General features: G+C 58.1%; 5 protein-coding genes across 27 annotated transcripts; 4 read left to right on the top strand and 1 right to left on the bottom strand.

The window, feature by feature from the left end:
• Positions 1–40916: 40916 nt before the first annotated feature.
• JAKMIP3 (Janus kinase and microtubule interacting protein 3) lies at positions 40917–83692 on the top strand (the record flags this gene model as incomplete). 19 transcript variants are annotated; one of them, XM_081235733.1, is made up of 22 exons in its annotated part: positions 40917–41051; positions 53151–53648; positions 59313–59528; positions 60985–61104; positions 61650–61796; positions 62028–62159; positions 63400–63435; positions 64257–64316; positions 65432–65560; positions 66590–66718; positions 67639–67722; positions 69203–69265; positions 71147–71245; positions 72053–72151; positions 72240–72299; positions 75361–75426; positions 76206–76274; positions 76362–76439; positions 79328–79531; positions 80887–80952; positions 82687–82728; positions 83374–83692. In XM_081235733.1, the coding sequence occupies 22 exons, from the start codon at positions 40917–40919 to the stop codon at positions 83530–83532; spliced, it is 2691 nt and encodes an 896-aa protein (XP_081091859.1). The 19 variants fall into 19 exon arrangements, with proteins under 19 accessions (XP_081091859.1, XP_081091877.1, XP_081091876.1 ...); XM_081235751.1 differs by lacking the exon at positions 83374–83692 and having other exon boundaries at positions 60994–61104; positions 72240–72293; positions 82656–82706; XM_081235750.1 differs by lacking the exon at positions 83374–83692 and having other exon boundaries at positions 60991–61104; positions 66590–66712; positions 82656–82706.
• A 20666-nt stretch (positions 83693–104358) lies between these two features.
• On the top strand, positions 104359–122227 carry DPYSL4 (dihydropyrimidinase like 4). 2 transcript variants are annotated; one of them, XM_081249560.1, is made up of 14 exons: positions 104359–104587; positions 108024–108112; positions 108777–108961; positions 110921–111085; positions 113099–113160; positions 113257–113337; positions 114779–114847; positions 115215–115335; positions 117205–117361; positions 117603–117744; positions 118349–118519; positions 118791–118970; positions 120474–120639; positions 121379–122227. In XM_081249560.1, the coding sequence occupies exons 1-14, from the start codon at positions 104549–104551 to the stop codon at positions 121468–121470; spliced, it is 1719 nt and encodes a 572-aa protein (XP_081105686.1). In that variant the 5' UTR covers positions 104359–104548; the 3' UTR covers positions 121471–122227. The 2 variants fall into 2 exon arrangements, with proteins under 2 accessions (XP_081105686.1, XP_081105687.1); XM_081249561.1 differs by lacking the exon at positions 118791–118970.
• A 1717-nt stretch (positions 122228–123944) lies between these two features.
• STK32C (serine/threonine kinase 32C) lies at positions 123945–206110 on the bottom strand (the record flags this gene model as incomplete). Its single annotated transcript, XM_081233070.1, has 12 exons — positions 123945–124444; positions 125435–125502; positions 131697–131828; positions 131903–132028; positions 133188–133304; positions 133895–133998; positions 134644–134733; positions 134833–134870; positions 135752–135925; positions 137017–137168; positions 158763–158818; positions 205849–206110. The coding sequence occupies 12 exons, from the start codon at positions 206108–206110 to the stop codon at positions 124300–124302; spliced, it is 1464 nt and encodes a 487-aa protein (XP_081089196.1). The 3' UTR covers positions 123945–124299.
• Positions 206111–207310: 1200 nt separating this feature from the next.
• On the top strand, positions 207311–226315 carry LRRC27 (leucine rich repeat containing 27; the record flags this gene model as incomplete). The annotated part of the gene is made up of 9 exons (XM_081239761.1): positions 207311–207512; positions 208196–208281; positions 212644–212727; positions 213094–213161; positions 217259–217393; positions 221704–221762; positions 224342–224705; positions 225617–225731; positions 226057–226315. The coding sequence occupies 9 exons, from the start codon at positions 207311–207313 to the stop codon at positions 226285–226287; spliced, it is 1344 nt and encodes a 447-aa protein (XP_081095887.1). The 3' UTR covers positions 226288–226315.
• A 25035-nt stretch (positions 226316–251350) lies between these two features.
• Positions 251351–278127, top strand: PWWP2B (PWWP domain containing 2B). Of its 4 annotated transcripts, none has more exons than XM_081226089.1 (3): positions 251351–251592; positions 259833–261127; positions 274475–278127. In XM_081226089.1, the coding sequence occupies exons 1-3, from the start codon at positions 251468–251470 to the stop codon at positions 274486–274488; spliced, it is 1434 nt and encodes a 477-aa protein (XP_081082215.1). In that variant the 5' UTR covers positions 251351–251467; the 3' UTR covers positions 274489–278127. The 4 variants fall into 4 exon arrangements, with proteins under 4 accessions (XP_081082215.1, XP_081082212.1, XP_081082214.1 ...); XM_081226086.1 differs by having other exon boundaries at positions 259833–261430; positions 274475–278123; XM_081226088.1 differs by lacking the exon at positions 274475–278127 and adding an exon at positions 271302–271450 and having other exon boundaries at positions 259833–261430.
• The last annotated feature ends 1378 nt before the right edge of the window (positions 278128–279505 follow it).

The following is a 279505-nucleotide window of genomic DNA, read 5'->3' as shown; positions in this document are numbered from 1 at the left end:
ATGGTTTTTATATATTTTCAAGTATATCTTTTACTAGGTTCTTAGAAGTGGGATTTCTAGGCCAAAAGGAAAATGACTGTGTACTTTTGCTATATAATGCCAAAATCCCCTCCCCAGGAGTTGCACTATCGTGTGGCATTCTACCAGCAACGCATGAGAGCCTGGTTCTCACAGCCTTGCCAACAGACAATGTTGTCAGAGTTTTGGGGGTTTGCCAAGTAGGGGAGAAACGGTAAGTTCAGTGTATTTTTATTTGCATTTCTCTTACCAGGAGCGAAGTTGAGCATCTTTTCATGTATTTAAAGGCTTTTTGCATTTTGTTTTGTGTGAACGGTTTATTCATAAGTCTTGCCAATTTTTTTCTTTCTTCTCTGGGGTTGTTTGGCTTTTTTCTTCTCAATTTTCGGAAGTTCATTATATATTAGCCTTTGACCTAGGATATAAGTTGCATATATTTTCTCTATTTTGTCATTTATCACTGAACTTTGCTTATGGTAGGGTTTTCTTTTGTTGTTGTTGTTTTTCCCATGCAAAATCACATAAGGGTTTATCCCACCAAGCCTCCATCTCAGGGGGGACCACTCCGTTTTGAGGTGCACACTTGCTAGTGGTTTCTGAGTTCCCAGTTCTCAGAACCATCACACATCCCTTTTCCCATGCTCACCAGCTCTCCTGCACGGTTTCTTAGGGGGTTGTTGGTGGTGGTTTGGAAGTAGTGGCTGGCAGAGTGAAGCTGGCTGCAAAGTCCCTCCTCTGGAGTCTGGGCTCCTTTGTGGGGTTTAGTGGTGATGCTGTGAGGCCCTGGGCTGGGTGTCAGGAAGCAGTTAGCCTCTTCAGAGACCTCCTGGCAGGCTCGCTTTGGGGATGCCCACTGTGACGGCACAGCCCCCGTAGGTAAGAGGCTGAGGGATCCTGAGCTCCCAGCCCCCGCCCGAAGCAGAACCCCCAGAATGCAGGGAGTGAGAAGAGGAGCCCAGCTGGGGTGCAGCCACTCCAGACACCACCTGGGGCAGGAATGAGCCTCCTGCTAAGCTTTGCCCACCTTTCTGACCACACAACCCCAGTGAAGTAAGACGGTTCTAAGCTGGCAAGTAGTAGTGATCGGAAGAGAGGCAGCGCTTTGTCATCTTTTTGTGGAAGATGTTTTTAATTTGTTTTTTGTTTTACTTTTCTGGTGGCTCCATTTAGTATTGAGAGGAAATTTGGGGAGGTTCAAAAATGATGGCAGCCATTTTGCCTCCAGCTCAGAAGTAAATTTCTTAATTTGCACTTAATGGCTCCATTGATGTATTTGGGTTGAAATCTCTTTCATTTTCTGCTTCCTATTTGTTGTACCCTTTTCTTCTTTCTTGCCTTCGTTTGCATTGACTGAGGTTTTTCTCCTCTCTTCTATTTAAACATCGTATATTCTATTTTCTATCATCTTCATGACCATCACTAAAAAACACCAGGCAAAATTAACTTTTCAAGGCTGCAGTGAACCAGAACCCTCCTCCCAGGTAATACAAGGACTTGGGATACTCTACATCCGTTTCTCCCTCTCCTAACTTTTACGTTTTGTTGTTTGGCATTTTGTTTCTAACTTGTTTACTTTGTAACACCACCAGAAATCGTTGTTAGTTATTTACACTCATTTATTTTTTATAGTTCCTCACATATTTAGCACTTTTGCTGCCTTTCCGTGTTCTTCTGGCCTCTCAGAGGTCCCTTTAGAACTATTCTCCTCTGCCTGAGGCAAATCCTTTAGTTTCCTTTGTTCAGTCCTGGCATCCACTCTCTCAGTTCCTTTTTTCTTTTTTGAGGGGGTCTGAAAATTTCTTTCTTTCAAGAATGAGGGTGACATATACTTTTACTAGGGACTGAATTCCTCTTTGGCAGGTATTTCTTAAAGTGCATTTAACCCTTTATTCCTTGTCTTATGGCTTCTGTTGTTCTGATAAGAAGTTAGCCCTTAGTCTAACTGTCCTTCCTTTGAACATAAGCTTTTATTCCCCTGGCAGATTTTATAATTTTCTCTTTGTCTTTGTTTCTTTTTTCCTCAAGTTTCATTATGATGTGTCTAGATTTTGACTTACTTCGAATCTTTGGATAGTTGTCTTTCATCAATTTCAGAGAATTCTCAGTCACATTTGCAAATTCTTTTTTTTTTTTTGCGGTACGCGGGCCTCTCACTGTTGTGGCCTCTCCCGTTGCGGAGCACAGGCTCCGGACGCGCAGGCTCAGCGGCCATGGCTCACGGGCCCAGCCGCTCCGCGGCATGCGGGATCCTCCCAGACCGGGGCACGAACCTGTGTCCCCTGCATCGGCAGGCAGACTCTCAACCACTGCGCCACCAGGGAAGCCCTGCAAATTTTGCATCCAAGTTTTTGCCCTCATTTTTCCTTCTAAGAGACCTTCTCATCCTATCTCTGCCTCTCTCACCTCTCTTTTTCGTGTGCTGCCTTTTCTGTGCTCATTTCTGGGTCGTTTTTTCTATGTCATCGTCCAGTCACTAGTCCAGTCTTATGCTACCAGGTGTCCATTGTGTCTTAACGCCAGTTATTATATTTGTTTTTCTAAAGTGCTCTCTGTTTTATTCATGTTTGAGACATTACATCTTGTCATTTTCTACTCCATGAGGTTGTTTTCAAGCTTCTAACTTATTTCTTAAAAAAAAAATAGAGGGCTTCCCTGGTGGCGCAGTGGTTGAGAGTCCGCCTTCCGATGCAGGCGACGCAGGTTCGTGCCCCGGTCCGGGAGGATCCCACATGCCGCGGAGCGGCTGGGCCAGTGAGCCATGGCCGCTGAGCCTGCGCGTCGCGTACCGCAAAAAAAAAAAAAAAAATAGAACCAGACCGTGGGGAGGTGGGGAGACGGGGTCTCTGGGGACTCTGCTCAGATGTGCTGTGAACCCAAAGCTGCCCACAAAAGTAAAGCCTATTTAAAACATAGCAAGGGTTGCTGTTTTGTAATTGGTAGTTGTTAATTCTGTGCTGAGGCTTGTGTGGGTCTCTTTCTATTTTTTAAACTTGGTTCTTGCTCAGTTGCCATGTCCCCTGCCTTCCCTGGTGTCATTAGCTGTCCTTGGACAATTGTCTGTGGGTTTCCCTGAGACCTCGGGTGAATGTGCTCTTCTAGGGGAGGGTCACACTTACTCCTGCCGGGCAGCTGGGGCACCTGGCTGGGAACCACTCCAGACCACTTCTCTGCCTGGAGGCCCTTGTTCCCCTCACAGGACCGACGGTTGTGCACACTCCTCAGGGCTGGGCTTCCTGCTGCTGCTCCCTTCATGGCAGCGCTCTCTGCGGCCCCGTGGAATGGGGTGGTGGATGCAGTGGGGGTGAGCACAGCTGAATAGCCCCCGAGGGTTAGCCCTTTGGTCCTAGCTTAGCCCCAGGAGGGTAACTGCTGGAACTCCCCACTGGAGCAAGTACGCCATCCCGTCTCGTCCACAGGAGGTGTTGGCTTTAGGCAAAGGCTGCCTTGGTTTTTCCATAATGTGCTATCTCTCCGTCCAGGCGGTCCCGGGACTTTGGCGTCTCAGCATCTTTGTTGCCTTTAGGTGGGAGGTGAGTGGGTGAGTTCTGACCTGACCAGCCCACCGTTACCTGAAGAGGAGTCTGAAGCTCTTCTTTGCTCCCACGCAGTATTGCAGATGGTTTGGAGATGTTGGTTTCCGTCCAGGGTGGGGCAGTGAAGGCAAGAAGCTGCCTCAAAGTGGGGCCGCAGCCTTGAGGCCACATTGTCATGGTTTCAAGGCCACTGTTGGAATGACCACAGGTGGACCAGGGGACCTTACCCTGTGGACTTGGAAGAGGATGTGGAATGAGGTGTCCACACCCTAAAACAGCTTCTCATCCCAGTGCCAGCGCCAGTGCCAACCACAGCTTGGGGAAACTAGCAGGGTTTCTGGGGAGGGTTCAGTTCATGTGAGGGGCATGCCTGGGAAAGGCTGGACACCTCTCTCTCTCCTGGTCACCCTGTCCGCCAAGAATCTTAGACATGGGGGCATGCGGGGCAAGCCACCAAGGAGCTTTCTCTGTGGACAAGCTCAGGGAATAGCTTCTGGGTTCATGTTTCTGGTACCTCTCATCCCAGGGGCTCAGGCCAACGCGGGCGGCCCTGCCAGCGGTTAGGGAGCTGGTGGACACAGGGCAGATAAGCTGTCGAGCTGACTGGGCCAGCGGGGCGTGGATGAGTCCAGACAGAGCCACCAGCAGGCAGCCCGATGAGTGCAGAAGCCCTGCAGAGCTGACGCCCAAAGCCAGGTGTGAGTCAGGTAGAGGCAGGGCTGGCTGCAGCATCCACTCGGGTGGGGTCAGCTCATCGCTAGGCGTGGTCAGGGAGCTGAAGTCGGGAAGAGAGTTGAGAAAGGGCAGCACCCTAGACAGCACCGTGGGAAGCAGGCCACGCCCTCTCACTCCCAGCTCCCGGGCCAGGTCCTCCGAGGGTCCTGCACCCCATGTTCCCCTGAGGAAGGCAGGCGGACCCTCTGGGTGTGTTGCAGGGCGTTGGCTGCTTTGAGGCTCGTTGGGGCAGATTTCTTGGGACTGCTGGTGTCTATTTAGTTCGTTCTGTTTCTCCTGGCGCCAGAGCAGCAGTTGTGAAGGTTGGACTCTTAACTGGGAGGTTGACGCAGGTTCTTTCTTCAGCGGGAGTGGTGCATTGGTGAGCACGTCCCCAGGGTGTCATGCAGAGGTCACACAGCTGTTCCCACAGGCCACGGCGCATGGGGGTGACTCGTCTTGAGAAGCTCTGCTCAGAGCAGTTGGCTTGCGAAATGGCGTGAATCAATTAAAATCCAACATCTTTTTTTTTGGCAACATTTGGGAGGGAATTAATGCAAAGCAGGCTTTGCCAAGAAGCCCATAGGCCGTGATGAAGTCAAGGTTGGAAGCAGATGGAAGCAAGGGTCAGTGCCCCTGCGGTCAGCAAGCTGTTGCACCGCCGGCAGGTCCGAGCCGTGAACTGCCCACCTTGGTTTTAATTAATGCCTGCTCTGGCTTCACTTTTTTTTTTTTTTAAATACCGTCTGAACTTGGGACCCCGGTCTGCAGGAGGGGAGCGAGCTGCTCCCTTGTTCTCTCCCACCAGGGTCTGCAGCCCACGTGGTCCCTCATGCCGCCCGACACTGGGGCATTGAGGGACCTAGCAACTGGCCTTCTCCCCTTGGAGTCCCGGCCCTCAGACCCCTCCCCCTTGTCTTGTGCAAACATCCCCTGGTGAGATTGCACCTGCCTCTCTCCCTGACTCTCCATAGCACATGCTCATAATTCAACCTGAATTTTCCGCCGGGCACCGTCAGCTGCAGCACTAGGTCGGCGGCGCCCTGGCTGATGGTCCTCAGCCAGTGTCGCCTGCTTTTTTGTGGGCAGTCAGTGCCTGTCTTTTCAAAGCCTGGCTCGAGCGCAAGCATCTGAGTCCGGTCCGGCCTCGTTCCTGGTGGCCAAGGTGGCTCTGGGCCTCTTTTCTCACCTCCGGAGCCCAGGTGTGTGCTCTGAAGAGCAGGTGCCGCTGGCCGGGCTCTCGGGGGTGACGGGGGAGCACGTCCTGCTGCTCGCTGGGTCCACACTTAGTTCATTCAGTCGCAACTGTGGGCCGCCCTTCCCCTCCTCCTCGTGTAGAGAACCTTCTAGAACGTAAGTGTCTGTACCCCTGCCAACCTCACGAGAGCCCCCAGAGAGCAGACTCGCGACCCAGACGCGGGCCCGTCCCGGTGACTGTGGTTCTTGGGGAGAAGCGGGAGGGATAGGCTCTTCCTAAACTGGTGCCACCAACTGGGTTCACGCGACTCCCCGCACATGGCCGGGCTCTGCCCACGCGCATGTGCGAAGACCAGCCAGACCGTGTGCTGCCCGCACCCGTCCTTCCCTGTAAGAAGGGAGAGAAGCTCGTATAAAAAAACCTCGAAAGAACAAAGGGACACTTCTTTGAAAAGCAGCCGATAAAGGGACTTCCCTGGCGGTCCAGTGGTTAGGACTCCGTGCTTCCACTGCAGGGGTCAGGGGTTCGATCCCTGGCTGGGGAACTAAGATCCCGCAAGCCGTGCAGCATGGCCAAAAAGCAAAGCAAAGAAGAAAAAGCAGCAGATAAAGTAAAGACTGAACTTCTGCTGATGGCCCTTCCCCAGGAGCTGTTCCGGACTTGCCCTGCTTCCTCTGCCGCGTGCGGCTCTCGGAGGACCGAGCCCGTGGTTGGCGCCCGGCTGGGCCGGAGCCATTCACAGACCCCCAGGCTGGTCCCCGCCGCTCGCGGCGCAAGAGCAGATGTCCCAGGTTTGCTGCCCTGAAACGGGCTGATTCTTCAGGGCTTGGCCGCACGGCAGCTCCTGTAGCTGAAAGCTCTCTGAACTGGGGAGAATCTCTCCGTGCAGCGTAGGTCCGACCTGGGCCTCATCCCCTGGAGCCGGGGTCCCCCGCCTGCGTGCGGTCAGGGGCTAGAAGGGGGGAGGACCCCCGAGGGCACGGGGCCTTCACAGAGCAGGTGGCGCAGGCTGGAGGCTCCCGTCTGGGAGGAGAGACTCTGGTTGAGCCTGGCAGCGTGTGGAGGGAGGCGGGCTGCTGGAGGGGGGTCCACGGGGGTGTCACTGTGCAGTGACCTATTTCCACGCCTCCTTCCGGGACTCTTCCTCCAGCTTTCCACCCGACTTTGCATGAAGCTATCAGGCTTCAGCAGGGCAGCCTGCAGACAGAAGGCTTTCCCAGCCCAGGGGCGTGGGCAGGGGGGCTGCTAAGACGAATGGGACTCTGGGAGGCTGCCGTGGCCCCTGGCAGGATGGGACAGAGGCCCTTCCACGCCCGAGGACGCCAGCCTCTCCGAGGGTGTGTGACCAGGCCGCTCAGCTGCATAAACGCAAGTCAGCGTTGGGCTGGTCGGTGCAGTTTTCTGCGGCGTTCTTTGGCATCTATGGAGAGGGTCTTTCACGCATCGGTCGGTGCTGTATTTTCTTGGCACTAAGTTTTGATCTATTGACGGTCTTCTCAGGGTCTCTTGATGTCGGGTTAAGGTACATGGGTGCCCCCCTTCTGCAGCGGGTTCTGTCGGATTTAGGATATCACGTTGTGTGGCAAGAAGGTGACGCCTTTAAGTACAAACGGGATTCAGGGACGTGCAGTGAAGCAGCCATTCGCCGGCACCGGCGTAGCGGTGGGGATCCCACCCCCCTTCCCCCCGCACGCGTGTAGGATGCTGGGGCCTTCGCGGCATGTGCCGGGTCCACCAGCACGCTGCCGGCAAGACAGTGGACGTGAGCTGGTCTGAGGGCCGTCGGGAGAGCAGGTCCCAAAGTGTCCACCGTGGGGAGAGCAGGAGGGCAGCCCAGCCTTGGGCGAGGCCCCGGAGGACCGCCGCTGCCTCTCCTGCGGGAGCACATGGCATGGGCCCCCCACGCGCTGGGCTTCAGGAAGAAGGCTCGGGCCAGGTCAGCAGCCGTGTACCAGCTCCCGGGCTTGGCCGACTGTCAGTGAGCAGACTGCGTCCAGCTCGCTGGAGACCCCGCCTGGCCACGTATCAGGTGCTCACGGCCCTTGGTGTGACCGAGGGGGCCATCGAGGCGAGTCACGTGGCACAGTGGGCCCATCTCTGGTGCTGGCTTCTCCTCTGGTTGACCGTTCTGGCGGGGCTGGGGAGCATCCCAGGCTTCTGTCTGACCTTCCCAGATGCGGGCTTGCTCCTCCATTCAGGAACCTGTCACAGAGGCTTTGTGGCTGCTGAGGATGCCCGTCATGGCTCTGCACCTGGGGACCCAGGATGGCGTTCAGGGTCCTTTGGTGTCAGGGTCCCCCCAGACCCCATGTCCGCAGCCTCCCCCGGGGGTCACTGTGGTCGACAGCTGCAGGCCCCTGGGGAGGGACTGGGGGACATTTATTCCTGATCCTGGTGGCGATACCCCCTCATCACGTGGGCTGGGGGTCTGGGACGTGTCTTAGAGCTGGTGACCGGTGACGAGGCGACTTTTTCCCCCATGGTTTCTGGCTTCTGAGCACCAGCTCCCAGTTACGTTTCAGTTGTACCCATCTTTTTATGGCTGAGTAGTATTCCATCATATGTATATATATAAACCACATCTTCTTTATCCACTTGTCCACCTGTCGTTTCCTTTGTGCAAGGCCACCTTGCTGGCTAACTGCACAGTCCCTGCAGTGACCCTGCTGTTCCCACCGCCCACCTGCCCCTCATCACCATCCAGCACCAATGAGGCTGCTGCATCCGAGGGTCCATGTCCACCAGCAGTGGGGCACTTACCCCGCTTGATGATGAACAATCCACTTCTAGAATCCCACCCTGGGCTCCAGAAATCCATCCTGGGCATCAGAATCCCACCCTGGGTGCCAGAATCCCACCCTGGGCTCCAGAATCCCACCCTGGGCTCCAGAATCCCACCCTGGGTGCCAGAATCCCACCATAGGCTCCAGAATCCCACCCTGGGCACCAGAATCCCCCTGAGGCTGCCCTCCACGGCCACGGCTGGCACCAGCTCTCTGAGATGAGATCCTCCCAGAGTCCTCCCTCCCCAAGGCAGCCCCGGGACAAGGCCCGTGTGGGGGGCGTGTATTTTAGGAAGGGATCCCAGGGAACAGGAACGGGGCCGGGAAGGACAGCCAGGAAAGGGGTGCGCGGGAGGCACCACATGGGGGCTGTTGGCAGCTGGTCACTGCTGTGCACACTTCTGGGTGGACCCCACTGGAGCCGAGCTGAAGGAGGATGGACAGAGGGACATGCGGCAGGACCCCCGCGTCGCCCGGACGCTGCCTTGAGTGGACAAAGCACAGCACTCGCACCCCGCTGGCAGGGTGAGCTGGCACTCACCCTCCCAGCCATTGCGTGTGTCCTCCCTGGCCTGTCTGTGGCCTCACACGAGGCCGTCTCTCCCTCTTCCTCACACGGCCGGTTGTGGGCCCTGGGGCTGGGCCCACACGGCGGGAACAAGAGCAGCTGTGTCCTGTGTTTTTAGCCCTCACGAAAGGGGCGTCCTGTCCAGTTCCAGCCTGGGACAAACGCCCGCCTCACTGACCCGGCGTGAATGCGCCTATTCTTTCCTGTGGCTTCGGACAAACGCGCCCATTAGCGCCGGGCACAGTGGTGCTGTGTTTGCAGGGCACGGGCTGGTGGGGGACCTGCAGCACAGGGAGGGGGTCGAGTGACACCCCAGCAGGAGGACCACGCTGCGGGCGCTCTGGGCCAGGTAGGGGTTCCGCCAGCTCCATGCTAGCACCTGCGTGTAAGCCCCGCCTCCACCCTTCCCACGGTTATTGATTGAGGGCCCAACGCAGGTACCTTGGGGCTGCTTGCTGGTGAGTGTGCCTCGTCGTCTGCTGACGATGGGGTTCGGACTCCTGTGAGAGCAGCAGGTGGGTGGGCGTGGTCAGGGCCTGGGCTGCAGATTGGGAATGACTTCAGGTGCAAGGCTGCTTCCACCTGGTGAGGGATCTGCTTAGCATCTGTGGGTGGAAACGCAAACTGGGGGCCGAGGAGTCAATTTCTGATGTTGTGCTTGACAGGGGCTCTGGAACTAGTTAACGCCCGGGGTTGTGTTACCTGCAGAGAGGGCATAGGTGTGCCGGGGCCCCAGGTGCGCGGTGTGCGTGGCCTCGTGAGGGCGGAGGGCGGCGAGGCTCAGGTCAGCGAGCAAGGGCGCTGCCTCCCCGGGGAGGGGGCGCCCCACACGCGCTCAGGAGGCGGCGCTCAGAGACGCTGGACCCACCGGGTGAAGCCGCAGAGATGCTCCCTGCCACCCTCCTCGCGTGCTCCGCGTGTCACATGGGCTTTTATGTGGATGCGTGTGCGGAAGGACTCATAAAACCAGCCACGTGAAGCAGTGGGCGGGGACACACAGGTTGTGGATAGACACGTCTGGTCCTGATGGGAGGGGCGCTTGGAAACAGAACTCCGGCCCTGAATTCCACCGACGAGCCACTGGTCCAGCTCCAGACGACCCAGCTTCTGTCTCGTGTCGTGGTTCAGCTGCGGTGCCCATGCCAGAACATTCTTTGGCTTTGCTGGACTTCCCCGCAGAAGGTGGCGGAGCCCTTCTTTCCCAGCCAGCTCTCCTCCGGAGGCGTCTGGTGCCGCCGGGCCCGGCGAACAGAGAGGTCGGCGTCCCAGGAGCGCGCCGGGTGGTGGCCTGGGTGAAGCGTCCGCCGGCTCACCCTGGGCCCGCGGAGGGCGCGTCTCGCCTCTGATGTGAGCTGAGGTTGGCCAGGTCTCCCTCCTTCCTGGAGGGAGTTTTACTGGGGATGGAGGTGTGAGTGACGCTTGTCCAGGTCACGAGGGACCTTGAAGACACCAACGTTCATGTACTTTGAAGGAAAGCCGGTGTTGTACGCGATAACTACGGCCACACGCGGGTGATCCAGCTGTCCTGGGGAGGAAGCCAGGGGCTCCGGCCTCCGTGTCTGTCCCTCCCAGTGGGTCTGCGCTGTCCCCTCCCCGGGCCTGGAGGGCAGCCCCTCAGGGGGTCTGACCTCAAGGATGGCACCGGAGCTGCCCGGTCTCCAGGAAGCTGCTAGAGGGGCCTCAGGATGGGCGTGGCGGCCTCAAGTTTGCCGCAGGGCAGAGGCAGGTGGGCAGTTGGAGCTGCGGCTCAGAGCAAGGGCCTGGCCGGGGTTCCCAGGCTCCACCGCTGCCCGTCCATCCGCTCTTCCTGCCGGGCTCACGCACGGGGCTCAGATTCCAGGAGAAAGCTGACTTTACCTGGAGAACCAGAGGGTATTGGGAAGTGGACATTTTTTTAAAGCTTTTTGTGTCAGGGTAGAGCTGCTGCTTAAGAAGTAAATGGAGTTGCTGGCGAGACAGCCAACGAAGATAGAGACTCTCTCCTTCCCACACGCCCTAGAAGGCAGGATGGAAGTAACCGGAATTCTCCCCGGCTCATTTTACAGGGGAGGGTGGGACGGAGGGAGAGGGAGAGAAAGAAAGGAGGGAGGGAGAGTGGATCTGGGCGTCAGAAGAGAAAGCTGCCCCCTGCCCCCTCCCGCTCTCCCCGCCGAGCTGGGAGCCATGGGCTGTGGCTACTGGTGGGAGGGGGGCTGCTGTCCCAGGGCCAGGGGCCCGCACCTTCATGCCCACGTGGGAAAGGAAAGAGGAGGCAAGCCTTTGCTGGAGGAACTGGGACTCACTCGGCCCTGGCGCAGCACTCAGACCCCTCCTGAGCGGGGACCGTAGCCCCCAGCAGCACCAAGAGGTGACCAGGGACCTTGTCTCTCTCTGCTCCCTCCGGCGGGGAAAACATTTTAGGGAGAGTTTGAAGAGCCAGGTCTGTGCCTCTCCCTCGTTTGAGGCTTGAAATGATGCGATCCCAACTCCCAGTCAGGAGGATTGGAAAGATGGGTCCAGGCAGGTGATCCTGGGGTGGAGTGGGACGGAAGCAGACACAGGCCAGCTCCGGAAGGACGGGGAGAAAACAGATGCAGGAAAAGCGTTTGATAAATTGCAATACCCATTCCCAATTTAAAAAAAAACTGTGCACTTAGCAAATTTGGAATACAGATATATTCTTCAACCTGATAAAGGGAACCTGCCAAAATCCTGCAGCAAATGTGGCACGTAATGGGGGACCAAGCATTTCTCTTCAAGAAAGAACACAAGAGAAAGATGCAAATATCATTACTTCTCCTTAACAGTGTATGGAAGTCTTACCCAGCACAAGAACATGGGAGAAACTGTGTGAAAGTATGAAGATTGGAAAGGAAGAAACAAAACCGCCCTTCTCAAGAGAATGTAGAAATGAACAACTAGTGGAACAAATGACATTTCAGCATGTTGCTGGCACAAGGTCAATATAAAAGAATCAGTAGTGTTCCTATCAGCCCTCTTCCTGCTGGTTATGTGAGGACAGTGACAATAACACAGATGCCTTTCATGATAGGAGTGCAAATACTTGGCACCTAAGGGATAAGTATGTCAAAAGTTGTGCAAAACCTTTTGGAGAAAATGATACAACTTCCTTGAAAGACACTTTAAAAAGTCCTAAGTAAGTGGAGGACATACTATGCCCACGCACAAAAAGACTGCACCATTTTATATTCCTGCCACAAGTGCACAAGGGTTCTAATTTCTCCACATCCTCACCAACACTTGTTGTTTTCTGCTTTATGTTTTTTAGGAGCCATCCTAATGGACGTGAGGGTGGTATCTGATTGCAGTTTTGACGCGCATTTCCCTGATGATTAGTGATGTTGAGCATCTTTTCACGTGCTTATTGGCTTTTTGTCTGTCTTCTTTGAAGAAATGTCTATGCAAGTCCTTTGCCCATTATTTAATCTAGTTGTGTTTTTGTTGTTGGGTTTTAGGAGTTCTCTCTATATTCTAGATACTAATCCCTTATCAGATATATGATTTGCAATATGTTCTCCCATTTTATGAGTCGCCTTTCTACTCTGTGGATAGCGTCTTTTGATGCACAAAATTTTTAAAATTTTCATGAAGTTCAATTTGTCCATGTTTTTCTTTTGTTACCTGTGCCTTTGGTGTCCTATCCAAGAAATCATTTTAAAGTCCAATGTCGTGAAGATTTTGTCCTATATTTTCTTCTAAAAGTTTTATTGTTTTAGGTCTTACATTTAGGTCCTTGATCTGTTTTGAGTTAATTTTTGTATATAGTGCGAGGTAAGGTCCAACTTTGTCCTTTTGCATGTGGTTAGCCAGTTTTCCCAGCACTCTTTGTTGAAAAGACTATCCTTTCTCTAATGAATGATCTTGGCACCCTCGTCCAAAACGATTTGACCACGTATGCGAGCTCTCTTTTCTATTTCTGGGATCTCTATTCTAGTCCATTGGTCTATGTGTCTGTCTTTAATTCACACGCTTACTTTTAAAAATAGAAATGAAGTCATACAGACACATTTTACAGCTGGCTTTTAAAAAACTTAACAATATGTTGTTTACATCTCTCCATGTCAATATGTACACTCATGCCACATTAAAGAGTGCCGTTGTGTTGGGGTACACGGGTGTCCCTTGTTTATGTAAATTACCTGTTGGATATTTAGGAGGCTTCCAGTTGTTCACTGGTGTGTTATGGGCAATGTTGTCATAACTATCCTTAATTGAGTTTTATTTAAGGTGCTCAGAGCAGTGCCTGGCACAGGCTAAGTGCTATAAATGTATCTGCTAAATAAAACCTGTACAAACGCCATTGCGATATCGCTTCCTCAGGCTACATTCTTAGCAGTCCCGTTTCCGGGTTAGAGCACACACACTTCAAAGGGTCACCACCTGCATGGAGCCGCCCTGAGATGGGGCCAGGCGTGGGGCCTGAGCAGACCACACAGGGTGGGGGCGTTCTTGTGTCAGGGCCCAGGCGTGCCCCTTGCAGGGTTTGGATCTTGGTCTCCAGAGCCGCACCCCTCTCCCCATCCCCAGTTTAGATCCCGGCTCCAGCCCCTGCCAGTGGGGTGATCGTGGGCAAATGTCCCGATCTTGTGGGGCCTCGGTTCCCTCCCTGCACTGCCGTGCGGCCTCAGCGTCTGTCCTACAGGGCAGTGTGTGCAAGGCCCCCGCACCCCAGTCCTGTCTCCTTGACCAGTCAGAGCAGCTGGACTCTGAGTGCCCTGCAGCTTGGAAGCCACGGAGAACCTGCCTTTTTGAGAGCACCGGCGAGGTTGCACTTTTCTTCTCCCGAGCAGGGTCATTATGGAATATGGCTGGAATGGCGGGGGGCGAGCTCGTGCGCTCATCCATCACACTCGTGCTGGCCGTATTTGATTCATTTCTGTGTTTTCATTCTTCAGAGTTTAATGGATACTAATGCCTCCTATCACCTCACCATTAAAACAAAAATACCCTTGAAGTGGAAGTTCATATTACCAACCTCATAGCTACATGGAATCCAGAGGGGATTCTCTAAGGGAAAGGGACCGGAGCGCTGTCCTGCAGTGCCGGACATGGAGGGGAGCACTGTGGCAGGAGCCGTCAGCATCACCTGTCCGTCCTTCACTTGCCTTTTCCAGGAGGATGTGGCCAGACCAGCCGAGTCCAGGTTTCCCTCCTGTGTGAGCACAGAGAAAAGCCGCTTTCAGACTCCCATCTACATGGCATCGCTTCCCCCCGGCCCCGCCCGCGTCATCCCCGCAGCCTCTGAATGGAGCACGCCCTGTGTGCGTGTAGCATCTCCAAGCTCCAGCTCCAGCTCCGGAGAGCTTAGCGATCCTGCTTAGAAACGGCCGGGAGCTGGTCCCTCCCCCTGGATGTAGTCACCATGTGGTAAATTCCATCTGAAAAGAGGAGCCGAGCGCTTTGCTGAGTCACAGAACCCTCAGAGCTGGTGGCACAAGCCGGGCTGAGCGCCGACGAGCTGAGAGCGCTTCCCGGGGCCAGATGAAGACGGAGGAGCTCCGGGTGTAAGTGCTTCGCTTTTGGACGCTGCAGGGCTCTGCTGTGTTCCGCTGGGCCTGAGGGCTTTTTGCAGGGGTTTATCCCATTTGAATTGGCTTCTGCATTTAGTGCGCACACGGATGTAGCCGGAAAGTTCACGGGGGCGGGGGAGGGGATATGTTATCTTACCTGTGCAGAGGGCATCACGGAAGGAAGTGTTCGATCTGTCTTTTGTACGTTTGTGCTCCCGAGTGCTTTTGGGGGAGGGCTGGGCCTGCTCCCTCAGGGCACTAGGCTTCTCTTCTTAGACACGGGGTTTCTTTGATCCGCGCTCAGAGCTGGAGCCTGTCCTCATGGCAGCTGTGGGGTGGAGGGGTGCTGGCTGTGCCTGCCCTTAGTGCTGGGTGCTGCGAACACCCCGGGCACAGCTGGGAGGCCCCGCCGGCCCCCTCGTCCTGGCTGGGGTGGGGTGGACGGGGCTCCTGGGCCCTGTTTTCTTTTTTAATAACAGGTGTGCGCATGGCTCCCTCCTGCCCTTTGGAGGGATGCTGTCTTCCCTTTAAAACTTAATCAAGAATCACAGTCTGTCCATTGACATTGCTTCTCATGCCAGGAACTCAAGTGTTACAGCTTATTACCCGATTTCCAACATTTTTCCTGGAAAGAAGCGGGTGTTATTGCGTTGTGCCTCAGTCTCTCCAGTTGAGAGAAAGTCAGAGGTTGACTGGGGCTGGCAGGGTTTGGTGGAAAGGACATCACAGGTAATTTGGTCAAACGTGAACTGTTTGGATGTGTGTTGAGTTGTGAACGAGGCTCACTGTGAAGCCGTGTGAGTGGGCTACAGCCGTAAATACTGTTGGCCGTGATTCTGCCGTTTGTTCAAAACCCGATCCAAGTTGTAGATTTGAGGATATTCTCAGTAGATCTAAGCCTTTGAGCAGATCAGTTGTAAATGCTACCCTAGCTCCCGAGGGGAGCAGCACAACAGAAAAGGAAAGCTGGCCATGGCGTGACTTCAGTTTATCTCTACAGCACTGCCAACGGAAGGCCAGCCTTCATCTGAGCTGCTCTGGGGATTTCAGAAAGTAGATAAATGCATATCTTGTAGAGGGTGGTGCATTCATTCCTAAGGCCGAGGGCCATGTGCATCTGTATCTAAGCCTTCTTTCCTTGATTCTGGGATGCCTTCAGGGCTCACCTATTAAATCCAAGTGCCACATGCACCTGACTCGGTCCTGTTACCCGGCAGACGACCCTGGGAAGACTCACCACCTTGAGATCCTACCTGACAGTATGGGGCCAGCCGGGTGGCAGTCCCGTAGCCAGGGAGCTGGGGAAGAAGGAAGCGTCCCTCGTCAGCCCCCGGATCGCGGAACTCACGGCCGCGAGAGAAGCGTGAGCTTCCTGCTGACGTTCTGGGAGGCTGATCTGGACCCTGGGCTCCTGTGTACTGGGGATCCCGTTCAGGGCGGACGCCACATCTTTTTGGTTTTCCCCGCTCCTTAGTTTCCAGACAATCGAACCAGATGTGAAGTGGGTGGCGATGTTAAGTGTCCACTCGGACCCCAAAACAGCCCTTTTCAGCACAGGGATTGGGAAGGTCCAGGACTCGGGCCACAGCGGCAGTACCTCTTTTTGAGGCTGTCATCCCCAGTCTTCCTCCTTTGAGCAGGTGCGTTTTCTCCCTCAGCGGCGCTGGCTGTGGGTCCCGCACCCCGTGGCCAGCTGTGCTTCAGAGCCCCAGGCCCACGTGCTACCCGCCCTGCCCCCACCCTCCACAGGCCTGCCCTGTCGGGTGCTCGCGAGGCCCTCGGGCGCTGGGCTGGCACTTGCCGCCCCTTAGACACCTCAGGAGGCCACCTGAGAACAGACCCGTGGTCGTCACTTTCCACGCGGCACAGCTGACAGGTGGTGGACGGGGGAGTCATGGGAAACCACACCAGAGCCACAGAGCATGGGGTCAAGGGCAGCCTGGCTCAAAGCGAAGCCCAGTCCTGGCGGAGGGAAGGCGTTCCACACTGGGGCCCCTGTCCCACTCAGGGTGGAGGCTGGGACTCGACAGGGAGGCCCGGAAGGTTCAAGGCCGAGAGACCTTGTGGACTCAGGTAACCTTCCTGCAATGTGGGCTGGTGATTCTGAGGTTGGAGCTGCACCCGTCAGCAGCTCCCTGCTAGGGGAGCGTTAGCCCACCCCGAGGGGCGTTTTCCGTGCCCTGTGAGCTGACGTACGGTCTCTCTGAGCCGCTGCCTTTCCTAGAACTTTGCCTCCCTGGTGGTTGATTGACCCAGTATGACTTTGGCTTTGAAGAACCACCCGGGCCTTCCTGCCTGGGAGAACGCCGTGTGCGCGTCCGCCGGTGGTGGGCGGTGGGCACTGGGGCAGGGAGACAAGGCAGGGGGAGGAGGCTGGTGGTATGGAGGGGCGTGTGTCTGCGTCATGCTACTGGACGTCACCTGAGCTCCGGCACTCCCTCTGGGTGATGGGGGTGGGTCGGAACAGGAAGGGCGTTGGAACCCGTCACATTCATGCTGGGGTCCCCCCAGACAGACCTTTCTGTAGGTCGTTTGTCTTCTGGAGATGGACTCCGTTCAGGAAGAGTTGGACTATTTCTAAAGCACAGAGGGGCGTTGCCACAGTTTTGCACGTTTAGTCTGAGGTTCATCTGAGGGCAGGCCCCCTGGTGTTGTAGCTGATGCATGCATTTCAGAGTTTTATTAAAAAGCAGAATTGGCTTGTACTGTGCTCTGATCTCAGGGCAGAAAAGGCAAAACCCAAGGCCAGGAAGGACCTTCTGGCGGCGTTTACCAGACAGAGAGGCAGGGACTCTGGGTGATTCACCAAGCCCATTGCTGCCGCTTCTCCACGTGGGCCTCTGTGGGATCAGGCCCCACGGGACACGGGGGTGGGGGGACAGTCTCAGCCAGTTGGAGCCTGACCCAACTGGAGAGTCCACAGCCTGCCCAGCGCCCCAGAGAGGGAGCTGGCAAGCCGCCGACGGCCCCCTGATGATGTGCCATTGTAGTGTGTCACCCCGCCCACCGTGGGTGTATCCACCAGAATCGCCTGATGTCTAAACGGGGCCGTCAGCCTCTGAAAGTGCTTCTTACCGCCCTACTGCCCTTTAAACTCTTTCGACCACTGACTCCCACGCATCGCCTCTGCTCTGTGAAGCAGAACTGCCGAACCTAGAAGAGCTTCCGTTGACTTTCGTTCCTTCATTCATTTATTGTTATTTTCCTGTTCGTCCAAAGGAAGGGGAACCCAGCTCTGAAAGTGGCCTTAGCACCTACCTTTTCACATGTTCAGGGATGTTAGTTTCATTTAAGAAGAGCCCCAGGGCCCCACGCGGGCTTCCTCATCGTGGTGGTGTCATGGCACCAGGTTGGGGCAATTGTAATATTTGCTGGAGAAAACCTGGAGAAGACAGAGAGGAGGCAGCTTCTTCTGTGACAGGCAAGGCTCAGAAACACAGGCACCAGGTCCACACCTTCCACTGACGAGGGAGGAGTGGTTTCCTCCCCATCCGGGGAGCCCCCAGGCCACCCAGCATCCGCCCCGTTACAAGCCTGAGCCGCCGCTCAGGGCCCTGGTGGGACAGTGATGCCTTCTGAGCTCCAGAAGGCCATCAGCTGTGTTTTCTTCATGAAATAGGCTTTGTGGTTTTGTTTTTGGTTTTTTGGTTTGTTTGTTTGTTAATTTTATTTATTTATTTATTTATGGCTGTGTTGGGTCTTCGTTTCTGTGCGAGGGCTTTCTCTAGTGACGGTGAGTGGGGACCACTCTTCATCGTGGTGCATGGGCCTCTCACTATCGCCGCCTCTCCTGTTGCGGAGCACAGGCTCCAGACGCGCAGGCTCAGTAATTGTGGCTCACGGGCCTAGTTGCTCTGCGGCATGTGGGATCCTCCCAGACCAGGGCTTGAACCTGTGTCCCCTGCATTGGCAGGCAGATTCTCAACCACTACACGACCAGGGAAGCCCTGTGGTTTTGTTTTTTAATATTTATTTCTTTATTTGGTTGCACCGGGTCCGAGTTGCGGCAGGCAGGCTCCTTAGTTGTGGCTTGCCTGCTCCTTAGTTGCGGCACGTGGGCGCCTTAGTTGCAGCTCGCATGTGGGATCTAGTTCCCTGACCAGGATCGAGCCCAGGCCCCCTGCGTTGGGAGCTTGGAGTCATATCCACTGTGCCACCAATGGATAAGTCCCTATGAAACAGTTTTTTTTTTTAATTTCATAAAAGAAATACATTCTCATTATGGGAACTTTAAAAATATCTAGAAAAGAAAAAAGATAAAAAATAATCACATGCTTCCAAGGTAAATTATTACCCACAAGACAAATTATTAAAATTTTGGAATATCTTCCTTTTCCTTTTTTCTGTTTTTTTACATTGTTATGATCATCCTCTCAATTACAGTTTTGTTTCCTATCTCTTCCCCTTACATGAGATACTCATTTTCCCTTTTAGAATAATTCTTATTAAGCATAATATTTCCTTGTGCAGCAACTTAATTCATAAGTATTGAGGTTGTTTTCAGGTTTTCACTATTATAAATAACATAGCATTGAACATTTCTGAGCATAAAGTTTTCTCTGTGTTTAGAATGACCTCTTTGGGATAGAATCCGAGATATGAAATTCCTAGGTTAAAAGTTAGCAGCACTGGGCTTCCCTGGTGGCGCAGTGGTTGAGAGTCCACCTGCCGACGCGGGGGGCGTGGGTTCGTGCCCCGGTCCGGGAAGATCCCACATGCCGCAGAGCGGCTGGGCCCGTGAGCCATGGCCGCTGAGCCTGCGCGTCTGGAGCCTGTGCTCCGCAACGGGAGAGGCCACGACAGTGAGAGGCCTGCGTACTGTAAAAAAAAAAAAAAAAAGTTAGCAGCACTTTTAAGATTTAAAATTTCATATCATCATATTGCTTTCCAAAAGAACCATACCAGTTAACCTGTCTCATCAGTGATACCAAAACCACCAATTAGCATATTATGTATGGCTTTGAAACTTCTTTTTTTAATGGTTAAATAGGATACGTTTTGACACGTATGCGCCTGCCAAGCCGTCTCCACAGTCAAGATGGTGAACATGACCATCACAGCTGAAGTCTTCTTTTGTCTTTGCATCCCTTCCTATTCCCCCTGACAACGCACCATGTCGCCAGGCAACCACTGATCTGCTTCTGTCATTATAGACCAGTTTATATTTTCTAGAATTGCATTTAAATGCAATCATATAGTATGTTTCGATTTAGATCTAACCTTTTCCCTCCGCATAATTGTTTTGAGATTTATTGTTGCATGTATCAATAGTTTATTATTATTATTATTATTTTTGCTGAGCAGTATTCCATTGTATGGATGTACCCTAGTTTGGCGCCTGGATTTTGGGTTGCTTCCATGTTTTTCTATTACAAAGGAAGCTACTAGGAGCATTCCTGTGCAAATCTCTGTACAGACACATGCTTCCACTCCCCTTGGGCAGACACCGAGGCTGGATGATATTGTAGGTGTGTGTTTAACTTTTTAAGAAACTACCAAAGTGTTTTCCAAAGTGGTTGAACCATTTGCATTCCCACCAGCACGTCTGAGAGGTCCCAGTCTCCCTCACCCTTGCCAACGCTTGGCGTGGGCAGGCTCCTTGTTTTAGCCATTCCAATAGGTGTGCAGTGGTCCTCTCTCTGTCTCTCTTTTTCTCCTGATCAGGCTTTGCAGAGATTGGTCAGTATTATTATTTTCAAAAGACCTTTCATTAATTTCTTCTCTTGTGTATCTGTCTTCAAATTTATTGATTTCTACTAACATCCTTATTATTTCTATTCTGCTTACTTTGCATTTAGTTTATTGTAATTTTTCTGTGTTTTTAGAATGGAAGTTTACACTAGGATTAGATTATGATGGGAGATAGTTATTATTTTCTAATACAAGCATTTATTGTCATAATTTTTCTCTCTTACCACTTTAGTTGTGTCCAAAATGTTTTGATATATCATGTTTTTATTTTCAAAATATTTTTCTAATTTCCTTCTAATTTCTTCTTTCACCTATGGGTTATTTAGAAGTGTGTTTTTAAAATTTCCAAGTATTTAAAATTTTCCATGATATCTTTGTATTATATATTTCTAGTTCAATTTCTTTGGGGCTGGAGAACCTACTTTGAATCATTTCAATTATTTTAGCTTTGTTGAGATTTGTTTTATTGCCCTGTATATAGTTTGTCTGGATGAATGCTTTATGTGCACTTGAAAGCACTACATGTTCTGCTGGTGGTGGGTAGCGTATCCTACTGTGTGAGGAACTGCCAGACTGCCAAAGCAGCTGAAATATTTTACATTCCCACCAACAGTACACAAGGGCTCCGATTTATCCGCATCTTCACCAGGACTTATTATTTTCTGTTTTGTGTTGTTTGCTTTTGGGGTTTTTAAAAATTAATTTATTTTATTTTCGACTGCGCTGGGTCTTAGTTGCTGCACGCAGGCTTTCTCTAGTTGCGGCGAGCGAGGGCTACTCTTTGTTGCGGTGCGCGAGCTTCTCATTGTGGTGGCTTCTCTTGTTGTGAAGCATGGGCTCTAGGCGCTCGGGCTCCGTAGTTGTGGCTCGTGGGCTCTAGAGCACAGGCTCAGTCGTTGTGGCGCACGGGGTTAGTTGCACCGTGGCACATGGGATCTTCCCGGATCAGGGCTCGAACCCGTGTCCCCTGCATTGGCAGGCAGATTCTTTTTTTTTTTTTTTTTTTTTTTTTTTCTTTTTGCGGTATGCGGGCCTCTCACTGTTGTGGCCTCTCCCGTTGCGGAGCACAGGCTCCGGATGCGCAGGCCCAGCGGCCATGGCTCACGGGCCCAGCCGCTCCGCGGCATATGGGATCCTCCCAGACCGGGGCACGAACCCGTATCCCCTGCATCGGCAGGCGGACTCTCAACCACTGCGCCACCAGGGAGGCCCCGGCAGGCAGATTCTTAACCAATGCTCCACCAGGGAAGTCCCATGTTCTATGAATTTTGAACAATCCTCTGTCATTTTGTTTCTTTGTACATTTTTTCCACCTGTTCTCTGTCCCTGTTTACTCTGTGACCCCACCTGTATGTATGTTAGGCTGCTTGATATTGCCTGACAGTTTGAGAGACTGTTTTGTTCTGTTGTTTCTTTTCGTGTTTCACACTGGATACTTTCCATTGGCCTCGCTTCCTGTTCACTGAGTCTTTTCCTCAGTGCCGTCAATTCCACGGATGAGCCAGTCAAAGGATTCTGTGCCTCCGAAAGCATGTTTATTAGTACTTATGTTTCCATTTGAGCCTTTCTTATAGTTTCCATTTCTCTGCTATAATTCTCCATCGTTTCATCCACGTTGTCTACCTTTTCCACTAGATACTTCAACATAAGAATTGGAGTTACTTAAATTTTCTGTCTGGCAGTTGCAACCACTTAGCATCTCTGAATCTAGTTCTATTGAGTGCTTTATTTGTTGACAGTGGGTTGTTTTCCTTGCTTTTTTCTGAGTCTCATAACTTTTGATTAAATGTCAGACATTGTCTGTGAAAGAACAGTGGGGGCTGAGGGGAAAAATATCATGGCCAGAACTGGGCACGTCTCTTCTTGGGTTAGGGTGTGGGTTTGAGGCAACCCAGGCAGGAGCAGTGTGGGTCAGGGTGTGCTGTTTCTGTTGTTACCCTCCAGCGGTGGTGGCCTCGTGCTGTGTGCGGTGTGGTGCCTGGGGGTTGGAGGGGTTAGTCTACGTTCCCGCTCCACGCTTAGCTTTTGACGCTCTGCACACCTACACCACAGAAGGGTCTCTTTCTGCACCCTGGCCCCTCACCCAGCACTGGACTGCTGCTGCTTGTACCCAGTGCAAGTTTGTTTGGGGGAAGGGGGTCTTCATTCTTCTGGTCCAGCCTTAGAGGAATCAAGGCCCATGTGCCTGAACTTGAGGGGGGTCTTCTCAGCCTTCCCACCCCTTCCCCCAGCCGCCGAGCTCTGCTTGGTGTCACTGCAGGATCCTGAACCCCAGGGCCTCCCTCTCCTTCCCCAGGAGCAGGTGTTTTTGGCTTCCACTCTTACCCTAGAGGCAGGCGTCTTCTCCTAGTTCCCGGGCAGAAGGGAAGGAGGGGCTTTCCCCTCCCCGTGACCCTGAGGACAAGCGGGTTTGCTGCTCTCTTCCTAGTGGCTTAAGGCTTCTGCTCTGTGTGGAAGAGGGGCCTGGAATTGGGGAGTGTCTGGTTCCCTCCCAGCGGCAGCCACCTGCTCCCACATCCTGCACCATGGGGTCAGGGTTGGGGGGGAGCGGAACCCCTCCAGCCTCTGTCCTGCCCTCAGCCTTCCTCAACTTTGGGCTACAGCAATTCCAGACTGATGTGCCAACCCACATTCAGCCCTTGGAAACGTGTTGAAATTGGAGCTGATTTCTTCTTCCCCCTGATCTCTGCCAGAGGTGAACCAGCTCAGGTGCCCCTGTTCCCTTGGACGGGCTTCTCACCGTCTGGTTCTCTTGGGACCTAAATTTTTCTGGGCCCAAAGAAAGATATGATTTGGTAGATTATGTGGTGGCTCCTTCTCATTTTCAGGACGGGAGGAACGTTCTCTCGTGATTTTCTACATCTGAAGCAGAGGAAGTTTTCTCATATGTTTTTTTTTTGTCTGTTTGTTTGTTTGTTTTGCGGTACGCGGGCCTCTCACTGCTGTGGCCTCTCCTGTTGCGGAGCACAGGCTCCGGACACGCAGGCCCCGCGGCCATGGCTCACGGGCCCAGCCGCTCCGCGGCACGTGGGATCTTCCCGGACCAGGGCACGAACCCGTGTCCCCCGCATCGGCAGGCGGACTCTGAACCACAGCGCCACCAGGGAAGCCCTCATATGTTTTTAAAATCACTTTTCTTTCCTTTTTTGCAAATTTTCTCTTTTGATAGTTACCTATTTATCTTGTGACTTAGTGTTGCTATTGAGTTTCACAATCTCCTAATACAGTAAAGACACTAACTTTTTTGTTATATTCACTGCAAATATCGTTTCAACTGGTTTTTAGCTTCTTAACTGCATCACACGGGTAATAAAGAGGCGTGAAGTTTTAATGCAGTGGGATCCATTGACCTTTCCTTGTGTGGATTCCTTTTATCTTCTTTCAGCCTAGAAAATCCTCTCTCCAGGGATTTGAGAAATGCTCATTTCTACTCGCCCCACTAGTATTAATGACTTGATTCTTCACCCTTAATTCTCTTAATCCTTTTAGAATTTTATGTTGGAAAGTCAGTATTCCATGGATTTATTTCCCTTTCAGCGAATCATCCCAGTACTTATGAATGATATTCTTCCCCTTGTCGTTGAATATAATGTATTATATTCTTGCATGTAACATAGGGCCTATTTCTGAACCATGAAATCTTTTTCAGTCACCTGGCTATTCATGAGATCGGGTTTTTTTCTTCTTAGTAAAATTACATGTTTAGACTAAAGAAATTATTTTTCTGTTAGAAAAACATTTGCCATGTTTCTCCTAGGCCCATTTCAAACTGCTCTCAGGGCAGGTCGGTCAGAAGCCTCGGAGTGTGGTGGAGAGGACCCGGTCCTCTCGCTGCCGGAACTGTGCAGCCCGCTGCCTGGCCTCAGTGGAGACTGACATGTAACATGGCCACCGAGTTGCCATGTGGCCCGAGCTGCCCATCGTGGCCTCGGTGTCGTCCAGCCCTCCAGGCCGTCAGGTTAGGTGTGCACAGTGGTGCTCAGTCCTCACGGGGACATCGGCCCGAGGGGCCCGGGATGCAGGAGGACGTGGCCCGAATGCCCGCGGTCTCACACGGCAACACCGCCTGCTCCCTCTCCCTCCCCGCTCACATGGTGGCCTGGGGGGGTGACTTCCTTGTGACCAGGGGACAGAAGACGAGAGGGCGCGGGCCTGGTGCACCGGTGGTTCTGCCCACACGCGGGCACCGCCCGGAAGTGGACGCTGCAGCCCTTCAGCCCCTTGGGGACTAGTATGTGTTGATTTTCTGTTGCCCCCCAAATAGACGCCACAACCAGCCGCGGAAAGCAGCACAAACGTGCTGCGTTATCTGGGTCAAAGTCCTTGGTGGGGGGAGGGGGCGGCAGGGCGTTAAGCCAGAGTGCGGCTGGTGGCTCCCCTGGGTCCTGGGGCCGCTTCCTCCCCTGGGTCCTGGGGCCGCTTCCCTGCTCACTTGGTTTGTTGGTAGAATTCACCTCCTTGCTGTCCTGGGACCCACGTCCCTGTCCTCTTGTGCTGTGTGACCTGAGGCCACTCTGAGCTCCTGGAGGCCGTGTCCACCCTGGTTGAGGTTGTTTTCTCCACCTCAGGGCCAGCAACGTGGCCTAGTCTTCCTCAGGTGGGTCTCCTGACCTCAGCTGGGAAAGGCTCTCTGCTTTTTGGACTCACGTGGTTAGATTCGGCCACAGGGATGATCCGGACAATCTCCTCATCTCAGAGTCCTTAACCTTCACCACGCTGGCAAAACCCCTTTTGCCGTGGAAGGTGATGTGTTCACGGGATCCGGGATTAGGACGTGGACAGTGTCGGGACGTTATCTGCCTCTCACGCTGGGTGCCCACAGCTTAACCACGACCCTCTTCCCCAAATGAATACAGTCTGTTTTGCTGGGATGAATAGTCATGTTTCTAAGAAATATTATACTTAAGAAAAAAAATCAGCAAATAAATAGTTTTCATGGATAAAATGTCAGGGAGCTGAAACTTTCAGGTTTACAATAACAATGTCAGTTTTCTACAAAAATCTCACTAATGACTGCACTTTGTCACTGTAAGTGTATGTTTTTACTGATACACAGTATATACTGGTTAATCAACAGAGACAAAACCAAACCTGAATTTCTGGAGCAGATTCTAAGCAAGGGAGTTTGTCTGCATAGCACGAGGTTCCGGGACCTTCTGGGTGTGTTGCAGTGGGCTCGACAGCTGCCGGAGTGAACCAAGCGGCAGCACCTCCTGAGAGCTGGGTAGGGCGTGGGACGCCCGGGCTGCGTGCGGTGCTGGTTCCCGGCAGCCTGCCCCCCGCACACACCTCAGCTTCCTATTTTCAAACTCCTGCTGTCGGAGAGAGCACATAATTAATTGGGTGTTTTAGACGCTATTCTGAGCAAGTTTCCTTTTTTTCCCCTAAAGAGCTATTTTAGGAGTAAAGCGCCTCTGGTTCGGGGCAGAGCTCTCCTCTCTCTGCCTGCACTGACACGGCGGGTCCCCCTGGGCTGCCGTCAGGGCCACCCTGGCCCATTGCTCAGTGTCATACCCACCCCCCATGCATCTACGGACACACGTACATCTTTCTCATACCTCTGACAGAGAACACTCCTTACCAACCACCATAGCATTTCCCCTAAACACTAGTTCTGAGCCGTGTTCCGTGAACAAAGGGTTTCCTGAATTCCTCTTCTGGCAGCTCTAGAGTAACTGGTAGTCAACTTGTTCTACTACCAGAAAATACCTCTAAACCATACGGGAGAGTGAGCCAGGCGTTCACCTGTGGCCAGAGCAGAACTTGGGGCCCAAAGAGGGGAAGACATGGGATGCCCCGGGTGACGCCCCGTCCTCTGACTGGCGCTTTCCCACGGAGGGAGCGGGAGTCTGGGTTAGGGAGAGGACTCACCATGTCCCCATCTCACTGTGACCACAAGGCCAAGCCCGTCGTCCTGTCCACGGCCTCTGGGCATCCTCAGTGTGAGGTGCTTGTTCACATCTCTGCCCATTTCCCACCGGGTGGTCCGTCTTTATCTAGTGGGTTTGTCAGAGTTTCTCCCCGTGCTCTGGACAGTCCTCGGTGAGCAGGTGTTTAGACGTCTTCTCTGAGCCTGTGGTTTGCCTTTTCACTCTCCTTTGTCCTCGATACAGTCCCATCTACCCAGTTTTCCTTTATGGGCAGTGCTGTTTGTGTCCTGATAAGAAATCTGTGCATTTCCAAGGTCATGAAGCCCCACTAGGTTTTCCTCTAGAGGATGACTGTTTCACCTCTCATGTTTATTTCTGCAGCCCGTGGGAAAGTGATATTTTGTGTGCAGTGTGCGGTAGGGGCTGCGTAGAGCCCCTGTGGGCGCCCAGGCAGCAGAAAGGCCATCGTCCCCCGGCCACCGTGGTGTCCCTTCATCACACGGGGGACGGTACCCGTGTTGGTCCGCCCAGCCTGCCCCATTGACCACAGTCTGTTCTTGTCCCAGTGCCACCTGCCCATCTTTATTCAGACCCTCAGAAGGTCCAGTCCTGGTAGTGTGCGTCCTCCAGGTCTGCCTCCATCTCCAGCTGCCTCTTCCGTTCCACACAGCATACGACCAGCTGGGGCAGGGCACGTGGGTCAGCAAGGCCTTCTGTGCGACTCACAACCCTGGGAGCTGGCCGCTAGCTTGTGGAGGCATCTCAGTGGTGACGAGACCCTTCCCTTCTGGGCAGGGGGACCACGTGTCTCTCAGGCAGATACACGGCAGGCTGTACCCCAGTCGTGCACGAAACAGCACGCCTGGTGTTGATTTGTCAGTAAAAAGACATTTCTTTTAGAACAGATAGACCCTCAGCTAGACCTTGGTTGAACTTCAGGAGATGTAGGAAGAGTGTCTTCAGGAAGGAGGACAAAGGAGGCTGCTTTGGGCCATCATTCTGTCTGTCTGTCTGTTCACTCACTCTATCTATCTACCTATCTCTCTATCTATCTATCTATCCATCTATCATCTATCTATCCTTCCTATCTATCTATCTATCTATCTATCTACCTATCACTTATTTAGATTAGCTGTTTTCCATTCATCTCAGCCATGCATGTGAGCAGAAACGACCTTGTATGTCACCAGTCCCCAGGGCTGTGTCTATGAGTGAGGCTCTGCCCTGTCTGGGTCATTCCAGTCCTGGTCTCAAGCCGGGACGCAGGCTCAGAGGCTGGGTCCCATCCTCAGCCAAGGCTTCCTGAGGGGTCCCGAGCTGAGCGGCAACCCCAGACCCAGCCACTCTTCTCAGCTGGGCCCAGGCATTAACATGCTTGCGAAAACACACCCCAGATACCACACGTTGAACCCTGCGTCTCGGTTCAGTGGCTGGCAGATTTCAGAGCCAAAGAAGCTGTACGTGAGTACAAAGATGGAAAAAATTAAAGTGTTTCATTTAAACCCTTTCTGTATTTGAGGCAATGAATGCAGAGAGCCAGTGCGGTGAGAACCAGATGGCCCTGTGCCAGTGGGAGGTGACATCCCCCGGCCTGGGTTTCCGGGTGAGCCGGACTGGGGGGAAATGTGAGGTTCAGGCCACGAGGTGCAGCGAGAGGCTCCGGGGTGCCTTCTGTCTCGTCAGCTGCCCCCCAGGCCCCCCAGGCCGTCCAGGAGTGGACATCATTCACCAGCGTGCCCCTGCCCTCTCCAAGGCCAGTTCTCCCATCCGTCGTGTGCACTCCCAGTGCCAGGAGGGATTCTGCAGAGGCTTCCCGAGAACCTCCTTTGCTTCCTTGCAGCCCTGACGCCCCTTGCGGGGACCTGGCCTTCCCCTCGTGCGCAGCCCATCCTGGGCTTTCAGAAACTCCTGGGACCCTTTCTGGGACTGTCCAGGATCAGCCCCTGGGGCGGTGTGAGAACATGAGGCACCAGGCAGGCCCCAAGCGCCTGGATCCTGGGCCTTTTATGCAGCACCTGGGATGTACAAAGGCCCATTGGTTTGCTTGTGCAGTGATGGGGACAGTGGTCTTCAAGCAGCAAGACGCGCGCCCACTGTGCGCACTTGGAGGGCTTTCCGAGGGGGAGTGTGGCCTGCCCGCAGCTCCCTCTTCGTCTGCCCCCGTCCCCCACCGGCTCTACAAAGCCAGACAGACCCTCCCCTCCCCAGGTGGACAGCTCTTGGGCACCAAACACAGGGAGAAAGGAAAGCTTTAACTGAAGTACTCAGACCACCAGCCCCCTCCAGCGGATTCAGAGATGCATTTCTCATGCAATTTTACTTCTTACATTTAATAATTTATCAGAATTTGTGATGTATTTGTGCTATTTCAACCAGTTATACAGCCATAATAGTTGCAGTGATGACTCAACCTGAAAGGCGTTTTTATAACCTCATTGCTGAAGGTCACGGTAAAAGCTCTAAATTTCCATTTATCTGCATTTTCTTGTGTGGATGTGGAAGTCCTTCCATCAGAGAACAGAACCCCATTGGGGGCAATACATAACCTTACTCGGTGCGGTTGGTAGAAGTTCAAAACGAAGAGGAATAACGTAAAGATTCTACTACAGAAGAGGTTGTTGACATTTTGTAAATCGATGACAGTAGGTTTCCAATCACTGGTCTAGTTTAGACAACTTCCATCGCTCTCTTTCAAGTTCACGAACCTTTTCTTCTGCGATATATAATTCTAATGTTAATACCATCCAGTGTATTTCTTGTCTCAGACATGGTATTTTCATCTCCGTATTACTGATTTGGATCTTTAAAATTTATTCCATGTCTCTTCGTAACCTGCTGCTGTTTCCTCTACCTTCTGGAGCCTGTGGTTTTATCAATACTGGCTGTTTTAACATCCTGGTCTACTAATTCTCACATCTGCCTCATGTCTGCATTGCTTTCTATTAGTTGTTTTTTTCCCCCCCTCTCATTAGGTCCTATTTCCCTACTTCTTTGCATGCCTGGTAATTTTTGATTGAATGCCAGACATTGTGATTTTATATTGTTGGGGCTGAATTCTTTGTATTCTTTTAAATATCTGAGCCATTGTTCCGGGGTGCAGGTGAGCCACTTGGGGAAGAGTTTGTTGCTTTTGAGGCTTTCCCTTCAGCTTTCTGAGTCAGAAACAGAGCAGCTTTCAGTCTCGGCTAATTTGGCTCACTCTTGAGGTCGCCCTTCTGGGGTCTCTCCCCTCCCCACTGCCTCAGGATCACAAGCCTTGAGGGGACTCTACCAGGCCACGCTGTGCCATGTGTTGTGGGGAGAGCAGGCCTGGACCAGGTGCTCCTTGGGGGACATGCTCCCTCTGAACCCCACTTTCCTCATCTGAAGAACCCGGTTTTGGCTGGTGATCCTGAGAGTCTTTCCTGGAAATCTGGTGGTTACACGTCTCCATTTTTATTTTATTTTTTTAATTTTATTTTATTTTAAAAATTTGTTTTATTTATTTATTATTTTTTGCTGTGTTGGGTCCTCGTTGCTGTGCGGGGTTTCTCTAGTTGCGGTGAGCAGGGGCTACTCTTCTTTGCAGTGCGTGGGCTTCTCATTGTGGTGGCTTCTCTTATTGCGGATCACGGGCTCTGGGCGCGCGGGCTTCAGTAGTTGTGGCTCGCGGGCTCTAGAGTGCAGGCTCAGTAGTTGTGGTGCACGGGCTTAGTTGCTCCGTAGCGTGTGGGATCTTCCCGGACCAGGGCTCAAACCCGTGTCCCCTGCACTGGCAGGCGGATTCTTAACCACTGAGCCACCAGGGAAGCCCACACGTCTCCATTTTTCAACGTGATTGGGCAGGTGATGGGTTTGGTAGAAGCAAAGCTGTGTATAAACCCGGTTCTGTTATTTTCAAAACTCTTGTGCTGCCACCGGGAAGACATTTACAGTGCTCAGCGCTTTATAAAGTCATAGCTGCTGCCAGTTCTTGTGTCTCAGGAGGGACATCCAGGGGTTAATGTCAGGTAAGCCTTCCTCCCTGGACCAAATTAAAGTGCCTTATACAGCACATGTCTTCCCCCAAGAGCCGTTCACTCAAGTGAGGGGGTGATGACCCTTTCCTCAAACAGGTGGGTGGTTTCTACAATCATTTAGTATCATGTCTGTCTTTGATCCTGAGACTTGAGCTGGAAAATTGCAAATCATACTTGTGATTTAAATTATAACTGAAATAGTCGTAAATACAAGTCCAAGATTTCCTTCTTTGCTCACAAAGTTGCGGCAGGCCTTCTGTTTCCAGGAAGACAGAGCAGACATGCTTCTCCCATTCCTCCTGTCAAGACAATAAAAACTCTGGACATTGGGTCTAAAACAAACATAAGGAGACTCTGAAAGGGGGCGTGAAGGAGGCATCTGGCTAGGGACCTCAAGACCCAAGAAGATACAGCGTGATGAGCTCCCTGGGTTTCCTTGGCCTCGTACATTCCGGCATTGGGAGTTGAAGAAGCCAAGTCAGACATACCAACAGGCACAGACAGAAACAGCCCCAAGAAAAACCTGCTCTCTCTGGCCAAAGGGCCAGCAGCAGAACAGCCGAGAACAGCCTAGCAACAGATGTCTTTTTTTTTTTTTTTTTTTCCCCAGTATGCGGGCCTCTCACTGTTGTGGCCTCTCCCGTTGCGGAGCACAGGCTCCGGACGCGCAGGCCCAGTGGCCATGGCTCACGGGCCCAGCCGCTCCGCGGCATATGGGATCCTCCCAGACCGGGGCACGAACCCGTATCCCCTGCATCGGCAGGCGGACTGTCAACCACTGCGCCACCAGGGAGGCCCCGCAACAGATGTCTTACTGAAGAGGATGTACAGATGGCAGATGAGACCATGGAAAGATGTTACCAATAGTGGTTAGGGAAATGCCAATTAAAACCACCGTAAGACATAAATTGTACCAATGTTTTCTTAGGTCAATCTCCCAAGGCAGTAGAAATAAAAACAAAAATAAGCAAATGGGACCTAATCAAACTTACAAGCTTTTGCACAGAAAGGGAAAACATAAGCAAAAGGAAAAGACAACCTATGGAATGGGAGAAAATGTTTGCAAATGACGCGACCGACAAGGGCTTAATTTCCAAAATATACAAACAGCACATACAACTCAATAGCAAAAAAACAAACAACCCAATCGAAAAATGGGCAAAACGCATCTCCCCCTACCTGGCAAACAAATGCAGTATCGCCTCACGAATTGATTGCTTCTCTGAGGTACCTACCAGTGTATTTGGGGAGAAGCTTTGAGAACAAGTTCAGGAGCAGCTGTCCTTCTATGAGACTGGAGAGATTCCACAAAAGAATCTGGATGTCATGAAGGAGGCAATGGTTCAGGCAGAGGAAGCGACTGCTGAGATTACTAGGAAGCTGGAGAAACAGGAGAAGAAACGCTTGAAGAAGGAAAATAAAAGCCTGGCTGCGATTGCCCTGGCGTCTTCAGAAAACAGCAGTAGGACCCCGGAGGAATGTGAGGGGACAAGTGAAAGACCCAAAAGGAAGCAAAAACAAAAGTCCCAGGAAGCTCCTCAGGAGAATGGAATGGAAGACCCATCTGTCTCCTCCAAACCCAAAAAAAAGAAATCTTTTTCCAAGGAGGAGCTGGTTAGTAGTGATCCTGAAGAGACAGCTGGCAGTGGAAGTCTTACCAAGAGGAAGAAATCTTTCCCCAAAGAGGAACCAGAGAGGGACCCTGAAGAGTCAGAAAACAAGAGGGTCCCCAAGAAAAAGAGGAAATTCTCTTCCAAGGAGGAGCCACTCAGCAGTGAACCTGGAGAGGCTGCTGCCAGCAAGAGCAGCAGCTCAAAGAAAAAGAAAAAGCTCCGAAAGCTATCCCAGGAAGATTAGAATGGACATTTCCCTAGTAGGGCATAACTTGCAGGGATATTTCCCAACCCATCCCCTATAGCCCAATAAAAATAAAAACAAAAACAAAAACAAACAACAAAAAAAGAAAAATGGGCAAAAGACCTGAATAGACATTCTTCCAAAGAAGACGTACAGATGGCCAATAGGCACATGAAAAGATGCTCAACATCGCTAATTATTAGAGAGATGCAGATCAAAACTACAATGAGATACTACCTCACACGGGTCAGAATGGCCATCATTAAAAAGTCTACAAATAACAAATGCTGGAGAGTGTGTGCAGAAAAAAGGAACCCTCCTACACTGTTGGTGGGAATGTAAATTAGTGTAGCCACTATGGAAAACAGTATGGAGGTTCCTCAGAAAACTAAAAACAGAACTACCATATGATCCAGCAATCCCACTCCTGGGCATATATCCAGACAAAACTATAATTCAAAAAGATACCTGCACCTCTATGTTCATAGCAGCACTATTCACAATAGCCAAGACATGGAAACAACCTAAATGCCCATCAACAGATGAATGGATAAAGAAGATGGGGTACATATACATAATGGAATACTACTCGGCCATAAAAAGAATGAAATAATACCATTTGCAGCAACATGGATGCAACTAGAGATTATCATATTAAGTGAAGTAAGTCAGAAAGAGAAAGACAAATACCATATGATATTACTTATAGGTGGAATCTAAAATATGACACAAATGAACCTATCTATGAAACAGAAACAGACTCACAGACATAGAGAACAGACTTGTGGTTGCCAAGGGGGAGTGGGTGGGGGAGGGATGGATTGGGAGTGTGGGATTAGCAGATGCAAACTCATATATAGAATGGATAAACAGAAAAGTCCTACTACATAGCACAGGGAACTATATTCAGTATCTTTGGATAAACCATAATGAAAAAGAATATTAAAAAAGAATGTATATATATATATATGTATAACTGAGTCACTTTGCTGTACAGCAGAAATTAACACAACATTGTAAATCAACTATACCTCATTAAAAAAATAAAACCACAGTGAGATACCACCTGTCAGAATGGCTAAAATCAAAAATAGCAGCAACACCAAATGCTGGCAAGGATGCAGAGAAACCAGATCCCTCACATGTGGGTGGCAGGAATGTCAGATGCAGCCCCTCTGGAAAGCAGTTTGCAGTTTCTTAAGTGACTGAACATTCAACTGTGTACGATCCAGCAATTGTACTTCTAGGCAGTTGTATCAGAGAAATGAAGACTTATGTTCACACAACAGTCTGCACATGAATGTTTATGGCAGCCTTATCCGTAATAACCCAAAACTGGAAACAGCCCAGGTGTCCTTCAATGGGTGAGTGGATAATGTGACCACACTATGAGTGCTACGTACACAGCAGTAAACACGAACATGAACTCTACACACACAACTTGGATGAATCTCCAGAATTACACTAAGTGAAAATGGTGGTTCCAAAAGGTCACATACTATACGATTTCATTTCTGTAACATTCTTAAAATGACAAAATTATAGAAATGGAGAGCAGATTTGTGGTTGCCAGGGGCTGAGGACGGGATAAAGGTTGTTTAAAAGGCAACAGAAGGGATTCTCGTGGAGAGAGGGTGTTCCGTAACCTGACATTTCCAAAGTCAGCGTCCTGGTCATGATTCTTAGTTTCTCAAGATGCTTTCATGGTGGGAACTGCACTGAGGGTACATGGGATCTCTCTGTATTCGTTCATATGGCTGCATCTGAATCTACAGTCATCTTGAAGTTTATTTAAGAATAAGTCATGGCACCTCTAGGAAAGTGTTTTAACTCATTCACAGGTGAGTCAGAACTGCAGCCTTGAATCACACACATCTCCTTCCAACAAAAAAGGAAATGCATTGGATTCAGTTCTGTAAACTAGAAATGATGACTCACTATCAAATTTATAGATAAAAATATGAGTGTGTTGAAGTCAAGTCAAAGACCTTGCGGCTGAGAACCACGGGCCTTGTGAGAAGAACGGGCATCTTCTCCACTGGAGGATCTTATCGTCTGTTGTGATGGTCACCATGGTGGGAGCACAGATGTCCCACAGGCCCTGTAGAAGCCCCCCACCCCATGCATCCAGTAGGATGCATGTCAGGTGGGTCGGCCATCTCACCAGGCACGGGTAGCTGCCTCCCTGGAGCCCCGTCTGGCTCTTCCTCTCCTATGGCCTGTCTTCACAGTAACCTCCTGCCACGTGAGGGACGCTTGGGCTGAGGAAGGGACTCCTTACCCAGATGCTTCTCTCCCAGAGCTGGATTTCCTACACCTGATGATGACCAGGAACAGGGTCTCTGCCCACCACATGGACTCCTGGGCACTTCCTCCTGGAGAGCCTGGACCATATTTAATAGGCTTTCTTGGGAGAGTCTCATGCTTTGGGGGGCTTGAGAATCATTTTCTAAAATATCTCTGGGAGGTCATGTTCCTGGCAGCAGGACAGAGTGGGCAGGGAAAAGGGACCACCCTGGTCCGTTCAGCCCTAACTTCCCGGCCAGGTGGGCCATGCCTGGTTCCTAGCGTTCCTCACAGCAGTTCCCACCAGAACCCGGAGGGAGGGTATTGGAAAGTTTCCTTTCCTTCCCTTCCTCCTTTTATCAAATGCCACCACCCTATTTTCTGCAAACTCCATTTCCAGTCAGGGTTTGTGCAAGATCAACACACATTTGACTTCTTGGAGAATGTTGCAGTTAGAAATAAAGGTTATAACCCAAACCCTCAGTAATTCTAATCTCTCTTAGGAGACACATTAAAAACACCGTGCATGTTTCTAAGGGTCGCGGTCGGTTTAGCACGAGACGAGCCCTTTCTTCACACGTCTGATTTGATTAGCAGCAAAAGTCTTGCTGTTACAAGTGAAAGGTGTTGCAGCAGAAGTCCCCCAATCCCTGACGATTTCCGGGCCGTGTCCAGTAGGATGCATGTCATTCCTGGGAGGAAATGAAGCCAGTCAGATGCTCCTTCCTGTGAATTCGCAGAAAGCCGTCCCCAAACTGGGATGTGTCTCAAGTCGGTGCAGGAAGGTGAGTTGTTTCTGAGCGCAGCGCTGGGCGCACGCCACGTGGGGTGTGACACCCAGCCTTCCAGGTCAGAGAAGCACACCTGGAGCACCCCTCAAGCTGCCCCCAGGCTCGGCCATTTCTCTCCTCCTTGTACCCTCGGACGGGACGCCTCTGCCTAGAGGACCCGGTGGCCTGACTTGAAGGTTTGCCAGAAAAGTCACTTTGATGGGGTGCTGTGCACGGCCGCCTCTCTGGGCCTTTTGCTGAGCCGAGAAAACCCTGTGCTGGGCAGCCGTGTCCTCCTCGGAGTCAGAGCAGGACGGCAGAGGCCTCCTTGCTGGGCGGGGGAGGGGAGGGGCTGCTGCCTTGCTTGCTCAGAGCTGTTCCGACCTCAGGACGAGAGATAGCGCGTGGGTAGGGGCTCAGGGTGCAGGAACTTGGGGCGCTCGACCGAAGTCTGACGTGACTCGGCTCCCCGGGTCGCGTCCTGCAGGCACAGGCACTATGGCTGGCGTGGCTGCACTGGGGCTGCTCCAGTCCCTGGTCCCCACGAGGCTTCACGCTGTAGCCTCATGTGTGCCCCTCGGACTCCTGACCTCTGCCTCTGGTCCCTAGAAAAGTTGATTCAGCCTCAGCCTCTTTGCCCCGATAACCCTTCGGAGGACCGTCTCCCATCGTTCATCTGCAGGAAGGGCCCAGAATGCTCAGGTGTCCGCTGTTCCCAGGGTCGGCGATGGGAGGGCCAGGGGTGGAGGCCCCCCCGGGCTTCTTGGTTGGGCAGCCCTCTGCCGCCGCCTGCGCCCCTGCGCCACCCCGCAGCCCCCGGAGCCCGTGCTACTCCCCAGCCCCATGTGCTTGAGGCCGGGCCCTGCTGGGGGGCTTCCCCGCCCCGCCCCATGCTCTCCCTGTTCCGCCCAAGCAAAACTCCTCTTTCTGGAGGTCTGCAGGCGTGGGTCAGAGTCTTTGATCAACACTTACATCCAGCCTTGCATGACCCGTTGATTTCCCTCTCTGGGGGATGTTGATGTTTTCCAAGAAAAATGAACTTTAATGGGAAAGGGGTCTCTTCAGGGCTCCTCTGGGGCCCACGGCTGGCCTGTCCCAGGGAGTAACATGTGTCCGCTCTGAGCCCCAGACCCTCGCCAGCCCTGCCGCCAGGCTCGCGGTGAGGTGAGGGTCCTGCCTGGGGAGGAAGGCGCCTGGAACCCACACCCCAGCCCGGTCTGAGTGCCCCACAGCCTACGCCCTGTGTGTCCTCCCCACTGCCACCAGGGCCTGGACCTGTGCCCCCTCCTCCGGCCATTGGTCCCATGGCCTGTACTTTGGAGGTCCCTGTGGGATGTGACAGGTGCCTCTGACCCCCCTGCACCGTGGATTTCCGTGGAATTGACGAGATCAGAAGCATCAGGCACGTCCGTGGATTTCCGTGGAATTGACGAGATCAGAAGCATCAGGCACATCCGTGGATTTCCGTGGAATTGACGAGGTCAGACGCATCAGGCGCATCCGTGGATTTCCGTGGAATTGACGAGGTCAGACGCATCAGGCGCATCCGTGGATTTCCGTGGAATTGACGAGATCAGAAGCATCAGGCGCATCCGTGGATTTCCGTGGAATTGACGAGATCAGAAGCATCAGGCGCATCCGTGGATTTCCGTGGAATTGACGAGATCAGAAGCATCAGGCGCATCCGTGGATTTCCGTGGAATTGACGAGATCAGAAGCATCAGGCGCATCCGTGGATTTCAGTGGAATTGACGAGATCAGAAGCATCAGGCACATCCGTGGATTTCCGTGGAATTGACGAGATCAGAAGCATCAGGCGCATCCGTGGATTTCCGTGGAATTGACGAGATCAGACGCATCAGGCGCATCCGTGGATTTCCATGGAATTGACGAGATCAGAAGCATCAGGCGCATCCGTGGATTTCCGTGGAATTGACGAGATCAGACGCATCAGGCGCATCCGTGGATTTCCGTGGAATTGACGAGATCAGACGCATCAGGCGCATCCGTGGATTTCCGTGGAATTGACGAGATCAGACGCATCAGGCACATCCGTGGATTTCCGTGGAATTGACGAGATCAGAAGCATCAGGCACATCCTTTCTTCTCCATAGATAAACTGCTTAACTCAGAGAGAGTCCACGTAAATACGACCAGCTTTGCAAGGTCAAAACCTGTTACTACCCTGGCCTCTCACCCATCGCTGGGGCGTCACCCTGGCTGCCGTCTGCCTGTTGGCGGTTTCCTTCTACCTGCACATCGGGGGCAGCGCACCAGCCCGGAGGCTCCACGTGGAGAAACGCTGGATGGAGGCCGGCAGGACAGGTGGGGGCCAGGCATACGGACCGGCTTCCCGTGGCGACTGTTGCATGGAACAAACATGCTCTTGGACCGCGAGCTTTGCCTCCTCTCTCAACCCTCCCAACACAAAATGACTTATTCAGAGAGAGCAGAACAGACCTCTTCTGCTTGTTTTATTACCTCCGTGGAGACCCCGAGACAGAGGCGGACAGACTGCGCTATGGATCCGATAATTTAACAACTTCTGACCAAAGCGCAGCAAACGTGGTTGGTCTGGGTCTCAAGTGGGAGCTGGGCTGGTGCAGGGAGCATGAGAGGACTTGGTGAAATCCACCCCCTCTCCTGCACCCCTGGGCTTCCCACGTAGACACACGACACCCGTATTTGGGAGAGTCTGATTCAACGGCAAAGATTGAAGGCGCCCAGCACTGCGACGCAGACTCCGATCACGGGAGCAGCGTGACTTGAGGATGCCTAAGTGAGTCTATCAGGCGGCTGCAGCCTGGTCGCCACCCCACGCGTGGCCGGTCGGACATCGCCCCGCCCTTCCCACCAGCACCGCAGCTCCCAACCTTGAACTGAGCAGGCGGGAGCCCCGAGGCCTAACCCTGAGTCTGGGGGCGGTTCCACATCTGAGGTTCAGACAGCCTGGGCTGTGGCTCCACGTGGAGGGGACAGCTCCGGCCCACCCAAGACCTGGTGGTAGGGCTGGCACAGCGCTGCTCCGACCCCTCCAGAGGGCAGTGACGCTTCCTGGCAGGAGTGCCCACCCAGCGGCCAGAGCATGCAGCAGAGCCCAAGGCCTTCCGTGCGCTGGGCCCCAAGGCCACAGAGGGCTCCGTGGAAGTTCGTGAGTGGCCACCCGGAGCTGTCAGAGCTGGCGAGGTGTGTGCAGGCCTGGCTGGGGCTCAGGGGTGGGGTTGCCTGGCTGGAAAGGAGAGCAGGTGCTGGGAGGGTGGGTCCTAGCGTGGACGCCCCATCACGGGAGGTGGCCGAGAGGAAGGGGGCAGGCAGTGGAGCCCCTGCGGACGTGTCTGCACTTAGCAAGCTGCTCCAGTTTCCCCAAGGGAGGGACAGGCACGCCCCCCAGTCCCCACCCTGACCACCAGCATCCAGTCTCCATGTAGGCGGCCCCTCCTGCTGTGACCTGTGACCACCATCCCTGCAGGATCCGTGCTCGGCCTTTGGCCCGTCAGCTGCCGTGAGGGCCCACCCTGGGTGGGCAGCTTGGGCTTCGCGGGCGGGCCCGAGGGTCTCAGCCAGGGAGGGAGAGCCCTTGGCAGAGAGCAGTGGGGCTGAGCCCTGGTGAATGCAGCCCCCGTGCGGGTCCAGGCCCACGCTGGGCAGACAGGGTGGTCACAAGGGCCCTGTCCAGTGGGTGCCCATGGTGTCCTTCTCAGACGGCCCCGCTGCAGCCCCTCAGGCCTGCACTCCCACTGGCTAATCACGGGCCTCCTCAGGCGAGAGCACAGCCCTGGCATGAGCCAGCAGAAGCCCCCGGCGTCCCCGCGGTGGAGGGCCTCGCAGTGCTGGCCGAGACCTCACCACTCCCAAGGCCTCTGTCTCCCCTCCGTGTGCCCTTTCTTTCTCCCAGGGTGACAGGAAGGACATGGAAGCCTGTGTTACGTACATAGCATCTGTGAGACCGTATGTAATCATTGCAGCTGGTGCTTTGTGGGTGTGGGTGTGTGTGCGGCGAAGCCACGGGGTGCAGAGAAGCACGTAACAGGGACCAGGGGACCCCGGAGCTGCCCGGGCACACGTGGCCTCCATGTCTCGGGAGCCCCGCCTCCCTCTAATGTGGGCAGTGGTGCCCATGAGGAAGTGTGGTGGCTCCATCTACCAAAGTGCTGACTCTCCAAAGGCTCAAAGCGGATGCATTCAGTACAAATAGGATGCGGGGGAGAGGGGGAGACCCCCGTGCTGCTCCCCGGGAGTCACCCTGAAAAGTGCCCCCGGAGGACGAGTATGGCCCGGGCAGCAGGAGGGGCCCTGGACGCCCTGCCTCGGGTGTGGGCGAGTGGGACCCCTCACGTGCTCCCAGCGGGCTCTGGGGAGATTTACTTTGTCCACACTCATTTCCATAAATAATGAGGTCAAGACACTTACCGTATTTGTGCCTAAATAGATGTTGGAGAAAACTGTGAACTTGCCTTTAGGGAGATGCCAGGCTGGGGCTGAAGATCCATTACTGCGTCGAAAGCTCTCGGTGCTGGGAGGCCAGGGTCAGGGTGGAGGCCGCTCAGCCCCTGGGGGTCTGAGCCAGCCAGAGCTGACGCCGTCTGCATCGAGCCTTCGGAAGGAAATAAAGGTGGACTGTGTTCTGGACCAGCCAGAGGCTGGGTGGGCGGTGCAGGGGCCTGGCTGAGGGGGCGGGGCGCGGAGGGCCCCTCTGCTGCCGTCCAGTGGGGCGCCCCACCTCCAGCGTCTCCCTCAGTATTACCCTGCCCTTGGTTACCTGTTAGACAGCTGGTGATGTTGCCTCTCTATCCAGGAAAGGCCTGCGGAGTTTCATTTAAAAATAAGTAGAGAATAGCAAGACCATTTTCAGAAAACATCGAGTAAATAGCAGTTGGGGAGGAACGCAGCCGGTGAATCGCACAGGCAGGTGCTGGGAATTCACTGCGGTCTGTGACAGGACACGGTAGGCGGGAGGGCAGGGCCAGGGGGCTGGGTCCTGGCACAGTGGCTCGTGAGACGGCGTGGAGAACAGGCTGGAGAGGGTCATGGCGGGGACGTAGGGAGGGTGGGGCTTGGTCCAGGGGAGTCACTGTGAGACCGGGCCTGGGGACACTGCAGGGCAGCCATGGGGCCAGGTCCCTACTCACAGAAGGCTGCGGGCTGGCTGACGGCACGGCCCCCCACCCAGAGCTCCTGGCCAGTGGATCCCAGTGGTCCCCCAGGACCTCCCAGACCAGGGCCTCCCAGACCAGGCCTTGAAGAGCCTCACCAGGTGGACGGGACCCGCTGTGCACCTCAGCACGGGTGTCTAAAGCACAGGATGGAGGCCTTGGGGGACACTGGGGGCACTCTTGGATCTCTCTTTGCGGGTGAGGAAACTGAGGCACGGGGTGTGGCAGGGAATGAGTGCAGAGCAGGACTCAGCCTGCCTCTGCTTTTTCATCCAGGCAAAGTTGGTGGATGCACCCATTTCCCACACTTGCGCTGCCGTGTGGGAGGAGGGAGGGGTGGCCCCAGGCCTGGGGGCAGCGGATTCGGGCACAGGGCTGGGTGACAGATGAGCCGGCCCGGGGCGGAGCGCTGGCACCCAGGGTGGCCCAGGGCACGTGCTCACCCGCTGAGTTGGCTCGGGCACCTGGGCTGAGGGTGCGACCCCTTCCGAGGTGAGGTTTATAGGCCCCGTGGAGGGGCCCAGGGGTCCCAGCCACCACTCCCTTTGGTGTTTCTCACCCACTGTTCCCATCAGGCTGCCACACACCCTTGTATGAAAGGCGGGCCTTAACTTTGGGTCCCCGGTGTCTTATTCCAAAGGGGCGAAGAGCAAACATTTATTAAGCGCTGGTTACATGTGAGGCAGGGGACTTGCTCTTGCTTTGGTGGGGGGCGTCCCCGTCAGGGGTGCTGTGCCGAGCGCAGAAGGCCCCTGCGGTCCGGGGCTGTGACCTGGCGGGCAGTCAGGAGCCAGCCGTGACCCTGCCCACCCTTCCCGCGGCCCCGAGCTCAGGCCGGGCGCAGCCTGCTCACCAGGTGTGCTTTCCCTCCAGGTGAGTGAGAAAATGTAGCGGAGCCCCAGCTCGGCGTGCACAGCCCAGCCCAGACGAGCGGCCCGCCCCGAGCGCTCCTCGGGCCACCCTCACCATGTCCAAGAAGGGCGCGGGCGGCCGAAGCAAGGGGGACAAGGCAGAGGTCCTGGCAGCGCTGCAGGCCGCCAACGAGGAGCTGCGGGCCAAGCTCACCGACATCCAGATCGAGCTGCAGCAGGAGAAGAGCAAGGTGGGCCCCCCCCGTGCCCCCCACCGCCTCTCCACGCCTTCCTGGGCCCCCAGGGTCTGCCCAGAGCCGGGTGGAGCCAGGTCTCTGCAGATGTGCCAGCCCAGGTGGTCCCTGGGTCCCAGCGGCTCTCAAGGCAGCTCGGGAGCGCAGACAGCTCTGGGGAGGGGGCCCCAGACCCACAGGGGAGCATGCGGACATGGGCCTGACCCCGTGGCAACAGCCCTGGTCCTCAGCATGTGGGCCGAGGGGCCTTGTCCAACCACACCGTCCCTGGAACGGTGCTGCTTCCCCCTGAACTGTTCACAGTGGAATTTAACTCAAATGTAACAGCCCCAAAGCAAACAGCCAGGCCCTGGGCTCAAGGCTTCCAGGTGTTGGGAGGCAGCTCTCCTAACCGACCCACTTGGAAATGTCAGTCCCAGACCCCAGTGGGCCCTACCTGGGCAGCCCTGTGATGACCCCCTGCCCCGACACCCAGCCCTTGGGGGTCCTTGCAGCCTGCAGGGAAGGCTGGGCTTGTGCTGCGGCTGAGGGGGTCCTGGTCAGGGGATGCCCTCCCCTCTCAGTGCCAGGCCAGGCCTGGGGGGCCGTCTCCTGACCCACACTTCCCTCCCTCTCTGTCACCTTTGTCCTCTCCTCGCTCCCCACCCAGGAGCCACCAGGAAGTACATGGGCTCTTGGGAAGGAGATGCTAAGGAGAGAAAATCTGGGGAGAGGGAGGCGTGGGGGAAGGGAGAACGCCAGAGCAGGCTTCTCTCCCGGAGGGTTTGAAAGGTCCCTGGCTGTGGTCTGGCCGGCATAACAGCCCCCCAGCCTTGCCCTCCTGGGAGGGCCAGTCAGGGAGGGAGTCACGGGAGGTGGGGACCAGCTGCTTCGCAACCTCCTGGTTAAATCACAAGAGGAATGGTATTTTGTGACATGTGATGATTATATGGAATTCAGATTTCACTGTCAGTAGATAAGTCGTTAGGACCCAGCCCCGCCCGTTCATTTACACATCGTCTGCAGCTTAGTAACAGCAGCGCCAGCTGAGCCACAAGGCCTGAAATACTTAGTGCGTGGCCCTTTACAGAAAAAGCGTGCCGGCCAGTCCTGGTCACCTCCCTCCCTCCGAGGTCCCCTGCTCTGTGAAAGGGGACAGAGACAGCACAGGGCCTCCAGCGTGGACACTAGAAGGCGGCTGTCACAGTGACCACGTGGCCGCTCCTGTGGCCAGGCCACCTCGCTGGGCCTGCAGGAGAGTCAGAGCCTGCTGAGTGCCCACGGTGAGGACCTAGGGAGTTGGGGAGCATCAGTGTCAGCACCTGCTCTGTGCCAGGTGGTCGCAGAGCCAGCAAGGACAGCCCAAGGGGCCCCGACACGCTGCCTGGCTGGAGCACGGGGCGAAGGCACGAACATCAGTGGCCTGGGATGGAGAGTTGTCGAGTGGTCCCCAGACGCAGAGAGCATCTGTTCTGTGCCCTAGAGGCACATGGGTGCTCCGAGCATCTTGTCCTGACCAGACTGAGGGGCTGCGAGGCCAAGCCTTGGACATCACTCTGGCCCTCCCCCTCCCCTGTTTGCAGATGAAAGAGAAGAGGGGCTGACTTGTTAGGAACCTAATGATAATGAAACCCTTTGTTTTATTGGGTAAAAATATAATAGCAATTGTCTTTTCAATGCAAAGAAACGCCACGTGATAGAAACCACTAAGTAATAGTACTTTTGCCCGAATCTCCAGATTCTGTCTACCATTTACAGCAGCATCTTACATATTCCATGTGCAGCTTTATCAAAACCCATCCATCATGTGGCAGCCCAAGGGGGCGTGTGCCGGCCCCTCGCTGGCCAACAGGCTGAGTCTGGCCGGGTCGGAGCTTGCAGCTCTCCCTGGTGGCAGACAAGAGGCCTGGGCCTGGCGTCAGAGGCCCTGTTATTTATACAAGGTGTACTTACTGTCTTTTGAGAAGATGATATAACCTCTTGGTTCAAAACTCCAAAGGAAGAGAAGAAAAGGCCCAGCATCAGGGAGCCTCTCTTCTTCGAGTCCACATCCCAGGTCACCTCCCGGAGGGGTTCAAGTTAGTTTCTTGAACACACCTGCAGGAGAGGTGCAGGCCACAACAGTGAGAGGCCCGCGTACCGCAAAAAAAAAAAAAGAGAAGAGAGGAAAACCCCCACAGGCCCATGGCCTCACCTTCTGCAGAACTGAGCTCTCCGAGCCCCAGCTGCTCTGAAGCCTCCACTTTGGGCTTCGCTGCCGAGAGCTACCTCCCCACAGGGGAGCCGCCAGTCCACCCGGCCCTTCTGCCCCCCTCCCCCGCCTCCTGGCTGAGCTGGAGCGTGGGCTGGAGGGAACAGTGCCCCAGGGGCCGAGGGGGGATGCGCCATCCCAGGGAGCGCTGGCCTTCTACAGAAAGACACACCCAGGTGGTGTAGTAGGTAATGACCCCTCATTTCTTTGCTCAGCCTCCGGGCCTGTGGCTGGACCAGAGCAGCTGTGGGGGGCAGTGGAAAGGAGCAGCAGGGGTACAGGCAGACCAGGAGCGCAGGCCCGGCCACGAGACCTGAGGACGTTCTCTGAGCCCCCGCGTCATTACCTGCCCCCGCCCGGCCTCCCGGCTCCCACTGGTGCCTCCCAGCCAGACCTGCACATTCCCAGCCAAACATCATTTAAAACATTCTAGATTTTTAAAAAATTGTATTTATTTATTTATTTTTGGCTGTGTTGGCTCTTCTCTGCTGCAGGCGGGTTTCTCATTGCGGTGGTTTCTCTTGTTGCGGAGCACGGGCTCTAGGCGCGCAGGCTTCAGTAGTTGTGACTCACAGGCTTCAGTAGTTGTGGCACGCAGGCTCAGTAGTTGTGGCTCGCGGGCTCTAGAGCGCAGGCTCAGTAGTTGTGGCTCACGGGCTCAGTAGTTGTGGCACACGGGCTTAGTTGTTCCGCAGCATGTGGGATCTTCCTGGACCAGGGCTCGAACCCGTGTGTCCCCTGCATTGGCAGGTGGATTCTTAACCACTGCGCCACCAGGGGAGTCCCAACATTCTAGATTTTAAAAAGTGTGTGTGTGTGTGTGTGCGTGCGTGTGCGTGTGTACAGGTACCTGCCACCCGGCATTAGCACGTCCTGCTATTTTGGATTTGAAGATGAATGAGCCGGAAGCTGGCAGACCCGCTGCCCGCCCTTATTTCCCCCGCACGGTCCTAGGTCCGAGCCCAGCCTCGCCCTACACCCACCAGGAGGCCTGGGCCTCCCTGAGACCGAGAGCAATGGCGCTGGTCCCACGGGACAGCCGTCATGAGGATGTGGGCTCAGACATGGGCTCAGCTCCCGTGAGGTGCTCAGTGGCCCCTGACGCGGCCCCCAGGGTGGAGTCCTCGGTTTCCGTCACTCCATCCCTCCGATGGGCGGTGAGCTGGGAGCAGCGCCTGGTTTCCTTCCCAGCGCAGGGTGGACACGGCGTGGGAACTGCCTGCCATGTTTCCTCTTCGGTTCTTGCCTGCGTTTCCCTCCTCTCCTTACCGTCGTCAGTCCAATAAATAGAAGATGCGTCTGTGTTATCCTTGGAGTCTCTCCCGGGAGGGCGTCTCCTGCTGTGGCCGCCAGCAGGGCTGCACCAGGACCACAGGCGGCTTCCAGGGAATCTCCTCGGTTCTGTCTGCTCAGCTTAGAGACGGATGCTTTACCCCAAACACGCGGTGGCTTGGTGGTGCCTGCGCCCTGGCCAAGTGGGGAATGAGATGCGAATTCGATCTTTACGGCAAATGCTAACAACGTCCACCCTCGCCATCCTTCTGAAGGCTTCGCATGTGTTAACGTCATTGTTACAACCGCAGGACAGATGTGTGCGGCCAGCTCCCTGGACTTGGAGCCTTCCGTCCAGTTTCCAACACATTCCAGACGCTCCTGCAGCACCCAAGGAGGAGGGCCTGGTTCTCGACCTCATGATGGAAGTGGTTGGACGGCCGGAGGGACCCTTCCCCGGCCCCCAAGGGCCTGCACAGAACAGGGGTGGAGGCGCTCATGCCCCAGCGGTGGTGAAGGCGGCCTCAGCACCGGGCGCCAGCTCCCTCCTCTTCCCTATTAGGGACTCAGCACCTCATCTTGCAGGTTGCGGTTTCCAGGGCCAAGAGGTCCCTGTGGAGCACAGAGACGCCGATGTACGTGGCAGCCTCGGGCTAAGCGTTGCAGATTTCAGGCCCACGGTTAGTTCATCACCGAGGAGGACGTGCAGGAATGGAGACTCGACAGCAAAGAATGAAATTATTTAAATAAAAAGAGGCCTCTCCTGCTGCCAGGGCGCTGGAGATAAGTGGGACCACCTCGGATGGAGACCCTTCTGAAAAGAGGGAGGAGCTTAGCAGGGAGAAGATACAAGGGAGACGCCTCTCGGAAGCTCCGTCCAAGTTAACTCCATGTCGTCTTAAAGAGGGGGAAGTACTGGGATCCTTGAAGCGGAAGGAAGAAAGAGTCATAGCGACATGACACCCCTGTGTCTCCATCACACACTCAAGGAGGCTCCGGCTCTAGGCCGGGCACGGAGCAGCCCCCACTGCCTGCACCCCTTGGTCCCTCCTACAAGCCGTGCCCCCACCTTGGCCTGGAACCGTGTGTGAGGAACAGAGCAGACACACCCAAGCGTTACACCTGCTGTTACGAAACACACTAGTCCTAACTGGGAGGAGGGGACCCCATGGGGGGAACCCTGTGCTGAAGTCCAGCCACCCCCCAGCTCCAGGCCATGGACGGCCACTCAGGAAGGACTTACTGAGCACCCTGCCCCCAGGACCACGTCCAGGTGGAGGGAGACATGTAAGAAACAGGAACTGGGCAACCGGGCGGGGTTACAGCCTACAAGCCGACATGCTGGGCTGTGGTGTGGTCACTCTGCTCAGCAATCAGGGAGGGCCTCCCGGAAGAGGTGGCCTTAAACCAGCCGGGACAGGGAAAGTGAGGAAGTGAAGGTGGGAACGAGGCGGGCTCCCGTAATGCAACCGGCGGCCAGGAAGGGTGGCAGGAGAGGTGGCCCAGAGGTCAGGCCACGGAGGGCCATGCAGGTGGGAAGGGCCTAAAAATGTACCGTCTGGACCAGGACGTTGGAGAGAGACTGAGACCCACAGGGGACCATGAACTTGGCTGACAGCTGCCTTCAGACTAGGTATGTCCTGGTCACCAGGTCAGCGTATTTGTTACTGTAAGTCATGCGAAAAAAGCTTGAAGGTCATTGTCTTTCCAAAGCTAGTGAGGTGGGTGATGTAGACGCCAGCGTGTTGCCTGTTTCACAATGAGGAGGGGGTACAGCGGGGAAGCCGAGAGGGGGAGACGGAAAGCAGGGAGAGGATCCCACGCCAGCAGCAGGAGACCATGTGCACGTGGGGCTGCGGCCTGAGGGCGCTGGGACGTCTGCCCTGTCCCTGGAGAGGGGTGGGTGGGATAACACGGGAGTGATCTCCAAACCCGCAAATCCCAGTTCTACCCCAAACTCCTGTGGGAAACCCCTTCCCCCCACACCCACACGGGAAGGCTACGTCCTCGCAACAGCTCCAGGGGGCAGGCCGCAGACTTCGACTTCTCGTCTCGGTGGACAGAGCCACTGGGACTTTGTAGACAAAACCACTGCAGAAAAGAACACACCGAAAACAATAATGAGCCAGAGGAAGAATGCCTCCCCGTCCCCTGATAACCTGGGAGACCAAGAAGCAGGACCAAGTGTTCAGGAACCTGGCCCGACATGCGGAAGACCACAGGCAACTCACAGCGCCAGGAAGCATGAGGCTCGTGGGGAGTCAGGGGGCGCATCCGTTTATTCAGAGGGAAGGTCTGTTCACGTGAGTCAGGAGTGGGACTGTGCCCTTGTCCCGTCTTTACACGCACCTGGGCCAGGGCGCCTGGCCAGGGAGGGGGAGGGGCAACACCAAGCAGACCATCCGACGTGGGCAGGGCTGCGGGTTCTACTCTAGTGTCTGTTCCTGAAATGGACCCCAATTGTAGAGCAGTCGTTGGAGGTTGGCAGGAGATAATTTTTCTACAAGTAAGACCACAGAGGAAAACATCCTTTTTTTGGGGGGGCGGATTTTTATTTTTATTTATTTATTTTTTTATATAGCAGGTTCTTATTAGTCATCCATTTTGTACTTATTAGTGTATACATGTCAATCCCAATCTCCCAGTTAATCCCCACCACCACCCCATCCCCCCGCCACTTTCCCCCCTTGGCGTCCATACGTTTGTTCTCTACATCTGTGTCTCTATTTCTGCCCTGCAAACTGGTTCATCTGTACCATTTTTCTAGGTTCCACGTATATGCGTTAGTATACGATATTTGTATCTCTCTTTCTGACTTACTTCAATCTGTATGACAGTCTCTAGATCCATCCACATCTCTACAAATTACCCAATTTCATTCCTTTTTATGGCTGAGTAATATTCCATTGTAAATATGTACCACATCTTCTTTATTCATTTGTCTATTGATGGGCATTTAGGTTGCTTCAATTGCCTTGCTACTGTAAATAGAGCTGCAGTGAACCTTGGGGTGCATGTGTCCCTTTGAATTATGGTTTTCTCTGGGTATATGCCCAGTAGTGGGATTGCTGGGTCATATGGTAATTCTATTTTTAGTTTTTTAAGGAAGGAAAACATCCTTGCTGGTAGAAAAGTGATGTGTCTAAAAGTGGCTCCTGAGCAATGAAATAGGATCCCTCCCAGGGGCACTGTTTTATCCATTCAGCTTAAACTTCTGTAGGCCCCTGAGCTGTCTCCGGGGCCCCGCACGTTTGTTAACTGGCCTTTGAGAGCTCCAAATGTTTGCGGCATTACAAGTGGTGGCTGTTTCCACCCAGAAATGGGTGTTGCACGGACCGCGCCAGAGCCCTGGGACCACAAGGCACGAAGCTCTTGGCCGCAATGCCCGGCACACCCTGCTGCCTGGCACTGAGCGTGGAGCGCAGGGCCCACCTGTGGCCGGTCCGACGCTGCCATTAAAGAGATGCACCTTCTCTCTGCAACTTAAATCAGCAACAGCACAATCTCAGCTTTTAAACGTAATTTGATTCTGATACCTTCTCTTCTCATGAATAACATCTGACAAACGGGACAAACAGCATCTCCATTCTGTTCAGCAGTTTGTCGGTGGAGGACCGTGTCCCCAGGCTCTGTCTTTCCGGCATAACGACTGCCCGTCACTCTCAAGGACGTCCTGGTCAGCACTGTGCGTGTGGCCACCCTGTCCTGTGATGCCTGCTCTGTGCCAGGTCTGTGCTGGTCACGAGCCGGGCGTGGTCCATCCTCGTGGGGCTGTGGTCTGGCCTGAGCATTGAAGCCAGTCTTGACCAAGGATGGTAGCACGGCGGTGTCCACCGCTGCTGAAATGGCCGACCTGCGAGCTGCCTGGGCCACTTCTTTCTAAGAGCAGGTCTGAGCCATTTGGCTAGTCGGCTGGGTGGGGTCCCACCGTGCCAGTGCCCCACCCACTGGGAAAAGCCTGCCTCGGCCCCATGTGGGACTCGCCGGTGTCCCCTCGTCCCCAGCCCCAAGGTTCTTGTTCTTGTCCAATTTCCAGATCTGCCCTGATGCTGTCTGGAGTCCCCTCCTCTGCCCCTGAAGAGTCCCGGGCCCGTGGTGGCCTGCTGGGCCCTGGTCCAGCCCCCATCACTCCCACTTCACACAGGGCCGCAGCACCAGGGCCTCCACCACAGGCTGACCCCGAGGTCCCGTGAGGGGAAGGCCAGAGCATCCATCAGAAGCACGTCCGGACGTCCAGCCATTCCGTACGGTCGGGCTGCCGTCTGTTTTCACCTGGCAGAGGGGCTCGCTGGGCCTCACGGGACGGGACCCGATTCCGGGCAGACGTGAGTGGGAGGAGGGCACCTTCACCCCTTTTACTGGATGCTGCGGAACAACAGGTGTTAACTGTCCTTCTCACATACTTCACAGCCCCAGAGAGCACACCCATGTGTGTGTGTGTATGTACACGCGTCTGCGTGTGTACACACATGTACACGTGTGAGGACAGGTGTACATATGTGCGTGTGCATGGTGTGTGTGTGTGTGCATGGGGTGTGTGTGTGTGTGTGTTGGGGCCTCTCTGGGGTGATCGGCAGGACTAACGGGCCTGGCCCCGTGTTCCTGGGCTTCCCGCAGCCCCCCCAGCTCTCCCCAGACTTCGTGTTAGACCCCAGGGGTGGAGCCACGACGACTCTCCTCCCTGGCCTCACCTCAGACTCACCTGGACAGGAGATTTAAAAGGAGTCCCAAGGCCCAGTCCACCCCTTGCCCCATGACAATATGTCATCATTTTGGGGTGTGAGATGCAGGTGCCCGTGTTTTTTAAAGCTTCACCTGGTGCTGCCGTGCAGTCAAGGTGAGACCCACTTGCCTGAAGGGTCTTTGCCCAGAAAAAGTCTTCTCTGCATCAGAGGCTGTGGCTTAATTTCCAGGAGAGGTTCAGTGAGAACTGTGGAGTTTGGAGGAGAAGCTGTTTATTCACGTGCGGGTTCGTGGAGCAGACAGGGTTCCACAGGGAGGAGGAGCCCTGACGACAAACCCGCTCTCCCTCCATCCTCCCCCTCCCCCTCCCTCCCTCTTCCCTCCGACTCCCCTGCCCTTCCTCCTCCCTCCATCGTCCCCCATCCCCATCCCTCCTCCCTCCCTCCATCCTCCCCCCTCCCCATCCTCCCCCCTCCCCTCCCCCTCCCTCCCTCTTCCCTCGGACTCCCCTGCCCCTCTCCTTAACCAAAGTGAACTTCGCTCTGAAAGGGAAAAGAGGCCAGTCTGTGAACAAGGCAGCGAGGGGGAAACGTGCTGAAAGATAGTGATAAAAACTCGTGCTTATTTGCAGGAGTTTATGGTCTGCAAGCAGGTTCCTGTGCTTTTCTTACTTCCAGCCTCCGAGGAGGGTACAGTGAGGCCGAGGTTATCACACAGCTGCTGGGAGCTCCTAAAAAGCTCTCTGTCATGGAGAGACGTTTGAGATCAGGGATCCGGGTCATGTCGGCCAATCTTCAATTTTCAGTGCTATTTGGGGCCAGGAGCCTTTGACCCCCTCCTCCCCAGCACGCTGTGTCGTGTGACCTCTGCTCACTGCCTCTACTCTGCCCCTTTCCCCCCTCCACCTGCTGGAGCCGCACACCTGTGCACACCTGTGCACACCCTCACCATCAGCCGGTCTCCGTGGCCGGGGGAGCTTGTCGGTTCGGCCCAGGCACTAAGGGAAGGAATTCACCGCCCCTTCGTGGACGGAGCCTCGGAGAGGAGAGGGGCAGTGAGCGCGTGGCAGAGACAAGTCCCAGTGCGCTCACGGGCGCCTCCTGGCCGGGCTCCCAGGAGGCCACCAGACTGGTCCTCATGGTCAGTGCCTTTGCTCAGAGCTGCAAGTGAGTGAACCCAGCTGAGCGCCAATTCCCAGCCACAGAAGCGTCTCCCGGGACCCTCACTCGTTTTGCTTGTTCCTCTTTCCTTCAGCTGCCAGATCCCTTCCTCTCCAGCTTGCGGTAACCACAGTGGCCGTTGTGGAGGCGGGGGTTCCAAAGGGAGCCCGGCCGTGCTGTTGGCTCTGTCAGAGCCAATTGCTCCAGCAGCATCGGGGCTGCTGCGGGGACGGGGAGGGAGGCAGGGAGGCCGGGAGGCTGGGAGGCCGGCCCCGTGTCGGCTCATTTTTCGCCAGGCCTCTCGTGCAAGTCTGATGTGGGCTCTGGCAGACACCTGTTCCACAACAGAGTCACGGGCACTGGACCGAAGGATAACCACAGGCGGGCGTAGTCTCCATTTTCACTCCACACAGCTTAGCTCAGAGTCAGGGTTAAACCCCATCCAACCCTGAACTGTTCTGCTGATATTTCTCTGTCCTCCACTCTCTCTCTCTCTCTCTGCTCCAAACAAAACAAAAAACAAAACACACCTCTATGATACATGCTACGTCATTTTTCTTTTCTCTGCCGGTTCCCATCCAAGAGGGTGTCCTGAAGGTGGCTGTTATGTCATCCATCAAGGGGACAGGAGCTGGGCTCTGGATCTCAGGTGCGGTGGCGCTTCTGGCTCCACCACGTCCAGCTTCAGGACCCACTCTGCCGACCCCTCCGCACCCCACCCGCTATAGGGATGGCAGCACCTCCCGCCCTGAGCAGGTTCTGAAATGGCACCAGTGGGCTCCCCTAGAGAGTCACCATTCCCACACGACTGAGAAATACCCCCCTCCAAATCTTGCTTTTCTGGGTGTCTTGAACTTAATTTAAACTGGACAAAAGGGAGATTCACTTAAATGGAAGATGAATAAATATCTGTCTGCTCGAGGCTTTCAGGAATAGCCCAGTTCTCCAGGCAGGAACCCAAACAGCTGGGCCGGTGCTCACTGCACCCCGTGTGCCCCTGGGGACTTGTCAGGGGCCCCGGTTATTAGAGTTTCTGCAAGCATTGCAGGGTCTGAGCCATCCTAAGGGAAGGCTCGGGACCGAACCCCACTGGACAATAGGACTGCCTGTCGGGGTGCACCAGCTGAGGGAGTCAGTGTCCCAGGTCTGCCCTAAAGGGGGAAATAACAGAGGACAAGGTGGTCACGGCCCCCACCTGCTCCCGGGGAAGCCGGTCCTGGCAGGGGAAGCAGACAGCTCAGCCACAGAGAGAGAAATAAGGCACTTCGGGAGTGACGACTGCTGTGAAGACAGTGACACTAAGTAACGGGGTTGCTGCAGTGGGCCCGGAGCTCCTGACCCCGCGAGGCTGCAGAGGCTGCCGCCCGAGACCGCGGGAGAGCACTGGGGGCTGAAGCTGGGCCGGGCCGGGCCGAGCAAGCCAGGAGGGTGGCGGCAGGCACACGTCCAGGGGTCGTGGGGTCAGAGCCTACACGCCTCTGCGGGGAAAGAACACAAAGCGCAGGGCGTGGGTCCCCAGGGAGCGAGGCTGCGGCCCATGCCTCGTGCTCCGCAAGGATGTGCCCCGTGGGTGGCACGGGGTCTTGCAGATGGCGCCCGCTTTCCTGGGGCTGGGAGATGGTGCTGCTTTTATTCTAAATGCACCGGGAGATGGACGGAGAAGAGGGTCACACGGGGACCAGAGTGGCGAGCTTCGTGCTTCCTGAGCGCTCTCCGTGGGGAGTGGGTGGTGGGGATGGGCGGTAGGAGGCAGCGGAGGCCTGGGGGCCGTGGGGGGGCCAGGGAGGGGCCAGACACCCGGTGCACCCTGCAGGTGGTGGTGGCAGGACTCGTTGACGGCACTGGGGTGACGTGAGCCGAGGATGACAGCCCCCCTCGAGGTGCATGGACTGAGAACACAGACCTCTGAGGCTGGTTGGGGGGAAGTGAAGCGTCCCTCCGGACACACTGAACGTGAGGGGTCTGTAGGGGACTGCGTTTCTCAGGGTTCTGGCAGGAAGCGGAGGGCACCCTTGGTGTGTCTAGGGAGGGGTGTCAGGGCTGTGAACTCAGGTGTGCCTCCAGCCGGGCTCCTCCTGACTGTCTGCCCCTCACCCCCCACGTAGACCCGGGGCAAATCCGGATCCCAGCCATTCTTTCATTCCCTAAATAGATTTTGAGCGCTGGCTTCATGCCACATGGTGTGCGGTGGGGTCATTCAGCCAAGGTCAGAGCTTTCAGATGGAAATAAATCATTCAGTACAAAAAACTGAGTGTCCCCCAAAATCTAGACATCAGACATCATGTAGACAGTACAGCTGCCTAGATCGATTTCTCCATTTGCCAAGAGTGTCACAGAAGGTAAGCGAGACATCCCTTTATTGGGGCTGAAGGGGGAGGGGCCGAAGCCATCTGGAGGGCAGAGGCCGCACCCCCCTCCCCCGCTCCCCACGGGCTGTGCCCATTCCTTGGCAGATGCATCTGAGGTGAGGGTTTCACCCTCCCGTGCACCACAGATTTCTGGGGGACCGTGTGTGTGCGATTTTACTTCCCAGGCTAGTGGGGCTTCTAGGCTTGACGCCTCTGGGTGCATATTCACGCTGTCCCCAACAAGGCTTGGTCCTGTTGTCAAGGCACGTTTTAATGAGCCGTCCTTGAATAGACACTTGCTCCCAAGTTTGCAAGAAAAGCCACCTTCCCACTACTTGCGCTTGGGTTTCGGCCAGCGCGGAGTTTGGCTCACACACAGTGGGCGTCGCCCTGGTCTTGCAGGTCGGCCGCGTGGAGAGGGAGAAGAGCCAGGAGCTCAGGCAGCTGCGCGAGCACGAGCAGCGCAAGAACGCCGTCCTGCTCACCGAGCTCAAGACGAAGCTGCACGAGGAGAAGATGAAGGAGCTGCAGGCCCTGCGCGAGACGCTGCTGCGGCAGCACGAGGCCGAGCTGCTGCGGGTCATCAAGGTCAAGGACAGCGAGAACCAGCGGCTTCAGGCGCTGCTGCACGCCCTGCGCGACAGCGCCCCCGACAAGGTGCGCACCGTGCTGCTGTCCGAGGCCAAGGAGGAGGCCCGCAAGGGCTTCGAGGTGGAGAAGGTGAGGATGCAGCAGGAGATCTCCGAGCTGAAGGGGGCCAAGAAGCAGGTGGAGGAGGCGCTGACGATCGTCGTCCAGGCCGACAAGATCAAGGCCGCGGAGATCAGGAGCGTGTACCACCTGCACCAGGAGGAGATCTCCCGCATCAAGAAGGAGTGCGAGCGGGAGATCCGCCGGCTGGTACGTGCGGGCGGGGCGCGGGGCGCGGGGCGGGGCGCGAGGCGGGGCGTGGCCAAGGAGCAGGCATCACTTCGGCCTCGCTCTCAGGCAGGGTCCCCCGCACAGCGCGCCTCACACCCCTACTGTTGGTTTGCAGACTGCAGAGCGGCCAGGCTGCTAAACACAGCGGGGTGCGTTTCAGAACTCACCACAGTCAGCGCCCCCAGGGCCGGGGAGGCTGCAGTCCTCTCCCCTCCACCCACCCAGCCTTCCTTCCCAACTCCAGCGTGGCCAGAACAAGGCACCTGCAAAGGAACCCCCCTGTTTCCTGGAAAGGGTTTCTGAAAGGTTCCCCTTCTCACAGCCCCAAGTTAAGCTCAAGCCAGGCAGGGGCTAGTGTTTGATGGCATGAGTCCCACACTCCATAACTAGCAGGTTCTGTGGTCTGTGAGCTCGCTGGACCCAGAGAGGTGAGACCAGAGGCCCACGGCTGATGGTCATGGGCCCCAGGCCCTCCTGACGTTCCCAAGCTGTGCACTGTCTGGGAAAGCGTCGCCCTTTGCGGGTCAGGAACTTCATCGGGTGCATCCTGCTGGCTCCAGAGACCAGGTGCCCAATAGAAGCGTGTATATATATGTGTGTATATATGTCTCTGTGTGTATATTTCACATATATATATATATATATATATATATATATATCTTTCATATGTATGTCATTGAAGACATACATGCCTGATAGCAAGAAGACCAATACTTCCCTTTTGAGACCCGCCCCCGCAAGAGCCCCACAGCTCCGCGTCTGTCTCACTCAGCCCAGTGGGGAGGGAATGGGCGGTGGGCTCACATTCCACCCACCGCATCTCCCGCCCCTTCCACCAGGTGTCGCTGTTGGAAGCCGGTCCACAAGGTGCTGCCCCGCCGGCATCAGGACCCAGTGCCCCCCATCCACCTCAGCTACTATCCCCAGAGCCCAACCATATTATAGAATAATATTCTATATTATATTATAGAATATACAAAATAATTGTTTCCAGTTTTTATGGGGTATAATTGACACACATCACTGTATAGGGTTAAAAAGTGTACACATGCTGGTCTGACTCCCATGCATGTGAAATGATCACCCCCGTGAGGCTAGTCAGCGTCCACCAGTTCATGGAGACACAATAAAAAGAAAAACCAAAAAAAAATTTTAAAAATGTTTTCCGTGTGATAAGAGCTCTTAGGAAGGAACTCTTAGGATCTACTGTAGTAACAGCTTTCATATATTTCAGTACATATCAATGTTCTGTTTTTGTGCAATTTAAAGCAAATAATGAAAAACACACATGAAGTCTCAGCCGCATGCCCAACACACGGGAGGTGCTCCCAGAGCGAGGACCGCAGTGGGCGCCAGTTCCCGCCACCCGCGAGCCCAGCATCATGGCCCAAGCCTCTCTGCCAGGGCCCTTTCTCTGGTGCAGCGCTGCCCCCATGGTGCCCCCTTGCTTAACTGAGGCCCAGCATCTCTTCAACCTTCTCGTTTAGGCTCTAGCTGGTGAGAGCATCCTGGCCCCTAGACCCGGCTGTGGATTCAGGGGTAACACCCAGCCCAGCTGTGCAGACATGTCTGAAGTGACCATGACTGAGGCCAAGTGTGATGCCCCAGCCCAGGGGGAGGGACAGCCTTGCCTGGGAATGGGGGCTCAGGGCATTTTCAGAGAAGGCGGGGTTGGAAAGAGAGGGAGTGGTGGCAGGACTGGAGCACAACTGGAGGAAGATGTGGTCCAGAGGAGGCCCCCCCGCAGGGGCCTGGGGGCAGGTCTGAGGAAGGGACCTGGTTTGGAGGGGAGGCGGGCTGGGGGCTGTCCAGAGGCAGGGCCTGGCCCCGAGCCCCAGGGCCAGCAGTGGTCAGGGCGCTGCGGGCCAGAGGAGGGACGTGGTCCCAGGTCCCAGGACAGCCATGGTGCAGCGAGGTTCACTGACGCGGCCCCAGGGATGACCGTGCTGACGGCCGTCGGGGGTCTCCGGGCTCCCGCACAGAGAGACCCCGTCTGCAGTTACCTTGGAAGATATTTGACAATCCCAGTTTCTTACAAACGTTAGGCAAAGAGTTGCTGTTTCCCCAGCCGTGGCACTGGCCCATCCAGGGGTGTGGTGACGATTTCCCTGGGTCTGGGAGGAAGGCACGTGGTTCCGGAGGGTCAGAGGTCCACCAGTGCTCAGGGAAGCGCTGGCCTGGGGGAGACGCGGCCTCCCCTTCCCCGTGCGCCGCCCAGCGCTGGACGCCGAACCAGGGCATGTGTGACCGCAGGAGCGGCCATGCAGCAGCCAGTGCCAGACAGGGTTGCAGCCGAGTGAAGGCCAGCCCGGGGTCCCTACTGCCGCCCAGGCACAAGGCCGAGCGCAGTGGCCGTGGGCAGCCTGACCGGGAAGCCAAGGAGCGTGCAGGGAGGTCCGCGCCTCGCGTCCTCGTGTGGCCGGCGCCCCGAGCAAAGGGGACCCTGCCGAGAGTGCTGCTTGTAGCAAACCTGGGGCCTGAATTCCCTGCACCCTGGGGAACGGGAGCCCCGCCTGTAGATGGGTCTTGCTGGCAGCCCGGCCCAGGGAGGAAGGGAGGGGACCTCAGCAAGGGGCGGCCACTTTGCAAAGAACACGACAACTCCCAAGTAGCTAAAAGCAGGAGACTCCCCTGCAGCATCTTGGTCAGTCTGGCTGGTGTTTCGGGGCCTGGCCCCTGCCCGCTTGCCGCAGCTCTTCCGGCCCTTGTCCTGTGGCTCCAGCCAGTTTGGGGTCTTCTGGGTGTGGCTCACAGGGTCTGAAGGGGAGGCTGTAGCCATGTCAGAGAGGCCAGCAGGCGGCGGGCTGGCCCTGGTGAGGCGTGAGGCTGAGGGCCCCCGCAGGGCCAGGCGTGGGCAGGAGAAGGATGGCTGCGCCGGGCCAGTGGGGAAGGGCCGGGGAGCTGTGGAGAGTTAGGTCCCTGCTTTGACCCCGGGACCCTGGGTGCTGGCCGGGGGTGTGGCACCCCGTGAGGGCACAGAGCTCTCAAGGAGAAGCTTCCTGGAGGGTGGGGACGCGGCGGCTGGCAGGCACGCCCAGACAGAGCCAGGGAGGCCCGGAGCCGGGTGGGCTGCAGGGCTGCAGGACGGGCTCGGGGCTCAGAGGTGCTTCTCACCGCGGGGCTCGCCTCGGAACGCCCGGGGGTTTCAGGAGGTGACTGCAGGATTGGGGCCTCCCTGCTGAGGCCCAGGCCTGTTGTTTTTAGGGCTCCCTGGATCTTACAGAAGGGAAGTCTGGAGCCCCAGGAGGCTCTGGAGCTACCTCGTCAGCCGTGCCCGGCTGCACAGCGACCCTGGAGAGACTCGGTCCCGGGGTCGGGGGGCTCCTGACCAAATTTTCAGCCTGTCAGAGTGGAAGGGAAGGAGGTGGTTCACTCTGATTTCCTCTGCGAGCTCAGGTGCGTCCCCATCGTCCCAGCCGCGCCTGGCTGGTGACACACTCTAAGGACTAGGCTGCAGCAGGCGGGAGGGGGTGTGACTCCGGGCCCCAGGAACAGCTTCGGGCACGTTCATGCTGTGTTGTTGTGGAATCGGGGGATGTCTGTCGAGCATTTGCTGAAGTATGAGCTCAGATGGTTATTAAAAATTCTATAAAACCAAAGAAGTACAGGCAACGCCACTTCCAGCTTTTTCTCATAAAAACCTATGGTGTGTGATGCTGCCTGCCCCCAGGTGTCTGGACAGCTAGTTAGAGTGGTTCAACCCGTACAGAGACTGCTGGGAGGGGGCATGGATTCTTCACAGTGCCTCTCGCAGGACAGGAGAACAGCCCAGCTTTCCCGCGGCCGCCCGCTGAGGCTTCCCTGGCCATCCCGTTACCCGGGTTTGAACGCGCTCCCTGAGCTGGAAGCAGCCCCATGAGTGAGGTGGGGGCCCCATGCATCCGACAGAGCGTGTCTCCCGTCGGCTGGGCGTGCCCGTGGTGCACACGCGCCTCCTTCACGGATGGGCCTCTGTGTCTAAAGCAGCAGGACCGGGAGATGCAGGAACATGCCCTTGGCTGAGACCCTTGGCATGTTGGGTGCAACAAGGCGCTGAGCGCGAGGCCCCTGGGATCTTAGAGGTGTTTCCATCTTCAGAAATCAACCCCCCCCCTCGGTGGGGCGGAAGCAGCCACACGCATTTCCTTGTTGCGCAGATCTCGGAGCTCCACCTCGGGGTGGACCTGCTAACTTGGGCACGTTACGTGACACGTACAGTGACTTCCCTGGGAGGTTGGTTTCCTGGTCCAGACCATCTGCTTAAATAGCTGATTTAAGCGGGAGAGTGGAGACTTTTCCTGATGAAGGAAAAATGATGTTTCTAAAGTGTCTGTGTATGACTGTAAACTTGAGACCAGAGAATATAGCTGCTTCTTAATATGACTTTATTTTCACTGGCCTCTCTGTTTCCACTAATTGAATGGGTTGCCTCTTTCCATGTTGCTGTGTGCTCCAGGCAATGGGAGTTTAGCAATTAAGGATTTCTTTTCTTCTGTTCAGCGTCGCTGGCCTGTGAATTCTGTGATCTGGGCTAATTAGACATCTCTACTCTGTTCCAAGCTGACTTCAGCAGATGGCTGATTTATTAACTTACTCAAATCTTAAACAGCAAGCAAAGCAGCAGGATATCCTACCCTGCTCTGCTGTTTGGAATATGCTTTAAACCGAGTCTTCTTGTCAATCTGGTGCTATTTGTAGTGACGCCCCCAGCACCCGAGCCTGTCTGTCTAAAGAATGGGCCGCTCGGGGCCATTACGCCTGGCCCTCCCCCCAGGGCAGTGGCCTGCGCTTTGGTCAGGGCCGTCCCTGTGGCAGCTGGGAGGGGCCCAGAGGCCAGGAGCAGCTGTGTCTGGAAGGGCTGGCAGCTATCAGGAGGTTGACACTTCAGGGAGAGTGGGCAGGGCTGCAGACCCCTCACAGCCACCAGACGCCCTGGGCACCCTGACCTCCCGTCTGGAGCCTGCTTGTCCAGGGACCCCCCGCCCCAAGCCTTAGCTCAGAGGAAGCTGAATTAAAAATGCGGCTTTGCCTGTGAGCAGTCGGGCAGCGCCCCTGCTTTCTACCCACACCTTGGAGCCCAGGGAGGACACGCACGTTGGCCCTACGCACCGTCCAGCCTCCCCAAGCCAGGCGCCGCAGAGCAGCGGGAAAGAGGCCGAAAGGGCTTTTGGGCCCACGGCTCCTACTTCTCTGTGTTCACAGCCCGCCTGTTTTAACACAAACCTTGCTCATCCTACTGACAGGGTACGGGAAACGGGGCACCCCTATTCTGCCTGACGTGCAGCAGAAGGCAGAGGATAGAGGTGGCCTCTCCAGACCCTGCCGGACAAGGGGTCCCCGCAGGCCAGCCTGGGAGAGGGGAGTCCTGCCAGGACCCCGGGGAGGCTGGGGAGGGGTGTGTGGTGGAGACGTCCAGGGAGACGTCCTCGGCTCCCCCAGCTTGGTCTGAGCCGCGGAGTCACGTGAGGCCTGGGCGGCGGGGCATGGCTCTCGGTCCAGGGCCACTTGCTTTGCTTCGGGTCTCAGAGCCCGAGACGCCGGCAGGGCTGCTGCTGCGGGTGCCCCTCCTGACGCTTGCATGAGAGAGTCACTCCTCCTGTTTCTATGGTAACTGCAGATCTGTACCCTGCCTGCGTGTGTGATTGTGTTCTGTTCTCCTTGTAGATGGAGGAGATAAAATTTAAAGACAGAGCAGTCTTCGTGCTGGAGAGAGAGTTAGGGGTTCAAGCCGGGCATGCTCAGAGACTGCAGCTCCAAAAAGAGGCTCTAGATGAGCAGCTGTCCCAGGTCAAAGAGACCGATCGGCACCTGGGCAGCCCCAGACGGGAACTTCCTCACGCAAGCGGTGCAGGAGACGCCTCAGACCACTCGGGAAGCCCTGTAAGCACCTCCCATGCTTGGCCCGGTGACCCAGAGTCACAGACAGTGCTGCCCGTGGCTCATGGCCCCGCGGGCAGCCCCCTGGGGAGTCCAGAGCCCAAGCCCTCCTGCCCTGGCGGCACCGACCGTGTCTGCAGCCCGCAAGCCAGAGGGACCCTCAGCTTTGCTGGCTTGGCTGCGGGGCCCGGAGACTTCCGTCTCTTCCCTTCCTGTGACGTAGCACAGCACAAGCCCTCTTCTGTCCCTCCCGTGGGCCCTGCCCGAGGGGTCAGGCTTAGCTGCACCCACCTCAGCTGCCGGGCCCCAGGCTGCGAAGCGTCCCTGCCCTCGCTGGTGGGAGTTGCGGCTGGGCTGCTCCATCGCCGCGCGCACGTGGGCTTTGCCTCACGGCCCAGGGCGGCCCCCTGCTCGCCCCCCTCTGGCTTTGACCCTCCCGCAGTGGTTTCTGCCGCTCCCGTCACCAGTCGGCCACCCACCGCTTTCTGCATGCCCACGCCGCTTTCTGCTCCTTGGGCTGCATGGCAGCGCAGGGGCTGTGACACCATCCATTTCCTCACGGCCGCTCCTGATCCAGAGCCCTCTGAGGGGTTCCGGGAATCCGGGAGGGAGTCTAACTTCCATGGACCCTCGACGCGGTCCTTCCAGGTCTGCGCCCTCGCCTCTCCTGCACCTGCTGAATGAGGAACCGTTCCGCGGTCCTTCCTGGACGCGTGTCTGTTTGCTTGGAGGACAGAACCGCGTTTGAGCCGAGCCAGCCCTAGGACAGTGACATTCGAGAACAGAGCACGACATTTTGTAATCTTCTTATAAATGGCTTAACTGGATCAAAACCAGCTCCTGCTCTGGCATTCGATAGATTCCGTTAACTCCAGAGAAACTCTGAAGCCAGATCAAAATGTTTTCTTTGATTTTCCAATCAAGTTCTAGTGGTTCCCAAAGTGACCTTTCAGAAACTAAATTTGAGGCACCACTTTTCTTGGGAAACCCACTTTTGAAAGTCTATGTTGAACACCTTTTCCTGGGCTCACGTTATAACATGAGGAAAATTATGCCCCGACTGCAGTGCAGGGCAGGCCCCCCCCGCTGAAAGCTGCAGCCAGCAGTGGCCACAGGAAGCATGGTGCTGGTTTCCGGGGTTTTCTTGGCGTCACACAAACCTGCGGCATCTGCATCGGCACGCCCTCGCCCCCACATCTGCATGCCCTCGCCCCCCACATCTGGATACTTCTGGACATTTCTGCTCCTACATCCCGTCCCCAGCGTACAGTTTGCCGTGCCCACGGCGCTCGAAGCAGCAGTTGCCGGCCCCCAGGAGGGTCCACACCCACCCCCAGCTGTTCGGAATCACAGGCGAGCATGACGCAGAAGTGCCTTGGTTTCCGTGGTGTGTTGAGATTTGCAATGGTTTTTGTGTCTGTGTCTAGGAACAGTTATTTGCAGTTGATTTTTGTTTTAGGAACAGCAGTTGGATGAAAAGGATGCTCGGCGTTTCCAACTTAAGATTGCGGAGCTGAGCGCGATCATCCGGAAACTCGAGGACCGCAATGCCCTGCTGTCGGAGGAGAGGAACGAGCTGGTGCGTGGCAGCGGGGCCTCTGGATTCTGCGGGCTTGTGGCTGCTGTGCAGGGCGAGCTGAGGCATCCTCTTCCAAAAGTCCCTGTGGGAAGGAGGAACGAGGGTGACGGGGTGGGCCTTGCGTCCAGGCTCCTTGGCTGTTTCCAATAAACAAAATCAGGTGGGGGGCCAGAAATGGGCCTCAGGAGCCGGCTGGCTGACCCCTGCCCTGCGTCACCAAGGCACAAGTATCCTCAGTTCTGCGCGTGATCGGGAACATGTGAGGACCTCGCCCTTCAGCGGCGCCCTCCCCCTTAGTCCTTATGGCCACGGAGATTCCCCGGTGACCTGCGCTGCCGGGGAATGAGCTCCCCAAGGGGCCCTGAAGGGTCACGAGCCGGGCTGCTCCCCACAGCTCTTATGGGCTGAATGGAGCGCGGGCCCGAGGCTGCTGCCCTTTGTGGAACCTAAGGCTTATGCTGCTCACTTGACCGCCTCTGTTTGGAGACTGCTGGTTCTCTGCACACTTTTAAAAATCACTCTGTGTAATTTATTTTGTCTTTCAGTTAAAGCGTTTAAGGGAAGCTGAAAGTCAGTACAAGCCATTGCTGGATAAAAACAAACGCCTTACTCGGAAAAACGAAGATCTATCTCACACTTTACGTCGGATGGAAAACAAGTTAAAATTTATCACCCAGGAGAACATAGAGATGGTAAGGGGCCTCGCTGTCGTGTACCCGGCCTCTCCTGCACGAGGTTCGGTAACACGATGGAGCCTTTGGTCTCACGGGCGTTGGTGGGACCAGGAGCTTGCCGGAAGGAGGCCGTCCGCCCGCAGCCCGCGGGCGGCTGGTGACAGGGCTGCCAGGACGCAGCAGCCACCCTTCACCGGTCGGGCCCTCTCAGCCCACATGTCGCGCCGTGTGGTCTGGTTGGTTTTTCAGAGACAGAGGGCTGGCATCCTAAGGAGACCCAGTTCCTTAAACGACCTGGACCAGAGCCAGGACGAAAGAGAGGTGGACTTCCTGAAGCTGCAGATCCTGGAGCAGCAACACCTCATAGACGAGCTCTCCAAGGTGACCGCTGGGCGTCACCCCGCCCGCCCGCCAGCCGCGCTCCCGTCCCCTCCCGTCCCCGCTCTGCTGCCCACAGGGCACCCTGCGCCCGGGCTGGGCGGGGCCTGCCGGAGATGGGGGACAGCCTCCCCCAGGGTCGGCTCTAGGCGAGCCCCCCAGCCGAAGACCTCTGCTTCCCCCCCGCCTCGGGACTGCGCCCTCAAGAGCAGCAACAGGGCCTGTGTTGGCCCCGGGGCTCTCATAGTGCTGGGGGTGGGATCCAACGTCAGGGTGCTGGCAGGGCCGCGCTCCCGCAGATGGTGCTGGGGAGGACGGGTCTTTGGCCGCCGGCCACATCCCTCTGACCTCAGCTGTCTTCCTGGGGCCTCTCCTCTCTCTTCTGGACACCCAACCACCCTAATCCAGGATGGTCTCCTCTCAAGGTCCATGACGTAATCACTCCGCAAAGACCCTGTTTCCAAATAAGGCCGCAGTCCCAGGCCTGGGGCTTGGGGTGTGGGGGTATCTCTCCGGGGGCCCCACCCTCCATGTACGTAGCCCTCCCCCTGCGGCCCCAGCCCCGGCACAGCTTTTCCAGTAGTCCTTCTAGGGACCCTCCTGCAGTTACCCTCATCAGGGCATCTTCTGCATCTTTTTGGGACCCTGACTGACTCCACGGTCAGATCAGTTCAGAACAAGCTGCTTTGGTCATTCTGTGCCCTGGGCGGGGGCGGGGGGAGGGAAGCAGAGGGGACAGCGGCGCTCTCTGTCCTATCGCGGGCATGGCGCGGGGCCAGAGAGCGCTGGTCTGTCTTGTTTCCATGACTGAAATCACCTCCGAAGTAACTGAGATGGGTTGGGGCATCTTCCCACCCCGTGGGCAAGATGGGGTCTCACCACCCTGCCTTCCCTGACAGGGCCTGAGATCAGAGCTCTTGTCCCTTCAATGACCAGTGACCGTCCATCCCCACAATAAGAATGCACGAGGGGAAGAGGACAAAGACAGCATCCTGATCAGTTACAGATGCACACTCACCCTGAGCCTCTGCAGGGTCCCGGTTGCCCTTGGGGGCATCAGCTTAGGGAGGGAGGAGGCACCAGGGCCAAGGAAGACCCTCCCTCTCGGGGTGGGGGGGTGGGCGAGAGCAGTGGGATTCTACATCAGGAAGCAGAGGCTGGGGCCTGCGGGGCTCGGGGGCTCGGGGGCTCCCATGGGGCTGGATCTGTGCTCCCAACTCTCCACCTGCCTTCTCTCTTCCAGACTCTGGAGACTGCCGGCTACGTGAAAAGCATGTTAGTAAGTACCAGTCGGCATCCTCTCCTGCATCGCCTCCCACTTCCTGGGGCCCTTTGTCCCCAAAGCCTTCCTGTTCCAGTGGTTCCTCCCCACCCAGATAGGAGCATCCACCCCCGCCCTGGGTGGGTTTTATGACCACAGTGCTGCTTGCCCAGAGGCTTTGCCGTGGTGACTGAGAACGCCCACCCAGCAGGGTCACGCAGGGATACGGCCAGCACCCCACTTGGCTTTTGGCAACGCCTGATTCAGAGCTGGCTCTCCCTCCCGCCCTGGGACACTCACCCCCCCCATGGGTTTCTCCACCCCCGCCTGGACCCCGGTCTGGGCCTGGCTGGCTTCCTCATGGCCCCATAAATGCAGCCTAGCTCCCTGGAGAGAACAGGGTCACTGGTCTCACGTGTTTGCGAGGTCTGTCTCCACCGTGTGAATGCCACCCTGTGGACATCTGCCCTGGGAGAGCGGAGAGGGGCTGGGCCCTCTGTCTTTCTCGAACTTCCATTTATGTGTGTGCCACTCTAACCCCTACCCCGCAGGGTCCCAACCCCAGGCAGCGGAGGAAGCTCCAGACCTGAGCTCAGAGACACCCAAACCTGCCGTTCCTATTCCAGCCCAAGCTGGAAAGATGGTCCTTCCAAACCCTCAGAACAAACTGCCCTGAGCAGACCTCACTGCAGTGTCTTTGTGATAATGCAGGCGATAGACCAGCCTCAAGGTCACCCTCGGTCCATTCAGATGACGACTCGGAACTATTAACCTGTGTATTTAAAACTGACAGAGCTGTTCAACTACTCAAAAAAATCTCCTCAACTGGTTTTTTGCAGGAACGTGATAAGCTTTTAAGATATCGGAAACAAAGAAAGAAGATGGCAAAACTCCCCAAGGTAAACGAGTACATGAAACGTGTATTTTAAAAAGCCACTTAACAGGAATGAACCTCTTCCTTTAGATGTGAAAAGAAAATGGTTTTCTTATTTCTAAAAATTGTTTTTATGAAACAACCAAAACAGGACCCAAAGTATGTATTCTCTTTATATATATATATTTTTTAATTAATTTATTTATTCATTTATTTTTGGCTGTGTTGGGTCTTTGTTGCTGCGCGCGGGCTTTCTCTAGTTGTGGCGAGTCGGGGCTACTCTTCATTGCAGTCAGCTTCTCATTACGGTGGCTTCTCTTGTTGAGGAGCACGGGCTCTAGGCGCACGGGTTTCAGTAGTTGTGGCACACGGGCTCAGTAGTTGTGGCTCTCGGGCTCTAGAGCACAGGCTCAGTAGTTGTGGCTCACGGACTTAGCTGCTCCGCGGCATGTGGGATCTTCCCGGACCAGGGCTTGAACCCGTGTCCCCTGCACTGGCAGGCGGATTCTTAACCACTGCGCCACCAGGGAAGCCCTCTCTTTATATTTTAAATTAAAAAACCCAACCTTGTTTCCTTTAAATTTCCAAGAGAAGATGTGAATTCACCACAGTAATGAGGAGGAGGAGAAGGTAGCTGCGACACGCTCCCCGCCTTGGGCCAGGGCCGCGGGCGGCAGCACCTGAGTCTCTCCCAGGCAGACCTGCGCCCCTGTGCCCCTAGGGAATTTGAAGACCTGGGATCGTTTCTTTGCTGCACAATCCTTTTTGATAAACCTGTAACTTTTATTAAAGGAGATTTGGGAGATATTCCCAAAGGACCTAACTTGTATCCTGCTTTTTACAAACTGTGTGGGTTTCTTTTTTTGGTTTGGTTTTGGAACAACCAACGGTGATCCCCATACAGGCTGTTAGAGATTCCTTAGGCACAAACATGGGCTTGTCTGGCCCCTAGAAAGGCCGCCAGGAGGGCCATGTCCCACTCTGCTGTCCTCCAGCCCAGATGGTGGCCCCCTTGGCCCAAGGTTGGGCGGCCCGAGCAGTGCGGGGCGCGGGCGGTCCAGGATGGAGGCCGGAGTGCGCTTGGGGGCGGCCGGGCAGCTGGTCTGGGTTTGGATTAACACCGTCCCTTTTGGTCAGAAGCCGGTTGTCGTGGAGACCTTCTTTGGATACGACGAAGAGGCTTCCCTGGAATCTGATGGTTCTTCCATCTCTTATCAAACGGACAGGACAGACCAGACCCCGTGCACCCCAGACGACGACCTGGAGGAGGTACCCTCCCGCGGCGGCTTCTGGACAGGCCCAGCGGGCGGCACAGAGGCAGGCGGGGTCGGGGTCAGGAGGCCTGCTCCCCGGAGGGGGCCCTCACCGGCTGTAACCCTCAATAACCCACGATTTTGTACAGTGGGAAACACCTCCCACTGCCGGCTGCCTGGCTGTCGCTGCCCCCCTTCCTTCGCATGCACGCCCCGTCTGCTTCACCCCCGTCACTGCGCCAGGGCCCCCTCTGCAGAGCGGTGCAGAGAGCTCCTGCCCTCTCAGGGTGTCGGGGGTGGGGGGTCTGGGCCACCCAGCAGGGGTCGGCACCAGCGCCACGGGTACAGCCGAGTCGTGCCTCAGGGTGGAGGGGTGATGAGGACAAGCTCTGTCTCTGGATAAACACAGCCGAGGTGTCCCACCCTCCCCGCGCCTCCTTCCAGAGCACTGGCCCAGCCCTGCGGGTGTGGGATGAGGGGGGGCCAGTGGTCCGTGGCCCCGACCGCCACAGCGGGCACTGAGGCCGCGGGTCGCACCTCCCCTGGCAGATCCTGGCGGATGGCCCCGTGACCATGAACCCGCTTAGAGATCCAGGACAGGGTAGCACAGCTGCCGCCAGTGAGGACGGGCCTGGGGGAGCTTGGGCCCATTAGGGTTCCCGTCTGGTCACTCCTGGACTTGGCTTGTTCTCCTCTGAAGGCCAGCAGCCCCCTGCCTTCTCCCTGGGGCAGCAAGTGACATCCCAGCCACGGGGAGGCAGCATGGGTGACTGTGCAGGAAGGAGCCTGGAAGGTGAGACCCCAGCTGTAAGCCTTTCACAAGGCCCAGGTCCCTTCCCGACACACTCCGGCAGAGCGGATCCTCAGGGCAGCCTGGTCAGGAATGGAGGGTCCCCGGCTCAGGACAGCCTGGCTGGCAGGTGGGCCCCAGCCGAGCCCTGGCCTCGGATCAGCCAGCTCGGCCTTTCATCCCAGGGCTCAGGGCCTGCCTCTCGGGTCCCCGGTAGAGGCCTGGCTAACGCTGTGTCTCCGTGCGCCCCTCCAGGGCCTGGCCAAGGAGGAGACGGAGCTGAGGTTCCGGCAGCTGACCATGGAGTACCAGGCCCTGCAGCGGGCCTATGCGCTGCTGCAGGAGCAGGTCGGAGGGACGCTGGACGCAGAGCGAGAAGTTAAGGTCTAACTGACGTCCACGCCACCACGCTCCGGCTCCCACTGGGCTCCCCCACTTGACCCCCGGCCTTGGCAGGGACCCTCGCACCTTCCAGGCCCGGCCCTTCTCTCCCGCGGTCATGGTCAGGCCTGGTGATGCTCACCCAGGCGATCGACACGCGGTTGTTTGGGAAGCAGCTCTGGCGGTCGCTCAGTGGCGGGTGGGCCTGGGCCAGGGCGGGGTCCGAGTGGAGTGGAGGCACCCTCACACCCTGTGTCCCGATGGCCCAAACGCTCTTATCCATTTGCCCTGGAAGCTGTTCCCAGGGCAGCCGGGGCACCCATCATGATAAAGTGCCCTGCGGCCTGGACCCTGTGAGAGCAGATTAGCTCGAGGGAAGGGGGCTCAGACCCCCTAGAAGCCAGCTGGTGCTGGGCGATGGGCTTTCACGCAGCAGGGCGCCGGGGGCTGGTCTTCTAAAGGAGGTTGGGCTCTGGGGAAGAAAGTGAAAGCGAAGTGCGGGTAAGGAGGTGAGCGCAGGGCGGGCAGAGGCGCGGGGAGGGGAGGGGAGGGAAGGTGCCCGGGGGCTGTGCCTGGCACACCGCTCAGCAGCCCCTCTGCGTGTGTCCTGGTCATTATTGTCCGACAACTAAAGCAGCCCCTTCCAGCCGCACCCGGCAGCTCAATCCTCTTTCATCCTGGAAACGAGGATTCTCCCTAATATTCCCTCCAAAATGACTCTACAGATCGTCCCCCGTAATCTCAGCGAGGTCGCGTGCTTCAGCTAAGCCTCCGCGTTTCCCCTTTACTCCAGAGCGGTCCTTGCCAAGGGGCTACTCTCCACTGGCTGAACCAAAAGGCAGACAGTCCCCTTAAAGTCCCGTCCAAGTGGGCGCGTCTGGCTTTTAGAGAAAATTTGATGTATGTCTTCTCCCATCCTACAGACCCGTGAGCAGCTACAGGCGGACGTGCAGAGGGCGCAGACGCGGATCGAAGACCTGGAGAAGGCCCTGGCAGAGCAGGGACAGGTGAGCACAGGGGCCTGGGTCCCCAGGAAGCTGGGGTGGTGGCCTGGGTCCCTGGGCTGCAGTGCCCCCCGCCATGAGGGTGGCGGTCTGTGAGTGTGTCCATCTGCACACTGAGGATTGGCACCCCAGCTCCCTTTACTGTGTGTGCATCACACCTCAGTAAAAGATTTAAAAGCGGAAAGAATGCATACATAAAGGAATTCCACAGCAAGCCTCAAACAAGGCAGGAATCATCCTGGCCATCCGTACACGCCTCTTCGGGCTTGATCAGAGATCCTGTCCGTCTCTTAGCTCAAGGCCTGGATTTCAGGTCCCAGGGGTCTGTCGGTCACTCCCCTTAGCCCCCCTCACCGCTGGGCTCTTCAAATCCTGGGGGGAGGGCCTCCATCCCACGGGGCCTGAGCCTCCCCCTGACCTGCTGGATGGTGCAGCCCCAGGTGGACCTCCAGGACGGGCTGGAGGACGTCCGGTGGGGCTGGGAGGGTCTGGGTGGGAGAGGGCCACACGCCGTGCAGACCCACGGAGGGCCTGATGTGTTAACTGCTGGGGAGACGGCTGGACAGACGGACAGGGCAAGGACGTGAGCCACTGCCCGGCCACGTTGCCACATCCTCGCCTGAGCGCATGAGGCCCCGAATCCAGTGCTGAGGCACCTGAGTCACACCGGACCGGCCCACATCCCCACTCCTCGGCCCCTGAGCCCCCGGGCTGCGCTCGGCCTGAGTGAGCTGCATGCGCAGCGCCACGACCCGGACCCGGAGGCGTCAGTCCTGGGCCCCGTCTGATGTTGCCGCCGAGCCTCCTGCGCCCGAGAAGCACAGTAGCCGAGGGGCTGGGAAGCGAGAAGGAGGAGGAGGGGAGGAAGCCGGTCCTTTGGTTGCAGAAACGAGTCCTTCAGACTTGAACTTCACAGAGGACTCTGCTGAGAAGAAATCTGGGGCCGAGTTCAGTGTCTGGACACCTCACTTTGTGACCACATGCCGGTGGTGGAGGTTCCTCCAGGGCACGGAGCTGGAACCGCGGTCGAAGACGCTGGGGCTCCCCCAAGGCCTGACCCAGGGCAGCCCAGGAGGTGTCCGCACGGGCCCCACCAGAGCTCAGAGCCTCCCTCGGGCCCCGTGTCCCCAGGTGTGAAGTGGGAGGGACCCCCACCCTGGCACCTGCCCTCTCCCCACCGGCCCGAGCCCCCTGGCTCCTGCTGGCCGTGTGTCTGGGTCCCCTAGACCTGCAACGTCCACATGGGCTCCTGGCCTGGGCTTGCACAAGCCTGGGTGCCATCCACTTCTATCCGGGACCCTCCAAGGAAATGGGTGAAACCCTGGGTTTTCATCAGCTGTGGGGCAGAAGCTATCACTCCCTGGTTACTTCAGAAGCTGGGTGTTGAGTCTTTTCGGCACATCCCCTGTCTGCTCAGTCGTGATTTCAATCGTGGTTCCACCCTGCGGTGTTTTTATTTCTCCACTTTGATTCCCTTTCCAAGGACATGAAGTGGATTGAAGACAAGCAAGCGCTGTATCGGAGAAATCAAGAGCTCATAGAAAAGGTAACGCCCCTGCCAGGCCGCGTCTGAGAGTCTGGCTGCTTCCCGAACAAAGCAGGAATTCCCTTGCGCTCAGGGGTTTGCGGGGTCCCCGCGGTGCTGGGCAGTGGGGAGAAAGCAGAGGTTCCCCGGCGGAGCCCCAGCCAGGCCTTCTGTGCTTCTCACTCCCGTGGGGTTGCCCCCACGACCCACCCCCACCGTCTCCTGGGACAGGCGGCCTGGAAGGGGGCACCTAGGGTCCCGCCAGCCCCATGTCTATAGCGGCGTCTCGATTCTTGTTTTCTTGCCTGATGGATTCTGTGGTTGGTGATGGTTAGAAAACCCTTGTGGGCAGTTCATGGCCGTCCCCAGAGGAGTGGGCCCAGGACGGCTGGAGCCAGTCACGCGGAACAAGGTGGGAGGGGGCAGTGGCTGCATGTCCAGAGGCAGGAGGGCCAGTGGGGCCTCACAGCTCGCTCTGGCAGCCCCCTCATCACCCTGTCCTGGTGAGGGTGCTCTTGGTGACCCGTCCCCACCAGCAGCTGGCCTTGTCCACAGACAGAGGGCGGGCGGGGGCAGCACCTTCTACGGCAGGCACAGCTCTTCTAGAAAAGAGCCAGGCCGGCCACAGCTCGTGAGCCTGAGGGCACCGAACCAGGCCCATGGGCAGAGGCTGGTCCTGCCCCACTCGAAGCCATCAGGCCCACACGGGGCAGTGCTTTGGGTGCCATTCGTACCTTAAGTGCTGAGCGACACCTACCTGCTTGTCGTGGACCCTCTGCACACGTCTTCACTCAGCACAGCTGCTTCCATGATGCTCTCATGCTCACATAAACGCTCCTGTGCATGTAAATGCTTGTGTGTACACAGAACGGCCACATACTTAAATGCACATGCACACGTGTAGATGCTTGTGCGCACACATAAACGTTCACGTGCGCACGTAATAGCTTGTGTACACTCAGACACACATGTGCACCTTTAAACACTCGTGTGCACATTAGCACCTGCATATACACTGGAACACAGGCACACTCAAATGTTCATGAGCACACACACACTTAAACACTCATGTGAGCTTGTCACCTGTACACGTCACACCCACAGGCACACATAAACTCTCATTTGCACACTTGAACACTCATACGTGCACTTAAAACCTGTGCATTTGTCTGGCACGGTGCCCATGGGGTCACAGTCCTGGCCTGTGGGTGCATCCCAGCTGTCCCAGCCGTGCAGAGTGACACACAGTGCAGTGGGAAGACCCAGCCCCCGAGGGCACCGGCTGACTCAGAGGACACTGATGCTCCCGGATCCATCTGGACCCATTCCGAGCCGCAGAGCAGGCCCCTCGGCCCCCACGTTCAACTCGGGGGGACGGACCGAGTGGACAGTGCCCATGGTGGACACGAGACCACTGTGGACATGTGCCACGGGCTGCACTGTGCTTTACCCCTTGGGAGGTGCGGGCCTCACACACGTCAGTTCTGGAGGGTGGCCAGGCAGCCACGGCACACAGCCCCGCCGTCGGGCAGCAGTGTTCCTGCGGCTCTGGGCCAGCCTGGGCTCCAAGGGGCGCCGTCCTGGCCGTGGTGAGGCGCGGGCAGCATGGCGACAGCTTACGCCTCCGCCCGCGGTGGCCCTTCTCTTCCTCATCTCTGCTCAGACGGCCCCCCGCCCAGTGCGCCCGGCCCTGCGTCCCCCGCCCACCCGCTGCCGGTTGAGCCCAGGGGGGGACTCACCTAGTCTCACCAGGGCGGCCCCCCACGGACTGAGGCTGGAGTGAGGGCCCTGGGCCGAGGACCAGGGCCAGGCGACCATCCCCGTGACGCCAGCAGCCGTCAGGGAAGCTGAGAGCTGGCCTCACGTGAGACTCCAGGGCCTCACCCGTCTTTTATTTTACAGATTAAACAAATGGAGACAGAAGAGGCTCGGTTAAAGCATGAGGTCCAGGATGCGAAGGACCAAAACGAGCTGCTGGAGTTCCGGATCCTGGAGCTAGAGGTGCGGGGTCGGGGTGGGGTCAGAGAGCTGTCACCCCGAGCTGGTGCCATCGAGGGCTGCGAGTCCAGCCCCGTCACTCAGAGGAAACAGATGCAAGACGAAACAAAAGTGTCCGCACACAGCTCTGGGGCCTCCCTCGCTCCTGGTCCCCTGTGGCCCTGGCTGCCAGGCATGACCACCCTCTCCTACGATGCCACCACCCAGCTTCGCTTGGTGCGTCCCTGCACCGGCGTTTCCACCCATCTGGTTTCCTGGCGTCCACGCACACCTGCAGTGTGGGGAGTGGGCCCCCATGAGTCCAGAGGGAGCTGCCCCTCAGGGTCCTCCCGTCCACCTCCCGGGGCGCAAGAGGGCTGTGTGGCCACTCCGTGTGCATCGCCCCGTGGCCCCAGGGCTCCTGCCTGTGGTCCTGGATGAGGACGGTGGCGGCCCCTCCAGCCACTGTCCTCTGTCCTCAGGGTCGCTGAGGTCAGGCCCGTGCGGGACACTGCTCCCGGTCCCCTGGGACTCAGATCAGCTCGTCGGCCCTGGGGGTGGGACTGCCGGCCCCTCAGCAGGCGGGGGCCGCTCCCAAGGGCCTCCCCGTGGGTGGCTGGGAGGCCCGTGCCCCCATCAGCGTCCACACAGGGCCGTTCCCTGGGCAGGAGGAGGGATGGGCCTCTGCTGCAGCAGCCGGGGCTTCATCCTCACAAAGACCACGCTGACCGTGCTGGGTGGACGTGGTGTCTTCACCGTGTCCCCGGGCAGCCCAGCACTGCCCTCCAGGAGGGAGGGGACGCCCGTGCCCAGATTCCGCTCTCTGTCTAGGAGAGGGAGAGGAAGTCGCCGGCCATCAACTTCCACCACACCCACTTCGTGGACGGGAAGAGCCCCCTGCAGGCGTACTGCGAGGCCGAAGGCGTGATGGTAATGCCCCGCCCCTGCCTGCACACCCCTCATCCCCGCGGCCGCCTGGCCGGCGCTCCCTCCCAGCAGCCTGTCCCCCTGCCTCTAGGACATCCTGGTCTCGGAGCTGATGAAGAAGCTGGACCTCCTGGGGGACAACGCCGTAAGTGTAGGTCGCTCTCCTGACTTGTGCATGCCTCCCCGTGCCCAGCGCCCCGCACGGTCCAGGGGCCCCTGTGAGTCCCGCTGTGGCCCTACCGCAGCCCACACCCTCCCACTGCCGGAGCTGCCTGGGACGGGCCCTCTGGCATTTAGAAGAAACTGCGTTCTTTCTGACTCTGTTCCCACACGGGAGTTCAGGGCCTCGGCTCTCACACTTGATTCTTCCAGCAGAGGTGCTTCTGGCCCCGTGTTCTCAGTTTCTGGGATCCCTCTCAATCTCTAAGCTCTTCCATGTTCTTGGTGGGGATGGGGGCTGTGGGTCCTTAGTGTGCCTTAGACACCTCAAACTCAGGGCTTCCCACTTACTTAGTTTGGGAGGAGGGGAAGAGCCTATATAAATAATCCCCAAATCTCACTTAGGGCAGAGTTCCAGTTTCTACAGCAAACTCCTCAAACACCCGCCAATTGCTGAATGGGCAGTGACCGCATCCCTCACGCCACCCTCCACCCTCCATCCTCCATCCACCCACCTTCCATCCATTCTCCATTCACCCTCCGTCCATCATCCTGTACTGGTTGAGCCCCTGCCCAGTGGTTAGGGGGATCAACTGTGCTGGAACAGGGCCCCAGTCCACACCCCAGAACGTTTCCGCCACAAGGTGTCCTAACAAGTGTCTACAGCTGGTCCTAAAGCACCCTGGGCTTCACATCCTGGTAACTGCTCTCAAGAAAGATCAGGGCTTCCCTGGTGGCCAGTGGTTGAGAGTCCGCCCGCCGATGCAGGGGACACGGGTTCGTGCCCCGGTCCTGGAAGATCCCACATGCTGCGGAGTGGCTGGGCCCGTGAGCCATGGCCGCTGAGCCTGCGCGTCCGGAAAAAAAAGAAAAAGGAAAGATCAAGGCACTAAGTCAAACTGCTGCCCTCCATGCAGCAGATGGAGGAAAAAAACACATGCACACACACACACACACACATTCTCACGCATACCAAAACCCAAGCACTCATGCACATCCTTGGGGCCAGTTCTTCCCAGCAGCTTCGAGGTGTTCAGGGCCCTGTATTGACAGGAATCCCTCCTCTCCCCACCCGCCCTTGACTTGGGAAGCAGTGAGGCCGGAGAGCGGGGGGGAAAGCAGCTCCCAGCAGGGAGGCTCTCCTGGCTGTATTGCCCACCCCCCCGACCCTGCCACTCGTCAGACCCCTGGCTCCACCTCAGCTGCAGGTAGTGGAGGTGCTGGTCCACAGCAGGGATGGCCGTTGTCACGATGTGCTCCAGGGTTTAGCCTGAGTATCAGCCCCCATCATGGGCTCTTGGGAACCTTTCAGTTCACAGCTAGAGAGACTGAAGCCCCAGAGGACACCCACCCAGGTCACAGAGCTGCGGTACTGGCCAGCTAGGACGAGCCCAGGTCTGCCTAGTTCTGTTCGGGGCCCCTCCCAGCCCTGTAGCTGCCCACGCGAGAGCACCAGTGCACGTGACGGCCCTGGAGCCATCACACGGCCTCAGAGACGGGGGCAGAGGACACACTGCCGGTCTTACGTGCAGGTGACCTCTAGAGACCCTTGGCAGTTTCTGAAGGACCATGGGGGTGACCCTTGAGTCTGTCGTGTGCACATGGACACAGTTCAGGCAGATGACAGGGATAGCCTGGCCCCCTCCCCTTCTCAGCCAGGGCACGCTGAGGCTGTGGCCACTGTCTCCAGGCTGCTTCCCAGAAGGCTGCAGCCTCCCAGCTGGCCATGGGGCACCTGAGCCCCGGGCCTCGGTTTCCTCGGGAGTTGGGGTCCTTGGAGTAGGGCAGAGGGGCCGGCGGGGGCAGAACGGACCCCCGTCCCCCCTGGTGGGCGTCCGCTCACTGCTGCTGCGCCTGCGCCACAGGGGGGACAGGGCACCCAGGGAAGGCTGCGCGGGTGGAGGAGAGAGCACGTTGCCAAGGCCAGGGTCACCTCCAGGAGGGAGTGGCTGGAGCCCAGCCAGGCTGCCCACTAAGTGGGACGTCGCGGGCCCTTCAGCCTGGTCTGACCACATCCAGGTAGCTTCCCTCAGTTACACGGAAGGCCCCCCGCAGCCTCCCACACTCCCCATCCCGCCCATCAGGCCCAGCCCTGCCTCGGGAGGAGGGTGGGGACAGCCTGGCTAGTGTCCCCGGAAGCCAGAGGGATGAGGGGCGCCTGGCCCCGGCACCACACTGCATCAGGCTGCAGCGTGTGCCTGAGGACGGAGCCTGCCTCTGTGTCCCAGCAGCTGGCCACCCTCCCCCACCTGTGCCTACTGCTTCCGGGGTAGGGGGTGGTGAGAGACCCCTGCCCCTGGGGAGCTCACGCTGCGGAGGGAGCAAGGCGGGAGGGCTTCCGGAGTGGGTGGCCCTGAATCAGGGAAGTTCTGGGGTGGGGGGCCACCCTCAGCTCAGCGACCCCAGGGGGCTCCTCCCTGCCTGTCTCTGCTCCCCATGACCCTTGTTGGCTGTCCCGCAGGTGGGCCCAGCAGTGGGGACAGCCCAGCTGCCTCCACCCTGGTGCTGATGCAGGTGGCACATCCTCTGAGGATGCCCCCCGGCCCCAAAGCCAGAGTCACCCTGCCCGGAAGGACCCTTTGGGACGAGGCATGAATACAACGTGCAGAAAAAAGACAAAACGGCAGGGATGGGAACCATTTCATAGTCATGAATGTTTGATCTTTGCTTCACATTCATAAGTGGTGCTGTAATGATTCAGGCCTCCTGTGTGCAGAGCTGTGGCTTTAAATAAAAACCCAACAGAGAACGGGGAAGCCTGGCTGCTCATCCTGCCACCCGCTGTTCCATTCTGCCCCACTGGCTACCTTAGACGTGGTCACCAGCCATGAGAGGGCCAGAGGGGCAAGACGGAGAGTCACCCCAGGGCTGGCAGGACCAAGAGGAAAGAGGATCAAAGCCTCCCGGGAGGGCCTTTTAGTGAAAGCGACATTTAGCTGTGACCCCAGTTCCCCTGCGCCCGTCCCATCAGTGCCACTGAGCGCCCGTCCCTCAGCCCGGCCACCCAGAAGGCACTTGCCCTGACCACACGTGAATTCTGCTCTTGGATGCAGAACCTGACCAATGAGGAGCAGGTGGTCGTCATACAAGCCAGGACAGTCCTGACCTTGGCCGAAAAGGTAACAGTGACTGTGAACGCTGTCGGGACGGGGACGGGCTTCCCGAAGCCTCCCTTTCTGGCTCAGCGCACAGAAGATGCTCACCCTAGGAGGAGGGCTGCCGGGAGGTGGGGTTGGGGTCCACGGGTCCTATTTGCCTCGGGAGGTCTGGCACACGCACAGGTCAGCCAGCACCGCCACGTGTGTTTGCAGTGACAGATTCAGCCGGACCTCTCCCCAAGGCCATTCTGCCTCCGCCTCCCCCCAGAGGCCAGGAGGTATGGTGGGTCTGTAAATCGGCAGCATCTGTCTCAGCTGCCGGGACCCTCCTCCGGGGGTCTCCCAGCCCACCCGGGCTCCCCACCCTCCAGCCTCTCTGCTCCCACGGGCCGCCAGCCTCCGCCCGGTCCCACCCCCGCAGCCAGAACCCGCTTGGTAGGCCTGCTGGCAGCGCCCCCTCCCAGCGGCCCCCAGCAGGGCAGGGAGGGATGTCCAGCAAATAGGAGCTCAGGGGCCAGCACCCCGGGAGAACGGGCTGCCTAATGTCCCTCCTCTCCCAGCGCTGGGGGGCGCAGACTCCCAGGACACGAGGCGGGGCTGCGCGGGGGGACCCAGGCCTGGCCCGCACGCCGGGCACACGGAGCCCATGATGCCAGCCCAGCCCTGACTCCCACGAGGGCCGAGCCCTCCCCTCCTGGAGGAAGCATGGGAAGGGCGGGGAGGGCCAGGCACCCCAGGCTGTCTCCCCGGGGCTCGGGGAGGTGGACTTTGACGCCTGAGTACCTTCCGTCTGTGTCCAGTGGCTCCAGCAGATCGAAGAGACGGAGTCGGCCCTGCAGCGGAAGATGGTGGACCTGGAGAGTGAGAAGGTTCGTGTGCAGCTGGCCACGTGGGCCGCGGCCCCGCGCTCCAGGTCGGCTGCGCCAGGCCCAGACACGGGTCCTCTTGCGTTTCAGGAGCTGTTCAGTAAACAGAAGGGCTACCTGGACGAGGAGCTGGACTACCGGAAGCAGTCCCTGGACCAGGCTCACAAGGTAAGAGAAGCACGGCTGCCGGAACCCCCAGGGGTGGCGGATTTGGGGTAGAAACGGGGAAGGTTGGTCCCACGGCCAGCATGGTGTCTCGGGGGCCACGTGGCCTCGGACCTGCCTGGGAAGATCCTGCGCCCAGTGTGACCAGCGTGGGGTCACTCTTCGCATTTCTCCTGCCGGACACCCCTCGCCCGGCGAGTTCCAAGGATGCCTTACTGCTCCGTCGGCAACCCTTGGCCCCAGGAGTGCAGGCACACGAGCAGAAGTCAAGTGGGTATTTGAAATGAGCTGAGAAATAGAATTCATTGAAACAATGCATTTACAAGTGAGGTGAACACAGCTGAGTGTCTGTCAGTCCATCCTCCCGCCTGGGACCCCTGCTTCTGTCCATCTGCACCAACCAGTGCACACGTGCCTTTTGTGCGTACCTGCCCCATGGGAAACCATTTCCCCCCGAGAAACCTGAAGGGACGTCCCCGTGTGCAGTTAACCCCGACATCGGTGCCGAAAAGATGGGTTCTGGAGATGACATCAGGGAGACGGCTTTATGACACACAGACACACGAACACACACGCACCCGCACGCCGCAGAAAATGTCGCCCCGGGACTGTGGATGGGGCTCCTGCACACAGCGCTGAGGGATGCTGTCAGGGCCCCCGGTGATGCTGGGTCCGCTCCCGGTCTGCTGACTGTCAGGGCTGCTCTCTGCATGATACTGTTTGGGAGCCCCCTTCCTCCAATTCCGGCAGGAAGGCTGCACGTTTTGCTCTCCCTCCCTGGTTTTCTTGACTCTATAGTTAGGCCTGCACTTCTGCTGGATAATTAGCCATTTTATCTGCCATTCACAAAGCCCTGTGCAGGAGGGAGGCACCTACCGCCTTGGGATGACCTGGGTGGGGGGGACACAGGCCTGTGGGAACCTGCTGGGTTTCACACCCTCCCTGCTCTGTGAGCACAGGAGCCACAGCTGGGTTTCGAAGGGGAAGGGTGGTCCCTGCGTGGCTGAGGGCCGTCTAGGAAAGCTGGGAGCAGAGGCCTGGCCGTTCACAGGTGAGGACGAGCGCTGGGGCGAGGCTGTGCACACAGAGCCGGCGTCCGGGCGGCCCGTCGCTCAAGGTCAGGCACGCAGGGAAGGTCAGAACATCGCCATCTCCTGCCAGTCTTGGGGTGAAGCCGTCGTGATGTTAATTCTAAGCCCCACACTCAGCTGCCTTTATTTTAAAGCTGGAGCGTATCTAAAACACAGTAAGCTCTTTTGCTCTAGGAAGTGGCCGCCGATGTGCTGTGTGAGCCGGCAGTAACAGCTGGGGACAGTTTATTTTGTGGCCGTCAGGAACAATAACATGTAAGCCAGGAACAAAGGTTTCCCCCCCGCCATTTCCTAAAATGTCTACTCAGCCAAAGGACTTTCCATAGTCATTTTGCCTGAAGAAGAAGAAACATTCATTCCTGAAGAGGTTACATTTTTGATGGGAAGATGGGAAGAATTTGGCTTTTTCAAAGATTGTATCTATGAGATTTCCTGAGGAACAAGCTTTAAAAGTGCTCCAGATCAAAGTGCTAAGTCACTAGGAATTTATAACAAGGTCTGTATTTTGGCGGCTGGGTGGCAGCAAAGGGATGATACAGCATGTGTGTCTGGGGACCAGCAGCATGGCCTGTTCTCCACGTCAGAGCCCTGGCGGGGCAACGCGAGGGCCCTGGGCTGGAGCCCCCCTGGAGTCTGAACCCCACTCCCCACCAGCAGGGCCCTGTGCAGGTCGTCCAGCCCGGCAGTCTCATCAGCGTGCCTCAGTGTCCTCACCGGTGAGCCAGGCCTAACAAGAGCACCTGCTTCCTGGAAGGGGCGGGACTGAAGGGCTTCATGGAGGTGAAGCCCTAAGCCGGCACAGGCACACACAGGCACCCACGGGCGTGGGCATCCTTAGGGTTATCACTTGGGACAGAGGAGGTGAGGGGCTGGGAGGCGGCCAGAGGCCGGACACGTGGGCCTCATGTGCAGGCAGCAGGGAGGGAGGCAGAGAGACAGACAGACAGAGAGGGAGAGAGAAGGGGAGGAGAGGTGGGGCAGGTGTATGTCTCACAGTCTGGAGGCCAGAAGCCTGACACCAAGGTGCTGGCAGGGCCACATCCGTCTGAAGCTCCAGGGGAGGCCCTCCTGCGTCTTCCAGCTCCTGGGGGCCCAGGCGTTCCCGGGCTTGTGGCTGAGTCACCGCAATCTCTGCCCTGTCGTCACATGGCTTCCCCGCATCGTCCATGACTGTCTCCAAGTTCCCCTCTTCTTCCGAGGCCGTGAGTCAGTGGATTGAGGCCCCCTGATCCAGTCTGACGTCACCTGCACTGGGTGACATCTGCCTATTTCCAAATGATCCACATTCACAGGTTCTGGGGGTTAGGACGATGTTTCTTTGCGGACACGAGTCACCCCACAGGCAGCGCTGGGGACTGCAGAGCTGACGGCCTGGCCCCTCTGCACTTCTGCAGACAAACCCTGTGAGCTCCGCCCTCCTTCCTTCTTAGCGACTCGGAAGCCCAGGGTTTGGCGAAGGTTGTGAGCAAAGGAAGAAGCCTTTGCTGCTCTTTCCTCAAGGGATACCCGGCCGGCCCACGGCCGCTCTGGCCCTCGTCCGACTCTGGCCTCGAATTCTGCTGACCTCGACGTCCCTAGTGTTTCACTGCACGTTAAACATCACGTGGAAGGGAATGTTCTTGAAATAATTACTCCCGGACTGTTTCCAGCCTCCAGAACATCATTTAACTGGTCCAGGCGGGAGCAGTCCCCTCTGTGGGCTGGCCTGGCGGCGTCGTGACCCCAGGGCGGGGTGCTCCAGTCCCCCAGGCCGTCCCCGGGGGAGGAGGCGGGGACTGACGTGTCCCCTCCCGCCCCCAGCACATCCTGGAGCTGGAAGCCATGCTGTACGACGTCCTGCAGCAGGAAGCCGGGGCCAAAGTGGCAGACATGCTGTCGGAGGAGGAGCGCGAGAAGCTCAGGGTGGCGGTGGAGCAGTGGAAGCGCCAGGTCATGAGCGAGCTGCGCGAGCGGGACGCCCAGATCCTGCGGGAGCGCATGGAGCTGCTGCAGCTGGCGCAGCAGGTGCGCACAGGGGCGCCGCGGGCGCAGGACCTCCGGGCGGAGCGGGGCTTCCCGTGCCTGGCCCTCTGATGGCCACACCTCCAATGACAGTACCCTCCCGTGGCCACGCCCCAAAGCTCATGCCCTCTCGTAGCCACACCCCCATATCCCTGCCCTCCAATGATCATGCCCCCAAGGCCAGGGCCTTCCACTGGCCGTGCCCCCCGATGGCTATGCTCTCCAGTGGCCGTGCCCATGGGGGACCCTCCTGCCGCACTGCCTGTCCCTCCAGACCAGCCTCCCGGGCAGTCCCGCCCAGGCCTCTGGGTGGCACAGCCCCCCTCCTGGGTCCCCCCCACTCTGGGTCTCTTCCATGGTTCCTCCCTCAGTGGCAAGACCCCAGCGAAGGTGTCATCTGGGGAGCAGCGGCTCACGGGCTAGGGACTTGGGGAACCTTCTCTTGGCCTACAGGCACTTGGGGCCCTCAGGCCAGTCTGGCCAGTTCATTTCTAACTGGGGGTGAGGGATCCTGGCAGACTAGACAGGCTTGGTGTGTAAGACATGCCTCCGCTTCACTGTGTGTGCTGGCGTGGCCTTTGTGGCTGTGTTCCGTGTTCAGATACACTAGTGAATCCAGGTTTACTGTGAATGTCAGAGGGCTGACGTCTGACCAGAGGACTGGTCAGCTACCAGGACCCTCGCTGCCAGATCCAGGGTGGTCAGTGTGAGGACTGCCACCTGCAGACCCTCACTCCCATCAGACGGGCTGTGATCAGAGCTCAGCTGCTTCCAGGGTCCAGGCCAGGCATCCAGGTCCGGCGTGGGCACACACATGTCCATCTGCCCGGCATTGTGCACCAAAGTGAAGACTAGAGTTTCCAAACCTGAGGTCAGCCTTGCCAGGAAAGTCCTCCCCGTGACTGACTTTGTGACCCTTCTGGCTACTCTTCTCACTGCTGGAACGGCGTTTTGGAAGGACTGTGAATTGGGCCCTTACCATTTCCTTGGGCTTCTAGCATCATGGCTTATGACCTGGAGGTATAGGAGGTGGGAGGGTGTCATTCCCGTCACAGGGAGCGTGGCTGAGGGGAAAGCTGTCCCCCTCTCTCTTGCTGTTGCAAAGAGCAGACTGAGGGGGGCTGTGTCCGTAACGGAACCCGAGGCAGGCACACTGGCTCTCCTCCCGAAGCCGAGGCTCCTAAAAGTCGGCGGGGAGGACAGCCCGAGGCCCCAGGCCCCTCGCCATGGCCAGCGTGGCAGCTGCCCTGTGACGACTGGTCCACCAAGTACATGCGTGAAAATCCCGAAGGGCTTTTGCCCACTTGGTTTCCCAAATATTCTGATTATTGAGGGTTTTCCTTCTTTTAACATTGCAGAGAGCTAAAGAATTAGAAGAAAGAATAGAAGCTCAGAAGAGACAAATAAAGGAACTGGAGGAAAAGGTAAGACAAATACAAATCTGGGGGTTTTGCTTTGTTGCCGGAGCTCAGGATGCCATGTGGTGCTAGGTCTGAGGTTGGGGTATTTCTGGACAGAAAGAGGCTTCGGGGACGTGTCTGCTCGGGACAAGGAGCCGCAGCCCAGGGTCTGGGAACACCCCGTCCATGACACCTAGCCGTGCCACCCCAAGGGCTGTGCCTCTCACGGCCTCAGTTTCGCCGGCCGTCGGGGTGCCTGCAGACCGGCGACGAGCGGTCCCTTTAATGTGATTCCTTGACTGTGGCTCCCAAGTTTGGAAACGGCAGGTGCTGGGGTGCAGCTGGTTGGGGGCCGTGTGGCTTGGGGTCGGGGAGGACTGTCCAGCTCTTCTCCCGACGGCTGGCTCTGCAACTCCCAAATCAGGGTGCACCAAGCACCCTCAGAGAGAAGCCTGCAGGGTGTGCTTAGTTCTAGGACAGTTGGGCTCTTTTGGTCTGTGATTTAGGACGTTTCGATGGCTTCTAGCAGGCAGACTGCTTGTTCGCGTCTTGTGACCGGTCGTGCCTGTGGGGTGGATCTCACCAAAGGCCGGCTCCCCTCTGAGCCTCCCTGGCTTGTCCCTGCTGGAGAGAACGGGAGGCTGGACAGGTCCGGACAGGACCCGCCACCCTCAGTGGGCCACACGTCCTCAGCCCTGCCTGGGAAGAGCCAGCAGAGGCTCTGTGCTCCCGGGTCACAGGGACCCCTCCCCACGGCAGCCCCTGCAGCTGGTCCTCCCCCTGCCCTGCCCACCCCTCCTCCAGATGAACCCCGCCCCTTCCCTGGGCACTTTACCGCCATCTGCCGAGCAGTCTTGGTGGTAACTTGCAAATCCAGAGCTGGTGACAGGCCCCTAGAACCGTGCAGGACACGACCTGCAAAGCAGAGAGGAAGCCAGGGAGCAATTATGTGCCTGCCCAAGGGCACCAGACCGTGGGCGACACACACCTGGCTCGCCTGGGGAGGCCGGCGGGACGCGCAACCTCTTAGCGATGCAGTCTCTCCCCAGAATGAACCTCTCTTTCCTTTTGCATCTTAAAGTGAGAGTATTTGTTTGTATTAAATACTAGAATTTTAAAAATTGGGTGTTTATTCTTTTAATCTAGCTGAAGCAGCTCTGCCTTTCCAAGCAGTTGTACCACCATCAGATTTTCTTTTGTGTCTAAATTGGCTGGACACCTCCCCCGACCCAAAATGAGGCTCCAAAGTGTGAAATCTATTCAGCAAGTTGGCTGTACTTTATCATTTATAATGGGACTGAGACCAAAATACTGTCACGGAGTGTGGTGTTTGCCTGGCACTTGGATCGTCTTTCCGTAAGACTCCTGTCGTCATTATAGCCACTTAGCGCCCTCACCATCAGCCCTGGTAACAGGTCCAGATGGCCGGTCCCTGCCACTGCCCCAGAGGCGAAGTGACCAGGAGAGCCTCCCTCCTGGCTGTCTTCCGCAGCCTGGCCTCTGGCCAGTGCGAGGTCCCTGGGGAGGGGACAGCACCGTCACTTCAGGCCCCTGGCAGTGCAACCCTTAAACCACTGGCCACCTGTGCGCCAGGATCTGCTCCTGACCCCCAGCTGGCATCTCCACGTCGCTCTGTCTGTGATCGCGTTATTTCTTGCCAAAAGCTCTACAAACTCTTTTTTCTCTTTCTTTCCTTCCATGTCTCCACCCTCCCCTTTCCGTTTTAGTTTCTATTTTTGTTCTTATTTTTCTCCTTAGCTTTCATTCTGTGGTCATAGCTCTCCTGGGGACCCTGGCGTGGTGAGTATTTCGTCTGCATCATAAGGACCAGCACGGCCCCCGCTGTTCCGTAAGCAGGAGGTGCTTCCGGAAGGGGACAGCCAGGGGTCCCCCAGGTCCTAGAGGGGAGGGGTCTGCCATCGTCAGAGGGGAAGGGGCGCTTGCCTTCCTTGAGAAGGAAGGGACGCAAAGGACCCCCTCCCACGGGACCCCCCCAGGGGAGAGATGCGCACACAAAACTCCCTGTTCTCTGCTCCGGGCAACTCGGCAGGGAGCAGTGCTGGTGTTTTCGTGTCTTTTTGTCTTTTCCTTGTATCAAGTACAAGCTTGGGTGACACTGGAGATTCAGCCAGAGATGCGCCCACATTCCCAGACAAGCTGGGCTCATTCACGGCCTCACAGTCGTGCTAAGCTGGGGCATCGTGCCCGCGGCTTTCAGGCCAAGGCCGCACGTGAAAGCTTGACCACTGCTTCCTTCCCAAACAAGATGAGAGGGCAAGTAGGGCGTGGCCTCACCATCCCGTCTCCGTCTCTGTCTGTGGCCCCCGCCCTCAGAGGGCCTCCCCTCGGGAGCAGGGCCACCCTTCCTCATAGCCCCATCCCTCCAGCCCTTCCCTCTCTCCCTGCAGCCTCCCTGACCTGTGTCCTGCGTCTCTTTTCTTCCAGCCCTCCGAGGAGCCAGACCCCTTTCCTCCAGCTGGACCAGAGAGCAGCAGGTGCCCCGGTGGCAGAGGGAGATGCCGCATCTCATTCCTGAAGACTCAAGAGGATCTGGGCTCTGCATACCCGCTCCCGTCGAGGAAGAGGGAGAAAGGGGGTCTTTGAGCACCTCTGCGGGGGACTGTCCCTTTTGATGAGCCAGAATTAGAACTACTTCTCTGACTGGGGCTCCTCTGAAGAGACCTTGTCTTGGCTGTGGACCCTGGGGTCCTTCCTCGGGACGCGGCCTCCCAATCCTAGTTACAGGGACGCACGAGTCCCCTGCTGCACACGTGTAAAGAGCTGCTTCTATGCAGGAGCCCCAAACTCCCACCTCCCTTTGTTCCCTTGATGACCAAACGGTGTCTCAAAGGAAGATTCCCAGAAGCAACGCAGGCGCCCCGCAAAATGGTGCAATGAAGCTGCCACCACGGTGGTGACCTTTGTTCAGGGAAATGGGGACGGTTCATGGAGCATCTCAAGGCCTGTTGCCCCGTGTGTTCCAGGACGGACGGGCTAGGAAGACGCCGCGACTCACTGGCTGGGGTCCTGAGCACTTACTGGCCAACACATCCTGCCACCCTGCCTTGGTGACGCTGTCGCTCGCGGGAACAGAACTGTGGCTGCCACGGTGCCATCAGCTTCCCGCCCTGAGCTGTGCCGAGGGACTGACCAAAGGGATGACTGGGGAGCCTGGTAGTGGGAGCTGGGACCAGAGCAATGGACCGACTGGGAAGGGGCCTGAGCTTATCGGAGACGCAGGGGCCAGAGGACACCTCGGGCTGTGCAGCACCGCGAAGGCCCTCAGGCTGCAGGCGAGGCCAAAGCTGCCTCGTGCAGAGCTCCAGCCCGCACGCTCAAGGGGGCAGTGCCGAGCGAGGATGACGGTGCCCCGGGGCTCTGTGGATGTGAGAAGGGGGCCCGACGCCCAGGGCGCCAGCAGGTGAGGCTCAGCGTCATCCCTGGGGCGTGGCGCCCTCCTTCCCGCCCTCTGTGGGCCCTGTGGGCGCCAGCACACCTCCTTCTGGTCTGTGGGATCCCACTTCCTCTGCGGCGAGGTTGGCCACATTTGAGACGTAGGTTCAATTTGCTGGGACGCTGGCCCTGCAGCAGGAGCCCTAGTGTCTGTACAGGTGGGCGGGGGCACGGTGAGGGCGGCTCACCTCCTACCGTGGCCTCTGGATCAGAGTCTGCTCGCTGGGGGAAGCTGGCGTGGGCCTCTCCCTGGTCTGAGGTGCTGAACCCGTTACAGGTATTCTCCGCCCAGACCCAGGACACGCCCCCCAAGGCTAGCCGAGGCCTCCAGAGGTGCTCAATGGTGGGTCCCAGGGCACATCCCTGAGCTACGAGGGCAGCCTCTCTCAGCTCCTGGCAGAGAAGAACTCCTCAAGGGCACCCGACCACTTCTGCGGACTCGGGCCCTGGCCCTGCACCCCCAGCTCAGCTGGCCTGCCCCGCCCACCCCCGCCTTGCTGCTCCCAGAAACTCCAAAACGAGCGAGCGTCCCACTTTTTCTTGTGGAGCCATCCTTCCCACTGACCCTGACTCCCAGCTCAGTGGGCCTCCCTGGGTCCCCAGGTCGTCACCTCCTCTCCCTGCCCCAGGGCTCGGAGGCATCCCTGGGGCAGCCGGGTGGGTCATCCCCACGGCAGGGACGGAGGATCTGGACGGGGCATCACGCTCCGCTAGTGAGCTTTCCTCTCCAGGCAGAATCTCCTCGGCAGACGTGTTTCTGTGGGACGTGGTGAGGCTCTGGTGGGGATGCAGTTCTGTATCCGAGTCTGCAGGGTGTGATGTGGGGTGCCGTGTCCCCCACCCCCCGTCACAGTGAACCTCTAACAGTGGGGCTGCAGGGGCCCCAGGAGATGCACCACTGGGCGGAGATGGGGGTGCGGCAGAGCAGATGCAGAGCCAGAGGCCAGAGTGAGGCCACCACCCGCTCACTCAAAGGGGCCTCGGGACACTTTGCTCTTTCACGCGGTACGTCTGGGCACATGTTCCTCTAAAGGGGCTCATCTCTGGAAACCGCATGCGGTTAGCCTGACGCAGGGCCCAGGCATGGCAGTATCTGCTCCCGCATCCCCAGGGGTGCAGGGCATAGCCTCAGGCTAGAAAGCTCACTCTGGAGGCTGGTTCTGGAGTGGAGCCTGCTCCCCGCCTGGTCCCCGGCCCGGTCCACATGTGGGCCCTCAAATCCGAACACGCCTGGTCCCCGGAGCTCGGGGTCCCTGGAGTTCGGGGTCTCCTCTTAGAACTTGCGCTGAGGTCCTTGGGCTGCGCCGTGTCGTGTGGAGGAAAGTACCAAACGCACCAGTGCTGCGTTTCCGATTGCTTGGCGAGGACGATCCACTGTCACGGCCTGACCTCAAAGGTCACCTGTAGCCGGTGAAGGACAATGAACAATGCGCGTGGCCACGGCAATACCTGTATCAAAACGCACTGCCCAGAGTCCCCGGAAGGGCCACACGGGAGGCGGGGTCGCCTCTGCCCCATCGGGATCATCCCCGCAGCCTTCCCCCTGCTGAGCCAGCCTGGCTCTGGGGTCTGCCTTGCCACGTGCCCAGCACCGGGGACCTGCCAGGGCTTGGAAGGCTACTCCATGCCCCAGAGCTGTGAGCAGGTCTCACCTGTGGAGGAGCCAGATAAGGATGGCTGAGAGCGTGAGAACAGGTCCAGAGGCAGGGGCGCCGGGCAGGCACGGCCTCCCTGGGGTCCAGGAGATCTCCAGGACCTGGACGTTGATGGGGGCCCCCTTGGACAGAGCCATTTTGTGGGTCTGGAGACCCAGAGGTGGCTCAGACCAACGCCCGGGTGCTCATGTTGCGGTAGCCTGGGTGGGGGGCAGTGGGTGTCACAATTCGGGGACAGAACTGTGCTGCACGTCTCGGCTCGGGACACTGCACAGCAGCCGTGGGGCCAGGGTCAGACGTACATTTGGTGCAGTACATGCAACACGAGAAGTTAACAGCTTCCTAAGCAAGCATCTCCTTTCTCCTATCAGCTTTATTTTTTTTAAGATTTTTTTTGATGTGAACCATTTTTAAAGTCTTTATTGAATTTGTCACAATACTGCTTCTGTTTTATGTTTTGGTTTTTTGGCCGAGAGGCATGTGGGATCTTAGCTCCCCGAACAGGGGTTGAACCCACACCCCCTGCACTGGAAGGCAAAGTCTTAACCACTGGACCACCAGGAAGACCCCATCAGCTTTTTAAAAACATTTTATTATAAAATAGTTACAGATTTAAAGAAAAGTTGCAAAACTATTATAGTATAAATTTCCTGTACACCCTTCACCCAGCGTCCCCAGTTGTTCACATCTCATGGACTCACAACGCCCTTTCCAAGCTTAGCTGGTCCACCCACTCAGTTCAGACAAGTGTTTCTGCTCCAGGACCCCATACTCTGTTGAGTCGTTCTCCTGGTCCCTCCCAGTGGGCGACAGTTTTCTTAGCTGTTCCTCGTCTTCCTTGACCTTGGCACCCTAATAGGAGCTGGTGGATTATTTCGTGGATTGTCCTCCAGTTTGATTTGTCTGATGTGTTTGAATGATTGGGCTGAGGTTATGCATTCTTGGCGAGACTGAGCCCAGGTGACCCCCTCTGAGTGTGTTCGATCAGGGCGGCACGACGTCCATACACTGTATCCCTCTGATGTGAACCTTGATCAAGGTTCTGCCAGGTTATCCGCTGAAAAGGTATCATTTATAACTATAAATAGATGGGGAGAGACACTTTGAGACTAAGCAAGTACCCTGATCCTCTTTAAACTTTTGCCCAATAACTTTAGCAGACATGAGTGGGTCTTTCCTGCCACAGTGATTACTGCCTGTTCTCGTGGTTTTCTATCCCTACGTTCCTTCTATTTTATTAGAATTTTTCTCTGGAGAAGACCTGTCCCCCTTCTCTCATTTTTTTCTTTATCCAATTATTTATAGCAGTATCTGCTTATGGGTATTTAATTTATTCTATGAGTTATAATCCAACACCATCTTTAATTATTTTCTTGCTCAGATTGTCCCAACTTAAGCCACTGAGATTTCCAACAGATTGATGCCTCTGTCCTTTGAGTTCCCTTCTGTGTCTTGAGCCCTTTCTTACTTTCTGTCTCCTCTGGACGCTCAAGCTCATCTGTATTTTCCCTGCCCCAAGCCTGAAAGCAACCAAGGAGCTCTGGTTCCTTCTGTTGGAGCTTCTCCAAGGAGCTCTGGTTCCTTCTGTTGGAGAATGGTGTTTAGGAACCAACATCTCTGGGCTGGGTGTGTTTGCTACTCCTGGGGTGATAGTATTTCTAGGCCTTCTCAGGGGCAGAGCTTGGAAACAGACATCTGTGTGCTAATACATGCATACCCCCACTTCTTTGTTTATTTCTGCTTCTATCTATCATCTATTATCTACCATCTGTCGTCTATCTATCATCTATCTACCATCTATCTATGTATTTATATAGCTATTATCTATCATCTATGTATATATCATCTATCATTTATCATCTATCATTTATCTATCCTCTATCTGTCATCCATCATCTATCTGTCTATCCATCTATCATCTGCAGGTCTATTATAAAACCACCAGTTCATACTGACACTTGGAATTCAAGGCCAACCATTCAAGACTCATTCCTGCCCACCCCCCTTTCCTTATCTGTAACTACTTTCTTTGGAGATGTGGCTCTCTCCTTATAAACTGTGTTACTTATTTGCCCCAGCCTAGTATCCACACAAAGACATTTCAGAATTGCTCACCCACATCCCCTGGGAGGAACAAGTTTACCAGCAAGGAGACATTTGAGTGCCGTGTCCCTTTTATCTTTAGCCTTTTAGTCTCCAGACAAAATATTGTTCTCCGGAATGATGTAGTCTTGCTCTTTTCCTCTAGTACATTGTCCATTTGTGGCCATTTAGGTTTGTTTGTTATATCTTGGATTCCATTGGAGTTTCCTTCACAGAGTGATTTCTTTAAAATTTACACAGCACAGTTCCTGTTTGTACTGTGTAGTCTCTGGGTCTTGACATAGGTGGGCACAGAGTCACGATACAGGACAGCACCATCACCCCAGCTCCCTCTGCTTCCTGCCACAGTCACCCCATCCATCCCCAACTCCACCCCTGGCAACAATGCGCTATGTTCCCTTCTTCCAGTTTTGCCATTTACATGTCTTATAAGTGGAAAATATGATATGTGCATTCATCATGTAGCTTTGGGGTCTGGCTTTGTTCACTTAGCAACATGCATGGAGGACTCCCTTATGTTTTTGTAGTTCATTCCTTTTTATGCTGAGTCATTTCTGTTGCATGGATGTGCCACATTTGTCCACATTTATCTGCTTATTTCCTGTTTAGGGCAACTGTGAATCAAACTGTTACAAACATTCATGCACAAGTTTTTGTGTAAATACAGGTGTTCATTTCTCAGGTAAATACCTAGGATTGATAAATGTGTGCTCAATTTTATAAGAAACTATTGTCCAAGGTGGCTGTACGTGTTGCATTCCCACCAGCAAAGTATGTGGGAATACTGTTGCTCCACATCTTTTCCAACACTTGATATGGTCAGTCTTTTGGGGGGAGGAGGTCCATTCTAATAAGGGCTTAGGGGTATGTTATTTTAATTTTAATTTGCATTTATCTAGTGACTAATGACGTTGGGCATCTTTTTATGTGTTAATTTTCCATCCCTGTATCTTCGGTAAAGTGTCTGTTGAAATCGTTTGCCCATTTTTTAAATTTGATTTTTGCTTTCTTATTATTGAGTTTTAAGACTCCTTTATGCATTCCAGGCATACGCCTTTGTTGGTGCAAAAGTATTTTCTCTTTTATCTTTTTGTTCTCTTAAGAGTATCTTTTGAAGATAAGTTCTTAAATTTTGATAAAATCTAACTTATCAACTTAAAAAAAAATAGGTTGTATGGTATCGGACCTAAGAAAACTTTGCCTGATTCAAAGTCACAAATATTCTCTCCCATGTTTCCCTCTGGAATTCTGTGACTTCATGTCTTCCATTTATATTCATGATCCATTTTTAGTTCATTTTTGCACTCGGTGCACAGTTTTGGTTGAAGCACACTTTTTTTGCATGTGGTTGTCCAGCCCTTGTCTCCTCCCACCCCCATTGTAAAGAAGTCTTCCTCTTTTTGATTAAAATGCCTTCTGCTTGGCTGGATCGAGTCCCCGCTCTGTGGTCAGCCCTATCCTGACTGGGGTGTCCTCCTGGACTCTGAGTCACCGCCTACCAGGAGGCAGGGGGACAGAGCTGCTGTGTGCTGGCGTCCTCCATGCACGGCACGCCTGGTCCCCACTGGGTCCTGGGGGTGGGGCTGGGTCTCCAAGGACCTCGCCTGCCCAGCTCGGGGCCTGGAAGCCCAAGATGTGTGAGACTAACTGTCAGCAGCTCAGATTTACAGCTCTGGGCGGAGCAGGCACTGAATACCCATGAGCCCCCTCTCCTCTGAGCCTGGTCTCAGATTACTCACCCTGTGCTGAGGCCAGGCGGCCAGAAATGACGGCTGTTGCCGTTTTGAAATTCAGGGATGAGCTGCTCTTGCTCAGAGCACGTCCACAGTTAACGAGCATTGTGCATACGTGGAAGGGGAACCTTCATTAAAAAAGTATCCGTAATATTTTCCATCATTACCTAATGAAATTGTCTTTTTAATTTGTGTATATTGTTTTATGTGTAAGCAAAGGAATAATAGGTAAGGTGTTTTTGGTCCTCGTAGAAGGTTCACCCAAGTGTGAACAGCAGCTCTCGAGGCCGTTCGTGCTGGTGGGTGGGGGTGGGGTGGGGGGGGTGAGCGCTGCCTGCCCATCTTGGGAAGAGGGACGGGTGGTGGAGCCCCCAGATCCAGGCACTGAGGGGCCCTGTCAGGGCGGCTTCATCAGCCTGGGCTCCAGCCCCAAGCAGGACCAGGGGGGCTCGGGGCTGAGGTCAGACACGTGCTTGTCTGATGGCAGGTGACAAGCCAGTGCACGGAGCGTGGTGGCCATGCTGCCTGAAGGGCCACGGCTGGTGCGCGTGGTGATTCGCATCCTTGCCTGCCCCTTGCAGCCCCTCATCACGGGGCTTTCTTCCTCTTCGCTTCTCGGTGCCCAGAACTGCATTCATCCTGCCACTGGCTCATTCCTGCCAGTGGTCTGGGAATGGCCCACGTGCTCATCTTGTTTCTTGGCTACACTGACTTCTAACCCTATGACCCCGTACCATCACCTGCCCCTCCTCCAGGAAGTAACTGCCTTCTGGACCTCGGGGCAACTGCCCTGTGCAGAGTTTTGTGGCAGACGCATATGTTTCTAAAAGGTACAATTGTTACTGTGTTTTAAGTCCTCGTAAGAGGTGTCATGCTGTCCGAGTCTTTTGGACACACTGTGCACTTAATATCACGGTGCTTAGACTCGCCGTCCTGTGACCTGTGTGTCGGCTCATCCCTGTGTGGGGCTCCGTCATGGAACTTCACCACGCCTCTAATGGACGTTTGCGTTTTGCTGTTGTGGACGATGCTTCATGAACATTCTCGTAAAGTCTGTGGATGTGCTGGTGCAGGAGTTTCTTCTGGGTGTCCGCCTAGGGGTCATCAGGGGTCATCCAAACACAAGCGCTCGACCTCAGGAGATACTGACAAACCCCTCCAGCTCGTGTTGGCTTTGGAGCATCGCTTTTTTTTTTTGCTCTTTGTTTAGAATTCTGTGTTTGCCTTATGGCAAAAGCTGTTCTCTAACGTTACTGAGAGGTTTGCACACGGTCTCAGACAGAAGTGGGATAACTGGCTAGAGGCCGACGGTTCCCCCTCCCCCGGTTTGTGCCTGCCCAGGGACAGCTCATGGCCTGCGGCCAGCTGTCTAGCGCTCTGTAATGTCACCATCTTGGTTAAAGCAATGATGCGTCTTTTCACTAGCATGACCACGAGGCCATTAATAAGAGATGCCATTATTAGAGAAGTCGGTGCCAGAAAAGAGAGCTGGACGCCCCCTGGTAGGGCTGTGAGAGCAGCTCCGAGTAACCCAGGCAGGAAACAAAGCAAGAGCCAACGGAAAGAAGACAGAAAGGGTGTGCTCCCGCCCACGTGCGGGTCTGCGCGTGTGCTGGGCACGCGTGATCAGGTGCAGGCCTGGGAGCCTGGGCAGCGGACTCTGCGCCCGCACCAGCCACGGAGATGGGTGTGCATACAGCGCATGAACACGAGCAAGTCGCCCTTGTCTCCAGGAGGGAAGGACTGAGCTGGCTTCTGTGTACCTTCCTGGCTGTCCCCCGGGGGCCGGGCCCTGGGAACCTGGGCCGATGCGGACGAGGTGGGGTCCTGGGTGCTCAGACGGTTGGAAGGTGCGGAGCCCGCTCAGTGCCTGCCTCAGCCGGTCCTGCACCGCGAGCTCCGCACCAGAAGCTTCCCCCTGCCCCCGCTGGAATTCCTCCCCCACCCCACCCCGACCCCATCACCAGAATGGTCCCCCTGGTACGCAGGGGCAGGGGCGTGGGAGGCCATGGGAGTGGAGGACGGGCCCCTCACCAGGCTGAGCAACCGCGAACAGGGGAGCCCAGTCCCGGGGCTCTGATGCGTGATGCCTGTCACCCTGCGCTTGGCGCCCCCCTGCCCTCCAGAGCCCCAGGGCCCCCGCCTTGTGCGCCACTAAGAGCTCAGTGGTGCGTGCGCCACCTGGCCAGCCGGGGCCCAGCCTGTGGTGGTGCCTGGCCGCCACCCCCTGTCCACGCTCTGGGCCGCGGGCCCAGCACGCACGGCCCCGAAGCCACCGGGAGCTGCCTTCTCTGCAGGAGGTGCCAGGGGCCGCTGATGTGCGGGGCCACGGGGCTCCCTGTGGGCTGCTCGGTCGAGGTGGGGAAGGAGGCCAGAGGCGAGCGGGCGGCAGGAGGGCAGGAGCCCCCACACGGGGCGACCACGGTGGACCTGGGACCAGACAGCTTCCCCAGTCACAGCACGTGCGGGCCGGGGGTCCAGGGATCCAGTCCGCGGCCCGAGCCCCCTGGCCCCGTGCCCATGTCACGCTGTCCCCAGCAGAGGTGCGTCCCCCCCGGCAGCCCGACCCCTCCTCTCTCCAGGCTGGCTTCCCTCCCCGGGCTCCCACAGTCCCCGTCTCCCGTGCTCACCCCCCGTTCCCTCCTGGTGGGTCTTGGCTGGGTCTGCTCCAGGTACCTCCCGCCGCAGGGGGAGCCCTGCCCTGCCAGCTCGGCTGGTTCTCTGGTTCCCTGGAGGAGGGGATAGAACAGAGGTCGCCGGGGCTCCCGGCCAGCAGCTTTGGGCAGAACTCACGGAAGCCCGGGCCCCTCTGCTCGCCAGGCTGTCGCCTAACGCCCTCCGTGACGCCCAAACTTCACCTGCCCTGGCACTCCAGGGCGCCGAGGTCTTGGGGGCCCTGAGACGTTGGGCCTGGAGGCCGGGGGCCTCACTTCCCACGAGAGGAGATGGCTAACTAACTGCAAGTTGCATCTCCAGAGCGGGGGGCTCCGTCTGACGCGCAGTCTGGGGGTGGAGGGCGGGGCGCAGGTGGGGTCTTTGGGAGCTTCGTGAGGTTTGCTCAGGGGCCTTTCCCGATGGGCCCAGAGAGGCAGCTCTGGGTCAGGAGGCTGGCGTCCGGCCAGCGGACGGCAGAGAATTTCACAGATGAAAAGACGCACAGAGTCAAAGCAAACACAGCTTTGCAGGGAGCCGCCTGCAGGGAGAGACAGGTGCATTCTGTGACTGAGTTCACCCTGCAAACAGAGGTGCGCCTGGCTCACCCTGGGCTCTCACGCCCTGTGCCCCCTGCTGCTGAGCTGGGCAGGGAGGGACCCTGAGTCTCAGGAGGCTGGTGCGGACTCCGGGGCGCAGTGACCTTAGTGCTGGGCAGGGACGGGTCTTCGGACGCACACCCCGGGTCTGCTCCACCGCCAAGCTGATCTCAGGCCAAGGTCAGACTGCGAGCCTGTGCACACAGGCACCCTTGATTCCCAGCGAGGTGGGAGTGCCCGGAGGGGTCAAGGCCGGCGGGTCCCACCAGCGAACATCCCAGGCCCTGTGGAGGAGGTGGGCAGCACCCAGAGGGCTCCCTGTGGCCCTGGAATGACCGCCCCAGCTGAGGCAGGCCTCAGGTCTCTAATCCCCAAATTACTGGGTAGAAAACGCAGCAAACAGACCGTTAGGCCCATATAGTTATTCTGTAAAATGGCCATTAAGGGAAGAGCTTTTTGAAGACTCAGGAATACAGTTTCATGGAAACGGCCTTCAAACTGGAGTAACCCCGGGTCACCTGGAAGGCTTATTAAACCAAGACCACGGCCCAGCCCCCAAGTGCCTGGTTCCGCGGGGCGGCGTGGCCCAGGGTGCACGTCTCTGACAAGCCCACGAGGTGCTGAGGGTCCTGGGACCCGACTTGCACCCCACAGGTGCCTTTACCCTCCCCCGGAGTTCAGGTTGTGAGGACACCATGCTGTTTCTTGGCTGCAACTCATGTTTCTCCTCAGTTTGAATTTTCTTAAAGTGACCCTCTGATACACCCTGGGCTTTTCAGGCCTCGGAGCCCGTTTCACGGCATCTGTGGTCTTTGTCAGGTTGCTCGTGCGAGACGTGGGAGGGGCCGTGGCTGCCACTCGGGAAACGAGATGGGAGGGGCAGGTCTGGGGTCGCACAGGCCAGGGCTCGGGGCCTCCTCCGCACTCGCTTAGCCACGTGGCCACGACAGGTGAGCTGACCTGTGTCCACCTGGGCCTCCTGCTCTGAAAATGGGTCACCCCCTGAGGTTGGGTGGCTAACCAGGTAATGCATTTGTAGAGCTGAGTTCCCCAGAGAAACAGAACCGGTAGGCTGGCTCACGTCTATCCATCTGTGCACATCTCTCTCCATCGGCCTGTCTATATAGACAGAGGGAATTACTGTAACAAGTTGACTCATACATCCATGGAGGCTGAGAAGCCCCAAGATCTGTGGTCGTCAAGCTGGAGCCCCAGCAGAGCCCATGTGTCAGTCCAAGTCGGAGGGCAGGAGAGGACCAGTGTCCCCGCTCAGCAGTCAGGCAGAGGGTTTCCCTCTTCCTCAGCCTTTTTGTTCTAGTCAGGCCTTCAGCTGATTGGACAAGGCCCACCTGCATGGGGGAGGGCCATGGGGCTTTACTCACCTGACCACTCAATGCTAATCTCATCCAGAAACACCCTCACTCCCCGCCTCCCACCAAGCACACAGGATAATGTTTGGTGAACGCCTGGGCAAACCTGGCCTGGTCAAGTTGACACATAGCACGAACCATCGCAACTTTCAGGAGCGCTGGGGCAACACACCCGTGTGTGACCAGCTCCATAAAGAGGCTGCTGCCTTTACTGTGTGTCCACTGGGCAGCTGCAGAGTCAAAACCAGGAGGAGACCCTGAGCAGAGCATGGCGTGAGCGTGGACCGCCCTGGAGCAGAATGGGCCTCCCGCGGTGGGCTCTCCTCTGTGGGGGGCTGGGAGAAGGACCCTGTACATGGCCCAGGGTTGGGGGACTGGCAGCAGTACTGTCACCGTCTGTGGGATCGATGGAAAGGCCCTGTGGAGAGCTGACGGGGGCAGAAGGGGTGAGGAGGAAGCTAAGCTGGGTCTGGGCGAGACCACCTATTTCTTTTTTTTTAAGATTTAAAAAAAAATTTTATTTATATATTTATCTATCTATTTATTTACTTGGCTGCATCAGGTCTTAGTTGCAGCACACGGGATCTTTGTTGTGGCGCACGTGCTTCTTTCTAGTTGCGGCATGCCAGTTTTCTCTTCTCTAGTTGTGGTGCATGGACTCCAGAGCACACGGGCTCTGTAGTTTGCAGCATATAGGCTCTCTAGGTGAGGCGCGCGGACTTAGATCCCGTGGCATGTGGGATCTTAGTTCCCCGACCAGGGATCGAACCTGCATCTCCTGAATTGGAAGGTGGATTCTTTACCACTGGACCACCAGGGAAGTCCCCAAGACCATCTATTTCTTGATATTTCCCCCAAGTCAGATCTTTGGGGAAAGAAGACCTTGGCCCCAGACGAGTTTGTTGTCGCCATCTGTTTCTGTTGGGTTTGAAAATGTATGTCTACGACTTCCCAGAATAGTAGTGCTCACGTGGAGAGGCTCTGCTTTTAGCCCACCCTCCGCTGTGCCATAAGCTGATCATATGTGTATTTGCGTGGGTTACTTTTGAGGGGCTGGGGCCTGGAGTAGGGGTGTGTTTGGGGGCAGAGAGCAAAGATCTGGGCTGCAGGACCCCACCCCTGCCAAATGCCTGTGGAGTTGGGCTCTTGCCCGCCTGGACCTCTGGGTTCAGTGTGCGGACCCAGGTTCACTTGTCTTGTGTGTGTTTCTGGACACCCCAAGAGGCCCCATGGGCTTTCCCATGGTGCCCACTGTAGTTGGTTCTGACCCCAGGAAGGCGCTGGTCATCCCTACCAACAGCTTCATGTTTCCCAACAGCTGAGGTCCCCGTGGGACTCCCCAGCACAAACACAGGCGGCGGGGCCGGTTACCTGGGCTCTATTTTGACATAAATCAGAATGTTGTTTCCTAATCCATATGTACGAATGCATTTGCATCTGTGACCAATGGGTGTTACTGACGAGAATTCAGCTTCTGCAGCTCTGAGCGAGGTTCTGACATCTCTGTGCCTACTGGGCTGGGCACCAACGTGAAAATAGCCCTGCTGCCAGCTGGGTCGTGGTCTGGCCAGATGCCCTCCTGTCCTCCTGTCCCTTGTCTGTCCATTTTGGTAACTATGAAATGAACCCACTTAGTGACCCACTTGGTTGCCAGCGTCCTCGTGTCCTTTAGGCCTCATCACCCATCCTCAGAGCAGCCCAGTATAAAATCACATAACCTCTCCCTCCAGAAGGAAGGTGAGGGTGCGGTCCCTGGTGCCCACCGCTATCGAGACATCGCCCCTCACCAGGCAGTGGGCTGGGAGCAGCACCACATGCCGTGACTCCCTCCACACCCTGCGTCCCTCCTCCCACACAGTGTTCATCCTCGTCCCCATCAGTGCACTGTCCTCCCGCCTCCCCGTGAAGCGCTGCACACGCAGGGACGTGCCCAGCTCGCTCACTGTGGAATCCTCAGTGTGGACCCCAGTACACACTCAGGTCGTGCCTGGCCACTAATACACAGTCAGATAAATGACGACCCAGTAAGCGGACCGACATGCTCACGAAGGCCAAAGGCCGTGTCTTCTCTATTCTGCAGCCTCACGGCCTCCTGAGGTTCCAGAAAACAGTGGAAGTGGGGTGCTCCCAGGTCCCCAAGACCAGCCGCAGGCTCAGTGGCCCACCAGGATTCTCAGGACTCAGTACAGAGTGGTGCCACGGCTCAGATCTATGGCAGTGATGTCATCAAGGTAGGCAGCTGGCTCTGTAAGGGCAGAAGACACAGGAGGAGGCTGGAGGGACCCAGGAGCAGATTCCCTACACTTTCTCCCGCCTGTGGAGGCCACACAGAGCACACCCTCCCCAGCCTGAAAACGCAGCTGTGTGTGTGCGCCGTCTCTGATGGGGAGCCGGGAGTGTCCATTGGAGACTCGGAGCTCAGGGTTGTTACTGGGGCTACTCATTTGGGCACCACCTGCCCGTTAGAATGCCGGCCCTCAGAAGGAGGCAGGTGTTTGCCATAAATCACATCATTTGTACAAACAGTCTAGGCCAGCCCACAAGCACAACCTCTTCTCTCCAGGACAGTTTCAAAGGCCGGGTGTCCAGATGCCAATCAAGGGCCAACCTGGCAGCAGGTCCCTGTGCAGACTGCAGCTCAGCTTCTGCCCAAAGAGGCGCCCTTGAATGAGGAGCCCCCCAGGGCCAGGGGACCAAGGGCAGACCCACCAGATGACCGCACACTCGCCTGTCCTGGGTCTCGCGTGGCTTCAACGTGGTGAGATCTTGGGCTGACTGGGGGGTTGGTCAGGAAGTTGGGCCAGCGGCCGAAAAGGGAGGGGTGGAGGACACCATATCGGAGGACATGGGACCGAGGGGCCTGTAGGGACTTGGGAGGTCTGGAAGCCTGGAAGCAGAAGCATGCCTCGGTGCGTGTGTATGTGTGTGTGCGTGTAAGTGTGCACGTGTAGTGCTGCAGTACCAGGGAAAGGCAGAAAGCCACCCATCCTGGACACAGTGGTGGTGAACATTAGCAAAGTAGGGTAGGACTGGCTCAAGAGAGGATCAAGTGACCTCAGGCAGCTACATGTCGTCGTCTTGTCCCTTCAAACTGGGGAGTGACTGTTCCGAATTCTGCACGTTATTTTCGCCAAGATTCTTGTTCTGTGTTTGCATGTGTGCAGCTCATAGCCCAGACAGTTATCATCTTAGCTCAGGAAGGCAGTGACATGCGTGGAGGGCGGTGAGCAGGTGGTCAGGGCCCTGGCTCTGGCCAGCCTAGAACTGCGAGCTTGGGAAACCCCTTATAATCTCCAGGCTTCAGCTTTCCCACCTGCAAAGTGAGAGGGTCCTTTCTAACACTCTAGAAGTGGATGAATTGACTAGAACCTATTTAGAGATGGATCAGATTAGATTTCAGCCATGATGTGTGAGATACTCAGTGAAGTAAGCACACGTGCGATTCTAATGCGTTTAGCGTTCATTCTACTTGGTGGAGCGTCCTCTGACTGAGAAGTTAGTTTTAAAGTTAAAAACCAAAAAAACTCTGGAGTTTCTAATGTCTGTGACCCCAGGTGGTGCGCTCCACCCCACCTCCCCTCTCCCCCTCCCCCTCCCCCTCGCCTCTCACCCACCGATGCTGCTGCTCCAGCGGCTGCTCCAGGGTCCGCCCTCCACGTTAGAAAGAACCTGGGAAGCTCCTTAACTTCTTCTAAATATTAAAGATGTAAAAGGTGAAAAGGAAGAATGAGTACCTAACGGAGGCCCACTTTCTAAGTACCAAGAAGAAATGAAAATTGGGCGGAAACGTGTGCACTCTCCCACATGTGGGAAGGAGCGCTGAGGCCACTTCTGCACATGGTCTCATGGGGCACGGGGACTTGTCTTTGTGGCCTTGAATCTCCTGGGAAGAGCCGTTTGCATCTCCCAGACAGAGGCTCAAGTGTGGCACTATGCCTGGGCCGGAGCCACCATAACCGGATGTCCACCTACAGAGCCAGCGCCTGGTCATTTCTCCAGACCTTCCCCACCGGGAGTCCCTGCCTGTGGCTCAGATGTCTCACACTAACAGAAAGCATCTGTCTTCACTCTTTTTCAGAAAAGAAGCTGCACGTTGCTAAGGCCTAGTTAAAGCGTGATTTCCATTCCCGCCGAGCGTCACGGTCCACAGCCTGGGGGAGTCTGCCCGCATTTGGACACAGCCCGACTCACGGCTTGGAGGTGGTGCATCTGTTGACCTCGCACTCTTGGGGGCCTAAGGTTGTACTGTCAGTGCTGAATTTGCAAGGGGTGTGTGTGCATGTGTGTGTGCACGCATGAGTCTGCGTGTGTGCGCACACATGTGCTCTATCAGGAGACAGTGCACAGGACTGGGCTCTCTGAGGTACCTAGAAGTTGACCTGCTGCGTAATGAGAGTGCAGCCAGGTGAGAACGTAATGGACAACATTGTAGAAAAGAAACACGAACTGCATTGCCCAGTGGCCGGAGGGAGGTACGCCTATGTTGTCTGGAAGTGTTAGGTTCACTTTATATTTGTGTCAGAAGAAATGTTCAGCTATGGTGCAGATGACAGTGGCAGCCAGACCAGGATGAACTGGGAGAAAGCTTACAGGATCAGACAGACGTGCTTTTTTCTCTAGAGGGTGCAGGTTTTCCGCTGGGCAACGCATTGTGAATCAACACTTGTCCAAGAAGGACACATCCTTTCTATTGTCATTAAAGCCACAGTCACTTAGTCACTTGAACAAAAAATGGGGCCAGTTCACTGCCTCTCCAGCTGAGCTTGAAGTCAGGGTTTGTATCTCAAGTCCGAAATCTGGCTGAGTCCTTCCTGCATACTTTAGTCTTGGTCTAATGACGGCATCGTCTTGACACATTTGTCTACTCAGAACCAAACAGCAGACAATAGTCTTGTGTTAACAAAAGCCACCGTGGAGCTATGGATGAACTCCCAGATTGAAGCCTGATGGACTGTAGGATGGAAGCATGCAGAAGCACTCCGCAGCTCCAAGCACTCCCTGTGGGCCTGCCCGCCCCGTGTGTACCTGCGCAGGGACAGCAGCTATTCAGCTTGGCCATTTCAGATCCCAGAATGTGTGTGTGAAACACAGATTCACACCCCTCGAGTTTATTTGGGTCATCATGATTTTGCGTGTCGTACATATGTCTGGAGTTCTTCATATGCAACCCCACACCCCGGACACTATTAAGCACAGCTTTGTAATTTTTAAAAGAAGGCAAACTCTACAGGAAAGAGAAGCATGTAAATGTGTACCAATGCTTATGAAGTTGTTATTGTCTGTATGTAAAAAGGATGTCCACTGGAAAGGGAAAATGGCTCAATGAATGTTTTAAATAATACTTCACGTACCAAATTGCACTTGGTACATTCAGGAAAGCACACATTTAGTCGCAATGCCAATTCTTCTCTTCAGATATTGTTCTTATTCATGTATCATAGGCGCCTTCTTTTCATCTGATTACAAAATCCAGCATTTCAGGATTGGGCTTTTACAAAACAAAAAAGAAGAAGAAGGGCTTCCCTGGTGGCGCAGTGGTTGAGAGTCTGCCTGCCGATGCAGGGGACGCGGGTTCGTGCCCCGGTCTGGGAAGATCCCACATGCCGCGGAGCGGCTGGGCCCGTGAGCCATGGCCGCTGAGCCTGCGCGTGCGGAGCCTGTGCTCCGCAACGGGAGAGGCCACAGCAGTGAGAGGCCTGTGTACCGCAAAAAAAAAAAAAAAAAAAGAAGAAGAAGAAAAGAGAGAGAGAGAGAAAGGGGCAAATATGAGCATTTGTCACTGATTCCTGCTGGTCCAGTGAGCATCTGAAGAATTTAAGTATTTTATAATAACGTGCGCTTTCTAAATTCTAGAGTGTACCTTCTTTCAAAACCAGTGGGCTGGACTGAATTCCCTGCGAGTATCGGGGCTCTCTTACCGCTAGCTCTTCAAATAGGGGACGCGTGTGTGTAAGTGTGCCACTCCTTAATGAAACAAGAGGAAGGACCCTGAAAGGTTGAAGCACAGAAGTGTTTACTGTGTAACCGGGACGTGGACACGTATACAGCGTAACAGTTGTCGCCATAATCACTGTGTGCATAATACCCAGAAAAACACAAATGTTTTCATTTGTCTAAACTACAAATCCATGTAAATTTCAGCTTCCTTGTTGACATGGATGTGTGTACCTCGCTTCCATGGTCTAGAGCTCCAGTCGCTGAAGGACCGTGGCTCTTCCTTAATGGGCTCTGCCCCCGAGGAACCTGTAGCCTTCAGGACGCCCCGAGTGCCTTACAGGGCTGTGAACACCAACTCTGGCAGTCAGGAAGGAGGGTGTGCCGGGAGTGGGTTTGGAGGCGCTGTGACATTAATCTACACTGACCATTACTGCATCATTGACCTTAAGATGGATTGTGTGTTTTAACACAGTAACGGATTTACGTTTAGGCTCAGGAAAATCAAGCTGTAAATTATGTATCAAATCATATATTTGTTTACTGTATATTTTTTAAAAGCTTTATTGTAAATTTATGCAAAAACGAATAAGGACTTCTTTTCGCACAGCAATGCACCAGGCAGTGTTTGTGTTCCCTGAAGCAGTTCCTTAATAACCACCCTCTACACACCAGATAACTCTGCTCAGTGCTAAGCAGTATTCAGAGGCCTAAAATAGGTCTGTATGGTGACCAACTACAAAATTTTACACATATTTTTGTATTGTGATTCCTATGATGTATACCAGAGAATTTTTACTCATTTGTAAATTATTGTACAGTTTTTAATAAAAGGTTGTTTTAAGTCTTAGAATATCAAAGTTCTCCTCCTCACAAAGTATTAAAGTTTGGACGTATCAGCTATGTTAGCCACTTCTGTGTTCCGTGTCCACGCTCTGAACGACAATGCCTCTTTCCACACCAAAAAGGGAACTTGGGACTTCTGCTCACTAGGGAGGGGGTGCCGGGGAGCTCACATACAGCCTCATCCTATGTCATGGGGAGTCTTCTGGAGGACAGGCTCTGAAATCAGAGGTCCTGGCAGCACCTGGCTGAGGTCAGCCACCAGGGAGGACTGCTCCTGTAGCTGTGTGAGAACCAGAAAAGAAAAGTCAAACCACTGAGAATGGTGAAAGAATTTCTGTGAATGAATAAGCACACATTTTAGCCACAATGATCCCACACAGGTGATTAAAGCCTGTTTGATCTCTTTGGGGGAGTGGAAAACCAAGGTGGGACTGGGACAAGGGCATGGGAAAGTGCTGATTTAGCTCTGCAGGTGCTCTTATGCCAGCCAGTGCTGGAGTGTCCTCGCACTGACTCTCACTGTCCCAACTTACGCTTTGAAATTCCGGCTGCACTAACAGAACGGAAAGGTTGAGATGTCTTTTCCTTAAAAAACAGTCCCTGCAGGGCTCGACTGACTCACAGCATCGCCCTATGACTCTGGGTGGGCTGAGAGTCCTCCTACTGTGTCTCACCCCAAACCTTGAACTTTTTTAAAAAATTAATTAATTAATTTTATTTTTGGCTGCATTGGGTCTTCGTTGCTGCGCGCGGGTTTTCTCTAGTTGTGGCGAGCGGGGTCTACTCTTCGTTGCGGTGCGCGGGCTTCTCATTACGGTGGCTTCTCTTGTTGCAGAGCACAGGCGCTAGGCGCGCGGGCTTCAGCAGTTGTGGCTCGCGGGCTCTAGAGCACAGGCTCAGCGCATGGGCTTAGCTGCTCCACGGTATGTGGGATCTTCCCAGACCATATGTCCCCTGTTCCCCTGCTCGAACCCGTGTCTCCTGCATTGGCAGGCGGATTCTTAACCACTGCGCCACCAGGGAAGCCCTGAACTTGTTTTTTTGTTTTTTTTTTTACAACTTTATTGGAGTATAATTGCTTCACAATGGTGTATTAGTTTCTGCTTTATAACAAAGTGAATCAGTTATACATATACATCTGTTCCCATATCCCTTCCCTCTTGCGTCTCCCTCCCTCCCACCCTCCCTATCCCACCCCTCCAGTCGGTCACAAAGCACCGAGCTGATCTCCCTATGCCATGCGGCTGCTTCCCACTAGCTATCTATTTTACATTTGGTAGTGTATATATGTCCATGCCTCTCTCTCGCTTTGTCACAGCTTACCCTTCCCCCTCCCCATATCCTCAAGTCCATTCTCAAGTAGGTCTGTGTCTTTATTCCTGAACTTGTTTTTAAGGGCAGTCAGGAGCAGCTCCTGTGGGCGCATTCCCTCCCCACCTCCCCCGCCCTGGCCCTCCCGACTCGCCAAATGTTTCAGAGTCCGAGCCTCCTTCCCTGACGTGAGATCGCCCACAGGGCCTGGAAATGTGGCTGGAGTTCCGGAAAACTGTGGTTTCTTCCGTGCGTGGTCCCCGCCTGCCCTTCTGCGGGTCGAGCGGGAGGTCGGAACCCCGGTTTGCCCCGGGGCCGAGCTGCAGGGCTTCGCTGGGACAGAACGCGCGCCCTCGGCCCAGATCCGGAGCGTTCAGCACTCCCTGCCTGGACAGCGCCAGCTCCGAGCGGACGCCAGGCCGGGCTGAGGGGTGGGGGGAGGACTGAGGGGCTGGGGGGGGGGCTCCAGGCCCGGCTCCGCCCAGTCCACGAGAACTCGCCGACCCCGCCACAGGAAGCGCAGGAACCGCCGCCCGTCACCGTCTCCCGCCGTGGCAGCACGGAGGCCGCAGGAGCCAGCAGAGGCTCTGCCCGCGTGCCCGGGGATGCGGGGCACAGGAAGGCCCGGGCCGGCCCAAGCTCGGCGGAGTTCTCCGCTGCCTGGAGGACGCCTTTGAGAACAAGACGCTGCAGCTGGACGCGCGGGGAGGCGTACACCAGGGTCCGCGAGCAGGAGAGCCCCACAGCGGGCCAAGCCGCGGCCAGGAGGGACGCGGCGGGCCAGGCGGAGACGGCCCAGAGGCTGCCGCAAGTCTCCCAGAGAGGCCCAGCGTGGCCCAAGCCCGCGTCCCACAGCAGGTAGTGGCCGCAGTGCAGAGCCGCGGGCATCGGGGCCAGTGAGAGGGGGACGCGGGCCCTGGACTCCCTGAGACGCCACACGTCCACGCCGGAGGCCGCTGGGGCGCAGTCCAGGGCCTCGCCCTCTTCCACCAGCCCCCAGCTCCTCCGAGGGGACGCGAGGGCTCGCGGCGGGAACTTCTTCTCCCTGACTGGCCGTGTCTGAGCCTGGACTTCTATCCTGCGCGCCCCCCTCCTCAGAACCCGCCCGGAGGCCTGGCCCCTCCTGCCCTGGTCTGCCTCTCCGGTCCGTCCTGGGTCCTAGGGAGCTCTTCCTCTGTGTGTCTCTCTCGGTCTCTTTCTATCCCTTCTGTGTCTCTCCAACCTCCCACCTGACATCAAGCTTCGCGGGGCTGGCCCTGGGGCAGCCTCACAACGAGGTGTTTCACAATGAGGTGTCTCCACTGTCCGGTCCCAGGGCCAGCGCATGGCCTGGCGTTCCGATCCCTGCCCGGGCAATACTCCAAGGAGCCCGGCTTTGGCCTGAAACATCTTTCCGGACGGAGTCCAGCCTGAGCCTGGACTTGAGATGGCATTCAATCCCCGCGGCCCTGGGTGCCTCGGGTCATCAGGGAGCTGGTGGCGGGCCCTCGGCTGGACGGGGGTGGGGGGGGAAGGGGGTCCTGGCAGGGCATTGCCGGAACGCTCACTCTCCATCCCCGGTGCAGACTGCACACACACTGGCCGGGACCGGTCGCAACTCTCTCCTCCTGCCCACCCTAAACAAGTCCGCCTCTCGGTCCTCGCAGGGGCCCGTCCGCGGCCTCAGTTCGCGCCTAGGGCCGGGGCTGGGGGTACAGTCACCGAGCCCGGCCGGGGCGGGGCTTGAAAGCAGAGCGGCAGCGGCGGGCAGGGGGCGGGGCCGGGGGCGGGGCCGGCAAGCGGAGCCGCGCGGCCCAGCGCGCTCCCACCCGGACGCCCGGCGCCCCCACGCGCACGCCTGGGCTCTGCGCGTCCCCCCTGTCGAGGCGTAGCTCGTGCGTTCGCCGCCGGGGACCCCCAGGACCGCAACGTCCGAACCGGGCCACGCCGGCCAAAGGAGACGGCGGCGCAGCCGGAGGAGCAGGATGTCCTTCCAGGGCAAGAAGAGCATCCCCCGGATCACGGTCAGCTCCGCTCCCGGGGCCCGCCCCGCGCCTCCTGCCCACTGCCCCGGGCGGGCCTTGCCTCCGAGCCCCGGGGAAGACCCTCCCGGCCCTGCGCCGGGCCTCCCTCCCTCCGTGTCCAGCCCCCGCGCTTGCCCCTGTGCCGGCGCGCTCCTTCCCGCGCAGCCCGGGGTACCCGCGAGCGCCGCGCCGGACCCCCTTTACGGAGCCGGCGCATAGGCCCAGGCCCTCCTCTGCTCCCGGGGAGGGCTGGGGCCGGGGTGGGGGGAGGCCTGCTCCCCAAAAGCGCAGATGCGCCCGCCTCCTCCCCCCCACCCCGCCCCCGTGCGTCCGGGCCTCTCTGGGAGCTCCGATTCGGAGTGGGCCGTCGGCGCGGCCCTTTGTTGACACCGCCGGTCCGGCCTCCGGCCTCGGGGCACAGAGATGCCATCCCCGCCCCGCGTCCACGCCGCCGCCGCACCACCGGGAGCTCTTTGTCCGAGACAAAGCAACTCAACCCGGCCCGGAGCCCTTGGCGACCCGAACTCCTCCATGGAGCCGGGGTTCCGAGTCCCCCAGGGGGGGCGGGGGGAGAGAAGGTGGCTCGCTAGTCACTGTGCGGGCATCAGGCAGCTCGGGTCCTGGGAGGCGACCCTCTAACAGCACACGCACTGCTGCGGGAGGTCCCACTGTCCATCCCGCGCTGCCAGGAAACAAAGCCGCCCCCTCCGTGCAGCCAGGAGCCCAGCGGAGGGAGGGAGGGAGGGAGGCGGGCGCCTGGGCGCCAGCTGGACGGTGCCTGGGAACCCGCGGACTCAGATCCAGCGGGAGGCGGTGGGATGGCCCAGGGAGTGGCCAGTTCACTTTCTGAGATACTCAGGGAGGAAGAAGCCCGCCCCACCCCTCGCATACAGGAGAGGGTCAGACCTGATGCAGGCAGGGAGCCAGCCGGGGCCGGGAGGGGGCTGATCCCATCTCGGGGCAGCTCAGACTCAAGGTGGCTGGTTTAGGGGAACTTCTACCCTCATCCTGAGGAGCATGGCACTTCATCCTGCTGCATTTCCCTCTTGGTTCCAAAGCCAGGAAGGCTCCCAGAATCTGAGTCCAGACGTCTGAACACTGGAGGGTGGGGGATTGAGCAGGACACCCGGGCCACAGTCTCTTCCTGCCCAGAGCCTTCCTCTTCCTCTTCTTGGGCTTCTGTGAGAACGCGTTGGTCCACTGGGGCTGGAGTGGGGGCTGTTGGGGTGGGGGCACTGCAGGGGGAGGCAGGAGGGTCTGAACACTGGCTGAGAAGCTGGGCAAGGTGGGTCCTTGTGATGTGTCCTGTCAGGGCTGGGTCTAGGGCCCAGGGGACCGGGCAGTGAGCCTCTGCAGAACCCAGAAGGGAGAGGCCCAGGCAGCTGGGGCCGGGCCATGTGGGTTGGCAGTGGGTCACACAGTAGGTATTCTCAGCTTCGAGGGCCACACTGTTTCTGGTGCAGCTACTCAGCCCTGCAAGAGAGCGGTCCTGGGTGTGACTGCTCCAGTAAAAGCTGAGCTTGGACATTGAAACGTGAATCTCATGTAACTTTTATGAGTCTTGAACGTCTTCTTATGATGTCTTTCAACCAACATAAGATGCAAACCATGCTGAGCTCGGGGCTGCACAGGGACAGGTCGAGGGCCGTGTTTGGCTTGTGGCACAGGTGGCCACCCTTTTGTAGACTGTGCGGTGGTGGTTTTACCTTTAGTCAATAGAAATCTGAGAATTCAGCCCAAACTGTTAGATGTTAATAAGAATAGAAAATGATGTGATAAGGCTCATAAGCGATGAATTATTTATCCCCTCAGCAGATTCTTAAGAGTTCTGCTGAGTGCGCCACACACGTCAGTTCTCTTGGCGTCAGGCCAATGGTGTGCAACGGGCCAGAACCCCCGGCCTGGAGCCCTGGCCTGGCCTCTGGGTGGGCACCCCCGAGCCCCCGGCCGGGTCCCAGACCCCCTTTGAAACAGCTGTCACTCCGGCCTAGTCAAGCCCCAGAGAGTGGGAGGCTCCAGCAAGGGCACGGAGGGGCAGTGCTGCAGGGCTGGGTTCTCGCCCGCTTCGCTCTGCCACTCAGCTCTTTGCTCCTGCTTTGTGTTTCTCTCCGTTTTTCTCCACTGAGCTCAGACCATCACCCCTGACGTCATGCGCAGCTCCATTACTGGCTCCCCCCTGCCTCCCTCCCTCCTTGCTGACCATCAGAAGTGGGCTTATGGCTGCCCAGCTCTGTGCTGTGGGGCGCCCCGAAGAGCTGGCCGAACTTGCTGCCACTTTGTTCACCCCCTTGGGCCACCCACAGGCGGCACCAGAACCGGCAGGCCCCCCGCTGTCCTCCGGGCCCTGCACCCCCATGGCCTCTGCACCAGCAGCCCCTGCTCCCCAACTCCCAGCCTCTCTGGAGTCCATCGCTCATCCGCCCCATGGTGCCGGCCCGGGGCCCCGCATCTCACCCAGACCACATCAGTCCCCACTCCAGCGATGGCCCTGTTTCCATCCTTGAACACCACGGGCTGCTCTCTACAACAGGCTAATGTGACCTCTGTATGATCATTTAACCCCCAGCTCAAGGCCTCCCAGCTGACGGCCCACTGACTCCCCAAGCCCGGCATGCCCCACCCCTACCCACCTCCCTTCACCCCCCCGCCCCCGCCCCACCTCGTTTCCTCTCCTGCATCAACCAGACTCTTTCAAACTGCCTCGGGGCCTTTGCATGGGCTGCGCCCGGGCCTGAGCTTGAGTCCCCTCCGGTTTAGGTCCTCCGACAGGCCTTCCTCGGTCCCTGAGGCGGCCAGGCCTGTCTCCCATCACGCTGTCACGCCACCTGCTTTGTGCTCTTGCATCTGTCACCATCTGTGACGGCCGTGTGTGCGATGTCTGTCTCCCTCCCCAGGGGTAGGGCCCCTTCCTGCCGGCACTGCCTCGGCACAGAGATTCTGGAAGGAGTCCGCCCCAGCTGTCAGCCGGAGCCGCCTCTGGGGGTGGACGAGGAGGGCAGACCTTCCAGGCCAGCAGGGGCGTGTGAGACGTGGTCCACCTCCGCCCTCGGCCTGGGCGTTACCAATTAGGCAGCGGGTGTGACGATGTACGCTGGTTCACTGCACTGCTGTTCACACCGCCTCGGCTTTGCCATGGTGAAGCGGGGAGCTAGCCGGTCGTACACCCTGTGCCTTTGGCGAGGCCGGACCGCCTGACCTGTGTTTGCAGGTCATGTACGGGGCCCGTAGGCAGCTGCCCCCAAGGGCCACCGTCTCTGGGCCCTGTGCCCGCCCTCGGTGTGTGTGTGGGATAAACCAGACAGGCTTTGCGCTGGATTTCATGCACACAAATTGTGCCTGAATGTTTCCATCATAATTCCAGGGTAAAGCTTGTGCTCAAGATACTGTTGAGTCACTTAGTTTGGAGGAAACTTACCCACTTCTTTGTTTCTGGTAGAGTGACCGCCTTCTGATCAGAGGCGGGAGGATCGTGAATGATGACCAGTCTTTTTACGCTGACCTGTATGTGGAGGACGGCTTGATAAAGTGAGTTTCGACCTCAGATATCTTCATGGTCACACGTTGATCACACACTATCCAGAAGTTTACTTTGGGGCGAGATCCATGTGAATGGTTCTTTCTTTGCCAAAAGCTCGTTCCCTGGAAATAGCTTTTGCCCAACCCGAGCCTTCAGTGAAGCCTCCGAGAGCGGGACAATGGCTTCCTCATTTCTTTGTTAACGCAGCTTCAGTATGGTGTGGGGCTCAAAGTAGGTGTTTAATAAATGCTTATCGACCACACCTATAAGCTTGTCTGCTTGTGCCTGTCAAGCAGCTCCAGGGACTTCCCTGGCTGTCCAGTGGTTAAGACTCCACGCTCCCAATGCAGGGGGTGCGGGTTCAATCCCTGGTCGGGAACTAAGTTCCCACATGCCACGTGGCAGGGACAAAACAAAACAAAAAAGCAGCTCCAGCCTCTGGTCAATAAGCAGCGAGTGGACACCTAAGTGACCAGCACAGGGTTGGATGCTCCGTGTTGACGGTCCTGAGCCCCAGAGTGTGGGCTGGTCCAGTTAAGTCTTGGCCGTATTGCCCTTTTCCTCAGGGACAAGAGCCCAAGGGCAAGAGTCCCAGCTCTGCAGCGTCGCCAAGGAGCCCGTTCACGTTTGCTCAGGGCTCTTCCTCACCAGCGAAGTCTCTGTTGCTTTCAGACAAATTGGAGAGAACCTCATTGTCCCCGGGGGCGTGAAGACGATTGACGCTCACGGCCTCATGGTCCTGCCAGGAGGAGTGGACGTCCACACAAGGCTGCAGATGCCTGTCCTGGGCATGACCCCAGCCGATGACTTCTGCCAGGGGACCAAGGCCGCCCTGGCAGGAGGGACCACCATGATATGTGAGTGTCTCCTGTGGGGAGCGTCCGTCCCAGACCGTGGTCCTCGGGCAGGTTTGCATGTCGCAGGAACAGCTTTCCCTGATGGTGTTTTTCTCAGGCCTCTTTCCCTTTATTACATCTCATTCTAAGAAGTCCTTGAGTGCCTGTCTTTAACCCTGTCCCTCACCCTGAGTCGTGCTGCCTTGGCCAGCTCTGGAGCGCTCCTGGGATTTCCACAGGAGCACCGGGATGTGCGCCCAGTAATTTGTTATTTCCTGGGAAGCTAGCAACTGGCTAAGGACCAGGTTTGGAAAACCCAAGTGCAGGAGTCGTGTTGCCTGAAATGTCAGACACATTTGCCCCTGAACCACACGCCCTCTGAGGCCTGGTTTGCAGAAACTCCCTGCCCATGTCAAAAGAGCTAAAGACGGAGGCTGTGTTTTAGGAAAAGGATGATGAAAAATACTATTACCCTATCAACAAGCCCCAGAGGTACCGTGTCTTTAGAGCCGACCCTGTGCCAGGCACGAGCACCATCCTGATGAGTCTCAGCCCCGTGCTCTCCTCGTACAGCTCTCTGAGCTGGGCAGAGAAGCCCCAGTTAACAGCTTGTGAGGTGAATTCGCTTGCCCACCGCGAACTTGCTCGTGGCCAGCGCAGGAGCCAGGAAGAGGCACCAGCGTGCAGCCCTCCTCCCATGGCCTTGAGCGCCGTCAACTCCGCAGTCCCGAGCACAGACACATCCACGAGGTTAGACCTGGCCTAACAGACCCAGTCCAGCCCCAGCTGCACCACATCCTGGCTGTGACTTCAGGCAACGCAACTCTCTTTACACGCGTCTCACTTCCCTGATCTGTCGGGCAAGAGGAAGAGGGCGGAGGATGCAGCAAGTGGGTGCACGTCGTTGCTTTGCTGTGTCTGGCACACAGCGCTGCCACTGCTGCCACCGGGAAAGGCTGCGCTGGGGACCCTGGGCTACTTCACAAGGGACATTTAGATGTTGCAAAATCCTGGCCTGGTGTGCTTTACTGAACTACGACGTGGAAAGAAAAACCCAACAATGGTCCACCTTTTAGTCTGATAAAGGCGAGTTGCGATTTCAGGCCCTTGGTCCTGCTTGTCGTTGGTGGCCCAGGCTGAGCAGGCGCCTTCGTGGTTTTGTCACCTGCTCCTGCTGGTGCTGAGGCATCAGACCAGCCGTGAGGACAGAGATGCTGCAGGCCCGGGCTGCCCTAGGCAGAGCTGCCCGCTGCTCCAGGCTGGAGCTGTGAGCGGCCTGCAGGGTGGGGCCCTGGGTTCGAGACCTGAGCTGTGGGAAGCAGAGGGCCCATGTGAGGACGTGCTGGAGGAAGGCACGGCATTTGCCTGTAACCCCGGGGCGGGTGTGCCTTCCCCCCGGCCACCGCACTCCCAGCTCTTTCCCTGCAGCTGGCAGAGGGTATGAGCGGGGTTTGGACCTTGGACGTGGGGTTGCCGGCAGGGTGGGGTGATGGTGCAGTGTCCATGTGCGTTCCCAGTTTCCCCGGGGAGTGGGGTGGGAGCACTGCTCGAGGGGTGTGCGGCCAGTGAGGCAGGAGGGAAGCCAGCCTCGTGCGCTGCTGTGGGCAGGCTCGCCGGTCCAGCGCCACGGACAGTGGCGCCGCCTCTCCCCCTCCAGGGGCACCTCACTCAGGCCAGGCCTGTGCAGGAGGTGGAGGCCTAAACTGCCGCTGGGCTCCTTGGGGGGTGTCCACTGGAGAGTGAGGTCCTCCCCTCTGCTCAGAGAGACGCTGGGGACGAGGGGCGGGAGATGCCTCTTTGGACAGAACCGACGGGCAGGTTCCCAGCAGCCTCAGCCCGGCGTTGGGTACGAGGCCTCTTCTCTGTGTTTCTCAGACGTGCTTCCTGGTTTCCTGGGAACACGAAGCCGCTCTCCCTTGGAGGCCCAGGTGGTTCCAGTGGCACGGGTGGGGGGCTCAGCTGACCACGCTGTCCCCACAGTGGACCACGTGTTCCCCGACACGGGTGTGAGCCTGCTGGCGGCCTACGAGCAGTGGCGGGAGAGAGCGGACCGTGAAGCCTGCTGCGACTACTCCCTGCACGTGGACATCCCCCGCTGGCACGAGAGCACCAGGGAGGAGCTGGAGGCCCTGGTGAAGGACAAGGGTGAGCGGGACGCCCGGCCGGGCGGCAGGGCCTGGGCTCCCCTGGCCTCGGGTGGACTCTGTGTGCAGCTGACCCCGGGGCAGGCGGCCGGGAGCTGGGAGAAAGTTGGACAAGAGCCATTCGAAGATCTGCTAGGCTGAGAGGTCACCTGCGTCCGAGTCTGGGGACGCATCCCGTAGCTGTTGTCCTCACAGGAGGACACAGCAGGGACCTCCCTGGGGGTCCAGTGGTTAAGACTTCACCTTCCAGTGCAGGGGGTGCAGGCTGGATCCCTAGTTGGGGAGCTAAGATCCCACATGCCTCGCGGTCAAAAAACCACAGCATAAAACAGAAGCAGGGCTTCCCTGGTGGCGCAGTGGTTGAGAGTCCGCCTGCCGATGCAGGAGACACGGGTTCGTGCCCCGGTCCGGGAAGATCCCACGTGCCGCGGAGCGGCTGGGCCCGTGAGCCATGGCCGATGAGCCTGCGCGTCCGGAGCCTGTGCTCCGCAACGGGAGAGGCCACAACAGTGAGAGGCCCGTGTACAGTACAAAAAAAAAAAAAAAAAAAAACAAAAAAAAAACAGAAGCAACGTTGTAAGAAAATTCACTAAAGACGTAAAAACAAAGGGGACACAGCAGTCACAGCTGTCACCTCGGTCCCCTTGTGTCTCGACCCTGGATGAAGGATAAGCGCTATAAGCCTTCTTAGCCTCTTAAGAGCCTTTAGAAGGAGATGCCTTAAAACCTAGTGCCGCCTCCGCTGAAACAGGACGGTTTACAGATGAGGCTAAATTTTTTTTAAAATCAGAAGTCCTGAAGCTGAAACCACATCAAAGTTTATAGAGGATTTGACAAGTTAGCTGGACGTCGTAACTGAGCTCCGGTGCCTGGCTTCGAGGGTGGGCCTAGTGCACAGCCGGGAGAGGAGCTGGCGGGGCTGGGACGGGGGGCGCTGGCTGCAGACCCCTGGCCGGGCCCTGGAGGCCACAGGGCCCTCCCCGCAGGAGACACTGCCACCGGCCCCACTGTACCTCCGAGGGAGGCAGGGAGTTCGTCGAGGCCATTTCCCAACGAGCGACGGTCCTCACGCCCGCAGCCTTCGGCATGTAGGACCCCAGCCTGGGGTGGGCAGGGCGCTCTCAGCCTCTGCACCTCATTCCAGGCAGTGGCTCCGCCACCCGGGTTGTTCCTTAACAGGATCGGGAGGCCTGCAGCCTTGCAGCTCCGAGCAGAGGTAGAAACCAGGCACCTGCCGCCACCACCCTCCTGCCGGGGCAGAGCGCTGGTCCTGGCCTGCTGCGTGGCGTCCAGGGACGGGCCTGCATGCTGACCAGTAGCCTCCACCAGGCGCCCTGGAGCGGGTTGTCACCTGGGGGGTCGGCTCGTGTGGCACTGGGTGACAGTTGCCCCTGCGTGCCCTTGCTCAAGTTCGCACTTTCGACCCAGCGAGATGACAGGGAGGAGGGAGGGGCCGCACGCCACTGGTTTGGATGGTGGGGGGTCAGGTGAGTCCCCAGCTGGTCCCGAGTCCGCACAGCACAGGAGAGCTCGACCCTGGCCTGTTGGGGCCCTGACGCCGCGGGCAGCTGGTCCTGTTCCTTCTGCTTTTCCTGAGAGCCTGAGCGGGCGCTGTGACCGGGGCCTGGCAGGCGCCACCAAGGCCCGCAGGCCAGGTGGCCAGCGTGAGGGCCACCCCGGCGCCCAGTGCACGAGGGGCTCCTGTGCAGCCCGGGCAGAACTCAGGCAGTGAGCCTGCAGCTCACGGCTCCCTTCTGTCCGGGGGGCACAGGGCTCCCGGGGGCCATGGGGGGTTAGTGGGCGGGGGGCAGGGTCTCACCTGGCTCTGCCACTGGGGAACAATTAGTTCCTGACCCCAGAGCTCGAGCAGGAGGCGCCGGGGTGACTCTGTCCCCGTCCCGGCTCAGACGAGTGTGGGGCTGGCCCCTCAGGGCCACCAGGCCAGCTGGCGGGGCCCCTGGAGCTCGGGGAGCAGTGGAGGCTCCTGGCATCCACCCCTCCTGCCTCCCCCCAGGTGTGAACTCCTTCCTGGTCTTCATGGCATACAAGGACAGGTACCAGTGCACAGACAGCCAGGTAAGGCCAGGTGCCGAGCGGGGGAGCGAGCAGGTGTCTCAGGCTGCTGTGGATGGGAGACACACAGCCTCACAAAGCCCGTGTGCCTCTCCCCAGATGTACGAGATCTTCAGTGTCATCCGGGACCTGGGAGCCGTGGCCCAAGTGCACGCAGAGAACGGCGACATCGTGGACGAGGTGTGGGCGGGGCTGGCGGGGTGACCGCTGCCCACTTGGGTGTGAGCACTGATCCCACAAACCCTGACGGAGGGAACCTGGAACTTGACCCAGTAAATGGCTTGCCCAGGTCAAAGGTCAAGCAGGCAGGGCGTCAGGGAGTCTGGGGGGCTCTTGGCCATAACAGATTTTTCCATGATCATCACACTTCTGATCAAAAATCCTCCAAAATCAGGGACTTCCCTGGCGATCCAGTGGATAAGACTCTGCACTTCCACCATAGGGGGCGCAGGTTCGATCCCTGGTTGGTGGCGGAGCTCCTATGCTTCGCGGTGTGGCCAAAAAAAAAATTCTCCAAAATCAAAGTGTTGCTTCTTGGTGAGGGGTGCCGAGACTGGGGTCTCCAAGCCCTCCGCCCCGTGGACTGAGGCCCGTCCCATGAGCACACCTGTTGGGTTAGTGGCGCTGTCTTCAGTCGCGCCCCAGGCTGCCTGGGGGGCGCCTGGCCCTTCTGTGCACGCCCCCACCTTCCCTGTGGGCCCAGGGCTGTGAGGAGGGTGCCCCAGCCTCTGCCCCAGACCCCATTTTCCCGTCCGCCCACAGGTGCAGGTTGGGTGGGGCGCCCGGGAGCTTCCAGGCCTCCTGGGGACCTGGCGGGAGGTCGCGCGCACACGGCCCCCTCCCCAACATTCCAGACCCCCAGAGAAGCTTCCTGGGACCCGTCGGGCTCTGCCCCTCCCAAGTTCAACGGGAGGGCGGTGACACTCAGGGGGGGCACGTGGGGTTCCGGGCATCGGGTCCTGTATGTGCTTCCAGGGTTCGAGGCCAAGCCCGGCAGGAGACGTCGTGGGGCATGCTTAGTGTTCAGGGCGGTGGGCCGCGAGTGCCGAGGAGGCTTATTAGGGGGTCGGTGGGATTCTGCTCCCCCATTCTCCACGCCGAAGCTCGTTTACACCATAGTGTGCTGCGGCTCAGACCTGTAGGATGAGTGAGCCTGCCCAAGAAGAAGCCCCGTCCCTGACTGTACACAGCCGCCACGCACTCCCCGACGTGCACGCCCCTGATGCGCACGCTCCCGACCGCACTCCCCGACGCGCACGCCCCTGACGCGCATGCCCCCGACAATGCGCAGACTCCGCCGCGCACTCCCCGACGCGCACGCCCCCGACGCTCACCCACTGGGGAAACAGCACGGCAGGCAAGGCTGTGGGGTCTTGTCCCCTCACTTAGGGGGCCTGCGACCTTGGGCAAGTCCTTGCCCTCTGCAAGCCCCGTTCCCTCATCTGTAATTGGGGGAGCTGGAGTCACTCCGCTTCGGGTCACCCCTCTGGTCCATTCTGAGTTGTCTGGGGCTGGTGATCCTCAGGGGCCTGGAAGTCTGGGCTCATCTCGGGGAGCACAGGTCGTCTCAGGGTCAGGGTGTTCTGGGCTGTGTCCAGGCTAGAACGTGGTGTGTATTTAGGAGCAGAAGCGGCTGCTGGAACTCGGCATCACTGGCCCCGAGGGCCACGTGCTCAGCCACCCAGAGGAGGTAGGTGTGAGCTTGCTGGGAACACCCCCCTGACTGGGCCTTCATCAGGGGTTGGGTCTGGCCCTGTGGTCCCGGCAGGGCTGTGATCCCCCTGTCCTCGTCTGGAGGCAGGAATCAAGGCTCACGTCCCCTCCTACCCCTGGTCATCCTGAGGCCTTTATGCGAGGCCAAGAAGGTGGCGTGGTCAGCCCTGGGGTCTGCATGGGTCGGCCCAGATTCTGGGCACTGAGCCCCAGGCTGGGGTCCTCACCCGCCCAGGGGTGCTCCCTCTGGGTCCGGGATCCATGGGTGGTCTGGGGGCATCTCATGCCCATACTGGTCAGGGGGCCCCAGTGTTCTCGTGTGGCCTGAGTGCCCCCATCCCCAGGTGGAGGCTGAGGCCGTGTACCGCGCTGTCACCGTTGCCAAGCAGGCCAACTGTCCCCTGTACATCACCAAGGTGATGAGCAAGGCTGCGGCCGATGTGATTGCCCAAGCCAAGCGTAGAGGTGAGTGGCGGCCCTGGACCGGGGCGAGGGGCGAGGAGGGGCGAGGGGCGAGGAGGGGCGAGGAGGGGCGAGGGGCGAGGAGGGGCGAGGGGCGAGGGGCGAGGAGGGGCGAGGGGCGAGGGGCGAGGAGGGGCGAGGGGCGAGGGGGGGCGAGGGGCGAGGGGCGAGGAGGGGCGAGGAGGGGCGAGGGGCGAGGAGGGGCGAGGGGCGAGGAGGGGCGAGGGGCGAGGAGGGGCGAGGGGCGAGGGGCGAGGAGGGGCGAGGGGCGAGGGGCGAGGAGGGGCGAGGGGCGAGGGGCGAGGGGCGAGGGGCGAGGAGGGGCGAGGGGCGAGGAGGGGCGAGGGGCGAGGGGCGAGGGGCGAGGGGCGAGGGGCGAGGAGGGGCGAGGGGCGAGGAGGGGCGAGGGGCGAGGGGCGAGGGGCGAGGGGCGAGGAGGGGCGAGGGGCGAGGAGGGGCGAGGGGCGAGGAGGGGCGAGGGGCGAGGGGCGAGGAGGGGCGAGGGGCGAGGGGCGAGGAGGGGCGAGGGGCGAGGGGCGAGGAGGGGCGGGGGGCGAGGGGCGAGGAGGGGCGGGGGGCGAGGGGCGAGGGGGGGCGAGGGGCGAGGGGCGAGGAGGGGCGAGGGGCGAGGGGCGAGGAGGGGCGAGGGGCGAGGGGGGGCGAGGGGCGAGGAGGGGCGAGGAGGGGCGAGGGGCGAGGAGGGGCGAGGGGCGAGGAGGGGCGAGGGGCGAGGAGGGGCGAGGGGCGAGGGGCGAGGAGGGGCGAGGGGCGAGGAGGGGCGAGGGGCGAGGAGGGGCGGGGGGCGAGGGGCGGGGGGCGAGGGGCGAGGGGCGAGGGGCGAGGAGGGGCGAGGAGGGGCGAGGGGCGAGGGGCGAGGAGGGGCGAGGGGCGAGGAGGGGCGAGGGGCGAGGAGGGGCGAGGGGCGAGGAGGGGCGAGGGGCGAGGAGGGGCGAGGAGGGGCGAGGAGGGGCGGGGGGCGAGGGGCGAGGGGCTCTCGGGGGGTCTATCACGTCCTCAGCTCCCGGGGCTGGGCCAGCTGGACTGAGGCTCAGCGCAGGCAGACCCCACGGAGACGCAGCGGCCGCCCTGCCAGCCTCTTCATGGTGGGGTGGCCTCTGGTGCGGGGGCACCAGGGCTGTGGCCGGTGGCAGATGTGGGCACCTGGTCCTTGTGTGGGGTGGGTGGCCTAAGTCTCCCCTCTTGTCCAAACAGCAGTGGAGCACCTGGGGGCCTTGAAGCAAAAGTGAGGCCTAGTGGCCCTGTTTGCACAGAAGTGAGTGTCAGAGCTGTGCTCCGTGTGTGCGTGTGTCTGTGTGCACGATGTGTGTGGCGTGTGTCTGTGTGTGTGTGGTGTGTGTGGTGTGAATGGTGCATGAGAGTAGACCATCATGTCGTGTAAGGGAGCTTGGCCCAGATGACCCTGGGGGCCCATGTTACTGTCCGCTGGGCACGTCCTGCGTCCAGGAGCTGGGGTGCGGGTCCCGAGGGCTGGATGCCCTCTGACCCTGGAAGCTCAGGCCATGGAGGAGGCAGGGGGTCAGTGACAGAGCCAGGTCCTTGCACAGAGGCTGTGGCCAGGCGGGGCGGGCAGTCAGTTGACGGTGTCTCACTGCAGCCTGTGGCCCCAGCACGGGTGTGGGGCAGCGGGGACAGAGAGGACCCACTTCGGGAGCCCCAGGTGGCCTGGCGGGCGCCCCCGAGCAGGGGAAAAACTGTCCAGGCTTGGGAGATCGAGGGGCAGTTGTGTGTCAGCCCTGGGACCACAGGGCCAGACCCACCCCACGATGAAGGCCCGGTCGGGGAGGCATTCCCAGGCCCTGCCCGGGTCTGGGGACATGGGGTCCGGCAGTGCCCCTCACGGCCTCACCGCAGGGGTGGTCGTGGTCGGGGAGCCCATCACTGCCGGCCTGGGCACCGACGGCTCCCACTACTGGGCCAAGAACTGGGCCAAGGCCGCAGCCTTCGTCACGTCGCCCCCCCTCAACCCGGACCCCAGCACTGCAGACCACCTCGCCTCCTTGCTGTCCAGGTAGGGAGCTGCCTCCGTGCCCCTCGCCCTGGCCTGCCCTGTGCCCGCCGGCAGCTCCAGGCCTCTTGCGTCCGGAGAGTCCGCGCCAGGGTCCTTGCCCTCCCATCCGCACCCCGAGGCCCCAGCTCTGGCTTCTCCGACAGCCTCTCCCCCACCCCACCATGGGCCGAGCAGCCGGGTGGGGGTGGAGCCAGCTGGGCCTTTGGCGGCCCCTCTGGGCTCTGACTCCGGCTTTCCTCAGCGGGGACCTCCAGGTGACTGGCAGTGCCCACTGCACCTTCACCACTGCCCAGAAGGCCGTCGGCAGGGACAACTTCATGCTCATCCCCGAGGGCACCAACGGCGTGGAGGAGCGCATGTCTGTGGTCTGGGAGAAATGCGTGGTGGGTGCAGCAGTGGGGACGCAGGGTCCCCCCCACAGAGCGCTGCCTGTTCATCAGAGAGGGAAGCCCCTTGAGCGGCAGATTCACCAGAGCAGAGGTCTGGGCTCGTGAGCCCCAGGGTGTCGTCCCCCAGCCCTGCCATCCGGGGCTCCCTATGCACACGAGCCAGGGAGAGCGGGGTCCCTGCTCCCACTGGTGGAACTACACTCCGCAACGTGTCCCTAGGAGGCCTGAGATTTCCTCAGACCTCCATCTCGCTTGGAGGGTCCTGCCCATGGCCTCTGCCCCCACGCCCCCAGCACCGGTCCTGAGCCCTTCCCTGGGCTGAGGCCCTGACCCCAGGCTCCTGGCCACCCCAGGGGGATGGTCGCGTCCTCTGGGGACACAGACATCATTGTGGAAGCATCAGCATTCATTTGCCCACAAAGTGAGCATGGAGACCAGCTTGGTGCCCAGGAAGGACCAGACCTGCAGGCACGACTGAGGCACATGACCCGCGGCCTAGGGGACAGGGGCCACCTCCACACAAGAGCCCCGAGACCAGACCCCACCTGCGGTCAGGAAGGGCGCCCCCCCGACTCACCCCCGCCTTCTTACTTCTCAGGTCTCAGGGAAGATGGACGAGAATGAGTTTGTTGCTGTGACCAGTACAAATGCAGCCAAAATCTTCAATTTTTACCCAAGGAAGGGGCGCGTGGCCGTGGGCGCCGACGCCGACCTGGTCATATGGAACCCCAAGGCCACGAAAATCATCTCTGCCCAGAGCCACCACCTGGTGAGAGAAGCCTGGTCCCACGTCGGGGTCAGGGTCGGGGGCCTGGGAGCCCCGCAGCCTTCCTGGGGGGGTGAGCAGAGCAGCGGAGGCGGGAGAGCGAGCCCTCCGCCGGCTCCTCCGGGCACGCTCTGTGCTCCTGAGAACCGTGCCTCGGGCAGGGGTGCAGGGCACGGTGGCCACTGCCCTCTGAATCCCGGCGCAGCCGAGTGGGCGCCCCCTCAGGGGTCCTGGGTCAGGAGAACGCTGAGCAGGCCCTGGCTGTTCTCCCCAGAACGTGGAGTACAACATTTTCGAAGGCGTGGAGTGCCGCGGAGCCCCCGTGGTGGTCGTAAGTCAGGGCAGGGTCGTGCTGGAGGACGGGGCCCTGTGCGTCACCCCCGGGGCTGGCCGCTTTATTCCGCGGAAGACCTTCCCCGACTTCGTCTACAAGAGGATAAAGGCTCGCAACAGGGTAAGGCCTGAGCCAGGCAGGCGGGTGGGCATGAGCTCTCAGGCCTCCTCCGGGTCAGCCCTGCCCACAGCCACAGTCGGGAAAGCACAGCGGCCCCACTGCTCCGGGCGCTTCTTAGCGGTGCTTCCCCGCGTTCGTTACCAGGCAGCCCGTGTCGCTGTAGAAAGCGTGGGTGTGAAGCAAAAAAAACGCCTCGTAGCCACCCCCCAGGTACACTGCCACTAAGGCTAGCATAGCCCACCCAGGATTCCCCCGGGAGCAGACGGGGACGTTAATAAATGAAGGAAGGAGAACACGTGGTTTACACGGCATCCATGAACTTGGAAGTTGTGAGCCCTCGTCTTCCCATGTGGGCTTGGCCAGCTGCCCGCTGAGTCTGGCGGATGCACCAGGTGTCCACCCAGGCCCCACGCTGCACGTGCAGGTGGTTCACGCATGCGCACAGGCACACACACACACAGCTGCACACATGGTTATTGTACACTCTGGTTTGCTTTATCCCAGCCCCGTTTCCAGTTTTCTAGACTAAAGACGTTGTCTGAGCTTGTAGTGAGGAGGGATGGCTTTCGGGCTCGGCCGGGGGCCAGGTGCTGGTCTCCTTCCCGGGAAAGGAGGGTGGAGGCTGCCCTACCTCGCAGACACTTCTGTCTCAGGCTGCAGGGCCCACAGCACGGCTGCTGCCCACATCTGACCTGGGCACGCCACCCCCTCCTCCCTCAGGGTTCAAGCGGGGCTGAGAGACAGGGTCCAGGGCAGAGGGCTGGGCATTGCACCCCTTGGGGTGAGGTCCGGGGCACCCCTGGGCACTGGCCACTGGGCAGCTCCGTGAGGTGGCAGACCAGCCCCATGTACAGCCGCGGCACGGAGCGGGGAGAGGGGACGGCTCCCCGTCGCACACCCGGGCTGATGGGGGCAGGGGCTGGGTGCAGACCCGAATCTGCAGAACTCCACAGCCCACGATCGCTCTTGCCCTGCGGCCCTGCCCCGCTGTGACCCCTGTGGGGCAGGATCTGCTCAGAGGCCCTTGGGGCAGGGCTCAGCCCCCCAGTCATGAGTGTAAGCCACAGATCCCCAGGCAGACGCCAGCTGCAAACACAAGCACAGCTGAAGGGTTTGCCTCAACCCTCGGACTGTTGGTCCGTCATGGTGGCTACTGGGAAGGGCCTCTGCCTCTGGGGGCCATTTTCAGGGAGGGCAGGACCCAGGGCCACCACCTCAGGGCTTCCTCGGGAACACAGCGGGGGCTGCGTGGGGGGCCACCGTACGGTGGGTACTGAGGAGGCGGCAACTATGTTGGGACCAGTTTCTGATTCCAAAAGGAGACCCCTCCGCAGGCCACCCCTGGGCGAGCAGCTCCTCCAGCTCGGGGCACCGCTGCCCAGCCTTGGGGGAGGGAGGGGTGTGTCCACACTTGCGGGTAGTCACCCCTGTTGGCGGGGAGCCCCCTGCCCTCGAGCCCGGGGCCCGCGCAGCACCCCCTCATGCCAGCCTCTCGGCCCACAGCTGGCAGAGATCCATGGCGTGCCCCGAGGCCTCTACGACGGGCTGGTCCACGAGGTGATGGTGCCCACCAAGCCAGGGGCCGGGGTACAGGCCCGTGTGTCCTGCCCGGGGAAGATCTCAGTGCCACCCGTCCGCAACCTGCACCAGTCGGGGTTCAGTCTGTCTGGTGAGTTGAGCCCAGCATCTGTGGGACCCGAGGACTACGTGGGAGTCCAGCCTCCAGCCCCCACTGCCCCATAATGCAGAGGCACACATGTGAGGCACCTAAGGATGGGACCTGGAGGCTTCAAGGGCTCTGGGGGCCCGGCGTGCGGCCACCAGGCTCAGGCCTCTGGTCAAGGTCTCAGCTGTGCTCCCGGCCTGCTAGGATTCTAAGAGAAGCCCTGAGCCCCAGGCTCTCCCTGCCAACGGAGCCAGACCCTCCCTCTCTCTTCCCAGCCCTTGGATGGGGGCCAACCCAGCCCCCTGACATCCTGTCTCCGCCTCCCTATTGGGGAGGTGATGGTGGTCCCTGCCTGCCTCCTGGGGATGTAGGGCCAGGGGCAGGTCCCCTTTGGAATCCAGCATCGTCCTAAAGGCTAAAGACGGCCTTCTCCCATCACGGGGGTCGGTGCAGGGCAAGACCCACGGGAGGGGCGAGCAGGACTGGCCCAGCCTCTGCTCCTCCGGACCGGATTCCCAGAGGGTCAACCTTGACCTCCAGCCTCTGACCGCACACACACCTGGCCTCACTTGCCTGCTCATCTGAGGCCTCAGTGGTGGGAGTGCCTGGCTGACCCGCCAAGGCCGTCGGGGAGTGTGGGGGGCCTGCAGTGTGGGGCTGCGGCTCCGCATCCCTGGCCTCGCGGGTGTGGCGTGTTTGCGTCCCCTCCCCAGCGCCACTTCCACTCCTGGCTTCCCCACAGGCTCCCAGGCCGATGACCACATCGCCAGGCGCACGGCTCAGAAGATCATGGCGCCACCTGGCGGCCGCTCCAACATCACATCCCTGTCCTAGGTGCTGCTCGTGCCAGCGGCGGGCGTGCCTGTAGGCGACAGCCACTCCCCTCTGTTCCCTTCCCTTCGTTGAACCTATTTTGAAAGGTGCCTGGCCTTACCTTCCCCTCCCCGGAAACTCTTCTCTTGGGGTCCCACGTCCTGTTACGAGGAGCCCCCACAGGAGAGGCTGAATTTGGGGAGGTTTCACTGCCAGGGCAAGGAGGCTGGACACGGTGGCGGGGACACCTCAGGTGGCCCTGAGCCCGGGTGCCAGGTGCCTCAGGAAGACAGGGGCCTCCTAGGATGCCCAGGGCAGCCGGGCCAGGACGAACGGCTGGGGGTGTTTTGCCCTCGGCCCTATCAGGAATCACTGCCCTGAGGACCCCCAGCTCTGCCATCCGCTGCCACGGGCAGAGGTGCAGCCCGTCCCTGTGTGCCTTAGCGCAGGCAGGAGCACCCCGGCCCTGCCCAGAGCTGCTGTGACTCCAGGGACCCACCAGGAACACGGCGTGGGGCCACTGCCGGCAGGACTTCCTGCAGGTTCGTCTGTACACTTCTCCAAGGGCCAAACCTCTGCTTTCGTAGAGCCCATGTCCAGGGAATTTTAGGATCCTTCAGCTAAGATGCTTTCCTTTTACTACTAAGTGTGCATTGCAGTAGTTTATTAGAGCAGCAGTTTTGTGTGGTGAGGACACCTGTAGCCAGGAAACTGCCTGCCACCCACAGCCCAGCAGCACTGTGCCCCAGTCCACGTGAATCAAGTCGATTAAAGGCATCTGGGCTGGAAGCCGCCGGCGTGTGGGGAGCCCCGACGTCTCTACCCCTGCGCCATCCCCTGGGGGTTCACGCTTAGGATGCTGGGAATACCCTGCAGCCCCCTGGCCTGGCTTCGAGCTGACTGTGAGGCTGGACCTCGAGACCACCTGCAGGGCCAGCCGTGCTTGGCTTGCGGGCACGGGCAGGGCTGGGTCCGAGCCCTGGGCAGGCGTTCTGCCTCTCGGAAGGGGCCCCAGGCCTGCAGGTCAGAGACAGCCAGACATTCAGACGGAGAGGGGTGGTTGGGAGGACGCCCGCCTACATTCTACTTGAGGGGCCCAAGCCAGCCCAGCAGAAGGCTGGGGGCAGCGTGACGCCTGGGGACCCACCAGAACAGCACGATGAGCTCACACCTCCAGCGGGCAGCGGCGGGGGGAGGTGTAGCCTACATTCTGCTCCCTTAAGGCACAGCAGCCCAGGGTTCTGATCCAGACCCATGGACTGAGCTGCGCCAGAACCTTCTAGAAGATGGAACTGCTGGGTTGGCCTCATGGCCTCAGCCTCTTTCTCATAAAAACGGCGCCAGTTCTGTCCCCCAGATGTGGGACGCTCCCAGGAGGGGTCTTCACCCCAAGAGCACCAGGAAGGGTCAGGGGCAGCCCCTACCCCTCGCACAGCTAGGCACTCTGGGCCCTGCCCAGGCGTCCACTTCCGGTCATGTTCCCTGTGGGAACCTGAACAGCCCCATCTTTGAATCCAGGCCTTCCATGTCCTGCGCTAGACCAGGGCAGCCCCCGGAGACGGCCCACCCTGGTGGACCTGCAGTACTGCTCGCTCTGGCTCGGATTGGCTTGGTCAGTGTGGCCTCAGAGCGGGATTCCTGGGGCTCTACTGAGGCCGGTGTTCACGGCACCAGTGTCCCCCTCCCCCAGAGGGAGACAGGGTGGTCGGGGAGCCAGACCACACCCACATGCCTGCCAGCGACTCAGGAGATAGGCATGCCGTCCCCTCAGGCCTCAAAAACGCACACTTAGACGTACACAAAAACCCATATAAAATATGGGTTTATACAAAACCCCAAACCTACCCCCTGCCCCGTTCCTGCCTCTGACGTCACCAGGTCTCCACCCAGAACTTTCTCTGGGGATCAGCACCGCCACAGGGCATCCTGCAGTACCGCCCACCTGTGGGCCCTGGCTCCCCGGTGCTACCTGGGCTCACGCGCCCTGTGTGGGCTGGCCATGCTGTGCTACTGACCCCAACTCCCTGCACCTGGGCGAGCGGGGGCCATGGACTGTTCCAATTATGGGTGCTCCAGTCCTTGTCGATTTCACGCTTCTGCCCCAGGTGCCCCTGCCCTCTGACAGGCACCACCTGCCCTTCAACCCTGCAGCGGCCTTAAGGCGTCTGGGGCAGGAGATGGGCATCCACCCCAAGGCCGAGGACCGGGGCTCCGGGGAGGCCCTGCCCCAGCAGGCACAGGACGTGCAAAACAGCCGACACCAAGTGGTTCTCGTGTTGTTTTTCTCAGTGGTGTAAACAATACAGGAACACAGCAGAAATGACCAGAACAGTCTGTATCCCTATAAAACACTCTTCACGCCCACACCCCTCCCCCCTTGATGGACAGGATCCGAGCAGCCCCTGGGCCGCACCCCCCCCCCCCCGCCCCAGCTCCAGGCAGCACGGCCGGGCGAGGCGGGCTATGTACAGCAGGTGGCAGGAGACCACGGTGCCCATCCAACCACGCGGCCCGTCGGGGGCCCACCAGGAGAGCCCGCATGCGGGCCACGTGCTTCCCTCCACCATCGCCTGGGTGGCCCCCGCCCTCCACGCCCACTGCTCTCGGCCACACCCACAGCCTCGTCACCACGTGCTGCCGAGAGCCGGAGGGCAGCCTCAGCGGTCAGACTGTCCAGGGAAAGTCCAGCCGGGGCGCAGCGGGAGCCACCGGCCTGGGCCTGTGCCTGTGCCTGGACCCGCCGGGCCGCTCCGTGGGAAAGTCGATGCTGGGCCTCCGCCTGCCGCCAGGCCCCTCTGGAGGCCCCAAGTTTCCAGCGTGACCTGAGCTGACGCCGTGGGCAGGGGCCACCTAGCTGCTCCCGGCTGAGGGGCAGATGGTGCTGCACACGTGCAGGGCCGAGCGCGCCCCCTCGCCGTCCGCCAAGGCCTCCGTGCCCTCCCCGGGCTCAGATGCAGGCAGGGACTCACTCGTGGGGTCCTGGCTCCTCTTCAGCCTGGGGGGAGACACAGGGAGGGCCTTTACGCGGCCTCGCCGGCAGCCCCGGACGCTGCTCGCTGGCCCAGGGCCTGTCCAGGGACTCCTGGAGTGGGTCCCGCAGGAACACAGACACATGCTGGGCATCTCTGCCTGGGCAGAAGCTCCTCCAGCCACACTGGCTCAACAGGGCGAGCGGGCACACGGGGCGTTCCAGCCCAGCACCCTCTGGCCGTTCGTGGCCCTCGGTCTCAGAGTGGCAGGGCTGGTGAGTCTCAACCCATTTCCAGCCAGAAGCTAAAAGGAGGCCTAGTGTAAGCGCAGGTTCTGCAGGTCAGCAATTCTGGAACAAAGCGCCTGGCCGGGTCCCATTACTACGCAGGCCCTGACCTCCAGGATGATGGCCACTGTCCTAAACCAGTGTCCACACGTCGTCCTGGTCACTGAGGCAGGACAGAGAACCAGCTGATCCTGCTCACTTTCCAGGCCAGAGCTCAGAGCCTCCTCCTCCAGGAAGACCTCTGCCCCTCACCCCACTCCTCCTCCTCTCAGGCCCCACAGCACTGGGCTGCCTCCCTCCACTGTGGCAGGTGTCCTGGGTGTCTATTTGTGGCCTGTCGTATCTCCCTACCAGCCAGCTCTGCCCTTTCTGTCCCACAGTCCCTGAATAACCGAGTGAGGGGGTGGGAGTTGTGACTGCAGGGGCCGCCCAGGAAGTCACCTGCCCTCAGCTGGGCAGTCCACCCAGTGTCTGCCCAGGAGATTCTGGCCATTGGCTGAAAGCGCCCAAGTTTAGAACTGAAAGTGCCCAACGAGCCCTTCCCCCAGAAGCCTGAACAGGGACCTCCCACCCTCTCCCCGAGGGCCACTGCTCAGAGACCCCGAGGAGGGCAGGGGTCAGGCTTCCCAGCCCCGCTGATGCCACGTGGCTGCAGCGGCCAAGGAAACCGAGGCCCAATTCCCCGAAGTCCTTTCTGCCCCCATTACTGGCCCCAGCACGCACACTCACTTCTCTCTGTTAAAAATCACAAAGTCTTGCTGGATGGCATCAAGGCAGTCCTGAAGGTAGTCATTCTCCTGTTAGTCAGAAAGACACAAAAATGAGCGTAGCAGACCCCGCCAGGTTCCCTCGCGTCCCTCAGGTGAGTTCCTGGGCACCCCTGGCCCGCTTCTGCTCTGTGGCCTCCTCCTGTCGGAGGAGCCTGCCTTTGGGCTGTTTAGGCAGTTGGAGTGCATGGGAGTTTGCATCTCCAGGTGACCCTTAGCCAGAGACCGAAGGACACCCGGCCCCGTCTCAGGGTGGTTGCAGTGTGTGCAGAACCAGACTCGTCCGGAAGCCACACCGGGCTTGGCTCCCTCCCCTCCCTCGCCCCACACCAGGTCCTCCCGGTCACTCGAGCCTGGTACACAAATCCCATCTGAGGGGCTGACTCCGGGGAATCTGAGTAAGAAGGTCCCTGGCAGGAGCCGTCCCGAGAAGCAGACGCTCAGGACGGGGTTCTGAAGTTGGGTCCCGCCCTGTCCAGGTGCCAGGGGTGCTGAAGGGCCCTGGCGGGCGTGAGACCCCGACCGCTAAGACCCTCGCCTCAGGTGTGTCGGGAGAGGGTGCAGGCGGAGGGGACGCACTGGGACTGCGGGCCAGGGTGGTCGCGCCTGGCCCCCTGGGTGTGTGAGCCGCGGACTCGGGGCAGCCAAGTGGCAGCCCCAGCCGCAACGTGGAGATGCTCCATGCCGCGGCCCTGACAGGGAGCTGGACACCAGGCTGAGATATCCGAGCAGCGGAACTTCAGAGAACGCTGGACTCACAGCCTTGAAGTTTCCTGCATCAAATGTAAGGCCCTGATAGGGAAGGGGTGGGCCTCTGGGACATGGGAGAGGCCGCCCGAGGGGATGTTCGTGGCATGTTAACCCTCCGCCCCTGCACTCCTGAGGCCGCAGGAGGGCCTCTCCCCCGCTGGAGAAGAGTGACACCTCCAGCCCGACTCCTGCAGACGACGCAGAGCTGCAACCACAGCAGGCGAAACACAGCACTCGCCCGCTCAAGCCCTGCCCCAGCTGCCCCCCTCGTCACGTGCACCCCTCGCAACTGCTCAGGCGCTCAACCTGCTGGTAAGGAAGGTGTTACTCAAGGAACCGGCAGGACGGGCCTGGGAGGGGCCTGGGGGCGGGGCTATGTGGCTGGACAAGGGAAAGTCTGCCCTTCCAAGACTTGGGTCTAATCCCCTGGCAAGAGCCCCTGGCGTGTGTAGCTCCTAATACACTGCGACGTGGAAACATGGAAAAAATGACGGCCCAGGTGAAGAGTCCGGAAGGTTCAGAGCGGCCTTGGGAGAATGCTGGGGGGGGGGGGCGGGCGCATAAAAGTCTCAGAGGACTGGGCAGCTGCAGTGCGTCAACAGACTCAAGTATAAAGAGCCACGGACCCATCAGATGACGGTGTTCTTCAAGGACACTCCTTCCAGCCAGATGACAGGGAATGAGCTGCGGGGTGGGGGTGGACACAGTGCCCTGGCGAAGCTCAGTGGCGTCTGTCTTGCTCAGGAGGCTCTGCTCCAGGACCGAGCCCCCAGAGGGGTGATGCCGGGACCCAGAACAGTGGAAGCCGTAACCTTGCCTACTCAGCCGCACTAAGGGGGGTGGGACTGCTGCAACAGGCCTCCGGGTTAGAGTGGCACGCAGGGCACCCCGACCCCCAGGGATGTGGATGATGTCCGACAGATCACGGCGCTCCCAGGGGTCAGAGACGGACAGCCAGTGCTCGCACGTGCACACACACCAACACACACACACACACAGTAAGATCAAGGGTGCGGGAGCAGAAGGCTGACGTCGGCCACCTTGAGGGAAAGTCACAATTTTTTTCCTCAATTTTCCAGATCGAATTCCGTTCTCACTAGACCCATGGACTGAGGAGGGGCAGGCTCCCTGCGGGGAAGGCTCAGGCTAACTCACAGCGAGTGTTCACGGCAGCCATGCCCTCAGCCCTTCCCCAAGGTATCTATGACCACTTCCCTCATGTCTGCACACAGGAGAGGGGAAGTGCCCAGCCGTTTAGAGGTCCGTTGGAGACAGGGTCTGAGCTAATACTTGGCCCATGTCCATCTTAGCCTACCCAGTGGCTATTGCCCCCTGGCTGCTGCATGCATAACCAGGACCGATGTACTTGGCATCTGGCAGAGTTCTCAGATTAGTACCTCGACCTGTGGAGTAACAGCTATCATCATGGGAAAGCCCAGTGAAAGCTCCTGAAACTACCCCCTCTCAACAAACCAGCCGAGATAAGAAATAAAAAACCAACCCACATCCAGAGTGGAACAGCAGTGACAAGTGCCACTGTGAGTGACTTTTGAGTCTTTGCCTTTATCTGCGGGGATCCAAGGATGCTGCTTCCGTTGTTTTCCCATTTAATCCACGAGTCTGGCCCTGCAAAGATCAGACGGCTCGTGGCAGGAGAGGGGAACAAGGACAGATTTAACCCTAGTGGTGGCCCGAGCGCCACTGCTGAGCCTGAAGCGGACTCTTTGCCAGAACAGATGACACAGCTGCTGGTGTGTGGCGTGCAGCCACTGACGGGACCCACACATTCTTTCTGATCCCATCAGCAAAGAGGGTTGGTATTTTGCATTCACCTAGGACTAACACACTAGAAAGCCAGTCCCTGGTTGTGATGGTTCGGCAAACGACTTTTTGACTTTACAGTGGTGTGAAAGTGGTATGCAGATAGTAGAAACCGTACTTCAAATTCTGAACTTTGATCTTTTCCCGGGCTAGCGATGTGGGGTCCGATCCTCTCCTGTGACGCCGGGCAGTGGCTGCAGCTCCCGCTCAGCCCCATGACCACAAGGGTAAACAACCATTCTGGACCCAGGCAGCCATTCTGCTTTTCACTTTCAGTACAGCATCTGATCATTTACATGAGACAGTCAGCACTTTATTATAAAACAGGCTCTGTGTTAGATGATTTTGCCCGGCGTGTTCTAAGCACGTATAAGGCAGGCCGGACTAAGCTATGATGTCTGGTAGGTGAGGGATCATAAATGCATGTTGACTTATGGTATTTTCAACTTACAACGGGCCCGTCAACCCTGGCTCAGTGCTGGTGATAAACAGACAGGTGCACAAACTCCGGCCGGAGCCAGTTCTGGACCGGAAGCTCAGGCCACTCAGGGGCGAGGGCCGAGGTCATGCCAGGAGATGAGCCACTGATGCATGCAGACCAGAAGAGGTGCCATCTGAGGGTGAGGAGGTGCTAGAGTGGGGATGGGGGATGGAGAGACACTGTCCGTGGCCTGGGGGTTGGCGGGGGGAGGGGCTGCGGTTCATCTCACCCTTCCGCACCCAGGTTCTCCAAGGACAAGAGACACTCCTGCCCAAGGAGCCGCTCGGAGGGTCTGGGCAGCGTTAGAGGTGGACGGTGTGCACTGTGACATGCCCCAGGGACCCCTCCTTCCCGAGCCACGGGCTGTGCTGTCAGCAGGGAGCTGTGGCTGCGCTGCGCACCCCGTCCGGCTCTGGCGCCTTTCCTTGCGACGGCACATGCATGTGGTCCGGCAACCTGCTGTGGGCTTTTGGACCCTTTGCCGCACAGAGTCGGGAGGCCACGGAAATGTCTACCCCTCTGGGGCCTTTCGCTGACTGGGTGCTGGGTGCAGGAGCAGGAGAGGCCACTTCCCCAGAGCGTAACCCGCGCTCAGGTCCCTGAAGGCCAGGCTGCTCTCCAAGGACAATGCCTGAAACAGACTTGCTGCCCCGACCCCGACTGCATGAGGGTTGTTCTGGGCGCCCTGCCTGGGTCAATCCGTGCACACGATCCTCGGGGTGGACATCCACGGGCCCTATCAACGCTGATACACACAGCGTCTGACCCCAGGTGTCACCCAAGGTGGGGAGTGACAAAGGGCCTGGGCATGGGGACCAGGCACCAATCCCTAACTTTGTCACAAATGACCTGCTGAGCAACTTAGATGTAATTCCCAAACCCCTCAGAATGCCCTGGCAATGCAAGGGACCCAGAGTAGCCGAACTGTCTTGAAAAAGAACAGGTTGGAGGACTCACACTTCCTTCCTGACCTCAAAACTCACCAGAGAGCTCTAATTGTCAAGTCAGTGTGGCACCAGCAGGACAGACACACAGCTCAGTGGACTAGAACTGCAAGTCCATAAAGAAACCCCTACATTCACTCCATAAAGAAACCCCTACATTCACTCCATAAAGAAACCCCTACATTCACGGTCAATTAATTTTTGAAAATGATGCCAAGCAATTCAATGGAAGAAAGAATAGCTCTTTCAACAAACAGCACTTGGACGACTGCACATCCACATGCAAAAGAATCAGGTTGGACCCCTACATGACACTATCCATAAAACTAACTCGAAGTGGATCCTAGACCCAAAATGTAAGAGAAAAAACTATAAAACAGAAGAAAACACAGGAGCACCTCTTTGTGATCTCAGGTGAGGCAATGGTTTCTTAGAAATGACACCAAAAGCACGAATGAACAAAGAGGAAACAGATCCGTGGGGTGTCATCAAAACCAGACTTCCGCTGCAGATGGTGGCAACCAGAAGAAAGAAAACCCACAGGGCTTCCCTGGTAGCGCGGTGGTTAAGAATCCGCCTGCCATTGCAGGGGACACAGGTTTGAGCCCTGGTCCGGGAAGGTCCCACAGGCCGCGGAGCAGCTAAGCCCGTGTGCCACAACTACCGAGCCCACGTGCCACAACTACTGAAACCCACACGCCTACAGCCTGTGCTCTGCAACAAGAGAAGCCACTGCAATGAGAAGCCCACGCACCACAACGAAGAGTAGCCCCCGCTCGCCGCAACTAGAGAAAGCCCACGCGAAGCAACGAAGACCCAGTGCAGCCAAAAGTCAATAAATTAATTAATAAATTTATTTTTTAAAAAAGAAAGAAGGGTTTCCCTGGTGGCGCAGTGGTTGAGAGTCTGCCTGCCGATGCAGGGGACACGGGTTCGTGCCCCGGTCCGGGAAGATCCCGCATGCCGCGGAGCATCTGGGCCCGTGAGCCATGGCCGCTGAGCCTGCGCGTCCGGAGCCTGTGCTCCGCAAGGGGAGAGGCCACAACAGTGAGCGGTCTGCGTACCGCAAAAAACAAAAAGAAAAACAACAACAAAAAGAAAACCCAAAAACTAGAAGAAAATCTTTACAAATCGTCTGTCTAAGGCACTTGTGTGCAGAATATGTAAATAAATAACTCTTATCGATCAACAATAAGAAACAGAAACAAGGATGTACCTTCAGCTCTTTCACGTAAAGAACTCAAAGCCGTCACTCCCACCCTGACAGACCAACAGGAAATCGAGGACAGCTCCGCACCTGCAGTGCCCCGGCCGACACCAGGGGCTGCCGTCGGGAGGGGATGGGAGCCCACCCACCTTCTCACTGAGAAATTGAGGCTTCCAGGGAAGACCCCATCCTGGCCCCTCACCGCAGGGAGAAGAGGCTGACGCCCATCTCTCTGCCCAGGACCCAGGCCGGGGGCAGCACAGGCCCCCCAGGTGTGAGAGGCTGCATCCCAGGGCATCCCCACAGGCTCGGCTGGGTCGGGGGGCTGGGGGACTGCCGAGCGCATACAGTGTCCCCGCTGTGACCACCACCATCCACACCCGCAGCCCTAGTTGTGTTGTGAACACCGGCCATACCCCGGGGACGGGTCCAGGCTGGATCCCCTGCTCCCCGGGAACGCCCCCCACTTCCAAGAGCAGTTGACCTGGGGCAGGACGGGGGCTGTGACAGGTTAAACCATGTCCCCCAGGGTGGGGTCCTGGCCCCATTTCCTCAGAATGTGAAACGACGTCCCTGCAGATGCCACCAGTCAAGTAAAGGGCAGGTCACCTGCACTACGCATCCTACCCAGTGTCACTGGTGTGCTCGTGCGAAGAGGAGGCAGAGACACCCACACGCATGTGCACGCACACACGCACGCGTGCACACGCATGCACATGCGCTCACACGTACGTGCATGCAGGCACGCACATATGCACACACATGCAGGCTACATGCACACACGCACGCGCGCACGCACACATTCACGTGTACGCATGCACAAAAGCACACGCGCGTGCACACGCACGCACACAGGTGGCCCCGTGACCACGGGGGCAGAGCCTGGCCCTACGCAGCCACACCAGAGCTGGGTGAGGCAGGAGGCACCCTCACACCCCGACGGCCAGTGCCCCACCCCGCAGAGGAGGGAGCAAAGGGCGGGCAGGAGCAGCCGGGCTGGGCGCCGGGGCCCCGCGCTCACCGACTGGGAGCTGTCCCTGCTGCTGTCCCGCGACCTGTTCTTGGCCAGACGCTTCTTCTTCTTGTGCAGCGGCCGCGACTCCAGGATCATCTCCTCCAGCTCGAAGGTGGGGTCGCAGTGCAGGCGGCCTTTCTGTGGAGGACGGTGCTGAGCCCGGCACCCAGCCACCCTCGCCCGCCCCATCCACCCTGGGCCTGCGGGCTTACGTTGGGCACGAAGCCGGGCTCCACCTTCTTCTCACTCAGCTCGGTCCACAGCACATTGGCCAGCGCGGGGGCCGCCTGCATATCCTGCAGGCTGGACACACGGTGCTTGGGATCCACAGTGAGCAGCTGCAACAAGTCCCCGGTCAGCCAGCCCCGGCCCCAGGTCTGCCCGGCACTCCCCGGCCCCGGCCCAGGTCTCCCTGGACCCATCAGCAGGCAGCAGCTGCAGCCTGGCTGACTGCCCTCCCGCTTGGAGCCCAACAGGATGGTGACTGTCACGGCCCCGGGAGGCCCCAGGGCAGCCGTGCGTGCGTGGCCAGCATCACAGCCATCGCCTTTTCCGGGGGAAACAGCAGAGACCCAGCCAAGGCTCCCCAGCCTGGTGTGCGGACCCTCCTCACCCCCGGCCTGGGCCCGCAGCAGCCGAGGTCCCACCGTGTGAGCCACCTGGCTGGTGTGGGTACAGCTGCGCGGGGCGAAGGCTGTGTTAAGAGGCCCTCTCAGGGGCTGGTGGAAGGCCTCTAGCCAGAGGTCTCTGGGCAGGGGCCAGGACCTGCCCAGGAGGACCCCGGGGCCAGGAGACAGGAGCTGGGGATGGGCTGGGCCACAAATGTCCAGCATGCCCTCCCTCACCCATCCTGACCCAGCTTTGACGCCCCAGTGTGCTTGAGGGACGGCTCTCCGAGTGGGGAGCTGGCTGGCCAGCCGAGGAGCAGCCCCCAAGCCTGGACCTGGACCCAAGGGGAGGCACTCCAGTGGTGACGCCACAGCCCCAGGTCCCCACAAGGCTGAGGTCCCCAGCAGGCTGAGGTCCCCGGGCCGCCACCGACTCGCACTCAGGACCTGGTATGCGCGGGGGTTCTGGGGTTTTCTCTGCTTGCTCCCCGTGGGGGACTGGCCAGCCCAGTGGCTGCCCACCTCCAGCAGGAGGCGTGGGGCAGAGGGGACCAGAGCAGGGCGGCCCCAGCACCCAGCCCCACACACCTCCCTCCAACACACACGATGGGGTGACCTGCCCTGAGTCTGGGCATCTGTGACACACAACCAGGTAGTGAGGATTAAATTCAGCTGCACCAGTGCTCGCGTGGGCCGAGCCGTTACAGCAGGACAAGGAGCGGGTGACCGCTGGGAGCCCGCCCAAGAGGGACGCAAGACGCAGAAGGTGCGAACCAGATGCCTTCTCCGGACCAGGGCCTCCAGGCTGCCCACCCTCGGGACAGGATGCCCGTGGAGCCCCACGTGTCCGGCCGGGCCTGCGCTCCAGGCAGGGCCAGGAGGGGCTCACCTTCCGCAGCAGGGCCACCGTCTCCCTGGACCAGGTGGGCACGTACTGGACACTCACGGTGCTGAACAGCTGCACCAGGGACTCCGCGGCGTTGCCCGAGTGGATGTCGTAGGGCCTCTGGGCAGCAGAGGCAGAGCTGCAGCAGGCGCCTCCCCGGACCCAGGGCCACCCGAGGCGCGCCCTACCCGCCCCCAGCCCCCAGCCCCCGGTGCAGGCCCAGGGAAGAGCCCAGGAGGCCAAGCCTGCAGTGCAGCCGGGGAGGCGACCCGAGAGGCTGCCAGCGGGCTGGGAAGGACGCACAGTGGACCAGCTGCAGCGGGCAGAGGGGGCTGCCTTGCTTAGGGCCTTCTCCAGGGCGCGGTGCCTCAGAGGCCCCGACGAGGGGGTGAGGAGGGCAGGTGGTGACCTGACGAGGCCCCCCGCCTCCAGGGCTCCAGCGCTGGCCGGGCCGTGGCAGCTGCGGGGAGAGCACAGGGGCCCGCCCGCCACGAGCCTCATGGGAAGTCCCGAGGGGCAGCCCTGCTGGACGGTTCTCTGCCTGCCCCCAGCCCCCTCCAGCGTGCAGCCTCGCTGATGGACAGCACAGACCGCCCTGAGCACCTGAGGGTGGGGGCAGCCTCACCCCTTTGGGAGCTGGGGCCACCCCGGGGGGACACAGCTAGCTCGGGGTCTGGGGATCGAGCCCGCGGGCCGCAGGAGCTTCGTACCCATCCACGCAGCAGTTCGTAGGCCATCACCCCCACCGACCACCAGTCCACCTCGAAGGAGTAGCCGGTCCCACCATCGACGAAAGACTGGAAGATCTCCGGAGCTTTCCAGGGAGGGAAGGAGCATCTGAGCATCCCTGACCGCAGGGCCCGTGACCCCAGGCCCGGTGACCGCAGGGCCCGTGACCCCAGCCCCGGTGACCGCAGGGCCCGTGACCCCAGCCCCGGTGTCCGCAGGGCCCGTGACCCCAGCCCCGGTGTCCGCAGGGCCCGTGACCCCAGCCCCGGTGACCGCAGGGCCCGTGACCCCAGCCCCGGTGTCCGCAGGGCCCGTGACCCCAGCCCCGGTGTCCGCAGGGCCCGTGACCCCAGCCTCGGTGACCGCAGGGCCCGTGACCGCAGGCCCAGGGCTGGAACCTTGGGCCAGGCCCAGAGACCAGGCTGCCGCCAGAGCTGGACTAGGAAGCTTCCCTCAGCGGTCAGTCCGTCCTTCCCCACTGACCGCCTGGTTCAAATCCAGGTCCCACAGCCTGACGAGGGCGGTGGGCTATCTCATTATCAGACCCACAATACACGCCCGTCACTCAGATTCTTCTGCACGGATCAAGCCTGGCTGTTCTTAACAGCCTGACCCGTCCCCTGCTGCTGTGTCTTTAGGTTAGTGACCTGACCGCACCAGCCACAGGCCAGGGGAGGAGACCGGCCGGCAGGCTGGCGGGGGGGCGCGGGCTGGGAGGGGCGAGGCTCACCCATGTACGGCTTGGTCCCGGCCAGCGCGGTCGCCCTCTCGCCATCCTTTATGATGGTGGCGATGTTGAAGTCAGTCAGGTGTGCATGTCCTGTGAGAAGAGAGGACAGCGTGACTGTCCCAAGGGCGTGTGTCCTGCGGGCAGGGGCGCACACCCTCCGCGGCTGGGGGCTCACACGTCTAGGCTCACCTCGCTCATCCAGGAGGATGTTATCGGGCTTCACATCTCTGTAGAAAGAGCAGGAAGCAGGGAGATGAGTCCAAAGATCCCGGCAGGGCTGGGGGTTCCCACGAGCTAGGTCCTAAGACCCCCTCCCCACCTGGCAGCACCCTGGCAGAGCTGGGTGAACCCAGCCCTTCACCTCCCGAGGCCAGACGGCGGGGAGAATGCCCAGCACTGGACTCCGAGGGGCACCGAAGCCCCCAGAGGATGGAAGCAGAACCCCCTCGCCTGGATCCCCGAGGCGGAGCCCTCTCCCAGAGCCCCGCAGCTGCGCAGAATTGTCAACGGGGGGTCTGTGGCTCCACTGGCTGGCCTCAGGCCTTGCCTTCCCAACCTCTCGGCACTCAGTAAATGTTCGGTGCTTGCACCATGACCAGATAACAGAATCCCACAGGCAGAAACGCAGAAATCATGTCTACTTCACTTTATACCACATGGGATTTTGTGTTTTATCCTGTGGATGCAGCTTTATCTTTCTCATTTCATCTGCCTTCAGATGTTAAAATTAGTTTGAATGTTAAAATGTTAAAATTAGCTTGAATTTGCCAAAGACATGGCAGATGGGCACAAGGGCACCTGCTGTGCGGGGGCAGGGATCCTGCAGTTGAACAGACCAGGTGAAGCCCCCCTCCCCACCCCACGAAGACTGCCAGCCCTCTGCGCCCGGCCTCAGCTGGGGCTGCTCAGACAGGACCCACCCCAGGTGGCCATCATACGTGCGGCCATGGAGCTGGCCTGGAGCCAGGCACTGACGGGCCCGGTGCCACACCTGGGGCAGGTCTGCGGGTAAGGGCAGGGCAGAGCACACGGGAGCCCATCTAGGTCGTGCTGGAGGGCGGCACCCGCAGGCCTGGGCAGCACCCTGCCCCGTCAGGTGCTCACACACCTGTGGATGATGTGCTGACTGTGCAGGTAGTCGAGGGCCAGGGCCATTTCACAGATGTACAGCCTCACGGTGTCCTCAGAGAACTGGACGTTCTGCTGCAAGTGGTAGCGCAGGTCTCCCCCCGGCAGCAGGTCCACCACCATGAACATGTCCTCCTCGTCCTGGAAGGAGTACCTGTGGGCACCGTGGGAGGACCTGGCACGCGCACGGCTGGGGGGCCAGAGCCACGGCTCCTGCCACACCTGATGACTCCCCCATAAGGGCCCTGGCCCCGAGGCCACCCCCCAACCAGGCACTCCCAGGAGAGGGGCCCTGCCCGAGGTGCTGACTCCACCCCTGCTCAGGAGCCACCTGGAGCCAGAGCCCTCGGGAAAGACAGAGATGCCTGTCCCCATGGGAGGTGCCCAGCTAAGACAGAGATGCCCATGACTGACTAATGGAGAGTGGGCACAGCACCGTCTCTGGGCCGTTTTCCTGCTGCCCTGGTTTCCTCTTCTCCAAAACGGGGATAAAGATATCTGCCTTGGAGGGTTGTTAAAGAAGCAATTGAGACAGTGAGGAGAAACGCTCAGGTAGGGCTGGGCAAGGGACCAGCTTCTAACAGCCGGCAGCTGTGGTGACTGTGGTGGTGATGGTGGTGGTGGTGATGATGGTGAAGATGGTGGTGACGGTGGTGGTGGTGACGGTGGTGATGGTGATGATGATGGTGAAGATGGTGGTGGCGGTGGTGGTGGTGACGGTGGTGATGTTGAGGATGGTGATGGGGATGAACGTGATAAAGAAGAAGACAGTGATGAGATGATGAAGATGGCGGCAGTAGGAAAACAATGGACAAGGACCTCCGTCCACCTTGTAATCTCTTCTGTGAGCTCTCAGATAATCAACTGGCTCTCAAGATGAAAGTTACAAAGAATTAATTTTTCATGTCACGTTCCTCTCTCTTCCCACTAGAAGCCACACTGTTCTCATTCTAGGGGCTCGCAGGACTCCAGGGAGAGCGGAAGGGGTTGATCTCACTGCAGGCTCCCCGACCCCCCAGCTGGTCTTGGTGCCCAGTTTGTGGAGGAAACTCAAGAGTTAAGCGCTAAAACTCTCCCTCCCTGATTTCAGTGCCAGAAACTTCGTGTGTCACAGGCATCCTCTGTGGGGAAGCCCTGCATGAGTGCCATGTGTGGACACCTCCCAGGGCACTGGGAGGCGAGGCGGGAGAGGGGGAGGATTGGGGAGGGCGCCCAGGCAGGAGAAGGCTCCACCCCCCAGCTCACCAGAGGTTCACCAGGAAGCCGTGCTCGATCTCCTGCAGGATCTCTAGCTCCCGGAACACATTGCGGACCTCGCCCCGCTCAACGCACTGCTGCTTGTTCATGTACTTCATCGCGTACATCTTCTCCGTGTCCCGCTTCTGCACTATGCACACCTGGGGGCAAAGAGCACGTCGGTACCACGGCCGTAATGACCCTGAAATGACCGGATTTCACGTCCTTGGTGGGACAAGTCTCCTGTGCAGACTGAAGCTGGGGGGACCCGGCCTGAGAGCACAGAGGCCGGGGCTGGCTAGGCCTGCGTGGTGCCCACGCCCCTCACCGGCCGAGACCTGGGCTCCCCCCTCCCAGGGTTTGGGGCAGTGACTGGCTCGGAGGGTTGATGGGGCATGAACAAGAGGACCCCCCCACCTGGTGCCCTGCGCCCAGGGAGCCCAGAAGCAAGAGCTGCTGTTCCCACCAGGCACAGGCCACCGTCCCCAACACAACACGGACGCTCCCAGATAGTGGGGCCCTTGCACAGCTCAAATCCCCACCGTCTGAGCAGCGAGCTGCAATGTCAGTAAGCCGTGTCAACACTGCCAACACAGGGCTAATTGCTTGCAGAGAGACAAGGATGCAGAGGGGAGTGAGAAGCACAGAATAAGGAAAAACTCGGCCTGGGGTCCCTCGTGGCCAAGGAGCATCAGTCAGAACCCGGACAAAGGAAACCAGGGTCAAAGGACAAAGTACTGGGCTGCAGAACCAGTGCCACGCCCCCTATTCAAGTGGAGAGACCATCCCCCCAAGACAGATAACCCCAAGCCATTTCCCACAGACTTCAGTCTCCAGATCTTCAAGGAGTGACAGCCAGGGACCTGGAGGAGGTGGAAAATCCTGGAGCTCCAGATGGGCGGGGGACTGTCCCAGATGCCTCACCCAAAGGCAGGTGGCCTGGCACTGATCAGACATCTCAACGGGCACCAGACCTTGGGCCAAACCTGCTGGATCCAACCCTTTGGTGAAACCCACGTCCCTCAGGCAGGGACGCATCTTAGAAACGCAGTGACTTTTCCAAAGATGTTCTTCACAGGTGAACAAACTGTGTATAACACACTTTCAAAGCACCTTAACATCCAACATCCTTATAGACATGGGCAAGTAAGAGCAATGAAATGTCACACAGCCACCGGAATAATATTGATAAATACTTTTAATGACGTGTGACAACTTAAAAAATGCCAAGGGAAAAGGTCAAGCTACATTATTTAATGCAAGCAGTGTAGAGATGACACACCCATATAGGCAGAAGCCAGACCTGCGCTCAGGCAAATAGAGCAGCCACGCTGGGGCTGGGGGCAGGGCACGCCGAGCCCCTCCCTGGCTTTCGTTCCTGCAGCGTCATCGTGGCGCCATCTGGTGGCAGACACCGGAGGCCCAGGCGCACCCACGTGGTGAGACAGCCAGAGTCCTGCACACCCACGTCTCCCTGGTACAGTGACCCTCATGGGCACAGCTGCGGTTTCGAGGTGACTCCACGCTCACCCCCGCGCTGCCCACAGGCCGCGTCAGGAGCCCCAAGAGGCAGAGCTCACAGGTGACGCCCACGGGCACAGAGGGGGCATCTTTCATGGCTGAGCTCTGCACACCCCGAGCCCACACTGCCCCACCTCGAACCCAGGGGCACAAACCCCACCAGGGGCTGCGACGGCCACCCAGACGCCCACGAAGCCCTGCCTGAAGCTGCGTCCCCTGGGCCAACGCCCCAGGAAGACCCCACCCCGGGGACCGGAGGGGTGGGGCTGGGGTGCTGGCCTGAGACCCACATTGCTTCAGGCCTCCAATGACGCCCATCTGGTCTCAACGCTGTGAAGCCACGCGGCCCCGCCGGCAACAGGGCGCGTGCAGAAGGGAGCCCCGAACTGTGGGTGGGCAAGGGGAGCTCTGATGTCCCCCCAGCTTCTCTCCCCGGCCAGAGGGCCCTGCCTCCCGGGCCTGTCCCTCCCCTCAGGCCTGTCCACTCCGACTGGCTGGCCGGTGGCCTCGAACTTGGCTGACCCTCCGTTTCTCCATCTGGCTCGCGAGCTTGTGAGGAGTCAGTGAGGACGGTGGGTAAGAGGCTTCTGCCAGCTGGTTGTGGTCAAGGTCAAGTCCGGACCTTGTGTGCACAAGTCCACCCAGGGCCGTGTTCCCTGCTGTGACCAGCTGAACGATGGCCCCCACGGATGTCCACGTCCTCGTCCCCAGACTTTGTGAGCATGTGACATCACCTGCAAAAAGGACTCTGCAGGTATGGTTACGCTGGCGATGTCGAGGCGGGAGGCGGTCCTGGCAGGTGCAGGCAGCCCTAATCCTAATCACAGGGTCCTCACGGGGGCGGCGGGGGCAGAGCGGAGACAGAAGAGGGTCGTGCTCGGCTCTGGCGCCACAGCGAGACGCCACAGGCTGCGCAGCTCAAACAACAGGGGTTTCTCTGATGTATTCCCTGGAGGCTGGACGTCCAAGGTCAGGGTGCTTCCTGGCTCGCATGTGGCGCCTCTCACCGTGTCCTCGCATGGCCTCGCACGGTGACATCGTGTAGAGTGAGCCAGCTCTGGCCTCTTGTTCTTGCAAGGACTCCACTCCCGTCACGGGGGTCCCTCCCTCACGACCTCATCCAACCACCACAAACACCATCACCCTGGGGGCTGGGCTGCAACGTGGATCTGGGGACACAATCCAGGCCACGCAGAAGGAAACGTGACACCTGGAGGGGCTGCAGCTCTGGGAGGAGGAGGGAGGCAAAGGGCGGACTGTCCCCTCCAGCCTCCGAGGGAGCATGGCCCTGTGGGCCCCTTGATCCTGGCCCAGTTAGACTGAGGCCAGGGCTCTGGCCTTCAGAACCATAAGAATAAATGTGTGCTGTCTTAAGCCACCCAGTGTGTGGTCACTCGTTACAGCAGCCCCAGGAAACAAATGTAGCCACTCAGCCCTCCAGGTGCCCTGAGGGACCCGGACAAGGGTCGGTGTCACTGCCATGGAACACTGCTTTCCAAGCTGCCAGGGCTGCTCTGGGCCATAACGGGCAACCTGTCACTGAGTACGCCAGGCCCTGTTGGACAGAGACTGGCCAGGAGAGAAGCCAGGGCAGGTGGCCACACTGCAAGGCCCCTAAAGGCCACTCATTTTAGGACAGTGAGCCTTTCTGAATCTTTCCTCTCATTTCAGCAAAACGGCCCCAAAGTTGCCCTGGGATGGCCAGAGCGCTCTCCCCAGCTGGCTGCCCTGGGTGTTGGGGACGCACACCCAGACACTTCCAAGCTGCCTGGGGACAGCACGGGCTTGACTTAATGTGCTTTCATGCGTCTCCACATGCCCGGCCCTGGCCTGAGAATGTCACCCAGAAATGCAGACTGACAAAGGGGAGACAGAGACCCGGTCCTGGGCGGCTACGTAACTATGTTTGATAAAGTGCAATTACACCAGTTAAAAGCCTGTCACATCTGCTCTCCAAATGCCTTCTCAGGACTTCTGGGCCTGTGGCAGGGTTGGGGTGCGGCACTAGACTTCTCCTCCACAGCCTCCCAGCCAAAGATCCAAGGGGCCGAGAAGGAAGTGGCCGGCAGGGCCCCAGAGGGGCAGGTGGGCTGCCCCACGGGGGCTCCTGGCCGAGGTCACGGTAGAAGAACCCCAGAGCTTCTGCACATGCCATGGGGCACACTCCGTGGCTGTCAGCCTGGCTGAGTCCCGTGGGAGCTCTGAAGGCCGGTGCCTGCCCCTGGCGCTGCCCCCAAGCTCCCCACGATTCCGTCACACAGCAAGAACACCCCTACCTACCCCAGCTGCAGGGAAAGGCCCTTGCGCCCTTTTAAGTGTGAAACTTCAGCCTCCTTCCCACCCTTGGCCCGGAGCTGGGAGACTGGGCTGATGTATGCTACCTTTGTAGGCTGCCAACCTGGGCAAGAAAATGGGCCTGTTATGCAGACATCGGCCAGAAACACAAGTAAAATTCTGCCACTGCTGAGATGCAAGGCCAATGGCTCCCTCCCAGAGAGCCCTGATGTAGAAACACCACAACCCAGAATAATATTAGATCCAGCTCCAGCTGCCAGCCGGCTTCTGACCCTAGACCAGCCAGTGCAATGCTACTCGCTCTAGTGGACGCTGCCTCAGGGAGGAGAGCGCCAGCTTCCCGCGGACTGTGGACCTTCATCACCAAGAGGAACTCAAGGCACCACAACCGAGCCACTTGGCCCGATTTCCCAGATGCACTGAGATTCCGGAAACGGAAATCCCCCAAGTGCCCACCAGGTGGCCTGACAGCAGAAGGGCGGGCCATCCGTGGTCTGAGGTCTCTGGATCCAGAGGAAGCTGTTTGAGCTGGTCTTGGCCTCAGCATCACCCGGCCCTGCCTGGTGGGGGGAAACCCAGGCCCGACAGGACAGGAAGGGCCCGTGTGCTGAGGACCACACCGGCCCAACGGGCAGGAGCCCGCTGCAGCTGCGTGGGGCTGCCATGCAGGAAGGACAGACAGAAGCCCAGAAAGGTGCTGCCGACGTCAGCGAGGACGGCCTCAGGACAGTGATTTTTTCCTGAACTTTCTGCATTTTCTAGATCACTTTTTTTTTTAAGATTTATTTATTTACTTAACTTTACTTTTTGGCTGCGTTGGGTCTTCGTTGCTGCGCGCAGGCTTTCTCTAGTTACAGTGAGTGGGGGCTACTCTTGTTGCGGAGCACGGGCTCTAGGCACACGGGCTTCATTAGTTGTGGCACACGGGCTCAGTAGTTGTGGCTCACGGGCTTAGTTGCTCCATGGCATGTGGGATCTTCCCAGACCAGGGCTCAAACCCGTGTCCCCTGCATTGGCAGGCGGATTCTTAATCACTGCGCCACCAGGGAAGTCCCTTCTAGATCACTTTTAACATTATTGTTTTGAAAGCCAGTCGAAATTTTCAAAATGAAAATAAGCGAGGGGGTCCTGGGAGAGCTGACAAGAGCTGCGGGATCTCTGGCAGAGCCCCCTGGGGGTGGTAGAGATTTCTCCTGGCTCTTCCCTTCTGAATGCAGACTGGCGGGAGGGAGACACTTGTGAGAGCTGGTCTGCGAACCTGACTCTGGGGGGCGTGGTGTTGGGAGTCTGTGGGTCATCCATGGACGTACAGTGCCCAGGAGTGGTCACTGATGTCCTGTCTCTTGCATGTCACTTGTCATTCAGAGCCATACGGGCCTTTGCCAGCTCCCCCCAGACTGCCTTGTCTGTGCTGCGACATCTCCACGTAGCCTGTCCAGCAGCACAGCTCAGAGGGTGCTCAGTTCAGGAGAGGCTGAGTTGTTTTTGACCACCTGTGACACGGCGGTCTTTGCTCTTCTGGGCTGACTTTTGGAGAAGCTCTGGATCTTGGTGAGGGCTGCATCTTTTGTGCCCTCTTCGGGGACGCCTCTGTGTCCGTGGTTAAGTCACAAAAGGCTGATTGGTTTTAAACCATGAAAAGGCTCATTGGTTTATAGTCACATTGAAATAGGTAGCCATTTAAAGACTTAACTTTTATTTACCCAAAGATTATCCCAGATCACATGAACTTGAAAAACATTTGGATTAGTTTCTGTATTTCTGAGAGTTTTAGAGATACTTAATTTATGTAAGTGCTTATTTTTCTAGTCCTAGGACTAGACATGACATTCTGTGTCTTCTTTTTAATTTAATCTTCCCATAGGATGAACAAAGAGTGTATTCATAAAAAAGAGGTCATAAAAGGTTTTTCTTTACCTTTTGAGTAATCTGCCCAGAAAACAAAGATTCTGTGTCTTAACCAAACAATTTCCTGTGCTTCGTGTTGCCTTTATCGGGTCTTTGATTACTTAGAAAAACTGACTCTTCTCAATATCAAAAGAACTAAATTTTCTTTTTCCTCAAGTATGTGACTTCCTATATTTGCCTTTAAAATCTTTGTCACTTCAGAAACTAACACAACATGGTAAAGTAATCATACTCCAATAAAGATGTGAAAAAAAAATCTTTGTCACTTAGGTTCAATGGCTAAATATTGTTTCATAGTGACCTGCAATCTTATTTAATCGTGTTTTCAACTTTTTGACATTTTTTACAAACTTCCCAAAATCAAATTCAAAATAAAGTCTTTTCGATCCTGAACTAAGTTTGGGATTTTCAAGAGGCCCCTGGAGAATCTCAAAAGATTTATTATCTTACCTTATATAAACAGAGATATTAAACTAATTAGGCATATTTGATATGTTAAATTACATGGGAAATATTGTCAAATTAAAACTGGTGATAAATCTTCTCTAGATTATATTTGTATGGGTATATGTTACTTATATATAAGTGTTTCCAAAGTTATACAAAATGGTTAGAAATTTTTCAATGTCCTCACTCTCTATACAATCACTCATAATTCCAATTATTATCTAAAAATACTATATGCCACAGAAATAACCAAATTTCCATGTCAATTACATCATTTTTGCAATAAACCCATCAGATCTTTGACCATGGCTATTTTTCAATCTTTAGTCATTTACAGATAGTTACTGTTATACTCTGATGCTTTCCTGAAAGCTTTTACAATGAACTTCAGACAAAAGTGCTTCATCTTTAAAAAGTTCATGGAAAGAACTCTGACAAGGACCCTGGAATACAGGTTTCTGGTAACTAAAACCATACCACTGAACCAGATGAGGCTTTCTAAAACCTAGTGGAAAAACTGATGGGTTCATAAAACTACTAATCCAAGATCAGGAAAACAAGAATTAATTACATGGGACTAAATGAACTCATGAAGATGATTATCATTTTTATGACTCTTTGTTTGAAGCATTGTTGGTTTTTTAATGTTCTGTTTTCCAGGCTTAAGAAATTATTTTTCTCTTTCTCTTTAAGCAATCTGGAAAATTACATCTTTGTAAACAGAATTGAGACATTTATCTTTTCTCCCAAGCTGATCCCTCCAAAATTCAGAAACTCTTATTAAATGTCCTGTTTTCAGGACAATATAGTTATTTACATATAGGGTCAATAGAATATGTTCTCCTTGTAACAGGATTTAATGTAAAACATTGGTTATGTTACCAGACTTCCGCTGGAATGTCATATTTTAAAACGATGTACATGGGATCAAGTGGTTCTAGGTATTTTCACCATAAGAATCTTTGCTGCAAGCAGAGACAACTGATTGGCCATAATACGATTTTGCCATAAAACATAAAATAATAAAAATAAAATGAAGAGAGACATTTAAAAAAACTTAATGAAACATGAAAATTAACAGCAAAAATTTTTAAGGATTTTATTGTAAAAAATAAAAAATGCAAAAAATATTTGAATACATTTAACATGTGTGTAGATTCATGATTATAGCTGTATTTGGGTATAGCTTAGAAAAAGCAATGAAACTTCCTTTCTTAAAAGTCGACCAACCATTAAGGATTCAAGATTTAATGTTGGATGTAAATTCTTTACAATATAAAAACATCTGCTTTCTCTCTGGATTTCCCTGGAAGTAAAATGAACAGACAAGGGATGCTGCTGCTTTGTATCAATATATGGAATGTACATAACTAGCAGTACATATCTGGGCTACACAGAAAGGTTCCATCACATGCTCAGCCCTTGTATTTCTCCAAATCGTCTCCACCAGATTCTGTGCCAAATACCAAAATTCTGTCTACATCACGTTCTCCACCATCAAACAGCAAAAAGGTTTCACCACTTTCAAGAAATGTATACTCATCAGGAATCACGTAACCATTTCTTTCTAGGGAACAGGAGGAGGCTGAGTCTTCTTTTTCTGCCAACTTCCAACAGTGCATATGATACATTTGGGAAAGATGGCGTGAGACACCGTATCTAAACTAGCTACAGGATTGATAATTAATGCTCTCCAAGACTGTTGTGAATTACTAGCCACCTCTTTGACATTTGCTGTAGTTTGGGAAACTTTTGGTTTTGACAGGTGGGGAGGGATGGCTGTGCCCACGAAGAATTTGCCGACTGACGTGTTATTTTCAAGTGAAGTTTGCAATCTGGCTTTTACGGCATTGAAACCCAACTGTCAAACCAAACTGTCAACCAGTTATTTTATCTTTTACAGCCAATTAGATGTGCAGGGAAACTGCTTGGGACAAAGATGTTTACAGTGAAAATACCTGACACTCGAATCAGGTGTGACCACAGACTAAGGTCGACCCTATGGAGCAATGGTTGTAAAGCCCAGGAGGTTGTGGCCTAGTGCCTGGCTTACGGGGCTCATGACCTCACAAGTGAGTAAAGGTCACTTCTTAGCAGGTCCAGGGATCTCAGGATGTTCTGGGGACATCGAGAAGAGAGGAATGCACCCAAATTCATGGGTACTGAAGGTACAGTCTGGTGACAAGTTGCTGGCTTGGCTTCTTAGCCTCGAGAGGCTTTTAAAAGTCTCATCTGGAATTCCTTATAAAAGTTCCAGAAAAGCAGACTTAAAAGACCTACATGTTCAATCTGCTCTTGCTGCACTGATATCAATAATCAGGCCAAGTTTAATGAAACCAGACTGATTTTGCAAACAAATTAATCTTCCACTATCTCTATTAAGAATGGGGGTGATTGTAGGACAGAACTCCGTTTCAGTAACAGTACAGCACACCCAGTGGGGTGTCCAACGGCCACGTCTCTTTGCCAGCGATTAATGTACGTTTCGGGTGACGCCGGAGCCCTCGTAAGGAAATGAAGACCCAGAGAAGAGGCAAAAGGAATGTTTCTGTGCTGGGTTGGACAAGGCAGCAAAAGCACAGCACACCCTGTGGGGTGTCAAACGGCCACGTCTCTTTGTCAGCAATTAACATTTCCAATTTATCTCCTACTTTCTGACCTGGAATCACGAGAAATAAAAACTTCCCCTACAAGCTGAAGCTTGACGATTTAGTATAAACTTCAGAGAAATCACACAGGTTACACGTGGACCATCCCCCTGGTGCTGGCTGGGGGCTGCTCAGAGCTCACCCGACGCCGTGGCCACGTCCCAACTGCAGCCCAGGAAAAGCAGCGGAACTGCCACCACCTGCCCTTGCCCCCCCATCCAGGGAGGCACAGAGACCACCCTCCTGGAAGTGCCCCCGGCTGACCACCCTCTGGACTCAGACCCGGCTGGACAGGTGGCTTTTCCTTTGTTTCCACAGAAGTACCTCCCACTAAACGCTGATTGCTCAGACCATGCAAAGGCCTCACTTCGGCGGGAAGGCCCTCCAACACCGCCTCCTAAAATGAGACACGACTGCTTAATTAAACTGACCTGTTCTCAGGACTGAGAAACTGGTTCACTGAGACATGGAGCAGTTCACAGCTGTGACTCTTCCCGACTGGGGGTGTTGGGGGGAATCAGGGTGGTGGGACACACCCTGAAAGGTTCATCTGGCCACGATCGCCTCCAGCCAACGACCCTCACAGAGCAGCAGGGCAAGAGGGCACCTGCACCCCCCTTTCTCTCTGCAACCAGGAAATCACCCCGTGTGGATGATCCTATCCTCAGGATGGGAAGTCCAGGCCGAGAGAATTCTGTGCAAGCGGGCCTTGCTGAAGCATTTTTTCTCCTCCTTCGGCCTCCCACGGACTCTAGTTACCTTTCCACGTCGCCGCTTTGTCCGACCCAGCACAGAAACATTCAGGTTTTGCCTCTTCTCTGGGTCTTCATTTCCTTACAAGAGCTCCGGCGTCACCCAAAATTTACGTTAAACAATGTGTATGCCTTTTAACGTGAACTTACATTAACTGTGTATGCTTTTCTCCCGTTCCTCTGCCTTACGTCACTTTAATTCTCAGGTCCAGCTGAAAACCCTAGGGGAGGAGAGGGGAAACCCGGCCTCCCCTCCAGCCCCAGGAGGGGCCAGCCCGCGGCCACCTCCATTCCAGACCATGGGAGAACGCATCTCTGTTGTCTGAGGTCGCCCAGTTGTGGTGCTTTGTCACGGCCATGAGAACATCCTGCTTCCTGCCAGTGTCCGTGACCAGGCCTGCGGGCACTGGCCCGCCCGGCTCCCACTGGCCTCCCCCAGGCACCCTCCCGCCTCCCCGTCCAGGCGGCCCCAGTCCAGCCCACGCCCTGAGCTCCTTCACCATCCTGTCCCACCCCGGCCAGGGGCGCCAGCGTGGCCCCAGGCGGCCGAGACCAGCCCCCCGAGGCCCACGGCCGCCGGGCACACTCACATTTGCTTGAGCCGGTGCTGGGCTTCCCCTTAGAGTCAGTGGCATCCGAACGCTCTCTGGCGGAGCAGCCGAAAAGGGCTTTAGGCCCCCAGCGGCCCAGCTGGAAGAGGCCAAGTGGGCCGGGCCCCTGCGGGCTCCGCAGAGCCCCCAACGGGAGAGGCTCCAATCAGAGGCCGTTTAAAGCGCTGGGGTTTGGTGCAGAGGGACCCCGGCCGCAGCTTACACAGAGCAGCACTTACCGAAGGGCCGGAAAGCCTCTGGCATTTTATGAGCAGCCTCCAAGCCTGAGAGCATTGGTCCCATGAAACCATTTCCTCAAATGGAATTGGTCTCGGCTTCTGAGCTGCGTCCTCCCATAATCGACTTAAGACAGACAAAGAGGAAATGGAATTAGATCTAAGCGTGAAAAGGAATAAAGTCTGCAGATCCCAGGGCACCTTGGCAGCCCCGGGCTTGCCGTGTGACATGGCAATGGCCGCAGCGGTGCCTCCAAGGCCTGGAATAGTTGGTGACAAATGGCGGGGCAATTTTCATTTTAATTGAACGCTGTTTACACGTTTGGCAGATTTTTTTTTTCCTGGAGCTGACAAGTTGGCCACATAATTCATAGAGAAAGACAATCAAGTAAAAATAGCCAAGAAGAGGGCTTCCCTGGTGGCGCAGTGGTTGCGAGTCCGCCTGCCGATGCAGGGGACACGGGTTCGTGTCCCGGTCCGGGAAGATCCCACATGCCGCGGAGCGGCTGGGCCCGTGAGCCATGGCCGCTGAGCCTGCGCGTCCAGAGCCTGGGCTCCGCAACGGGAGAGGCCACAACAGTGAGAGGCCCGCATACCGCAAAAAAAAAAAAAAAAATAGCCAAGAAGAAAACTTTAAAAGAAGAGCAAGGCAGGGACGTGAGCCCTATCAGGTATTAGAGCACGTTATATACACCTTCTGTGATAACGTGCAGTCCTACAGCAGAACAGGCAGGCAGGCCAAGGGGCAGGAGAGAAAACCCAGAAATAGACCCACCTGCATAAGGATACTTAGTACATAACAAAGGCGGCGTCTCAAATTTATGGAGAAAATAGACTTTTTATGAAAAAATGGCATTGCGATAACCAAACAGCTACATAAAGATGTAATGTGATCCATTCGTGACACTTTACAAGCCAGAATAAATTCCAAATGCATAATAGGTTTAACATGATTAAGGAAACACAGACATGATGAAGGAAACCGGATGGGGTCCTCTATAGCTAGAAGGGGGGACGCATCCCTGTGGCCCCAAATCTGAAAGCAACAAGGAAGAAGACTGACAAACACGACTACATACAAGTAAAAATGTTTTACGTGGAAAAAACCCACAGAAACAAAGTGGAAAGAGAAAGAATAAACTGGGAAAATACTTGCAACTCATTTAGAAATAAAAGGTTAATATCACTAATATATAACGAGGCTTTAAAAATAAAAAAGACCATCAGCCCAAAAGAAAAAGGGGCAAAGGATGTGAACATGGTCTTCAAACATTTTAAAAAGATGCTCAACCTTGCTTGTCATAAAAGAAATGTGAGATGCCATTTCTCGCCTGTCAGGCTGGTGGAGGCCCAGCCCTGGCAGCAGCCCTGGGCAGGGGCCCAGGGGCGCGCGAGCCCCACGGACGGCTGGCATGTCTGGCAGCATTACACGTGCATCCATCCTGCATCCCACGCAGCCCGCTTCTAGGAACCAAACAAAGACGCACTGGGTCATGCGTGAGGCATGATACCCGCGGCCCCGCCTGTGGTCGCAAAGCTAGGAAGCAGCCTAACACTCACCAGGAACACGTGTGGTCACAAGACAATGGGCCCTACATGCCCATGTCCCAACCCCTGCGAACATGCCACCTCATGGCTAAGGGGACCCTGCCGATGGGGGTATGTGAAGGATGCTGAGATGCAGGGGTTGCTCTGGATGATCCAGGTGGGCCCAGAGTAACCACCGGGCCCTCCGAAGGGCCAGAGGAGGTGGCGGGGGGGTCAGAGAAGAGGTGACAAAGGAGCAGAGCCCCCAGGAAGGCGGGGCCACAAGCCCGGGAACGGGGCACCTCTGAGATCTGGAAGAGGCGGGACACGGGTGCTCCCCCGAACCGGAGGAGGGCCCCGCCCTGCCCTGCTGCGGCTCTAGCCCAGGGCTGGCCGGTCTTAGACTTCTGACTCCACGACTGTCAGGGGACACGTTTGTGTTGCTGCCGCCGTGGGAGCTCGTCAGCATGCCCACGCCGTGGCGGGTTGTGCGGCTACAAAGGGCAGGGATCGGGGTGGCTCTGAACGAAAAGCATGACTTGCAGAAACACCGTCAAGTCAAAAGCAAAGTGTAGAGAGCGTGTGAACAGCAGGCTACCGGGCATGTAAGAAGCAGGTCATGTGGATATAGTAGAAAGGAGCCAACGGAAATATAAACCAAGCTTTTTCAAAAGGGATATTCAGGGAGGGAGGGAGACGCAAGAGGGAAGAGATAGGGGGACATATGTATACGTAGAGCTGATGCACTTTGTTATAGAGCAGAAACTAACACACCATTGTAAAGCAATTAGACTCCAATAAAGATGTTAAAAAAAAAAAAGAAAGGGATATCCATAGGAGGAAGGTGGACACAGGACAGAAGGAACAGCCGTCGAGGCTGTACTTTGTCTTACAGATTTTAACCTGACATCATGCAAGTGTCTTACATAATCGTTAACTGTAACATAAAAGGTAATCTCTAACAAATGACAGCTAAGTAAAAACACGACGTTACTTGCGCACCCAGGCCTCCGCCCCCTGGGGTCTCAGGCAGGCTGACCTGGGCCTTTGGTCCCCCGGGACAGGTTGTCATCTCAGTCCAGGAAACGTTCTCCAGACCCGGTGCCTGCATCTGAGCCTCGGCGGAGAAGACCCTATCCCACCCGAGGGCATCACCCCCACCCCAGTCTCACAATCACAGCTAGAGAAAACAACAGAAACCTGAACAGAACCAAGCAACACAGAAAATTATCCAAACTGAGCATAAAAGAAGTTGAAATCCTGAATAGGCCAATAAACAGAGATCTAAACAGAAATTAAAGCTCTACTATTAAAATATCACACGGCACCATATGATCAAGCAATTCCACCACTGGGCATGCACCCAGGAGAATTGAAAGCAGGGACCCAAACAGGTGTTTCGACACCTGGGTTCACAGCAGCCTGATTCACACTCACCTAAAGGTGGAAAGAATCCAACTGTCCATCAATGGATGAGCAGGGAAGCAAAATGTGTCCATCCACGTAACAGAATGCTATTTGGCCTCTAAAGGAAGGAGATTCTGACACAGGCTACAACATGGATGGACCTGGAGGACATCAAGCTAAATGAGTTAAGCCAGTGACAATGTGGGATTCCACTTATATACGATACATAGGTTAGCCGGATTCATAGAGATAGAAAAGTACATTTGAGGTTACCAGGGGCTCAGGGAGCGGGTAGGGAGTTAGTGTTTAATGGGACAGAGTTTCTGTTTGCGGCGATGAGAAAGTTCCCGAGATGATGATGGTTGTACACCAGTGTGAATGTACCTAATGCCACTGAATTGTATGCTTAAAAGTGGTAAAGGTGGTAAATTTTGTTATGTGACTTTTACTCTAATTTTTTAAAAAAGTTAATATCAAGCCAACATATGTCCCAACTAATGGAGTCAAGAAACACCATTGCTCGAAGGTCTGGGGGCGGGGCTCTCTGACAATGGGGACAAATCCATGACATCTGCTTGGGCTGCAGCCATGGACTGGCCCTGCCCTGCGTGGGCAGTGGCGGGCAGAGGGGGTGGGCGGCAGGCCTGCTTGCCTTCAACGATGCTGCTCACGGCCCCCCGAGGCCACCCGTGTGGTCGCACTTGAGGGTGTGATGGGAACACGGAGCCTGGGCCGAACGTCCGGGGCACAGCACGCAGGCACAGGTTTCTGAAATCCAGAGTCCAGATTGGTGCCTGGACATCTCAGGAGAAGGGGCTTCGAGCCTGGACAGGGAGCCGGACGGTGAAGGCAAGGGCCAGAGCGCAGCACTCGCCACCAGTGTAAATACCAGAGATCACGGGGCTGAGGATGGGCTGCAGGCAAAGCTGTCTCCAGCAGCCCCAGTGGTGGCTGTGGACAGCCAGGTTCGAATCCCAGAACCCGATGCCTCCACGCTCTCGGCCACAGCTGCCCTCTCCTCACGGCGTTTCCGCCATAAGGGATGCACGGAACTCCAGGCAGCTTCTCCTGGGTTAACTCAGCAAGATGTCACAGCAGCGCTCAGGAGGGCTGATCATTTGCCACCCGCTGAGGTGTTGCCATAGCAATCGCAAGCAAAGGCTTCTCACTCAGATGGCAGCGGAGGGAGGCTGGGCAAGGTGGCATCACTGGGGTGCCCTGAGAACAGGGTCCGGGAAAAGAGGCAAGGCCGAGGGCCCCCAGGACGGTACTTGTCCTCCCTGCAACCACTCTCTTGCTCTCCCACCCACCCCATTCCCCAGGTCCACCCGAGGGTCAGGGTGGGTAGGAGACTCCTCGGATGGCTGGGATCATCTTACTTCTTTCCCCACAAACTGGAGAAACACAAAGCCACAGGCCTGGGCTCCGGCCACTTCATCCCCTGAGGTTGGTGCTTTCCTTCCCTCCCCAAATAATCACCGAACCAGCCCTCCTTCGGCAGGAGCAAGAGGCCAGGGATGAGCATCTCACCCCCAGGTTGGGCCCAGGTGACCAGAAAAGGGTCCCTGGGCCTCACAGCTGGAGAATAGCCCCCATCCCTGCCCTATTTCACAGCGAGTGTCCTGACTCGGAACCCACGGCCTCCTGATGGGCCTGGGCTGGGGGAGGGCAGAGGGTGGCCGGGCCCTCCCACCCCAACATTGACGGCGGCAGGTACCCCAGAAGCAGCCCCTGTGTCAGTTCCAGCCCAGCCTTTGTGCAGATGCAGAGAGAGGAAAAAGGGGTGCCGTGGGGTGTGGGGTATGCAGAGCAGTGGGTGAGAGGCCTGGCCAGTGAGGGCAGGACCCCACCCAGAGTCAAGAAAAGGCCCCGGGAGCCAGAGGGGCTGGAATGCAGGATGGAGCCCTGGACGCCCCTGCTCATATGCCAAGTCCCGCCCACTGTGCAGAGCTCCGCATCCAGGGCCAGGGCCTCTGGGACTCGGCAAGGGATGCCCCGCCCCCGCTCCCAGGAGCCAGCCTTTCCTCCTGCAGGGCTGTGCCCATCAGATGCCTCGACACTCACTTCCTGATGCTGCCCGGTCTGGCCGGCTGCCCACTGTTAGGGGGCTCTTCAGACCCCAGTCGAGAGTGGAGACCCACCTCTGCCCCACAGACAGCATCATGGGAGCACATTTAGCCCCAAACGCCCCTGGTTAAGGCAGGAGGGGGCCTCACTTTCCCTGGCAGGGATCATCCACAAGCTGGCAAAGCCAGGCCACCACCCTCTGCCCACACCTGGGGCCACCCACATCCCGCACCCAGCACCGCCCCTGCCCTCAGCAGCTGAGGGCAGGCAGAGGGCAATGGGGGTGGAGGGGAGTGTGCAGCGGGCCGGGGGACAGAAGCCACCGTTTCCAATAAACTGGAAATAAAGTTGGAAAATAAAACATATTCACAGTAACATAAAAGGTAATACATAACAGCTGAACATAAAACAACTATAAGAACAATATATACTAAACACGACAAAATGTGAAGGATCCCCGGGGGGGTAAGATAACAACTTTCCTCCCATTTAAGCTTAAAATGCAATTCCTACTCAGATTTCAATGAGTTTATTTTTTGATCTTGACGAAATTATTTGAAAGCTCAATTGGAAAAATAAATACACGAGGCAGCTGACGTTTTGGAGGATCATATGAGCTGGGCAGCTGTTACGCTCTGAAGGCTTCTGGGGGTTAGAACAAAACGGAGTCCCTGAGTCAGGGCAGAGGCCGCACAGAGCCAAGGACAGGCAGCGGTTCCCCCTGAGGACAGACAGACGGACAGATGGACAGAGCAGCTGAGCTTGCCAACTGAAAAATGTTGAATTCCAGAGAGAGTGAAGTTCTTTTCCAAAGCAGAATATTTTCTTTGTTCTGAGTGTAAAAGTAGTAACGATCATCGTTGTAAACAAAGGCCAGCGTGAGACAAAGCTCCGGGTGGAGCTGAGTTCTCGGCAGACGCGATGGCCTCCCGAGAACTCAGGGAGGACGCATGGGGCCTGGGGGCCAGAGGAGGAGGGAGGCCAGGCGGGCAGGAAAGGAAGGAGGGAGGGGGAGGGGGGCGGGCAGCCATGAGGCACAGGTGTCATCAGGCAAGTTCCATCTGGAGAGACGGGACATTTGATTCTTACCTCTAGCCCACCGCCCCACCGCTGGGAAAAAGGTGGGGAAGCCACAGGCGTTCCCTCTAAAAGTAGAAACACACCTTGCGTGTCCTCAGGTAACCAGAGTCCTAGGGAGCGTCCAGGCTTTCGGGAGAAGTGGTGTGGCCAGAGAAGGGCCAAGTGACACTGCCCACTTACACAGCAGACCGGGGCCCAGCCCCAGGGGTCAGCGTGGTCCCGGAAGTTGCCGCCACCCTGTGCACACGTGCAAGCCCCCTCAACAGAGCTTGTCCCAGAGGGGCTCTGGGGGCTGCGACCCTGCACTGGGCTGCAAACACCACTGATCGAAGCAAACGCCCATCGACAGGTCCTGCAGTAATCCTGTGACAGTGCAGCATGGAGCTGGAATCCAATTTCCTGGATGCAAATCAAACCTGGCTGGCAGTGCTGGCGGGGAGGCCCCACTGCGTGCGCGCGTGTGCGTGCGTGCGCGCGCGCACACACACACACGCGCGCGCGGGGGTGGGGTGGGTGGGTGGTGGCGTTTGAGGGCTAGGCCATCGCCAACACCCACAAAAAAATAGGCCCATTTTCTCCAAGTCTTAATTATTCCCCTGAAACGATCTGCCTTGGAATAAACTGCAGCCACACCGTCCAGCTGGACAGAGCTTAGGGAGACCCCAGCTGAGGCGGGGAGCTCATGCCCATCACACCTGAAAAGCACCCAGATTCCCAGGAGCCACTGAGTACAGGCCCCGGGCTGGGCAGCTGGAGGCCGGGGGAGCCTGAAGGACTGCCTGGGACCTTCCAGTTCCTTGGCCGGCCCCAGACAAGGAGGCAGAGGCTTGCTCCCCAGGCCCCCTCCCCAGCAGGGGCCCCATAAGTCCTGGGCGCCAGGGACCCGTAGCCATGCACGTGGAGGGGCAGGGCAGCCCCAGCAGAGGGGCCCAGAGGGCAGCCACACGTCAGGCTCACCTGGGCTGCAGCCGGGGAGACGGGTGCCCAGGAGGGGGAGGCACACCCCAGTGTGGCCCCAGGAAAGGGCAAAGCAAGGGTGCCACAGCTCACAGGTTGGGCCCCAGGGCAGGAGGTGAGGCCACAGCTGGAGGAGTCAAGGGCGGGGAGGTGGCCCGGCCCTCCTCCCAGGGGGGCCCGTTGCCCGTGCACAGTCCCCACGTGGCCCCGGGGAAGCTCAGGACTCTGCTCCAGGCCCCGCGGGGCGCTCACTGCGCGCCGAGGGGCCGCCGAGCTTCGTGAGGGCTGTGTCCACGTCAGCTCAGGGCCCAGGGCTGGGGGCTTCTCAGAGCCAAGGATTAAAGGGGCGCAGGAGGGCCTCAACCCCGGTGGACCCACAGCTGGAAGGCGGCGGCAGGCGCGTGTGTGGCAGAAAGACATTTGAGGGCGGCCTTTGTGGATGTAACGACGCAGGACAGCCCTGCCTCCCCTGAGAGCGGGCTCCTTTCAAGGAGGTTTCTAGGGCACCAAGGAGGGCCTGCCTTGGGGTGGGGCAGGAGACGCCCCAGCACAGGATGATCATGAGGGCCCCCCCCCGACCACGAGACCCTTCAGTCCTGTGGCTGGAACTGCCCTGGTGTTCATGAACTGAGCAGAGACTAAGCCATGAGCAATTCCAGAGGAACAGGCCTCTGGGAGTTTGGTTCTTAACGAGCCAGACCCGGAACCTGGGGCAGAGGCAGGCAGGACCCCACAGGCCAGCCCCAGCGGGTAGGCGGGCTGTGCACTGGAGGTGGCAGAGGTGGCGGTCTGGGGCCTACAGCTTGGTCCATGGGGCTGGTGCCCCCAACACGGACCCAGGGGCTGGTCTGAGGTTCCCCAGGGCAGCCTCGGGCCTGGGGCAGGGAGGGAAGCAGGCCAGGCCAGGCTGGGAAGTAGAGAGGGGGGCAGGGAGCGGGGTCGGAGGTGGGGAGGAAGGGAAAGGGGAGGAGAAGAGGCTGGCTGGGAAGGGCCCCCAAAGGCAAAGGTCTGAGCCCGAAGCCCCACCCGCCGGGCTCCCCACTCCACGCACCCCTGTGAATGAACCGTGTCTTCAACCCCCGCCAGCCGCTGCTTCTGCTGGGAAAAGACCCAGCTACGCCAGCAAATGCTCTGTGCAGGCAGGGGCAGTGAGGTCAAAGTGGGGACTGCCCAGCTCACAGGGACCAACTGCAGCGCCCCGGGGCCCCTGCCCACCTTCTGCTTGTAACCGATCGCTGTGGATCCCTATAGCCCGTGCCCCGACTACAGTGAGTGGGGCAGGGCAGGAGCACGTGGTCACACCAGGCAATCAGAGGGCTGCCCCGGGCCATCTCAGGCCAGGGCGGGAGGACAGCGGCCCTCGTCTCTCTGGCCGTGGAGCTCGGAGGTCATCCAGAGCTGAGCGGGTGAGAGAGGGCCCGGGTGGGCAGAGACCATGAGCCCTGGCAGGAGCCCAGCCCAGCTCAGCTGCCTCGGGGGCCTTCCCCACCCTTAGCTCTTATCTGTCACCCCTTTCAGCCCTCTTGAATTAAGCGTGTGTCACCTGCAGTCTGAGATTCCGGGTACGACACACAATGCCTGGCCGAGGGCTGCCACGAGCATCACCATGGAGGCCCACAGTCCCACTACACCTGTGGTGACCTGCCCCTCCCCCAAGGAGGCCCGCCGCTGGGGGCTCACATCTGCACAGACACGGCCGTGGGAAGCCTCCCAGCTGCCAGCGCCGCATGGGCACGGGCACAGGGGCGGGCAGGAAGTGTCCTGTCAGCAGCATCACTCCGGCCCGGCCTCTCTGCTCTGAGGACGGTCCCAGCCTCCTCGCGGGGTCAGGTGGCCATGACGTCCCAGAAGGCCCACGGACAGAGCCCAGTCCACCCCCCAGGCTAGTGGGGGCTGTGTTCTCCCCACTCATGGCTGCTGGGCCAGACCACCACCAGCTTCCGCTCTGCCTTGAAGAACAAAGCTCTCTACCCTGGGATATGATTTCTCCAAGAACTGGGAACTTGGGAGAGGCTGGGGGTTGTTAGCTGGGTGCAGGATTTCAGTTCATAGGTTGGAGACGGCGTGTGACGGCTGCACGACAGTGGGGATGTACTTAATGCCACTGGGCTGTGTGCAGTTAAACATGGTTCAGATGGTACCTTCCATGTGCTGTGTAATTTACCACCATAAAAAACTGGAAACAAAACGAAACACAATATCCAGTCTTGTATCCAAGGACCACATACAGCAAATCTGGATAATCCATCTCCAGAGGCTACTGCCCTGAAGGGTGGAGCAACCACGAGGTAAATGGCCACCTTGCTGGGGGCAGACGGGTCACGTCACACACACCGACCACTGTGCCTCCGTGCATGGGGGTGCAGGGGGCGGGCGTCAGTGGGCTGCTGAAATTCACACCCACTTGGCCGAGAGGTGTTCCCCAGCAGTTCCTATAGCCGGTCTTCACTGGGCGTCCGGGCACGGCTGAGCCAGCGCACACCCTCTGAAACAAGGCCACGTGTAAACGGGTGTGCACGCGGCCCCGCCGTGCACACTGGAGCCGGCTCCAAATCCTCACTCCCTCTCCTCATGGGGTCACCGCCCAGCCACCGAGAGCAGCGGAAGAACCAGAGCCCACATTCCAGACACATAACCGGCACCGGCACCGGCACCCGCGGCCCAGAGACCCCTGGAGGCCTGACTAGGGAGCAGGAAGCAGCCCTCCAATTACACCGTAACCTGCGTCTGAAGATAAAACCCTGGCAGCACCCCACACTTCCTCCTGTCACCCCAATCTGAAGAGCCCCATTCCCGGGACCCTGTGGCCAGCTGGATTTTCAGAGCCAAGAGCAGTCGGAGGAGCCAGAATCCTGGGGTCTGCAGACACTGCAGGGCGGGCGGGCTGCCCAGCTGTGCACCTGAGGGGAGGACAAGCCCCTTGCAGGGGTGCAGGGGGCCCAGCCTGGGGGGCGATGGGGGTGGGGACAGGGCAATGCGCCGCCCACCCCAGTCAGTCTTCGCCCCCAAGGGGCCCCAGCTTCCCTCCCCGGCCCATTTTCCAGTCATCTGGATGACACCCATGTCTCCCTGTATAAGCCATCCCTCCCAAACCCAGTCTCGGCTGGTGTCCTCCCCCCGGGGGGGGCACCTTCCCCTAAGCCCCACCCTGCCCGTCCCCCTCGCCTCCCACACGCCGGTGCTGGCGGAGACTGTCTCAGGCGCCACCGACGTCTGACAAGCTCACCAACCGAGGACCTCATCTTTGGATCGACCATCTTTGCACAATCAACAAAAGGCCCAGGTCCATCAGTCATCTCCTGACTCTGAGAGACGTTAAAAACACTCTCTCCCTAATGCATACGGCATTTCAATGGATTCGTGCAAAGGGGCTAATTTGCTCTGGCTATAATTACCCCAGGCCTGGTAACCTGAGGCAGTACTCACAGTGATACCGTGAGATGGAGATAATTAGCAGCATTCAAGTACCCTGGTAGTGTGCGCTGGCAGCACAGCAATCCCTTTAAAAGGCTTACAGGGCTTACACAGACGGCGTCCAGACAGCTGTGTGGGGCGTAGGGGCGCAAAGGCCTCATCTGCCAAGGCCTCTGAGCTGAAAAGAAACTGTCCATTCAGAAGTGATTCACTACACCAGGCCTGGCAAGGCAGAGTCCCGGGAGCTGATTTTAACCTTTGCAGAGCGCTCCGTAAGCCTCTTTGAGTTGTAATTACCCCCCATCTCTAGGCAGAACAAGGCGACAATCAGGAAGCCAGATCTGGCCAAGAGAAACCGAAGCAAAGTGGAGAATGGGCTCCGGGGGTCTCTCTGGAGAAGTGCAGTGTGGCCGCCCACACTGTGTCCTGCCCCTGCCTGACCTGGAGGAACGGGCACAGGTGAAGCCTGGCCTCTGGGCTCCAGCTGCAGCCGTGGTGTCCGAGCGTCACTGTGGCTCCAGACACCGGGCATCAGCTACACCAGGAGCGGCTTCTATGTAAAACGCTTCCCTCTCAGACCTCGAGCCGGCTCTGTCCCTAAGGAAAGCTGTTCTGCTGCACCATGGGCCTTGGTATGGAGAGTGAGGGTGTCAGGGTCTCAGGCCTGGAAGAGCCTGGGGGCCGCGCCATCTGCACCCTCAGCTCCTGGCTGAGCTACAAGACCCCCAAAGACCTGGGCTGAGAAACCCTAGCAGCGGTGAGCTCGGCCGACAGTCCACCCCGCGGCCCCAGCATCACCGGCTGGCTCGGCAGGAGGCACACCCACACCCTCCACCTACGGACCCAGCCGGGGCCAGCCTCGCCCCCACCGCTGTCCAGCCCTGGCCCCCAGCCGGCGGGCCTTACCTTGCCGAAGCTTCCCTTCCCAATGGCACGGAGAATCTGGAAGTGGTCCAGGTTCACTGTGGAGAGAACAGAGGGGTCCAGGTGAGGTGGTAGAAAGGCGCTGTGCCTGCCACAAGCCCCCCCGCTGCAGCAGCCCCCCCAGTGCCCCTCCGCTGCGGGGAGCCTCCCACACCGCAGGGCGCCCCTGCAGCCCTTCGGCGGCCCACCTCCCCCAGGGCCTGGTGCTGCAGGGCAGGCCTCAGCCGAGGCAGAGGGGGGCTCCTGGGGGCCGGGCAGCCTCTCTTGCCGGGCTCACTGTGGGGTGAGGCCAGGCCGCACCGCCCACAGACGGGACACGATCAGACAGGGCAGCTCAGCTCAGCCCCGGGCACCCCGCAGCCCCCCAGGGAAAGCGGCCCCCAACCCGCAAAGACCCATAAATAAGTGGCCCGCCCTCTGAGTCTCGGGGGGGCTGTGCCCTGTGAGCACCTCTGGACCAGCTTGAGGGGAGCCTGCAAGGGCCCCGGGATGGATAATGGGGCCGTCCACAGCCTGAGCGAAACCACGCGACACCTCATTTCTACCGACTTTCTTCACAGAATCAGACAGCAAGCCCCACCCCGGGGAAACTGCAGCTCTTCTGATTGTCACAGCCCTGCTGGAGGACGCTCCCGCCGCCCTGCACCAGCCTGTCAGTGTGAAGCCCGGCGGAGGGGAGGGGCGTGGACAGCGTTCCGGGGCCCCCACCTCTGCTCCCAACTTGACGCTCTCTCTGCACACACGCCACGGGGGTTCACGACGTCCACGCAGGTTTCCCCTCATACTGCTCGGGGGATCGGGTCTCTACCCAGGCCCGGGCCAGCCTGGCCTGTGTGCCCGCAGGTCTGTGCGCCCCCAGGTCTATGCCCCCCAGGTCCATGCCCCCCGGTCTGTGCCCCCCAGGTCTCTACCCCCTAGGTCTGTGCCCGATGGTCCGTGCCCCCCAGGTCTGTGCCCCCCTGGTCTCTACTCCCTAGGTCTGTGCCCCCAGGTCTCTACCCCCCAGGTCTGTGCCCCTCAAGGTCTGGGCCCCCCGGTCTGTGCCCCCCAGGTCTGTGCCCCCCGTCTGTGCCCCCCAGGTCTCTACCCCCCAGGTCTGTGCCCCCAGGTCTCCCCCAGGTCTGTGCCCCCAGGTCCATGTGCCCCCAGGTCTCCCGCAGGTCTGGGCTCCCAGGTCTGTGCCCCCCAGGTCTGTGCCCCACAAGGTTTGTGCACCCCCAGGTCTGTGCCCCTAGGTCTATGCCCCCAGTCTGTGCCCCCCAGGTCTCTACCCCCTAGGTCTCTGCCCCCCAGGTCTGGGACCCCTAGTCTCTACCCCCCAGGTGTATGCCCCCCAGGTCTCTACCCCCCAGGTCTGAGCCCCCCAGGTCTGTGCCCCCAGGTCTCTACCCCCCAGCTCAATGCTCCCCAGGTCTCTACCCACCAGGTCTCGCCCAGATCTGTGCCCCCAGGTCCATGTGCCCCCACGTCTGTGACCCACCAGCTGTCTGGGGTGGTGACCAGGTGTTGGAGGCCCGAGACACACGGGTCCATGGGGCACAGACCTGGGGGGCACGGTCCGTGAAGAGGCCGCCCCAGACTGCTCCCGCCTCCCCGTCCCCAGCGCCCACCCAGCTCAGAGGCTGCCTCCCAAAGCCGCTCCGACACTCAGGCACCATGGCCTCTGTCCACGCGGTTCTGTTCTCCCCGCTGCATCCAACACAGTCAGAGAGCCTTGTCCCTTCCGCCATCTTGTTACAGTGCAGCCTCGTTCCCCAGGGAAAACCTAAATACACTCCGCGACTGCCCCGCGCGCTGGGGTTGCTCAGGCCGTCAGAGGAACCCCAGACGCCCTGCTGCCCGCAGCACCCACTGCCGACGTCTCCGCCAGACGGTACAGGACAGCCGGGCTCCAGCGGTGCGTATGTGCGCGTGTGTGCATGTGCATGTGTGTGTGTGTGTGCATGTGCATGTGTGTGTGTGTGCGCACATGTGCATGTGCGTGTGAGTGTGGGGTGGGGTGGGGCGAAAGTGAGGGAGGAGGGGGCCCAGCACGAGACCCCAGCACAGCACCTCCTCCAGAGCTGCGCATCTTCGCCCGCCAGTGGGGCTCCCCCCTCCCGTCTGGGGATGGAGCCTGGCGCCCAGAGGTGACAAAGGCGCCGGGAGCGGCACAGCAGTAGGACACTGCCCCGTGCGGGCAGTGGCAGGGCCCTGTGCTGGCGGACACCGCAGGGGTGCCTCTAAGCCGCGTACTTGTCAACCTGCACTAGCACAGCCGGGCTGACCAGGCAGCCCCAGTACCAGCTCCCACAGCCAGAGAGGTGGCTGGCGGGGCAGCCCAGCCCTTGTAGGGACGCTGTCCCTGCGCCAACCTGGGACTGGCCCCTGCCACTGGCACCCATGTGACCTCGGGGTCTGAGAAGGCCCTCGTGGGCAGCGGGGAGAGGATGGGGCATCGGGAGCACGGGGCTGTGGCTGCCATGCAGCGGGGAGACAGGCTCTGCTGGGTGGCTCGGGGGCCCAGGGACCGCCCCCACCCCCGCCCAGTCTCCTCCAAGGCCCGGCCTGTTGCCGCCTGGGGGCCCCTGGGCTCCTTCGTCCCTTGTCAGAAGCACCGGAGGCCCGCACGCCCACGTGCCCGAGGTCAGTGCAGCCTCAGCTGCTCCCACACAGAGCTGAGGATGAGGGCCGTGTCCGAGGCCCAGCCCAGGAACCACCAGAGGGCCTGCGGGGGCCGTCCTGCTGTGCACGGTGGGCCCCGGCGCCTTGGGGGCAGGAGGTCCAGCCCAACGGGCCCGGGCGCAGAAGTTATGCCTTCCTTGTGGGGCAGCTTGCTGTGCTCCCTGCCCCCCACCACACTCATGGTCCCAGAAGAGCCCCGAGCACGGGCACCCCAGGCCCGTGAGTTAGCAGGGTGCTCAGCAAGAAAATCACCATTTTTAGAGAAAAGCACAAACGCCAGACTTTCACTTTTTCAGAACAGGAAAGCTGGGAACGCAGCTGCATTAAGACGCCAGAAGCGCAAGGAAACCCACGTCCCTCCCTGTAGAGGAGCTTAAACGGGGCCTGAATGGATGGATCCTCTCCTTCCAAGAGACGTCGGGAGGCTAAGGGCGCCGAGCCAGGCCGCGGGGGGAGCCCGGCCTGCGGTCTGCGCTGGGCGGCCCACGGTGCCGGCCCTGTGTTTTTGACACAAGTATCCCCACCTCCTAAGACACTGGCAGGGCGGCCGCAAGACGGCAGACAGTGCAGTGGGCGGTCAGGGAAGCCGCTCGGGGAAGACGCGGGTGGGACAGGACCCCAGGCGTGGCTGCCAGGCATCTCGAGAGCAGTGAGGCCGTGTCCCCGGGCAGGCCCAGGGCTGGGCAGGGTGCACATGGCATCAGACCAGAAGCCACGAGCAAGGAACATGCCAGAGGGTGGCGGCCCCAGCGCCAGTGACCCTGCCCGGAGGCGTGGCCAGCCTGGACCCCTCCAGGTGAGCCTCAAGCCCACCTGGCTAACCAGGGTCCCTCTGCCCTCCAGTGACTGGGGGCTGCTCAGGGGACCCAAGGACCGCTGCTCCACCCTGATGCCCACGCCCAGTATACCCCCACCCACCTGCTGGGGCAGGGAGCGCCTGGCGGTGCCCACTGCACACAGCCGCTCACCCCCCATCCCGAGACCCCGCCCCACAGCCCTCCGAGCAGAACCCAAGACCCCCTGCTGCTCTGGGTCCCTTCCTCCACCCCACGCCTGCTTCTGGCCACACACAGCGCTCTGGATGCACTCCGGGGAGGACCAGCACCTTCCACGAATGCCCCACCCCCACCCCGGCCCAGTGCCGATGCTTTCAGCCCCGCCTCCGGCTCTTGTCCGGGCCTTTGAAGGAGGCGGGAACAAAGGAAACCCACTGACCAAGATCTGTCAAAACAGTGGTGGCCAGGTTTGCCGACAGCGATACTGTAATTAGGAGGATGTAGTGGGAGTGACACTGCAAACACCACCGTCACCCAGACGTCTGCGGGGGTCACTGATGAAGTGTGTCAAGTTCCCCCAACACTGAATCCGGGCGCATCTCACCAATGAGAGGAGGGCGCTGGGCTGCCGGAGCCCCGAGGAACGCAGGGAGACGTATGCGTGTGCACGGGGGCAGGGGTCCCAGGGCAGAGAGGGGTCGGGGGACACTGTGCTCGTCCACTTTCCTCCCAGCTTCCCGGCCACTGCATGGGGGTCAGAGCCACTGCCAGGAAAGCCCAACCCCCACTGTCAGCGACTTGGGGAGGGGCAGGGGCCCCGGGGACCAAGTAACAGTCCACCAGGACTCCAACACGATTGACGCTGCTGTGGGACGCTGCAGCACACCCTCCCCTGTGTCCGACAGCCCACGGGTCATAACGCAGGGAAAAGGAAAAGGTAATTCTGACCCCGACACGCCTCTGCCGGGAGGCTAAGTCCTGCACAAAGGAAACTTGTTTGCATGGGGTCCACAAGGAGACCACGGGGCCCCGCCCCACGGGCACCGGCACAGACTCCTCTTGGGGCGGATAAATATTTTAAAACAAGGGTTTTGAGAATATTTATTCTTCAAGGAAGGCTTTTATTTGCAGAGTTGGCCATCGGAAGCACAGCCGTTGCTATGAAAATAGGTCATCTTGACCCAGCCGACAGCATGAGTGGAGGGAGGTTTTCATTCTATTTCACAAGGGTTAAGGCGCCAACACCAGCCCCCTGCCCTGCCCACGGCCTTGGGGGAGCCGCCCCAGGTCCTCTCGGCAGGCCCTGGCTTGGGTCAGGGTCACGGGCCTGAGCCCAGTGGTCACGAGCCGCTTTCCTCGACACCTGCCTCAGTGCTAAACCCAGGAGCCCAGACAGAGCTCTGTCCCCACAAGGAGTCTTCAGCTGTGTTCCCAGATTGGATGTTTCTCATCCAACCTCAGGGCTTCCCCAGGAGACCACCACCCCCAGGGAAAAGTCAAGGAGCTCTTTTCCAGAAGCACGGTCAACAGTCTGATGGCTCTGTTTCCAGGGGGATTAACAAATCGTCCCTGGCTCACGGCTCATTGTCCCTTTGCTGTCCAGACACAGGAGCCCTGGCACTGTCACAGGCAGCTGCACCATCGGTCCTGCCAGTGGCTGGGAGGGGACGGGCCACAGGCTCACGGGCAAAGGGGGTGGAGGGAGAAGAGGGGGCCGCTGCTCCCTGAGCACCTGCGCGAAGCAGCAGAGAAAGCCCAATGCTGGCCCTTGTGCAGTGACCACAGGATCCCAAGAGAAAAGGCAAGGTAACGTCTGAACACTTTTTCCCTAAAACTAAAACTATCTGCCCTTGGTGTGCGCCTAGCCCAGCCTTCTTTCCCATCCAAGGAGAGGGACGCCCTGGCACTGACCACCGTCAGGGTCCAGCACTCGGGTTGGCGCCCACCCCCAGGGGCAGAGGGCCCCTCCCAACAAGCCATCGTGGGGAAGCACTGGGTCCTGCTCAGACTCCAGGTGCAGAAGGCAGTCCTTTCATAAGCCAGGGCTTTTCTTAAAACAGACAGAAACCTGCCCCCAACGAGGAAGGCAAGAGAGAAGGTGGGCCCTGGAGAGTGAAAACAGACGGGCTGCGGAGTCGTGAGTCATGGCTGTGGTCACCGATGAGGATGCAGGAGCCCGGGGTGGACGCTCCCCACAGGCCTGGAGGGGCAGCCCTGCTCCCGACCCCTCACCCCCACGTCCTAACATCCCGGGGCCTGAGACGGCGTGCGGAGAAGCCACGGCCAGAGGGCAGCCCCGGGCCCGGGCTGGACCCAGAACCCAGACCAGGCCTGCCCCATACCCAGCCTGCTCTCAGAGCTTCCTCACCCTCGAGAGAGCCCCACACCAGAAGTGGGGATTATGTGCAAAGCTGTAATACACACATTGTGGAAATGCATGCAGAAGTTGATTGGATTTTGTCATACATCCTATGACTTGAAAAACCCTCCAAGAAAATCATCCTTGTCCCTGCAGAGCCGTACGGCCACAGTGCAGCTCTCGCCCGGCCCGCACAGCCCGGCACAGGCCCACCCTGCCTCCTGGGGCGCCCAGCCAGCCCTCCTGTGTACACGGACACCTGCACACACAGGGGAGCCGGTCAGTGGATGGTCACTTCAGAGGCACGCGGAGGCCTTGACCTGCTCACCACCACTTGTCCTCCAAGGCCGCAGGTCTGCAGGGACCGAGACCCAACAGGCCGAGAGCAGCGGGCCAGGAGGGGGCCCTCTGCGGAGGCCCCAGGGTCATCATCGTGTTTACTTCTCAGAGCAACCAGGCGATGAGGGTGGGTGTTCCTCAAGCGTCCAGCAGACCCCAGTGAGGGACCACAGAAGAGAGGGATGGAGTTCTCCACCTGCCGGCTCGACCCTGCGTGGGACCCTGCGACCAGGGGTGTCCTTGGCCCCCGGGGACGTCTCGAGAACCCCGGGCGGGAGGGTGAAACTCGGGGAGAGGGGAATAGAGCGTTTGCTCTGGCCTGGCCTCTAGACTCCAGAGAAGTGGGACGGGCAACCTCAAGGTCGTTCCTGGGCACCTGGCAACGGCCGAGCATCACGTGCGCTGCCCACTAGCGTGGGGGGACCCGTCAGGCACCCCCAGCCACTCTCCACTGTCCTGCCCGAGTCAGGACAAGCAGCCGACCCCGTGGACAGGGGACAGGTCTCTGTGCCTGAGCCCTCCTCCCGTGGCCCTGGCATCCGTCCTGGCTCTGCCCCCTCGGTGGGGGAGGGGAGGGTGGGGCAGCTTCTCAGCACCGCCCCCCTGCAGGGGCCGGCCCTTCCCTCCCTCCGAGAGACTCCTGCACCCACTCCGGCCGGGCCACCTTGCTCCCTTCAGGCCCTTCTCCAGGAAGCCTCTGCAGGCCCCTCGAAGGGCTCACGGCCTGCCCCGTGCCTCCTGCTCGTCTGTGTCCCCCCCGCCCGTCGGGGGCGCCCGAGCAGCCCTGTGCCTTCCACCACCGCGGCCCCTTCCCAGCACAACGCCCGGCCTGAGGGCGGGAGCAACGCCCTCGCCCTGTCCTTTCTGAGAAGCAGACTCGGCCAGGATGTAGCAGCGGCCAAGAGACAGCAGAGGCCTCTGGGGGCCCTGGGTTCTGGAACAATCTGGCTTCTGGTGCCCAGGGACGGCTGGGAACCCAGGGGGCCCGGCGTGGCTGGGCTGGAGACCAGCAGGCTGCAGATGCTGTGCCGGCCCTGCCCGGGGGGACTGGGGTGGGGGGCGGGTTCTGTGGGAGACCTCCCCCACGGCTGCGTCCCGAAAAAGCTTCGGCCCATGAAACACCCTTAGTGCTCCCTCTGTCTATCCTGGATTCCGTCCGTCTCAGATCGTCTGGATCTGTTCCAGCGTTTGATACCAACATCCCCAGGCAGCACCGGAGACTTTCATAAATTAGTGACGACGGCAACAGCCAGATCAATAAAGCGTCTCCGGCGGGCTGGGCCCAGCTCCACCGGGACCTGCAAGGAGGTTGCCCGGGACAGACAGCCCCTCCACCTGCTGGGGCGGGGGCAGCCACGCCTCCCCCCAGGCTGCTGCCCAAGGCCTGCTGCTGGCTGTCTCCACCATCCCCGGGTGTTCACCCCAGGACCCCCAGTACCACCAGCAGGACAGACCTCCAGGACCCCAAGGCCACGGGGCCCCCTCACCAGTCAGGGAACCTGCCCGGGGGCTCCCAGTCCAGACATGCAGACAGACAGGACTGCACCGAGGACCGGGCGCTGGGAGGAGGCGTCCCGGCTCAGGTGTCGGGTGGGGGCAGGGATGGGGGAGAAACAGCCCCGGGAGCAGCCGACCCCCGAGCCCCGAGGCGGGTTTGCCCATGCCAGGCACGCTGACCCCCTATCCGGACACGAGCCCACCCCACTCTCTGGGCGCCCCTCCCTCCTCAGCACTGCTGCAAGGCTCCAGCACACGTGAGCCCCGAATTTGGGGGGTGTGCCTCCTGGGTGCTGGGGGCCAATACTGGGAGCACAGCAACGGATCCACCAGGGAGAGAATCAGGCCCTGGGCGCAGACCACCAGGAGAGGGACAGAGCAGGGCACCCCCTCTGGGAACAAGCAGCTCCCTGGGGGCCTGTGTCAGCAGCAGCCCAGCCCCCAACCCCCGAGAGCGGGGCCCGGCTGGGAGCACGTGGTCAGCAGGCCCTGTGTCCCGGGGCAGCACCAGCTGCGCACAGAGGGGCCCTGGGCCACACACCGGGAGCCTGGCTCCTGGAGGGGATAAGGAGAGGGTCCGGATCTGTAGGGAATCAGGGAAGGGGCCCTGCTTAGAAGTCGAGGCCAACACTTGGTAGGAGACGCTCGGCTCAGCACAGGGGCTGCTGGCAGAAGTCCCATCTGTCCACCCATCCTGCCGTCTGCCTGTCTGCAGCCTCTGGGCTCCCGACCACAGACCTGCCAAGCCACTGCCGCCTTCTCCGGAGAGGAAGGACAGAGGGGCCTCTGAAGAAGCGGTGGAACCTGACGGCCAGAGACTGAAGCAAGGGGGCACCGCGGTCCCCGGGCGCCACCAAGCAGCAGAGCCAGGAAGAGGGGGCGCAGGCCCAGAGCCTGGCACCCGCCACCTACTTTCCGTCTCTGTGGATTTGACAGCTGTGGGGACCTCGTGTGAGTGGAACCCCACGGTACCCGTCCTTTTGTGTCTGGCTTATTTCACTGAGCACAGGGTCCCGCAGGCTCATCCGCGTCCAGCGCGTCAGAATTTGCTTCCTTTTCAAGGCTGAACGATATTCCACGGCATGGAGGGTCCGCGGTTTGTTTATCCCCCATCCGTGCTGGGCACCGAGTTGCTTCCACGCGTTAGCTGCTGTGACCGTGAGGGTGCGGATGTCTCTTTAAGACCTGCCTTCAGCCCCTTTGGATAAAGACCCAGAAGAGGAACTGCTGCATCATGTGGTAACTCAGGTGTTTTGAGGAACCATGACGCTTCCTCCACACCCTCACCAACACTTGTTGTTTTCTGCTTTTTGGGGGGCGAGGGAAGGCTCCAGGGATCCATGAGCAATCGGGTGCCCGAGGTGCCAGGGTAGGGGCGCCACATGCCGCCTGACTGGGAAGGTGTGTGCGTGTGTGCGTGTGTGCACACATGCACTTGTGTTTGCACATTTACACACACATGCATGCATGGCTGTGTGTGCAGAAACTGACCTGTGCCCAGGCCTGGCGGGGCCCCTCATCCACCCGAGTTCCAGGCCCCCGAAGGCTCCCACACCCTGGGGCTTCGGGATGTGCCACCTGCAGCACTGCTTGGACTAAATGCTGCTTTTACCCCCTTCTTCTCCAAGTGGGGCCCCCAGACCGCAGGCTGGGAGATCGTCCTGACCCCACCTGAGTGCCTTCCCCTGAAGCCTCCCGGGACACCCTGGCCAGGTGGGAGCACCAGCCCTGCACATCCTCCCCTCTGTCGGGGCTGGGATGTAAGCGACCGTCTGGGGGCCGCACACAGGAAATCAGAGCCTTCCCTGCAAAGCGCTCACCTCAGACCGTCGGGGACGGGGCCCCTGCTGGGCAGCTAACTTCAGTGGAGGAGCCAGGTTTACACCCGCTTTAAGGATCCATCAGCCTTCAAGTGGCGGCTGGTTAACTATTAATCCTGCCCCAACGTGCAGCCTCCACCGTTGCCATGGTTTCCTATCTCTGGACAAGGGCGGGGCACACACATCACCAAGGCCCAGAGCCACACACATCACAACACAAATGGCATTAAGTTTAATTCAGGAAAGAAAAAGTACAGGCAAAGCCCCGGTGCTGGGAAAGAGGGGGCCACAAGGCAGGAGCTCCTGCATCAGGGTCATCCCCGCCCCATCCCCAGAAGTGGTCCCACGCCCCGTGCCACCAGACTTGGAGACTGGCCGTCAGCAGCCTCGGAGGGACCCGCCTGCTGAGCTGGAGAGAGACACACCAAAGGCCCACCTGAGAAGGAAAGGTCAGCTGGGTTTGGGACAGTGCAGCTGCCAAGCAGGTGGCTGGCTCAGAAGACCGGCCGTGGCGTCAGTGAGGCTGACCCCCTGGGGAGGGCAGGCAGCCCATCTCTGCCCCTTGGCCCATCCCGTCCCGTGGGCAGGAGAACCACACCACCCAAGCCCCAGCCCCGCCACACACAGGCTCCTGCACCACGACCCGAGGGGGCCGGGCCCTTCCAGAGCAAGAAGTCCCGCGTGCTGCGTGTGGGACAGGGCCCAGCACCAGGGCCGGCCCAGACCCCTTTCAGGAAGCCAGAACCCCTGCTGGCCAGTCGGTGCCCGGGTGCCTGCTCCCCAGCCCTCGCCTGGGGGACCACGTCACTCAAGGCGCAGGTCCGCTGAGGCTCATGCCGATGCAGCGCCATCAGGCTCTGCACATGGGGCACCCAGCTCGGGTGGGCTGCGTGCTCCGGAGGTGAGGCCCTGCCCTCTGCACTGCTCGCCCGGCCACGACGGCCACGTGGCACCCTTTTAATCACGGGATGACGCACGTCATTATACAGGGAGGGAGGCGGGGGAGACGAGGCCCCGTCCAGGTTTGCTCCACACATCACAGCAGCGCCTGTGGGCTCCCTACATGGCCAAGGCCCAGAGCCAGGACGCCCAGAGGACTGGCTGGGCCCCTTCTCCTTCCAGACGCCCTGCCACTGGACCATCCCTCTGGATTCCACCAGGAGGCTCAGGTTGGGCCCTCATCCCCTCCGTCGTCCCTGTGGGGGTGGGACGGCAGTCAGACTGGCTGCCACCCCTTCCATGGACCTCAGGGGGCTCGAACACACCCTGAGCGACTGTCACCGCTTTCCCGGAGCCAGCAGGCCAGGCTGGCGCCCGTGCGTCACACCGAAGGCCCCGATGTGCGCTGGGCGGTCCTAGACAATCCCCCTGGGAAGTAACCTGCCCCCGTCCCCACCACCCCCTGTGGCCAACACTCACCCTGCACCCCAGGCCGGAACCGGGTCACCGCGGAACCAGACAAAGTAGACACAGGCGTTTCCTGCACGTCCAGGCTCCGTGGAGAGGACGCAGAAGCAGAAGGGGCCCAGGGCTTCTGGAGGGGAAGTCGCACACAAGCTCCCGGCCCGGCTCCTCCAGCCCGTCTGATCCACGCAGAGGTGCAGGACCGCCCACTCCGCACCTGCAGCGCCCTGGAAGCCCCTGACGTGCGAAGAAGGAGGCAGGCCCAGGGTCCTGGCGCTTGTTCTTTTCCAGCGAATCAACCCACACAGGTGCACACGACACCCAGTGAGGGGAGTACCCGGATGGGGGCCTGCTGGAAAGTTCCAGCGGGGTCCACGGTGGGATAAGACAGCAAACAGGAGAGGATGTCGAGGAAGCGCATGGGGGCCCCGAGGCGGTGCTGGACCCACAGACACAGACGCGGCCATGGACATGGAGCCCACGGAAGCAGGCGGAATGAGGGCGGGAACAGAGCGAGCAGGGACACCCCCCGCCCCGATGACCCCGGTGCCCATCAGCTCGTAATGGATAAAGGGGACGTGGGAGGTCCACACAACAGGGTATTATTCAGCCATAAAAGGGGTGCAGCTCTGACACCTGCCGGGGTTCGGACAAACCTTGAGGACATACGCTGCGTGAGAGCAGCCAACCCCGAACACCGCGGCGCAGGATTCGTGCGCACAGAGTGTCCAGAACAGGCAAACCAGAGACGGAAGTGGACGGCGGCCTCCAGGGAGGGGGCATGACGCTGAGCACACGGGTGTCCTCCCGGGGCCGCGACAACGTCCTGGACCTAGACAGAGTGGTGGCTGCACAACCCTGGAAACGCACTGAAAGCTGCCGAGTTGTTCACTTTAAAATGGCAAATTTTATGTGGATTTCACCTCAGTAAAAAAAATTAGTGTTATTTAACAGGTGACTCACGACCGAGTCAGATCTGCGTGGGATGTACCTGCATTTCCTACTCGAGGTGACGGCCCGGGGTGGGACTCGGGAGCAGGACCCCCCTGAACCCCTTTCTTTCTCGATGGAAGAGGTAAAGAAGTCACGTGCGTAGCTAAGGCAGCTTTGTTCTGACATTAAACGATGCTAAGTTCATAAAAATCCCAGCCTCATCCATCAAACACATCTGTATTTTATTTATATTCAGCCTAGTTTCAAAAAAGCGTTGGAGGCAGCGACCCGCTTCCTCGGCCCGTCACTGCAGCAGAGCGGCGGGTTCTGTCTGGAAAGATGTGGGAGCTGACACGACAGCCCCGGAAGGAGCGCGCTCTGCGCAGTCGCCCTCCAGCCAGCACAGGCCGCCTCGCCCCTCGGCCCAGCTCTCCGGGAACCCGGCGCCCTCCCTGTCACATGCTGCCTGGGCCTGGCCTGTCAGACTGGAGCGGCACTTCTGGATGCAGGGTGGCGGGTGGAGCAGAAGGCTGGAGGAGCAGGTGGGGCCGTCACCACACCCTGGGGAGCCCGTCGGAGCCAACGCTGGAGCGAGGACAGCGGAGCTGAGCTGGGGGGCAAGACCCTCAAGGCCGGTTACCCCCCACCCCCAGACTTCCCATTCCTCGGGCCGTGTCCCCTTCTCACTGAAGGCCCTTGAGTTAGGATCCCCGAGGCCAGGCTGCGTCTGACTTAGCCGGGCCACCTGTGCCCGGTGTGGCTGGCTCTGCACCCGCCCTCTGGCCTGCTGTCCATCGTGAGCTGACGCCCTGAGGGCACGCTCTTAGCGTCCACTTGGCAATGACTGCTGACGTCCACCGCCCAGAGGTCCACTCTTCTCCAGGGGCCCTTGTTCTTGCTCAAATGTTTTCAATCAACCTGTCAAGTGCTTTGGAATTCACCTAGGCTGTATATCAATTTGGAGAGAACTGACATCTTTCTGGTATTTATATCCTTCACTTATTTAGGGCCCCATTTCTCTACACAGACGTTGCACGTCTTTTGTTAGTTGTTGCTGTCATACAAGGTATCTTAAGGGCTTTCCTGAGGCATAACTGACACACAGTCAACTAAACCGCTGAGGTGCAGGACTGATCAGTCTGACATGTGCACACGCCCCAGAACTGTCACCACAGTCAGGAGCAGCTCATCACAGGTCACTATGAGGAGAGGAGAGTCTACATCTGAAGGGGAGGGGGTGCTTGCCATACATATGTCCACAATATCCAGAATATATAAAGAGCTCCCACAAATCAATAAGAAAAAGACTAAAACAATAGAAAACCAGTATAGGTCTTGAATAGGCAGCTCGCAAAAGAGGATATCCTAAATGCCCAGCCTAGCCAACAGGAAATGGAGCTCCATGCTTTAGCCACTAGGGATGTGGAACTAAACCACGGTGGGACTCCAGCCCACCCACCAGACAGCCTGAAACTGCAGAGGCCGACAAAGCAGAGGCTGGCAAGGGTGTGACCAACATTGCTAATGGGAGTGAAACTGTGCAATTATTTCAAAAACTGTGGGCCAACAGCTGGTAAAGTCAAATGGATAAGATCCTATGGCCCAGGGACTTCCCTGGTGGCGCAGTAGTAAAGCATTCGCCTGCCAATGCAGGGGACGTGGGTTCGAGCCCTGGTCCGGGAAGATCCCACATGCTGTGGAGCAACTAAGCCCGTGCGCCACAGCTACTGAGCCCAGGCGCCTAGAGCCTGTGCTCCGCAACAAGAGAAGCCACCATGATGAGAAGCCCGTGCACCGCAATGAAGAGTAGCCTCCGCTCTCCGCAACTAGAGAAGAGAAAGCCCGTGCGCAGCAAGATCCAACGCAGCCAAAAATAAATAAAATTTTAAAAAAAAAGATCCTATGGCCCAGCCAATCCTCGCCCAGAGACACACACATATGTGCCCCAAAAGACATGCACAGGGGGTCAGGAATCTGGTCAAAAACTGGAGAGCACCCAAGATGCCCAACGTCAGCACAACGCACCAGCAACGTGTGATCTATTTACACAAAGAATTCCAGATAGAAAGGGACTGAACGGTCTCCAATGGCAGCCAACAGCTCTGGTGGATCTCACACCCTACCCTCAACATGACACACTGAGAGAAAGAAGCTAGGCACGTAAGACTAAGAGTTCATTCATACAGGGCTTCCCTGGTGGCGCAGTGGTTAAGAGTCCGCCTGCTGATGCAGGGGACATGGGTTCGTGCCCTGGTCCGGGAGGATCCCACATGCCACGGAGCGTCTGGGCCCATGAGCCATGGCTGCTGAGCCTGCGCGTCCGGAGCCTGTGCTCCGCAACGGGAGAGCCCACAACAGTGAGAGGCCCGTGTACCAAAAAAAAAAAAAAAAAAAAGACTTCATTCATACAAAGTTACATTTTATAGACATACTTTATAGACATTCCTTGTTTGTTTTTAGAAAAATACATATTTTCCAGTTATTAGATACAGAATCTACGAATGTCTATTGTTGTATTCACAGTTAATTGTGATCTTTTATTACTGCGTTTCCTCAACCTAAAAATAATAGAGATATACTGAAATCTCCCACTACGATGTTGGATTTATCCATTCTTCTCTGCAGGTACTTCATATATTTTGAGGCTATTTTGTTATGTGCACACATGTTTGTAAACAAAACATATCAAAACGTGTAGGATGTAGCCAAAGTGGTGCAAAGAGGGAAATTGACAGCTCTAAGTACTTAAATTAGAAAACCAGAAGACAGCAAAAGAAGAACAAAGTATATAAAGAAAGAAGAAACTAATAAAGAATGGAGATCAGTTAAATAGAGAAAAACAATACAAGAACATCAACAAAGCCAAAGGCTGTTTTTATAAGATTCATAAAATCCATGAAACATTTGGAAGGATTTTAGAAAGAGGATGTCATTACAGATCCTACAGGCATTTAAGGGGATAATAAAGAAATATCATGAACAACTTTATGTCATCAAATTATACTATGTAGATGAAATGGGAAAAGTCCTTGAAATCCATAGTTTACCAAACTAATACAAAAATAAATACACAATCTGAACAGCCTTAAAACTGTTTTTTAAATAATGCATTCATAGTTGATAACCATTGTATGAAAAAGAACTCCAGCCCAGTGGCTTCAGCAGTGAAGTCCATCAGATTTTTAGGGAAGAAACAATATATCAAAACCTTACACAAACTGATTCAGAAAACAGAGAAAATGAGTACTTCCTAACTCATTTTGTGAGACCAGCATTTTCCTGATATCAAAACCTGATAAGGACATTACAAGAAAAGAAAATTACACACCAATATTCCTCATGAGCACAAATGCAAAATTCCTTAACAAAATATCAGCAAATTAGCAGCAATATACGAAAAATAGAATCTGTCGTGACTGAGTGAGGTTTATGCCAGGAATACAAGGTTGGTTTGACTTCGAAAATCCAACCCTTTGAGTCACTACACTAAGAAAATAGAGACAGAAACTCATACGATCACCTCTATAGATGCAGAAAATGCAGTTTACTATGAATCAGTTATGCTTCAGTAAAGCTGTTAAAATATCCTGTACAACAGCATTTGACAAAATGCACAGCCATTCATTATGAAGATGCTCAGCAAACTAGAACAGAACAGCACTTCTCCACTGAAAGAAAGGATGTCTGCAAAAAGTCAGCAGCTAAAACCATAATTAATCGTGACATAATGAACACATTCCCCCAAAGATGGGGAGCAGGGCAAGGCTGGCCACTCTCACTACTTTTTTTTATTTTTTTATTTTTATTTTTTTCTTTTTGCGGTATGCGGGCCTCTCACTACTTTTTTAAACACAGTTCTGGCCCAGCCAGTGATAAAAAGAAAAGAAGTTTAAAAAAAACTGGAAAGGAAGAAGTCAAAATGTTTTGATTCACAGATGACATAGCTGTCTACAGAGAAAATCTTAAAGAATCTACAAACCCCTTCTAGAACTAATAAGTGAATTAAGCAAAGTCACAGGATACAAGGTTTAAACAAAAATGTATTGGATTTCTAATATATAGCAACAAACCCCTGAGATTTAAAAAATTCCACTTACAATAGCACCAAAAGCATCAAATACATAGGAAGAATATATCTGAAGAAAAGTGTGCAAGATTCATACATATAACATTACAAAACACTGTTAAGGGAAATCAAAGAAGGCCTAAATCAGTGGAGGAATGCCCCTTAGCCCTGGGTTGGAACCATGAACACTGAAGAGGTCACTTCTCCCCAGATTTATCTGTAGAATCCATGCAATTTCAGTCAAACCCCTAGCAGGCTTTTTTTGTAGAAACTAGTAGGCAAAGACTAAAATTTATATGGAAATGTAAAGGACCTAGAATAGCCAAAATAATCCTTTAAAAAAAAAGGAGAGCGAAGTTAGAGGACTCACACTATCTGATTTCAAGACTTAAGACTGGTGCCGGTGCGAGGACAGACACATGGAGCAAAGGACAGACGGGCTGTTCAGAAACTGCCCGGCACCGTACATGGCCAGCTGGTTTTTGACAAAAGCACTAGAGCAGGCTTACAGGCAATGTCCGCCTTCCGCAAATGGAACCAGAACCACCAGGTAGCCATCAGGAACAACATTAACCTTGACCGCACCTCACACCATGCCCCCAAATAATTCTAGATGGACTACAGACATAAACCCAGAAGTCGAAAGTATAAACTCCTAGAAAAAAAACTAGGATAATATTTTTGCAACCTAAAGTCAGGCAAAGATTTCTAAACATAATGCCCAAAACACCAAGCGTAAAAGAAAAAAGTTGATAAGTTTTGCTGCATCAAGATTTAAAATGTGTGTTCTTTAAAAGTCACCATGAAGGAAATGAAAAGGCAAACCTAGGAGAAGTATTTGCAACACATTCGCAACAAAGGACTTGTAACCAAATTATATAAAGAACGCTTGCAAATCAGTAATGAAATGACAAACACGCAATTTAAAAATGGGCAAAGAGGACTTCCCTGGTGGTGCAGTGGTTGAGAGTCCGCCTGCCGATGCAGGGGACACGGGTTCGTGCCCCGGTCCGGGAGGATCCCACATGCCACGGAGCGGCTGGGCCTGTGAGCCATGGCTGCTGAGCCTGCGCGTCCGGAGCCTGTGCTCCGCAACGGGAGAGGCCACGACAGTGAGAGGCCCGCAAACCGCAGAAAAAAAAAAAAAAAAAAAAAGGGCAAATATGTGGATAGACAATTCACCAAGGAGGATGTACAGAAGGCCAACAAGCACAGGAAAGGAGACGTAACGTCATTAGACACCAGGCAATGGACATTACCACCCCACGAAAAGGGTACCACCGCTTCCCGCCGGAACAGCCCGTGATGGACTGACACACCGGGGGTCCACCCGGATGTGGAATAGCCAACCCCCACACGCTCTGGTGGGGATGGAGCACAGCAGGTCACTTTGGAAAAGTCGTTGGCAGGTTCTTACAAAGTTAAACGTACACTGACTGTGCTACCAAGCAATTCCATTCCTAGATATTTACCCAAGAGAAACCAAACAGATGTCTACACGGGAATGTTCTCTGCAACCTTATTCCTAACAGCCACATCCTGGAAACAACCCAAATACCCATCTGCAGGAGAGTGGATAAGGAAATTGAGTTATATTCGTACAATATAGAACAGTACTCGCAATTTCCTTTTAAAAAAAGAACAAACTACTGATACATAACAAGATGGATGAACCCCCAAAACACTGCACTGAATGAAAGAAGCTTGATTTAAAAGAGCACGCTGCGTATGACTCTGACGACGGAAGTTCGAGGGCAGGAAGAACTAACCCGTAGGGACGGACACAGCACCGCGTGTGCCTGTGCGGCAGGCGTGCTGCCTGGGGCAGAGCAGGACGGAAGGCTCCAGGACTGCGGAAACGCTCCGATCTGGACCGGGGTCTTGGCTACACAGGCGGACACGTGTAAAAACCCATCAGCTGGACGCTTCAGCTCTGTGCACTTTACCGTAATTATACCTCAGTGGAAAGGCACAAATACCTATTATGAATATTTCGTGGAGGGGGAGTTTCGGGTACCCAGTTTACTGTATTACAGGAAAGAGCCCTCCACTATCTGAGCGCAGGAAACTAAGGACCAACCAGAGAGGTCGGGCCATCTGCCCATAGTCACAGGGCCACCGAGCAGAGCGGGCGGGATCAGAACCCGCGTGCCAGGATGGGGGCAGAGGTGGAGGTGCGGAGGCGGGGGAGGGGGGCGAGTTCTCCGTGAGGGCCGGGAGTCGGCCAGAGCGCTTTCGGGGCAGGGGTATTCAGAGTGGGCTCAGACGGTAGGAAGGGGCTCCCGGGAGCACGGCCGTCACACGAGCATCACGTCGTGTGGGTGGCCAGCCCCGGGGGCCTGGGATTGAGGAGGAGGGGGAGCTGTGAGCACAGGCCAAGAGGGGCTGCAGCGGCTGCCTCTGCCACTCGCCGATGCACGCTGGGAGTGGACAGCCCGGCCAGGGCGGCGGCTAGGGCGGGGGGGGCAGGGGTCGCTGGGCCAGATGCCCTCCCCCACACCCGCTGCCACGGAGTAAGCTCAGCTGGACGTCTAGCCCACACAGAAGCGGGTGAAGTCTGAGACCGCTCCAGCAAGGCGACCTGGGTGACCCCGCACAGCCCATCAGCACCAGCCTGGGCCCACACAGGCCCACTGCCCTCTCTCCCCTCCCCGCCCCAGAGCCTATGCCCACAGAAGGTCTCCAGCAGCCCAGGCCTACCCGGCGCACTTCCCCCCTCCGTGGCTTCTCTGGCCGGTGACGCGTATGCCCTGGGCAGAGTGAACAGCTGAACCAGGGACCCAACCCCCCTTTAGAAGCAGGGTGCTGGGTGCAGGGCGCTGGTCTCCTTTTGGGGTCCCTTGAAACCTGGCCGAAATGGGAGAAGTTGGCCCAGCACAGAATTCCCTTTTACTCTGGAGCCCAGTGGTACACTCAGATCACACCTGTGTGTGCGTGTGTGCCTGTGGGTGCAGCTGTGTGTGTCCCTGTGTGCACTCAAGTGTGTGCCTGTGCCGGTGAGCATGTGTCGGTGGGTGCACGTGCACGTGTGTACCTGTGGGTGCAGCTCTGTGCGTGTGTCCCTGTGTGCACGTGTGCACTCACGTGTGTGCCTGTGCCGGTGAGCATGTGTCGGTGGGTGCACGTGTGTACCTGTGGGTGCAGTTCTCTGTGCGCATGTTCCTGTGTGCACCTGTGTGGCTGATGTGTGTGCGTGCACAGTCGTGGGGCACAGAGACCTGCACAAGCCCTCTTCGAGTGGCTGTATTGAGCGCCAGCCCCAGGTCTGACAGCCACATCCTGCTGGAAACTGCCCGCTTCGCTGGCATCCCGGCAGTTCCCAAGCTGCGGGAAGAGATGCAGCAGGCAGATTGTGCCGGCTGAGCCAGATCTTCCCGGCCGCTGCGGGGAGGCGGGGGTGCTTGGGAGAAAGCTGTCGAGGCGAGTATGGGGCCTCGCAGCCATTTATCACCCCCATCGCCCTGCTAAGAACGCCACCTCCCCCAGCCTCCTCCCTGCGCCTGCTGGGCCTCAGGCTGCAGATGGATGGGTTCATCCCCAGAGGCACAAAGGCCCTCACTGAGCTGACAAGAAGGGACGGTCTCACTCCCGGGTGCCAGCGTACACATGGAGAGCTGCCAGGCCCCAGGCTGCCCATCTACCTGGGAGCACCTCGCCTCGGCCTGCAGAGGTGGGGCGGCCCCGGGTCCCTCTTAGCTCACACACCCTGGGCATGTACTATTGGTTAATATCCTACACATTCACCAAAGCCTCACCAACAACCAGGTTCTATCCACTCGGCCTCCTAACAGCTCTCAAACACATCAGTGGGGTTTTTGACGGTGCTTTTCTATGTTCACTAAAGGGCCTCACCCAGAGGGCAGCCTCCAATCAGAAGAGGAAGTTGTTTGTCCCAAAAGGTGCTCTGAGGTTCCGGTCCCGAGTCCCTGGCAGGCGCACGTAGGGGTGGCTGCGGTGCCACCTGAGGGACTCAGCAAAGCACCTCTGCAGCACCAAGCCCGGTCCTCTGCACCCACAGAGGCTTGTTGAACGAATGCATGAGTGAACAAGTGCGTGAGTGAAAGACGACCCACAAGGCCGCCCCCTGCACTGACCCCGGTCCCCGGCCAGTGGGGCTTTTCCCTCCGAGGTGGACTCCTGCCTGACCAGATGCTGGGCTTTGGTTACTTGTTTTGTAAGATCCGTGGGATTCTGGAAACACACAGGGAATCCAACCGTTTGCAAGATGAAGTGTTCAGGCCGGAGTCAAGGAGAGAGTTGCCACTGGTCTGTGACCCTGAGGGGCTTTCGCACGGGACAGGGCAGGACGGGACGGGGCAGGAAAGGGCGGACCAGAGCTCTCCAGGGCGGCCGGAGGAGGGCAGACGCGGAGGCAGGCTTCTGCCTGGTGGGCTAAGGCCCCGCAGTCCCAGAGCTGGATCCCCCCCCATAACGGCTGGTCCACCCCTGCGTGTGGCCACCCGGGGGCTGTGATACCGACCCGGCTGGGACTCAGCAGTGGGATGACTCCCGTGAGCAGGGGGGCTGGTGCGCATGGTGGGGGCCCTCCCGGCCTGGGGGGCAACTGACAGCCCCGATGCAGGCTCATCTCACTCACACCAGGGCAGCTGGAGTCTTAGTCAAACGTCGGTTCCACACCAAGCATTGTGAATGAAAAGTTGCTATTTTAAATTTCACCTCACAGGTAAGTGCACGGTTTTATTTCAGACCTTTTCTTGGAAAAGAAATTTGCATATGCTTTTGATGGAAAGTGGATACTTAAGATTAATAAACTGCACGGTTGCTTGTTTTGCAGGAGATGAATGATGACAAAGCCTTTTACCAGCCTGTGGAGGCCACGCCACCTGACGGACACTTACCCAAGGCTGGGGGCCTCGTGGAGCCTGGCCACGGAGCGTCCCCTGCCCCTTGCCCAGATGAGCCCACCCAGCCCTCGGGCCATCTCAATCCTGCAAGCACTGGCCCGTCTGCAGAATAAACCCAGGCAAAGGCAGACCGAGTGCGTGGCCACGCAGGAAGGGCCCGTAGATGCCCCAGTGCAGAGCCTGATCAGTAGATGGGCCTCCCAACCTCAGGGCCACTGCCGATCGGGACCAGCATGGCAGGGCTGAGTCACCTGCCCGTCCACTGCCCCAAGGGCATCTCTGCTATGGGAGTGGAGATAGCCGCACCTCGGAGGAAGGCAAACCAGGGGTGACAGCCACTGCAGGGACCCTAAGAAATCGGCCCTGGGCCCCCAGCCCCAAGGGCACACCACAGGGTCCTGCTGCATGTGTCATGGCTCCTAGGACCAAGGACGGCCATGACTGCACAAACCACATGGCTTCCTAGCGGTGCCGCGGGAGCCCAGGCCCAGCAGGCCCTGTCCCAGATGCTGCCCAGCCACCTCGGGGCAGGTTCCACCCCCACGTGCACGCCCTTTTGGGGTCACAGCCTGGCCTGGCCTTGAAGAGTCTAGACTGGGCGCCAGGAACAGGTGATGAGAAGCGGTCGCTTTGTCAGGATGCCAGCACGGGCGTAGTCGGAGGCCCGCGGTTTCTCCAGAAGCATCAGAGTCTCGAGTCTGTCTTCTACTTCCGACTCGTTTCCCCACGTCTTCCCCACAACACGATGTCACGGCTCCAGCAAACCACCACATGGCCGGCGTCCAGCGTGACCCTGAGCTTCTCACCATGCCCACTCCAAGTCGGATGGACCTCCTGCGCCTTCTCTGGGGTCAGGAGACCCTCGGACAACCCCTCCCGTTAGAGACGCATCAACCTCCAACCAAAATCTCCCCAGGGGCCCCATTTTGTCCCTCTCCTGCTCCTTCCTCCCCTGGCATCTCTGTGACGAAGCAGAGATGCTCTAACGTTGGTGGGGAGAGGAGAGTTTACAGGGAGATCCCGTCTCTCCAGGAAATACAGGCTCCGCTTTGGGGCTGTGGCCTCTCTGCGGGCGGGCGGCAGTGAAGACAGAGTTCCGTAAGGTGGGGCAGGGACTTGTGTGCAGCCGAGAAGAGCCGGCACACCTGCACGACAGCGCGCCCCTGCCCCGCGGCCTCGCCCAGTCTCACCCAGACCTTCACCCCAAGGCTGGACACCAGTTTCTGATGACCGACTTTTTGGTCGCCAATTTCTCCAACCCACAGAAAATTAGAAGGTGGATGTGCAGCTAGAAAACAGCACAAAAAGAGCAGCAAAAAAAATGTTCGAGGGAAGATACAAGAAGGTGATTTTTTTTTTTTTCGGTACGCGGGCCTCTCACTGTTGTGGCCTCTCCCGTTGCGGAGCACAGGCTCCAGACGCACAGGCTCAGCGGCCATGGCTCACGGGCCCAGCCGCTCCGTGGCATGTGGGATCTTCCCAGACCGGGGCACGAACCCGTGTCCCCTGCATCGGCAGGCGGACTCTCAACCACTGCGCCACCAGGGAAGCCCAAGAAGGTGATTTTTAAAGAGAGTCACAAGATGCCAAAAAGCTGAGTAGTTTAGGATCGGCTTGCTGGTGCCCACGATCCTGCAGACGTGGGCCTCCCCCGCCCTCCCGGCACAGGATGGGGTCAGGGCCTCCGCCCTGAGCTGGCTCGCAGGTGTTTAAATGGGTTTCCGTGCGCCGTCTAAGAACGCCAGGAGGACACCCACCACGTACTCAGGCACACGTGGCTCTGCTCCGGGGCTGGTTTCCTGGGTGACCCAGGCAAGGCTCACAAGCCCCCACGGCCAAGCCCCAAACGGCCACGATGCTGGCCCCCTCCTCCCCCTTCCAGTTCAACAGGCTGGATTATTATTCACGGATGGGTCTATTTTTGGCCGAACGGAATAGAATTAAGGAAAGACATTATTTTGAGATGGAGCATAAGACTTCTGTTCTCTTTTATGCTTCCAAAAATAAGAGTCAAAGAACTGAGCAGAGCTGGGAGCCTGCATCCTCGTGGGTGCTCAAGTCTGTGGTTTCCAGGATGAGAGTCTTGGCCGGGATACAAAAACCACATGATGCAGGGATGAGAGTGGCCAGGACAACAAGAAGCTCCCCAAAAGCTTCTGGGGGGAGAGCCAGAGCCGACCCCGCTTCCAGAGGAAGGCACAGCAACCACCACGAGACTGGGGTCCAGCCCCACGCCGGCCGTGGGCAGGGAGGTGGCAGGCTGGGGGTTTGCTGGGACAGCCCTGGGCCTCTGGACCTGCAGGACCGTCGGCGCCCTGCCTCTCCTGTGACCCTCGCAGGTTTCTTCTTGTGAGTAGGCCTCAGACCTGGAGAGCCAGCCTGGCCCCCAGCGGCCTCTGCTGGATGGAGATCTGAGGGCCTGAATTACCTGCTGGCCTGTGACCCCTCAGGATTCACACACACACACACACACACACACACACACACACACAGTGAATCCATAAGCGTTCTAGGGAAAAATGAGTGAATTTATTCCTAATTCTGGAGCAAGAGACCCACATGTGTGTGTATAACACAGGTCTTCACTCTCCATTTTCTATCCTCAGGCAGTTTTAATGTCTGAAACTTGCATATGAATTGCTTTTTCATGCCAATAGGGATTATCTGGGTGTGAGAGTATGGGCTATTTTCTGTTTTCTTCTTTATACTGATGTTTATCTTTTTTTTAAAGCATCTTTTAAATGAGATGTAAAAGAGGACCAAGCTATTCCTACTTACTTCACTAGACCTCCCCTACCATCTGCCAACTCACATCTTAAGGGGCCTGGACCCATGTTTCTCACGCTCAGTATGAACAGCCTTTTTTTCATTAAAAAAAATTATTTATTTATTTATTTTTGGCCACGTTGGGTCCTCATTGCTGTGCGCAGGCTTTCTCTAGTTGCGGCGAGCTATGGCTGCTCTTTGTTGCGGTGCACGGGCTTCTCATTGCTGTGGCTTCTCTTGTTGCGGAGCACGGGTTCTAGGCGCGCGGGCTTCAGTAGTTGTGGCTCGCAGGCTCAGTAGCTGTGGCTTGCGGGCTCTAGAGCGCAGGCTCAGTAGTTGTGGCGCATGGGCTTAGTTGCTCCGTGGCACGTGGGATCTTCCCAGACCAGGGGTCGAACCCGTGTCCCCTGCATTGGCAGGCGGATTCTTAACCACTGCGCCACCAGGGAAGTTCCCTGAATGACCTTTTTTTAAAAAACAATATATTCTCACGCGGCCCAAGAATATGCTCCTGGAACCCAGTCTGGAAAGCACTGGAAACATTGTCTTAGGAAATTAAAATCTTCCTCAGAGAAAATGGCTACACAGACGGAGGTGTGTCCACTCTGCAGCTGGTCAAGAGGCTTTCACAGGCCACCGTACGAGGAAAGCAACTTCTCACAGGGCTGGGGCCCTACAGGGTGGGCTCGGGGACCACGGGACCCTCAGATCTCAGCAGGAGAAGCTGAGCATCGGATGGGGCTCCCCTAGCCCACGCGGTTGTCCCAGCCCAGCCCCCGAAGGCACCGTCTGAGCAGGGAAGGGAGGGTGTGAGACCACAGTCCCACGTGCAGGAGAGGGGGCCGTGCTCTGCAGCCCACGCCATCCTCACGCCCCATCAGGCACACACGGCACCACTCAGCGGGAGGGCAGACGGGGGAGAGGCGCTGAACTGCACCCCAACGCTGTGCTCACACAGAGCCTGGCCGGGCTGCAAACACCCGGAGCCCAACCTCAGAGGCGCCTGTGACTGCTGCCCCCGCGAGGGCACCACAGAACCGCCCACCGCCACTGCTGAGAGCAAGCGGGCTAGTGACACCCCCCCCAGGCCACGTGTCCCCCCGCGGAGCCAAAGTGCCAGCTGCGACCGAAAAGCCTCCTGTGTCGCCTTCTGCAGGTGTCAGGAACCGCCGCCTCCAGATGGAGCGCAGCGGTCTCTAAGAGACAGCTCCGTGGTGAAGGGAGCAGTGACCCAGTGGGTACCTGTGCCTGGGGACCTGATGGCCTCAGGCTCGTGGTGGGGGGAGGGTAATGCACTAAGGAGCACACTGATGCCCCCACTTTTGCGAAACACAGTAAAGGCAAAAGGGCCGATAGGAAGATGCAGCAAAAGGCGTTCTGATCGCTCGGTTTACCTGTGATGAGCCCAGGGGCCACCAGTTAAATGTCCTGACCGCCAGCTGCCACTGCTCGATGGAACTCAGCCGGAGGAGGGGATTCTGCTGCTCCTCTCTGTCGCCAGAGGGAAGGTGCAGCGTCCCCGGGAGAAGGCACGGGACGAGTAAATGACAGCTTGGCTGGTCCTCTTCCAGGCCCTGAGCCCACCCCTTGGAGGCTGAGGCTGAGGCGGCTGGCCCTGCTCTGAGTTCTCTGGGTCCAGGGTGCTCACATCCTCTGCCCCCCGCCACAAAGGGCCACCACCAACACAGACACCCCGCCACGCAGGAAACCCGGTGCGGGCGCCCAGGGGAGAGAAGGGTGAGGCCCGGGCGGCGCAGGTGGGGGCCACGTGGGGTGGGAAGGGGTGGGGGCCAGAGCGGGCACAAGCGGCCGTCGGCCGAGGCCTCATACCCAGGGTGGGGCCTGCTCATCTCAGCATCTGCGAACCGTGCAAAGCAGCCCTGGAAAGGCCTCCCTTTTACTCCACACGGGGCGGCTTCGGGCCCCGGACACAGAGCAGAGCGGGGCAGGGCTGGAGGGTGAAGGCGTTACTGGAACGGGAACTGTCACTGAGGCTCAAAGCTTCCGAGGATCTGAGGCCGAGCCAGTGCCTCGGCGGGTCTTCCTGGCCGTGTGACCCAGCAGCCCAGACGCCCGTCCCCCGGGGCCCGAAATGGGCAGAGACGACCGAGGGGAAGGGAGCATCGTGCTGGGCCGGCCCGGGGCCACGTGGAAGGAAAGCGGGAGCGCCTGGCACGTGTTCTGAGTGTCCGGCCTCCTCTGGAAGCGGCCGCCCATACTCCCCGGGCGCCGAGGAGGCAGGCGAGGGGGCGGCCTGCTACCTGGAGCAGGTGGGGGGCACCATTCTCCCCACCAGCCGGAGAAGCCCGGAGGGCCCGCCGGCTTTCCGAGCCCTGGCATCTGCTGCAAGCCCAGGCCTCTGCAGGGAGAGGACGGTGCAGACAGAGGCTGTCATGGAGATGACCCAGCGCCCCAGGGACAGGGAGCCGAGGGCTCAGTGACAGCACGCAGTCTGGCTCTGCCGCGGCAGTGACAGCGTGGACACGGCCAGCTGTCGCCGCCCACCTCTCCTCCCCACGGTCCCAGATGGCGCCCGCTTCTCCCCGACCGGCGTCCTGCAGGCACTGCCCAGCCCCCCCCGCCCCCCACCACCACGGCCACAGGCGCCAAGTGGGCAGAGGGTGCGGCCCCTCCCGACAGGGAGCCAGCGGCTCAGCACCAGCAGCTGTCTGGCTGCAGACACGCCCTCCTTTGTCACAGTTTCTCCAAATTCTGGGACTCGCTGCTGCGGACTTTATGGGCATCTTGCAGCCTCGGGTCCCCACCGGCCGAGGGAAGGGAGGCATCTCACGGACGCCAGGATATGGCGTTAAAGAGGCCCGAGACCACCCAGACCGCACACCTAGGGCCAGGGGCTCGCTGGGCTACAAGGAGAGGCACAGACATCAGCCGTGCGGGTGAGGAGGCGTGGCTGGAGGTGGGAGCACAGGACAGTGCAGGCACCCGCACAGACACTGCTGACCACACGGCCTCTTCCGTGCACATAAACAGCCCGAGGGCTGCAGCACCGGGACCACCCATCCTAGAGACAGGGGAGATTCAGTACATGTACTCAAGGAACAATCCCCTCCCCTCAAGGGGTCTACGTTCTAACATGGGAGACTGAAGATGAACAATCGATGGGGATAACAAATGGAGAAGTAGAAAAAATAGCAAGATTGTAGCCTTAAATGTATGGACAACTACGCTCAAGTAAATGGATGAACATTCCAATTGAAAAGCAGGCATGTTCAGGCTGGATTTTAAAAAGCAAGAGTCAACCACGTGCTATTTATAAAGATACCGCTTCCCACTTAAATGTACAGAGGGGAGAGGTCAAGGGTAGAATACGGTTGCTCACACAAGCACCAGCTAAAGAACCAGGAAGCCACATTAACATCAAAGGAGACTTTAAGCCAAGGAACATTATCAGACACTTCTTAGGGATAAAAGGTTCAAGTCATCCAAAGGACACAGCAGTAGCAAATGTGTATGCAGCCAAAATCAGACCAAATATATGAAGCAAAACCAACAGAACAAAAGGAGGAAACACTCACCAACAGAGCTGGAGATTTCATCATTCCTCTTTGTCACTGATAGACAGAAAAAGAGAGAAAACATGAAACACTGACATCAGGAGTAAAACTGAGGCATCACCACAGACACTGAAAGAAAAATAAGCACTTTATGCCAACAAACACAACAACTTGGATGAATGGGGTAAATTCCATTCCTTGAAAGACACAAATTACCAAAACCAACACAAGAAGAAATGGAAACTCTGAATACCCCATATCTATCAAAGAAATCGAATTCGTCACCAAAACCTTCCCACAAAGAAAATTCCAGGCTCAAATGGCTTCACTGGTGACATTTAGCAAACATTTAACAGAGAAATAACACCAACCTCACACAAACTTTTTCAGGAAACAGAGGAGGAGGGAACACCTCCAACCCCTTCTATGAGGCTGGCATAAACCTGATACTAAAACCAGACAAGGACATCACAAGAAAAGAAAATCTAGACCGATATCCCTAGCAAGTATAAATGTAAAAATCATGAAATATTAGCAAATGGAATTCAGCAATATCTAAACATGACACTAACAATGTGAGATTGGAATACTGTTCCAAAGTCAACCAGTGCAGTTTAACACATTGGCAAAATAAAGGAGGTTATCTCCACAGATACAGAAAAAGCATTTGGCAAAATTCAACAACCATTAATGACTTAAAAACAAAAAACTCAGCAAACTACAAAAAGAAGGACACTTCCTCAATCTGATAAGGGAATCTTTGAAAAAGCTCAGCTGACATCATACTTTTTTTTTAATTTTTGTTTTTTTTTTACTTTTGGGTCTTCATTGCTGCACGCGGGCTTTCTCTAGTTGCAGCGAGTGGGGGCCCCTCTTCGTTGCGGCGCACGGGCTTCTCATTGCGGTGGCTTCTCTTGTTGTGGAGCACAGGCTCTAGGTGTGTGGGTTTCAGTAGCTGTGGCATGCGGGCTCTAGAGCGCAGGCTCAGTAGTTGTGGCACACGGGCTCAGTAGTTGTAGCTCACGGCCTCTAGAGTGCAGGCTCAGTAGTTGTGGCGCACAGGCCCAGTTGCTCCACGGCATGTGGGATCTTCCTGGACCAGGGCTCGAACCTGTGTCCCCTGCATTGGCAGGCGGATTCTTAACCACTGCACCACCAGGGAAGTCACTGACATCGTACTTAATTGTGAAATATTGAACACTTTCTCCTTAAGATCAGGAAAAAGGCAAGGATATCTGCTCCCACCACCTCTCTTCAACCTTGTGTTGGATGTCTAGACAGGATGAAAAGGCATAAAGTTGTAAAAAGGAAGAAATACATCTGTCTTTTATTCACAAGTGACATAGAAAACCCTAGGAAATCTAAAAATAAGACAGTAGAATAGGTGTGTTCAGCAGGGTTTTAGGATACAATCAATATGCAACAATTTATTTTTTAAAAACGTAAAGTATGTAGGGATAAGTTAAACAAAATATGTGCAGTCCCTGCACACTGAAAACTATGAAGCCATGCTGACAGAAATCAAAGGCCAGAATAAATGCATGGCATGCCATGTTCATGGACTGGAAAACTCAAAATGTTAAGAGGCCCATTCTTTTTTAACTGACCAATAGTTTCATGCAATCCCAATCAATATCTCAGCCAGCTTATTTTAGGAATTGACAAACTGATTCTAAAATATACATAGAAAGGCAAAGAATCTAGAATAGTCAAAACAATTTGGAAAAAGAACAAAGTTGGAGGGCAAACAAATCAACTTTCAAGACCTATTTTAAAGCTACAATAATCAATACAGTGTGGTATTGGTGTAAAGATAGAGAAAGATCAATAGAACAGAATAGAGTCCAGAAATAGGCCCACGATTATAAGTTCAACTGACTCGCAAGAAAGATGCCAAGGAACTTCAATGGGGGAAAGGATGGTCATTTCAACAAGTGGTTCTAGATCAAACAGACGTCATATTGCAAAGCAGGAGGGAGAGGAAGAGGGGAAAGACGGAAAGGAGAGGAAATGGGGAGGAGGAGGGAGGAATGGGGGGAGGAAAGAAGAGACAGAACCTTGGCCCTTACTCCTTATCAATACAAAAATCAACTTGAAATGGGGCATAAACAAAATTAACAGCTAAAAAACCCATAAAAGTTCTAGAACAAAGGGAAAAAAATCTTTATGACCATGAGTTAGGTAAATATTTCCTAGAAAGGACACAAAAGGAACAAACCATAAAGGAAGAAACTGATGAAAAACTGGACTTCACCAAAATTAAAAACGTCTCCTTTTCCAGAATCACCATTAACAACTGAAAGGAAGTGATACGAAATGCAGCACTGGTTCCCACCTCCCAGCACATGACCAGACTGGCTGTCAAGGGATACAGGGAAACTTCCTGGGGTGGTAGAGAGACTCCACACTTGACTGCAGTGGTGGTTATACGAGTATATACATCTGTCAAAACTCACTGAAACACATCCTTACAATTGATTAATTTTGTTTTATGTTAATTACACTTCAATAAAACTGATTTTAAAAATTAACTCTATTTCTATGTACCAGCAATGAAAAAATCTAAGAACAAAACTATAAAAATAATGCCACTTACAACAACATCAAATAAACATAAAATACTGGGCGATACATTTAATAAAAGAAGTACAAGACCTGTTTACTGAAAATTGCAACCCATTGCTGAGAGAAGCTAAAGTAGACCTAAATAAATGGAGAGACATACCATGTTCATGGATTGAAGACTCAGTATCACTAAGATGTCCATCTTCCCTAAAATTGATTTGTAGATTTAATACAATCCCAATCAAAATATCTGCAGACATTTTTGTAGAAATTGGCAAGCTGATTCAAAATTTGTAAGAAAATACAAAGGATCTAGAATTGCCAAAATAAATGTGGAAAATGAACAAGGTTGGATGATGTACGCCACCTCATTTCGAGCTTTACTATAAAGCTACAATAATAAAGATGATGTGTCATCAGTATAAGGAAAGATAAAAAGAGACTCCAGAAATAAACTTACATATGTAGATCAACTGACTTTTGACAAAGTTGCCAAAGTAATCCAGTAGAGAAAGAAATGTCTCTTCAAAGAATGGTGCTGAAATAACTGGGTATCCACACAGGGAAAAATGAACTCCCCTGCCTCACACTCCGCACAAAAATTAATTTGAAATTTATCCTAGATCCAAACTTGACGTTAGGGTAAACAAGGATTTCCTAGACAAGACACAGAAATGACTAATCAAAACACAGCACTAATCAAAACACATCCATCCAAGGACTTGGATCCAGAATGTTTAAAGAACTCTTACAACTCGATATTAATGACACACACACAACACAAAATGGGTGAGAGACCTGAACAGTCACTTCACACAGTAACTGCACAAAGGGCCAATTAGCAAATGAAGGAGTCATCTACAGCCTTAGTCGTCAGGGAAATGCAGATATTCCTAAGACCAAACTTTCTCTTTGTTTATTTTGTTCATCACGTTTGGAAATGCCCCTCATCTGCCAACATAAGAGGCATAATTTTGGGGTAACTGTATAGTCCTCCACAGCAACCGATGTGGCCACACCTGCTGGACAGATGCTGCAGAGCCTCTGCAGTACCAGCTGGCCACCCTCTGGCCAGCATATGCCTTTACCCCAGACCCCATGAGCACTCCCAGGACCCAGCCAGAAAGGAGAGTAGGGCTGGGCCGCGTCTGCCCCCGGCACGCTCCTTAACAGCCCCTGGAAGAGATGGCGACACCCGTCGGTCACAAAGCCCCCAGCTGGGGCTGGTCTAAGCACACCCACATTGACTCCTCCGTTGTCTCTTTCTGTCCAGTTTAGTTAAATCCAACAAGCATTTACTGAGAGCTTCTTAGGTGCCAGGCCCTGTGGAGTCCAGAGTGAACACAAGGCAGCCCCGCCACCGTGGCTCTTCCAAAAGTGGAGAAAAACCCCTAGAGAAGGTGTCTCTGCGCTGGCCTGGGTCCCATACCAGGGCCACCCACCCAGGGTCACCCCACCCAGGACCAGCACACCAGGACCACCCCATCCAGGACATCCATCCAGGGTTACCCACCCAGGGCCACCCAGCCCAGGCCCCTAACACCAGGAGGCCCAGGGGCAGAGGCACAACCCATCTCAGAACTGCCCCCACCTCACTCCCTTTGATGCCTGTCCTGCGGGAGCACATCATTTGTTCCTTGACAAGATGGAAAGTGACTGCACTTGGGAGAGAAGGAACTGCTGATGGAAGTGTAATTAATAAACCTTCTGAACCTTTCAATTAACACATCTGCACATGAGTGAACCTGCATTCTCTGGAGCATTGCTTTTTTTTTTTTTTTTAATTGAAAGCAACTTGAGTTCGTTTTGTAAAGGCTTCTAGAGATTCCACTGGACACAGCTCCGTAGGTCCAAGGCCAGGCCCACCCCACCTGGCTCCAGGTGACCACTGTCCCCGTGGCCCTCTCAGCCCACAGTGCTCTCACTCCAAGGCTGCACACACGGGGCCCGGAGACACGTGTCATCCCCGGGGGAGGGCGGGCAGGACAAGTCCCTGCCCTTGGAAGTGATAAGCCCCAAATTAAGCTGTGCTGAACAAACCTTGCCTCCCAGCCCGATGTACAGCTCTGCGACCTGCCACCTCTGGCTCTGACCTTCCCTGCAGCTCGGCATGGAGCCTCCGGCCTCAGAGCTGGTAGACACAACCCGTGCGGGCTCCGGGCCTGCCTGTGTGCATGAGATGGCCATTCCTAACCTGCAGCCCCTGCAGACTGGACGCTCCAGTGGGAGGGATGTGGGTCTCCACGCCCCCGCCATTCCAGCAGAGAAGGGGGCAGGAGGCAAAGCCCCACACAGGGTCAGTCGCCGGCCTTGCCTCCCCACCCAAACCCTGGGCCTCGCCCCACGTCCAGGGCGTCCCCTGCAGGAGACCATGGGGTCCTTCAGAGACGGAAACTCCCGGGGCCTCGATGACTCCGGCCACTCCTTCAAGACGCAAGGAAACAGAACATCGGCGGCGGCAGCCCACGAGGGTTGCCCACCCCACCCCCGCCCCGGGGAGGCCAGCGCCACCACGGTACCTGCACCTTCACGGGGACAAGGGGTCCACAAAGGCGGGACGGCCAGGCAGCGCCACGTGAGCACGGCCTCGGCGTGCACCCCCCAGGCACACACATTCACACACATGCCGGTGCACACACGCACACCCAGGTTAACCCCAGAACCCCAGGCAGAGCCCAGGTGCCCTTAGAGTTCTCAACCTTGGAGCCCCCAAAGAAGGAGCTGGAGGTGGCAAAATGAACCAAGCGAGGCCAGGCTGTGGCGCCTGGCGCAGGGGACACTGCGGGACCTGCGGCCTGGCCTGGGGCTGACACCCACGGAGGCCAACGCTTCTCGGAGCCTCTTCCGCCCCGTCTGCACCTTTCTGGCCCCAGAAGCCTGGCCAGGGGCAGGGACTCCCAAAGGCGCTCGGAAGCGACACCGCCCACCCCAGCCCGGCAGCTACGGCCTCGATGCACTCCCCAGCTGCAGCCACAGAAAAGCGAAGCTCCGTGTTCTCACTGCTGGGGGTGGCGTCACCCCCAGGGGACACGTGGCAATGCCTGGAGGCATGATGAGTTGTCAGGAACACGGAGCGGGGTGTGCTCGTGCACCAGTCAGCTGCTGCAGCCCCCCCGCACCGAGCACGGGACAGCCCTGCCCCCCGCGGCGATCGGGCCCAACACCAGCACTGCTGGCCCTGCCCGGCTTGGAAGCAGCCCCGCTCCATGCAGCACAGGGCAGCCTCCACTCTCAGGCCTGTGGACGTCGGGGGTCCTGCGGGCACAGCCAGGCACTGCCAGCCCCAGGACCCTTTGCGGAGGGAGGCCGCCCTGGCCCTGCATGCGGGCAGCCCATCGACCAGGCTCTCGGCCCCAGTCAGACGTGTGTTTCATAACCAGCCCACGTGCAAGAGCTTCCAGCCTAACTCAGGGAAAGGCCTTTTGGGGCAGTGGCGCCTGCAGCTGCCAAAACCCCTCCATCACATCTGTGCCTCCTTCAAGTGGCCTGGGCAGCCGCCCTGGCCCTGAAGCTGCTGCTCCCTGACTTGTCCTAAAGGCAAGCTTTCTGGGCCTGTTTCTGCAAGTGACCAGCGGGCCTGACCTAAATGTTCTGACAACCCAGAACAGAAAGCACGTCCGTCAGAGAAGGGAGAACAGAGTCAGCGAGGACGGAAGCCCAGGTCTGACTGTCCAAAGGGACATAGGTAGGCTCCTGCTGCCCAGGGACGTGGGGTCGCCCTATGCCTGGCCCCCCAAGGCCGGGGTCCTTGCCACCTGACACAGAAAGCACTGTTGAAGGAACAGTGTGCCCTGGGCCTTAATTCAGCAGAGTGGTCGTGCTGTCCGGGGGTAGTTAGGGCCCTGGAAGGCCTCTCTCTGAGGTGTCTTACTGCTTGCCCCGAAGTGGGCCCTTCAGGAGAGTCACGGGAATATAGCCCCCCGCACCCCGTGTTCACTCGGTGCCCGCCCTACCCAGGTGATGTCAAGTCACGTGAGATACAGCAAGGAACCTAGGAGGTAAAACCCCGCCTCGTGGGATGTTCGCCCTGGGGCCAGGGGCTGAGATGAACGCAGATGTCACAGGCTATGCAGAACACAGTTGCCAGGGTTAAGTGCCGAGAAAGCAAAGCAGGACAGGGGCCTGGCAGGGGCCCAGTGGGTCCCCAGGCACAATTGTAAAGTGGGCCTCCCGGGAGAAGGACGTGCAAAGGCTTGAAGGAGACATGGTGGTCCGTGCTCTGGCCAAATCACTGCCCCACCCTGCTGCCAAAACACTTGGCTGGCTGCTCTCCTGGCCTCTGGGGGGAGCGGGCCATGCGATGCTCTGGGCAGGAGCTGTGGGCAGATGCCACACGGAGAGCCACCCCTGGGTGCTAGGTGGGCCATTGGCGTGGAGGACGCCCAGTAGAGAGCATCACTCTGGCCTCCTAGCAGAGAATGAGGGGATGCCCTTGGGACACACTGCCCTGCAGAGATCAGAGGCACACGTGGAGGGGCGCAGTCCTGGTGCTCAGGCCACGTGGTGGGGCGGGGACCAGGGTGCTGGGTGCAGAGGAGGGGTGGGGACCAGGGTGCTCCGTGCAGGAGGAGGGGCGGGGACCAAGGTGCTCCGTGCAGAGGGGCAGGGACCAGGGTGCTCGGTGCAGAGGAGGGATGGGGACCAGGGTGTTGGGTGCAGGTGCAGGGGGGGACACAGGGTGCCCGGGGCCTGTGGGAGGGAGGGACACAGGCAGCCCACGCTCTGGAAGGTAGAGCCAAGGTGACATGAAGGGCGGGGAGGGGCTGCCAAGTGGAAGATGGCTCACGGATGGGTCTAGGGGCTTTTGGAAGGATGAGGTCAGCGAGTCAGGAGACTGCAGGGGTGCAGGGGTGAATGCGTTCAAGGAGCTATCTGTGACATACTAGCCAGAGACTGGACAGAACAGTCTGGAACGTGTGAAGCAGGTCCACCTGGACATAAAGCCTGGAGTCGCTGGCATATGGATGATATTTGAAACTGAGAGACTGTCCGCATGAGCGCAGCAGAAAAGGCGGGAGCGGCAGGAGCCCCAGGTGCTCCAGTGTCCCCGTGGCAGGGAGGGGACAAGGGTCCTAAGAGGGGCCGAGAAGGAACAGCAGGGCAGTGGGCGTCCTGGAAGCTGCGGGAAGAGAGGGAAGCTGGGAGGGGCCCAGAGGGTCAAGCTCTGCCGTGGGTCCAGGACAAGGGAGCTGAGAACTGGGGTCAGACTTCGCCCCATGCAGGGAACCCTCACTAGGGCTTTGAGGCCATGGGGACAAATCCCGGCTCCTGTAGGCTCAGGTGGGGCATCAGAGGGCAGGACTGGCACCTGAGAGAACAAAGAGTTTTGCTGAAAATGGGGAGCAAAGGAATCAGGCCACAGCAACAAGCAAAGCTTTCTCCACACAGGAAGCATGAAGCAGGAGTTTGTTCTCTCCCCAGCCACACATCGAATGTCTTCTGCACACCTGGCATTCGTCTCTGCCCTGGGGACACCAAAACACATGGTTCACTCCTGTCCACCCTCGGGAGCCTGTGATGTGACGAGTCAACGGTTATGAAACGTGCACTCGGCACAGTGCACAGCTCAAGCTCAGCCCTGGAGTCCCAGGAGCCTGACCTGCAGGCTTCTCTCCTCCCACCCGGAGCCAGTACCTTGGACAGCTCTTCCCCAGCTCCAGAATTGCCGGGTGGGAGGCTGGACACCAGTGGGGTTTTTAAAATATTCTTGCAAACTTTTGATTAGAGTATAACAAACATGCAGAAAACGTGCACATCTGACAAGCGTTCAGCTCAAATGGGGGACCCTGGTGCCTCCCCCAGGGGGACATGGGCTTGACATCTTGTGGCACAGACCAGCACCTTGGCTTCTGTGCTTGTCACACAAACGGAGTCAGCAGCAGGGACCCTCGCTCCCTCGGCAGCAGGTTCAGAGGTGTGCCGTGTGGGGTGCGGCCATGAGGCCTTCACTCTCACGGTACAGAGGATGCACCGAACGAAGTCCCGAGGACTCGCTCGTCCGAGTAACGTCAGTGGACACTTGGTCCGGTTCCAGCTTCTGGCTACAACACGTAGTGCTGTGTGGACTCCCGTGTGTGCGTCTTTGGGTGCACGGATGTACACGTTTGGATGCGAATCACCTAGGAATGCAATCCTGGGCTGCAGGTGTCCATGCCCCCAGACAAAGACCACCAGAGACAGCGTAAGGCTGCACACACCCGTGTACTGTCCTTGCAACAGGGAGAACAGGGGCATCTCAGCGAGAGTCAGGGTTTGGGCTCATGTCAGTGACCTTCAGGAGGGTTCAAGCAGCACGGCCCCACACTGTCTGGAGGCTGCATGACTTTATGATTGGGCATCTTAACCCCACTACAGAGGCTGAGAAGGAGTGAAGCAAGAAGTGCAACTGCGAAAGCAGCAGCCGGGACACAGGAAGTCTGGTCATTTGGGCCTGGACAATGGCCACGTTTTTGTCTGTGTTCCAGAAGGATTATGGAGGGGTCTTGTGTTTGTCTTGACCCACCACGGTCAGAGGGGCCTGTTGCCGGTGCTCTGTGAAATCGTTTACGTGCAGCAGGAGAATGCCAGGGCCAGCGGCGAGGTCCAGGCTAACTCCTGGACCTCAGGGCTGTGCTCTCTCTCAGAAATGGTGCGCCACGCAGTTTCCCGAGTGGTTGTATCAATTCACACTCCCTCCCGCCTGCAGTGTACAGAGTAGGTGCACAGTAGGTACATTCAGTTAAACAAATGCAGTGATGGGGGACACCAGAGCCTTACGCCAGGGAGCAGTGTGGTCAGCTCTGTGCTTTATTTTCTTTTTAAACATCTTTATTGGAGTATAATTGCTTTACAATGGTGTGTTAATTTCTGCTGTATAACAAAGTGAATCAGCTATTCGTATACATATATCCCCATATCTCCTCCCTCTTGCGTCTCCCTCCCTCCCACCCTCCCTATCCCACCCCTCTAGGTGGTCACAAAGCACCGAGCTGATCTCCCTGTGCTGTGCGGCTGCTTCCCACTAGCTATCTATTTTACATAGCTCTGCGCTTTGAAAGATCATTATCTCCCTGTAACGGTGAGCACACCTGGCACCCAGATCTTGGTTTCTAGCACCTTCCCCAATACAAGGACCAGGGCTCCTTGGAGAACTGGCTGATTCTAGGGTTGGGTCAGGGAATAAATACATGATGAGCCCAGTGCATCTTCTAGTCCCAGAAAGTAAGGAAGTGCTCAGAAAGAAGCAAAGACAGAAAACAGTGAGGACAGCAGGCCAAAGGGACACAGGAGCCAACTGAAGAGCTTCCAATGGCTAAAGCTGGACAATCTGAGCAAAAAATCAATAAATAAAACACAATAGTATTGGATCATAATGCAAAGTATAAAACAAATATCCATGAGTCCATATGGGTTCAAATGAATGACTGAGTAACAAAGTAAATGGGAAGAATACATGAATCTTCTGTGTAGAAGAATTCCAAATAATTTTACGTAACTACCTTCCTCTAAAGGAGGTGGACCTTAACCCCCCACCCTCTAAGTGTGGGCAGTGCAGTGTAACTTCCTTCCAAAGAGCACAGTGTGCACAGGGGTGGGGAGGGGGGCAAGTAAGCTGACAGCGGAGACCCCTGACAGACGGGACCTCGGCCAGGTGATCAGGTCAGCATCCGCAGCAGTAAGTTGTGTTGAGAGTAATACCTGGACAGGACGTGACGAGAAGGGCACTCTTCCTGTGGTTTTCCTCCCAAAGACCCATGACCCAAGTCTAACCATGAGAAAAACCTCACAAATCCCAGCTGAAGGATACTGTGCAAAATACCCAACCAGTTATTCTCAAAACTGTCAAGGTCATCAGAAGAAGGAAAGTCTGAGAAACTGTCACCAGCTCACAGGAGCCTAAAGAGGGACAACTAAATGTCATGTGGGATCTGGGTGGGACCCTAGAACAGAAAAAGGATATTTAGTGAAAACAAGTCAAACCTCAATAAACTATGACTTCAGTTACTGAGAGATTTCACATGTCACCTTGACTGGCCCTGGGCACCCAGATTAAAGTGTTCTGGGCGTGTCTGTTGAGAGAGTTTCCGGATGAGATTAGCAGCTGAACCCGGGACTCAGTAGGGTAGGTGGCCCTCCCAGATGTGGGTGGGCGTCAACCAGTGCCCTGAGGCCTCAACAGAACAGAAGGCGGAGGAAGGAGGGAGGCCCCCCTCTCCTGCTGCCCTGCTGAGCAGGGACCCCCTGGTCTCATCCTCTCCTGCCCTCAGGCTGGGACCACACCATCGGCTCCCCTGGGTCTCAGGCCTTCAGACTCGCCCTGAATCACTGCACAGGCTCCCCCTGGGCTCCAGCTCGCACATGGCAGGTTGTGGGACTTCCTGGCTCCATAGCTGCCTGAATCCATTCCTCTTAATAAATCTCCTTAAATACCTGTATGTAAGCATATGTGTGTACACACACACGCACGCACACGCACACACACACACACGCTATTATTCTATTGGTCTGTTTGTCTAGAGAACCCTGACTAGTACAACTATGTCTCACCACTGGTTCCCTAGTTATGACAAAGGTACAATATTAGCGTTAGGGGAAACTAGCGTGGGATATATAAGAACCCTCTGTTACCACCTTCACAACTTTTCTGTAAAGCTAAAATGTTATAAACAAAGTTTACTTTTAAAAAGTTTTTTAAAAGTAATATATTTTTTGTATGTATTCAAGTATGGATTGGAAGGCGATACGAAAAAGTGCAAATGGTTGTCATAATAGTGAGATTAGTGGTGAGATTACATAAGACACTGAAAGTCTTAATATTTTTCTTGTCACTTTCCGTTATATAATAAAAAGCTATAAAGGAAAAAAGGATCATCTGGCAACTGTGTCTGGCAGCTAGATGGGCAGCCATATAATCTATCATCCAAACTGGGACACATCTGAGAGCAAAAGGAGACGCTATTAATAATGATGCCTGGTCACCGGACAGGAGGGCACCCACGGGTGCACGGCCTCTGTGAGGATACAGGAGCCGCAGGCTCCCGCCCGCTGATTCCCATAAGGTCGGTGACCCTGGAGAGGAGCCCAGGGCAGCGGGGGGTGGGGGGGCGGGCTGAGGTCATCGGGGGCAGCCTGGGACAGCAGGAGTTGACCCCAAATTCTCGGTCCCTCCCACCACTCCCTGCTCTAATGGTTCACACCCCCGGCACCAACACAGGGTCTGCGCCAGGCCCAGCTCCGAGGGCTCTTTGTCGGCTAAACCCCTTCCTTTTGGCACATTCCAAGTGCTGTGGGCTCTGGGAAGGGAGCCTCGGGATCCACACGGCTGAGGATCCACCGTCCGACTCTAGCTCCACGGGGCACAGAGCCCGGGCCTCCCTTCTCCGCTTCGTCCCCAGACGTCCGGGCGGCAGCCACCCACCCCACAGCTGCCCACCCGCTGCTCCATCTCAGCTGCCACTGCCCGCAGCACCGGACAGATCTGCCACTGGGCAGGGCCACGCCGGCCCATGCACAAGCACATGGACGCTGGGGCCCAAGCCTTTCTTCAGCGCGTGATTTTTTTACCCCCCTTCTCTCTGCATCTTCCCTCCTTTCTGTCTTATCCTCTTCCTCTTCTCCTGTCTCAGTCCTGTGCTAACTTTGCAAATTAACCTTTCTGCCTGAGGAGCTAACATATGATTTCAGAAACAAGAGGACCCTGACACGGAGCAAAAGAAAAAAGGAAAGAATCGGGGACAATGCAAACAAACATGACCCCAGGGCAGCCACAGGGGCTCCTATAGTGCAGCACTGGCCGGGAGAATTACCAACTCCCAAAACAAGGACGTGGTGTGTGTCGCTTTAAGCCGCTACGTTCTGGGGCAATGTGTTAAGCGGTCATAGATAACTGATATGGCAGCCGCCTGCGGGAACTGAGACCCCAGGGACACCCCCCTAAGGACGCCCCTCACCCCAGGAACACCCCCCCCCCGCCAGGGACACAACTCGCACGGAGGCTTCCACCAGCCTGAGGCCTCTGAGCCGTCACGAGGCACCGTGAACGCGAAGCCACCTCCACCAAGCACGTTCTGGCTCCGCAGGTGGCATGTGGAGTAGGGGACCCATCCCCACTGGGCCCTGTCCAGAGTCCCAGGTCACAGAATCTTGAGAAATGATCAAAATGGTCGTTGCCAAGTCACTAGGTTTGGGGTTTTTTTATTACCAGCAATAAATAATAAAACAATGCCCGGTTTGTGCTACCGGGACCAAGACCCCGCTCCCGGCTCCCAGCGCCCGGGCATTCCGGAAATGGGCCCAAGTCCGATGCGGGGCCCGGGAAAACGGCACTGAGCACCTCGGACCCTGCTCGGGGCGGGGTGGGGGGTGTGCCTGGTGCCCGAGAAGGCTGAGCGTCCTGCCAGGCCTAACAGACTCACAGAGACACAAGCGCTAAGCTGCTCGTCTCTGGCTTTGGTGACAAGCCCCGCCTGGTGCGTGTGAAGGAAGAGCCATCATGTGAGCGCAGAGACCTCCCACGTCAGCGTGTAAACACCAGGAATCTGAATGTGCTCAGCGCCTATTTTTAATAAATTGGGGGCGACACTGACTCTCACCCACATCGTCTCCTTGGCTTCACGACTTAAAGAACACCAAGCCGTGTCTGCACAGCGCCGACTGGGGCCACGCCTGCTCGGGCCGCACGCTGGAGGCCACCGCAGGCTCCCATGTCACACCTGGGGATGCGGAGGGTGGGGACAAATGACCCAGCTGGGGCTGGACGGAGCCACACTGATCTCGGTCAGCTGCCTTGGTTTTTAGACAATAGATTTCAAGTCAATGGGCAAAACAGTTTTTGATGAAGCAGCCTTCCCAGTTTTTAAAAATAACAATAATTTTATTAATTGTAGCTTCTCCCAAATTGTCTCCAATTATGAGCATTAAAATCATTCAGCACGTTGGCCCTGGCCAGTGTTTGGGGAAGAGAGGGGACCCCGGCGTGTTCTGCAGGGCGCCGATCAGCGTGCGCCCACCCCCCAGGCGGGAAGGAGGCCCCAGAGAGGAGCCATCGTGGACGACGAGTTGACCCGACCCGGGGGACAGGAGCAGGGATGCAGGGGGCATGCACACAGCTTGCAGGGACAGCAAGGCTCAGCACTCACCGGACCCTCACCAGCCCGTAGAAACACTGGTTACCAAAGCCTTATTTCTACCTAGAGTTATACAGCGATAGCAGAGTGAGGCAGGTAGGAAGAAACCCAAAGTTCTATGTCTTTTTCAAATGAGGAGGAAAAATCTGACTGGGAAGGAAAAATGACACCAGGTAGAAGGCCTGCTCCCACACTAAGGTGAACGAACACCAAATCTGGTTCTGAGCTTCCTACTGACAGGGGAATCGGGACCAGGGCCACGGAGCACAGACCCTGAACACAGGAACCACCGGGCTCAGGGGGGCCCGCAGGGCTGGCTGGGGGCCCCCCAGGAAGGTCCCACCTCGGGTGGCCTAGAACAGGGGACACCCCATGGCACGTCCCGGGGGTGGGGCTGGACTCTCAGTGCAACTAGGACAAGAGGACACAGTGACCGGAAGGGGGGAGTCTACACAGTCCGGGGCCACCTGCCTCTGGTAGCGCGTCCTCTGCCACATCTGGGTGAGAATCAGAGGACACTGCTGAGTCCAAGTCATTGCAAAGGAGGAAGTTCAGGCTGTAGCGTCAGCTGAAAATGCAGGATACAAAATGCTACTGATGTTTTGGGTACGTGTGTAGCAGGCTACGCCACAGAAAAAGAACGACACAAAAGCAAGAATGAAACTAAATGAGATCCCTCTGCGGGAAGAGCCAGCCCATCTCCAGACGAAGGGCGAGCAGTAGCTTTGGAAACTCCCACCCACTGCCAACACCATTGCCATGGCCCAGCGGAGCGCCAGAGCACGCGGCCCCCTGTTGCTCCCTGTGCATGGGCCAGTGCCTTGGGGACCACGCCCACTCCACCACCCGCCTGCTGGGTCCTCACTAAGCCCTCCCACCCAGAGTGTGTCCTCTCCGTGTCCAGCACGCTGGCACCGTCTGGGGCTGGATGGGAACACAGACCCTGAGGCCCCACCCGAGAGCCGCTGAATCAGAATCTGCATTGTCACAAGGTCCCCAGGGGACTAGGGGCCCCTGACAGTTTGGGAGCTACTGTGAGCTGCCCCAACCCTGTTCCGAATAAATGCTTGTCCGTGGTTCTGCCTCCCTCAGACCATCTTGGGGCCTTGGGAGGCTCCATCCTCAAAGAGAAGCCCTGAACAAAACTTACCTCCAATGCATCCTTGCATTACTTCTCAACTGGAAGGATGGGTGGTTAAATTTTTAAAAGAAAATCAACTTATTTTTAGCATTTTAAAACACACAGCCAGATGGATAGACGTGCAGAGCTGACATTTGTTACATAAAAAAGTACGACAGTGGGTCCCAAGTCCATCCCAGACCAGCCTCGTCAGCCACAGGAACACAGCAAACTCAGCGCCACCCAACGGTCCCGCCGGGACACCTGGCACTGCATGTGGGAACCCAGGGAATCCAGAAGCAGGGATACGAGGCCAGCTGGGACCACGCACCTCCTCCCTGCCTTGAGCCCAAATGCCCACCCCTGCACCGGGGGCCTCTGCACCGTTGCTGCCAGCTGGTAAAGGAACCCAGGGTCTGCAGCCACCAGGCTGCTGGCCACCAAGGCCCCCGCGTTGCAGGGGACGGGGTGTGAACTGCCATCAGCCCGAGCCTGGGCCACACAGAGAGCTGTCACCCCCATCGCCAGCCACCCCCTCTTCCCAGGGTCAGGAGGGAAGGGAAGAGACACCTATTAAAACTCAGGTCCACGCACCACTGGTCAAAGACTCAGTAAACAGGGCTAGACTGTCACTTTGGAACCACGGCCCCATCAACATAATCGGGTCAGCCCCCCGTGCACTCAGCACTGCTCTCCACTGCCCGTGAGCCCTGGGCACACGACGGGGAAGAATGAGCATAAGCACTGTAAGGTCACCGAGTCCTTGTTGGCAGGTGCCACGACCGACCGCCCAGGAAGCCTGGGAAAATCAACTCAAAAGCCATGAGGACTAACGGGAACCTTAGCAGAGCAGCCACACACGGGACGGATATTTTTCAAAGTTAAGCTTTCCTTCCTACCAGCACTAACCAGGGTGTAACGTGATGGGTGCAAAGATCCGGTTCACAATTCGACAGAAACAGGCAATGAATGCACCCAGCCTAAGCAAGAGCAGGGCCCACGGGAGGAAACCGTTCTCACTGTGGCCAGTGTGCGTCCAAACTGACCAAAATTTGCAACACGAAAAGTGAAACCACAGAAGTACTAGAAGAAAGTGCAGGTGCAGGTTTATAAATTGAATGAGTATCACTTGTGCTTGGTGTAACAGGGCACCAAGGCCGGAAACTGACAGAAAGGAAGATCTTGATGAATCTGACCACACAAAAACTAAGCACAGCCACACGGAAAACAACTAGCAACATAGAAAGATAAATGACTGCTCCGGGGCAGGCCGTTCTATACTGGGAACCGTGAAAAGAAACCGGGCAGCAAACATCCCAACAGGAAGCACAGGTCAGGGGTAAGAGCGGGCAGTTCAGGAAAGAAGAGCACAAACGCCCCAAACACGGAAAGAAAAACCTTACCAGCCTCACTGGTAATCAAAGAGACTCGGAGCACTAACACGATCCTTTTACCTTTCAGACGGTCAAAAAATAGACATCACCAACACCCAAAGGTGGTGAGGCTCGGAGAAAGAGGACTTCCGTGCGCTCCGAGAGCAGGCAAACAGGATCTCCCTCCCGGCCAGCCACCCCGGACGCAGGCCTCCCTCTTTCTCTCTCCTCTGGCCCCTCCTGCCCGTCACTATATTTATTCATGTTTCCTTGTCTGCTACTGGTCTCCCCACCTCCTCCTCTGTCTGGGTACCCCACACCTGCAGCAGCCACATCCATTTGGTCACCATCATGTAACAACCGTCCAGGACAGCCATGTCTTGTGCCGGGACCGCTCATCTCCAAGGGAGCTGGCCAGCAGCACCAAGCCACACTACGTGCACACTCTTCTGACTCGTCGATGTCATTCCTAGGAAGTTATCCTAAGGAAATAATGTCAAGTGTACAAAGATGAACATACAAGGATGCTTACTGGTAAACTGTTTATGTACTGGTGCCTGAGCTCCAGCGCCCCCCAACTCCACCCCAACAAATTCAACCTGAATTTCCGGGGGAGGCATCCAGTTTTTAAGAGCATCCTTTGAGTCTAGTTCACAGGGTTGAGGACCACTATTGTAAATTTAGCCAACAAAGGATGCTGTAGATCTATAAGATGGTCATGACACATTGCTAAGTAAAAAACGCAGGTTAAGACAAAACCGTATATGGAGCACGATCCCATTTCTGTATCAGAGACATAAAGAGTGTTTCTATATGGCTGATGTGTGAGTACATTCCTAGAAAAAGGCTGGGGAAGAGGTACGCTAATAGGTCTCAGTGCTGAAATCACTGATGTCTTGGTTTTCCTATATAGAACAATTTTAGCAAAGTCTTCAACTCTTTTACAAATTTATACACTTTAATGCTTCTATAATTAAAAAAAACAAAGGTTTTATAAATTTTGGAAAAGGTTATAAGACTCTGGTAGCCCCGTGTCCCGCCTAACTGCCCACCCCACCCAACACACCCAGGCCAGGCGTTCCAGCCCTCGAGGGCCCCCTTATTTCCAGTTCTCTGGGCAAAGGCAAACCTTCTCGGTGATTAGTTGCCCCCCACTAGCAAGCTAATACCATGTTAGGTTTGAGACTAGCCAGACTGCTGAGAACGGCGGGTGCCCCCCAGTTACCGGTTACCGAGCTGCTCGGCAGAAAGTGATGGAACGCCGCGCAGCACCCTTGTGGGGACACCCAGACGAGAGGAATGAACGGGCCTGCCCAGCACCCCGCAGCCCTGGGGCAGGTGCCGAGCAAGGTCAACCCCTAAATCAACTGCTCCTGAAGCCCGAGAGGGGTCACACGGGAGGAGGCATGGGGTTTCAGGAAGAGGAAAGGGGACCCTTGGCTCTGGTGTGAGGAGGAAGCCCAGAGGATTCTGAACAAGCACCCAACACCTGCCAAATAAGGACAGTGGCTCAGACACCTCAGGGTTAACAGGGAAGGGGGCCATGGAAGACCCTATGTGTCATAACTCCGCTTTTTAGTTGGAATCTACCTGGCACTCTGTCAAGTAGCGCTCTTATTTTCTCTTTTCCTTTTCTCTGCATACCAAATCTGATACATTAATTGGGTATTTTAATCTAAACAACTCATCAGGTCTCACATTGCCATGGCAACCGTGCAGCCCCAGTAAATGCACGTCCTCAGCACAGCACTGTTACCTCTTTCAGCTCACCCTGCACGGGGCCGAGGAAGTGTGGGACCCCATCTGGGGGGACGACTGCACACCCTGAAAGTAAGGTGGGGTGCAGCCTTTCCCCTCTTGAGAGACTGGCTTTTCGCCTTTCCAAACCCCACTCCTTCTGCCTAAATAAGCCCACAGCCTTCAGGCCAAGAGCTGCACAGCATTCTCTCTGCAAACACGTACTGTGATTCCCAAGTCGTGTGCGCCCTGACGATAACGTGAAAACATGGAATAAAAGTGGAACAAAGTGGCCGCTCACCTGGATCGCATCCACGGCCATTGGGTCGGGGCCAGGCTTGGCATCCTAATCTTACCACACAAAGCCCAGGCAAGGCTCGTGCTGTGTTCAGTTTGGAGATGTGGCCACCACGCCCAGGGATGAGCAGGTGATTGATGGGCACACGTGTTAAAGAGCGAGCACCTGTGGCCAAAGCCAACAACCCACCTTCACAAGACCAGAATAGCTGGCACCTCTGCCGTCCTGCTTCAGGCAAATGGGGACAGGGGTGGGGAGAAGGGGTTGTGTTAAATGATTCTCAAACCAGATTGCGAGCAGCCTAACTGGATTCTGTGCTCTTGGTCCCTCTTTAACAATCCTTGGATTCTGAGACGTAACACACTGTGAACAGGTAGAAAAATTCTACCTTTCAAAGCTGAAGGCAGCCACTGTGTTACCTCAATTTCTCTCTTTCTACCTCACCTGCCTTGGGGAGCATAATGCTAAGACATGAAAGAGTGGCCAGCTCTCAGCTGACACCAACAAGTACTGAAATCAGACATCTGATGTGTTTCTCAGACGTTTTCTCATCGTGCAGCCAGAAGCTAGATGCACATCTTCCTGATTAGTTCCTAATTCACTCTGGGCTTTCTTCACTTTGAATATTTACTCTAAAAACAAAAACATATAACATATGAAACACTCCCAGCAGTGAACTGTGTTCCAAAGTTCAGAACACGAAGACAGGTCTCCCCAGAACACACACAGTGGGCGTGGCTGGTCCTGAATGCCCCTCCAGCAAGTCCAGGCACCATGCCCCTCCCCGATGACCGGGGCCAGGCTCCTCAGAGCCCAGGCCCCCTTGAGCAACAGGCTCCGCATCGCTGTCTGTGAGGACTGCCCACATGACCTGCACATTCTCCAACACTGGCCTGAGGTCGTATTATTGTAATTTCCTATAATGCTTAAATTATGTATCAGAAATAAATAGCTTGGGCTCTTTCGCTGAGCTGTGCTCTAAAATTATAAAAGATCCATCCTACTTCTGCAGGCTGCCTACAAATGAAAAATGCATATTTCAACTATTTTAAGAAAATGTCAAAAAAACATCAAATGTGTCATCTTGTAGCATTTAACTTGTCTGCATGACATCTGCAGAGAAGAGCTGTATGTTTGCCTGTGAAAGTATCACAGTGCCCCAGGGGCGGACACTGCACAGCCACCTTTCCCGAGGGTGCTAAGTGAAAGGGCCGTTGTCCAGCAGGGCTCCAGGAGGCGTGCCTGCAGGTCTTTCCTGCTTTCCACCAGCGCCCACCTCCGGGTCACTAGCTTTACCTGCAGGGGGACCTGAGGGCAAACTAGTTCCCAAAAGGGCAGGTCTTTGCACGAAGGCAAGCCTCCACCGCACATCTGAGTGCAAAGGTGGGCACGCCGGCAGCCACGCGGCGCCGTCACCTACACTGAGAGCTCCGAGGGCCAGGCCCCCGCGCCACCTGTGGGGCAGGCACCTCCCTTCGCAAACTCGGCACACCTCAGCTGCAGAGTAACAACCGAGCGCTCACACCTCGCAGAAAAGGAAAATGCAAACACAGCGCCCTCGCTACTGCGGGGGCCTTCGCGCCTACCGACCGCAGACCCTCACCCCGCAGGGACGGCCGGCCTACTCCGCACGTCGCGCCGCCACTGGACACGGAAGACACGCGTGGGCACCGCAAGCACCGTTCGCGAGTTTCCTCGGAAACCGAGACGCCCCTGACGCCTTCCCACCGGGAGGCCTTGGTGCCCCGACCCGCAGAAATCCTCCCGCCGCGGCCCCGCTGCGAGAGCGCGCGGAGTCCCCAGACGGCGCGGGTCCCAACGCTGTCCCCGCGAGCGGCCCGGAGTCTCCGCCGCGGCCGTTCTCACCGTCCTCCTTGTCGTCAAACACCGGCCTCCGCGCGGTGGCCGCCGACATGGACGAGCCCATCCTCTTCTTCCACTTGCTCCACGGAAACAGGGGGCGCGGCTGCGCGCGGGCATCGCCCGTGTCCCTGGCCCGGGGCTGGCCGGCGGCGGGCGGCGGCGGGGCGGGGGGCGCGTCGGGGCCGGCGGGGCGCGCGCGGCCGGGGGGCGGCGAGCCGGGGGGCGCCGCGGCGCTGCTGCCCCTGCGCTCGGCGCCGCTCCTCATGGCCGGACCGGAGTGCGCGCCGCGGCCAGAGTCCGGGACATGGCCCGCCCGCCAGGCGGGGAGCAGGAGCTGGAGCGACGGGCAGCGCTCGCCTTGCGCCCCAGGCTCGGCGTTCGCGGGTCCGGGCCGCCCGGGCGGCTCCGCCGAATGCTAGCGCGCGGGGGCGGGGCCGGGGCGGGGCCGGCGGGAAGGAGTCCGGGCGGAGCGAGCGCCGGGGGCGGAGACGGGGCGGGGCCGGAGCAGGGTGCGGTGAGCGGCTACTGGTACCCGCCGCCCGCCTCAGTAGGGGCCCTTGCAGCGCACAACGACGCGGCGGCAGAGTCAGGAGAGGAGGGGATCCCCTTGGCCTTTGTGAACATCAGGAGAGAAGGAGGGGATCCCCTTGGCCTTTGTGAACAAAGGTGGCTTGCGAACTGCTGCCGCCCGACCCGGGGGAGCCTTAAACCTCATCCTGCGGCTCTGCCCTTGGCGAGACCACGCGCGGGACCCGGGATGGGGCGGCGGGAAACGGCTGTGCGGGGGCCGAGGCCGGGTCGGTGTCAGGACGCGCAGCCCCGCGGTCCCGGATCCGGCGCAGATCCCCCCCATGCGGCTGCACCGCCGAGGGAGGGAGGGAGGTGGCGGGGCGGGGGCGGGCCCGGTGCGCGAGCCCCTCTCCGGTCGGCCGGCGCAGAGCCTGACAGCGAGCGCGCGCGCACACGCACGCACGGGCGGGCCCGGGGTCACGGCGACGCTGGGCACACGCGCCTGCGCTCTCGGGGTACCCTTGCTTGGGTCTTCAGTCCGGCTCAGTGTAGTCCGCCAGGCACGGTTCCCGAGCGGAAGCCCTTGGCGATGGTCTGCGTCTCAGGCCGCCTGGGGACCTTGTGCAGCGTATGGGCGGGGGGCGGGGGGGGGGTCCGAGGCGCGATTTGACCTCGATGCGCCTCCCCACATTCGACTGGCCAGGAGGGACCTCGCGGATAAAGCGCTCTGCACAGCCAACGACCCAGGAGAAGACTCTCAGTACCGCCCAGCACCCTGCACCTAATACTTTTTCACTGAAGAATTGTTTTGTTATGAATTGTCTTAGACTTTTGGAAGCCTTTGCCTCCTTAGGTTCTGTCCGCAGAGCTGGCGGTTCCTTCCTCCCCCAGGAAGTCCTGAAAGGGCCTTCCGCTGCCCCACCATGACAGAGGACCACCCACCCCTGCCCCCGCCATGACAGAGGACCACCCACCCGGCCTGCAGGCCAAGGCACCAGGCCCTGCGGGGCTCTCCCTCCACCGCCCGTCCCTCCGTGGACATCATTCAGCCACCCTGGGCTCTGTCCTGCCCTCGCAGCCCCTCACCTGGCTCGGCCCCCCACCCCAGGTAGTGGCACTCAGTCTTGGCTGTTCCCGCCTCCCGTCTACTGCCCGAGGTAGAACTAGGCTTGTCCCCGACCCCACCTTTGAAATTCGGTGGAGCCCCTTGACCACTGTGGCCTGCTTGACCGATGAAATGTGAGCAGAGGTGATCTGAGTCATTTCTGAGCCACACTTTAGGAGCCAGTGTCCAGACTGGCCATACATGCCCCCTTGGCTAAGAGGGAGTCCCCATCACTTGGGGACCACCTTCCAACCATTAGTGGATGCACAGAACAAGGGAGAAATCAGCCACTGTGGGAAGCCCTCGGGATTTGGGAGGTGTATTTACCGCGGCATAACCTGGCCGACTACCACCTGCCGCGCATCCAGTCTTGAGTTAAACTCCAGGGAGGCAAGTTCCCTGGGCTCTGGGCTCCCAGGCTCAGCCTCCTTATGTTGAGCTGCAGCCGCTCTCGGAACATGGCTCCCTCCTACCATTGCCCTCTCCCAGTCAGCATGTTGAAGGCCCCCAGCTCAGCGCCGGCACAGAGGAGGGGCTCTGTAGCCATCCTTGCGGGGCAGCAGTGAGTGAAGGAATGTTTCTGAAGACGGGGGGCACCGAGGCAGAGTGTCGCCCCAGGCAGGCTGAGAGCCAGGGGTGCAGAGGGGGCAAGACACAGAGCAAAGGTCAGGAGCTGCCTCGCCCGCGAGCAGACCAGGCTGCCGCACTCCACCGAGGGCCACTGTGACGTTCTAGGGGCCTGTGAACGGGAAGGGGGCAGTGAGGCCAGCAAGGTGTCCCTGTGCCCAGGGGTGCCCACAATGATCAGGAACTTCAGCAGGGTGAGGACAGGGACTTCTCCATCCTGTGCCAGTGACAGGAGACTGTCAGTGACTCAGTAACCAGAAAAACATGTCCACAACACCCAGCACGTGGGAGCGCCCCCCCAGGATCGTGGGCAGTGCGTGATCACAGGACTGCTGCAGCTGGGGCAGTCGGCAGGGGTCCGAGCAAGTGACCTTGTGAAGGCCTGGGGCCCAGGAACTGTGATGACACTGTCCCTGAGATTGAAATGAGAGTGTGTGCGAGGGCAGAAAGTGGCCAGTGTCTCTGGGGGACAGCGAATGCCTGCTTAGGGCATGTGCAGAACGGCAGGGGTCTGATTTGTATTCAAGGCTCAAGCCCTGAACCCCAAGCACAAACGTGCGGCAACCCATAATTCATCGAAAAAGCCAAGCTTCCTGAGAGGGTGTGATCGTTGGCAGTCTCCAGTTTTCATGTGTACTTTGTCCAATAGCATCATTCTGAAATTAACACGCTGCCTGCACCTTTGTAAATCATCCTGTTTTTAAATTCCCCTCAGGTTGCCCAATTTGAGTGTGCTGTTTCCTGCTGGGAAACATACCAGAACTGGCCCCAGGAAGCAAGCTCAAATGGGATTCCGATCCTGAGTTGCTCACTTATGCAGGGAAACCATGAGTCCCCTTCCCAGCAGGAAATGGAAAACCAGGTCCTCCCTGGCTGTGGTGCCATCCGACTTAGCCCTGGTGGGACATGGGACAAAGTACATGTGGAAGCAAGGACGTGGGGAGCCAAGTGCTGGGCGGCGGGTTGCTCGGTGATGGTATTGATTCTTGGGGTCATGGGGCTGCCTGGCTTCCGATGAGTCCAGGGAGCATGAATGGGGAGAGGAAGATGCACAGTGGAGAGGAGCCCCATGGTGGCTGGGCAGGAATCCTTCCTCTCTGTTGTCATGGTACCAGGACTGAAGCACAAACTCGCCGCTTAACTCCATGAGGCTCCTAGTGTGTCAGTTGCCAGGGCTGCTGTGACAAAGGACCACAGACTTGTGGGTGAAAACAACAGAAGTGTGTTTTCTCCCCACTCTGGAGGCCAGACGTCTGAAATCAAGGTGTCCGCAGGGGTGGTCCCTTCTGGAGGTCCTGAGACGTCTCTCCCAGCTTCTGGCGGCTGCAGGAAGCCCCTGGCAGCGCTCGGCCTGCAGAGGCATCACCCCAGGCTCTGCCTCCATCGTCACGTCGTCTTTCCATCTGTGTGGTCTCCCCTGTTCTCCTTTATCAGGACATTTGTCAGAGGATTCAGGACTCGCCCTAACGCAGGATGATGCCTTCGTGATTTCTTGAACTTAATTACCCTCGTTCCAAGTAAGGTCACATTCACAGGTTCTGGGTGGCCACCACTAAACCCACTACAGCCCACCATCTGGTCCCCCAAAATCTAAGCCCATTCCACGTGCAGAATACATTCACCGCGTCCCAGCATCCCCAAAAGTCTCACCGTTAGAGCTTCAACTCTAAGTCCAAAATCTCATGTAAATATTATCAGCTCAGAAGTCCCAAGTCCCACCATTAAATCAGGTCTGGGTGAGACTCCGGGTATAAGCCACCCTACAAAGCGCCTCTCGTGACCATCCCACTTCACAGATGAAGGAAAGAAGGCCTGGGAGGCAAGTAACTGCCCAAGTTCCCAGCTGGAGCCTGGGAACGGCCCTGTTGACATCCGAGAACGACCCCCAGGCTCAGGCTTGAGCAGGAATGGGTGTTAGGACCCCCCACCACCCAGTAGACGCTTGGTGCTGCGCCCGCCCCCACTGCAGCCCTTCTTTCACTGTGTAGCAGGATGCAGACCAAGGGACGCACGCAAAATACAAACGTTCTGGGAACTCCCTGGCGGTCCACTGGTTAGGACTATGAGCTTTCACTGCCGAGGGTCTGGGTTCGATCCCTGGTCAGGGAACTGAGGTCCTGCAAGCCACGCGGGGAGAAAAAAAGAAAAAGAAAAACCTTAAAAAAAGTATAAATGTTCTGAAGTGTAACAATGAAATAGCCCTTAGCGGCCACCCAACTCACCAGCAACCCCACCCTCTGCCCCGGCCTGGACTGAGGGACCACCTGTCCTTGGACCTCCACTGCATTAGTTCCTGGGGCTCTGGTAACAAAACCTGCAGACCAGGCAGTTAAATAACAGAAATTTATTTTCTCACGGTCTGAGGCTGGAAGTCTAACATCAAGGAGTCAGCAGGACTGGTTTCTCCTGAGGCCTCTCTCCTGGGCTTGCAGACAGTCGTCTTCTCCCTGTGTCCTCACGAGGTCATCCCTCTGTGTGTCTGTGTCCTAATTTCCTCTTCTTGTAAAGACACCAGTCACACTGGATAAGGGCCACTCAATGACCCCATTTAATATTAGTCACCTCTTTAAAGACTCTATCTCCAAATAAGTCATATTCTGAGGTACTGGGGGTCAGGGATTGGATTTGAGGGACACAGTTCAGCCCATAACACCCACCAGGTGCACCCCATCTCCTGCTTCCCCCGGCTCATATTATGGGCCAACTCGTCTCTTGATTTTTTGTTTTAGAATCTTACCATTCACATTTGCAGCTTATCATTTAGTTTTGCTTGTATGAAAAGCATTTCATACTCTATGAAGTCTCCTGGAATTTGCTTTTTCTGTCAAAATCTGTTTCTAAGATTCATTCTTGTTGTTGTGAGTAGCTATTGTTCGTTCATTTCATGGCTTTCTCTTTCTTGGCCTTTGGGGTCCTTCCCAGGTTTTGCTAAAATGAGTGAGGCTGCTGTGAATGTCTCTGCCCACGTGTCCTGATGCAACTCTGTGTCTGAGACTCCAGAGGGGAACGGTGGGGGTCACTGCACATGGGGATCCAGCCCGACAGGAGAGCAGGCTGCTCTCCCAGACGCCCCAAGTTCCGGTGGACACCCTGACAGAAGAATGAGCTACGGGCATGAACACAGGGGTTCCCAGACTTCTTCATTTTTGCCAACTGAGCAAGGGTAAAATAGTATCTCATTTCAGATAAAACTGTATTTCCCTGCTAGCTGGTAAAGTGGAGCATCTTTTTATATCTTTATTGGCCATTTTTTTTCTCTACTGGGAGTTGTTGGTTCATATCTCTTGCCTATTAATCTAAATGTAAGTATTGTCTTAATCTTTTAAAAATTAATTATAGGAGTTCTTTATGTATTCTGCATATTAATCCTCATTGGATTATATATTGTGGATACTAATCTTTATTGGATATGAGAATTGCCAATATCTTCTCTCATTTGGGGCTCAACTTTTAATTTTCTTTATGGTATCTTTTAGGTAAACAAGAGTACTTTTAATGTAGTGAATTTAGCAACATCTGTTTTTATGGTTAGTGCTTTTATATCCTGTTTAAGAAATCCTTTCTTAGCCTAAGAACAAAATAAAATTCACCCATATTTTGTTCTAAGAATGAGTATAGAATGAAGTCTAGTATCGACATACAGCATACATGCAGAAAATATTCCTCACTCCCTTGTTCGTGGAAGGGTTGTTCTGAATGGCATCACCTGCCATGACCATAGCAGAAATCCAAAGTGATCATTTTACAACAAGGCGGGCCTTATGTTAAAATCAGTGTGAAACTCTTCAGTGGCTCTTGTAGCTGACACTTCTGGTTGCCTGCTCAGCGACGAGTCACCCCTTTCCTCACTTCTGACAGTACCTCCATTTGTTTTCAGGTATTGTGGTGGCTTTGTGATGTGTCAGTGTGGCTAGGCTGAACTACTTCTCCAGAATTCTCTTTCCTGCAGGTTTCCTAACTTGGCCCCAAGAGGCATTGTGCATGAGATTTGGGGGGTAAGGGGGTGCAGTGAGGTAGCAGCTGCAATGATTTTATACTTAGACGGCCAGGGCAGGGGCCCAGGTGTGGCTGCAGCTCGCACAGTGTCCTTTCTCTGCCAGCTCACCTCACTGTTGGGTGGCAGGCGTGCAGCTAGTCTGTCTCCCCGAGTCTTTTAGCTTCTCCAACTCCTGGGCTGGGTGTGCGTGTAGTTCTGTGACCATCGGTGCCACGTGATCCATCCACCCTCGTGGGTTCCAGCTTGGGCTCGCTGGTCCCCCCTTTACCTCCACCTTCCCTTCCTGAATACCTGCCCTGCACACTTCAAGCTGCAGCATCAGGCAGAGGGCAGCAGCCTTCAGAGATTGTCCAACCAGCCTCCGCAATGGCAAAGGTCAAATCCCTTAATTACGTCATCCTTCAGTGGCTCACCGCCTGACTGATAAGAGGTGTGCAGACCCTCTACCTGAGTGCTTGAGAAGTGTGGGGGGGTGGGGGGGGGTGTCCAGACCCACAGAGAAATCCTGATTGGTCCGAGCCCTGTGGTGGTCTCATTTCCTTTCTGCTGATTGGTCTAGGTAGCCGAAGCGATTCCGGCCAGATCTCAGAGGCAGTTATTGGGGGCTTCCTTCTCCCGGGTGATGGGCGTCCGAGTGACGACTGTAACCGGGACAGCCATCCTGTGACCCCCAAGAGGACGTAGGTCTGCCTGCTGCAGACCGGAAGGTATAAAACGGGAAGGACTTTCAAGTTCTTGACGCCAGATGGTCAACTTGAAATGCGAGCCTTCCCGTGTGTAAGCTGCGGTCCCCCGAAGAGCCCACCGGCAGGTGTCCCGCCGCCCGCTCCGCAGAGGCGCGCGCTCAAGCATCACGACACTCCAGGCTTCGGCACACATGTCCCCTTTGTCCGGAACGCTCCACCTCTGTGTGTGTCACCGACTGCCCGGCAGAGGAGGTCGCGGGCGGCGGGCCAGCGCTGCGGCTCCGGGCGGACCGCTGGAGTCTGGATGAGTGCCGCGTGCGCAGGCGCACCAGACGCACCACGCGCCCCGCGATTGCGTGCCTTCCGCGCGGCTTGGCGCCTGCGGGCCTCCGTAAGGCTGGGTGTCTCCATAGCGACCGCGTGGGGCCGGCAGCTTCCACTGTTGGACTGCCGCCCTCTGCGCCCGGGTCGTGCTGGCGTCGGGTGGGCTGGCGGGCGCCGAGGGTGAGGCGGGGCTGCGGGCCCGGGGTCGGGGTCGGGGGCACCTCGAGAGAGTCTGGGGCGCCGGGTGATGGGGGGCGAGGGGCGGGCCGGGAGCGGGGGCGCATCCCGAGAGGCTGGGGGCACCGCGGGCTTGCGGAGCGCGGAGCTGCGGGGCCCCGAGGGCGGCCCGGCGCGGTGGAGAAACCGGGGAGGGCGCCGGGACCCGGAGCCGCCTCCCCGACCCCACGGAGCCCGCCCCACCCGCTTTTAGGCCCTGTGGTTTGGCTCTCGGTTCTGAGGCCTTCTCCCTGTTAAGAGGTTTGCGGGAGGTTGAAGCCTCTCTCCCCCTAATTCACAGAAAAGGACCCCAGGGGAAGCCCAGGGTCTCCAGGGAGCGCAGGCCGCCTGCGGGGGGTTCGCCCCCCCACACTCGTTAATTGCTTGACCTTTGGGCGGTTCCTCGTGTTCCCCACCCCTAAAATGGAGAGAGGTAGACGCACACACGTTTGTTGGCTGTCGAGAGTTTTGCATCAATGAGCGAAGGCTTCTGAGCCCTGAAACATTCCAGTGTTGGTTGTTATTGCCGGATAAATTGGGAATTAAACACGGACGTGTGCCTCACCGAATGAGGTGCTGGTGAAATACAGTTCTTCAACTTTGTGTCGAACAAAACTATTGTTGAACAAGTAAAATTCAAGGTTCTAATTTGACCGGTTCCCACCCCCAGCCTAATTTGAGTGCTAGCCAGACCCAGCGCTGATCGCTGAGTCAAAGCGGTAACCTGAGCTGTCAGGATTCTCCGTGGAGCGGAACACTAATGGAAATGCCACAGAACCGCGGGGCAAATAAGAAAGTGCGAACTTAGGAACCCCACTGCATTTAGGGAAGGGATACATTAGCTTGTGCGCTTTGAAATCTTCTGACTTGTTTTCATACCTAAAATAGCCATTGCATTTTCCAGGAATTAAAAGTTAAATCTTGGAACTCCATGATGCAAAGGGAGGAGCAGAACATTTTAATCTGAACCTTCTTGCAGTCCAGTTTGTTTTACAGAAGTCAAGTTTATGATACTGATTATTAGAAACAATGGTCTGTGTAAGCAAACACAAATCTGCCATGAGCTACCCAGTGAGAGTGTGCCCGTGTACCTAGTTGTTGCTGCATCTCCCCTCCCTGTCTGCAGGTGACTCCAGACCCGGGAGGATGAGCGGTGGTCCCCGGAGGATTACTTCCTCCTGGCTGACGGATGGAGGGAAGCAGCTCCTGCAAGGTTGCCTGCGGGGCTGCTGATACCAGAGAGCGGCTCTGGGCTGGCTAGGAGCAAGCCTGCATCCCCCTCCAGGGAGGTTCACGAGGGGGTCAAGGGGGTCATCCTCCCTTCTTCAGCAATTTTAGACTTGAGTCAAAGTGGTTTCACCATTTAGGAGAGATCTTTAAAGTTCTCAGCCTCAGAGTGAGTAGGGCACCTCTGGGGCAAGGTACATATGTGCCACGTAGACGTGATTGAAGGCTCTTCTTACGTGCAGTTTTCTTTTAGAGAGAAATTCGAGAATGAGATAGAGGAGGGTTAACTTGGGGTTTTGTGCGCTGCTCCGATGTCCTCTGGTGTCACAGACGATGAAGACTCTGATGTCCTCTCCTGGGTTTGGGGGGGAGGACTTGCCGAAAACACCCTTGGTCTCTTAAAACACAACACCCCTAAAATAAGTGCAGTAAAAACTGTCACCCACAGCTTTGCAGATGTCACAGGCTTGACTCTACCTGGTGCCTGGTGCCTTCACCAGGTCCGGCACTTGCCTGCTTGAGATCTAGTGGGTCTGTCTCCTCCCGCGATTTCTAGGACAAGGTTCCATCACACAGCCTTGAGGGGAGATGGTCAGGGGCCCTCACCAGCAGTTCCCTCACTGCCCAGCAGTCACGCGATTTCCTTAAACCTCATTTTGTCCTCACCTGGAAGATGGGAATGAGAATCTATTTAAGGGTTATTAGGAGAATTAAATGATAAGCATATAAGGCACAGTGTCCTCAACATGGTACACACACCCACGCATTGCACTGTTACCCTGTTGATTGACGGTTTTGAGTGCTTTTACAAAAGCCGTGTACTTAGATTTTAAGTAGCTGCTTAGTTTATTAACCCCAGTTGTGTTACGCACCCTGTTTTTCCCGTCAGGCAAGCGCTGGTCTTGGGGTGTCTTTCCTTAGCACTGACCTCCGTGAGTGATTACTGGGTCCTCCTGTAATGCACCACTTTTAATGAAGCAAATGCTCTCAGCTCTGAACAAGGAACCCAACAGTGTCATGCATAAAGAAAGAAGGAGGAAATTCCAGAGCCTTCTTCAGGCTTAATGAAGAAACTTTATTTATGCTTCTCAGAAAACAGAGACGTCAATATACATTTTACTACCATGGCAACAAATCACTGAGTGAGGTGACCCCTCAGATTGGTGGATTTTAGGGGTTACGGGTGCATTTTGCAGCCATAGCAACACTCTCTGGAGCCACCATTATCACTTCCAGAGACCCTTATGATCAGGGAACACAGACCCCCATCTTCACACGGCCTCACAGAACCGAGGAGGGAGGATGGGCTCGTGCAAATGCAGTCAAACCGGCCCCTGTGGAGCGAAGGCAAATGCTAGCTTGTCTTTCTGAGATTTCCTTTTCTGGTGTTTACCAGGATCTGCGGCTTCAGCGCTGAGCCCGAGAGAGCAAGAGCCTACAGCTGACCTGGCGGCCAGGCCAAGAGTGGCCCGGCGCGAAGGCGTCCACAAGCTGTGTCCAGTCGCCACTTACTCCCCAGGGGCTGCGCCCGCCGCCAGCAGGGAGCGATGGTGCCGCGTCTTAGCTGCTTAGGGATTGTGTTTTCAGCATATTTGTGGAGTGTGGTTTCTAGCCAGTGTTTCTCAAGTTTCTGCTGTAAACTTGAAGGGACTTGGAAGGTGGTCTTGGCAGCAGCGTTGGGAGCTGAGAAACTGGTGGAAAAGGAGCAGCCGGCTGGTGCCGCGGGCTGTGCTCCGCGGGCTTTAATAGAGCAGCGCAGTCATGACGGCTGGTGCTTACCTGCGCCCCTGTGTGCCAGGCGCTGCTCGCTTGCTGCACGTGGAACAGGCCAGGCCGCTGGAGCACAGAGAGGTTCGGGAACTCACTCTAGGTCACACAGCTCATAGGTTTTCGAAACCTAGATTTGAACCTAGGCAGCCTGGCTTCCAGACCAGTGCCCTTAACGTCTACCCTCCGCTGCCCTGGTAAATAGAGACACATAAATACATACGTGTGTATAGTATATGTGATCATGTAAATCTATGCAGCGTGTATCAACAGCATTGGAGAAGGGACGTCTGTGTCACCCACAATCCTGCCACACTGTGACTGTAAAATCGTACTTGTACGTGTCACGGGGCGAGGGTCAGCGTGCGTGTGCTTTGTCCTCTCCCCTTCCGTACTGTCCTCTTATTTACGATCCGACCTAAGGGCCCACTGGGTGATGTATCAGACTTCCTGACGTGATGGTTACTGGCTGTTTTTGTGCGGCGATTGCTAACACAGAGGACGCCAGAGCTAACTCAGTGTGTGTGTTCTCTAGTTTCCTTTTCAGTGTCTCCTTGAATGAGAACCAAGGCCCGGACGTGGCTCCTGCCCTTGTTCTCTGGGCAGCGTGGGCCCAGGAGGGAAAATAGGATTCAGACACACTTGGGGATGAAGTTGGATGTTAAAGGGTAGTTGATGGGAGAGGTGTGACGTGCGCAGTGGTGGCGTCTGAACTGCCAGCCAGGCGAGACGCAGCGTCTCCAGGCCGGGAAGCCACTCTAGCAGCTGTGTGGTGAGGCCTGGCCTCGTTTTTCTGACGCTTGTGTCTCCCGTTTAAACGATTTAAGGATAAATGTTATGGGTTTTCTTTTAACTTGGTGTGTATGATTGCAGTCACTAGTGGAAATGCTTTGAGGATGTGTCATGTTTTAAAATTTACTTGGTTGACAAAAACGTTCTTTTTTTCTCCCCCAGGAAGCAATTGCACCTTCAACAGAACGCCCTCTGCACAACTCCTAAACACTTCTTTCAGTGGCTGCCAAACCTCACCTGGCTGGACCTCCGCTCTACTAGGATCACAGCGCTTCCTTCTGGGATCGGCTGTCACAAGTGAGTTGCATGTTTCTTTTCCCAGGTTAGGAGGTCATCATCATCTCCTTCAAATGCCCGGGTGCCTGTTCTTTGGCTGCCTAGCCACACCCCACCCCACTGAATGTCGACTTTAGAGCAGAAGCGTGTAATGGGGTTTTCAAAGCCAGCGCGGAGGTGCGGTGGCTGCAGGTACCAAATGCACCTACCTGTATGGTTAGAGTTTAGGACACGTAGCACTGCAGAGCACGCTGGCACCACAGCGCCTCTGCTGGATGGTCCACGCGGCTTTTGCAGCCGGTTCCCTCTCTGACTCCCTCACGTGAAGCTGCCTGAAGGGTCAGAAATACTGTACTGAAGAACCTAGGGGTAAGACGGGAATAAAGACACAGACCTACTAAAGAATGGACTTGAGGATATGGGGAGGGGGAAGGGTCAGCTGGAACAAAGTGAGAGAGAGGCATGGACATATATATGCTACCAAACGTAAAATAGGTAGCTAGTGGGAAGCAGCCGCATAGCACAGGGAGATCAGCTCGGTGCTTTGTGACCACCTAGAGGGGTGGGATAGGGAGGGTGGGAGGGAGGGAGATGCGAGAGGGAAGAGATATGGGAACATATGTATATGTATAACTGATTCACTTTGTTATAAAGCAGAAACTAACACACCATTGTGAAGCAATTATACTCCAATAAAGATGTTAAAAAACACAAACAAACAAAAATAATAAACAAAAAAAAGAAATACTGTCCATGAATTAAACCAGCGGCTTCGCTCCCAAGGGCCCGAGTGTAACTGCGCTGGCTCCTGGTAAACAATGAGTCATTCTTCCTTTTTGGGAAAATCGGAAACCCCGAAGCAAGCTCTGTGCCATCCAGCCACATTCCTGCCACTCTGACGCCGGGCGTCTCCTGCTGCTCCCACTTCTAGAACTGGGGCCAAGCTGCCTACCCCCTTCACCCGCCCCTCCCAGCAGCCACAAGTCAGCCGGCACCCCCCAGTCCTGGAGCCACATGCAGCGTGAGGCCACCCCGCTCTCCTGGCCCCTGTGCCTCAGTGCCCAGTCCTTCTATGCCAGCTTCTTAACCTTTAGGAAACCTCACGACGTACATTTCAGACACGCCTTTAACATTAGTTCATGCTGGGCAGAAGGAAAAGCACGTGCAAGGGCCATGAGGTGGCTGTGTCCTTGGGGATGGGAGAGGCAGCCGGGAGGCCGTGTGGTGGAACAGAGGAGGGAAGGGACTGGAGGTGCCCGCAGAGGCAGTCGACCAGAGCTGGTAGGCGCGATCGCTAGTTTGAATTTCATCACGAAAGAGCCAGGAAGTCACAGACGGTTTGAAGGGAGGGACGGGGCTTTAAGATCACTCTGGAAGGAGGGGTGAGCGTGCCGCAGCGTGGCCAGTTAGGCTGCTGCAGCCGTCCACGCAGGAGAGCCGGGGGATTCCGGTGGGATGGACGGCGTGGGAGGAACAGAGGGGTCCAAGGGTGACCCCCTTCCTGCTAGAGTCAGTGCAGCCCCCGTGAAATGGCAGAGTGGAGGCGCCGAGGCCCATCACGTGCCCGAACTATTGCTCACTGGCTTTGAAAGTATGTTTAAAGAAGTGAGTGTTTTGTCTGTGTAACGGTAAGAGAAAATCCCCGTGCGCCCTCCGTGCCTTTTCAGGCTCTGCAAGGAAGCAGCTAGTTTCTGTTGACAAGTGGGTGTCTCCGGCAGGGTGGGGACACCCCCGGGAGCTGTCTTCCTGGAGCTCCCGGGCCTTCCTGGACCCACTGGGTCGGCCCCCGGTTGCCTAGAGCAGTGTCCTCAGCTCCAGCCAGCGCGTCTGCCAGCGGCAGTGTGACAGGCAGCTGTGCCTTCTCTGCTTCCACCTGGTCCCCGCCGGCGTGACCCGGGTGGCCCCAGGTGTCTCTGAGTGTGTGTCAGGGAGGCTTGGGGGGGCTCCGCTCTTCACGGGGTACTGGGCTGATGTGTCGAGGGCAGTTTCATGCTTCTGGTCCATGGCTGTCTTAGCAAAATGGCACTCAGTTCTGGAGAGTAGTTGCTCCTCAAAGGATAAAAATAAACTAGGGCTTGTGCTCATAAGCACTATTCTTTATTCTGAAATAAATATATGGTCTCAAGTTTTGGAATTCTTTGATTTTGCCAGTCAAAGCCAGCTGCTTAGTGTTGTCTAAGATATAATTTTGCATGTGATTTATAACCAGTTATATCATTAAAATTAGATCAGCTTGCTAAAGAGCTGAAACATTCATTAGAAATTTTAAGTAATTATGGGCTTATTGAAAGCCTTAAACTTTCCAAAAAGCCTAATTAAAACAATGCCAGTGTTCATATTCTCCCCCTCTCAATGTCTTAGATGTGTAAGCTTGCTAGCAGGGAGGGAAGGTTTAAAAAGGTCCATAGTATATATGCTTCCTTAGGCAAGCAACTCCAGTCCAGTATATAAATGTGTGGCGTTCAGTTGAAAGTCAGTGAAATGAAATAATCAGTGGTTTACTGATAGTATTTGTGAATTTATCACTTAAAAGTGTGCACAAGAATATTTTAATGTATTATTATATAAGGTGGAAAAATCCCCTGTACACTTTCAGGTTCATAGTTGGCTAACATGCCCCCCCCCCAGACAAACAAACAAATAGACAAACAAGTGGGCTGGAACATCCTTGGCTTGGAGAAAGGTGCGTTGGAAGGTCCAGGGTATGTGGCAGCCTGCACATCCTGCTGAAGAATCTTAGAAAAGCAAACGCTGTCCTCCTTGGCTATTTTTGTATTAGCAAAATTAAAAGGGGACTAAACCAAAACCAATACGTTGAAGTAACGCTGTTTAACTAATTTGCCTTTGCGTTTACCAAGGAAAGTTTAATTCCCCAATTTTACTTTTTAAAAACTTTAAATAATAGGAAAATTCAAGACAGTAAAGGGAAAGAGAATTGTCTAATCCTCAGGTAATCCGATTTTCCTTTGGGGCTGCCAGTCAAAAAGTTAAACTTGGGTTTAAATGAATACTTACTAGAGCTCTCAACTCTGTGTCTGTGAAACTATATTTTCTCCTTTCATCTGGTCAGTGTGATGTTGAATTTTGATTTTTTCACCTTCCAAGGAAAATGAGATGTGAGACTGCCCCTCCCTCTAGCTGGAGCATCATTTGCTGATGGGGTCTGCAGGGGGCTGTCTGTCTGAGGAACGTTTTTTGGGGAAGGAAAGCTGAGGATGTGGGTACAGGTTAGCCTGCATTCCGGGCCACTCTGCTCCCCATTGGTCCCCCAGGGCTGCTCGGGGCATGGAGCGCCACGCCCAGTGACAGAGAAGGCAGGCGGAGCTTCTCTGTGCCGCCCGGGCCTGTGAGGTCCTCCCCCGTGAGACCGCGGCTGTGTCTGCTGCAGGGCAGGTGTGCGGGGCGCCAGACTGTCCCTGGCGATTAAATAGTGCCTCGGCCCCAAGGAGTCCTCAGTCTCTCGGTGAAGCCTGGGTGGAGCAGGGCAGGGGGACGGGCGTCCTGCCTCTGCCTGGACGCCCAGGAGAAGGGGCCGTCACACCCCTTGGCTGAAACACTGAATGGGCCAGGGCATTTGAAGTCTTTTTACACCAGATTTTAGCTGGTGATCCCTGAAAGCAACTGAGAAAGAGAAAATGATCAGTAATAACGATGGAGCCCTGATGACATGTGGAAAAACAAAACCAGCCGAACAAAAGGGGCAGGATAGAGTTTAATGTGAACTATTTACCGTCCATTGTCATCCAATTAGTAAATTTTTATTGGACATCTTCTACCTGTCTATGATGTGTCTTTTGCCAAACCTTGTAAGGGATGTTAATAGCTATTAAGTGACAGAAGAGATCCCTGGTCAAATACTGGGAGAAACACCCCTTCACCATGTTTCCTGGCATTGAGACTTCAAAGAGGCCTTAGTGTGCGAATTATTCATCTCTAATCAGAGCGGATACTCTGTATCCTGGACGTCTTTCCGTGACTGTTCTCAGCCAGGGCGATTGTGCCCCAGTGGACATTGGCATCATCTGGAGATCTTGTGGTTGTCACAGCCTGGGGAGGGGGCATCTAGTGGGGTGAGGCCAGGATGACGCTAAACACCCACCGGGCACGGGACGGTCCCCCCAGCAAAGAACTGCCTGGTCCCGAGTGTCCACAGTGCTGAGGCCGAGAGCCTGACCAGATGCTGAGACGTGGAGTCTATTTGCTGGTGGGGGCAGAGCATGGGGTAAACGTCTGCATTGAAGCCGCCCCCTTCAGGAGGAGACAGAGGAAGAAATGTGATGGTCATTTGATTTCCTGCTCTTAAAGTACATATTTTCTGTTTTGTTTTAAAGGCCTTTGAAAACTTTGCTTTTAGAAAGAAATCCTATCAAAATGTTACCTGTGGAGCTGGGTAAGTGCTAAAACAATAAAATAAAAGATGGTTTTAAATGCAGCCTTCTGCAGTTACCAGACCTGTAATGTACATACAGGCCTGACCCAGCAGGGAAGGCCAGCTGATGCTTTAAATCCCTTCCACACCATCCTTCTGGCCCCTGAGATAACATGGATCCGATCGCAAGAGCTGTTGCTGCTATAACGTGTGTCCTACATGTGAGCACGGTGTACGAACAGTGCACATGTGGAGCCCTGTACCTGATGCTCAGGGAAGATCAGCATCAGGCCTTTGTGGACCCAGGTGTGCTCGTGAGTCCACCTGCCCCCCTCCCCCAGGCCAGCGTGATTTTTGTTCCTCCTTCATTGCTTTCCTTGAAAGCTTTACCACTTAATGTCCCTACACAACACATGTCTAAAGGGCCTTCCTTTCAAACTTTCTCTAAGTTGCATCATCCCTTGTGTGTTCTTGGTGACCTGGCGTTTGGGGGCTCAGCACGATGTCTTTCGGATTTGTCCATGTGGATGTGGACAGCTGTCGTGTGTTCATTTCTGTTCATTCTCCAGTGAACGGTTAGCTCTGTTGCCTCCTTCCTGCCTTTTGTGCTGCTGTTTTCATGAATTTTGCTTTTATATGTGTAACGGATCCAGTAGACACTCTTTAAACTGTCTTATTTATGTTTTCTCACATGGTCACCCTTCTGGTGCTCTTCATTTCTTCTTGAAGTTTTGCGCTTCCATCTGGGATGACTGTGTTGGCCTAAAGATCTGTCTTTTGTGTTATAGTGAGTCTTATTGGAATGAATTATTTCAGGGTTTTAAAAGGTCATCTTTATTTTCCCTTCATTTTTGAAGGTTGTCTTAGCAGACTGTACAGGCTCCTAGCCTTTAGGCATCGTGACTGCTTTAGAAATATCTTTATTGTCTTGTGGACTCCATCGTCTGTCGAAAAGTCAGCAGTCTTACTGGTTTTCCCTTAGAAGTAATACATCTTTTTTCTCTTGCTGCTTTAAAATTTTTCTCTTTTTGTTTAATTCTCAGCAGTTTGTTTGTTTTGTTTTAAATTTATTTATTTACTTATTACTTATTTTTGGCTGCGTTGGGTCTTCATTGCTGCACATGGGCTTTCTCTAGTTGTGGCGAGCGGGAGCTGCTCTTCATTGTGGTACAGTGGCTTCTCTTGTTGTGGAACGTGGGCTCTAGGCACGTGGGCTTCAGTAGCTGTGGCACGCGGGCTTAGTTGCTCCGTGGCATGTGGGATCTTCCAGGACCAGGACTCAAACCCGTGTCCCCTGCATTGGCAGGCGGATTCCTAACCACCGCGTCACCAGGGAAGTCCCCGTTTACAGTTTTTGTGTTTTGCCGTTTTGCTTGACTTTAAAAACTATCTTTGCTGGCATTCACCCTCCTTCTGTTTGGTGTCACTATGGGTTCAGTTTGCCTCTGGCTCTAAGTCGATTGTCCACAAGCAAACTGGGCAAATACGTTCATTTCTAGTCACTCCTTAGGATTTTTTAAAGCATATCTTTGCCCACTTTGTGAACTGTTTTTCTTTAAAAACACTAATCCCCAGCGTGTAGTGGTCAGGACTTCGCCGTCCTGGACTCGCGTGTGCCGTGCCTGGTGCAGACACAGCGTGTCCTGCTCGGCCACCCTCGGGGGTCCCTTGGGAGGAGACCTGGACCTGGGGTCCCGTGAGGCGGTTGCAGCCATGTGACATCCAGGTGTTCACCTGGTTCTCCTGTTCGGATTCCACACTCTCCGAAGAACATGAGAGAAAAGTTTTCACTTCAGGAAACAAAGTTGTAAACCACTAACACTGAATATATTTTTTAGAGTTTAATATTTTATTGTGTAATTAAAACCCATTGTCTTTCAACCCCAATTGTAGTTTCTATATGTATTTATACAAAGAGGGCTATATTGGTTCAAGTATAATAGATACATAAGCGACTAGAAAAAAAGGTAGAAAATAGCTAAATAAATTAGGCTGAAAGGCTGAAAATGAATTCACTCTGTACAAGAAGGTAACTTGGACAGGACAAGGCTGTTTCAATGTGTTTAAGAACACAGGGGGCTGCTGGGTCTAGAGAGCCAGCCCCAGGGCTGAGGCCAGGTTTGGTGGGCGAGCCCCGCACCCTCACACCCGCACGCCCTCAGCCCACCTCCGGGCCCAGGCCACCTGGCTGTCAGCACGTCTGGGTCCCTGCACGTCAAGGGAAAGGAGACCTTGTGAGGCCAGGTGACACCTGTCTCTGGGAAGCTGTGGCCCTAACGCCCGATGAGGGATCTGGCAAAAATTGTGGATGAATATGTTGTGGGCCAATTTTCTCTCACATAACTTTCCTAGAGATCAAAGTGTTTAAAAGTCAGCAAAAGCATTGCAGTAAAAAAATACAGGTGTGCGGGCTGAACATCAATTAGAAGCAGACACCAGAAGGTCTGGATGAGGCACATATCTTCATTTATATGGATTTATGTGGAGCGTGAGGGCCTGGGGCACAGGAGCGCAGGGAGCGGGCTCCCGGCTTGCGCGCGTCTCAGGCGTGGAGGTACAGTCTACTAAAACGGCCTTTTATTCACTGTCGATTTCCCCAGTTAAAAAGATGACCGTAAGTGACCTGCCACATCCCCTGTTGGATTTATCCGAAGAGCGTGTGCCTAACAAAGAAACCATTCATTCTCAGGAGGCAAAGGGAACCATGTTAACAGAAAAGGCAGACTTTTTCCCACCTGTGGAAAACCTAGACCCGCGTGAGTGCAGAAGGTCCACCGAGCCTCCGGAGGACTGGCCGAGCGAGGAGGAGATCAGGCGCTTTTGGAAGCTGAGGCAGGAGATCGTGGAGAACGAGCGAGCAGAGGTTCTTGAGAGCCAGCGCCTGCTGGTGGAGCTGCCCCCAGCCCTCAGGGCGGTGCTGAGTGACCAGGAGAAGCGGCGACCCCGCCCGAGACCCGTCTTCAGGTAAAAGTTGAAAGCAGAGGTGTGCTTTCTTGATCTCTGCACGGCTGTGATATCATTCTGTGATTCTCTGTTAAGACGTCAGGTGGACGTACGTCCACGTCACCATCGTTTGTTACACGGCAGATGCCAGGCCTGGTTTAGGTTAAAGTTACCCAGAAAACAGGCTCAGAGGAAGAGGTTACACTAGAGAAAAACTCAAATCCGGTGTGTGGGTGTGTGGTGTGCACACACGTGTGGATGTGTGAATATACAGAGAGAACGTGACCCAGTAACGTTGGGGAATACAGCTCACACGTCGGCAAGGGCGGTGATGTCACGTCCAGGGCACAGAACATGGTTAGCAGCCGCTCTGGTCTGTGGCCCTGCGGACGGCGTGAACACACGCCCCGCCTGTCTGTGGCAGGACAGTGAGGAAGGGCCCGCCTGAGAAGCCTGCCATTGGGCACTGTTGGAGAACAGATTAAAGAGCTTTGATCCACGTGAAAGGTGTGCTCGTGTCTACTGCACTGTTGTTTCACCTGTTCTGTAGGTTTGAACATTTTTCAAAGTAAAACCTTGTTCAAGTGTGATTACTTGGCCGTAGCCCTGGGAGGGCTGGAGGCGTGCAGGGCAGGTCTCCCCAGCCCACAGACCCCCGGAACCAAGTTGGTACCTCGTCCAAGTCAGTGCGAGCCTTTTCCCGGCATGGCGCAGTTTCACTGGTCCCAGGTGTAGGTCCAGCCATGGCCTGGCCCGGGGAGTGGGGTGGAGGCCCTGACGGCCGACCCCGCCTACGTCGTGGATTCTGGGGGTGACTGCTGTCTGTGACCGTCGGGGCATCTCCGTGCAGCCAGCCCGTGGCCCTGCACTCACCCTCGGGGCCATCACAGGGTCCAGTGCGGTGCTCGGCTGACGACCTGGTATCATCGTAGGATGAGGACGCCCTCCTTCAAGAGCGTCCTGCCCGAGGTGGCCCCGTGGCAGCGGGCCCTGGGCCGCACCGGCCGGCCGGAAGAGAGCATCGGCCCCGATGGAGCGGCGCAGGAGGTGAGGTCGGGGGCACCGGGGCGTCTGGGCCCCGCCTGGGAGCTGTCGTGCTGCCCCTCGCGGGCGTGTGGCCTGGGCGGGCGCGGGCCCTCACATGCGCCGCCCCGCCTGCCGTTTCCCCCTCTGGCTCCTTGCTCTTCTTCTACCCGTCCTCTCCTGTCAGTCACCCAGCTTACAGGTCTGGTTTAAGGAAAGTGGCTTCAAAATAACGTGCCCGCCTGGGGGGTGCACTCCTGCCTCTGCCCCGCGGGGCTGTTGCTGGCTTGGTCGGCCTCGGTGGGGGGCCAGCTCGGGCCCTGTCCTCACTGTCCCCTCTGTCTTCCAGCCCCGCCAACTGCCTGTCTCCACCGCGCTCTGGGCCCGCGAGGCCGGCTGGCGTGGACGGCGCCCTCCACCTTCTGGTTGTGTTCGGCCGGGGCGGGCTCCGGCGGGAGGTCAGAGAGAAGCGGGGAGGGGGGCCGGGTCCCTCTGCCCCGCCCGCCGCTCCCGCTGCTGGGTGCCAGCAGCCCCTCCGTCCCTCACCCCAGGGTCCCGGGGTGGCTGCCGCCCGTCCTAGCAGGGCCCATGCTCCGCCTTGCGAATAAACCCTCCTGAAATCACCCGCCTGAGTGTTTTCTCTCAGGGCCCTACGGATGCAGCAGTCCTCAGAGCACGTGTTCTAATGGGCCAGCGTGCTGGTCCCGACACCAGATGTGCTTTTCAAGTTGGGTTTCATGTCCTTCAGGGAGAGGCTGGGTGATGTTAGGCCCTCAGACCTGGTCAGGGTGCACGGTGTCCCTGCCCTGGGGCTGGCATCCTGATGGCAGGGACGCAGCCAACCGACAGCGAGGCTCAGATGTGACTGCATGGCCTGGGCCCCCGGGGCCATGGTGGTCGCGGGCCACGCCCCAGAGTGTCCCTCTGCGGGAGTCCAGGCTGCAGGGCGGGAGTGGGCCCTCACTGTGCGTCCCGACAGCCCTCTGCCCTGCATCCAGGCAGGTCCCACTGCTGCCCGGCTGTGGAGGCTCAGCACTGGCCCCCCCACCCCCCTTGCTAAGCACCTCTGTCTCCGAGGCTCAGCTGCCCCCGCAGCCGCCGTCCTCACCCTCTGGCTCGGTGGCGCCTGGCTGGGGACCTCAGGAGGCCGGGTGGGACGTGCCCCTCCCCCCAGGTCGGGCTCCCCGGTGCCCAGCGTGCCGCCCGCCTTCGCTGAGGGCGGCTCTCAAATCAAAGGGCGCGCAGCAGCTCTCTCCCTGGTTCCTGTGCCGCGGGCCCCGAGACCACGTTCGGTGGCCTCCTTGGCAACAGTGTGGGGACCCCGTCCAGTGGCTTAGTCTCCGCACAGCCCTGTGGAGCACGTCACGCTTCCTGGTTACCTGTGCTCCTGCGCCCCTGAGAATGCTGCCCTGTGCCTCTAGAGGAACCTTCCAGCCCACTTCCCAAGAGGTGGCAGAGACAAAGACAGGCCCCTGCGCCCAGGAGCACCGCCCCTGACGTCACATAGTCACAGTTCCACGCGGGAGCACCGGCTTGGGTTGGGGGCTCGGGAAGCAGCCTCACAGGCGAGGCGGGCTCTGCAGGGGTGCAGAGGAGGTGCCTGGCCCTCCCTCGGGCCTGGAGCCGGGGGAGCACGTAGCCAGATTCTGCCGGCACCGAGATCCTGCCTCATCGTGGAGATAGGACAGAGGCCCTCGCAGGGCAGCGGCCAGAGCCCAGGAGGGCCCAGCTGCTGTGACCCTGGGGACCAAAGGGCCCCCGACGCGGGCAGCGGGAGAGGCCAGGGCGAGTCTGGGATGGTGGCCAGGGTCTGGGCCCACGATGGAGGGCTCTGCTGAGAGGGGAGACCGAGGGCCAGATGTGCAGGTGGGATGGGAGGGCGCTGACCACGGGAATCCGTGGAAGATCCAGGAATGGGGTCAGACAGGCAGGTGGTAACCCAGGCTGGACAGGTAGCATCCAGAACCAGAGTGCGTGGCGGGTGAGGCCCTGGCCCCGTCCCGTCCCTGTCGCCATAGCCGCAGCCTGGGCAGGGATGGGTTCTGTTCAGCGCAGAGGCTCCCCAGCGTTGCGGTTCCTCTGTGCCCGCGTGGGCAGCGAGTCCCCTGGGCGTTACTGTGGGCGGTTCGCGGTGCAGCGGGCGAGACGCAGCCAACAGCACAATGACACCGCGGGTGACTGGGCTGGAGAGACAGGGCTCACGCTCTTAGGTGAGGCTCGGGCGTCTGAGAGGAAGTGGACCAGTCAGCATCTCCTGGGCCATGTGCAGACCAGTGAATGCCTGAAGCCTTTGCTGCGGAGCTCGTGGCCGTGGCCCCGACCGGGCCTTCCCTGAAAAGTGTCCTGGTGCCTCACTGGGTAGGGGCTGGGCGGGGCCTGGCTTGTCCCCACCCAGGGAGCTCTGCCCAGACGTGCGTTTCGGAGCCTCCAGGATGCCTGTGTGTCCGGCCACGGGGCCAGGAGTGAAGGGCTTTTGTGTGAAGCTTTAAAAGTGACGGTAGATGGGCTTCCCTGGTGGCACAGTGGTTGGGGGTCCGCCTGCCGACGCAGGGGACACGGGTTCGTGCCCCGGGCCGGGAAGATCCCACATGCTGCTGAGCGGCTAGGCCCGTGAGCCATGGCCGCTGAGCCTGCGCGTCCGGAGCCTGTGCTCCGCAACGGGAGAGGCCACAACGGTGAGAGGCCCGCGTACCGAAAAAAACAAACAAAAGTGACAGTAGAAATCCTTGTAGGGCCTCCCTGGGGGTCCAGTGGTAAAGACCTCACCTCCCAGTGCAGGGGGTGCGGGTTCGATCCCTGGTCGGGGAGCTAAGATGCCACATGCCTCGCAGCCAAACAACCAAAACATGAAACGGAAGCGATATTGTAACAAATTCAGTAAAGACTTTAAAAATGGTCTTTTTTTAGACCACATCAAAAAAAATCTTAAAAAAAAAAAAAAGAAATCTTTGTAAGCTGAGCAGAAGCTGCTTTTAACGACAACATCCGTGTTCTGCTGTGTCCTCCAGAGACAGGCGAGCCTTGCAGGAGTGGAGGGAGCTGGCCCAGGAGGGTGAAGAGGAGGAGGGAGGGGCTCAGCCGCCTCCCGACCCCACGGAGGAACCTGGTACGTCTTTGGTGGGTAGCCCGTTCAGCCCCAAGGGGTGGCGCGGCTGCCAGCGTCCAGGCTCACGGGTGAGGGAGGCTGCCTGCTCTACAAAGCCTGACCGCTCGCCGGCCTCTGTCACTCAGCCAGCAGCGACCTCCCCGCAGAAAGCAGGCCACCAGTGGGCCTCCCAGCACCCCGCGCTGGCCCAGGCTCGTCCTCCCTGTCCCCCGGCCTCCACCAGCCGCCCCTCTGCAGCCCCGGTGCCCACTCCCGGCCTCCCGGCAGCTTCCCTGTGGCACTCGGACCCCAGACTCCCCCAGCCGCCCTGCACTCCTCCTGCGTGGGCTTCAGGCCAGCCGGCCTCGTGGAGGAAGTGTCACCTCCCCTCGCCCTCCTCTGGGAGAGCTGTGCTCATGCCCTCCTGGGGACTCCCCTGACCTCCGTGTCCGCAGGTCCGGTGAGAGGCTGTCTGTCCTCGCCCAGAGGGCCGTCCCGAGGCCTGTCTGGTCCTGTCTGTGCTCGAGCTCCCCGAGGCGGCTCTGTCCTGGTGTCCAGGCCTCTCCTTGCTCTGCTTCCGCTCTGATCACGGCAGCCCCTCACCCCTGCTCGTGAGCCGGGCGTAGCGAAGTCACCCCGACCCCACCCCCGCCAGGGCCCAGAGCCTCCCTGCTGTCCCTCCTCTCTGCCCAGTGCCTTTGCACGCCGCTTCCTCTGCCCTTACCTGCTGGGCCCCCGTCTGTGTGTCTTCAGAGTGGGGGTGGGACCTCATGAACGTCTGCCTCGACCTGCACGGGCTCCTGGGCTCCAGACACCCACTGGCCGGACTATGCAGGCGCCCCCGTCCCATCAGACCCCTAGGCAGCCCGGCCCTGGCTTCTGGGGCCGGCCATGCACGATCGTGCTGGCCTCCTGTCCCTCTGCCTGGTCCCCAGCCGCTCCTGCTTCCTGGGTGCTGGTCAGGGGTGGACAGAGGGGCTCACGATGGCGGGCTCAGGGCTCCCAGGCTGGACTCGGCCCCCAGTCCAGGCCACACGCCACATGATCCGCAGTGGGAGGGCGATCTCCCCTCTAGGCCCCCTCAGCCTCTTCACGGCGGCGAGGGCGCCTCCGCTCCCCCCAGACCACAGAGAGGATTGTTAAGATGACCCCCGGAGACCACGGGCCCCCGGGGCAGCTGGGGCTCCAGGCAGACTGGTGCACCTTCTCCCCCCCACCGCCAGGGTTGTATTTAAGCATCGTTATGACCGTGGTGGCTGTCGGACAGGGAGCTGCTGCAGGTCACTCAGGCTTAAATACGCGTAACATATGATAAAACGTACCATCTTGACTGTCGTTAAATGTGCAGTTCAGAGGCATTTAGGACATTCCCACTGTGTAACCGTCACCACATCTGTCTCCAGAACTTTCTCGTCTTCCCAAACGGAAACTCTGTCCCCGTTAAACACCAAGTCCTCACCCCCACTTCCCCCGGCCCCCGGCCCCGCCCTCTACTTTCTGTCTCTGTACTTGGCTACTGTGGGGACCTCCTGTGAGTGGAATCACACGGCATTTGTCCCTTTGTGACTGGCTCATTTCACTGAGCATAACGTCTTCAAGGTTCATCTGTATCGTAGCCTGTGTCGAAATGTCCTTCCTTTTTGAGGCTGAATGATATTCCGTCGTGTGGACGGGCACGTTTTGCTTCTCCGTGTGTCCATCCACAAATGCGAGAGTTGCTTCTGCCACGTGGCTGCAGTGCCCATGGGTGCGGCGTTGCCGGCGCAAACTGTCTTGTATGTGGGTCACTCCAGCTAGAAACGACTTCTGTGATGCTGTGCAAGAAGCAGCTTATCCTGTTGTGTGTATTTTGCATATTACAGAGAAAGGTGGTCACTGTGTTTTACAGCATGGAAATTGATGAATGTCTGCATAACCTGGAGTAGCACAACATCCCCTAAGTTAGACAGGAAATTTAGAAGCTCTGAAACTCACCGCAGGAAATTTTTACTTCATAAAACTTAAATATTTTATATGGCCTAAACTACTATAATTAAAGTCAAAAGATAGGGGGAAATATTTGTGACATATGTTTGTAACAAAGGATTAATATCTAAAATATAAAGAAAAACCACAAGTAGATTTTTTAAATTAAAGAATGCAGTAGAGAAACGGGCAAAGTGTAGGATAGGCAGTTCACAGGTGAGGAAGCCCCAGTGGCGGTAAATTCAGAAGAGAAGCCCGGCTGCTCGGAGCTCCGGGTGTAAACACCCGCCAGCACCGCTCGGGAAGCGGCCGGCAGAGCTGAGGCCTCGGGCAGGAGGCTCCCGGCCACTGCTGCTGCCAGGGCCGTCAGCTGCTTGGAAATGTCTAGTAAAGTTAAAAATACTGATTTCTTGGAAGACTTCTGGTGTCCCGCCTCACAGAAATAAAGCAGACAGATCACAGGCCTGTCCGTACAAAGACATGGGTTTGTGGATTTCAGCCTCGTCTGCATGCCCACCGCGTCCTCTGTCCTCCGGCCACGCCAGGCCCTCCCGCGTTCCGGCTGCACCCGTGCTCTCGCTGGGGTCGCCCACGTCCTGCCCCCCAGAGCCTGAAAGGAGGAAGGGAAGGGAAGATTCCTCCCGCGTGGGCAGGGGTCCTGAGCCTCCTGACTCATCACCCACTTTTTAAAAAGCCTTGCATTTTCATTTTTCACGACGCTCTAAACCCGGCAGCTGTGCCAGTGACCTCTGAATCCATTTTATTGGCCTGAAGAGTATCCCTCGTCTGCTTGACACTCAACATATAAAACTCGGGGTCAAGGGACTTCCCTGGTTGCACTTCCAGTGTAGGGGGCCCGGGTTCCATCCCTGGTCAGGGAACTAAGGTCCCACGTGCCGCAGAGCACGGCCAAAAAGTAAAACAAAACAAAACAGAACCAAAACCTCGGGGTCGAGCCACTAACGCGGCACAGTCCTCCTCGCCTGCTCCCCAGGGCGCAAGGCCCTGCCTCCTCCGTACTGGCTGGGGTTTCAGGCCAAATCCTGTACTTCTAAAGCTTTTAAAGATAAATGTCTGACTTTAAGAAGTACACCTGGTGGCTTTAGCACTAGTTCTTTTCCCTGTGTTGGAGCACTGTTGCGGAGAACCCTGGTTAATGACAGTGTGGCGGCTCCCAGGCAGCCAGCAGATAGTTTCAATTCTGCTGCGTCTGCAGCCTGGCAGCATGGGGTGGGGGTGGGGGGGGAGAAGGGCAGAGGGAAGGTCGGACGTGGTTCCTGCTCCCCCTTCACCGCCCATCCACCCCCCTCCAGCCTCCCTCCTCTCTCCCAGCCTTCCCTGGCGCTAGGTCCTTCTAAGAGTCAGACAGGTGCTGGGGTGGAGCTGACGACGCAGGCAGACAGGTCCCCCCCTGGTAACCCGCTTAGAGGTGACCGGGCAGATAAGCCCTGCACTGATCCCCCTCGCCTCCCCAGGACCCGCCCCCCAGCCTCTCCCCAGCCCCACACTCGCCCTGTCCCTACAGCAGCTGTGCTGCCCTGACCCACACGCAGACATACAAGCACAGGTCTGAAGCTTCCTGAGGAGTGCAGGCTCGGTCTGGTTCTCAGACTGGTCCACTCGGGGGCGGGGGCAGCAGCGGGCAGCACTGGTCGAGGGCCCTGGTGTGTTTCCACTCGCGTCCTTGTTACATGGGCGCAGAGCCCCCAGTTTCTGGCGCTGAAGGCAGGATCGTACCAGGGCCCCGGGGCAGGACAAGGCTGCCACAGGATGGCTGGTGTGGGACATGGCAGAGGTCACAGGTCCCCAGGAAGCCCCGGGCACCCCAGCAGAGCAGTGAGGACATACCCCCAGCAGCAGGGTGTCGGGCACCCTCGGCAGCACGGGGCCTGGCGTGGGAGCCCAGGGCGGTGGGCTTCTGGGTGGGAGCCGAGGAGGTCAGGGCTCAGGAGGGCTCCAACCAGACATCCAGTCATGGCCCAAGGAGGGAGGAGGGGAAAGGAAGGTTCTGGAAAGGCAGCCCTGGTATATAGAGAACCAGGAAAAGGGGAATCGGGCGGGAGACGGAGGGCCACTTTGAAGAGGGGGATGAGCAAATCCAGATGAGACACACCAGGCCCAGCTGACCAGAAATCCAGGTGTGACGTCCACAGGCCCTAGAAATGAGGTATTCGCTAGCATTTGTAGTGCTATTTAAACATATTTTGTGTAATGCTGCAACCTACAAGTTTTAAGGAATTTGTTGTTTTCAAAATAAATTGAGGTGGCCTGTGAATTCTTACGGAGAGTTTCCAGAACCATGACAGAACTACCCTGTCTTCCTCTGCCCCTGGACAAGGCCCCCCCGCCGCCCCCCAACCCAGTAAAACCCGTGGCGGCTGCTGGGGAGAGTAGAGAAAGCATCCTGCAGGAGGCGCTGGACGGTAGCCATCTGGAGCTCGCAGGGTCCCTGAGAGCATCGGAGCTTTCCTGGCCTTGGGCGCCGGGCATGGGGGTAGGGGGCTAGTTAGAGGGACGCACCTAAGCTCCAGCCGTGCCCGCACGGGTGCAGGAGGCCCTCCTTCTCACTCGGAGTCACAGCGGTCTTTCTGTAGCAGGAGAGCCAGCACTGAGTTACTTCTTGCACGTTTTCAGTTTCTTTGTGTCAGTTTGTTGCGTCATTGATCCAAGCTGGTGAATCTATAATTCAGGTTTTCCGACGGCGAGGCTTTTTCTACTTTCCCCACTTTATTAGTCAGGTGTGAGCCCTCGTGTGTTAGCTTGACTTAGTGATTTAACACAGGGCTGTACGAGAGGCGCGGGGCCCCTGGAGAGTGTGTTTCCGTCTGTTGCGCTGGCACCCCCGGGCCGCTGAGGAGCCGTCCACCTGCCCCGTGTCCTGCGCTCTGGCCTCACCCTGCACCGCCGGCCAGCCCAAGCCAAGGGTTGGCGACCCCAGCGTGTGGGGCACGAATGTGCTGCACCCGAAGCCACCTTGGTGTTAGCGGCTGTGTATTCCCGGATTCCTGAAACCGTCTCGCTGCGTTTTCCAGATGGCATCCAAGATTCCCTTTGCCACTGACCTGATAGGTAATGAGAAATGCCGATGCGTTCGCCTGGGAAACTGAAACAAAGAAAAGAGTAGTCATTGCAAGCAAGTCAGGAAATGAGGTTGGTACCGGGTCTCATTCCGTTCTGCTGGACGCGGCGCCCTCCGACCTCCCCCTGCACATGCATCTCTTCCGCTCCCCCGACCTCACGCCCAGCGTGCCCTGCGCCCCTCCTGCAGGTCCAGGTGCGCTCAGGGACAAGAAGCAGGAGAGCCGCGATGCCGCCACTTCTCAGCTCTCACTCCCGCAGTGTCCGCTCGACCCCTAGAACGCCGCCCTTACCGCCCGCCCCCCGCTCCGCCCCTCCGGGACAGCGGCTGCTCAGGGTCCCGGCGAGCCCTCGTCCTCCTGTGCTGACACTGCCCTGACGCCGGGCGCTGTGCCCTCGGCCCCCAACCGACCCAGAGTCTGCACCGGGAATGACCGAGGGGGCTCCGCGCTGCCCTCCCCGCCTTCCCGCCTTCACGCCTTCCTGCCGCCCCCGTCTGCACCAGGCCTACCGCGGGGAGGCACCTCCATGCGCTCAGAGGCCAGAGCTGAAGTGAACCGGGGGGCTCGGGGTGGGGGGACCTGCCTGCCCTGGGCCCTGGCACTGCTCCCACCACGGGCACCAGCTGTGGTCTGAGGGCCTGGGGGAAGGTCATCGCGCTGTGACCTGTGGACGGCAGAGGGCTCATTCCTCCTCCCTCACCGCTGGAAATCGGGGAAAGGTCTCAGGTCTGCGCCTGGGGCTCTAACCCAGCCTCGTGGGTTGGGATGTGTTCTCATGTCCTCCGGGGAACCTCCGTCGCCCCCGTGGGCCCTCAGCAAGCCACAGCAGACGACATCTACATGGACGCCCCTGCGCCGTGGGCAGGATTTCCTGAGAGCTGGGCTCTGAGATGCCGGCTGGGCAGGCCCTTCACCCAGCGTCTGTCCTGCGGGGCTCAGGAGGCCGCTGTGCTGGTGGGGCGGGGCCTCGGGAGGCACGGCCGGGGGCCCACCAGGCTCTGCCGCCCTCCCCCCTGCGCGCCCGACGTCCCGCGGGAGGGCTCTGGGCCGCACTGAGCAGACGTGTCTGAAGTCCTACTTGATGCCGTGCTCCGTTCCTCTCTGAGGGTTTATTAAAACTGCGCGTTTCATGTGAAAACAAAGACACACCTTCTCCTTCGCGTGCAGAGCGTGCAGGGTCCTCGGTGTGCAACATCTTTCGTGAGCCGGTCTGGCAGCTGTGAGTGCAGGAGGGGGCGGGAAAGGCAGCCCGTCCGTCTGTGGGCTGGTGCCCAACCGGGGGCCGGCTGACCAGCCCCAGGACTGCTGTTTTGGCCAGAAGCAGAAAGGGAAAATTCTCCCTCCCTGTTCGGATAGAATCCTTTCCTCATTGCCCTTTGTTTCCCCAGTGCCTTCCGAGAGGAGAATTTAGAGGAAAAGCTGAAACAGCACATCCAGCAATTGCAGGAACGAAGAAGCAGATTCCGAAGGTCGGCACCTCTCTAGGAGATAGGGAGGGCCACGCAGGACTTGGAAATTGTAAGTATTTGTCAGCTCGACTTGAAAATAAGTGCTTTGATTAAAACTCGAAGGGAACCACACGTTCTCTAAACTTGTGGAGTCTTCCCAGCATCACGGGTGGTCAGAGGATAAGGAAACATCCCCGAAAGCGTGCGCCCCCGGGTGCCGGCACCACTGGACGGACCCGCGGCTGTGGTCCTCCCGACATGCCCACGTCTGTGTGGCAGGAAGGTTGCCACCAGCATCAGTCCGTCTATCCGTCCATCCCACAGACATAGATAAGCACCTACTGCGTGTCTGGAGTGTCCACCGTTACGAGAGTGACGCAGAGATGGAGGAGACACCTTCCTGCCCCGCCCAGCGCGTAGTCAGCCCACCCCCCGCCCTCCCCACGAGCACCCAGGCCTCCACGCATCCCCATCAGCTGCCCCCGCTGCCCGCGGGCGCTCGCTCTCCCAGCCGCAGGAACACCTGCCTGTCCTCCCAGCACCCAGGCCCCAGCTCGTGGGCCTGTTCCGAGCCGCGTGTCTCACCCCGGCGCGGTGGCCTGGAGCCCCTCTCCCGGGTCTGCTGCCCCAGGGCTAGCAGCATCGTCCCCACCGCCCACCGAGGGCTCTGTCACTATTGTCCCCTCTCTTGGGGCTCACAGGGATGAGGGGGAGTGAAGGAACACAGGCAGGGGCTGGGGCGCTTCGTAGGGACCCCACCCTGCTCAGACTCTGCCCCTCTTCTCAGACTCTTTTCCTTCCCAGCCCTGCCTTCAGAGGAACCTTTATTCTCTCCAAATCTATCATTGACGGGAGTAACCGCATTCTTGGACACCCCAAACCCTACCTCTTAGGGCTTCTGAACAGCTGTGTCTCATCGCACTGCTTCAGATTAGAGACTCAAAAGTCTGTTTGGTGTTGGGGACAATTCTATGCTCACAGATTTCATAACCTGTATGAAATGAGTCAGTTCCCTGAAAGGCACCATCAGCCACGACTCCACAGGAGAAGAAACAGGCAATCTGAATAGACTGATACATATTAACGAAATTGAATCAATAATTCATAAGTTTTCCAGTGGGTTCACTGGTGAAGTCTACCAAACATTTAAGGAAGAAATTGTATCAACTCCCTTCCAGAGGCTAGAAGCAGAGGGAATACTTTGTAACTCACTCTATGAAGCCAGCATCTCCCCAGTATCAAAAGCAAGGGCATTACATGAAAGGAAAACTACAGACCAGTCTCTCTCATGAACAAAGATGCAAAAACCCTCAACAAAATATGAACAAGTCAAATCCAACAACGTATGAAAAGAATTACGAACGACCAAGTGGAATGTATCCCAGACATGCAAGGCTGGTCCAGCATCTGAAAGTCAGTTTACATGATGCATCACATCCACAGGCTAAAGAAGAAAAATCATATGATTGTATCAGTAGATGCAAAAAAAAAAAAAGCATTTGACAAAATCTAACACCCATTCATGATAAAAACCCTCAGCAAACTGGGAATAGAGGGGAGCTTCCTCACCTTGTTAAAGGACATCCACAGAGACTCTACACTAACATCATACTTAATGGTGAGAAACTATACGCTTTCCCCCAAGGTCAGTAACAAGGCAGGGGTGTCCCCTCTGTTTCTCCTCAGCATCTTTGTTCTTAGGTTGCATGATTGTCTGTGTAGAAAATCCCAAAGAACTGACCCCAAAATTCCTGGAACTAGTAAACAATTATAACAAGGTTGCAGGATACAAGGTTAATATATAAAAGTCCATTGCTTACCATATACCAGCAATGAACAAGTGGAATTTGAAATTAAAAACACAATACTATTTATATTAGCACCCAAAAATGGTGCTAGGTATAAATCTAACAAAATGTGCACAAAATCTGTATGAGGAAAACTACAAAACTCTGATGAAGGAAACTAAAGAAGAATAAATAAATGGAGAGATGGTCCATGTTCATGGATAGGAAGACTCAGTATTGTCAAGATGTCAGTTCTTCCCAATTTGATCCATAGATTCACCTTAATCCCAGTCAAAATCCCAGCAAGTTATTTTGTGGATATTGACAGACTGATTCTAAAGTTTATGTGGAGAGGCAAAAGACCCAGAATAGCCAACACAAGTCAGAAGAACAAAGAGGACTGACACTACTCAACGTCAAGACTTTCTATAAAGTTACAGTAATCAAGACAGTGTGGTGTTGGTGAAAGAAGAGACGAATAGATCAATGGCACAGAAGAGAGAGCCCAGAAATGGACCCACACAAATACAGCCAACTAATCTTTGACACACGAGTAAAGGTAATAAAACAGAGCAAAGAGAGTGTTTTCAACAGCTGGTGCTGGGCCACCCAGACATCCACATGCAGAAGAATGAATCTAGACACAGACCTTATACCCTTCACAAATATTAACTAAAAGTGGATCACGCTTACCAGACTGTGTACATTGAATATGTACAGTTTTTGTATATAAATTATACCTCAATAAAGCTGTAAAAACTGGGTCACAGACCTAAATGTAAAATGCAAAAATATACAGCTCCTACAAGACAACCTAGGAGAAAACCTAGATGACCTTGAGTTGGTGACACCTTTTTATATAGAACATCAAGGCGTGAAAGAAAAATTGGTAAGTTGGACTTCATTAAAATTAAAAAATTCTGTTCTGTGCAGGACACTGTCAAGAAAAAGACAGCCACAGACTTGGAGGAAATAGTTGCGAGAGACATATCTGATAAAGCACTGTTGTCCAAAATATGCAAAGAACTCTTACAGACTCAACAATGAGAAAGCAAACAACCCTATTAAATAATGGGCCACAGATCTGAACAGACACCTTGCCAGAGAAGACATATAGATGTTAAATATGCTTATGAAAAAATGCTGGACAAAGTACTTCATTAGGAAATGCAATTTAAAGCAACAAGGAGCTAGCACTGCACACCTGTTAGAATGGCTGTGATGCAGACACGGACAACACCAGCTGCCCATGGACTGAGGAGCAGCAGGGACTCTCACTCACCACCGGTGGGAACACAGAGCAGTGCAGCCACCTTGGAGACAGCGTGACGGTTTCTTACAAAATTAAGTATACTCTTATCATACAGTCCAGCAGTTGTGCTCCTTAGTATTTACCCACAGGAGTTGAAAACTTATGTCCACACAGAAACCTGCACACAAATGTTTGTAGCAGCTTTATTCATAACTGCCAAAACCTGGAACAACCAAGATGTCCTTCCATAGGTGAACGGGTTAGTAAACTGTGGTCCATCCAGACACTGGAATATTATTCAGTGTACCAAATGAGCTAAGAGGCCATGAAAGACAGGGAAACACTTTAAATGCTTATTACAAAGTGAAAGAAGCATTGTATGAGGCTTCTGAAAAGGCTGCCTACTGTATGATTCCAACTCTATGACATTCTGGAAAAGGCAAAACTATGGAGACAGTAAAGAGACCAGTGGCTGCCAGGGGTTGGGGGGAGGAGGGATGAACAGGTGGAGCACAGAGGATGCTTAGGGCAGGGAAACTGCTCTGTATGACACTGTGAGGATGGATACGTGTCATTATACATTTGCACAAACCCACGGAATGTACAACACTAGGAGTGAACCCTAAGGCCAACTGTGGGCTTGGGTGGTGATGTGTCAGCCTGGGCTCATCAGTTGTAGCAAATGTCCCCTCTGGCGGGGGGTGAAAACTACAGAAATAAACTCCCGGGTGAAGTGTGGGTGCCTGAGAGCCACGCACACGGTTCACAAGACAGTCTTGACAGTGTGTGATGCAGCACCGGTGGGAGAAGGTGGGCCCCTCGGCCAGGAGCTCACATCAGGTTGGAAGGCCAGGATGTCTGCGTCTGGTGAGAGGACCAGCTGATGCCCGGCAGGCTCTCCCTCCAGGTGCGCGTGGCCCCTTTTCTTGTGGGTTAGTCTCCAGTCCGCCCTGCGGCCCCACCGGACAACAGGAGAGGAGCAAAGTGATGCAGCTCCTCAGCACAAAGGAAAGAGAGGAGAGGCCAGCTCCTGCCATAATCACGAACAGAGCACGGGCCGCCCGCTAGAGGCCACGTTTCCCAACACCCCTTGCAGCGTATGCAGGCCACCCGCTAGAGGCCACGTTTCCCAACACCCCTTGCAGCGTATGCGACGGCCTGTGACTACGATCTGGCCAGCAGGACAGGAATAGACGTAGACGTGTGTATGAACTTCCTGAGCTTGTCCTCCCCTCCCTCTGCTGGAATGCACAGGCGATGGTGGGAGCTGGGGCAGCCATCGCGGACCCTGAGGTTGAGAGTGTGGGGTGAGGGGCAGAGTAACGTCCCCGCGCTGACAGCGGCCCTCGGCTGAGCCGCCGCACCTGCTTCAGCCTCCCCATCTGGGCCTCTTCCAGCCGCTGAGCCTGTAACCTAACCATTCACAGGCCAGCTTGGTTCTGGAGGAAGAAAGCCACCTGCTGGTGTGACACGAGGGCCTCTGAGAGGGAGGCTGGCAGGAAGCGAGATGGCTGGTTCCACGGGGCCCACACACTCAGGACTGGAGAGGCTGAGGGTGGAAGGGCCGCAGCGCCCTCACCACCCTGCTCGGCTCCCCTGCCTACCCAGCAGGACGTGCGGGGGGTGGACTCTCAGAGGTTGAACAAGCAGGTCTGGGCCTGTGGGTCCTCCCGCGGAAGGAAGGTGCCACGCGATGCCTTCCTGAGCGCGAGAGCCGTGAGGATCAGGCCGGGTGCCTGCTCCCCCCGTCGAGAGCGGGAAGGGGCCTCTGAAGAAAACTGGCGGAGACAAATGCCCTCAGAGCCCTGGCTCGTGGGCCCCCCTGCCCCCGTCCTGACTAACCAGCAGGGCCGCGGCCCAGTGGGTACAGCATTTCAGTGCTTACTCCTTGAGCGGGTGGGAGCCGGGACGCTGGACGCTCCAGGGAGGGACCGGAACGGCCGACTGGGAACATGCAGCCGAACTGAAGTCCTCTGGGCAGTGATGGGAACAAGCTGTTACAAAAGTGGGCACTCAGGTAGCTGAGAACTCGGAGCTACGTGAAAAGTGCAGCCAAAACTCCTAAAAATTAAAAAGCCCAAATCAACAGATGAGGTCGAGCAAATGCCCCGAGAAGTAGAACAAAGACCAAAGGAGGGACGGAAAGCAGAGATGAGCCAGACCCTACGGTCCACCGGAGAGGCCTGACCTCCGAGGTGCTCTAGAAACTCACGGGAAAACCCAGGGAGGTTCAGGAAGCAGGCTGTTTCCAGGCTGCCAGGCGGCCACGGGCCCAGACCATCCAAACGGGCTCTGAGGTCCTGGAGCCCCCAGGGAGGGACAGGGCACGTGCAGAGGCTGGGCCAGGCGCCACGCAGGGACTCGGGGATGTCCCTTCCCTTCCCTCTGGAGCTGGAAGAGCGGGCGTGTCCTCCCAAGACGGGGAAGAGACCCCGGAGGAGGAGCCCGGCCCGAGGGTCTGCAGGGGAGCCAGGCGAGTCCAGGGCCTGATCCTCAGATCAGGGGAGGATATTGAGGACCTGTACTGCTTGGATGACCCCAGGACAGGACGGGCGTGGAGAACTGAGTGGATGTGTTTAAAGGAGCAGTACACACCTCTGCAGGAAGGAGACTGGAAGCAGTGGGTGCTTAGTGGACAAGCAGCAGAGGTCTCCCTGGGCCTCACGACACAAGCTCTGGATGTTAGTTTAACCCAAGATTGTGGTAGATCTATCTTAGGGGACGAGGCGGCGTAGGGGTCTCAGGGGTGCCTGGGCTGGAGGTGGGGGTCCAGGTTACACCCCCGGGAGAGAGCTGAGGGGGCAGCGAGGGGAGGGAGGGGAGTGCAGAGGACACGCCCCCCCGGGGGGGATGGGGAGGAAGGGAGGCCCCGCGCAGAGACACACCTGCCCTCAGACGGGCGGGAGGGCCACTCCTTTTGCTCTGGCCACCTGGTCCCCTTCGTTCTCCATCTCACCGTCTTCTGGCCCAGCTGATGGATCGGGGTGAGCAGCGGGGGTGAGGCGTGCTTGGGGGGGCTCCCCCTCGGGAGGGCTCCCCCTCGGGAGGGTGGCTCTGGGCCCAGGGGACAGGCACCACCCGTCACCCGGCGCCATCCCCAGCCCTGTGGCCAGGCTAACCTGACCCCTTCCTTTCTCCCCAAGGCCAGGAGGCTGCAGGATGAAGTCATGAAACTAAAACTGAGGTCGACCTTGAACAGAAACCGTCAACGTGCAGCTCTCCCTGGAAGCCTTGCGCTTGGCCCGACTTTGTTGCAGCCTCAGAATATATTTTTTAACACGAACTATTAAGAACCTGAAAACGTTTACAGATACTAATGACAGAGTATCACTGGTACAGACTGAGCATCTTCTCACCTGGAAAACAGGCCGGCAGCTCACTGCCTTCCCAGGGGTCGCCCCTGTGTGGGGCGTGAGGTTTACGGGTCCCCATCTGCGCTGCCTATTCTGAGGCTGCATTAAGAGGAGAACACGGTGACCGCCGCGTGGCGTCCGTTTGCAGCCCGTCGGCTGGCAGAACGTGGTGTGGGCACCGTGCCCCCCGACCCTGCTCACAGCGGGGATCAAGCTTTCATGACTGACTACAGTGGGGTTCCGAGGTCCCATGGGGCCGTCTTTGCTGGGGAGGCAGGAGTGCCCTCCTCCCGCCCGGTGGTGCTGCTCCCCCACCCTGGGCGCCACCCCTCCCCTGGCCCTGCAGCACCGCGGGGCCCCGTCCCAGGCCCCCGGGCTCTCACCCAGAGTCGGCCCAAACTTCTGATTAGATGTGAAATAAGGGCTTGATCTTGAAAAGACCTTTGATTCGATTTCTTTAACAGATGTAGGATAATTCAGATTTTCTATTTCTTTTTGTGTCAACTTCTTTGGTAGACATGTTTTTCAGTGAGTTTTTCCATTTCATCCAAGTTGTCAGGTTTATCGGCATAAACTTCTTCATAATATCCTCATATTTTCTGTCACTTAGGACCTGTAACAATGTCCCCTTTCTCATTACTGATGTTGCTCCGTTTTCCTTAACCTTGCTACGGATTCGTCACTTTGTTAATCTTTTCGAACAACCACGGTTGGCTTTGTCGAGTTTCTGCTGTGTTTTCTGTATCATTGATTCCTGTTCTTCCCCTTCTTTTCTGTTTTCTTTGGCTTTAATCAGTGCTTAGAGGGAACTTCACCACTTTCAAAGGCATATGCCACAAAGGAAGAACTATGTAAAATACATACCCTGGGCTCCCAACTCAAGAAGCTAGAAGGTGTGTTAGTTACCTGTTGCTGCATTAACAAGTTACTCCAGAACAAAGCAGCTGGAGAAGTAGATAAATAACAATAAAGAATTATATTATGTATTATCATATGTTACTATATTAACATTGTGTAATAATAATAAATATCTGTTGTCTCTCCCAGCTTCTGCGCGTCAGGATTGGCAGCGGCTCGGCTGGCATTTCTGGTTCAGTCGGGCCACGGGTACGGCCGTGCTGCCTGAAGCCTCACTGGGGTGCGGGGCTGCTTCCCTGTGAGTCCGGTCCTGGGAAATGTGTGAAGACCTGCTTCATGGCTGCCGTACGACTTCCTCTAGGAAATGCTCCGTGTGACTTGACAAGAATCTACTTGGATGTAGCGCTGTGTGTCCAGTCAGGCTGATGGACGGCGTTGCTCGGATCTCCTGAGCCTTCAGGTCGGTTCATCTTGTCCTGTCAGCTGGATACCATTTCCAGCCACGGCTGTGGCCTCACGTGTGTCTCCCTTTAGCTGTGCCAGCTGCTGCGGTATGTGGTTCCCAGCTATGTTATTAGATGCCTACACATTTCGGGTTGTTGTGTCTTCCTGTTGAATCCACCTTTCTATCAGTAGGAAATATTTCTCTTTATCTCTTGTTCCACACTTCTTGCCTTTAAGGTCTGTCTTGTCTGATGTTAATACAGGCGCACCGCCACTGTTCCGGTTAGCGTTTACCGATGCGTCTTCCATCCTTTTACTTCAATCTTTCTGTGTTTTTATGTGTAAAGTACGTCTTGGGTAAATATCATATACTTGGGTCTTCCTTCCTTTCTCTAGCCTGACAATCTTCGTCTTTTAATTAGTGTTTAGTCCCCTTACATTCATAGGGTTGATTTTAAGTCTCCCATCTTGCTATTTGTTTTATGAGTCTCATGTTTTTGTTCTTTTATTCTTCCTTTGCTGTTCTCTGATAAAGTAAGTAAATTTTAAAAAATTTTTTAATTATTTTTAAAATTTTACCCGGGGCAGCGGAGAGGGAAGGAAGGGAAACATGCAGGGTCAGGGGATGCAGGGAGGAAAATACATGTCTAATTTTCCAAAATTAACAGAGAAGGTAAAAGGATCATAACTCCTAACAGAATGCAGAGTACAGGGAAATTCAGGTGAACAGGGTGAAAAACGGAGTGAATAGCAAACCAGCAAAACAAACAAATATAAAGATGGAAGGAATAAAATCAAGCATCTCAGCCATCACGCTGAACTTGCTAATACTAAATTGTTCTATTGGCTTTTTAAAAAAATACACAATGCAACAATCTTTGACTTTTACCCATACACTGTTTCTAAGAATCATTCTTAGAGCAGAGTGATTTTTGTGTGTGTGTGTGTGGTACGCGGGCCTCTCACTGCTGTGGCCTCTCCCGGTGTGGAGCACAGGCTCCGGACGCGCAGGCTCAGCAGCCATGGCTCCCGGGCCTAGCTGCTCTGCGGCATGTGGGATCCTCCCGGACCGGGTCACGAACCCGTGTCCTCTGCATCGGCAGGCGGACTCTCAACCATTGCGCCACCAGGGAAGCCCCAGAGTGATGTTTTTAAAAGGTTGGAATGAGGGGAGTTTGACTTCCGGGTGGGACTAGGGGGTCTGCTCCTGCGGCAGCTGGGAGACCCCAAGGCAGAGATCACAGAGCCCGCCAGCAGCACGGGGCCGGCTCGTGGTCTGTTGAACAGCAAGTGTGTGTGCTTGCTCTTGGCTTGGGTTGCCGGGGCTCTGTGGGCTGGTTCACTCTCTGCTGTGGTCTGTGCCCTCCGCTGCCTGCGGTACCTCCGCGTGGCCTCTGTGGCAGGTGCCTCGCCCTCTCCCACAGCCGCCCGGGGCCCGGCAGGTGCAGAGCAGGGGTCCCCAGGCCTTGCCGAGGTTTGGGCTGTGAACCAGCGCAGCACGCTTCCTCCGTGTGCCCTGCGTGGACTCAATCACAGGGCCGCCCAAACTCACCGAGCAGCGGGCCGCACCCCCCGCCCCTCGGCTAAGCCGAGACCCCGTGCTCCCTTCTGCTCCTGTGGGTGTCCCCCCAGGCGGGGCCGGTGCGAGAGGGCCTCTGCGTGGCTTGTCAGTGCCGCGTCCCTAGCTGGGCTGACGTCCACGTGGCCGCCCAGATGTCCAGGTGGGCCCCGTGGCTCTGCGCCGCTCCTGCTGTGCCTCGAGGCCTCTGCTCGGGTCCCCGGTCGTCGGGTTCTCCCTGCCTCGCGCCTGCACTGCTCCTGTGGGGAAGGTGGTCGCGTCCCCTCCGAGCCCGTCCTCCGCCCTGGGTGGGCAGTGGCCGTGGGGGCCGCCTCCGGAGTGGACACCGGTGCGCCGAACGGACTTCCAGCCTCCACTCGCCAGAGGCAGAGCCCGTGTCCACGGGTCCCGCGTCTGTCCGTCTTCACGGGGGGCCCCATCACCAGCCCTGCCCGGAAGCCAGGGACCCCCGCCCGGCCAGGCGGGCGCCGGTCTCCCCAGATCAAGACCAGCGTTCGCTTCTCTTCCCGGCAGGCTTGCCCCCCTTCCCCTGTCCCCTTCTGTCTCTGGAGCCCTTACTGCTCATTGGTCAGCTCTCCTGACTCTGTCCCCAGCTGATATTTCCTTCTGTATGCTCGCTGCTTAGAGACGTTTCTTCCTGAAATATCTTCCACGTTTATTCTCTGCATCTCAGCGTGACTGTCCTCCCCATCAGCTCACTGACGGAAATTCCGCTGGGAGAGTGTTCACTTTTCAGCTCTGAAAGTCTGGTGGAGGGCACTGGGCTCGGGCCCCTCCTCCAGTGGTCTCGCTGGCACAGGCTCCCTGAGTCGGTCAGTCTCCTGGGATGCTGGCCCCCTGAGACGGGGTCAGGTCGGGGCCACACCTTTGGGGCCAGTGCTCTGGGTCCAGGCCCTCCTGCACCAGCGGCTGCCACCCCCGCCGCGCTTCCCGGCGCTTCCCGGCCTCAGGTGTGGGCTCCGGCAGCCTTCTCAGCTCCTCTGGGCCTCTTGGTTGGAGAGAGGCAGGGTTGGACCAGGCCCCCAGATCCCAGCCTGGTGTCCCCAACACCGATTTCTCACCCGGGGGGTCCTGGGGAACCCAAAGCCCGCTGTCCCTGGAGGTCAGCCCCCGTCTGAGGGTGGGAGCCCAGGGCGGAGGCCACCTCCCTCGGACCCCCTTCCCCTCCGCAAGCCGTTCATCTGTTTGTTTACTCACCGCTGCTCCCGCGAACAGGCTGCTGGGTGGCGTCCTCATTCTACACGACCCTATTCTGGCATGATCACTCACCCCACTTGTTCTGAGCTTGCTCGGGGGACCCACCTGGACCCCTGCTCGGAAGGCGCTCGGGCCGCTGGCGGGGGGTGGCCCTGCTCCCCCAGTGGGTTCAGAGTATGTAGGGTGGGGGCCTGCTCTGTCCTGGGTGGAATTGGGGTGTCCCGTTGGGGGACGGCCTCCGTCCCCGTCACAGGTCACCTGTCTCCACTCCGTGTCCCCTCTCCTGCTTTGTTCTCTCCTTCCTTAACCGCTGAGTCACCCCTGCCATGCCTGACTGCCCACATGGGTGCTCCTGGGGCCTCTCTCCTGCCAGACAGCCTTGGGCGGGGGGAGGGAGGAAGAGCCGCCCCCCCCCCGCCAGGTAAAGGCCGAAACCCTGGGTGGCAGGGCCTGCGCTGCGAGGGCGGGGGCTGGCCACAGGCGATAACGGTGGGCGCCCTGCCCAGGACCTGCTTCTGGGAGTCAGCAGCCCGGCGGCCTCATGCTGTGAGCCACGTTCGCCTGCAGGTGGCGCCTTGGCCAGGACGCAGCCTGGGCACACAGCCCCGCAGGGCCCAGCAGCCGACCTGCCTCCGGCCAGGGTGCGGCCACAGCCCCACAGGGCATCCTCCCACTCCCACCAGACCCCTGCGTCCCGACTGGTACCTGGTCCCTGAGCTTGGATTCCTGAGTCCTGGGCCCAAAACGAGTATCAGGACAGGAAGGTCTGGCCCATCAGTGGCTGCGGCCCCGTCCCTTCCCGCAAGCTGCCTGTGGACGGTCAAGACCACAGCTGCGCCATCCGATCCCCACGCACCAGCCACCAGCCAGCCCAGGGGAGTGACCCCTATGGCCTGTCCACATCTCAGAAGAATGTAGCACAGAGGTGTGGCTGGGACATGGGCCCTGGGCCCTGTGGGTGGAGGTCAAGTCCCAGGTGACCGCAGGTGATCCTGAGGTGGGGTGCGGACCCCACATGGACACACATCCTGGCCCGGGGATGCCTTGCCTGTTGGCGGGGGCGGGGGACCCTCTTGCTGGGCTGAAGGGGGGTAGCGGTGTGTCCTCCGGCACCGGCAGTGCGTCACCCCCCTGCCCCCTCGGTGTCTGTGCCATCCCCATGGGGCAGGGAGCCCAGTGCTCAGGAGGGAAGGAGCAGACCTCGCGGGGCTCAGGGCTGCGTGTTGCCACGTGTTTCCAGCCTGCATGTCCCAGTGCAGTGTTCTCTTCGGGCCAAGGACGGCTGATGGTGGGCTCCTGGCCGCCTGAGGCACGAGGAGAGCAGGGTTCAGAGGAGAAGCTCCCGCCCTAGCATACAACCATCAGCCTCCAGTTCTTCCCGGGGGTGGGGTGGGGGGTGGCAAGCAAGTAGGAAGCGACTCTGGGCCTTTCCAAACCCTGGGGTAAAGAGCTGCCCCACCCCCAGCCCTAAGCCCCCCAGCCCTGGGCTCCCTGTGCTCCCAGCCCTGGGCTGGGTTAGGGTCAGGGGGACCTGGGGCACTGAATCCTCCAGGCCTCAGCTGGCACTTGGGCAAGGACACAGGAGGGCACAGGTTACGGGGCAGGTGGAGTTATGGGAAAGCCCTCTAGGAGGCACCAGACCCCCTACCAGGGCCGTTCAGCATCTCCACTGGCCCAGGCTCAATACCAGTGGGGGGCAGATGCTGCACGGAAGATGGCCCAGCTACAGGGGAGAACTGTGCTGGTGGTGGTGGTGACAGTGGTGATGACGGTCATGGTGGTGATGATGGTGATGGTGGTGATGATGTTGGTGATGATTATGGTGGTGATGATGGTGGTGATGATAGTGATGATAGTGGCAATGGGGAGGAGGATGAGAGCAGCGAATTCTTACAGACTCGTTACCCAGTGCTTAGTGAAATCAACGCCCTCATCCGGACCCTACTCTCCTCCCTCCCAGCAACAGCCGGGCCCGAGATGCGCCATGAGATGCGCCATGAGGTGGCCTGGGCCGAGCACCAGGGCCCACCCCGGCTCTCACATCCTTGCGCTCTGGGCACTGGCTCTGGAGAGACCGTGGTTTCTGACCCATGGCTCTGGCCTGCGGTCCCCCTGTGACCAGGCACACTCGGTTCCATCTCAGAAGCACCTGGCTTTGGGAGAGCTGGCCTGAGCTGCAAGAGACCCCCCTGCCAGGCCGCCGAGGGGAGCTCCAGTAAAGGAAGTGGAGCAGGCCCGGGGAGGGGGTGGGGGGAGGACACCAGCCACCTGGCCTGGCAAGCCCAGAACAGGCTGGTGACGGTGACAGCGTTCCTTCCGGTCACAGGGAGGCCTCTGGGAGTCTCCCACCTCATGGGAGAGACAGAGGATGAGAAAGGCAAAATTACTCCCCACGGTGCCGGGCAGGGCTCACGGGCTCTCCCGTGGGTGAAGGCAGTAGGAGGGACGCTGAGCTGGGGTGTGGACGGGTCACCCTGAGAGACTGGGGGGCCGGCAGGGAGTCAGGGAGTGAGGGCCAGGCTGCCGCGGGGTGAATCCTGGGGCTCCTCCAAGAACAGCACAGGACCTCCGGGGGGCACGGAGCAGCCACCGCCCGGAGCACCTCTGCTGCCCTCCTGCCAGCTCGTGGCCACCGGACTCCAACCTAGTGAGGCGCTGGACGGCCTCCTGTCCCCCTGCATGCCCCCACCCTGCCCGTCTGGCCAGACTAGCCAGCCCCGGTCACTCTGCCAGCACCCCAGGCAGGCCAGGCCAAGGGCCGGGTACCGGGCAGGCCCCGCAGCGGCTGTGTGCCTGCAGCCAGGGAACGAAGGCTTTAGGGCCAAAGTCCGGAGACCTACGGAGAGGTTCCTGGCCCAGTTTTCCCTCAGTCGGGGGCAGCTCTCAGTGGGCAGCTGCCGGGGCCCTGCCTGTCTGGGGCTGTTCTCTCCAGGATCTGCCGGCCTCGCTGACCCGCCGGCACAGGGCTGGCCCCGGAGGGGGCCTGGAGGAGGGGAAACCAGCTCAGGAAGGAGGCGGCAGCATGTGGGGGTCAGGACCCAGGACCCCTGGGCTGATTAGGCCCCTCTGAAGGAATCTGCATTTTAGTCTGGGTGTCTGGAAGTTCCCCGGGCCTTCCAGAAATCAGAAAGGAGGTGGGGAAGCCCGCAGGGAGCAAGTGGGTGGGGCTGGGCTGGGAGTGGGCAGGTCTGCCCGGTGAGGTCCTGAACAGACACCCTTTGAGATGCAAATCAATCTCCGGTCAGCTGACTCTTCTTTCAGTACCCTCCCTCCTGGAGAAAGGGCTTTAAAAATGGCTTCCATGCTCACTTAAGAAGTACCAGGCACGGGGCAGGCTGGGGCCCAGGCTGAGAGAAAGCAGGGCGGGCCGCCCTTCTCCCTAGCGCTCTCCCCTCTCAGCTCGGTGCCGCCGCCCCCACCGTGGGAGCTGCAGGGTGGTCCTCGGGGCCCCAACCCCGCCCACAGCACACACCCACCGCTGCATCCCCGCCCCCGCAAGCCCAGCGTGTCCTCAGGTGTATCTGTCCGCCCACCGCAAACTGCTCCTGCTGATACCTGGGAGTTCCCCGGAAGCCCCCTTCCCCACCTCAACCCCGGCACCTCTCGGAGGGCCCCCTTCTGTGCACTCCCACACCCACCTCTCCAGCCCCGCCAACAAGCCGCCGGACTTGTGCTGCCCAAGCGGCCTCGTGGGGCCCCTTCTCCCTCTGGTGGATGCCTGCTGGCCCAAGCATCGCCGCCCCGGGCCCTCTTTCTGGACACCCCCGTCTGCACACAGTGCCCCGTGCACACACTGACACGGCCCACGCGTAGTGCGCCCACCAGCTCCGAGCTGACCCGAATCCCCGCTCCCCGGTGCTGTGTGTCCCCAGTGCCCAGGAAGGGCGACGCCCAGCAGGCACCTCCGGCACGCTGGCGCCTGTGCTGAGCGAGTGGGCAGCCTCTGGCCAGTCCCCTTCCCAGTGCCTGCAGGGGTCCCTGTTGCCTGGCCTTTCTGCTCCAAAGTCAGCCCCGCCCAGCACTGGAGAGTGGAGGCTGCAAAAGGCCTGGGGTGCAGACAGCAGTCAGGCCCCCTGGGGCCCGGCAGTCTGGCAGTCACAGGGACGGAGCGGCGGGGCTGACCCTGGAGAGGTGTCAGGTGCCCGAGGCCTCCTGGTGGGGTCCCTCTCTCCGCAGGGGAGGTCGGGTGTCTGCTGGAACCCAGGCCTTGCAGGGGACAGGCGCTCGCTCTGCTCTCAGGCCTCCCCGGGGGCTGCTTGGGGCCGGACTCTGGCTCATGGGGCCTTGATCCCCAGCCCCGTACAATGCTGGGCGGTGGAGCCCTGCGAGGTCTCCGCGGGCGCCTGGCTCCGCCTGGGCTCCTCTCAGCCGGCTGCCCGCGCCGCGCGGCCGCCGGAGGGCGAGGCCGAGCGGCGCCGCGGCGGCCCCACTGTCCGCAGCGGCGCCGGGGGTGGCGGCCCCGGCGCAGGTCCGAGCCGGGCGGGCCCTGGACGGCTCGGAGGGGCGGGGCCGGCCGGCGGCGGCGGACGGGTCGTCAGGACAACCGACCGCCTGCTGGTCTCCGGTGCCCAGCCGAGCGCAGCGAGCCCGGCTCAGGGGACCGGGCCGGGACGCGCTCGGGGCAAGGTCACTGCAACAGGCTGGGCCCTGGGGGCGGCCCGCGGGGTCCCGAGCCGCGTGCGGGACGCGCAAGTGCTCAGTAAAGTCGAGAGCTGGTACTGGGCTGAAGGCGCGTGGGAGCGGGGCCCGGGCGGGTGTCCGGCGTCCGCTTGTGCCCTCCACCTCCCACTCCCCCCATCAGCGGCCCGGCTGCGTGCGCCGGGGAGCCCCAGTCTCGCTCGGGGAAGGCAATCCTTTCCATTGTGAACTGGCCGCGTGGCGCCCTGGCCCCTCCGGCCGCACCAGGGGTCGCACGGAACCCAACGTTTCCCCTGCTCCCCGGGGTCACGCGACCTAGACTTGTGGACTGATCACCCTCCCTAACCCCGCTGCGGGTAGCCCGGAGCCGAGTGCGCGCCCTCTCGTCACCCAGCGAGGCGCCGAGCACACGGGGGGTCGTCAAGTGCCCCACGGGGGTCGTCAAGTGCCCCCCCCAGGCGGCGAGGTCGAGACTGGGCCGCTGCGGCGGGCCCGCCGGTGTCCCCTCGGCGCCCCGCGTCTCCGCGGCCCGGCCCCGCTGGGCTTCCTGCTCGCGCCGCCGGGACTTCCTCCCCGCAGTGCCCGGGTTGCCACCCGGGCGCCAGACCCGGAGGCGGGGAACCCGGGGACATGGGCAGGGAGCGGGGGGGCCGGGGCGAGGAGAGGGGAAGACACCCTGGAGCCGGTAGGGGCAGGCGCCCCGGGTGGACCCCCGGCTGGAGAGGAGGGGGTCCCTGGACCCGAGGCCGGGGCAGTTCTCCAGGCGCCGGCTCTCAGGTCCTCTCCGCGGGCGCTCGCGGCCAGCGTCGCCGGGGGTGGAGCGCGGCCCTGCCCCATCCTGCCCCATCCTGCCCGTTCGGTGGGGCTCCGCAGTGCGTCTCCACGCCGAGTGTGGAGGCCGCACGGCCCGGCGCGCGTCTGTGGGCGCGGGTGCCCCGCGCGCCCCTCCCGGCGCCCCCGGCCCGCTCGCGGAGGCCGCCCCGAGCGGAGCTTTGTGACGTCAGGCGGCCGGCGGGCGGCGTCACGCGCGGGGCTGACCCGGCGCGGGGCGGGGGCCGGGCCGGGACGCGGAGCATGGAGCCGCGGGCCGGCTGCCGGCTGCCCGTGCGGGTGGAGCAGGTCGTCAACGGCGCGCTGCTGGTCACCGTGAGCTGCGGCGAGCGCCGCTTCGCCGGGATCCTGCTGGACTGCACGAAAAAGTGAGCGGGGGCGGGGGCGCGGGCCCCGGGACGCCCCCGGAATCCCCTCGGGACAGCCCCCACCCCGCGCGCGCGCTGGCCCAGGGCCGGGGCTGCTCCGGGGCGGGGCAGCGTGGCGCCGGCGCCCGCTTTCGGTTTCTCCAGCCCCGGGTTCGGGGTGCGCGAGCGCGGCCGCCACTCGGGGGGGAAAAGTGGTTCTCAAAGTCGTCGCGACTTTTCGGGCAGGGGACCGCGCAGCCGGGCGGGAACGGCGATGGGCGCCGAGCCGGAGCCTGGGCGCGGCGCGTGGAGCCCGAGACCCCGCGCCCACCGCCGTGCCGCCCGGCTCCGAACTCCGCACGTCTGCCATAATTAACGCACTTTTCTTTGTTCAGACTCACTGTTGAATTCGGCTGCCTTGAGAATTGTCATCCGCCGGGGTGGGGGCAGTCGGTTCAGATGCGCTTGCCCTGTCAGTTACTCATAAGGGGGGGGCGGGGTGTAATGCAATGTCCCCCCCACCAGGAGCAGTCGGGGCTGAGGATTGCTAGCGAGCAGTTGTGTCCAGCGGCGCGATTTAAGAACACTGTTTCGGGCTGAGGAGCCCTGGGCAGAACAGGAATGAAAAGATACAAGTTTCAGAGCTGTGCTGAGCTCCCTTCGGGAGCCAGCGGGATTCTCTGCTGGAGGGGTCCCTGGGCAGGCCTGGGGGCACATCCATCCTGAGAGGCACCTGTATGCCGGCTGCAGGGATCCCTGCAGCGGGAAAGAGTCTCCTGGATACAGTGTCACATGGTAGTGAGCTGTCGCGCAGATAAATGATTAGGCATTAATCAGGCACTAATGTCTTGAGGCTCAGGCTGGGCCTTATTTTGAACCGGGAGCAGTAAACGGCTCCCCTTTGCAAAGGCCCAACTTTTTCCCTCAGTGGAGCCCAAATTTTGTGCCGGCGGTGGGGGTGTGGCAGGAGGACCATCACCTTTCAACGGCCACTCTGCTGGCATTATCTCCTCATTAGATGTGCCAGAGCCATTTATGTGCAAGTCATGTGATTTAACATATGGCGTCCCAGGTGACTGTCGCCCTGCTCTGCGCTGGCTACTGCAGAGAGTGCTTGTTGGGACCTGGTGACCCTCCGGGGCTGCAGCACAGCCGCCTGGAAGCCGCCAGGCCTGTCCCCTGGGGCGGCTGAGGGTCCTCTGCCACCAGTGGCCACCACTTCCTCCGCCGGCGTAGTCCTGCTTCTGCTCCTGGGTCTGTGCAGGGCTGCACCCCAGCGCTGCCTGCACAGCCCTGCCTGGCCTTTCCTCCCTGACAGGGGCCCTGGCAGGAGAGGTCCCCCCACTCTCGTTTTCTGTGCTCCCTGACTCAGGGCAAGGGAGGCTGGGGGTGTCTGCAGAGGCTGCCGGCCCCCGGCCCTTGGTCTCTGCCTCCAGGCAGGGCTCCCGTCCCTATAGCCCATGGCTAACCTGATGGGGAGATCTGCCCCCCCCACCTGCTTCCCCACCCCCTCGTGGAAGGAAGCAGACTCTGCTGGGATCCCAGCATGGGAACTGGCAGCTGTAGGACGTGTGGGCGGCAACCCTGCCATGGCCACATAAGGCTGTAACCGGAGCCGCCCACAGAACCGGGAGCTGGGCCTCGGTGGGCACAGCTCTGCTCAGCAGCTCCTCTTTCTGACTTGAGTGGGCTCCCCCCGCCCGCCCCCGGTCCCTGAAGAGAACCTGAGGAGAGACCTGGCCTCTCCCAACCCCTCCGGTGCCTGGGCTTGGCCCCGAAGCTGCCCCTGTCCCTGCCCACCCCACCTCCCCTCTGTGGGTCACCTCCAGTTTCATCCTGATCCCAGGTTTCTACCATGATATTATGATCTGCAACGCTCATGTTTACAGCCGGCTTGTCAGACAGGGTCCAGAGGCAGCTTACAACCTGGCCTGGGTGTTTCTGGCAGAGAGGCCCGGCCTCGGGCCTTGGGGGTCTGCAGCACCGACCTGCCTCCCTGGGGGCCGGTTCCTCCTCAGGGCCCACTCCCCCTACCCCATACGTCACGGTGGCAGGGCCGGTCAGTGAGGCCCCATCCCGGGTGTGGGCACTGACAGGCGGGCAGAGCAGCTGGGGGCTCAGATTGCAGGCGCCTGCCCACCTCCTGGGGCCTGTGGGTTCCAGGTCAGCAGGCCCGTGTGCCCGTGGTGCCCCAGCCGGGCGCAGACCAGTCACTGCCACGTGTCAGCACTTCTCGAGCTCGTGGGCAGACCCCGGGGGCCTAGGAGAACAGAGGGGTCCCCCGGGAGGGGCAGTTCACACGGGTCCCTGGGTCCTCTCCTGCAGCGGGGCCCAGCAGCCAGTGTTAATTTGGGGGCACTGGGGCGGCAGCACCCCTCCCTTGGTGCTCTGGGAGCTCTGGGCTGAACGTCTGTCTGTCCACGGAGGCCAGGCCGAGGTCCCAGCGGACGCTCGGAGCCGCCAGGCCGGTGCTGAGCCTTGAACCTGCTGACAGGCTGCTGTGTGATCTGAACCAAGATCCTTGGCTGCTCTGAGTGCCTGTGGCTCCTGCATCCACATTCATTCATTGAGCACCTACTGTGTGCTGGGAAGCGGCCTTAAGTCCCTGGCATAACTGCTGTGGTGCACGATCCTCAAGTATCTCGGGTGGGCGGTGTTCGTTCTGACACATAACGGTGCAGATGGCCCCGGCCTACCCTGACCCCACAGCTCCACTCTCCAGGCTGGGGTGCGGGGGAGGCCTCTTGTGGGTGATTTGGGGGTGGACCTCTGGCTGAGGACCTCAGGTGGGGTGGCCCAAAGACAGCAAAGTCTCCGAGTGCTGAAGGGATGGTCTCCCGGTCGGTGGGCATGAGGGCCAGCTGCCTGTCTGGCCTGGCCAATCCGAAGCCTCCGGCCTTGACCTCTAAGTGCGCGTTTTGTAAACTTCCCCAGTGTGAGTCACCCAGGGTGCCGCTATCACACATGACTCCGGGGCCCCTCTACTGCAAAGGTTGGGTACGGGCCTTTGGGACCCACACCTGCCCGGGGGGCTTGGGACCCAGGCTTCTGGAGACTCAGCTGGCCAAGAATCCCAGCCACGGCCCGTCCCTGGGCAGGAGCACGCCCCTGCTCCATCCCAGACACGTCCCCTGTCCAGGCCCCACTGGGCTCGTCCTCCCTGCCCTTGAGGAGCTGGAGGGACTGGGACTGCGCAGTGCATCACGGGGTGGTATGACCTGCAGCCAGTGGGCAGATGCCTCACAAAGGGACCTGGCCAGCATGGCTGGTCTCTGGAGCTGCTCCACGGAGGGGGTGGGGCGCGTGGGCTGGGGGCTTGGCCTTGTGCTCCTGGGAAGAGAGACACAGTCACCTGAGTCTTATAATGATGCTGATGGTTCTTCAGCCTTTGGTCCAGGACTCTGGGGGCCAGCTCTGGCGGAGACCCTAGGTTGATAACCACGGGGGAGGGGCAGGGTCCCACATGTGGCCTTGGATGAGGGGCCACTCTGGCGTCCAGGCTGCAAGTCCCCGTGTCATCCTGCTTTCCCCAGCTCCCTGAGCAGAGGTGGACCTCTGTGCACAGCAGCCTGACACCCACCCGCCCCTCCCCTCTCTCGGGGCTCCAACCCTGCGGCTGTCTGTCGGCAGGGCTTTGGTAGAGAGAAACGGCCGCCGTGTATTTTCTAAACCAACGCTGGGGTGTACAGCCTGGCCAGCCGCAAGGTGGGCCTCGTCTCGGGACCTGGACCTGTCTTGGGACTGACTCCAGGCTCTGCCCACAAGGTACCTGCCGCGCAAGGCTGCCCTAGGCACCTGGCCCTGGGCTTTGGCCCCCGGGATGTTTCTGTTCCGGAGCCACGTCTTCTCACCTCTTTACAGGACACCGGGGCGGCCTCTCCCCGTGGGAGGACGAAGAAGGAAGGTCCAAGGCAGATGGGGACCTGGCCGGGGCCAGAGGCTGCCAGTGGGCACCAGAGGCGCTTGGGACCCAAGCCTGCCGAGCTGGGAGGGGGCGGGTGGGGAGGCCGCAAGCTCTGGCAGGCGGCAGGGCCCCTCCTAGCCATGGGCCCGCCCAGGCCCGCTGCTCTCGGATGGGTGCTAGGCTGGAGGCACAAACGAGCCCCAGGGACGTGTGGGAGCTGAGGCTTGGCCACTGGTGTCCCACGGAGGACTGCAGGCCAGGCCGCTTCTCTCTGGGTCCCTGTGTCCATGCCGGTGGCCGTGCCCTCACCTGGGCAGAGCGGTGGGTGACCCTGGGGACTCTGTCTCCTGTTCCCTTGGGGGCAGAACTGCTCTGCTTTGGGGTCTGATCCCTGTAAGCCTCCTGGCTGAAGCTCCCTGTGCGAACTTTTCGCCCGGGCTCGGTCTCCCCAGCCTCTCCTCAAAGCGCAGGCCATCTGCCCCTCCCCTAGCTCCCCAAGGATGCGGTGCTGAGGTTTGCTCAGGGCCCCTCGGGTTTCTGCATGGGCACGTTGGCTGGCCTTGTGCTGCCTGTCGAGGCTGGGCCAGGCCCTGGCTCCGCCCATGAGTCACTCCTGTGGGGCCCCGTGAGTCCAGACCTTCCGCACTGCAGAGGGCAGGACAGTGTGGGTGCCTGGGTTCCTCACCCTGAGCCTGTCAGGCCATCTCTCTGGCTCCAGGGCCACCCCAGCCCTCTGCCTGCCAGGGCCCTGCAGTATCACGTGTGGGGCTCTGCCAGGCTGGCCAGGGCCTCTGTCCCTGGGTGTAGGCCCACGTGGGCACAGCCCGGCTTCTCCGAGGGGCCCGGCCCCGTGGTCAACCCACAGGCCGCGGTCGGGCCACGCCTTGTGCCTGGGGGTCCAGCAGGCACCCCTCGGCGGACAGGTTGCTGAGGTCCTTCCCAGAGAGAGTGGCCTTGGCTGGTGCCATTCCCGCGCCCAGAGGCAGCAGAGCTGGGGCACGAGCACGGACCCTGCCTGTCTCCCGACCCGCTGGTCTCCCTGGTCTCCCTCAGCTTCACTGTCCCATCCAAGAAATGGGAATGGTGATGACGGCGCCTCATGGGGCTGTAGACAGAGAACCTGCTCGTGGTCTGCAGCCCGGCAGCCAGGGTCCCGCTGGCCCTGTTTACTCACCGGCAGGCGTGGGTGTGGCCTGGGCAGGGCAGCAGCTCTGGGAAGGAAGTGTCCGAGTCATGGGGCCCGCCGTGGCAGCCGCGGTGCCATTCCACCGGGCCGTCTGCAAGGAACCTCCCCCTCTAGGCTGCAGCCCACAGCCCTGTGGGCAGAGGGGGCAGGCATACCAGGGCACTGCTCACAGCCGAGGCTGCCTCCCAGTTTGATCTGCCTGGGCAGGGCGGCGTCAACAGCCAGACCCTGTCTGTGTCTGGTGGGTGCAGACCCGGCCCACCCAGGGGCCCACAGCTTAGTGCTGTGGCTCAGGTCAGGGCCTGGGTCTCTGGCCGTCCTGAACATGCAGAGAACCCCTGAGGGTTGTGTGTGATCAGTGGGGCAAAAAGCTCCCTGAATGGGCCACAGCTCCAGAGTCTTCAGGGCCACCTGTCCCCAGCCTGTGTGTGCAGAGAGGTGGCCAAGGAGACTTCAGAGCCCCCCGGGCCGGCTGGCCGAGGGCACAGTCCAAGCCTAGGAGGGTCCTGGAGGGCAGCTGGGTTGGGGGGTGGGGGATGACGGGAAAGGGGCTGCCCAGGGGTCCTGCAGAGCAGGAGGGGCTCTGCACCAGCACAGACAGGCTGACTGGCGGCACAGGCCAGGCTACGGGGGGGCGGTGAGGAGCAGAGCCCGAGGAGGGGATACAGGCTGGGTCCTAGTGGGGTGACAGCCCAGGGGCCTGGGAAGGTGGGGCGGGGTGCGGATGAGAGGGGGGTGTCAGAGTGAGCCCCCAGTTCGTGGCCTGGGTGCCTGTGAATGGTGGGCAGGAAGTGGGTTTCGGGGAGGCCTTGGGAGAAACCCTCCAGCCCCAGATGTGTGGATCCAGCCTGGTGTGTGGGCCCCCTGGTGCATGTGTGTGCACACGTGTGTGGATGCACGCTTGCATGCGTGTGCCTGGGTTTAGTTTGCCAAATTCTCAGCCTGTTCTGAATGCCCACGAGGGGCTTGTTGAAGGGAATGAGCCAGGTGCCTGCTCTGATGCCTGGGACTCGGGTGAGGTTTGGTGACACACCAGCCTGTCACACGACTGGGTGGGGGCTTGTCGCCCACACCTCGACACAGGCAGACTTTTTCCGTGAAGGGCTGGTGGCCATGCGGTGTCTGTCACAGGTGCTCAGCAGTGCCGCAGGGGCCCTGCACGGGCAGCGGGCGTGGCTGTGTGCCAGTCACACCTGACTTACAAAACCTGGTGGCTGACTTGGCCTGGGGGCCGTGGGGTGTGGAGCTTCTGTGCCCAGTGCCCGACCCGGGGCTGGTGAGAGGGTGGCTGACAGTCAGGGCATGATCCTGGGACCCCCTTTCCCACCCCTGTTCCCCTGAAAGTCTCCGCCCATCCTGGTATGGAAATCATACATGCCTGCTTCCCGTGGCGGCTGCAGGAGCCGTGAGATGCGCCCCGCGGGCGGCCACCGCTGACAGACGTGGTCTGTGGTGCTTGTTGTTGTTATTGGTCGGCTGGGACGTGGGGGCCTGTGGCCGCGGGGCCGCAGTGGGAGCCAGTCCGGTGGGAACGGCTTGGTCTTTCCTGGGAGAGGGGCCCTTGAAGAGCCACATGCCCACGGGTGATGGGGAGGGGGGGAGGGGAGGGATCACAAGGGCTGCCCCCCGCCGCGCAGAATCCCGCCTCACAGGGGGCCAAGGCCCTACTGCTGGCCTGTGGCTGGACGCTCCCCGCAGGCGGGCCCTGCTGCCATCTCTCCGTCTCTCTCTCTGTACCCCTCCCCCTCCCCTCTTCTCCCTCAGTCAGGGTCACAGGCCACAGGTCAGCCGTCTGAATGAGCTGCATCCTCCATGGCCAAGCAGAGGGCAGGTGGCCGTGGCCCTGGTTTGCTGGACCCTGTAGATGCAGAAGTCATTTTTGAGAAATGACTTCTTTGAGAAACAGCAAAGCTCACTTATCTTTTCTACTCTGATTGAATTACAAAAGGGAGGGAGACACTGAGGTACAATATTCTAATCCTCGTTTCTCTTAACTTGGCTAAAAGTCTGTTCAGTGCTTTAAAAAAAGTGAAAACGAACAGCTTTTAGCTAAAGCAGTTCTTACAAATTAAATCGCAGGTGTTTAAAGTTATGTGTGTCACCGCCAAAGAAAGGTGTAGCCCGTTTGGGCTTGGTTTCCCTCACTCGGAGCAGTGTGTTTTCCTGTGGCTCCCAGAGCAGCTTGCTGATCGGATATGACTTCCCGACATTCCCAGCACGGGGCCTGGGGGTGACGGTCATTGGCTCTAGAAGGGCGCTACTCCCAAGGCATTTGATGCCGGGACACCTGAGTGGAGGCTGCTGGCCCCAAGCTTCCCGGGGAGAGAGTCCCGACTGGGGGGCTCCGGAGGTGCCGGCCACACGCTCAGGCTCAGCTGTGGGTCCTCGCGGGAGGGGGGCCTCCTGCTTTCTCTGGCCCCTTCCCATGGGTCACGTGGCCTTATCGGTGCCGCCTGGCCCTCTCTGTCCTGGAGCTGGAGGTCCTGAGGGAAGGGGCCAGGAGTGCTGGCAGGAGGGGTGGTCCTTCCAGGTCATGGTGGGCAGGGGCGGCCTGAGTGATGCCCTCACCTGAGAGCCGTGGAAACAGGTGGGCCCAACTCAGCATTCAGGAGGGAGCGGGCTCACTCCCAGGCCCGGGGCTCAGGTTTGGTGGCTGACCCCTGTCCTTGCTGGGCCTGGCCACGAGTGGCCCCCACCCCCAGACACACGTCCGGCACCTGGGACCCCGGTCCTATGGGCTGTCCTGGGACTGGGGGTCCTCCCAGGGACACATGTGGGGTCTTCCCTCTGGGAGTGCTTCCCTCAGGGAGGAGGGGCCTGAGTGGGTGAGGCCTGTAAGGGCCGCTGGCCACACAGCAGCCGGACCCCCGCAGGCCAGGTCAGGCCCGTCCCAGGAGCCAGACCCCGTCCCCAGGCTTCCTGGGCCCCACGCCTGCACCGGGTCCTGGGAGGCCTCCAGCTTCGAGCCCGCGTTCCCCTTGTTGCCACGGAGTGAGGTGTGGGTGCTCAGTGCCTGTGGGGCCGTCGGTCTCCATGCTGGTCGCGTGACTTCAGAGCACAGCCTGCAGCTGGGATGCCCCCGGGGCATGTGCTGGGCCCTCCGGGAGGGGGGTCTGCTCACGGCGGGGTCCTCCCTGTCCTGACTGTCCCTTTCTGTCTCCCTACCACCAGGTCCGGCCTCTTCGGCCTGCCCCCATCAGCTCCGCCGCCCCAGGCCCAGGACCCGCCTGTCAACGGCTGCCACGAGCCGGCCCGCACGGAGGGGGACACAGAGGCGATGCAGCTGGGGACAGGCCCCCCGCCACCTTCCAGTGGGGACCAGGCCCCTGAGACCACCAGCCCCGAGCCGCCCCCGCTGCCCGCCGGAAGCCTGCCCCCGTTCCCGCCCTATTTTGAAGGCGCCCCCTTCCCTCCCCCGCTCTGGCTGAGGAACACGTACCGGCAGTGGGTGCCGCAGCCGCCCCCGCGGGGCATCAAGAGGACACGGAGGCGCCTGTCCCGCAACCGCGACTCTGGCCACCTGGCCCTGAGTCCCATCCGCCTGCGGCCCCGCCAGGTGCTCTGCGAGAAGTGCAAGAGCACCCTGAGCCCCCCAGAGGCCAGCCCCGGCCCCCCGGCCACCCCCCGGCCGCGCAGGGAGCCCCGAAAGCCCGAGGACCCCGACGGTGGAGGTGACACGACCGCCAAGAGGAGCAAGAGGGAGAGGCGGCAGGAGGCGCGGGCCCGGGTCCCCCGGAGCCCAGTCATCAAGATCTCCTACAGCACGCCCCAGGGCACCGGCGAGGTGGTGGAGATCCCCTCCCGCGTGCACGGCTCACTGGAGCCCTTCTGCCCCCCGCAGGCCCCGCCCGGAGGCCCGGACCCCGAGGCGCCCAGGGACAGGCCGCCCACCGGGGCCCCGGCCTCCATCCCCAAGCTGAAGCTGACGCGGCCCCTGCCCCCCAGCGCTGCCCCGCCGCCCCCCAAGATCCGCCTGAAGCCCCACCGCCCGGGGGCTGGCGAGCAGGAGCCCGTCTACAGGGCCGAGCTGGTGGAGGAGCTCAAGGGCTGTGGCCGCGGCCCCCGGGCCGGCTCACCTGCGCCCCTGGCTGACGGCTCTGCCCGCTCTGGGCTGGCGGACTCGTCTTCTGGAAGTTCTGGCGAGGACGACGACTGCAAGGGGTGTCCCCGAGGTGAACACGGGCCTGACGGCCTGGCTTTTCTCGCCGCCTGCCCCCGGAGAACTGGCTGTGCCAGCGTGTCAGTGTGGAGCAGCGACAGCCTGGACGAGTCCAAATCGTCCAGCTCGGAAGTGACGTCACCAGACATGTGTGACCTCTCGTCTGGCGACGGCGCGTCTGTGCCGGCCTCGTCCAAGGACGCGCAGCCGACGGTCCCACCCCTGACGGTCAGGCTGCACACGCAGAGCGTCTCCAAGTGCGTTACCGAGGACGGAAGGACCGTGGCCGTAGGGGACATCGTGTGGGGTAAGGTTCATGGTTTTCCTTGGTGGCCAGCACGTGTCCTGGACATCAGTCTTAGCCAGAAGGAGGACGGGGAGCCCTCCTGGCAAGAAGCGAAAGTCTCGTGGTTTGGTTCTCCAACTACGTCGTTCTTGTCTATTTCAAAACTCTCCCCTTTCTCTGAATTTTTCAAACTGAGATTTAACCGTAAGAAGAAGGGGATGTATCGGAAAGCTATAACAGAGGCTGCCAATGCCGCCCAGCACGTGGCCCCGGAAATAAGGGAGCTCTTAACCCAGTTTGAAACGTAACTCGGGTTCCGACCAGGTGAGTGTGTGCGTGGAGGGCGGCCTCTCTCCGGCCGTCCCGAGCCCGTGTCTGCATCTGGGCTGTCCCTCCGCCCTGGGCCTCGGTGAGCCAGGGGGACACGAACGCCCCTGGCCATCTGGCTCGCTGCTCCAAAGGGGGCCGTCTGGACAGTCGCCCTGCTTGCTGGCAACATTGTCCAGCTTTTCAATTCACAGAAGAGGTGCTTTAAAAGCAGGCGAGGGGCTTCCCTGGTGGCGCAGTGGTTGAGAGTCCGCCTGCCGATGGAGGGGACACAGGTTCATGCCCCGGTCCGGGAAGATCCCACATGCTGCGGAGCGGCTGGGCCCGTGCGCCATGGCCACTGAGCCTGCGCGTCCGGAGCCTGTGCTCTGCCACGGGAGAGGCCACAACAGTGAGAGGCCCGCGTACCGCAAAAAGAAAAAAAGAAACAAAAGCAGGCGAGTCGTCAGCCACCTGTTCAGAGAACAGAGCTAGTTTGTGTTTTGCGGCCATTTTGCAAAGGACCGTAAAAGGTCTCCTTGCTCTTTCGTTTCCCTTTGGAGAAAGGAGAGGGTTTTAAAGGTGGCGGCTTTGACGTATGGGGCGGTGGGGAGCGCAGGGAGGGGCTTCCTCTGTTACTCTTCCCAGGCTGCAGGCGGGGCCTCCCTCCCTCCCCTCCCCCACCTCCTGCTCGCAGGTGTGTCCAGGGGTCTGACTTTGCCGGAAGGAGGAAAGTCACTGAGCTGCCTGCCCTCAGAGCTAGTGCCTGTGGCCCAGCGCTGCTCTGCTGCTGCCAGTGGGGGCTCCCCTCCGTCAGCCAGCACGTGGGTCCTGGACATTGGTGCTGGGGGCTCCAGGCTCCCGGTGGCGGGGCCGGTGCTCTGGGATCTGTCCCTGGGCCAGTGCCTCGCCCTCTGTCTCTGCCCCCAGGAGACCTTTGTAGGATCTCCAGCCACAGGCCTTATGGAGCCTCTGTGGGGTTGGGGGTGTCACCACCTGGGGTTGGAAGCATCACCTTGTGCAGTTGCCGTGTCACCAGGTGGCGTGGGGCATCACCGTGTGGCATGTCTGGCGGGGTGTCGGGAAACGGCCGGGGGGCTGAGGGCCTCTGCCGTGAGCTTCCCCTGGGCCCCGAGGTGCAGGGAGATGTGGGCGTGCTCTCATCTGATGGTTGCCACCAGCTCTGGCCTGGGCAGCGGGGTGTGTCCAGCGGGTCACTGGCGCTGGTGGCCACTCTTCCCAGGTCTGACTACCCTCCCTGTCCTCCCCTGGTTGGTCCCGGGCAGGCCATGGTCCCCCGAGGCTCCAGGCCGCCTGGGTGGACCAGAGGGGACATGACAGGGTCCCCTGTGAGGGGCAGCCCGTGGGGTCAGTGCTCTTCCTGGCCCCGTGGCCTCGTGCCCACGCCCACAGAAGCAGACAGCATGGCACAGGGGCTGGCCCAGAGGATGAGCTGGGCCTCTGCCTTCATCTCCGGACCCTCGGGTGACCTTGTGTGGCCTGGCTGTCCTGCTCACCCACCTGTCTGTGCCGGTTTCCCGGGTGAGGCGAGTTTTTAGGGCTGGGCAGGGCCAGCTCATGTGGCTGGGGAGGGGCTTTGTGGAGTGCTGGTGCCCGCTCCCTGCTGTGCCGGGTGCAGCGGGGTCCTGGGATTGAAGAAGCAGTGATGAGGGGCACATCTGGGCTGGGGTCCCGGCCGGGGCTCCTGAGGCCTTGTCCCCACCCCTCCCCCACCTGCTTCCCACATCACCTCCTGCATGGCTCCCCGGATTCCAGGCACGAACTTCTCCTGTTGGGAACCAGGCACATCCCCCATCAGTTCTGGCCTTCGTGTTGGGGTGTGGGCGTGGCACAGACCTGGGGGCATCCAGGCAGCTAGGGTCTCAGGTGAGGGCGGCCAGCTCACCTGAGGGGCAGCGGTCCAGAGAAAGTCCAGATGCCCTGGCATCGGGCTTCCTAGGGCATCTCCCTGCTGTGGCCAGGCTTAGGGGCACCCCTGGCTGCGGCCGCGTCCCGCTGGCCTGGGGACCACTGGGGGGCCCTGCCTCTCTCTGTGCCCTTCTGCTCCGGGCCCCGCCCCTCTGCTCACAGGGCCCAGCCCGTATTTGGCCTGGTGTCGGGCACCTTGCCCACGTGCCCCTGCTGTGGGCAGAGACAGCCCCGTGGTTTCAGGGCTCTGTGTATCAGGAAGCAGAGGAAGAATCTCGCTGGACGGGTTTGCCTGCTGCGGGGGCCTGTGCCCCCCGCCCCCGCGGGGTGTGGAGCTTTGGGAGCGTGGCGGGCGGCCTGGATCCTCTCGGCGCCAGAGCACCAAGTGGTTTTGGCTGATGGGCTTTTGGGTTTTGTTTTTTGAGGCTTAAAGACTGAGCTGAGGTTTGTGCCAGCCAGGTGGCTGATCTGCTGGCGTCAGCAAGCCGGGGTCTCGCGCTCAGGTGGGGTCCGCGGTCTCCTGGTGGACAAGTTTGCTTTCAGGTGTCAAGTGTCTGGGGAGCAGCTGTCCAGGCTGCTCCATGAAGGGGAAGCAGGGAACTGCCCTCACCAGGGAAGGTGGGCTTCCCCAGACAAGCTGAGGGCTGCGGGGCTGGTGCAGGAGGAGGGTCCCGGCAGAGCTTGTGTGAGATGCTTGCTGGTGGCAGTGCCCCGTGGCGGTGCTGAGGTAGGGGCCAGGGTCACCAGCACCCGGGCGCGTCCTGGGAGGAGGAGGGACCTCCCGGCGGGCGTGGGCCCCCCGGGCCCCCCACGGGAGGGCTGGGAGGCTGGTACAGGGGCCTGGAGCTCGGCCGGGAGGCCTGCTGGGGAAGGTGGTCCTCCAGGCCCCACCCACCGGCCACCCCGGCCTGGCCCAGCTGACCCTGCAGCCACCTGAGGATGGCTGAGGTGGTGCCAGGAGCTCCTTGGGATTTGGGGTGTCCATGCTGCCCGCAGGTGTGTCAGGAGAGTCTCAGCAGATGTGGGGCTGGGCCCCTTCCAGGGGCGTGTGCCCGGCACCTCTTCCCCGAGAGACCCTGCCCCCTTTGCAGGGCTGCTGGAGGCTCGGCTGAGAGGTGGGTGCCCACGCGGACGTTGTGAGAGTCGCGGAGCCGGCCTGGGGCCTGGCGGCCAGGGAGCTGGGGAGAGGCCAGCGGGGCCTGGCTGGGCACAGGGGCTCTGAGCAGGCACCGCCCCCAAGGTGCTCGTGTGCCCCAGCGAGGCACATCTCCCGAGGGCTCCGGGCCCAGCCCTGGCCCCAGCAGGCTGGCGACTCTGAGCCTCAGTTTCCCCATCTGTCTCCCGGGTAGGGGGTGAGTGAGGGGACTTGTCTGCAGCCGGCTTTCTGGCTCTGCTTTCCCGGGGGTCCTCCCATGTCCCCCCGCGGTGGGGCCGGGGTCATGCTCCTGACTGGATGGGCTGGGCAACTCCTGCTGCCCACTGGTCAGGGGGGCGAGGGTCCTGCAGGTGGGACAGGGATGCCCTGAGTGTAGGGCTGGCCCCCCAACCTGACAGGTGACAGCGACTCCTCCCGGGGGTGGTGTGACCCCAGGCCTCTTCCTCTCAGACCCGGTTACGTGCCTCTTCTCTCCCCACCCACCCACCCACCAAGGGGTCGGCCTACCAAGGACTGAATGCTCTGCTGGATGGGGGACAGAAGTGTGCAAAGTCACCGAGGCCCTTGTCTCGGGGGCTGGGGAGAGGGCTGTGACTCACAGTCCCCAGATTCGTGCCTAATCACACACAGGAATGTGCTGAGAGGGGACAAGGGCCTCCCAGCAGAGTGTCTGGTGAGGAAGCTGATTTGGACTGGGGATCTGGGAAGGCTTCCTGGAGGAGGTGACACATAGCTGAGATTAGAACAGTGAGCTAATCATGAGCTAATAGGGTGGGGATGAGCATCTGAGGATGCAAAAGGAGCAGCATGTGCTGGGGCCCGTGGCAGAACGAAGCTGGGCATGTTCTTAGGGGTGGGGAGAGGCCCAGTGTGGGCCTGGTGGCCTGAGGCCCCAGCTGGGGCCTTATCCTCAGAGTAGGGGTGCCATGGGAGAATTTCAAGCAGAGGGTGGATGGTCCTGTGCTCTGGGACAGCAGTGTGATAGGGGCCTGGAGGCTGTGCCATAGGACGGAGGCTCAGACAAGGATGGGGCGTGGGAGGGCCACGGGGAGCAGGGGGCAGAGGTCCAGGGGACGGGCTGGGCTGCTGGGACCGCCATGCCCCTCGTCGGCTGTGGAGGGGGTACTCTAGTTGCCGGCATGTGAACGCCTGGGTCTCGGCTGGGAGGAGTCTCGGGGTCCAGCCTCGGAGGAGCCTTGGGGCCGAGTGATGGATTCGTGGGATGACGTGGGTGAGGACAAGGCCATGGGTGAGCACGGATGGGCTGGGGCCTCGCCCAGCCCGCGGGCACCACCCAGGTGAGGGCAGGCGGTGATGGAGCCGTCCATTACTGGGTGCACGGTCACTGGGAGCGCACCCCAAGGGCCTGGGAGGGGTGGGGACGGGTGCCCCGGTGTCCTGGGAGCCGTGACAGCTCAGAATGCCATCCAGTGTCCCAGCCTCTCAGCCCAGTGGGAAATTCACAGGCCCCATGTGAGCTGGGAGGGTCCAGGGCTGGGTCCCGACCTCCCGTGGAACCGCAGGGGCCCTGGCCCCTTCCCTTCCTGCCCAAGTGGCCGGGCTGCTGGCCAGCAGGGAACTTTTGGGGCTCACTCCGCGGACAGCTCCGAGTGCTGGGTTTTTTGGTTTCCCTGAGTGGAGGGCACTCTTGGGGTGAGCCTCATCCCCTATGAACTTCCTGTGGCGCTGGTACAAATGACCTCACGCTGGGCAGTTGGAAACAACAGAAATCTCTTCCTATGGTTCTGGAGGCCAGAAGCCCGAGTCAAGGTGCCGGCAGGGCTGTGCTTCCTCCGAGGCTCCAGGGGAGGGTCCTTCCTGCCTCTTCCAGCTCCTGGGGGGCTCGGGCGCTCCCGGGCCTCTGGCGGGATCACCCAGCCTCTGCCTGCATGGTGACGGGGGCCTCTCTGCTGTGATGCGTCCCCCCTGCCTTCTTCCAGGAGGACCCTGTGAGGCGTTTATGGGCCACCTGCTCAGTCCAGCCTGATCTGCTCATCTCAAAGCCCTCGTTCCATCACACCGGCCGCACCTGTCCCATGGAAGGTGACATCCCGGGTTCCAGGGTTGGGGCCCCACTCGCCCGCTGCGTCCTCTGCCCACTCAGCAGGCCCGTGTGGGTCCGTGCACAGCGCGTGCGGGGAGGCCGTGCACGGAGGCGGCACCAGGGCCGCTTTCGGCTTCACAAGGTGACTCTCCCGGGAAATAGAGACATCCGCGGGAAGCCAGCCCGGACCCGTGCTGCCCGGCTGCTGGCGGCCGCCCGCCCCGCCCCGCCCCGCCTGGAGTGCTGACTGGGCGCCCAGTCCCCAAGCGGAGGCGTCCAGATCCTGTCTCCAGGGGCCGCTTCCCTCCTGTGCCTCTTCTAGAACGGTATCCTCGAGGCGAATGCCCCAAACGGGCTTTTCTCTCTTCTAATGCTAAATAAAGATGTACTTCTGCTTCTCAGCTGACTTCCGCGTTGCTTTCAGGGAACTCAGGTCCTCTGTGAGGGTTGTAATTATTTTGTTCCAGAGGAAACTAAGGCCTGTAATTCCGAGGCTGCTGCAGGGGCTCAGGCCCCGCCCCCTCCCCGCCGTGTCCCCAGGTGGGTGCACGGGGACACAGGCCCGGTGTGTGCAGTTGCTCTGCTGGGGTCCCTAGCGGGGGTGGGGACTTCTCCCAGCCGAGGGGAGGGGCTGCGGGCCTCCTGGGCTGGGCCTTCCAGGCCCAGTGCTGCCCCTCCCACTGGTGAGATGCCTTAACCACTCTTTGCCAGGGGGCCCCACCGCCAGCTCCAAATACTTGTCCCTGTTCCTGTCCTGCTTCTCCCCCACTGGACGGAGCACCTACCCCGAGGTCGGAGGTCCCAGAGCACACGGGGAGGGGCCCGAGCTCTGCAGTCCTGCGCCATGGGATTGGGGTGCGACCCCTCCGTGGGACGGTGGTCCCTCAGCTGCCCGTCGGGAGGCCCTTCTGTCCTGGTGACCTGATCAGCTCCTTAGCCATTCTGCAGGAACACTTTGGTCACCTTTAGATGAGGTCTTACAGAGCAGACGGACGAGCGTCTGAGTCGGTTCCCAGCACCCTCCGGAGTGACCAGCGTGTCTGTCACAAACATGGCGGACACCTCTCAGTCCAGGCGAATGTCCTCTTTGACACCCAGATCGTCCCATTGTTGGCCACGGGCTCATCGGCTCATGAGTCCGCCTGACGACCACAGCAGTCTCTGGCAGCGGCCTTGCTTTCTGCCAGGGCTCGGGATTCTGGGTCACCGTGGGCATTTCTGGCCCAGACGCGGGGTCAGCCGTTTCCCGAGGAGTCCCGGGTCCTCTCAAGGGGACTGGTATCCAGCCGCCATCCTGCCTGGGTGCGAGGGGTGCTGGCTGCTGGGGTCACACCGTTTCCAGGTGGTTTCTTAGCCTTTGCAGTTAACAGACCTTGGAATTTCTTTCAGGAGAAAAGAAATCATGACTTCACACTGATTTTTCTAATTCAGATTTTTTACTTCTTCAACTTTCATATTTGCATCTCTCTCCTGTTATCCTGAAGATCTTGGCTCTTAGTGATATTAACACAATAATTTTACATGCAAAAGTTAATATATGTAAAATATTTAATATATGTAGACTACATCACGTATGTAATCGTTTCAGACAGTGATGCCACCAGGTTGCCCGTGGGCCTACACCAAGCTTTGCTTGCAGGCCTTTTGTCCCTGGCGCTGGCCCTTCGGGGGACACGTCAAATTCCTGTTTCAGAGTTATCAAGACAGCGCCCCCTCCGTGGTTGTCATGACCTCAGGCACCGTTAGGGTCACTGAGCTCCTTTTTTCGTTCCATCTGTAGAGATTCCTTTACATTTTGATTCCGTGCACATTTCCAAGGGTCCCAAGTCAGCCCGAGCCTCGTCCCGGCCCCTCCGTGCTGACCTCCTCCTGCAGGCCTTCTTTCTGCTGTGTTCGCTTGTCCTTGTGTTTGCAACAGAAGCGGACACGCAGGGCGCCCCTCCCCAGCTCTCGGCTCCATGTGGCAGAGCTGCAGTGCCCGCCCACGCTGTGCCCAGCGGCCACCTCCTCAGGGACTCTCTCCTGAGCACCCATGTACGGCCGTGACCCCAAGGAGCCCCCAGAGCTTGGGATCCTCCATCGCAGCAGCTTGGTCGTCACGGCTCCGTCCCAGCCCACCCCTTCGTTCTGTGCTGCTCTATTTGGTGTCCCCTTTGGGGAAGTAAGTTCCCGCACACCCAGACCCACGCGCTGCCTGGCACACGGTAATGCACACGGGAGCCCAGCCTGCTGGGGGCCTGGGCGCGGCCCTCCCCCGCCCTGCCCTGCGCCAGGTTCATGGCACTCTGCACGCTGGGCTGCATCACCAGGAGGGGGCCCGTGGTGCCCTGTCCCGCAGGGGGGAAGACGGGCCCCCAGGGAGGCACAGCCAGGGTTTGCTCCCAGGCCGGGCTCTGCCCTGTGCGTCCGGCAGCCCCTGGCCCTGGAGAGGCACAGCCGGGTGCCTGACGCGGGCCCCACCCCCTCCCTCAGCACCTCGGGCGAGGGGACATGCTCCCCAGCCGTGGAGGAAGGGGCCTGGGAGGGTGGTCTGGCTCCGGGCGGCTTGGCATCTGCCCCGTAATGTCTCTGGGTTAAGAACCCCGAGCTGGAGGTGTCCACACCCGGTCTACACAGCAGATCTGGATGGAGGGGGCAGCGCTGGCTGGAACAAGGGGCCGCCTGGGCCTCTGGACCAGGAGGTGGGCCACGTGTCAACCCTCTGCGTATCCTGGGGCAATGACGTCAACCACAGCTTTCCAGCGCTCCATCCCGGAGGAGCTGGTGTTCCTGGGAACTGTCCCCTTCCCCTCTCTGTGTCTGGGCCCGGGTCTCACCAGACCTGGTGCACTCTGGGTATGGCTGAAGGGACCACGGGACCAAGCGGGTAACTGGGGAGGTGGGTGTTCGGGGGCCATGGCCAACGCCTTGCTGGTCTCCGCTGGATTGAGGGAGCGGCTTTTCCTGAGCCACGCTGGATGGCCCGGTGTGCATGGCCCGTGGAAGGTCGTGTGCCCGCAGGGCTGCTGTGGGCTGCCTTCCCAGGTGGCATCGGCGATGCCAGGCCACAGCTGCCTTCCTTTGCTTCCTTCCTCGTGAGGCTCCATGGTTCTCACTTCCAGTGGTGGCTGCTTTGTTTCTTTGCTCGTGAGACGCTGATGTCACCGCATTTTGGAAGGCTGTGGTTTGGGGAACTGGCCTTGTCCGTCTGGTCTTGTGCTGAGCTCAGCCGGCCTGGTCATCATCCCGCAACCCAGGCCCTGTCGTGGAGGGAGGGGAGCCCCCCATCCCCCCCATCCCCCCATCTTCTCAACAGGCCCCCGGTCTGCAGGCAGCTTAGCCCCGTGAGGGAGCTGAGCCTGGGGTGTCTGACCGCCCTGTGTGGGGGATGGGCTGGGGGCCACTTTCCAGGCTGGAGACCCCAGGTTGGGATGTACTGCTAGGAGCCCAGGGTGGTGTGGCCTCTGCCCCACGGCACCCTCGTGGAGAGACCCGGCTCACGTGTTGCTCATGCGGTGCATCGGCGCGGCCCCGTGCCAGAGGCGCCCTCCTGCTGAGTGCCCTGGTGCCTGGAAGCTTCCCGGTTAACCTGCTCCCGGCAGGCAGGGAGTGGTGGGGGCCGCCGGGGGAGCCACGTTCGGTGCAGGTGGCGTTCGCCTCCCAGTTCGAGGGGCCTCCGGCATCGTGGCTCCCCCCTCAGATACCTGGGCCCCCGGGCAGCTGTGGGACCGCATGGCCTGCCGCTTCTGGTCAGGGCTGGGGCGGACCCGATCCCTGGGGTGCTGGCCACGGGAGGCGGGGCACGCTGGGGCATCGGGGGGCCCTTCCAGGACCCAGACTAGAGGGAGTGCCACCTCCAGGGATGTGAGGGCTGGAGGGGCCTCCGGGCCAGGACTGTGCTGAGCGGCACTGGGGCGATTCTTGGGGAGGGAGGGACTGGGGGAAAGGGGTGAGGAAGCCTTGCTGGGCAGTGGGGTTGGTTCCTAGCCAGCAGGCGTCTTCCTCCTGGGAAGAGAAATGAGCTTCTCTCTAGAGGACCACCAGCAGCAGCCTCTTGCCGTGATCTTGTGCCCTTCCCGTAGTTTCTAAGTGGGGTGGAGGACAGCAGGGCTGGGGCGCTCTGGGGGGCAGCTCAGGCTGTCGCGGTGAAGGGACAGGGACCACCCCTCCCAGAGGGAACGTCCCATTATTAAAGAGGGGCCGGTGTGTCCCAGGCAGAGGGCCTGTCTTAGTCTCAGGGGTATTTCCCTAGCTGCTCAGTCAAGAAGAAAGTACAGGGAAAGTCCGGGTTTGTCCCCAGAGTTACGAGAACCCCTGCTGTCCTCACAGAGGCCCAGGCCAGCCTGAGGGCTTCCGAGAGCCACCTGCTGGCTGCCCCAGGCAGGGAGGTGGGACAGACGCCAGTCAAGACCCATCCCCCTGGGGCCTCTGCATCGGGGTTTCTCCTGCCTGACCACCAGGGCTTTGGTCATCGCTGCTGTCCCGCGTCCGTGTCCTCTCCGTGTCCCCTCCGCCCCGTCTCCTGGGGCCTCTGGTCGCTGGGGACTCGGGGGGTGGGAGGGCCCGGCAGCCACCACAGGCAGTGAGGACGCTGCCTGGTGTCCACCCTGTCCTGGGGCACCTGCAGAGGGGAGACCACCAGCGTCAGGGAGGGCCTGTCCCCAGGACTGGCATTTGGAGAGGGTATTTGGTGGCTCAGACAGTTTGGGCAGGAGGCGGTTGGGAATTGAGAGCAAGGTCCAAGACTTTGTTTTATGGTTTCCGTCTTTTTCTTTGCCAAGGGCAGTGTCCCCGGAAACCTGCTGCTGGCAGACACTGCAGAGCCTTTCCTGGAGCCGACCGTCTGCCCAGCCCAGGGTGCTCCCGGAGGGGGCGGCCTGTCTCAGGCACTGATGGGCAAGACAGACCCGGCTGCGGGTACTGGGCCCCGGGTCCGGGATCTGGTCCTGGGTTGGGGAGGGTTCTGGGCCCTGGCTTAGGGCTCCGGGCCCCGGGTCCGGGTGTGGCTCAGTGGACGTCATGCCCAGAGGCTCCTGCTCTCAGGGGTGCCCCGAGACTGGGAGCCCGCCGCCCTGGGTGGACGAGTCTCCTTAGCGGGGCCTTAGCACTACACTCAGGACTTAGAGGTCTTTCCCGAGTTTGCTCAGGGTCCTGCCCGGGCCACATGCCTTGCATCCCTCTGGAGGTGGCTCTGGAGCCCCCAGCCCTCTCCATCCGATGCTGAGCTGCTTCTTCGGACCAGCCTGGGGGCCGTGACCGAGCTCCGAGACGATGGGGAAGCACAGGGCAGGGGGGATGGCCAGAGAGGGGTCCCTCCTGCACACCCCAAGTCGGGCTCCTGGCCGGGAGCTTTCCTTGGAGCCTTGGGGCAGGGGGATGACAGTTTGGAGCCCGACGACCGGCTGCGGCCGGGGCGAGTGTGCGGTTCAGTTCGCTGTGGTCACTGCTGGTGTTTCTTTCCTGGTCATTGGAATCCTGGGGGCTTTGGATAAGGAGCAGGATGGCGGCTCCCCTTCCCCACCTGCCGGCCGGGCCACTAGGCCACGGGGTCACTGCTTTCAGACCTGGGCAGCGATGGTGACAGGAGAGGACCCCTGCGCTGAGGCTTCGCCAGCCCCTCCACCGACGCAGGGCTCAGGGCCCACAGGCAGCCTCGGGGATGGTGGAAGCCGTCTGCATTTCTCTGTGCAGGTGCATCTCCTGGATTCTATATTTTAAAAATAAGTGGAATGGGCTTCCCTGGTGGTGCAGTGGTTGAGAGTCCGCCTGCCGATGCAGGGGACACGGGTTCATGCCCCGGTCCGGGAAGATCCCACATGCTGCGGAATGGCTGGGCCCGTGAGCCATGGCCGCTGAGCCTGCGCGTCCGGAGCCTGTGCTCCGCGAGGGGAGAGGCCACAGCAGTGAGAGGCCCGCGTACCGCAAAAAAAATAAAAATAAGTGGAAAAAGGCTTTGGTTCCTATTTTACATTATAGTAAGATGTTCCTGAACACGATATCTTTCCATTGAATTTTTATTTGTAGCAATGTTACATACGCTCATGGTTTGAAAGCCCACTAGTAACATGAAATGTGTAATGAAAGGATTTCTCTGCACAGTCCTACACTTATCTTGCTGTTTCTTCTTTCATGATTTCTCAGCTGAAGCCTTCTTTATAGACTTTTTTTGCTGTGGAAAAGGAAGATTTTGCAACCTCATAACACCCCCTTTTCCTGCCACACAAACACACAAACATGATTTCTGGCTAAATCAAGATTCAGTGTTGATATTAAAAATTGCAGCTTAGGGGCTTCCCTGGTGGTCCAGTGGTTAAGACTTCGCCTTCCAATGCAGGTTCGATCCGTGGTCGGGGAGCTAAGATCCCACGTGCCACGTGGCCAAAAAAAAAATCATAAAAAAAAGAAGCACTATTGTAACAAATTCAATAAAGACTTTATAAATGGTCGACGTCAAAAAAGAAATCTAAAAAAAAAATTGTAGCTTATCCATGCAGATAATTATGAATATATTTTGTTTTTCTTCAGATCTGTTCTCTGCAGAGTTGGACTTGCCTCATTTGGGGTCGTTTATATATAATCAGTTATGAGTTCCCAGGTCTCTGAGAGAAATCGAAACCTCTCAGTGACTTCAGACACGTAGGGTATTTGTTTCAGTTTATGATCACTCTGTGAACAAACTTCCCCAAAACACAGTGACTTCAGACAGCTCTGCTTGGTTATTCCTCATGATTGTGTGCGCTCCCGGCCAGTGGCGTCAGCCGGGCTGGGGTGTCCTCGCCTGCCCAAGGCCTCGGCCGGCGTGGCCGGCACCTCCCCTCGCACACGCACGCCCGGGCCCTCCACGTGGCTGGCGTGGCCGTCTCAGGGCATTCGGGGTCTTGTCATAGCAGCTCACGGCTTCCAAGACTGCAAAAGCAGATGCCCGCTCTCGGGGCTAGGCCAGGCTCCGGCTGGCACCTCTCCCTCCTCCTGTGTAGGCACGCTGTCACCGGTGCGGGTACACCTCCCCTCCTGGGGGGCCAGCAGCCCCTGTGCGCTCCGCCTGTTCTCACTGGACTCTAGGCTCCTGGCCTCTCCCACCCCCTCCTTCCAGGCTCCCTCCTTCCCAGAGCCTCCTGTGACCGGCAGAGCTGCGTGTGGGGAACACTTTACCCCTGTTTTGTGGGACTTGGGGAGCCTCCCCTCCCTGAGAGCCCACTGCTTTCTTTAGGGAGGGGCTGGCCCTGAGACGCAGGGCTGAAATGTCCGCTGTCCCTGGTCGAGGATGACCACCTGGTGGTCACATGGGAGGTGGGGACAAGTCAGGAAGCAGGGCTGAAGCCTGGGCTCCCCACCAACCTGGGAGAGGATTTTCTTGTCCAGGGTCTGCCCTCTGCCCCACCCCCGCCCACCCCTGACCCCAAGGGGGTCTCTTTAAGCCAGGAGGGTGCATCTGGTGGTGGGGCGGGGCTCCCAGCTGGGGGCGGGGCTCCAGGGGTGTCAATCACTCCTCACACTGGGGCCTTCTGAGCCTTGAGCCTGGGGCACGTGCACAGCCATCAGCACCCCCCAAACCCCCAGTTACTCACGGCTGGCAGGACCCAGAACAGTTGGCCTGCCTTCAGCCCCTGTGTGCCTGGCCCAAGGCTGCGGGGCTGCAGGACAAGCCTGTGGTCTGGGTCCCTGGGCCACTGAGGATCCTGCACCTTCCCTGGGCAGTTCAGGGCCCCTGGTAGGTAGGGTGGGCACGGGGGATGCAGGGCTCAGACACCTGCCCCAGAAGAGGGGCGGGGGCACCAAAGGAGGCGGGACTCCCGAGATGGTGAGGGCTGGGTGAAGCTGAGGGGCCACAGAGCCTGAGGGAGAGACTCAGAGGAGCTGGGTGGGCACTCTGGCCTGGTGCTTGGGCTCCGAGAGGCCTGCCCCCCGGCAGTGGACCCTGAGGTAACCTGTGTCCCTTTCTGCTTCCCCCCAGGTCACAGACAATGAGGGCATGGCTATTCCCCTGCAGCTCCTGACTTCAGGGGTGTCCTCCGCACCCCCGCTCCGTCCCAGGACCCTGCAAGCCTTCTGGCCGGCTGCGCGCAGAGACCCGGCCCGCGGGGTCAGCCTGGTTCGAGGCCTCCGGGGGCAGCAGGTGCATCTGGCCACGAGGACAGGACACCGGAGCGCTGCGACTCCTCTTGGCCAAATGTATTTATTCCCCCGACGCAGACTTTAGCTTTTCTGGTTTGTGAAGAGCCAGAGCCCAGCAGCAAGGGTGGCCTCCGGGGTCAGGGCGCCCAGGGGAGCAGGGCCGCGTCACCTCCCTGCTGGCTTCGGGACAACCCAGCCCCGGGCGCACGGGGTCTCTGTGTGCTTGACAACCGGCCGCTTCCCCCTCCTCATCCCCCTCCCCATCCCCGTCCCCCTCCACGTTCATCCAGAGCGTGGGTCTCGCTGGGCTCCCCGCACCAGCCCCAGGGCCGCCCTGTCCCCCTGTCCCCGTGCGGAGGCGATGGGGCTGCCACTCTGCAGTCAGACTTCAACGTAAAAAGGATAAAAACCTCGCCTGTTCTTTGTAAGAGTGCGTTCCATACCCCTTTTTGTCACTCTGAAGACCAAAAAGCAAACAGAAAGATAAAGAAAATGAGTTCTGCTCTCGGTTTAAATGTAAGAGAACAAAGAGGTCTGTGGGGAAGTCACCGTGACTCCGGCGCACCTGCGGTGCGGGTGGACCCCGGGGAAGCGCTCGTCGTGTGGACAGTGGCGGCTTTGAGGGCGGGTCGCTTGCGGTCCTCCTTCCCCGTGGGCCGGGTCGCTGTTCTGGCTGCTGCTGCTCCTCGGCCAGCCCCCTCAGGGCTTTCTAGCTGGCACGACTTTCCCAGGCAGGACGACATCTCAGGAGGTGGAGAGTTTGCTCGTTTCTCCCTGTGAAACCTCGACCCCCTGGTTTCCTGGTCGGCTCCTTCAGAGCCGAGGGACATCCCAGAGGGGACGGTGGTGCCTCTGCCTGTTCCTGGCTTTACTAGAACATTCGTGGTGTCCCCACACCCAGCAGGACCTGCTCCTGGCCAGGCCGGAGGTCCTCTCCAGGATGGAAGAGGGGTGGGACTCCCTTCCCCGTGGGGCCTGGGGTTCTGGGCCTGACTCTTGGGTGCGGGTAGCGGGAAGATGGTGGTTTTCAAACATTTGGAGCATCAGAGCCCTTTTCTCAAACAAAATCTTACCAGAATAAACCCCCTAGGAGGAGCTGTTCTGGTCCAGGCCCTCCCACCCTGAGACCCACCCCCAGAGGAGGGAGGGGCAACCTTGCATGAGTCCAGGAGGGCAGAGAGGGGGTGCTATCCTTCACCTGCCCTCCCCTACCCTTCCTGCCCCTGCCCTGAGGGTCCAGCAGAGCCAAGGCCCTGACTTGGGGCAGGGCAGCCTGGCCTCCGTGTGCAGGCCAGAGGGGCCGTCCAGACCCTCTGCGCCCGCGGTTGCCCAGAGCTGTTCCCCACCTCAAGCCCCGCTCTGAGGCCTTGGTCCTAGACGACTCCCTTGGGGGCCAGGGGCTGCCACGCCCGCCTTGAGGGAGACGCAGCTGCCCTGGGATGAGGCCTGGACTTGGGGAGGAAGTGACGACCCCGCAGAGAGAGGGCGTTCCCTATAAGCCAGGCACTGCTCCGCGGAGAAACGCATGTCTCGGAGTGATCGGGACCCCGGTCCCCCAAGATGGCAGCCTGGCCTGGGCACGTTCACTCCTGACTACCGGCCTGGCTCTCCCAGCCCGGCTCTCCCAGCCCCTCCCTGCGGGCCAGCGCAGCAGGACCAGCCCCAAGGTCAAGTGCAAGGATGGCCACCAGCACATGGGGCTTTGGAGCGCCACAGACAGATGGGGGACCGCCTCTGCAGGAGACACAGGCAGTCCCTTGCCCTGGAGTCGCCCCTGGACCGTCCCAGGCCAGCGCCCTCTATGTTCCAGCTGGGCCTGGCCCTGATAGGACCCTCAGGCCTGCGGGCTCCCCGGTCCCTTGACCACCCTGCTCCTGATGACCTGACGCCACCTGGTCCTGCTCAAGGCACTCTCCTGCCCTGGGCTGGGGGCCTCTCCATGCCATGGCCCCAAGGCTCCCCTCCAGCCACCCACTGCTCAGACACCCATGGCACCCAGGATGGGGCTGCCCGCACTGAAGCCTTCAGGAAGGCGGCTAGGCCGGAGGGGCTAAAGGGGAGCCGAGTCCTGGCCATTCCTGTCCCAGGGCTTTATATGCCCCCGCCAGCTGGGGCGCGCTGTCCCCTGGGACAGACAGCAGTTCTAATTGAAAGGGAAGGCAGACTTTTTTTTCTTCAGTCTTTGTGACTGTTTCTTTAAGCAGCAGATCGATCACGTTTTCTTGCCAGTTTGATGTCGTTGCATCTCACCGCGCCCTTCTGTGTGATCGCCATTCTTCTCAGGACCCAGGAGGTAGGACCCTCACTGAGAGCTGGCCCCCCAGACCTGGGCTGATGGCTGCCTCCTGGTGGTATCTGGGGTGCCACGGTGATGTCCGGCCCTCAGCTCCTTCCCCCCGCCGGCCGCCCCCCCAAACGCTGGGCACAGTGGCTGTAGGAAGGGAGTGGGCCTCCAGAGGAGTGGGCACCTTGTGGGGGAGAGGTGGGAAAAGCTCAGTGGAGCAGGAAGGCCCCTGCCATTCTGGAAGGGGCTGGGGAGGGGCCCTCTCAACAGAAGGACCCCACAAGCACGTCCCAGGCAGGAGGGGCCGGTGTGCTTAGGAGGGGAAGGGCGGGGAGGCCGGGCTGTCAGCGGAGCCGAGGGAGCTGTCTGGGGCCCTCCTGACTCTGGGTCCCAGCTTCCCACGGGTCTCCCTAGAACAGGGCCGGCCGGGCCTCCCTCGTGTCCCTGTGGGGAGGGTTCTGCCCCCTTAGCAGGGGGTGGGCCCCTTGGGGAGCCCGTGGGGAGCCCTTGCCCCGCCCCCCATTCCCCTCCAGCCTCCAGCCCCACAGGTCCCTGCAGGCACCCAGCAACCGCTCGCCCACCCGGTCACACGACCCTGCTCCCCATGGGGCTGGCTGCCTGCCCCCAGCCCCTTGGCCAGCTGTCCTCACCTTTGCTGTGGAGCAGGCTGGCCGGTGGAGGACAGCAGGGTGGAAGGCGACAAGTGTGCAGGGCACATGACTGGCTTTCTGTCACCCTCCCCCCGCCCAGCCCAGCCCCGTTCCTCCAGGGGATGGGGTCTCACACCCACTCCCAGCTGCGGCGAGGGGCAGGGGCTGGCGTGGCCGGTGCCGGGGGAGAGCATCTTCCTCCCTCTCACCGCCCGTTCGAGGTCCTCCAGCCAGGTGGCCCATTCCGGCCAGTCCCCTCCGTCCCGGAGGCCCGAGCCCCCGACCCCCAATCCACGGTCTTCAGAAGCCAGAGCAGCCAAGGAAGCATGCACTGCGGGGATAGGGCCCACGTGGGGTCCTAGGTCTGGAGTCCGGGGTCTCCTTAGCGTGGCCACTTCCAGGCTGAACCCACATCAAGGAGAAGGAAGGTAGAGGGACACAGGACACGGCCCATGGTGGCCTGGCTCCCCCTGAACCCTGGGGTGATGGCTTACTTTTGGGCTTGTGGTGTCCATCTAGAAGAAGCCATCGGGTAGAGGGGCACTGATTGGGTGGCGGCCCAAGGAGGCAGTGGAGATGGGTCTGGGGGCTGGAGGGGCTTCCCCTGGGATAGAAGGGAAGCCCCCAGATGGAGGAGCTCCTGAGCAGCTGGCCAGAGGGCATGAAGCCTGCTGGTCCCCTCTGGTCTCCCACACCAGCACCACTCTTTTAGTTTCCATGGAAGCCTAGGGCTAGGAGGACCACCGCTATCCCATTGTTCAGATGGGGGCACCAAGGTCCCGAGACCGCACTGCCAGGCCAGGGTGATGCCCCCTGGGGTTCGGGACTTGTCCTCTGGTGGGGGCAGCCCCTGCTCAGGGAGGTCAACGTCATCTTCAGGTCTCGGAACTCCATGGGGTGTGCGACCTGCCTGTGCCAGGCAGTGTGATTCTAGACATGGGCCTGGACCCCAGGGAGGCCTGGGCTTCCAGGTGGGGGCCAGGTGCTGTACAGCAGGGGTCGTGGGTGGGGCTCTTGGCCCCCGGGTGACTGGCTTCTGCAGCCCCTCAGTCCCGATGCCCCCTCCCCACTGCACCTCTGGTCTCCACTCCCCATAAAGCACACAGTATGGGAACACTCCACATGCCACCTGCTAGGCTGCTCTTGGGGGTGGCGGTGGCGGTGAGGGGCAGAGCCAACATTTACGGGGCCCTCACCGTGGGCCTGCAAGTTGCCACGGTGCCCACATCTCACAGCTGGGGACACTGGGGCTGGGGCATCCCAGTTGGTCCCCGAGCCCTGTCTGCAGGGTTTAAAGGCCCTGCCACTGGTGGTGTGGCCCCCCTGCTGTACCAGGAACCAGGGTGGTACCTTCCCTTTTCTTCAAGTTTCTTTCTCTGATTATAAAATAATCCCTGTTGGGGGTAGAACATTAGTAAAATAAAGAAAAGCAGAAAAGAAAAGAAAAATCCCCTGCAGTCTCCCACCCCCGTGGGTCTTCTGCATATTTCTCCCTGCGTGACTCTTCTGGGCATTACCAGATCCTTCCCTGCGTTCCTGGCCTCAAGCTACCCAGGAAGCTCTGCCTGACTCCCCTGCCCAGTCTCTCCCTGTCCTGGGGCTCCCACCCGCCCCCTTCCTGCCTTGGGCCTGGGGCGTGTCCAGCGGGCATCTCCACCCTCCTGGACACTGCGCAGGAGCTGTCAGTGGTCTGAGGCTGGGGCCGCTGGCACCCAAAGCCTCCCACAGAGAAGGGAGCCGGCCTCTGCCCTGGCCATCGTCAGGCCGCGGTAAAGGATGAAGGTGGAGGAGGTGGAAACCAGGTGGGGCACGGCCATCCTGCTGGCCGGTGGGGGCCCCGTCCGCGGCCTGAGAGTGGCCGTCGTCTGCTGGGGAAAAGCTAAGTCGCTTGTACTCTTCCCGCACCCCTAGAGCCCCAAGGAAGCTTCCGGACTGG

This window comes from Mesoplodon bidens (assembly GCF_964165515.1).
Source record: "Mesoplodon bidens genome assembly, chromosome: 1".
Taxonomy (NCBI): Eukaryota; Metazoa; Chordata; class Mammalia; order Artiodactyla; family Ziphiidae; genus Mesoplodon; species Mesoplodon bidens.
Note: the sequence above shows the minus strand (reverse complement) of the source record. Positions and strands in the feature narration are given on the sequence as shown.

Bases quoted from the DNA above. Each gene is read 5' to 3' on its own strand.
- DPYSL4 (XM_081249560.1), top strand. From the start codon at position 104,549: ATGTCCTTCCAGGGCAAGAAGAGCATCCCCCGGATCACG. The intron at 108,113-108,776 runs GTGAGTTTCGAC...TGTTGCTTTCAG, and splicing joins GTGGAGGACGGCTTGATAAA to ACAAATTGGAGAGAACCTCA. The intron at 115,336-117,204 runs GTGAGTGGCGGC...GCCTCACCGCAG, and splicing joins TGCCCAAGCCAAGCGTAGAG to GGGTGGTCGTGGTCGGGGAG.
- PWWP2B (XM_081226086.1), top strand. From the start codon at position 251,468: ATGGAGCCGCGGGCCGGCTGCCGGCTGCCCGTGCGGGTGGAGCAGGTC. The intron at 251,593-259,832 runs GTGAGCGGGGGC...CCCTACCACCAG, and splicing joins CTGCTGGACTGCACGAAAAA to GTCCGGCCTCTTCGGCCTGC.